This window comes from Diorhabda sublineata, chromosome X, assembly GCF_026230105.1.
Source record: "Diorhabda sublineata isolate icDioSubl1.1 chromosome X, icDioSubl1.1, whole genome shotgun sequence".
NCBI lineage: Eukaryota > Metazoa > Arthropoda > Insecta > Coleoptera > Chrysomelidae > Diorhabda > Diorhabda sublineata.
The window spans coordinates 29,487,587-29,727,311 of record NC_079485.1 but is presented as its reverse complement, the minus strand read 5'-3'; the positions used below and the strand labels follow the sequence as shown (position 1 = coordinate 29,727,311).

The 239,725-nt window shown below is 31.8% G+C and overlaps 10 protein-coding genes and 1 long non-coding RNA gene across 18 annotated transcripts; 4 read left to right on the top strand and 7 right to left on the bottom strand.

Annotated features, from left to right (window-relative positions):
- Positions 1–637: 637 nt before the first annotated feature.
- Positions 638–7,996, top strand: LOC130451653 (ADP-ribosylation factor 6). The gene is made up of 2 exons (XM_056790807.1): positions 638–908; positions 1,006–7,996. Exon 2 carries the CDS (start codon positions 1,034–1,036, stop codon positions 1,559–1,561), a length of 528 nt encoding a protein of 175 aa, XP_056646785.1. The 5' UTR covers positions 638–908; positions 1,006–1,033; the 3' UTR covers positions 1,562–7,996.
- A 2,767-nt stretch (positions 7,997–10,763) lies between these two features.
- On the bottom strand, positions 10,764–13,291 carry LOC130451755 (elongation factor 1-alpha). Its single transcript, XM_056790973.1, has 3 exons — positions 12,852–13,291; positions 11,735–12,493; positions 10,764–11,542 (listed from the first exon to the last, which is right to left on the bottom strand). Exons 2-3 carry the CDS (start codon positions 12,485–12,487, stop codon positions 10,907–10,909), a joined length of 1,389 nt encoding a protein of 462 aa, XP_056646951.1. The 5' UTR covers positions 12,488–12,493; positions 12,852–13,291; the 3' UTR covers positions 10,764–10,906.
- Positions 13,292–15,584: 2,293 nt separating this feature from the next.
- Positions 15,585–25,811, bottom strand: LOC130451754 (uncharacterized). The gene is made up of 10 exons (XM_056790972.1): positions 25,229–25,811; positions 24,794–24,936; positions 23,712–23,939; positions 22,585–22,729; positions 20,510–20,765; positions 19,920–20,456; positions 19,725–19,863; positions 19,468–19,643; positions 18,959–19,411; positions 15,585–18,298 (listed from the first exon to the last, which is right to left on the bottom strand). Exons 1-10 carry the CDS (start codon positions 25,257–25,259, stop codon positions 18,121–18,123), a joined length of 2,286 nt encoding a protein of 761 aa, XP_056646950.1. The 5' UTR covers positions 25,260–25,811; the 3' UTR covers positions 15,585–18,120.
- A 676-nt stretch (positions 25,812–26,487) lies between these two features.
- On the top strand, positions 26,488–64,950 carry LOC130451853 (cytokine receptor-like). Of its 4 annotated transcripts, none has more exons than XM_056791170.1 (13): positions 26,488–26,755; positions 31,609–31,754; positions 31,865–32,055; positions 34,111–34,258; positions 39,571–39,694; positions 42,590–42,652; positions 55,316–55,435; positions 55,501–55,830; positions 55,890–56,257; positions 56,319–56,467; positions 58,828–59,951; positions 60,021–60,343; positions 60,425–64,950. In XM_056791170.1, the coding sequence occupies exons 2-13, from the start codon at positions 31,628–31,630 to the stop codon at positions 60,952–60,954; spliced, it is 3,597 nt and encodes a 1,198-aa protein (XP_056647148.1). In that variant the 5' UTR covers positions 26,488–26,755; positions 31,609–31,627; the 3' UTR covers positions 60,955–64,950. The 4 variants fall into 4 exon arrangements, with proteins under 4 accessions (XP_056647148.1, XP_056647149.1, XP_056647147.1 ...); XM_056791169.1 differs by lacking the exon at positions 26,488–26,755 and adding an exon at positions 29,750–29,825; XM_056791171.1 differs by lacking the exon at positions 42,590–42,652 and having other exon boundaries at positions 26,507–26,755.
- Positions 64,951–66,820: 1,870 nt separating this feature from the next.
- On the bottom strand, positions 66,821–76,889 carry LOC130451852 (RNA-binding protein 5-like). Of its 2 annotated transcripts, none has more exons than XM_056791168.1 (12): positions 76,317–76,889; positions 71,829–72,102; positions 71,633–71,756; positions 71,497–71,566; positions 71,332–71,405; positions 70,344–70,463; positions 70,171–70,285; positions 69,877–70,113; positions 69,403–69,780; positions 68,728–69,264; positions 68,199–68,611; positions 66,821–67,393 (listed from the first exon to the last, which is right to left on the bottom strand). In XM_056791168.1, the coding sequence occupies exons 1-12, from the start codon at positions 76,354–76,356 to the stop codon at positions 67,250–67,252; spliced, it is 2,526 nt and encodes an 841-aa protein (XP_056647146.1). In that variant the 5' UTR covers positions 76,357–76,889; the 3' UTR covers positions 66,821–67,249. The 2 variants fall into 2 exon arrangements, with proteins under 2 accessions (XP_056647146.1, XP_056647145.1); XM_056791167.1 differs by having other exon boundaries at positions 76,321–76,880.
- A 2,960-nt stretch (positions 76,890–79,849) lies between these two features.
- On the bottom strand, positions 79,850–91,846 carry LOC130450760 (probable myosin light chain kinase DDB_G0292624). 3 transcript variants are annotated; one of them, XM_056789381.1, is made up of 8 exons: positions 91,733–91,846; positions 86,300–86,407; positions 86,056–86,204; positions 85,626–85,850; positions 83,998–84,217; positions 82,812–83,227; positions 82,260–82,443; positions 79,850–82,196 (listed from the first exon to the last, which is right to left on the bottom strand). In XM_056789381.1, the coding sequence occupies exons 2-8, from the start codon at positions 86,405–86,407 to the stop codon at positions 82,098–82,100; spliced, it is 1,401 nt and encodes a 466-aa protein (XP_056645359.1). In that variant the 5' UTR covers positions 91,733–91,846; the 3' UTR covers positions 79,850–82,097. The 3 variants fall into 3 exon arrangements, with proteins under 3 accessions (XP_056645359.1, XP_056645356.1, XP_056645357.1); XM_056789378.1 differs by lacking the exon at positions 91,733–91,846 and adding an exon at positions 91,037–91,212; XM_056789379.1 differs by lacking the exon at positions 91,733–91,846 and adding an exon at positions 88,536–88,927.
- On the bottom strand, positions 88,581–90,563 carry LOC130451074 (uncharacterized). Its single transcript, XM_056789872.1, has one exon. It carries the CDS (start codon positions 90,561–90,563, stop codon positions 88,581–88,583), a length of 1,983 nt encoding a protein of 660 aa, XP_056645850.1.
- An 18,623-nt stretch (positions 91,847–110,469) lies between the features above and the next one.
- LOC130451073 (univin-like) lies at positions 110,470–172,064 on the top strand. Its single transcript, XM_056789871.1, has 3 exons — positions 110,470–110,640; positions 135,698–135,806; positions 169,197–172,064. The coding sequence occupies exons 1-3, from the start codon at positions 110,470–110,472 to the stop codon at positions 169,973–169,975; spliced, it is 1,059 nt and encodes a 352-aa protein (XP_056645849.1). The 3' UTR covers positions 169,976–172,064.
- A 1,557-nt stretch (positions 172,065–173,621) lies between these two features.
- LOC130450638 (xaa-Pro dipeptidase) lies at positions 173,622–180,386 on the top strand. The gene is made up of 10 exons (XM_056789142.1): positions 173,622–174,264; positions 174,335–174,506; positions 174,559–174,750; positions 175,659–175,706; positions 175,764–175,825; positions 175,942–175,986; positions 176,076–176,345; positions 176,404–176,848; positions 177,648–177,799; positions 179,436–180,386. Exons 1-10 carry the CDS (start codon positions 174,248–174,250, stop codon positions 179,491–179,493), a joined length of 1,461 nt encoding a protein of 486 aa, XP_056645120.1. The 5' UTR covers positions 173,622–174,247; the 3' UTR covers positions 179,494–180,386.
- LOC130450639 (uncharacterized) lies at positions 179,553–182,693 on the bottom strand. The gene is made up of 3 exons (XR_008910604.1): positions 182,158–182,693; positions 181,931–182,104; positions 179,553–181,086 (listed from the first exon to the last, which is right to left on the bottom strand). It is a non-coding gene; the product is annotated as an uncharacterized LOC130450639 (long non-coding RNA).
- A 28,587-nt stretch (positions 182,694–211,280) lies between these two features.
- On the bottom strand, positions 211,281–231,980 carry LOC130451364 (nuclear factor interleukin-3-regulated protein). Of its 2 annotated transcripts, none has more exons than XM_056790342.1 (2): positions 231,910–231,980; positions 211,281–213,176 (listed from the first exon to the last, which is right to left on the bottom strand). In XM_056790342.1, exon 2 carries the CDS (start codon positions 213,154–213,156, stop codon positions 211,990–211,992), a length of 1,167 nt encoding a protein of 388 aa, XP_056646320.1. In that variant the 5' UTR covers positions 213,157–213,176; positions 231,910–231,980; the 3' UTR covers positions 211,281–211,989. The 2 variants fall into 2 exon arrangements, with proteins under 2 accessions (XP_056646320.1, XP_056646319.1); XM_056790341.1 differs by lacking the exon at positions 231,910–231,980 and adding an exon at positions 215,069–215,357.
- Positions 231,981–239,725: the final 7,745 nt, after the last annotated feature.

Genomic DNA, 239,725 nt, shown 5'->3' with positions numbered 1-239,725 from the left:
ATATTTTCATGTTCCAAAAAGAATTAAATTGAGTTACATTTTTTACGCGCGTATTTCGAATATTTAACTTTATTTAGGTCTAGGCAATTAGAGCATCTCTTCCAATTACCATCATGAAAACCTCAGCTCCTCATTGAGAATAAAAATTTTGATGCTACACAGTCTGCACCCAGTCTATACTCGTGAAATATAAAATACTTTCCTATTGACATTAAAAGGTTCAAGTCAAAGCCTCTGATCGACTTCTCAAAGGACATCGGCTCAACAGCCCCTTGTCCACCCACAATGTAACTATGAAATATAATATCATTCATCCCTCACAACTATGAGAAACATTCACAAATGTCATTAGAGTAAATAAAAATAGTGGGTCTTTAATAAAAAAATTTGGCTGTCAATTCACTAGTAAGTTTTGAAAAAAATAGTACAAAAGACATACCTTTATTTTTAAATGTACTATTAGCTAGGAATTTATAAAATTGTGGACCACATTGTATATAAAAAATGTTTAAAATTAATTACAGAGGAAGTGGTGATCGGACTAATATGGTATAATACGAACAGAACCTTAGTATCATCCCACGTGTGATATCATTTTGTGTTCTATGGTTCAAGTTCTATTTGATAAGTTGGTGTTTTATAAATTCCAATTGTGACAACTCTGCGCAGTCAGGTAATATCGGTTGTCCTGTCCGGCAGAATACCAATATGGAGTGTAATTTCTTTAAAAAAGTGGTTTGATGAATTATTTTTTTAAATATAAATGCTTGATGGTGGATTAAATGATAAAGTAGCGTATCTGGCAATATTATATTTGGATATTATAAAGAGTAGATCCAGTTCCGTTAGATGACCGCCATAGGAACATGATACATGTCTGAAATATTTGTGGATGTCAAGATTGTCAAGTAAGAATTTCCTGATTTATTTGTCTTTATAATTAATTGTTTATTTGATTAGAATGTTCTAAAATAATATTTATAATAACCAATATTATTCTTTTAGGTGAAGAGTACCGAAGTTTTGAAAAAAAATGGGGAAGTTGTTATCAAAAATTTTTGGCAATAAAGAGATGAGGATATTGATGCTCGGATTAGACGCGGCAGGAAAGACAACGATATTATATAAACTAAAATTAGGACAATCTGTAACCACTATACCGACTGTGGGATTTAATGTGGAAACAGTGACCTACAAAAATGTTAAATTCAATGTATGGGATGTTGGGGGACAAGATAAAATCAGGCCTCTTTGGCGGCACTACTACACGGGAACCCAGGGCCTGATATTTGTAGTGGATTGTGCAGATAGAGATAGAATTGATGAGGCCAGACAAGAGCTTCATCGCATTATTAATGATAGAGAGATGAGAGATGCAATAATACTCATTTTTGCTAACAAGCAAGACCTGCCAGAGGCGATGAAACCTCATGAAATTCAGGAAAAATTGGGACTAACACGAATTAGAGATAGAAATTGGTATGTGCAACCTGCCTGTGCAACAACTGGAGATGGCCTTTATGAGGGACTTACTTGGTTAACGAGCAATCACAAATTATAGCATCCAGGTACACACTCATTTTAGTATATGACTCCAACCAACACTATTGTAATATTCTCCTCGAGAGGTGATTCTCTAGGATGCAGGCTACATCGTAATTATAACCCTAACATTCCATATATAAAATTAAAAATATTCTGTGGATAATTTTTGAAAAATATTTTTTTGAAATTTTTCTCTTGTATTATTTGCTTATATCAGTGCAACTCATAGTGATGAATTTAAATAAATTTGTATACATTTTATCTGTTTGAAAGACAATTTTTCCAATGGGAATATATTAAAAAAAATTTTTTCTTCTATTTGGGTGTGGTTTAGTTGACAGTCATATGTTTATACATATACAGTTTAGACTTGTTAAACTCTTAATATTTTAACAATTATAAATACATATAAATAATTTATCTTATGTCTAAAATATTAGTTTTTATTGGATAATCAAGAGATTACTAAAATTGTTGTAACAGTTTGTGTTTATATTTTCTAATTTCCAACTTTTTTAAGTAAATATCTGAAATCAGAAACTAATTCAATAAACTGCATCAAGAACTTAAATTACATGATGAACTTTAACAACTAAAAATAAATAATGAACATTATTTGTTTACTAAATATAAATTGTGTCTAATTAAAATAATTTTAATCATTTCTATAGAATGTATACAAATTCCAGGTTTGTTATTGTTTATTGTTATATATGTTTAGTGTTTTATAAATACTCTTGCACTTAGGGTAAATTTAAAAAGGTGTTTTGAGTAACCCATTCAAACTGCCAGTCCACAGTCCAATTGAACTTGACAAAAATGGTGTAGTGTGTACATAGTGGCAGTGTATAAATTTTCTTTATATGAATGGTTGTGGCATTATAGACCCGTGTTCTTGAAATTACCTCAACTGTATTTTGTATATAAATTAATTAGTATTATTGTATTGTTTTATAATGTGAAATGTTATTGCTGCAATTGAAACTCCTTTAATGATTTATTTTGTGTAGAACCACCTTGTTGACAATTATCAGTTTTCAAATCCATAAATAAATATTTGATATTTGATGATATTTAATTAGTCTAAAAATTGAATATCAGATAGAGTTAGGTTAATTTGAGTATAAACAGAGTGCAGGAATAAATCAACTTTATTTTTTTTATAAATTCCAATACTTTTTCTCTAGACTTTGCAAAAACAAAATTTTATTTAACACTAGAGTAGACAGGTGGAAAAAAGTTACGTGGATGGACAGACCCAAATCAATAATGTAACAAGTTTTATTTTTACGAATTATGGAATTTTCTATAAAACGATTTACAAATTACTTAGTTATTGGTCAAATTCATATTTCATTTATACAAATAAAGGGTATTAAAAAACTTTACACAATTTTGTTATAAAATTTTGAAAAATGATCTAAAAATACTAACTGAGTAAATTAATAGTATAAAGTACTGTTTCCTTTCAAGATATTAGTCACACTAAAGAAGTTAAATGCAACATGAATGGTTTTCTTATTATAATATCTTGAATTTCATAATTTATAAGATGAAGATCTTACTGTACACTGTATTACTGGTTGAAAGGCATAACCAGACTTTCCATTGCTTACAAAAATACTTTGTTTTACTGTCCTTGCATCTGTATCATCTTCCTCATTTCCTTGTTGAGGTTCTTCTCTTTTAAGGTTGAATGCCAGAGATTTCAGCATGTTGGGTTGAAGTAGTAGTCATGCTAGCTTCTTTAGAAAATTTTGTATTCTCGTTTAGAGCAAATATATTCATAATGATGTAACTGTATATTCTGCACAAATGATATCGACAACATCAACGCAACTTTTTTTAGCAATGTAATAAGTGATAATACTTGGTTTCTTTTGATCTCCTGTATCTGCATCAACTTCATCGTCTCTATGAGTAACAAAACACATCTGCTAGTAACTTCTACTGTTGGTGGTGTTTTGTTGATATCTTTCGCAAATGGTAAAGTTCAAAACTAATGAATTTGTTTACTTAAATTGTTAGGAATATAAATTTTTTGCTGTATATATAAAGATGTGTGGTAATAAGGATGTGAGGAATTAAAACATAATAGAAACAGTTCAAGAAATGTTTTTATAGTTTCCACTAAATTGTACATACTCGTAGGCGAATTGTTAGAAAGTAATTAAAATATGCAACAAGGTCGTTCTATATTTGTGGTACAAAATTGAGAGATATATTTTTTCTTTTTAAATATTTTATAGAATTGCAAAATCACTAAAAATATGTATAATGTCTAATATTTTTCACTTATTATTATTTTTACGTGTGTATCATAAAAAAAAACAAATTACAATGTATTGGAAAAACAGGTCAACCAATTTTTTTGTCACACGAAAACTTATACCAAATTTTGAATGCACTATGTACACCAAACAATAATATATCAGTGGAATGGAAGAAATTGACACATCAGGGTCCTTTGTTTCATAAATTTTTATAAAAAGTACAAACACTTGGAAAAATGTTCCTTAATGTACAATAAATAGCTTTGATTTTCGTGAATGTTTGGCTTCTGGTAGTTTCCTTTTAAATCTGCTAGCATTCCTGGACTTTTTGATGAAATATTTCGCTTTGTTCGTCACTCAACGCACCCAATTTCTCGGGGAAGAAATCCATACATCCCAATGCTTTGTATGAAATTATAAACTCATTGATTAAGTCTTTGTAATTTATGGTTTTCTATGAAATTTTGGACAACATTCTCAAAACATTTCCAGGCGACTTTTTCTACATCAATCAGCTTTCCTTCAATGTTTGTATCCTTCATTAGTTTCCGTATTTGTGGACCAATAAATATTCCCTCTTCAATTTTTGCCTCGCTGAGTTTGGGAAATTTCTCTTTCAGGTATAAGAATCCACTGCCATATTTAAGCATAGATTTTACAAACTTTTTCATCAGGTCGAACATTATATGCAACGGTAGTGAAAGTATGTCGTCAGGGTTCACTATATGATCATTTTTAACATTCTTCTGCCTTGGGAATAAGTGATCCACGCTTGGGCAATACTTTCTCCTGTCCAATTCCCAAATAAAATATTTTGTGTAACCAAGCTGTAGCCCAAACAAAAGAGCAATAACTTCAAACTCCACTAATTTACCAAACATGTTCGCTATATCTTATTTTATTAAGAAGGAACTTCATGTTCTCGTAAGTCTCTTTCATATCAGAACCATGGGCAACCAGATCTGGAGGTCATTTGTTTTCGTTGTATAGCAACACTGCTTTCAAGCTAGTTTTTTCAAATTTCAATGAATTTATCACGACAGGAAAATTTTCGTACCCGGAGAAAGTAAATTCCAGTCGTTTAATCTAGACCCTTAAAGCTCACAAATTAAAATCACGTACTAAATACTTTAAATAACTTTGTATCAATAAATGTGATTCCTAACTTAGGTCCCCCTCCTCATATACCTTACCGGGTGGACTAAGAACCAATTCCTAGACTAGAAACAGAATCCTGACTTTCTTCTCGATTGACACAGGCAGTTCGGTACTATGTAGTATTGGTCTGTTGGCCGATGACAAGTTTGTGTACTGGACAGTGTGTTTGGACTTAGTTGTGACGCCTTTTGTTTGAATCAAAGAAAAATAACAATCACTTAAATGATTATTTGGTTCCGTTGGAATCATTGGTATACCAAAAGGCAAATGTCTAGATTCTTGTTTAGCCCAACCAAATAAGAGTCTCACACACATACAACATAAATGTGGAACCCAAGATATATCTTGATAGCAACACAGGAAAACGAAAATAGTCTAAATGGCACAGAAACTTAATTCTCCACACACATAAAAAAACTGTGCGCTAGAACAGTTTTTATATTGTAAGAAACGTAATTTAGTTAAATGCAATCGTTTTACAGTCACCTAAATTAATTTATTCAAACAAAAACACGTAAATAGCTGTCACAAAAAACTGGATGTGACCGAAAGAAAATAATAATTTTTTTTAATGATGGTACATCAAAATGGAAAACATTACAAAGCTCGTGTGACAAAAACAGTTTACCAGTGTAATGCATTCCAAATAGGAGCTCAATAAGTTTGAGCGAATTTTTTAATATTAAAAAATGAAACTTTAAGATACATACGTACATTCTGATTTTTTTTTGTTTTAGTAGAACTAAATTCGTTATTTTTATTTTTCTTTTTATTTCGTGGATATTGCCAAATAATACCTTTATGTAAGTAAAGACTGAATAGATATAAGGTTTTTCTCACACACTAAGATTCGTAAAATCTTTTTAATATGCTTTTGTGTGAACAGAAACGCAATTTTTCACAGTTTTTTTTAAATATATGTATCCACTCAACATTTTGATGTTTGAATATGAATTATTTGTAATTCAATGTTTATAACACAGAATTTTATCTAGAAGTCTTCTATAATAATAAACGAATTTTTTTATGCATTCTGTGTTTTTTCGATGTAAAACTTGTTCATTCTTTAATTGGAGTTGAATAGTATCCAGCATAATTTGAATACGCTGAATACCATCCCACATTCCATTATTCATTCATGTTAACATCTGCCTTCTTAAATAATTATTAAATTCGTAAAAACAAATGGAATTTTTTTATTGAAAACGGTATTTTTTTGTTTATCCAATTTATTTTAATTACGTAAACAAATTGTTGCATAATTTCTTTATGAATCGTTTGACAGTATTTGTAAATCAGCTTAACCAAACAGTTTATTCTACACACTTTTATCAGTTATTCCGAGGATTGTTTTCATAATAAATAATTTATAAATATTTCTCAGTTTATAAATATGTCCATGTTTTATCTTCTTCCAAGGAAATCTTTGTCAAATATCATGTATCAATCATTTTATTATTGAGAACTTTCGATTTTTCAACAAGGATTTTCTCCCTTAACGATTCCTTTCTTAAATACTCAATTTTATAATAGATTTAACTTATTTTCGTAGATAGCTTTCGCTAGATTTATACCAATTTAAGATTGTTGATGCTCATGTGCCTGCTGAACACAACATCATGTTTGCTCCTTAGAGTTCTCGCATCTAGCTCGAAGGATCATACAGTTTGAGGGTTGGTTTAGTGGTAATAGTAAACACCAAAGATTTCAGAAATTCTAACTTACATAACCCCACTGGTTGTTTTACGGATTTACTACTGTTTGAAGATAAATCTTATGTTTTGTACCTCTCTATTCGTAAATAAAGTCATATTAATTCAATATCAATGACAGAGGTTTGAAACAATTTTTTAGTTTTTTCATCTGTTTTCAAAATAAACAAATTATCTATCTCTACCGAATAATTTTTATTTAATTATTATTAAACTTTTTATATTCCTAATTTAGAGTGGCACAAATTTCTTTATAATCAGGATAGTTTTTTTAGTGAACACACAGTTTACCTTCAGTTTCTGAAGATGATAAATTCGTTATCGAAACACCCTTCATTTAGTGTAATTGTTGGTGTAGTGGTAGTGTAAACAGTGTGTTCGGTACAAATATCACCAACGATTCCAATTTGGGATAGTTTTTTTGTTAATGAATAATTGAACAGTTTTTAAAATAAAATTATTTGATAGCCCTACATTTTCACCCTTTGTATTATTCTTGAAAACATATTTTTTTGTGGTGTTTGCTTTGAATTATTCATACTAAAAATCAGATATGAAACTAGTATTAAAGTATGTTTTTAAAATTATGGAGTTGGTATTGTTTTCGAAGCAGATTGATATTTTTTGACTACATTCGTACTAGATCAAAAATTGAGCGGATTGAGCACGGCTTAGTAGAAATAATTAGAAAAATAAATTAAAAGGAATTAATATCCTAGAGAGCAATTAATAAATAATTTATCTTGCTACAATGCTTAATATATTTTTAAGATGTTTAGGTTCCTTATTCTGTTTTTGTATATGTTTGCAAGGTAGATGGACTAGTTAAAATAATATTTACTTTATATCTGTGCATATTTCATATAATAAAATATTTATTTGAAAAATAAACCAATTAGGGATTTTACTAATCCACTTTGTAATTATACCAAATTCTCCGTCCGGTATAAATCGTATCGTGTATCTTTCCCATTAAATTAAAGCAAACCCTTTTAAAAAATTCAGCTTATTCAATGATTATACTTTATAATTATTTTAACTAGTCTTTAAAATATTTTATGTATATGTAACTAACTGATATATATTTTTTAGTTAAACAATTATTAAAAATGTAAATTATTTAGCTTAAATATGAAAATTTATAAATTCTAAATTAATTCTTATTGCCAAAATGTTATATATGTTGTATCTTCGGTCAAAGCGAAGGTATAGGTTCCAGCATGTTATTTTTAATTACAAATTCAAAATTTTTGTGATACATTTTTTTTTTATTGAGTAATGCAAGGCAATATTAATAAAAATTCGAAAAAATCATATTTGTACCACATTTTTTCATCCTTTCAACTGGAATTCAAAAACTGATGTAACAACCACCTTCAAGATACGGTTTGTTTTTGATATTATACAGGATATACAAGACTTGTTTCCGCCGGAAATCCTGAAGTATGTGATAATCGTAAAAAAGTTTGTTTCAGCAAATCAACGAAAATATTTGCTTACTAATGCCAAAGATATTATGAATTAATGTTAATTGAATATTCCTTGAACGTGATTATACCAAATACCACTCTGCGTGAGATCATATGGAATCAACAAAAATTCTAAAAAAATATGTTTAGACAAATTCCATCATTTTCGCAATTCTTTTCTACCTTTACTGTATAACTAATATATTGGAAAAATTTATGTCAAGTTCATTGAAATTATATAACTAGCAAATTACATTTTGATTGTTAGTAAAATATTTTCCCAATATAATGCTTATCATTATATTATGATGATTACAATTACTTCAAACACGATATTTCTATTAACGAATATGTTATCTGTTTATCTCAATTTAAACCAAACCTAACAATCTAATTTCGACAGAGTTCAAACTGAGTTTTATGGGTGTGGAAAATAGGAGAGTAATTTAAGAGAAGTTATTTTTTGAAGGGTCTAAAGGTCGATCAATAAAGAAAAATTGTGTTATTTTTAAGATAAAATACCTCGATAAGAAAGCATCAATAAAAAGAAGTGGAAAATAACATAACCAAGGAAGGTATATATAAAATTAAGTTTCCTCCCAAAAAGGCTATATTTATAAATCAATGCCCACGTGTTTTAGATCACTTGTAATTCGAAAATTCGGGCCAATAAATACACGAATTTTGTAAAAATACAAAGGTCGTTATAAAAGATAAAATGTTCAAATGATTTCGTACCTAAGGGTAATGAGTAAATGTGTAGCACTTGCTGGAAGCTTGCGTCATCTACATTTATAAGTGTTACGGATAAAGACATACAAATATTCAACTAGTGAAGTTTCCTCTGATAAGGGCTTTTCGGAAACTACAGTAGGGTTTACCAACCCCAGGTCAATCACCTCCTGTAGATAACAGTTCCCGCTTCAGCTCATCTATAGGTTAACCCGATTATCATATTTAATGTCATTCGACAACTGAATGATTTGAACGGATCATGGTCATATGACAGGATTCTTTTCACTCATCAGTTGGGGATTTTCGGAAACTTTGATTATGAGTCAGATGGATTACTTTTCAGCTGATTGTGGATCCTAATCTAGAACAAGATTTTTATCGCCGTTTCCAAATATCCATTCAAGTTTCGGTGTAAATTTAGAATTTGATCTACAAAAATCAGTTGCATAGTTCTAGATGTTTAATAATTGTTCTTGAGCAACAAGCTATTTTTATTTAGTAAACTATCAATGAGAATTAGTTATAGACAAACAAATAATGGGGAAACATAATTTTTCAAGTTCAAAAAAACATAAGAAAACGAAGCAGCCCATCAGCTGATCTCATTAATTTCCAAAAAGTCCTAAAATGTAATTGAAGATTACTTGAGAGCGTCTGTAAAATAGAAAGTTGTTTTACACGTACAGGGATATCAAATTTAATTCTTATCAGCAGATCGATTGACAAGTTTCTGAGGCTTGTAATATTTGTTGGTTTTTCAAATAAAAATAGCCTATTAGTATTCAAAATTTATTGTAAAATAGGAGAATCGTGGGAAAAAGTTATGAGAATAAAAGGTGTATAAGTTATTTAATTTCCATTTACCACAAACAGAAACATCGATTGCATTCAGCCGATGAAACCCTAGCGGAATCGTTCGGTGACATAATGCGCTACAAGCAACACGCTCTGGAGCAGATGCGCAGAAATGAAATTTGTTAATATGACTGTGTTATGTGATCAAACGTCAGTTGTACCCTTTCTCAGATGAAAAATGAATTGGAACAGCATCAATTATCCTCAATAATTTCGTTTTAATGATTAGTACATCTCGTAATTTATTTAAAAATATCTTTTGAAAATATACCTGTCATAAACTAACAAGACACAGAAAACAAAAAATACTCAACAAACTCCCGATCGCTAATAGTAGTGGCGCTATGTCCGCTGAATACTTAGAACATAAAGTCTATGTTCTAAGGCTGAATGCGATCATTGATCTCGTTCTATGATATGATCCGAAATGAGGTAATCTATCTGAAAAGCCCTGAAGTTTCTCTCCTCATAAATTCTTTAAAATCATATGATAATAGTAGTATGATCATAAAATAGGGTTGCTATCAAATACATTCAAAACGTAAGCAATTAGTAGGGTCGCAATTTTTATTATAAACGTCGCTAAAAATTCGCTGAATATATAAACATGTGACACAAGCTTACAATTTCCGGTAGTGACATCTTACATTAAGATTTTATGTAAAAAATATCGATAAAAATGCGCCCATCTTCTTGAAACTCGAAGTTTTTGTCGTTTTTTCGAAAAATTTGGTTTCTTTGAATTTATTTTTCACAAATTTAAAACTGATCAGCCTCGATAATTATTTCAATTGATTTTAAACACTACTAATTCTAGAAATTCTCAATTTTTCAATCATCTAGAAGCATACTCCTGGTTTTTGAAATTAAATCTTGTAATTTTGAGTTTTCAAAATCCGTGCATTAAAGAAAAAATTACATTTTGATATCTATTAAATTTGCTTAAAGGAAAATTTTGAAAAACTATTCAAATTAGATACTACCTGAAAATGTGATTGGGAGATTAAAAAATTCAATTAATCAGAAAACCATTTTATTGTTTTTCTTCTGAAAGTCAAAGTTTAATTTACAGATCACAAATGTCAATTTTTAAAGTAAATAAGTTTGAACTCCAAATAAAAAAGTAAATATATCAAAATAAACGAGGAGTTGACAAAGGTTATTTCTTCTTTTGTGCTTTTTCTGCAGCTTTTGTGACTTTTCCTGCACCAGGGTCTTTGAAGCTTACACTCTTGATGACTCCTACGGCGACCGTCTGCCTCATGTCACGAACGGCGAAACGTCCAAGAGGTGGGAATTCTTGGAATGATTCTACACACATCGGTTTGGTTGGAACTAGATTGACAATGGCAGCATCACCAGATTTGATGGCTTTGGGGTTTTCTTCAGTTGTCTTTCCAGAACGACGATCTACTTTTTCTTTGATTTCAGCAAATTTACAAGCAATGTGGGCTGTGTGACAATCGAGGACAGGAGTGTAACCATTGGAGATTTGACCAGGGTGATTCAGTACTATGACTTGAGCGGTGAAGTCTGATGCTCCCTTTGGTGGATTGTTTTTGGAGTCTCCAGCTACATAACCACGGCGCAATTCTTTAACGGAGACGTTTTTAACGTTGAAACCAACGTTATCTCCGGGTACAGCTTCCTGAAGGGCTTCGTGGTGCATTTCAACAGATTTTACTTCAGTGGTCAAGTTGGCTGGGGCAAAAACTACTACCATACCTGGTTTTAAAACACCAGTTTCAACACGACCAACAGGTACTGTTCCAATACCACCAATTTTGTAGACATCCTGCAATGAAATTTAATCATTAGAAACCAGAAAAAAAAAACATTTTGTTTACAATAAAAATACCAAATCAGCAAAGATTAAGCCTTTTGAAAATCATGTTTATCATAGATTTATATTTTTCTTCATTCAATATACAAAAACCTTATTTTAGAACATAATTGGGGGGTTATGAAAAAAAAAAAAAAACTTTACCTGAAGTGGAAGTCGAAGAGGTTTCTCTGTTGGACGACTCGGGGGGAGAATGGCATCTAGAGCATCAATCAAACATTTACCATCAGCTTTTCCTTCTTTACGTTCGATATTCCATCCCTTGAACCATGGCATTTTGTCAGATTGTTCCAACATGTTATCTCCGTGCCATCCAGAAATTGGTACAAAGGCAACGGCAGCAGGGTTGTAACCAATCTTCTTAATATAAGAGGAAACTTCTTTCTTGATTTCTTCAAAACGTGCTTCACTGTATGGTGGTTCAGTAGAGTCCATTTTGTTGACACCAACAATAAGTTGTTTTACTCCAAGGGTGAATGCAAGAAGTGCGTGTTCACGTGTTTGTCCATTCTTGGAAATACCTGCCTCGAATTCTCCAGTACCAGCAGCTACAATAAGTACTGCACAATCAGCTTGAGATGTTCCAGTAATCATGTTTTTGATGAAATCTCTGTGCCCTGGTGCATCAATGATGGTTACGTAGTACTTAGATGTTTCAAATTTCCATAAAGCAATATCAATAGTGATACCACGTTCACGTTCAGCCTTAAGTTTGTCGAGTACCCATGCATACTTGAAGGAACCTTTTCCCATTTCTTGGGCTTCTTTTTCGAATTTTTCGATAGTACGTTTGTCGATACCACCGCATTTGTAGATCAAATGTCCGGTGGTGGTAGATTTACCAGAATCTACGTGACCAATAACGACGATGTTAATATGAATCTTTTCTTTCCCCATATTGACCTATAAAAATAATTCTTAGTTTACAATATTTTAATGATAAGAAGTTATGATAAACCGGCAATTGAAACAAAAGCCGACAACAGGTGGATTATTTTACACATGTTATGACCCTATAAAGATATCATCTATCACTAATTTTATCAAATAATTCATTAATAATCAACAATCAAACTATAGTTTCAAAAAATTGATTAATATTTGAAATAAGAAAAAGATAACTTAATTTTAAGCAATTTTAGCATATGGCGGCCATTTTCCTCAAGTACAATGTACACGTGGTGGCCGGAGATTTTTCTTAAATTTCTCAAAATATACAAAAGAGTAATATAATCCACATTAAAAAGAAATAAATACTTACGGTTTCCAATAAATTAAATGCAACTGTTGAAAATAAAACTTAAAATATGAGTAACACTAACTTGAAATCTTAACAACTTAATGGCTCGGCAACCGTACCGTGCGACGAGCTGGTTAGAAAGGAAGATAATCTGAAATTACGCTCTCTTCATTCCATGCCTACCCTCTTCGAGAACTGACACATGATATCACTTCCTGTACGCTACCGCCCTCTGGTGGATAGCTCAAAAAAAGCCGCGAAAGTATTACATCAAGGTTGATTTAAATATCTAGATTCGGAAACACTGTGGTTCAATATATAATTTATTATAAAAGCATGGAAAGAGAATTGACCAAATCTTTAGAGCTGTTTTCGAACAAATCCTGATGTATTTATAACTGGCCAATAACCTCAATGGCAAAGGTGTGTTGTTTATTATTATTAGAACGTACAGTTGCTCTAGCAGGATCGTTATCGATCCGATTCAATCGTGTAATGTTGAAACTAATAAATTATACAGTATCATTCTAAATTCCAAATTTTTTTGCGAACAGTTTTTTTTCACATTCTACATTTATATATATATATATATATATATATATATATATATATATATATATATATATATAGTTCATAGTTCTACTTCATAGGCTTCAAGAGCCGCCCACACTGTGGGACATAGACCTTCAGATAAGCCGATCAGGCGCTTTGGCTTGAACCCTTTGATGTCGTTAGGCAGGTTGTGGGGTTTTGCCCAGGTGTTTAAACCAGCCAGTGTGGGGCACTCACAGATAACGTGGTCTGCAGTTTCGTCCTCATGCACCAGCGGCACTCCGGATCTTCTTTGATGCCCATGGTGTGAATGTGACGTCTTAGATGGCAGTGTCCGGTCACTACTCTGATTTTGCGCCTATTTAGCTGGAGTAGTTGTTTGGTAAGACACAAACGGGGTACATCTATATTGGTCCTCGCTTGCCTCATGCCAGGCATATCCATCCATCTCTGTCGAGCCCGCCTTGCGCTACACCAAGAATGGGTGTTGGCCCATTGATGGGTTTTCCGATCCCAGTCTGGCGAATGAGCCCGCTTCGTCGTTGCCTTTGTTGCCCGAATGATCGGGCTGGATAATTTCCCTCTCACCAAAGAAAAACAGCTGTTAGAAATTCTATTTCTTTCATTTTGCATATATCTTTCAAAACATTTTTTTTAATTGTACACATCTACTCCTCGCTTTAAAAATTTTATTCATAAGTTGGTTTCAAAAAATATAATTATCATACCATAAACAAAACTTGTTATAAATCATCCTTTACTCAATGACTAATATGCTTTAATATATATTTTGTTACCTACAATGCACATATCCTCACATTTATCTTATGCCTATTTGCATATTTTTGAATGACCATAGTTTATAGATTTGAGTATTGATCTTGCTCACTAAGATTAATCTTTCTGCTGAATTTCTTTTGGCTAAGTTTATACCGTTAAAAAATTGAGTTAAATCAACTAAATGATAAATAATTTTTAGATAATTTGGTTATTTAAGCGCGCCCCAGTATCAATATTTTTTTCTTCTGTTTGTAATTAATTTTCAATTGTCTAAAACTGTTAGTGCGGGTGTCAATAACACCTTATATTTCCAGCAGGAATCTAGAAATAATGAACTTATATATAATTCCTGTTTTATTACCTTACCTTACTAATTGGTACTACAGCTCGGTGTGATCCTTGGTCTCCTCGACAATTCGCTTCCAAACTGATCTGTTCCTTCACCAACGTTCCCCATCCCCTTACATTCATTGTTTGTAAGTCTTTGTGAACTTATAGCCAACTCATTCTAAATTTTGTCAGTATATTTTAATATTTTCTTTCATATCTTGCTATTATAAGCTTCTATGTTTTTCCTACGTTATTCTCATAGTAATTTCTTTTTTATTTAGTATTTTCTAATATCATTAATTCTCCGATGTTTCTGCCAACAAAGCCATAACTACAAACATCACCAGTATTTTCACTTTGCCTCTTTTTAATTTTCATCGCCAATTTAGAATTGTTCTCCTCGTTTTCATTGATTACTATTTGCATTGGTAGTAGTGCACATAATAAATCATTTTTTCCATGTCAGGCTAAATCTGCACAACTTGAATAGTTTTGTACATCATTTCATAATTTCTCTCGAGTATTTAGCAAATATCATTCTAATTTTATGTTTAATTAAGCAAGCCAAATAAATGTGAGTACCATTTGGTTAGGTGCCCACATTTTTTATTTCAAATATTGCTTTTAGTGTGTCTATTTCAAGTCTTGTCACTATCACCTGTTCAAAAGCTATTCATTAAAGAAAATATTCTTTCCGTAGAAGCATTTGTGCCATGCAAGAAAAACAACTCTGCTAATTTTCGTACATTTCAAAATGTAAGTTCACGAATACTAAAGTGAGAGATAATTTCAACACACCTTTGGATTGATGCAGTTATTTTTCCATTCAGCAATTTTCTCTGCCGTAACGTATAGTTTCATATAAGCATACTCGTCGCATATATCATTTTCCTATATTCAGAAAATACGAATCTTTCTTCTATGCTCTAAACCGTCCAAGTTTCTGGCTAAAATTATCACAAAATTAATGATAAAATTCGAAAGACTCTATACTTCACCCCAATGGAGGCCTATAGGATTCGATAATAATTGCTAGGAAATTATTATCATTGTTTATGAATTTGTATGTATGCATGAAATGAAACACTTTGGTGTAATATGAAAATATATTAATATAAAAAATATTTATAACCCTTTAGAAGGCACTATCGTTTGGTTTTAGAGTAAAAAACCGAAATATTGCCTAGAAATCACAACCAGTATAAAGTTAACTTCGACATCTAAAGTAGAACATAAACAATTTTCACAAATAACGACTCTTAAGAGATCACTACAAAATACTTTACAAAAAATATAAGACAAACTATAGACATGGTCTTTACACAATAGTTGTGACAAATATAACATCCACATTCTTATAAACATGGTGAGTTTTTAGTGTTACTAAGGAAATGACAAGTTCCTTATCTTGAAAATATACTAATATCTACATGGTGGCTCTTAGCTGAGTGATAAAACAAACATAATTTTTTATAAATGCGACAGTTTGTATTTACTTATATAATAATTGTACTACAATATTTAGTTTTATAAAATTATATGACATTTAAAAAGACATATAGAATTTATTACAAAATAAGCACTGTGTATATGAAAAACTAGTAAATCCTTTATTGTTTTATTGTTACAGAAATCATCGACAACATCTGTATAAAGGTGTAAAAATATTTCATATACTAATGACTTTAGGTATAAGAGAGTTTTTGAAAAATTAATGGATATACCAAAAACAATTGAAATGATCCAAATCTAGGTGAAACAAAAAACATTAATAGTATTAGCTCACCCTGTATACGATGTCCTAGTGATATTTGCAAATTGCCCAATGGTATGTATATTTATAAAATGGGTAAATGCCCAGGAATTTACCCAAAGCCTTTTAAGCGTTTGGGCATTTATATAATTTTTTAAAAAATATTTTTAAACTTAATTGATTTTGATAGCACTTTCATTATTACGTATATGAACTTTTAAACTGTATTTCAATTATTATATATAATTTTTTCTAATGTTGACAGGAAATCTAATAATTAATAAACAATATGTTTAAAATAGAAAGTGACAGGGTAGCAAAACAAACTTATCTAGCTTATAATTATAAATTAATGCACAAAGAAGATAATAAAGCAGAATGACGAGGAGATAAGTGCAGAAAATAATGATGAACAGACAATCTCAGGGTCTGAGGAATCAGAATCGGACTGAATAGAGCTGTATAAAAAATTAACCAATTCCACATTATTGGTTTATTAGCAGGCCTGGGATCTGGCTCAATAAATGTTATCTACGCCGAAATAAAAATGAAACTTTAAATAAAATAGCTAAGAAAACCACAATTGTTTTAAGTTTAAACCAGATTCGTCGATTAGTATCATTAATAAGTGTTTGTTTGATAATACTTCAACATTTTCTTAGAAATACTTAAATTCCCGGGCATTTTTGTATTTAAGTGATTTTTGCAATGCATATTTCTCAACTTATAAATATTTTACATCAAACGATGTCCCTTATTTGGAACTTGACCGCTCTTTCGAACTTTACAGAGCCCTTTTCAGGGGAGACTCAGTCCCTTCACTGATTTATCAGGCGTTCACATAGTTATTAGTTTCCAGTTTCTTAACCATCAACCAACTCATCAAACCATATCGAACTCGGTATACTTCTCCAATTTTACGTCCACTCCTATCATCATTCTATTTCAGCTTTCCGTGTATGTCTTAGACATCTATACTACATTTTGTCTCTCCATTACTTCTTTTATTTATTTATTAGTTCATTTCCTGCACACGCCATTCTATTTTATTTGTCACATAATTTTTCTTTCTATTCTCAGCATCATTTCAGTCTCTTTTTTTGTCATACTAATTGTTTCTGTAGCATAAAACATGGTGGGTCTATATTATCTTTTTAAATACCTTATATAATTTGGTGAAATAGGATTTGAGAAAATATCGCATTTACAAAAGCATATTTCCATTATATTTTCTTTACTTACAATTTTTGTTAATACATTTTTTTCGGGTTATTTCTATAATAACCAAGTCACATTAGAAACTCACCCTGTATACTAGTAAAAACTTGTAATTAGAAATAAAGACGAGTATTTTTCGAAAAATAATTTTCACAAAAACAAGTATTGTATTAACCTAAGCATTCGGGAATTGAAGTAAAAAATATATTAGTGTTTTTTTTTAAATTGTTTGTAAATATAAAATATTTTCATGTCATAATTGTTCAAATACATAACAAAAAATGTATTCTAAATAAATTTGATAAGTTTATTATAAAGGAATTCATACCGACATATTTGTTTTTCTAACAATACATCATTTACAATTACACTATTTGGTCCTTCTAGCCATATACGAACATAGAATGCTCGAAGGACCAGACATTATAAATTTTGAGTGTTGATGTAGTGGTAATATTAAATATTGTGTCCAGTATGAATACCGCCAATAGTTCCAGACATTAAAAATGTAAATTACAATAAAAAGTTACAAAATAATACTTTGTGATGCTAAGGACAATAAAGCGTGAACAATAGAACTGATTTTGGCTTATTTGCTATAAACTCATAAAATACTATCAATAAGATATATCTATATTCTAGATCTTGTACTCTCTGCTAAACTAATGTGGCTGTCGATCTACTTTTTGGAGTAGTGTTTCCTGGGTTATTGTTATTTTTCCGGTGTTCTTTATACCAAGTGTTCATTTCATCCGAAAAATGATCCGAAACGGTAAGTTGATCCAAATCCAGACTGGTACTCAAAGTATTATCCAAATTTACAGGAGTACTACCACTAAAAAACAAAAAATAATAAACATTTCAAAAAATTGATGAAAATGATGAAATAAAAAAATACTCCATTGATTACTGCATTAGAGATAATTATATCCAGCTATAAACTATTATTCAGGTATGCATTCCTCAGTACAAAAAAGTGTCAAAAAATCGGTTGATTCCTCAACTCAGAGAATGATTTCCAAATATTCATCATGCAAGATGGAGCTCCCTGCCATACTGCTCGGTCTGTTAAATCCATGAAAATGTATGAAGAGGTGCTCACCAACAAAACTTTTTTATCAAAAGAAGAGTCATTGATACTCAAGAATTTAATCATGGAAGAATGAATCCACTCAACTGTTTTCGATTCCTAAATAAACCAGCATTTTTTTAAAATATGAACTGATTTCGAATAACACAAAAGAGAGTTTAAAATAAAACTAATAAAAAAATAGAAAAAGATTGATTACTAATTTGGAATTTTTGGAACTTTCATATTCATAGTGTCACATTTTTACTGTTCATATTCAGCTCGAAGGACCAGTGAGTTTGTGTTTTGGTAGTAAAAAGTGACATAAAATGGGGAGTCATATATGACTGGGAGTCATTGACAAAACTTTCAAAAATCTTGAATCAATTTTAAAATAAAATGCCATTAAGTTCATTATAAACTTACTTATTACTAATATTTTGATAATTATTAGGTGAATAAGAAGTTGTAGGAGCCTCTTCAAATTTCTCAGTCAAGTTTTTGTGGCTTGTACCAGTACTACTACTATTCTGTTTATCCGAGTCTACTTTCACTGGTGATTTCTTAAATTTAGTGGAGTATTTATAAAAATCTGACATTTCAAATGGTTTAGTTTCTTCGTGGTAAGGTTTACAATGTCCTGCTTGTACTATTGTACAATTTTTTGGTATGTTATTGTTAAACAATTCGATAATGGGTTCTCGAATTTTTGGTGACGGATTCGATTCGGCTGGAATTTCTTTAGCTATTTTTTCTTCAGCTGGATACGTTGCTATTGTGGGTTGAGAGGACGACAGGGAGGGTTGGGGAGATGAGGCAGGTCCTAGAGGAGAAGCGGGTGCTTGCAGTGCTACAGGTCCGTCCAGAGACGTTTCTAACCTAAAAAATTGTTTTTATTAATGCCACTGATTCATCTAATCTAATTATAGCTATACCATTCTTTTTCTCTGTGTTTTTTTGAGATTTGATTCGCTTCCATATTTCTACTATCACTGCCAAATGATGAGCTATCATCGGTTGGGTACACACTATCTATTGTTATAGCACCTACACTTCCTAAAGATTGTGTTCTAACTAACTGGCCATTATCCTGTGATCTTCTAGTTAATATCTGAAAAACATTGTTAGTTTTACCACACCTAGTTTCCAATAGTAAGTGACGATTCAGTTAATTACTTCATACTTAACTAACCTGAGAATTTTTAACAGATGCACATCTGACTTGACCTTGATAGTTAGGAACAGCGGATAAAGTAGCTGATTTATTTTCCATATTTGGTGATATTCGACTAGATACTCTTTTAGTTTTTCTTCTATCAAGACTACCAAATCTAAAAATAATTAGAAAAATAAAAACCTCACCGATATTTTCAGATCTAAGTTGTACCTTTTATCACGCTGTAAAGTACTATCAATAACGCTAGAAGAGTACCATACAAGATCACCATTGGGATTTCTTTTCCAATAACCACCTAACCCAACGTTAATTTGTTCGTATTGTTGGTGTGGTTGTATTTGGTGAGGATTTCTATACATAACATCACTTTCATACTGCCTGTAATTCTGTCTTGTTAATGTCGGATGAGAGGGATAGTAGTGTGTTTTAGTAGATAGAGATGCTGTTGGACTGGACTGTCTATTTCCAAAGTCAACAAAGTCTGTAGAATACTGAGGGTATTGGGAGAACCTTTGGGATTGTTGAGGACTGAGTTGAGGTTTGTGTTGAGGAATGTGAATATAATGAGGACTGTGCTGGGATAAATGAGGACTGTGCTGCGATAAGAGAGGACTATGCTGTGATATCGGGCTGTGTTGTCGATAAGAAATATTGTGCTGTAAATGATTTATGGGTGTTTGCGAATTATATTGAAATTGGGGAGATCCTGAGATATATCTTGGGTATACATTGTTCATGTTTTCTCGTCTAAAAAGTAATTAACAGTTAAATAGAATCCTGATTTTATGAGAAGTACGCACCTTTCCATATATTTACTATATCCATTTAAACTTAGTCGATAAAATCCACTTGTTAAAATATCCTCAGGCTTACTCGCCTGCTGTGTAACATACGGTATATCAGTCATTCTATATTGCCTTGATGCATCCTGTCGGTATCGGAGTTCTACTTTACCGTCTCCTGTTGTACTGTGTTTGGCTGAGCTCATGCTATGTCGAAGGTCAGCTTTTATAAATGATTCATTTCCATTTGTGCTAAGAGAGACTGTATCATCCCCTAGAATGTAATTTAAAAATTAGTACATCTGTACTACTGTAATATTTTCAACATTAAGACAGATTTTTCTTCAAAGAAAAATATTTCTGATGAAGAATAGCTACCAATTGTTTTTAAATTATCTACTTAGTTTTGTTTTTGACAGATTATATAAAATTGTTGTCCATAGGGGAAATAGGAAACGACTGAGGATTTAATGTTAATTAAAAAAATATATTTTACAGGCCATAACTTACAGTTATTGTGATCAAGTAAACAATGTTTTTGTAGCTAAATATTTATAATTCACACTGTATCACCAGTTGAAAATGTGATAATTAAAAAAAAGTGAGATTAAATTGAATATTAAACTTGTTTGGACACTTAACAAGGATGGAACGAGGTAGATTACCAAAACGAATATGGGAAGCAAGAACTAAACGAAGGAGAAGGGGCAGACCAAGAAAAACAAATAGCAGATAAAGGAAACCGGTGGAAATAATCCAATAAATCAAATGATGATACGGTCACAGGACAGGAAAAGATGGAGGAATTGGATAGTAAATACATTTCTGAAGCTCCAGAAAGGGCAAAATGAAAAATGCGAATAAAATTATCGAATGCTTAGATTTAAACATTTAGTTAGTATTAAATGTATGAATCAGTAAACAAACAACAATATACAATAAACATATTTTTATTTTTTTCAAGAATTTTTTACTAATACTCTGTTTTATGTAACTAAAAATATTTTATGGTAGTTAATTATTTTGGAAATGTTCCCAATAAGAGAAGCGAAATGTTAAGCTTGTAGCATGTCAATGAAATATTTTTCCTATTTCGTTGATTATGTTAAAGGGTAGCCGTTTGTGATCCTTTTCCTCCCCAGCAGAAATTGTTGTTTCAACTGCCAAGCCGAATATTTGGTACAGGGATATAGTATTTCTTGCAAGGGTTTCATATTTAATCGATTTATGATACCTATGAGCCCATGAAATTAAATATCAATAAGTCGCTATGAATGGCCAAATAATTAGTTTTTCACATTATAGCAAAAAATGATTATTTATGAAAAAATCCATAAATAGTGTAATTTGTACACAAACTTGTTCATATTTTGTACAAAAAATTAATAGGTTTTGTTATCATAATACATACTCAGTGTTTGCATACATAAATTTCTGCATATGAAATTTTGAAAAAAATTCATAAAATAATCCCTTATAAATGTTTCAGTATATAAATCTTTCCACTAGCAGAATTAATTACTAATTTATTTCACAGGAAATATATAATAAAAAAATAAATGGTTTTAATGTTGAATGGGGCAACACTTTTTAATTATAAGAAAATAGAAAGTTTTTTTAGAATAAAACATTTAAGTAAATGTTTTAGTGCAGTAATAGTACTAAAATGAGATTTATACTAAGTAATATTATTTACAAATCCCATAGCTTAGTTTCAGCAGCTCATTTATCTACTATACACATAAATTTATTGAATAAAGTCAATAAAAGATCTTAGAAATAAAAAATGCGGGAAATTATACATTTTCCCCAAATTTTAGACATTTTCAAAATTAGAGACTACAAATAAATGTCAAATATTTTTCAATTCTCTCGATTAAAAACCTCCATCCATCCAAATAGGGGTAAATTAGTTGTTTTAGAAATAAAATACAACCAACACCAAATAAATGTACAAAAGCAATTTAATAGGACATTTCATACAACAGAAATTTTACAATAAAAACAATAACAAATCTAAAACTAACAATACTACAAGGAATAAATAAATAATTAAAGTCTTCTAAGCATTGAGTAAAAGCCTCTCAACTTACCATTACTTTCAGGAACTCTGGGCTTTTTCTTTTGCTTCTGTTGGTCGACAGCGGCTTTTTCTTTTAATGCTGCTAATTTTTCTTGTAATGCCAAACATTGCTGTTTATGCTTCTGGTATTCTGATCTGTGTTGTCTTTTCATTGTCTACAAAAAAGTTGGTGAAGTGGCTGCATAATTTCTGTTTGATATACTACTGGAATTAATTGATATGTAAACAGGTCAACTAAGTTGGAATTTTTGGAATGGTTGGTGATATTCATTACGAACCACTACACCAACATTCACATTTACACTGTCTGATGCGTGTTTCAATAACTAAGTTATCCTTATCAGATACTGAAGGTAAACTAAAATCTAATAAGTTAACTTACCTGTTTTATACTGAATTTTTTTCATCAACAAACCTCCCACGAAACTTAAATCCAGCGGGAAAACCTCACAACTCAAAATGAAAATCAAGTAAAATTTGCTCTGGTACCTTTTAATCTTGTTTATACAAAGGGATTGGAAGGAATATTTGACAGAGTGGGTTTTAAATTGGTTTATAAATCCAACAATATATTAAAACAATTTTTGGGTAATCTTAAGGATAAAACACTAAATTTGGAAAAAAAATGGTTTATGTGAAATTAGCTGTGGTGATAGTGATGGGAAGTATATAGGGCAGACTAAGAGATCTGTTAATGTCTGGTTAAAAGAGCACATAGCACATTTAAAAAAATATAGACGGACCGAAAAATCGAGTATTGACGATCATAATCATGACACAAATATTAATAATGTAAAATTGTTAAAAAATATATCCAATAATAAATTATTGGATGCTTTTGGGACCATTGAAATTGCTAAATGAGAGAAATAAATAGGGGCAGAGGGTCAATTCCTTACAGCCCACTCTATAGTTTAATAGTCAAGGAATAAATATAATTTTCACGGGAAAATTCAATATAAAACAGGTAAGTTATTAGGTTTTAGTTTACCTTCATTTTCTGAAGACGATGACTAGCTTATCAAAACATATGTTAGATAGTGTAGTGGTAGTGTAACAGTGTGTTCAGTTCAAACAGGATAGTTATGTTAAAAATGGGAAATAATGTAAACATTAAGTAAGAAGATCAGCACTTACTTTACTCATATTTTGTTCATTGGCTAACCCTAAAGCTGCTTCAGCCATATTGGCATGTAACTGAATTTCCAGCTCCAGTTCTGATATCATTTCATCTTTGTTACTGACATTTTTGATTAGCTTTTCAGGTAACTGATAAGAAGTACCAACACGCCTTCTGATATGAGGAAGAGTTTCACCTGGTTCTAAGGGCATTTCTGGTGGTGTTATCCCAGTTAATTCTGCTTCCTATAAGCACAAATCATTGTAATGTTATTAAATAATTTACTTAAAACCAATGAATTCACTAAAAAATGCAATAATTATCACAACTAAATATTATTGATTTATATATTTTATGAGTTGCTTGTGAAACAAGTTGGCAGATTATGTCTTGTCGCTATTTTCACTATCAGACTTACTAGAATATCTTTGGCTAATATTCTTATTTACAATTTCACAGATGAAAATAGCTGTGTATATTAGATAACTTTCACAAAGAAATGGTAGATACTGTTTTATATAGCCTTTTAACTCAATATATGTAACCACTGTTAATTAAACAATATTTCATCGAGCATTTTTCATTTCTATTATTTGTTCAATTATAACTCACCACTCAATTAATCAACTATTAAAAATATGAACTTTGATCTGTAACCCAGTGGAGTAAAATGATTTGTTGCATTTATAAATTACGCTGAATATGCTTTGTATTAAACCAATTTATAGGATGTCCCACAATTATGAATATAATTCCAAGCTGTGCATTTCATGATTGTTGATGATGAAGATTTAAAGAATTTCTTTATATTGATTGTTATTATTGGAATATTAAGTAAATTTAACATTTTGCGCTCCATTCAATAGCACTAGACATTGAACTGAAACTGAAGAAGAAAGATTTTGATGCTACAAAAATCTTAATTAACTGAGCCTTCACCAAAGTAGTTATTTAAGTTAAATTGGAGCATCTATTGAACTAATTATTTAGATGAATAAGGAAAATACTTGTTAAATACTTACATATATTATTATTTAGAGAATATTTTGGAGAATAATAGATTTACTACATAAAAATTGCTTATATGAATTCCACTAACCTGAATACATAACTGCCTCAGTTCTTGATTTCTTTTGGCTAGTGTTTCTTCAATTTGCTTCTTTCTTTCTTGCAAAAGAATTACTCTAGAATTAGGCATATTTCTAGAAGCGCCCATAGTACTCAATTTATTTTCTTCATCATCTATAAAATGCATATAAATGGAGAAATTAACGTAATTACCTCTTATCTATATGTCAAATGTACTTTATATATTTTATCAGTAAACCAATATAATTTTAATATCTAATTTATACTGTTATCTCAGGAGGAGTTTTTGGATGACAAATTTATCTTAGGAGGAATTTTTGGATGACAAATTTTTCTCCTGTGTTTTATATTCAATAAAATATTTAGTTTTTATAACTTTATAATAATAATATAAATACAATTTTATATACAATTAAAAGAGATATAAAATATTACAAGCACTTACCTAGAAGATTATTGTTGTGCTCCTCAAGCATTGCCTTCTCAACCAAAAAGAAAAAATTTAAATAATATAACGAATTTCTAACATAATTTCATACGTCAGTTTGTACTATCATTCTATTCATAATTAAAGCTCAGCCATCTATATATTGAGTTGCGCCGATTTTTTCAAGTTGAAAGGGTGCTAATAACAATCCAAATTTGGCTTCGATAATAATACAAATTCATTAGTTCATCATCCGCTTTTATCACAGATATAAAAGTAATTATTTGCACCTGTAACGAATACTGTCTTAACTATGGGCAATTGTACAGTTGTAACTCCAATGAAAACTTCATAAAAATAATCCAATAATCTTATAATTTTTATTTAGTTTTACCACATGATTTTTTATTGAAATTTATTTAGAATAATAGTATAATTAAATTGAAATAAACGTAAATACAATCCACTTAACCACCTCCACCCATTTCACAATAACAAGATTGTTTCTCATGACACAAACTGTAAACGAAATAAAGTAATAAAGATAGAAATATACATCTCAATATACAATGAGCGAAAACTAAAAATAAATTTTATTAGCAAAAGAATGTAATTATCTGCCATCAGTCATTGACCAATCATTGACAAGTTTGACATATAATCAGTCTCACCATCCAAAGTATATGTTGAATATTATATATTTTGTAGAATAGTCGGTTATATTTATACAAAAAGTATAACTCAAATTAATACTTTAAACCTAAATATATAATTATGAATAGTATTTATTTTTATTAAAATGGATGTTTTCGATACAACAAAGTTATTAAAAAAATATTGCTATGAATAACCTACATTGAGCCGTTTATTAAATGTGGAAATCATTGAATTTTACATTATTAATAAGTTTTAGAGAATTTTTCTAAAAATAAAATGTTCAAATTTCTCATTTATCATTTGGTTTTGGAATAATAGCCACAGCATTTGAAAGTTTTCAAGCTTGTAAGTTGGTATTGAATGTGTATTGTCAAGTTGTATAATGTTTCGTAAAAGTCCCATATTTATATTTAAGTTATAGTTAATTTTTGAAATTTTCTTGTACGCAAAGTATAGTTAACTGAATAAAATCTCACGCATATTTTCACTTACTGATTACTCAAGATTTTTCTACTTAGTAAATATTCCGTTTCCTTACTATATTGTGTTTGAACTTTTTCATGCTTTAGTTGTAGGAGCGGCAACGTTGAATTCTCTTTCTATTGTCTCTATCCTTGTTCATCTCAACAAAATATCGAGAAGACGATTTGTGTTCAATGTACGAATGTAGTGTTTCAAAGATCCATAATTAGAGTTAAAGGTTTTTATTCAAGTTTTTGTGATATTTATAAGTGGTAATAAAATATAAGAAGTGTTAAAAGTATGAATTTGTTAGTACTTTGAAAGTGAACAAACACACTGATTTCTCGAAAGTTACAACTCTACGTATATGTCAATTCCAAGAAATTTGGTATTTTCAGAAATGGTGCATCATAGAACAATTTGAAAGTATGTTATTTTTGAGATATTTTTACATATTAAGTTTTAGAATCATGTATTTTTGGTGTGGTTTATAAACTAAAATAATTACAGGAAGATCAAGTAGTTTATTGCTGTTTATCTCATATTTATATTTTTTGTTTTGATTATATTAAATCTGATAACTGATTCGCTTGATCCTTCCAGTTTGTTAACAGTACTTAGCCTATCAAAAGGAATATATAGTTTTTATTATTTTCTGAGATGGATTTATATTCGTCTAGGTTTAAAAATAGTACATTGTAAACTAATGATTTCAAGGAATTTAACGTCAATCTCAAAATTTAAATGAATGTATTTGAGAGTATTCTTGGAAGTGTTTTATCTGTTGTAAACTACGAAATTATTTATTTTTTTATATTATGAATGAAAAGCCCTAATTACTTAATGTTATTCGCGGATAAAGTATATAATGGAACCTTGATCTTCTTTAATGTGTTAACTTATTTTCATATTATCCATATCTATCTATTATTGTTAATATAAGTAGAAATAAAAAGTAGAAAACATAAGTCATAGCATTAACAAGTGTATCATTTTTTCAAACTGTTATATACTGTGATGCTTATTATGTCTTTCTACTATTGCTCATGAAATTAGATGTAAAAAATATAATTTTTTTTAATAATTAAAATTGATTCATTTTTTTCCTATTAAACTTGTATAGTATACTATATATTATATATAAAATTGTATTGAATAATACAAACAAGAACATTTGTCATAGTACAGTAAAATATATGTTATGTAGGTTTATGTGAGAGGTGGTCTCTTATTTAAAGCTTAAATTCAACTGCTGGAATACCAATTATTTATTTCCAATGAAAATTCAAGAATGACCAAGGCTTAAATTTTCAAGTGCCATACTTGTCTTACCTCTATAATATGAAGAGATTTTAAGCTTTGTTATTAATTGTCTTTTTTTGGAATTTTTATTATCCTTTTGCTGAAAATCAATTTCCAAACTTTGGGATTATTCATTATTCAAAAAAGTCTTCTATGTTTTTTCAAAAATGAACATCTACTCATCTACCGCAATTTGGTGATGGTAGCTTTTGCCTTCACAAAGTATGGTTTTATAATATGCAGGAATATGCATATATATTATGAGATATTAAGAATTATACTTTGTACTTATTTGAAGTTTCAGAAAACTTCCTACTATGTTCTAAAATGGTCTAAAGTGTTATCAAAACATCTGGATTGCATGCTTTTTAGAGAATAATCTACAACATTTTAAAATATAGTGGCTTAGAGATTTTATGTTTCAAAATGTGTGTAGAATGATAAAAAATTTACCAATAAGAAGTTTTAAATAATGATGGAATTATTGATAATTACAATGTAATTCAGATTAATTTTAAAAATATTTGCAACAAAAGTTATAAAAACAATTCAGTTGTTTGAAGATTTCTACTATCAAGTATAAATTTTCCATTATTTATAATTATAAAATAATTCGTTTTAATTTTGCTTATCACCTATTTTTATAATGAAGTTTACCACCTTAGATGTCGATATTCTATCAATTAAAATTTTCTGGGAACCATTAATATAAAAGAAGCACTTTGAACTCTTGGTTGTTGCATTCTATATATGATAAAGATATAATTGTTACAAAATATAATTCATACAAATTGTTATATAGAAAAATTATATTGATTTATTTGGAATAGAGTCGTCAAAAATTACACCATTGAATATAAAATTAAAATATGTTTATATAATATTCATTCTGATAATCTTAAGTAATCATTTTTAATGAAGAGTTTCTATTTTATTTGCTTTCCATGAATACAAAATGCAACATCAATTGAATTTCTAAATTAAAGTTGGTTCTATCACTAACTACAATCATACAATATACTGAAGTAAATGGATCAGTCAAATACGGGGTGTGCCCAAAAGTACTGAATCTATCTTCGTTTGTCCACATTGGTGTTATTATTCTTCAAACTAGTCCCTATTGGATTGTATAAGCGTTATTACTTCCTATAACAGTGCTGAAAGTAAGTTTGAAGCATTGCCTTCAGTGCATCTGCTGCATTATTGTCAACTGTCTTTTTGTCATTGAACCTTTGTACTTTGACCAGTAATGTTGAACTGAGGAAGAGCCAAAATTTGGGAATATAGATATAGAGGATACCAAGATGTATATCTTGGTACTGTGTTAAATAACGCTGCATAAGTTTTGATGATTGGACTGACGCATTGTCTAAAGTTGTGTTTGCATCATATATTTTGTTAATGTTTTTCTCCCAAAGCACAACAACTCATAATCAAAGAAAACATTTAATGTGCTATTTTGGTCTTGGTGCTTTTCCTCTATGAAAATTGTGGCTTTTTTGATAATAGTCCAAAATTAAAGCAAAACTTGATGTAATTTTTGCGCTATATTCTATTATGATCTACAAATGAAAAAAAGACTGCAAAAACACGTCCAGTTTTTGGCACAAATAAATTGAATGTACTTTCTTATTGATTTTTAAAAATAGCTTTTATTTCTGGAAATTCTGTGTTGAATAGCTGAAAAGAGCAATATTTGATTAAAGTACTTAGTTTTAACAATTAACACAGTGGAAATACGTAAACATCAATTAAACTAAATGAAATACAACAACGAAACTTGTAGAGTGAGACCTTTATTAAATATGTGTTGTTTAGATTTTTATGTGGCATTATGCTTCCATAGAATGTGGAAAGAAGATAAAAGCTTAATTATCTATTCTTGATTTTTTTTAAATCACACACACTTTTTGAAATAAAATTAATAAAATCATGTAGTTTGTTTAAATAATTATAGAAAATAATAAATTGATAAAAGCTGTTCCGATATTTAGCTGAAGTTGCTGGTCTCACTTTCTTGGAACTAGATATTCCCAAAATAAAAAATGCCATCCTTGTTTAATAAATATAAACATCATTACATAAAGATATATAATATGGAATCTACTGTTAGTGATTTCAGTCTAATCCAAATCATATTGATCACTATTTAAAATAAGTTTTGATAAAAAATTTATTAGTTACAACTTTATTGGTGAGTAAATTAGTCTGTTTTAAAAAATTCAACATTGAATTTTGAAAGCAACTAATTATTGATAATTATATTTATTTAATTTACACAAACACTGCTTTTCCCTTAACATTGTATCTTTGGTTAGCAAGAGTTATTTTGTATTATATGTTATATTTTGCATAATTAGTATAATTGTGAGCTGTATAATGTTTGTTGCGGATTTGTATATATATATTTCTAAAACTGTATATAAAAGTATATAAAAAAATTTCTATTTTAGACTTTATTTATCAATATTTACTGAAAAAAATATTAGAAATCAAAATATATAGCTTGAAATAATGATAAAATTATTAACTAATATACAATATGTATTGATTTTGTGAATGATTACTGCATTAATTTATTGCATTTACATTACAGGTCAAAAGTATTTGCCCACCCCATAATCCATTCTTTAAATTTCAAAATAATACACTCACAAATTTCTCTTTCAAGTACCCGCGCTAATTTGTTTATTATTCTTCAACTGTAAACCATTTCTTCAGTGTTTATGATTGTAGTTTAGTCCTAGTTAGGCCTGTGAGACGCAAAAACGTGCTGAGATTTATACATTTTGGACCAAGACATCTTTTTGTCATGTTCGTATACTAATTATTTTCGTTCTCGCAAATTCAGACTCGTAATTTTTAAAATGGGTAAACTGGTGCAACAGGAGCTTTGATGATCCAGAAAACGTTCAGAGCGGCCTCGAAAAACCACAACCGTTTTGCATTGAAGGAGATTTGGAGAAACTGACCTTTTTAGAAAGGTGGCAGTAAATTAATCACTTTTAAGACGCCAAAATAAAATTAACAGGTTGCAGTACGCTAAAGAACAAAAAAATTAGACGCTGAAGACTGGGAGAGAGTTTTATGGAGTGATGAGTCAAAGTTGGAGGTTTTTGGGTCCAAAAGAAGAGTATATGTGCGCAGGTCAAAAGAAGAACTGATGTTAGGTCCACGTTAGAATGCCCTATTGATTTAAATAAGGAGAGAAAACTAACCATAGAAGAAGTTGCAGCACTAATATTATTTATAAGGAATGATTAAACTATAATTGATATTATTTTGTTTTGAATAAAACTATTAAGTAATTTAATATTTGAGAAAAAATATTATATGGTTAAATATCAACAGAAAGTAGTATCAAGATTATCATAGAATTATTTATTTCTGTTTCATCATGTTTCCCAAACATTTTTTTCATATTCCAATGTCGCCTACGGTTTTTTGTATACTGTTATTTGAATTTAGAATGCGTATGTATTGGTTTAAATTATCCACCATTTTAAAGAAAAAATACTATAAAAAATATTATAAGAAAATATAGTACATTCTGGCTTGCGCTTGGATGTGATGATTTGGCCGTCACAGTCGCCCGATCTCAACCCGATTGAGATTCTACTTCCAGTTCACATTTTTGGAACATATTGAAGAACAAATGGAACCAAATGGACAACGATTATTTTTCGAAATTGTTACTGATAATGTCATAATTGTTCATCGAAATAATAAAAGCAAAAGGGGGTTACATCGTTGAATTATTATTATATTCTAATCTATACATTATGCTCTTTAAAATGTAATTATCAAAATCTATCGTAATGTTTTTATTTGTATTGCGCAAACTATAGGGTAGTCAAAAACTTTTGATTGATAGTGTAAAGAATTTTACCAATAAATATTTTTTTATTGTTCAAAAATACATAATTTCAATTCCCGTAGTTACACGTTTGCTATAATATTCGTTCTATTTGTTACAGAACCCCAAAATAAATAACTATGTATATAATGTACGTAGGAACATTGTTGTTAATTTTAATTGTTACTAAAATTGAAGCTATTCGTGAGAAAGGTCATGATAAACAAAATCATCCCACCGGATGTTTTAGTCTAGGAAATTACGGCTGTAAGTATATTTTCCAATTAAATATTAAAATTTTTAATATAAAATATTAAATGAAATAATTCATTTTTTTCTGATCCCCCCCTTTTTAACGAATTATGTTTCTATTTCAGACACTCTCCCTGCGGGCGATGTAATATTACGTTATGGAGAGCCATTAAATCTTACATGTACTTTGTTCAACAGTACAATAGAACGATGGCGGAAAAATAATGGATATGAGTTATCAAGCGCTGATTTATATTTTTATCGAAATTACAAAAATATATACCCTAATAATGAATATGATCTAAACAACAAAAGGGTAAGTAAAGTTTTTGTATTATAAAATTCATTTATTTGACCATAATAAAAAAAATTAATTTCTTTTTTAACGTACTAAATCTTAAATTGACTTTTTTAAGACAATAAATGTTAAACAAATCGTTAATTGTTATTTTAATTTATTATTATATTATTTAAGTTTTAATTTGTAATATTTTGAAGTGGAAAAATTTTCATAAGATTATGAATTTCTATATAGATAAACATAGTTTCTGTACATGGTATCTTGTTGAATACAATCATACAAACTATTTAGGTTTGTCTAGCTCAGGTATCTAGAAGAAGGTATAAGTGTAAAGTAAAACAATCTATAATCTATATAGTTCTGCAGGGATCCATTCTAGTTCCATATTTGTTTGTTCTATATTGTATAAATGTTCGTAGATTTGTTTAATGAAAGTTTGACTATGTACATTGATGACATAGTAGCGTTTGCAGAAGCGATGAAATATGTGAAACTATAAATAATTATTTAAAATTTGTCTTTAACTGTCTTGTAGTTAATAAACTGATATTGATAAAAAATGACTATTGGTAACTATTAAGGTAGCATCTCTAAAAGTATGAATAGGAAACAAGTAGACCATCAGTATTTGGGATTCATTTTCGATAATTTATAAGAAGGAATAAACAAATATATAATTGAACGAAATAAAACATATTTAATTTTTGAAATTTGTTTCATGGTTAATACATTTATACTAAGCATTATTCAACGGTTGTATTTGCTATGGAAATACTTCTAACTTGACACATATGTTTAATCTTTAGTCACTGTTTTATGAATACGAAGAGTTAAGATCTGAGTATGAATCGTTACAAGACATGATGATGCTTATTCCAATAAATTATTTAAACACAGGTGATAATAACAGCTGCACAAATGTCTACCAAGAACATAGTTTAAAAATAGGTACAAAAAATAAGATTATGATAAAAGAAATAACTACTTGTGTAAAAACTATTAAAAATCTTCAATTCAAAGGACTTTCTTTTTATAAGAGTTACTATTTTTAGCCTTGATAAAAATCAAATAAAAGATCGAAACGTTGGCATTTTAAAAAACACTTGGACAGTTTTATTTTGAGCCCTTAACACCATTTGAAATTACTTGTGGGATATTTTATGCCCTTCGAAATCGCTTTAGCTTTTTTAGTGTAACTTGCATTGGTTCACTGTGTTTTGACGACCCCTATTGGTGAAGCAGTGCAAGTTACACAAAGTAAAACCCTAAAGCAATTTCGAAGAGCATGAAATATCCCACAAGGTCCATCGAACTGATTTGCATTGTTATGAAAAGTATTAGAAATTTGAAAAAAAATGTTTTTACATGCATTTTAAATAGTAAAACTTTATATTTGAATTGTAGGTACTCAAAATGTATATTAAGAGCTTACTTTTTGTGAGATTTTTTTTTCTCTATATGTAGATTAATATTTTGCTTGTGCACCAAAAAAAAATTCTGTTATTGTACTTGTCCCACTTCCAAAGTGCTGCAGTTCTTCTAGATACCTGAGCCTTTTGCTAAAAAGGGCAGGACATTTGTAAAGTAGATGCTAGAATCTACTGCTGTTGTCATCTTCCATACCTATTTCTTAAGGTCATACTTGATAGGGCATTAACTTACTTAGACCTTTAACGATACAGTTTCTGCATTTAGAATACCAATGTTTACTAATTTTTTTTTGAATATGCTTCAACTTTAGAGATCATTAGATCATTCATATTCAAATATATCTAAGAAATTTGATATATTGAGATGAACAATAAACAATTTGTTTATCGCATCATTTATTTTTGCCGTGTCTCATGTTTTTATGACTTTTTGTCACTTCTCAGATGTTTTATTCTTGTAGAACTTAAAGAAAAATATATAATAGATTGTTTTCTAAAAATGAACAGACCAATTACCTAATAATAATTTCAGTACACTAGCAGTTATTGCAGTAACTTTGTTTATTGTAACAATCATGTAATCTATGACTAAGTTTGTTGATGTGTATTTTTTTTTTCATTGTTTGTTTTTATATTTAAGGCGGAAAAGGTTGAAATTATAAATGAAACTAGTATTCGTCTTTATATTGAAAAGCCTGATTTGGCTGAAAGAGATGTAATTTTCTGCCATTTCAATGATTCTGTTCCGAAACAGTATTCAGTGTGTACGAATGTTGTGGCAGTTGGAGGTTAGTTGAAACTTTATCATTATTGTAGGCAAATAAAATCCAAAGTAGCAATTTCCAAAGGGGGAAATAGAAGAGTTAAGACAGATTTTTTATTTCATAAATTGTTAGTAAAATATGTTCCCAAAATTTGAAATGAAAATACCGATTCATTCAATTGTTCGTAGCCTTCTTTTTGAAAATGATCTGATTTAATTCAAACTGAGCTGATGTTATCAAATCACCTGATATGGTGAGTCAAATGAAATGACAATTCATTGTATTTTAACCTGTCAATACAAAATAACTTCTAACCACGATTCTAATCAAAAAACAAGTAAATCTAACCTCAAACTTTTCAGTCATCTGTCAAATAAGCTAAACTAAGATATTTCCGTAAAACAAAGTTTGGTGTTGAATTGGGAGAGGGACGTTAATATCTGGATTCATCTGATTTGGGTGAAATTAAATGGGGCGTTGATTTAAATGAGCTACAGTTAAATGAACTCGAATTATTTGAGATTTCATGCAAAAGAAACACTACTGTTATAAGCTATTGAAGTGGGTAGGACAAGAGCGCCCCACGGGTATTAATTTTTCAAAAGCGTTGTTCTTAAAACGCTAGTTTCAAACGTTTTTAACCAATAGTTTTAAAAAAATGTCATTTTTTTCTCTATAGAATTGCGCTCTATATGTGACTCAAATTAGATTATATTTTTTCAAAAAAGTTGTGAAAAATTGCAAAAATTAGGCTTTTTGTTTTGAACCCTATGAAAAATTAAAATTTCAATTTTTTCGACTTCATTCAGGTTCATTTAGTAAAGAAACATAAATTAGTAATTAAATTATAAAAAGTAAATTTTAACCTAGTTTGAGGTGTGCATATTTTTGATCAGCGAATAGCCAGTAGTTCCTGGAGGCCAGATCTGGACTATACGGTGGATAAGAAAGCAATTCGTTCAACTTAATCATCGTTGCCATTAAGTTGTGACTCGGTGCATTATCTTGGTAGAACTATGGTTTTTTTTAAGTCATATGATGCCGTTTTTCCTTGATTTTTACATTCAAACGATCCAACAACTCTAAATAGTATTCTCTATTGATTGTTTCTCCCTGTGTTTGATTGATTGTGAGGAATCTACTTTGAAAAATGTCAAACGGCCCTGCAGAATTGTGAATACACTGCTTTCTAATAAATATCTTTACAGCCTCAAATATTCTTCTTCTTCCTCTTTCGATAGGACCAGTTCCTGTTCAATCCTGTACGTTTGGCCCCCTTCTTGGATCTTCCTGGGAAACTGAACTCCAGGTCTCGTAGCACCTCTTTCATGGTCTGCCTACAGGTCTGCGTGTGTTCGGTCTCTGAGTTTTAGCCCATCTGTCTTCTGGCATTCTTGCTACGTGATCCCTCCAGAATCTTTTTCGTGCCCTGACCCATCTCACCACATCCCTGAGGGTGACTCCCTTGGTGGTTCGCAATATTTTCATCATTATTCTTTTTGTTATTGATGTCTCGGCTCTGATTTCTGGACCTCAGATATCTCACGCAATTTCAATTGACGATTAGATATAATTAGATAATATATTAGATATTAATATAATGTTCTAAGAAATATTCCCAAAGTTTCAATAAATTATATGCATTTTTTATGTAAAAAATTCATTAAAACCGTTAAGACAGACCTGTCTTAACCTTATTGCCCTCATTGAAAATATTTGTATACTAAAAATAATTTTTAATACGAAATGAAAATAATTATTCAAATTTTGAGATTTAGAGAATGAGAATTATTAGTTATTATATGATCTGATTGTTTCAATGATTATAAAATTAGTTCTCTAGAAGGGTTAAATAATTTTAGAGATTTTCTTGTCAGGTTTTGATTAGATGACTTCTACACTATCACTACAGCAACAGTCACAGTGTCACTGTTTTGTTTCCGACTCGAAGGACCAGGCAGGGTAATTGTGATTGTTCTATTGGTAGTAGCGTATTCAGTTGCTATTAATAAATACCCAATAACAAGTTGAATTTTGTCAAATATGATATTTTTCCTCAAAATTTGTTGATAATTATTTTCATTTTATGAAAAAAATAATGTATCCACGAATACGTGGCATAATTTCCCATGGGAAGCGCCCATTATAATTTTCATATATTTAAATAAAACTGCTTTACCAGAAATAAACCAGATGTGTATTGACCCAGGAACTAAGAAATACACATACTTAAAAACCAAACTGGTGTTTGGATATGTACTATACAGTTTTAGTGAGACGTTTTTAGAATCGTAATGCGGAATGGTTCTTAGAAAATTTTATATTTTTTTTTCTAAATCACGCCAATGCCTATATATCATTCTTACATTTAAAAACAAGTACTTTGGGTTGGTGTTACGAATACAGTATTGTGATATGCTTGGAATACTAAGTAGCTTCATTGTCCCATCTCTACTTCATGAATAATTTGTAAATATACTTTTTTGAATAGTAAAACGTGCAACGGTATAAAAAAACCCTTTTAATTGCCGTTGTTTATTAATAGAAGCAGATTAATTGATTCATTTGTTCCGCTTTTATACACTCATAAAAATAAACACTAAAAATTTATTAGTATCATCAATAGTAATATCACTATCCACTTATTTCATAACAAAATTGAGTTGATTGAAAACACTACGAGTTTTGTTGTGTATAGGGTTTCATAGTTCACAGATAATTGTGGACAACCAAGGGGCCGTTGAGCACATAAGGCCCACATCAGATAGGCCCGTCGTGCTTCATTTGACGTTACCAAAGGCTGATGTCCTTTGAGAAGCCGATCAGGCGGTTTGGTTCACTCCCTTTGATGTCATTAGGCAAGTTGTGAGTGTTTAAACCGCGCTCGTGTGAGTACAGATGACATGGTTTACGGTTTCGTCTTCCTCCATGCACCAACGGCTCTCCGGATCACCCGTGATGCCCATGGTGTGAAGATTTCGCTCATGTTTAGTTGTTTGGGGAGAGACGAGCGGGGTGTATCCATCTCTGCTGAGATCGCCTTGCGAGTAAATCGTTAAGAGATAGCAACGCTTTTATTATATGGGGTTTGAGCTGGAACTTCCATGTCCAATAAGTTCCATGGCTTGTTTACTAACACTACTTTGTACCATTTACTATCATTAAGTCTAATTTGCCATCATTTTCCACATTAGTTTTCGATATAATTTGGCAGAATAAATTTCAGGTTTTTAAAAATTTTGATTAAGATATTTAGTATTTCCGAGTTTTTATTACCAAATTTATTAAAAATTTTAAAATGAAAAAATCTGCTTTGTTATATTTCCAAGCTAGTTATACGAGGTCTGGCTATTGAATAACGAGACTGCACGTTCCAAAACACATTTCCCTCCCTATTATAGTATTTGTACAGTAGCGGTTTGAAACGAACGTGTTTCTCGTAGAGCTACGTATCAATCTCAAATTTCTCGTTAAATTGAAAAAAACTCCGACTGAGTGCTATACATTGTTACAAGAGGCCTATGAGGACAATTCTCTATCTCGTGCGCGTGTTTTTGAGTCGTGTAAGCGCTTTAGTGAGGGCCGAGAGAGCACTGAAGATGACCAACGCTCAGGTCGCCCTATGACTGTTTTAACTCCGGAAACAGTCACCAAAATCAAGCAAATTGTGCGTGCAGATGATTGCCGAGGCTGTAAACTTCGATAAAGAAACGGTTAGAAAAATTTTACACGAGGAATTACACATGACAAAAGTCTGTGCGAAGTTGGTGTCAAAAAATCTGACTCCTCACAAAAAGCTCTTGCTTCAACGGGTCTGCTCAGATTTCCTTGAAAGATTAGAAAAAGATCTGCTATGAAAGGGACCCGATTTGAGTCGATGGAAGCGGTAAAGCAAAAAACGGCCGAGCTCATAAGGACCTTGACCCTAGAAGACTTCCAGCACTGCTTCAATCAATGGAAAATACGTATGGAAACTTGTGTGGCGAGGGGAGGGTAGTATTGCAGTTATATGGAAATATATATTTTGGAATCTCTTCGACGTGCCTACGTTTCACTGTAAATACTTATTTCTATATTAATCTCAAGTTTAGTAAAAGAACTAAACTTTCTTTTTTCGGATAAAACTTGTTAACAATTTCCTCTTATTACCACAAGCCCCTTTCGTCTCTTTGGACATTGTATCTTTGACATATTTCTCTGGTAATAACCAAAATAGTTTGGCAGTCCTAAATTTTCTCTATATTAGTATGCTTTTGTTGTTTGTATAAATTTCATCAATATTTTCGTTGATATCTTGTTTGACCAAAGATAATGTACAAATATCGATAATAAGTACTTTGTCAAAATTTTGATATGATTATTTGTGTAGAAGCAATCAACCTCTCCAGACGTCAAGTAACATGATTCTACATTCTACATGATTCTAGGACTATTGAGTTCTGGTTCTACTACTTTGGTCATTTATAGTAGTAGTCCTTTCTTCTTTCCTATTCCACCAATTGTTCTCGAAACGCCGTTTAATTGAGCAAAGAAGGGCTAAGAAAAGTTACTGGTATGCTTACTGTACACTGTTCGGTGAACTACTGTCGGAAAACTCCCGACAACTCTTGTTGTTTCTGTAAGAAACTAAAGGATACCGTCGAACACATCCTTTGTGAGTTCGAGGTAATCCGTAGACAAAGACTACAGTTCTTACATTCAAGCTTTTAAAGCCAGAAGGGGTAAACTGTATAGCCCCCAGACCGGTAGCTTACTTTGCAAAGTCGTTGCTACCTAACTGGAAAACAATGCGAGGTGCACAATAAATCAATAGGCCAAATGAAGAGTTAAATTCACGACATTACGCCCTAGCTCATCTGATCTAATCTAGTGGTAGGTTCTAAGGCAATTATTTGTCTTTGTTGAACTGCTCTGTATCTTAGTTTAGAGTGATTGTTCCAATACGAAGTAATTGAGGGTTCTAATGCTATATTTCTCTATGTATATAGAGCTCCTTCCAAGTTTAAGTACTCTTCATAAATAGTGGAAAGATAAAAATGAATTTTCTGTTAGTTTAGCTTCCAAAATTGAAAAATAAGATAAGCATATTTGTATCTTTATCCATATAGCATTCTGGCAATAAAAGAAACAAAGACATGAAGGTTAGTTCCATAGATAAACTATCAAATGTCTTTTCAAGTTAATTTTTACTAACATGAAGGTGATCCTTGAGATGGCGCCACTTAAAAGTTTTTCTTGTGTAGTTTGTCTAAGAGTTAGTTACATATATCAAAACTGGAAATAGCTACTTGGAAAAATAATCAAAAATTGGTCATGTTTAACAATGTCATTTTCAGTACCACCTCAAAAAGTCACAGATTTTTCATGTATGGCAATAAACTTTGAAAAACTTATTTGTACGTGGACGGCTCCAGAAAATTACGTGAGAACTCAATACGAGGTTCGGTACAAATTCAAATCGTAAGTATTACACAATATTTTCAATTTTTTTTTTATAAAATAGTTTGAAGTTATTTAATTATGATATTGGAACATTGGTTGAACTACATTTTCAATCCAACTTGGAGTGATTACACGCCAGTAAACGTTTGTTTTATTACTCCCTCAGTGGAGTTGTTTAAAAATTTATAGTACGGGAGCCCAAAACCAAAACAGCATTGAACAATTTTGTATATGAAAATTTATAGGTGATCCTGGTAAAACTTGAAATTGGTTATAAAATACATTATTATATGATCTAGGAATCTGTGTACAAAGTTTTAGTCGTTGGTTCTCGGACTACTTATTACTTTCACTTTAGTAGAAGAATTGAATAATTAATATTACGTCAGAACCAGAAAAATAATTCTCATTTTTGGAGTTTCACAGAAATATTAGCTAATAATCGAAATGAAATTTCTAGAAATTTTATCAATAAACAGTTTGTTTACTTGAAATTGCGACATCCATGATTTTATTTTCAGCATAGAAATATTATTTTCTATTTTTTATCAATCCATAATTGCTGTGAATCAAGTTTTTCACTTGTTTACTTTACTAGTTTTTTAACTAGAAACATAAAATTCTGTAATTTTCGTGTACCATTTGTGTTATATTATACGGGGGTGAAATTAAGATCCTTTCCTTTATTTCATTTCAAACTTTTTTTTCCAAAATGAACTTTTATGAAATAAAATTATAACAACCTCTGGTTGGTCCTTTGCGAGTGCACGAATATTACAGAAATTACTGAAATTCTAGAAGAAAAAAAAATAAAAACTGAAGTCACCGTCTTTTATGGGTGATAACTCGGAAAGGAGTGGGTTGTGGAAAATTTTTTATAGGAAAGACCCATCGTAATTTCATACGAGTAATCACCTGAATTTTGTGGCATGTATTTAAAAACATCCTGTATATCCAATGAGGACTTTGATTCTCTTTTCATCGCCTGTTTCTTCTTTCTTTATCTTTCTTCTCTTTAAACATGTGAAAATTGACGTTTCGACCGATTTAGGTTTTTGTTAAAACAGTTTCCAATAAGAACAGACCTAAAATCAAGATAATTTAGCCGAAAAAAAAATAAATAAAAAGGTTTAAAAAAAATGAAACTAAAGAAATCAACATTTTTATTTTCTGCAATTTCATTATATTTATATTCTTCTTCTAAAGGTGTGAAATATAAAGGTTGTTTTTTGTGAATCGTATACGAATCATATTTTGTACACACATGGTATTCAAAGTATTTGAAATTTATAGAACATATTGTATATTAGGTTCATATTGTACAGTATAAGTTCAAGCTTTTTGAAACCAGAAGAGGTAAGTCGCATAGCCCCCAAACAAGAAGCTCATTTTGCAAAGTCGTTGCTACCTGACAGGTCAAAAGTGTTGGGTACACAATAGATCAAAAGGTCAAAGTGTCGGCGAGGTAGATTTATGGCCTTTACTCCCCACCTCATCTAATCAACCAAAATAAAAAAAATAATTTCAAATTTTTGAATGAAAATACACATTAGATATACGGGGTGATTAATTAGTGCGATAAAGTTCAGTGCCTACTTTGATATGTAAATTTGAAAATTATTTACAGAATGCTGTGCTATATCAAAATATTTCCAAGTGAAACACCTAATATTTCATGGCATATTTGGAATAAGCTTGACTTCCACCATGTATACTATCGTGACGTATTCTACGGGGTATTTAAACATTAAACATCGTAACAATTTCAATACCCTGTAGAAGGTGAGAAAAATTCAAAAATGAACATTTGTCGCTACCAAAACATTTGAATAGTAGTAAAAATTATGGAAAACTCCTATTTCCTTAATATTCGTTGTATTAATAGAGTATTAATAGAGAGTGAAACAAAATAATAATACATTCTGTTTTTTTTTTTTCAAATGAATCGCACTGTACTTTATGTAAGTATCGAAAAGTACTACTTTTTTATCAAACATTCCCTTTACCTAAAATTATCTTCCTATATCTAATCATTTAACAAATAATTGTGAGTTGTCAAAAACTAATATTTGACATTGACGTGACATGACATGACAAAAGGTTATAGGGAATTGTTGATAAAAAATAAATATGTTGGTAGTACTTTTCGATGTATATAATCGGTTTTACATTCTAATAGGAATGGTACTGGTCAATCAAGAGCTCTTTGGTGGTGGTGAGTCAATCCACGTTCTATTATTATTTTTTTTTTTCATTAAACTAAATTTCCTGGTATGTTTTGCCTTCTTCATTTAATTTTCTCTCATTCTAGGTATTACTCCACTACCGACGGACGACTCCCTTTCGTTCAGATCATTTATTACTTGACTTTCCAACTGGCTTCGTCGGGGTTTTCATTCTGTTATTCTTTCAACTTCACTTTTATGTTTAATTCATTTTATGTGTCTTTTAAATCCAGTGTTCATAACTTTTTTAGTTCATATATTCTTCGTATCATTTTTCTTTCGAAAGTTATTCGGTTTTTATTAAATTCATCGTTTCTTTAACATAGGTTACTGTTGGCCTTATTGCTGTCCTATAAATTTTCATTGGTAAAAAGTGGAGATGATGAGTCCACGTGGACTGACCGTTTGTTAGATATTTACTGAATTGTTCTGTCTTCTGCAATTGATATTGGAAGAACTATACTGAACTTTATCGCACTAATCAACCACCCTGTATGTATAACGAAACTAAAATATATTATCAATAAGTATCATTATTGTTGCATGCTATAAAATTAAATATAGGTTTCCATAAATAGTTGGCTCATTATCTGTTTTTTTTTATATAATTGAATACATATTTTTTAAACAGTTTTTTTATCGAAGTTTTTGTTTAACTTTTAATTAATTAATCTTTGTTGACCTCAAGAAACCATACAACAGATCATAACAAGAACAATCTGCAGAGGCACCATCACAAAAAAAAATCTGCGTGAGTAAAATAAAAAAAAATAATTGTTTTTGTGTTGTAAAACCTGCTTTGAAACGGAGGCTAATATATTTGCTGGCAATCATTTTATTTGAGACATAAGAGGCTTCTGCGTTTTTGTGAGATATCGTTCGGGAAGTAGAGCCGTTTGTTTGTGTTTTATACAAAGTACTTTCAATACGAAAACCAAGCAGTCTAAATAAATTTTGAATACGAGATATTTATAGAAAAGAAAAAAAACGTTTCAGTTTATTCAAATAATAATAATTAAAGTACCAAATTGAGTGATAAGTAAATTAATTTGGCAAATTACATACAGGGTATAATAAAAAGATAAACACAAATTAAATCACTATAATCTGATGAAAAGGGATTGAAAAGGCAGTCGTCCTACATCTTACAATTTATTTTAATAGTTGAATTGAGTTTGATTATGTGAGCAAAAGGGTCAAACAAAAAATGGGGGGACTAGATTTTTTTTAATAAAAAATCATATTAAATCACTTTTCATGTATTTGCAATTCGATATTCAAATTTTTTCAAAAAAACTATTAAAAATTATATGATTTTAAGTGGGATCTACTCTATTTTTGGTAATAAAAAATGATTTTCAAAAATTTTTTTTTATTTTGTTTATTTTTTGATGACAAAAATGAGATCTTAGTTAGAAAATCAGGGCTGGAGTTCCAAAAACGGAAACCCGCCGATTGACTTCAAGTTTTTACCATATAGAGGGCAAAAAAATTGTAAATGTAATCATTTTTTTGTAGTTTTAAACCCATAAAATATATGAATTGAAATTGATGATATCCCACTTCTCTCTTTGTCATACCCCTATTAGTGTCCTTTTCATCATAAAAAATTAGTTATTCGCATTTGAACAATGATAAAAAATTATTGTTTTTAGACAAAGACACACATGAAGGTAGCAAAAAACAAAAGCCACTTATTTATTATTTCAATCATCATTTCAATTAAATATTTACGTGTTAACCTAACTTTATACTTATGTCATTTATCAATTACTATCGTTACGTTACACCACGTATTTTTAGCTACTGATATTTTGTGCCTATATTTAGATTTTTTATGACACAGAAAACTCCGCAAATTCCTTTATCCAGTTCTATCTTTGCATTATCTTTCCGATTTCTTTACACAAGAGAGGGAGAGAGAGAGAGAGAGAGAGAGAAGCTTTATTGTCCAAAAATTGTTACAATATGTAGACAAAAGCTTGTAAAAACTAAACTGACATAAAAATAATAAAGATTCATATGCCCTGAAATTATTGCGAAATGCGGGAAAATATGATATCGATTTAATTTCAATTGGCAAGTGATTGTGCATTTTTTTGTTTTTTTGAGCCCTCAACTAATTTTGAACGTGGAATAGGTAGGTAAAGGTCGTGATCCGCGTTCCTAAGTGGATAGCCGTGCAACGAAATTGGAGAAGCATACTTACGAATTGAGCCCTGCTGTTTAGTTCGAGTAAATATCAGCTCTCTTTTGTAGTTTGAAGATTCGCTCAAAGTAGATGAAAGAATTTGCGGAGTTTTTTTGTGTTATAAAAAATTTAAATAAAGGCACAAAATATCGGTAGCTGAAAATACGTGGTGTGGTTAAGAAAAAAATTTTTTTCCATCCCCTATCCTTGAGAAACACTATAATCCTTTTAGGTACAGTCATCTAGTGTGTGGTAGAGTATCTGGTGAAAATTTGAAGCCAATCGGTGGGTTCCCGTTTACGGGAAAACCAGAATTACAACACTTTTTTGATCGATAAAAAAATCATAAATTTTTCTGTTTTTTCCGAAGAATGTCATTTTTTCTGAATGTTAATATAAAAACGAATAATTTGAGAAAAAAAAACATTTTATTTCATAATTCAAAGGATTTTTAATAATTTTCCAGTGAAACACTAACGTTATTATGTAACGTTGTGTGAATAATTTATTTAGCGTAAAAAATTTCTTTGAAAAAACATTAATTTAAACTTAAACTCAATATTATTAATAATTTGTAAAAATTGTTTGTGCTATGATATTCAATTGTTATTTTTTCAATTATCCGTTTTTGCATGTAATTTACGCCAAAAAATTCTCTTAAAAAAAATCAAGTACAGTTTTCGGAGATATATAACGGGGAATTTATGGTTTTTGGATATTTTATTGTCCAAATAAGTGTTGAGATTTTTGTTTAAAATGCTTCGAAAAAATTAACAAAATGGAATAAATTATTTAAAACATTAATTCTATATTATACCTAACCAAAAATATGGTGGACCCCACCTAACCAAACATTTATAAAAATTGACTGCTCAACTGTATCAAGTTACGAACATTTTTTAAATTTTTTGACGATTTTTTCAACATTTTTACAAAAGTTTCGATATTTGTGTTTCTTTAAAGTAAATATTTTACAATATTTCACTGTCTTTAAATTTCAACTAAATTAAAGAAAAAACTCATAATGGAAATTTTTCAATATGCTGCACGACTAAGCAATAATTCATTACAAATATCTAATTTTTTTTCTGTGTCCCGTTCCTTGTATTCTGAATGTTTGAGATATTTTGAAAAAAGTGATTTTTGGGGTAGTTTTTAATAATTTTCTACACCCTAAATGGAATAAAATATAAATCCTTATATTGAAATATGTAGGCTTGCCTCGGAAGACAGCTTGAATGTTCATTAAAGTTCGAAATTGCCTCCTTTAATATCGATAGTAACGACAACACTTTAGTCAATACATTAATGATAATGGGCCGTGTCAGTTTTTGTTTTACTAAAAACTCTGAAATCAAAATTTAATTGGACTGTCTAGTTTGTTCAATGACATCTGCGTTCATTACAAAATGTTGGGTTATGTTATTTAATAGTAAAAACACTGGTCAACAAAACAATAAAAGATTTCGTTGCTTCAGAAAATTTTGGCCATCCAAAAAAAGTTTCACTCCAGTATCAGAAAATATACTGCATCCAATAGTTCATAGGGGTGGGGGGCCGTGAAGCCGTTGAGCAGATAAGCCAGTCGTACCCCCACTTGAAACCTTTGATCTCATTAGGCAGGTTGTGGGGTTTGCCCAGGTGTTTAAACCGCGCTCGTGTTAGTGCAGGGCACTCACATATAACGTGGTCTGCAGTTTCGTCCTCCTCCATGGGCCAGTGGCACTCCGGATTATCCGTGATGCCGATGGTGACCACTAGTCTGATTTAGCGCCTAATTAGCTTGAGCAGTTGTTTGGTGAGGGACGAGCGGGGTCCGTCTATATGGGCCTTCGCTTCTCTCATACCAAGCGTCTCCGTCCATCTCTGTCGAGCCCAAATTGCGATAAGTATGTTGAGAAACGTGATGACGGCGCTTTTAGCCACACCAAGAGTGGTTTCTGGGCCAATTGGTGCGTTCGCAGATCCCAGTCTGGTGAGTGAGTCCGCTTCTTTGTTACCCGAGTGACCGGGCATCCAAACGAGCTGGATCTTGCAGCCATCACTTACCAGATTTTAAAGGACTCTCTTACACTCCAGCACTAGCCTAGAACATACCTAGAGCTTGTATGGCAGCTCTGCTCTCTAAGTAGATCGATATTACTGTGTGGCGTCGATTGTGCATCTAAAATTAGGAATAATAAAACACTTTGTTAAATTTCTTAACCGTGAAAGTGATGCTTTTCAATATCTTGAAAATAAGTTTCCAAAAATGACAGAGGGAAAATTAAAAGAAGGAATTTTCATGGGGGTTCAAGTACGAAAGTTGATAAACGACAATACTGAACAATGAATTTAATAAAGAAGAGAGCAAGGCTTGGACATTCATGGTACAAGTTTTTATTAAAGTTCTCGGAAATTTGACAGCTAAGAACTATAAAAAACTTGTAAAAGATATGATTGAAGCCTTGCGCGTTATTAGCTGTAACGTATCCCTCAAAATTTTCTACCTAAATGGGAGACGTTAGTGATGAGCAAGGTTAGCGTTTCCACCAGGATATAGCAGGCACGGAATAGCGCTAGCAGGGAGCCCTGCTGTGATAGCAGTCCAACGTGTTGGACGTTAAGAAGAGAAGCTGCTTCTCCATTAAGATGAACACACTTTTGCATGCGTTTGAAACAATTGTGGAAACGTTTTTTCCGTCCAAAACATGTGATTTGACAGTTTCTGCATGTGTACAAGAACATTGACCTCCATTGATCTCCATTGGGTGCTACACAAGTACTGTATGGCGGATGACTCATTAATTCGATATTTTGACTGTTTTTGTTTGAACTGTTGTGTGAGAGCTCGCATTGTCATCTTCTGTGATTGGTTTTCCTGATTTTTTCGACCACTTCTGGCAAACGCATACTCTACGTTGCTCTAATGGAACCGTGGCGAGATGTCCAGTTATTTCGAAATTTTCTTCGTGTGTGAATGTCTTTTGTTGGATTTGGCTCGACTTAAAAGACCCATATACTCGATTTTTACTGCGATTAAATAATTCTTATTGTCAAATTATGCGGTATCCAACTCTTTTTGACAGAAAAATGTTCATACAATATTAAATGTATGCCCAAGGATGTCTCAATCTCACGATATGTCACGATATCAGTTTACGCACAGCATCGATGTTTTTTGGTACTACAGTCGATTTTAGACAACTTTCACGGAATTCATCCTCGACCACGATTGAATTTGGAAAACCGGCGAACGATGATTCGAAATAATGATGTTGGTTTAATCCTCGTCGAAAATCATAGATGATCATAGCACGAAAATGCTCGCGTTTTAATTTCATTTTTTAACAGCTCAGTACTCGTATGACAACACGTTCTGAGTTCGTTCACCTTAAAAATTGGCAAAATTTATTAGGGCAATGTCAGGTGGGATTCAAATCAGTGTTACCTCAAACTTTGTGCTGTACTTTTTTTTATTGATATCCACAAAAAAGCGGTCTAACTAAGACATACTATTACCACTGAGAAATCAGTTGAATTCTTTTCATGGGTTTGCAAAGATGATTTTTTGTTGACCAGTGTAATTGAAATTCCCCTAAAAAAACTCATTACCTAACACAAACGTTTTGTTACATTTTATTAGTCCCGTGGAATTATGTTTCGACCTTGCATGAAAACTAAAATTATAATGTAGTCGATATATTTTTTATTAATATAATAACATATCCATTAATGGGTTGAATCTTAATTTTTTTATTTATCGCAATTTTGGCTGATAATTACAAAATTTGCTACGCTTTTTTCAGACAAACAATAGTTACAAAATAATATTTACTCCGAGTAATCGAGTGTAGAGTTGGGAATCGCTGTTTACATTTTTTCTGATTTCTGACTATAATAAAAATTTGATTCGAAACTTCTATCTTCAAGGTATCAGATGTGTGTTAATAGGTATTCCCATCTTTCTACAACATATATTCTTCGAATATATCAGCACTAATACAATGCTATGTTTAAAATAATCTATTTACCAAGAAGCCAAATCTGCTGATATGTGATCTCTAATGAATTATCAATAATTGCTGCTAACGTCTGTAGTTTTATATTAACAAAAAAATCAAAGAAAAAATAACAAAATGAAAATTGAATCAAATTCAATTTCCAGTACAAATTTGTACATTTCCTTCAAGAGAATATGGTCCAATCATATGATCATCTTGAATGTCATACCTGATGATCTATAAAACTACCACATGGGTCATGAACTGTCGATAATGTTGTCTGTATACACGTGTATGTGTGTGTGTGTGTGTGTGTGTGTGTGTGTGTGTATGTGTCGCATGCCAGTGGTTCCCAGCTACCTATTCAGAAAGTTGCCTAGAGCTGTTCTGTTCATTAAACATTTGATGACAGTGTTCAGTAATCAACCTAATGATCAGCCTCAGCTTTTTCTTTTGGAGTTAAATCTGACTGTCCCCCAGTAACTTGAATGGCACTTTGAAAAGGCTTAGAAAGCTGTTCTACTCTTTAGACTATCAAGTGCAGTGGACAGGTATCAACCTGCTGATCAATGTTAGCTTTTTTCTTTGGATTTGAATGTGACTGTCTCCCAGTAGCTTGAGGCTTTGGTGTGTCGCATGCCTATGTTTTTCAGCTACCTTTTCAGAAAGTTGCCTAGAACTGTTCTGTTCATTACATTTTTGATGACAATGGTCAGTAATCGAACTGATGATCAGCTAATTTCTTTGGAGTTGAATGTGATTGTCACCCAGTAGCTAGGATGGCCCTCTGTAGAAGGTGTAGGTGTGTCAAATGTCCATGATTTTCAGCTACCTGTTCAGAAAATTGCCTAGAACTGTTCTGTTCATTGCACCAGGGATCAACTTGATGATCAATCGTAGCTCATTTGTGGAGTTGAATGTGACTGTACCCCAGTAGCTTGTATGGATCTTCAAAGAGGGTCTTGATGTATCGCTCGCTTGTAGTTTTTATACATATATTTAGAAAGCTGTCTCAAGCTGTTCTATTCTTGGTGGGACTGGTCCCGAACACCTGAAAGCACTTTTCGCTGACAACCCATATAACCTTGACATAGTGGAAACGACATCAAATTAAATCTTTTTACATTGTAAAAATTTTGAAAACTTTCAATACAGTTTTAAAAAACCAACAATATTTTTTTTTAAATAATCAGCAAAAATTGGTATTCAATAAAAAATTAATATGATATATGGTTACCATTCATTTTCGATTTATAATTATCACGAAATAATAAAATCCCCCTATTAAGGAAAACGTTTTGTTAAACGGGTATGCAAGGTCGATTTCATAAATTTTTCCACGTGGATGTAAATATGCAGGTATTAAGGTAGAATGTTATAATGTTTTCTGTATTCCTTTGAAAATGTTTTTGACCAACATGCATATTTATTTAATTTGATAAATATAAATAAATAGCGTATATGGGTGTTGTTGGTTGGGTAATCAAAAGGTAACATTTTAAAAAACTCGTAAGATATCGATTTTTCGAAAGTTAGTTAAGCAACAAAATCTAGTATGATGATATTTTTGTGCGAAAATGTGGATTTAGACTGTACTACATGCTTACGTTATCTTGTTTTTTTCCTAGATGAATACATAGAATCTGTGTTTGTCATACTGATAATAAAATATTAATTGAAGTAATTTCGAAAATTTTCTCTACAATAACAATCCGAGATTTTTTTTTAATAAAAATAATTTTTATAAATAAAATCGACTGAATGAGAGACCATTTTAATGCATTTAAGACCCTCCAGATGAATTCTTAGAAGTATGCAATTTCATATCCAGGTGAAAATACTGACCTAAAGGATACGTCGTTCCTGATACAACATTTTTTATTATCCGAAAGAAATTTGTTCATAATTCGTAGTCGCCTAAACTACCAAGTAAAGTCGACCCTATTTTCATTTATGCTATTGCAGTACTATTGTTAATTCTTTTTGTGTTCGATAATCCATTTATCGAATCACGCTGTGACCAATAGGAGCGATGCATTAGTGAAAAATTCCTCAAGATCGCCGAGGACAATTCTTCATCATCTCGAAGTATTCCGTATGGAGAAGAATCTCATTTTCTAGAAGAAAACGTGGGCAAGATGTTGAAGGATATCCTGATGTAAAAAAAAACACAATTTTAGGCCGTGTCTACAACACAAACTGAATGTTATTGTTTAAGAAAGTTGCCGCAGTTCAATATCGGTTGAACCTCTGCGTAGTATTTTTTCCTTGGTCTTCCTGGTTTTCTTGTTCCTCCCTATTCCATATCCATCAAGACAATGCACCAGCTTACACATCCGTTACTGCAATGGCCAAAATTAATGAATTAAAGTTGGAATTGCTATCTCATGCACCCTATTCGCTAGATTCAGCGCGCTTGGATTATTTTCTGCTCCCAGACTTGAAAAAATAGCTCGGTGGTCAAAGATTTTCCAACAATGAAGAGATAATGTCTGTAGTTATTGAGGATTGACGATTCTTATTATAAAAAGGGTATCGAACTTTTGAACATCGCTGGGGAAAGTGTATTGAGCTAAAAGAAGATGACGTTGCAAAATTTTTGTGTTTTCTGTGTTGGACCAGGCACTTGTGGTACATCCTCTTATCAGATCTATCAATCAAAGCATTCTCGTAACACGTGATATTTCGTGTGGTAAATCTTATTTCATTATTTTTGTTTATGACATTTATTTATTTTCGGAATGATAGTAGTCGCAAAAAAGGTTTCTTTTGTTTAACGACAACCATGATGTAATGGCGGGGAACCTGTTCTAATAACAAACAACGTACTATATTATTTTATATCCTTCAAATTATCGATAATAATATTTTCCAATATATAAAAGGTGCTAATAGAATTTAATTTTCTAAATAAAAAATCTTTATTACATAAGGGCTAACGTTATATAAATAAACTATCTAATTTATGATTTATTTATATACTAGAGTCAACAATCTTGGATATATTATCAATAAACTGCGGCGTTATCTTCTTGTTTATATATTTCCGACCTTACAGGTCGTATAGAAGAAGTTTTATCGGTTATAATTTTCTAAGAACTGTTAATAAGCATTTAGAATTATCAAATATATTACAATATAATATTATGTTTAAGATTTTTAATATCATTACAACATTTACTTCTGGAAATATGTTTGCTAAAATACGAGTTACCTTACTCAAGTACGTGGAGAAATTTATGTTAATAACAGTGCGTTTCAACGGATCAAACCAAATGAAAATTAGAACGAATGCTAAAAACATCATGGAAAAATTTTGAACTTATCAGACCAAAATTTCTGAGACTGCAATGCTTTTCAGACTTTTGAAAAGGATTTTGGTTAAAAAAAATAACTAAATAATGATAACTAGATGCTGACTTTCTTATTCTGCCGCCAGATAGTGCTTATTACTGCGTTATAGTTGTTTCCTCTAAATAAATAAGTTCAAAGTGGACAATAGAATATTGAAATGTGAAAATTTAGTTATCATGAATAGTCCGACAAAGAGAAAGCAAAAAATTTTGGAAAAAATCTATTTATTCTCTAACGTAATTTTCCTTTAGCTCCATAAATTTTTCCATTCGCGTTTATTCCAACACCAAAAGGATAACAAGTGAAACCTTCACCTCCAATTTGTCTCAAACAGACTCCTTCGTAACTGAATACTTTGACGCAATGCGCGCGGTTGTCTCTTATTAAAATTTCTTGTTTATCGTTAACTACAACACCGTTGAGGAATTCCAAGTGCTTGGAACAACCTCGACGACAACCTATGGTTACACCTCACGAATCACGTGGAGGACGTTCAGTTACGATTATATCTCCGGAAGTGCGCACTACCCCCACGCGATTTGGATACAATAATTGTCCATAGCGACACGAAAAAAGTATCGAAACTTTGCATTCGATACTTTTACTCAACGAGTACTTTTCAACTGGTATCATATCGAATAAATATCAGAAATTCTAATGTAAAACATTACAATCGTTCGTTCCTTCCGTCAAAGAATTCAGACCTGTATAGAACCCTGTATTCTATGGCTGACTCAGCCTAGTGCCTAAATTAATAGTTCTTTTTTCATAAAGTTCAAAATTTGTAAAGTTACAGTCGTCTTATTATTGTAATAAATTTGTGAGCCAAAACCTTTTATTTTTATTTACTGACTGACGCGTACGTCATTAGGCTCCAAGAAAAATACTCGATACTTTTCATTCGATACTACTCATGAGTACAGCATCGATACTTTCTATTCGATACCGTGTCCCTAATTGTCCATCGCGTTTACCACCCTCGCCGAACTGGAATTTGAATCTACCCTCTTTGTCGTTTGGGCGTTGACTGCCACTCCACTTGGTTCGGTAAATTGTCCTCCGTTAACTCTGAATTCTCCTAATTTACAATGATATATCATATTTTGTCTTTTTGAGATGGAAATATCGCTGTGGACATCAATTTCGTAATTTCGTTATTAGATCTAATATAGAGTAGTTGCGGACAGAGCTCGATAAGGAATACGGTAGTTCCGCTTTGGAAAATACTATTCGACCAATTGTTTACTGATTATCTTCGATTCGAAAGGAGAAGTGGAATAACTTGAAGTGGAGACATTATATTTACAGTACATATCTCCGTTTAAACTGGAACTAGAGCTTCCTCTGCCACCTGTACGTCTAGAGATGGGTGGTTGTTTACCAGGATCTTTTTTATAATAAAAATCGTCAAAAAAAATAGGCAAAAATTGCCTAATACTCGCCGTTGATAGTTTTTTCTTTTTTAATATAGTCGATGAAAATTATTCCACGCGCATCCCAAAAAACTGACGCTATAATCTTGCGTGCAGATGAAACGGTCTTTGTCTTTTTCGTTTCATTCCATTGTTTTTATTGTTCTTTGGGTTTAGGGTTGGACGCACGTTTCATCCATGGTTATGAAAATGCTTTATCTCAGTGGAGCATTGCCAAACACTCGATGAAAACATCTTTACGACGCTGTTTTTGTTCCATTGTGAGCAAACGCGGCATCCCTCTTGCGCATAGCTTTCTCAAGTACAAATTTTCAGTTAAGATGCCAACAAGCTCGCATACTTTTAGTGGACGATCATTTAGTACCACTTTGTTGATTTTCTTTATCGTTTCTGGAGCCTTCACCTCATTTGGTCGACCACTACGATGCTGGTCTTCGTTTAAACTCTACTACCGAATATTTTACTGTTGATATCGAAGGTGCAGTCACCCAGTGTAAAATCTAGTTCAGCTTTTATATTAGTTGGGCTGAATTCCTTTCAACTAAAAGTTTTGTATCACATAACGATGACCAACTTTTTCCATGTTTACAAATTCACTGGAAATGTTCATATTGATTGCTGCCAAACAACGTGGCGTTTTCAAACCATCATCGTATAATTGCATCTTCTCTGCGATTGTTCATTTCACTAAAAGGCTAAAATACCTTGAAGGAGTAATAACACCTTGGGAAGTGGAACACAAAAAAAAATTGCCTTTTTTGGAAGAAGTCTACGTATTTTAGAAGCAGAACAATAAGATGTAGAGTTTTGTAGAAAATCTTTGAAGTGTAGGTTTAGAGTGGCTATGAAGCAAGAACAACTTCCCAAACTTAATTAATTATTCCGTCGACGGTTACTCTTCATCAAGTACTGAGTAATATTTGAAAATATCATATGTAATTTAAACCTTGTTTTCATCTGACCTCTTATAACTGGGGATTTTTGTTGAAGTTAAATCATATTTATCAATATAATAATTAAACTAACAATGAAATTTTTTTTGGTATGAAAGTGCTTTGGAAATCAACATACAACAGATTCTATGTATTGTGACGAAATATTTTTGGTGTTATTGGTGAGAGGTTTTTGTAAGGTTATGGTTATCCAATACACCAAATTTAAGTATTGGATATTACTGCAATCATCCATTTTCCACATTTGTTTGTAATTCTGGTGACATTTCGTATAAAATTTAAAAAAAATGCATCAGAACAGAAAAAGTTGTTAATAGACATTTTATGTTTGTTGATTGTGATAAATGTCACATTTACTAATTATATGTTTGTTAAATAATTTAGATAATCATCAGTAATAATGTTTGTCGCTATAAAGGGTCCCGCGACGAGTTAAAACTATCTGTATATGGCAAAATACTACAGTAAAGTCATGAAAATTTGTATGTTTGGGTATTCGAATACGTTCTTTCTAACTAAAATATTTTCAAACATAGGCGATTTCCGGTTCTACCGGAAGTCGACTGTAACTTTGTTATTTTAAATAGAACACCCTATATATTAATACATTTTTGTCTAAGAACTTTTTTCGAAAAATGCATACTTTTTGAGTTATTAATTTTTTTGTAAAATATTTGACCGTTGCAGTCCCTTATAAATTATTTTTTACGAGGATACCCTTGAAGATATGGAAATGGTTTATATTCGATTAGTTTTAGCAAGGTCAGATGTATTTAAATCTATGTTGAAAATTTTTCATTTTATACAGGGTGTGTATAAAATTGCTCAAAGTTTAACTTTTTTCTAACTAATAAATATCAAATTTCTCTATTTTTTTATATAGAACCACCTGGTTTTTTGTTTTTTCTATTTTAATGGATTGAGAGGTGAAAAATAAGGCAAATTCATTTTACCCCTGAATGCATCGAAATATAAAAAACCGGATGGTTCTATTTAAAAAAATAAAGAAATTTGATATTAGTGAAGTCAAACTTTGAACACTTTTTATACACACCCTGTATAAAATGAAAAATTTTTCAACATATATTTAAATACATCTGACCTTGCTAAAATTAACCGAATAGAAACCATTTTCATATCTTCAAGGGCATCCTCGTAAAAAAATAATTTATAAGGGTTTGCAACGGTCAAATTTTTTACAAAAACTTATTAACTCAAAAAGTTATTTTTCGAATAAAGTTCTTAGACAAAAGTATACTAAAATTTTACGTAGATTTCAAAAATGTATTAATATATAGGGTGTTCCATTTAAAATAACAAAGTTACAGTCGACTTCCGGTAGAACCGGAAAGATCGTATCTGAAGACCCAATCCTAAAGATTTTCATGATTTTCCTATAAGTATTTTGCCATATACAGATAGTTTTGGCTCGTCGTGGGACACCCTGTATGTTAAAACTGAATTATTAAGAAACCTATTAATTTTTCTTCTTCTTTATAGTTTGTTAACAAGTTTTGTATGTCCCTCCAACACAACAGATGATTCCATTATTTCGAATATGAGTTGTGAGTTGTCTTTGTATACAACCCCTCAATATCGGCAGTCTAAACGTCATTATACGTAAGTTTTACAATAAAAATTATTTTCACAAATGGAAGCGAAAATAAAAAAATATTTTATTGCAGATTCAAGCTTCGAGCAAATAACACTTTTGGAGAAATCGAACAAGTGTACGAATTTGACCATTATAAACGTATGCGTCCTCATCCAGTAGAAAATTTGCGTGCTCAAGCCACTTCTCCTCATTCTATTCTATTGACATGGATGTACACCGCAAAAGTAGATGCGTTTCCAGAACGTGTAGAAGGAAAAATTTTGTACAAATGTGAATTCTGTAACGACTCTTGGGTTTTGGATAATAATACTTTCGTATCAGAAACTTTCAAGAAGAAAATTACCAGATACGAGCTAAAAAATTTGCGATACGCCCATGCTTTATACGATATACGAGTCAGGTAGGAATCTATCATCTACTATCATTGCTTTCAAATCTGATTTGCAAAATTTGTTTCAGTATAAAACCAATAGAAGCCGATGAAGATATGTGGTCTAATTACACCGTTGTAACTAAAAGAACTGAAAGTAAAGTACCCGACCGTTCCCCTTCAGTAACCCAAGGATCCTTCCAAGTGATCAATCTTAATAATGAATATAACAGGGACGTTTACGTTTACTTCCAATCCTTGAAGGAATCTGAACAAAATGGTCAAAATTTTACCTACGAGGTTGATATTAAACCCAATGCAACTATGGTGGAATTAACAAAAACGTTCGTTAAATTTGAGAAGCTTCATGAAGATCAGGAGTACGTTGTTCGGGTTTGGTCCAAGAATGAAATTGGTAGATCCTACTGGCCCTCCAGAGTAGTCATTCCAAAGAATTGTATGTTCATTCAAATATTATTTATATGTTATCATAAATTAACATTAAAATTCAATTTTAGCTATACCTGAGCCTTCTCAATTGATCAAAATTGGTCATGGTTATAACTCGTACAAATTACAATGGGAGGCACCGAAAGTCAACCAACCTATAACTAATTATACATTGTTTTGGTGTATGAATGACAGAGATAGGCCCTACCAGTGCACAGTAAGTTTTTATATCCGATTTGATTCATTGATTCACGAATATACTTGATATTCACTAATGAATAAATATTATAATTAATTCAGTGTGTTCAATTGACTTTATTCACATAAAATATATTCGTATACAAATCAGGCCTTCGGCTTCGAAATTTTTCATTCTTTCTATTTTTTTCTGTTTTTTGCTTTGCCAGTCTCTCGCTCCAACTGTTCTCAACTCTTCCAATTCCTTTTTGCCTCCTTCATCTAAGCCCAAGAGGAAACTCCTTTATCCGCCCATTCAACTACTAGCGACAACTGCCAGGAAATTTCCTTCTTCTTCGTAGATAATTCTCCCGTTGCCATTAGGCTCTACTCCAAATCCCATCGTCGATCGTGGGTGTTTTCTGCGGTTTTCCAGTTAACAGGTGAACCGGTGCGGCAGTCTAATGTCCGAGGGATAAATGCAGCCATCTACCCCTAAGTAAACAAAAAATATACCATATAATTCTTTTTCAGTCCATGTTATTAATGCTATATACAACCTGAAAGTTCTACTCTTTCTAAATATTTATTCCTCACATTTATGCTTTTTGTTTTTTTTTACACTGCTTAATTATAGAGGCAACCCATAAATTACGTTACATGAATTTTAGGACTTTTGAACCGCTCCTCCCGTCCTTGTCACAGGTTGACACATTTTTATAATCCCCCTTTCTGATGTAACGTCTCACATTTTTAAAACTTATGCATATATTTAAAAATAATCCAGGGAAAACAGCTTTTTTCATATTTTACTAATATTTTTATTAAATAATCTAATAAAATCATCAATTCCAGTATTTCATATAACTAAAAAACCAAAGACTAGATGGAAAAACACTAAACACTAATTTAATTAGTAGAAGTAAACATGTGATGTCATAAACGTGCGACCCCTCTCTCGCCCTTTATCACACATTGTCACATTTCGATGACACTTTTCTTCTCCGTTAACGTGTGATGTAATATAAGGATGACCCCATATGACAAATAGCAATGGGCTTAATCCTCCTCGTTTTAATCCTTCCTTTGTTGTGAATGTGTCTGATCTTATAACACAATTAAGATTATATATACAACAGCACATCAGGCCTTACAGGTACATGGCTTGAAATCTAGTACTTCTCTCCAACTCCTCCCCTCTTGTCACTCACCTGTTTTCTACCATTCTGGCTATACGCCCCAACCAACGCCGTCTTTTTGGCCTAAATATCTGATCTCTGCTTGACCATATAACCTCCGTTGATCTTGTTCTATTCGTATCTCTCCAAAAAATTTTCTCAACATTCCTTTCTCCCGCGCATTTAGCCTGCTTTCCTTTTTCTTATTAATGACCCAGCATTCACTACCATATAACATCGTAGGTTGTATAACTGTCCTGAAAATTCTCAGCTTCACTACCCCTGAAATATCTTTGAACCTTAATAGGTTTTCTAGAGCTCCAACTGATTTATTGCCTCTTGCCAGTCTCTTATCAAATTCTTTATTTTCGTCCCCGTTATTTGTTACCTTCACTCCCAAGTATACGAACTCTTGTGTTCTATTGAATGAACTCGTTGTTTTGATAATTAGCTTCTTCACATTTCTCCGCCATAAACTTTTGATCTTTGAACCCTATGGAAAGTCTTCTCCATATCGATAAATGAAAAATACACCTTTCTTTGTATACATTAGCCTTTTTGAACCCACTTAGTGAATCTGGTAGTATTAGTTCTACGATGTGTGTTATCCTGTTTTCTATTATCTTTTTGTATACTTTCATTGCTATACTTATCAAATTTATCCCTCTAGTTATTACATTCCTCTTTGTACCCTTTTTGTGTTTTGACGTTATTAGTCCCATTCTCCAATCATTTCATATGCTTTCTACTTCCCAAGCTACATATAACATATTTGTAATAGCACCTGTATCTCATGTTCACATATCTTTTTCAACATTTCAGATGTTATTTTATCTCCTCCGGTAGCTTTCCCATTCTGTATTGCTTCTTCTACTTCTTTTTTGTTTCCTTCTCATTTTCCTTGTGGTCTTTTTCGCAGTCCTATAATTTCTTCTTTCTCTGTTTTACCTACCTCTGCGTTTGAATTCATGGTTTCTAATAAATCTTGAAATCAATCTTTCTACGTTTTCATTATACTTTCTTCTTCTACAATCATTTCTCCATTTTCCACATCCATATTCATTTTAATTTCCATATACTAACCATAGTAGTTTACCTGTATAAATTGTTAAGCGATTGGTCCTTACTTAAGAAAAGATTCAAAGTAGTAATTATGACCATTCACAAAATCAACACTAAAACTGTCAAAATGACAGTTTCTAATTAAGAATTTTATTTTCAGGGCTATCTCAATTGGACTATAGTATCAAATGCAACCCGTCAATTTGAAACAACATTGACCAATGATACTTATCAATTTGCAATAGCTGCGAATACAGAAAATGGTAGTAGTGGTATGAGATGGGCGGAATGCACAGTTCTGAACAACGGAACACTCGGTAAAATAAGAAATATTTGGATAAATAGCGTCGGACCAAACTTCATCGAATTGAGATGGAAATTGGATTGCTCAGATATCATAAGTGAGGTTATAGGTTATGTAATATACTATTGTAAAACCCCCGATCGGATTCTACCAGAAACGGGATGTGGTAAAGATGAAATAAAAAATTTCACCGTACCTGGCGACTTGAAACTCCAATCAGCCACGTTACCTAATCTTGAACCCTACACTTCATATGAATTAGCTTTAAGCATAAAAAGTACTAATTCTCTTAGTCCACGCAGTTTATTTATACGGAATGTAACCTCGGATAGCGCACCATCAACGCCTCCTAAAATCACAAACATAACAGTTACTAACGCTTCTATTAGTCTGGAATGGACACCTCCAGAAAAAGCGAATGGTCGTATCATCAAGTATGTGATATATTACAACGATAACAAACTTGAGACAAAACCCGATACCAAAAAAACTATTGAAGGTTTGGAAAGCTACAAGAATTACACAATAAGCATGAAGGCGTGCAATCAGTTCTGTTCAAATGAAACCATTAAACGTACAGTAACTACTAGAATGGGAACTCCAGCCAAAATAGGCAGACCATTTGTACTTCCAACTAATGACAGTTCTGGTACTATGAATAATATTATTAGTTGGGATAAACCGAATCCCCCTAGAGGTGAATTGGACTACTATCAATTGAAAATTACGGGCACCAATATAGATTCAGAAGAAATAACCAATTTCACTAATGCAGACAATTATACAATTCAAAACTGCAGGGAGGCTGGATATTCATTCTCTGTATATCTTCGAGCTGTGAATATTATAGATGGAGAACATTGGCCAGGACCATGGAGTGATCCTTTGCAAATATCATGTTACAAATCATCTTGGTATATTATGGTTATTCTTTTCGTAGCGATTCTCACTTTTGTGATGATTTGTATCGGCTGTAGAAGGTAAGTTATAATCATATCAATAAGGGGTGGGGACCAAAGTTTTCTAAAATTTCGGCTACTTGTTTCTAGATTATACATTTGTTGGAGCATAGCACGACACGTTGAGATAAAACTACCACCCGGCTTAGCTCCGGCAGTGGAACATCCTGAAAAGAACTCTGATATCATAGACAGAAACTTTGATCATGACCCAGACGAGGAACTTCTCCTAGAACGGATGATCGAAAAATACCATGCTGGCGATTCTAGTGGATGCAGTTCAGGTCAAGTAAGCATTACTTCTTCAGTCGAATCCACCCATTTATCAGTAGATTCTGGAACTGATCAACCAAGAAACGTTGCTGATGATAATAAAGAAAATTCATTGAGACAGAGGAATGTTTCCCTTAAAGGTATTTAACTTTGTTATTGTACTTTTTGTCTTCTACAGCTAAATCAACCTTTACCTTCATTTGATTACATTATGTTTATAGGATACGTAATGCATGATGCTGCACCTGTGGTAAATCGAGCAACAAAACCAGTTGCGACCCCACCTGGAAACTACTGCTTAATTGGAGTAGATCCATCAACAAAATCGCCCATAGATAGCCCTTACGTCACGATTAATGATCTAGATCAGAGTATTTCTCCATATATAGCTATTGATCAACCATCAAGTGCACCTCCTCCGTACACCATGACAGATATCTTTAAAGTACCAAACCCGGGATACGTGCCATTTTCCCCCAAAGAACCAGCGAGTAAAAATACCGGTTATGTAGTCGCTGGCGACTTAACATCTGTCCCCGTTCCTGATGCTAAGACGGATTACTTGGTGATGGATACACAAGTGGGATTAAAACCCACGACAGTGTGGCAGCAGCCCTCTATAATAGAGCCTTCTCTTACTAAATCCGGGTATGTTACAGTAGGAGATGCACCCCCGCCATTATCCGTTAAGGATCCTAAAGGATATGTGTCTCATAGACAATTTGAATCTAAAGCCTTGAAAGAAGACTAATTAGTGTTGCAATAAACTAGATTGTTATTTTAATAATTTTATTTAGCCGTAAAATAATTATGTTAATTTTGTTAAGAATATTAATGGAGGTATGTTTTTGTTTCAATTGTTGAATGAGTACGTATGTTTTAAAATAATGACAGTAACTTACTATAAAAGTGAAATACATATCAGAGAAACAAATATAGTTATAGGTTATTATTAATCCGAATAAGTTTGTCATTAAATCTCAAGAATTTTTACTTTTTGGTGACAAAAGGAAACAAATTTGATTTCATGATCTGTAGTAAAAATCAAAATTATAAAGTTTTTACAAATTTTATCAACAAATCAATATTTTACATGCTTATAATGGAATAAATTATATAAAGTATATCATCCGCCACAAAAATAAGAGTCACTGGAGACTACTTTTCAGCTCTTGGTATATCTAAAAGAGTTGACCATTATTATTGGTGGTCTTAAATGGACATGTTGGTGCAATGTAGGAGTCAAAAGGACCTAAAGCGAAATAAGTACTCTAACACAGAACTAAAATTACGCTGTAATTCGTCAGAGTTTCACACGTTCTGTAAAATACAACTTTACTATTTCGAATACTGTTTACTACCACTACTCCCAACACTCACAATTACTCTGTCTGGCCTTAGTAGTGGTAATTAACATGAAACAGTCATGGATATATCAACTAATAGATACAAGTCAGACCAAAAGTAATCTGGAATGTAAAATTAGAGATAATCCTGTTTATTATGAATATATTGTTAATATTTGAGGCGTTCTATATCAAAACTTGCATTATCCATTGAGAAAGTAAAGAAAAACTGTCTATGTTTGTATTATTAATAATTTGTTACTGATTTTTCTTATATACCTTAATATGAAAAGCATGAATAATCTCCAATAGTCAATTTATGGCACACCTATATATACTATAAATCTAGAAAGACTTTTACATTGGTCATAAATTACTAAAAAGGTTACTGAAACAATGTGAATAACAAGACAATAATCACGTGATACCAAATCATGTATTTTCATTGGGTAACCATTTATAATATACAGAATATGGTGTTTTGTTCTCCATGGGTATTTAGACCACCAAATTGTATATTATAAGGCGAATTTTGATATGGGATGCCTCATTTATATTAAGCAAGTTATCGTCTTTAGGTTACCTGAAGATGATAACAGGGTTCTCGAAACATACATCAGACAATGATTATAGTGGTATTGAACTTTGTTCAGTATGATACACCAGAAATTTCTAATACTTGGAAATCGTAGGTAGTTATAATTACACTGTTGATTTAATTTGTAAAATTTTTTAACCATATATTCTGTAAAAAAATAAAACAGGATATTTGACAGATTTCTACTACAAAAATTTTTTTATTAAATTCTCACATGCATTTAGTAACATCTTGTGAATTTGTGAAAACTGTGATTCGTTATACATGGAACTATTATTGTTATTAATTTGCCTATTCTTGCCTTAATATAACTGTATATTGAAAAAAGTTGAGCTCATATTATTATATACATTGGTTGATGTAAGGTTACTTGACATTTGATGTAATTCTGTATTAAACTGTCAATCAATTAAAATTCAAAATCCGAGTTGTTAGTTTCGAAGTGAAAATTTTCCTTTTTAGCATAACCTCATTTGTTCTTAACCAAATTATACGATAATTATTCTTTAAAACTGTAAATAAGTAAAATTTTTTCATTGATAATGAAAAATGTTAGTAAATTAGGAGTTTTGTACATATATAGCGTTAGGAATTTTTCCCCGAAAGGCAGAACTGCGTGAAGAAGTTGTGTCGTGCCTTGTACATGACTGAAATGTTGAAACGAAAAAGGCATCGTGGTTTTGTTATGTTTATAAAAAAACAAACTTGCCAGAATTAATTTTAGCTGCTTAACGTTTTAAATGGAAGATATCTCTTTCTGATATTGTAGCATCTGCTGCATTGATTTTTTAAACCTTTAAATAAGTTAAAATGAAAATTTTATAATTAGCAAGCATTATATGTAACATGCAACTTGTAGGTTTATAATTTATTCCATATTCCTTGGCAAAATTAGGAAGGTCTATATTTACAAGTCGAATACAGATGCATATTGTTTTTTATATTAATATTGCCCTTTTGCAATAAAAGTTATTAAAATTAAAAGCCATTAGGTATCGAAAATGCATTTATGTATTCTTTTCAGTGTTATTGTAAATTTTATGTGTATGTGCTATTGTTTTGTATAATATAAATTTTTTTAATATCTTTGTTTCGTTCAACTTAACTTGGTTTTTCTTTAAACTAAATATACAGCTTCTGCTATTCATATACACACAACTTTTTTGTAACCTCAAAATTATATAGAAATTAACAAATTAGGTGAACATTTTATTGTTTATAAGAAACTCTAAAACTTGAATCAAAATTATGTATGACCTTGCAACGCTGCTGTTATCCAATTACTTATTTTTCCTGATGTAAAGATGTTTTGTTTGCGTAATTTGAGATCATTTAGACTGAAATTTAAAAATTTCTTAACAAATGTGGACAATTTAAAGGCAACAACGCGATACTGGAAAAACTAAATTAATAATTGTTTAAATAAAATGTTCAGATTTTTTAGTTGACTTTGTGTTCAAAGAACGAGATGTATGTGGATAGCAACACTGTAAATATGATTTGAGGTTAATATTGTTGAGAATTTGTGGTAGGATGGTGAACCATACACTGCCTTTATAAATGTTTGACTTCAACTCACACTCCCTTCACTAATTTTTCAGTTATTCAGAGTCTTACCTTAATTATTCAATTTTTATTTGTTCCGGTGGAGTATGATTCGGAATTTACAAATATTTTTGCTTATAATCAGTTGGGAAAATTATTTTTACGTCACAGTTGATGCTATTTTAGGTACAATTACATATAATTGTTAATTTCAGCAGGAAACTCAACTTCACGTTAAATAAATGCATTATTTTATTAAAAAGTCTATTTGACAAGTATTGTGCATGAAATTTATTAGCGATATATTTTTTTATTTTTTAAAATTATATTTTTACAAAAAATCTCAGTGCTATGATTAGTAATTAAAATTTATTTATTGACAACATAACATTTATTGTTCAATTTGTTAACTACAAATTATTTAATATTTTCTACCACCAGTTTTACTAAATAAATTGTTGTTTAATTTCTTTTAATCAGTAAATTCAGTTCTTAAATAAAATAAATATGCTCAAAACAAATATATAACACGTGCCAATTTGTCTTTGCTACCATATTAACGTTCATTAGAACTTGATGTGTGTTGTCAATTTTTTATGATTTTTCTGGAATAAATATTTTGCTGGACCTTAGTAAGTTTAATCGTCCATTTTGTCGCAATAATTTATTTTTGATTGGTTTTGGTGCAATATAACAAAATTTGTGATTTTTTTTTCTAATTGTCAACCTGTGATAAAATGATGATAAAAACAACAAATATTAGTGCTGCTTACACTTCAAATTATACATCTCTTAGTGTACCTTTCAGCAAGGCTCAGAAGCTCTAAATAATTATGATTTTAATTTACCGATTCAATCTTGATGTTAAAAAGTTGAACATTTCTTTGTTTAACAGACAACATAATTCAATGTCTTTTGTGTGATATCAAATATACTGTGTAAACAATGGAACTGTTTTCAACTAGTGTCGAGAACCATGTCGAGTGTTGTTGCTCATAACATCTTTAGTATTTAGATTTTGAAAAGTTATACTATTCAACACTTTTTTTTTTAAATAAAAACATTGAATTTTATACATACTACTAACTCGATATTGGTTTTCACGTTGGGTATTATTGCCTCGTTTAGGTTCATATTGATCACTTCAAATTTCTATGTAGTAATTAGATTTTAATCTGTATTTGAATGTATAATCAGTTCATGTTCCTTTTTATTTTAATAAATATATCATACACTCAATCATGTCGTTCATTTACCTGATCATATCCATTTACAGATACTTTTACACCTTATTTCACCAAATGAGTTTAACCATTGGTTATTGATCAAACTCTGTGGTATAATTAATCTCACGCACTAACAATATGACCAGTTGGCCAAATTGAGACTATTAATTGAAAATCTATGGTGTTTGGAAGATGACATTAACATCCACTATATTATTTTGGTATGAAATTAGATTTTTAGAAATTCATTTGTTTTTATGTTAATTTAGTCAGTGCTTTCTTAGATTTAACTTGTTCAAAACTGGAATTTGCTCACTCAGTGGCTTTTATGGGGTCAATTGAGTTTAAAATGTCTTAATAAGCTGGTGGAACTTTGGTTCTTTCAAGTTTTATTTGACCAATAAGAGCTCTGTAAGTCTAATTTGTTTAAAAATTGACTCCACTTTTTGAAATTTGGTGAAAAAAAGCCATTCCAAATTAAATTTGCTCACGATGTGGGTTTTTCAAGATTAATTTAGTCTAAAATTGTTTTATAAAGTTTAAGTTGGTTTTCTCAATATCAACTTGCCAAAAATGAACTTTTCTTAATTCAGTTTGGTCAAAAAGAGATTTCGAAGTCTAGTTTAATCAAAAATTCCTTTTTTTTTTCCAACGTAATTCTTTTTTTAAAATTACGTAAATTTGTTCACGAAGTAGTATTTTAAAATTTGATCTGTCTAAAATGAATTTATAATGTTTAAGTGACTTTTCGAGTTTATTTTTGGCAAAAAATAAACGAATAAGTAATAAAATAAGTTTAATATGGTAAAAATTGGTTTTTATTGGTTTAAGTTGATCAAAAAAGGCAAATTGACTATTAACATAATTCGCTTTTGTAAATTTAATGAAAAAAGGTCATTCCAAAACACATTTGCTAACAAAGTGGATTTTTGAGTTGAATTTAGTCTAAAATGGCTTTATAAAGTTCAAGTTGGTCAAATTCTGGCTTTTCCGTGTATAAATTTGGCAAAAGTTTAATTTGGTTAAAGATGGACTTTTTAAATTCAATGTGGCCAAAAAGGGCTTTGCAAGTCTAATTTCATCGACTTTTTTATATTTAGTGAAAAAAGTCTCTCCCAAATTGAATTTGCTCAATAACTGGATGTAATTTGGATATACTTCTCTTTTTGAAATTTTCTTCTTCAAAGTATTGTATTTATTAATTAAATTTGCTCATAAAGTAACTTTCATAAGTTAATTTAATCTAAAATGCCTTTAAGTTTAAGTCGGTGGAACTTTCGCTTTCCAGAGTTCAATTATTAGTTCAGATTCGCTTAAATTGTTTCGTTTAGTGAAAAAATAGCTTTTTATTATTTTATCTGGTGAAAACTGACATCAATGTGACGAAAGATGGTTTTTCAAAGTTTAATGTATGAAAAATTAATTTTTCTTTGTTTAATTTAGTAAAAAATTAGCTTCAAAGTTAAATTTGTTCATATCTGAGATTATCTTGATAAATAAATTGCTATTTCTAGTTCAAATATCGGTTTCATAGTTCAATTAAATCTGACTCTGTCAAAACTAAACCTGTCTTCAAGTGTTTTGTCATTACATGATTATATGTATTAGTAAAAAATGCATTTCTCCATTTAGACTTTAATTGAGTATTTGCTTCAGTTTTAAAAATATCTTGTATATTTGCTTCTACTTCCTTCGTTTATGTTACGGTATGGAATTTATTATGCAATATAATAGCTATTTAGTTTATTCACCAGACTTTTGAAGTTTTCTACGCTTGTAGCTTATAGTATTTGACAATATCCCATTTCTTCATTGGATCAACTGATTCCTCCTCTCTTCCAATCATGGCTACATGTGGCATTGATTTTGTAGTAGTAAGGTATAAAACAAAAAGATGATAACTTTTGATTAACATTATATTTCATGAAAAAAAAATATTTCCTGAGTTATGAAATCAAACTCGAATTACATCTTCACAATTCATTTTACAGAAAACTACTGAATAGTAATCTATTAATTATAAAAAAAATATAAATAGCACATTATATGTAATTATACTTGGCACTATAATGATAACTAACAATGTAGAAATAGATTCGTAAAAAACGTTCACGATGCAGACTAAAATGAAAGTTTGGGTTTACATTTATTCCAAAAATAAATACATTTGTGAAAACCGTTCTGTATCCTTAGATCATCTTCAATAGAGTACTACACTCTCATATAAATGTGTTATCATCACCATACTTTCATTATAGTCTTATGAAAATTATTTTCAAATATTTCGAATTTCATTATTAATTATGCTGTACATAAATAACAAACTAAAAACTAGTTACTATTTTCTTTTTCTGTCAATTCTTGGTACCGAGCATACATCATTTTCTTTACACAGTCTTTATAACTTTCTCCTGCTAAAGCTGTATATCCTGGCAACTTGCTTCCCAAACCAACAGTGCTGCTGTGTTGTTCCGCCTGAAAAAAAATATATCGAGGTTACTGAACACATCGTTACACTGTTTGGTCCTTCGAGAACTACAGTTTATTACAGTTAGTAATACGTCTAGGTCATTGAAAAGACCTCTAACAAATCAGAATTAAGTGTTCATGTATAATTGAAGTCTTCATAAGAATCAACAATTCTATTCACGTAATCCTCTGTTTAAATTGAAGAGAAGCCAAAGTTAGGTCCAAGAAGACCAAAACAGGGCTGTTTTCACCACCATCTATACATCGATTTCTGCTAGACCTAGTTTCTTTAAGTGCTTCCTGATGCAGCAGTATCCTGTGAAAAATCCAGTGACTAAGGTCCAAATATTCCTAAGATCTTACAAAGGAACCTTTTGTAATTATTCAGACTGGATAGACAACTCCAGGGTTGGTTTCCTTCTTTAAAAAACTTTTACCTCATATGAGCATTTTCTTAAACCATGAAAAGGAACAAAAAAAGTGATTTGCACTCTTATTTTGGCATTGGCTCCCTCCAGGTTTACAAACTAAAGAGACTATTCTTCTCTATTCCATCAAGTTTTTTTTCGGAATTCCTATATTAACTTTGGAGTAAATGACAAAGAAGCTTCAATAATTCATAATTGCCTGACTATATCTGTATATCCATTACTTTTCTGATAATTTCTCTCTAGGTTCATTTCCACATCTTTCAAATTTCTTTCTAAATGATATTCAGATAGTAACTTGGAGATGAATAGTGTTTTGTGTCATCAAAAATAATGAAACTTTGGGTTAAAAAATAATAGATATTTTGAAAATTAAAAGATACCTGTATGATAGTAGTCCTTCCTTGATTTTGTTTTCCAAGGCCCTGCCCTTCACTCCACCCCATCTTTTGCAATAACCGATTTCCAACGTTTTCGGCTCCAATGGGTTCCATTACAGAAGCAGAGGAGACTGGAAGCTCTACATCTCTAGCTTTGAGATATTTCTCTTTCAATTTACTGGGTTTTGGTGTGTCTGGATCTCCATATTTCATTCTCCTTTCCTTAGCTCTATCGCGATACACAATTTTATCACTAGCCTTTTCCGATTTTTTCTTACTCCGAGCTTCTAAATTTTGTTTGTGGAGGGTAGAAAGCTTAGCATGTTTGTTCAATGCATCTAGTGAACCCAACTGTCTTTTACACAAGTTACATATTAGTTTTGTGTAATCTAAGAGTTGCTCTTCTTCCTCATCACCTACAAAAAAAATTTACCATTGCTAAAAATGCTTCCAAATTACTAAAGATTTTGAAAAATGTAATTGCTATATTCAAATGAATTTAACAATAAGATGCTGATAATTTATAAATAACCTGATGAGTCACTTTCTCCTCCATAGGCTGCAACCAGAGGTCCTGAAGAAACTGAAGAATTCGGTTCTTCTACATCAGTGTTGAAAAAAGGTGGGGGCGCAGTTGTTGTAGGTGTCAAAGTTTTCTTTTCTAGTACAGAGAAACCAATATCTGCCGAAGCACTACTTGAACTAACACTAGAGTCACTGGCAGCTTTCAACACAGCATTTTCTTTTTTCTGATTAAGTGTCTTGGCCCATCTTTCCATGTCCTTTGCTATTTTCTTTGCTACTTTCACTTTATCCTGTTTCTCCACTTTCTGCTTTTTATTGTCAGATTCTTGTGTCATACTTTCTGTAGATCCTTGGGGATGTTGATTGAAAGAATCATAAACTGGTGCTAAGCTGTACGTTTGTTTATCATGATCCCAATATAGCCATTTTTGGATCTGGGAATTCCAATAATATGTGGAGTTAGGATCGTAGTACAAGCCAGTAATTGAGCAATACTGGTAACCAGTATTTTTGTCGTAGACATAACGAGAAACATCGGGAACAGCTAAAAAAACAATAAAATTGTTAAGAGTAAATATAAATCAATAAGAGTAGGATACTATGTATCAAGAAACGGATTCTCTATTTTCAACGTTATACATATAAAATGGAACCGGTATCATAGAAAAATAACAACACTTACGATATTTTTTTCCATCAGTTCCAGTTGGAGTTTGCTGTACATCATAATAGCTAGGAGTAGTTTTGTTAGCATTTAATTGCTGTATAGCAGATTGGGCTACAGCTGCTGCAGCATTGGCAGCATCCATTTGATTTTCTTGGAGTGTTATGGAATTTCCTGCACTGATTTGCTGGGTAAAGAAACTTCTATAATAATCTATATATTGCATGTATTCTTGAGGAGATTTGGCATAACGCCTAGCTGCATACTCTGCTAAGCTATCAACATCAGTCATTGCGTACGTACTAGGTACAGCTGCATTGGGAAACGCTTCGTGATCTGCTTGTGAATATGCCTTTTTGGTGTCTCCCATGTTGTACTTACAATAAGATATTATCACTAAAAAGTATTTGTTTAAATAAGTATATAGGAGAAATCGATAATTAGTAATTATTAAATAAAATATATATATTAATTTTTAATTTTAGTACTTACCAGACTTTCCATCAATAGTGAGGGGTGTTTTTAGATTATTTAAAGCTCCGAATATAGCTAAAGCATCTATGGTACTATCTGTTCCCAAATAACAGAGTCCTCTGGACGTGGAAGTTAGAGGATCCCTTCCTATACATACGGCAGATATACTTTTAACTAGATCAGGTATAGCTGTACTCAAAACTGACATAACTGAATCTTCAGTGGTTAATGCATCCAAATTTCTCATCATAATTGCTATGAAAATAGTGAAATAAGTTAGACAAAACCATATAATTATTTGTTTTTACTCACTTTTTGTGGCATAATTACAAATTTCGTCACTACCACTACCCCCTTCTTCACTTTCAGTTCTAGATGCGTGACACTTGAAACAATTATCTCTTCTTTTGAAGTTTTGAGCCCCACACTATAAAACAAAAAGTATTTGATATACTGAGAAACATTTTAAAGATAAAGATCGTTACCTTTATGCAAAACCAATCAGCTGAAGCTTTGAAAGAAGGTGGCTTATCGGCAGAGCCCAAATCTTTAGGTATACTATATTGCATTATAGCACGATAGTGGTCTTGCAGCATCAACACTCCCTGAAATGACAAAAAAAATTAGTAATTATTCATCTAGTAACAGCTAAAGAAACCCTTTTCAGTTCCTAGATACGTGAAATGAAGTCTTTTACTGAGCTGTTGATGCCGTGAAATATGGCCGCAATCTATATTCTACCCTTCAAATTTTCTATAAATTATATTGTAAAACCATTAGTATTTTGGTGAAATTTATATACGTTTGTTTTTACTGTAGAATACCCATTACTCGTTGATATTATTGTTTGACATATACTGGTAATACATCGACTGATATGCCATACTGAACCCACTGTAAGAAACTGCAACTGGAAGATCCTGGCAAGTTCATAATTTCATAATAAATTCACAACTTGTCATTATAATTCCATTACATTAGCTCAAATGGATTTACTATGGCAGCACTATTTGGGAAATTTTAATTTTTATTTTGGAAAAGGCTTTTTTTACAATTATTCAACTACAAACTGAAATGTATCTATTTGAATGTTGTATATTTTTGAAAATTGCGCAATATTTGTTAATATTCAGAGTATTAACAAATAAATTTGTATTTAATACAAAAAACTGATGGTATTCCACTCAATCCATACGTTTTATAGATATTTTGATATCAATCTAAAAAACCGTAATGCGAGTGTATGTATATGATTACAAAATACTTTAGATTTTGCAATTTAATATAATAATTAACGAGACTCACAATCACAATCTTGCGCTATTTTTAAAAGATGTGAAATTTTAACAAAATTGGAACGAAGTTGCATTGTATTTTGTTTAAATGAGCGGCCAAAATAAAAAAGTAATAATATGATTAATACTTATCGCATGGCAGGTAAAATCAATTACAGTCTTCTTTAAACTAAGATACCTGTTTAATCTCCATCCAACGAACAGCCTCACCCAATGTGGCAAACTCGACAAAGGCGAAACCGCGGGAAGCACCTAAACAGCACAATAGATACCAATGGCATTACCCGACCTTACGCAAACGGCCTAAGAAAACCTTAAACGTTGGATAATATTGGATTATTACCTGTATCTTTTTTCCTAATAAGCCGAATGTCCTTTGGCATCAACTCGCACGAAATTATATCCTGTCTTATCTATAACAATTAGACAAATAAATAGACAAATGAATAAAATCTTGATGAATGTCAATTTTGACTTACATCATATTCAGAAATATGCTGGGCAAGTCCTCGTATCATTATGGTATTATTTGGAGGTTGACTTTTGTATCCAATGATTTCTGATCCACTAGCTCCGATAGGTGCACTCCCAGGGCTTCTTTCACTGTTAAAATCATATTAGGTATTAAACACAATGCTAAAAAAATACTTTATAGCCATTCCGAAATTCCTATACCTATCACTGTCTCTTTCATCATCCCTATATCTGTCCCTGTCACGGGCCTTTTTTTCCCATCGAGAGCCACTACTCCTCGATCGTCTTCTCCTATGCTCTCGGTCTCTATCACGATTTCGATGATGCCGTCTTTCCCGATCTCGATCCCTTTCTCTATCCCTAAAATCGGGACTACGAGAGCAATTCTTTCTTGCACCATCCCAGGCGCGATCCTGATCTTTATGTGAATGTTCCCAATCACTATCATAGTCACTTTCTTTCCTATTTTCATAAACTGAAAATAAAAATTTATCTTTTAGATTCCTAAGTATGAAATAATCGCATATTTTATTTAGAACTTGTTCTATAGACATGGTTAGGTTAGGATATAATCATCAGCATTTAGTTATGGCTCAGTAGTCATTTCTGGCTAAGTGACATCCCACTTAAGTCATTTTTTCGTGGTTTTGAAATTTTTATACCGTTTGCTAGTGAATTAAAATACGCGTTTTTCCAATTAAATCAAAAAATAGTATTTTTGAATCTATTATAAAAAATATACAAAGTAGAATATTTTTGTAAAGGTGTAATTTGGCATTTTTGATTTTCAATCAATTGAAAAACTATAAAAAACATAATAAAAAAATATATTACGTCATTATACCATTATACATTGCAAAGTGAAAAATATTCTCTACCAATAAGTGAATTTGTTTGGCTTCCTTTCAAAACTATAATAAAAAGTGATGGATTTTTGTGGTTGTCGATTTGCCGGTTTTATCTTAAATATTTTTCGTGTCGAGAAACTATAAAAACGTTAAGATTAAGGGGAAATTAACAATAAAAGACCTAGAGAAGAATTAGATTGCCGCTAAAACAGACATAATGCCAAGTACATAGATACACATACATTGCAAAGAGGTTTTAGGAAAAACATATATGCAACTGATCAGATATTAATTATTTTGATTGGATTTTATGAATACGAAATACTAATACAATACCTTCGATATTTAAAAAGGAATTACTTGTCGCGTCTGATAAATAAGTGGGGTTGTAGGTGTAGTGTTCAGTATGAATATAACCATCTTTCCGAATATTCCAAGTTAGTTAATAGAAATGTTGAAGCTGAACATGATGTAGTAAGCCAAACTTAAGTTCAACAGTCGTCAAATGTTTTAATACCTTTCTTGTGGTGAAAAGGAAAATAGACAAACAAAAATAAGGATCGATAAATATATATTATGACACAGGAAAGAGAAACCTTGATGAAGATGTATGAATAGTAAAGTCTACGAATGAGGTAACAACACACAGTTACTTGAATAGTAGGAGATACAACAATTAGTAAATTCATAAAGGTATGTAGAATACTATAGCTAGTTCATCTTGATAGAATGGAAGAAATAGAAAATGTGAAGATAATAGCGTGTATGATACCACAAAGAAGACAGAACTGGTAATAGAAGATCTAGAAGACAAACGAAAATAGTGGATTTCCTGTATTTAATTTCTTATTACTTAATCATTAATTAGTTAACTTGACCTTATGTGAAATTTTCTATCCGGATATTCCAAGTTAGTTAATAGAAATGTTGAAGCTGAACATGATGTAGTAAGCCAAACTTAAGTTCAACAGTCGTCAAATGTTTAATACCTTTCTTGTGGTGAAAAGGAAAAAAGACAAACAAAAATAAGGATTGATAAATATATATTATGACACAGGAGAGTGAAATCTTGATGAAGATGTATGAATAGTAAAGTCTACAAATGAAGTAACAACACACAGTTACTTGTATGGTAGGAGATACAACAATTACTAACTTCATAAGGGTATGTGGAATAGTATAGCTAGTTCATCTTGATAAAATGGAAGAAATAGAAAATGTGAAGATAATAGTGTGTATGATACCAAAAAGAAGACAGAGAACTGGTAATAGAAGATCTAAAAGACAAACAAAAATAGTGGATTTCCTGTATTTAATTTCTCATTACTTAATCCTTAATTAGTTTACTTGACTTTATATGAAATTTTATATAATTTGCTAATATTATAATTTTGTGAAATCTCTGCAGACATTTTTGGGACTGTACTCAATTTTTTTTCAAATTGGTTCATAGATGTCTGAAAGATAAGATTTTTCAAATAATTTTCATAATTTATATATATATATATATATATATATATATATATATATATATATATATATATATATATATATTTTAGATCACTAGCTTCATTATGCAGATTTCACTGTATTTGAATTATTTATATCACCAATAATAATTTTAAACCTATAATCTCATATTTTCACAACCAATATTTTTCTCTCGCCCTTTAAAAAATTGTACTTACTAAACAAGTAAATTAAGTATGAAGGTTAGACTGTTATGTAATGTAATCAGTAATTTGTAAAATTTTTTAGTTTTATTTCTCATATTCCTCCACATTTGTATGGTTTAGTTGACAAAATCAAACACGTTATAACCATAAAATATTTATTATGCACCCATAAATACATTTTATGAAATTAGCACATCAAATTTCTCTAATAAGAAATGAAACAAAGGTAGGAGAACAAATCTAGCATCTGGAAGGTATAACCTTGAAAGCGAATACGAGTTTATTGACCTCACACAATCTCCTATGATAATAATAAAATTTGCAATAAAGCAGAAAAATCTTTTGGTATTTAAATTTATATCACAACAAATCTTAAAAACGTCGAGATGAATGCTAGATATACAGTATTTCGTAAACCGGTCGCTTTAAGGAAAAATCCTGAAACCCGTTAATATACTAATTGTAAGGATACATTTTTATTTTTGACGTCATCTATGAGAGCATGATGACGTCATGGCTTAAATTTTTAGATATAAATGTGGATGTTTTAATACATTATTTGAAAGATCTTTCTATGAAAATGCAGCAGAATTACTTGAAGAATAATTTCCATGGCTACATTTCATGGTCTCTGTATTGCAAATGTAATCTCTGCACTTCGGTATATCAGAATTTTTTCTGTTAGGTAATTGCTCCTAAGTTGTTATTATAGGCCTTGCAATCATGTTTATTCCACGGAAGTTTTGTTAAATTTCCATATATTTGACTTGTTTTGCTTGATTTTTATTATTGTGTGTATTATATTAACCCACTTACATCGTATATATATATATTACTAAACTTTGTTTCACACAAATTCTTATAGAAATAACAAAATAAATAAGGCCGGACACACACAGCGTGTTTTTAAGGCAGATAATTTACTGTCGCCTTAATATATGTAACCTGGTACTTGGTAGTAAACACCGCTGTGTAAACGCGCATTTAGCTTTGTAATTTGTGTAATGTGTTACCGGCTTAAGAAATAAGAGTAGTTTAATAGAAAACATTTCAGCCAATATTAAAAAGCCTAAAATTGAAAAAAGTAATAGAGAAAGTGTACCTTCTATCGCATCTTAGAATGGTATCTTTTAAATTAAAAAAAAAACTGATTATACGGATTTTTTTGGTGATTATGTTTGAAATTTCACAAAAAATTGATAACACTCCAAACCCGCTTTGACGTTAAAATATTGCGTCAATTCGATTTTACTGATAAATGTTCAACTGTTAATTTTTATTAAAAGTAATTCAAATTCGGAGCTCTCGGTATTACTGGCTTCCGGATTATGAACAAATTTCTTGACTACATAATTTATGGGATGTCACATCTTAGTTACTGGTCATTTAACAGACACGGTGTTTAATTGGATCTATTCCGAACATTCCCGTAAGAAAACTGCTCCAATTCGCAATTATTATCTGGTTATTATTATATTATTTTTTGATAATTTGATGCCGATTTATCTAGTTTGTGTTTTATAAAAAAACTACGTTTTGAAAATAGAATTTTATTGAGTTTAAAAGCTAAATCGGCAAATCTATGCTATCCGATATAAATGATATACTTAAGCATGTTCAACGATATCGCCATTAGTATATTATTACGAATTCTGGGCTAAATAAAAAAGAACTGGTTCTTATATCTTATTCGCCAAGATGTTATTTCTCACTAATATCGGATTTTTTATTTTCAACTCAAACCAATTTTGTTATTGAAATGAATAATAATTTTTCTGTATCTACACGCAATCTTTACCTAAATATTTGAATGATATATTCATAGTTGTGAGAATCAGGTATGATATCTTTTAGACCTTCACTTGAAAACACTGTCAAGAGCCTGATTGAATTTTTCATTTATGTTAGAATCAACTTTTAGTTATGGTAAAAAGATTATTCAAAATTTTTGAAAAAAATAAATCCAAAATGACAGTTTTAAATTTAGTTCCACCTGGCAAATGAGAATTTTGAGGGATCATAGAGAGGATTTCCTTTGTTGAAGTTCCATTACAGTAACAAAGTATTTTGTAAATTAAGCTTAGCCGAATTTGAAAATAATAAAAATATGATAATTCGTCAAAAATAATTAATAAAATAATGTGTAGATAGTGATTTTTACGTACTTACGTGATTTTTTATGATGTGTCGGAGATCTATAACCATTATGTCGCCTACTATGACTGGGGGACCTAGACCCCGATCTACTTTTATGCTTATAATCTACGGGAGAGTCTCTCTTATGGGGTTCGGGGGAGATACTCATACTTCTATCTCTCGGGGAGTATTCGCGAGCCATTTGAATTGTTATACAATCTAAATAGTAACAATGAATTACAATTATTATGTTTTGAAATAAATTTAAAAGTTTGTTATAGGAAGTCACTAAAAAATTGAGTATGGCGCCGATATCGTTGCGGACCACGATTGTAGCATGACATTTTGTATCACGACGCTCATTACTGAGAAGGATACTATTCTATATTGAAAATTGACATACTCGAATAACACAATACTGGTTTAACACAAAATTCTATTAAATTTATCGAAATAATTCCGTCTTACAATTTTTCGTCACTGATTATTTATAGAACAAGATGGCAGACTACTCGATCGTATAATTTAACTTAGCGCCTGCGTATCGTTCGCATACTACCGTTCGGGGCAATTGAAATTTCAATATACCTGCACATAAAAGAAACAAGGGTGAATAGATAACCTTTATATATCAGGACAAGGGTAGGTAGTATACAGCGTTGACGATAGCACACACATTATGTTGACCTTTTTACCCTGCTAATCGAAAAAGAAGCACATGAAATCATATTAATTGTTCAAAATATCAAATCAACCAATAATTAAACTTTCACGTATCAACAGTTTTTAAATCTTCCATGTTGCCGCATTTTGTGCTTGTGACATAAACCGATAGGAAGAAAATATGGATTGTTATAAAATCGTTCAAAGTCTAAATTCAAAAATTAGATAGTTATTAGATGGTCAAATCTATAAGTTGAACCAATATTGTTAGCAAAATCCAGCATTACCTCTGTTTGTGGAGTCATATTTTATTACTCACAGATGATCGGCTGTGATATCTAAGCAATTTGTAATATGAATACTTTTTGGCAAGCTTCATATATTAATGAACAAGTTGGTGAGTGGTTAATCCAAAAAGTATAAAATGTATAAAGAAAAATTTCACAGAGGTGAACGAGATAGAATGAAATTATATAAGTTTATTAAAATATTTAATCCCCGATAACTATATCACAAAATCTCTCTATCCGTATATTCATTTTTAAAGAATTTGTATAAACGTGACATTTGTTATTTATCGCTATTTAATTTCCTATAGGTGTATGAGTGTATATGAGTGTGACGACTACTTCTAGAAATATTTAACAATAACAAATATTTGAGGAATTCTTAATGGTTTTTATTACAATTCAAATCCTTGAATGTCACGTGATATATAAAACTAGTGTATTCATTAAGCAAAATATTCACGGGGAGTTTATAGATAAGTATGAATATTATATAATTGTATGGACTGTATGATTTGTTCGTTTTATTAAATAAACTTTAGTATATAATAATCTTTGTTTCATTTTGTTCAGTATAGCATAATGCAATGCATATATTATTCAGTCAAACAATTACATATTCAATACATTAATATTACAAAACCAGTACTCTCGGATTCGAGAATTATTTTTAAAAATTTCATTTAAAATTAGCGCCTCGAAACGTCAATGTCAATGGTCATAAGAGACCAATTACAAGTTCGATACTTCTAAAGATGGCTACGAGGAAATTAGGTGATGTTGTTGCTGCGGAATATTTTTTGATAATTTGAAAAGTTTTGAGATTACTATTGTCTTGATTCATTTTTATATTATCCACTACTCCAGTGAGTTACCAGTTATGATGTTTGACGAAAGATAAATTTGTTTCTTTGTGATTGAAGGTAGATCTTGATGAGATTGATCATCAATTATTCAAATTTATCAAAAATTGGTCAAGTTTTAAAGATTTTTAAAAGTGATCAATGTAACTGATTATTAAAAAGTTTGAAAGTGTATCTTGAAAATTTGCATATAGCAATATGAAAGGTCCCTGACACTGCCTAACGATCAGCGGATTCCAAAACCGATCAAATAAAAAGTTCAATGTAGTTAATTAAGATTCATTCTTTGTTTTATTGACATCGGTTTAATACAGTATTGATTTATTAACTTCTGTATAAATTTAAAAGTCGTAAATAAATTATTTTTAAAAAGTATCTCGAAGAACATTTCTTAATCTGCTCATTTGTTATGTATATTTATTTCTTGTTTTTATTCACAAACAAATTTATGGTAACAATCTATTCTCATAAATACTGTAATTCTTCTATCTTTCCTCCTGTTTAACTCATATATATCCTCATGATTTATATTCAATAATCTCAAATTCCAATATCCTTAAATTGGTAGCGAGATTTGTTTTTCCATTCCACTTGAGGATTTTTTCCTAGATGAAGTGCTTGCTGATTGCGAATCTTTTATTCCTTTTTGAAACAGACAATAGCACGTTCCAAATACTGTGTGGAGATGCTTAGAAGATGGGAAATAAACATTCCCTACTATTTAGACAATCTTATCACAAAAAAAGGTAATGAAGACACCTTACAAAGATGAATCCTTCAGATAGCAACAAAACACTACAGTATAGTATCATTTATATGTGAAATAACTGAAAGCTTTAGCATTAATCATATAACAAAAAGAATTCGATAATTTTAATTTAGAATTTTGTAAACCATTACGTTTATTTACTACTACCACTATAGCAACACTCATAATTATTGTCTGTTCCTTCGAGCCGGATATGAACCCATTGAAGGCTTTAAGAATCAGAAAATATAAAGGTGGTAGTGTACTTAGCATTTGATATTGAGAAAAGCATTGGTACAGTCACTTCAAAAACAATGAAGGGTAAACAAAGTAGATATGAGATTGGTAAGAATAGAAGATATCAAAATCAAAACAAATGGTAGAGATAGCAAATATTTGTAATAGCAATCGGGTATATCTACTAATGATGGCATGACTAATCCTCACGACGACCCATTTCAAGAGGTGGATCGAAAAAAATTAGAATGTTCAAATTGAAAGCTATAAAGATTGCAACCATGATAATCTCATCTGATAAGGGATATTATGGAACATTCTTGTAAGACATCACCAAATTTTTAACCCTAAAGAAAAATTCAATGGCTTACAAATTGCGACATAACTTCTTAAAGCTTTTTTTCTATTGAGCCATTTTCGACAACAAACGACGAATGGTAGAGGTATCAGATATGAAAGAGGAAGGAGAAAGAATCAGAGGTATCTACCAAGAGATCCAAACTACAACGAATCGTATAGATGGAAGATATGAGGTTTGTAAGAGAAGTCCCAGGTGTTTCCTAAGAGATGGAAATCAAAGCAAAACGAGAGTAAAAAAACTAATGGATACTGAATAGAAAATTTGGAACAATTACATAAGCAGAGTGACAAATACAAGGGTAGTTAGTATAGCAAAAGGAACTGGTAGTGGGTAAACATAAACATAAAAAAAATATGAATACACTGTAACAAATTTTTAGTGAAGGTTTGGAATAAAAACGATGTTTGAAGGAACGGAACAATTTATTGAAACAAACTGAACTAACTGAACACAGTACGAAAATGGTAAATCAACTTTTGAAAGTTGTTTAGAAAATGAGATTTTAAACTAATTGTTTTACATTTGTGACATTTGAAAGACAATTTTGAGCTTATGTATAATAAACTTTCAAAAATTCATTTACAAGTAAAAACTAACGAATAATTCCAACAAAAACAATCATATATTATTTTTCAAAACAGTTTAGAATTAGAATGTTATTAATTCTGAAAAAACGTTTATTTTATCACAAAAAACTTATTGCACCTAGTTACTGAGCTCCAATATTCAGTCAACGTTAATCGGAGTTTTTTATTCGGTTTCATAAATTTTTTGAGAATTATATTCAATTTGATTAAGAACAATCAAAATTCAAAGATTAATTGACAAATCCAAACAAATTTACATTCTAATAACAAACTGTAATGAAATTGAAACGAAACAAACAAAAAACGAACAAAAGCATAAATAGGCGAGTAACTGCCAACTATTCTATATAAAAATATCACTTTCGAGTGAGTCAAGTAAAAAAAAATTTATAAATTCTCGTTTTTAAAATACATTTACAACTCACTCTGTATATTTTATTTATAATATCAGTCTTGTTTAAAGCGTTAAAAAAGGGTACATTTTAAACTTGTCTAACAATGTACCAATACTTTGATTCTGGTAGAAATATAAATGGAAAAACAAAACCCGAATTACGAAACAAGAAATAATATTACACACTTGGAATTCTCAGCTAAAACGGATAACTGAGTGAAAGTTCTTGTTTATAGTACCACTACATTAACACCGACAATTACACTGCGTGGACTACTTAAATAATTTCTATCCGGCTCGAAAGACCAGACAATGTAGTTTTGAATGTTGGTGTAGTGATACTAGTATTTAATACTAAAACCAATAGATTGCTTTTTACAAAGGATACTGAATATTAAAATGTGACCCAGAATTGTATAGACCATAATATCATTTATAAGGCACGGAAAAATAGCATAGAAGGAAAACACTTTGAAAGGAAATAAAAATAATTGGTGAAGAAACAGTGCAAAACAGCAAGCTATGGAGAAAGATATCTTTGATTGAAAATTGGATAATTTAAAGAAATCTTAATCCAACAGAAGAAACCATACATATTATGATAAGGCGAAAAAAATACCATGGAATTGTATCAAGGATGTTTAAGGGGTAAATTACCCAACCGAGGGAAGGTGTGGTGAAAACAATTACAACAATCGAAGCAGAAGTATAAGATACAATAGAATTGACAGAAAAAAACTTCCAGATACGACAAAATATTGAAACTGGAAATAATAAGTGGGAGTTTTGAGTATGACTAGAAAAATCCATAAAAAGATATATGAACTTGACAGAAGAAGAGGGAGGGATTTAACATTGATAGACAAGTGCGTGTGAGGAATACCATCAAAATGTATACCCCAGCTTTAAACATCAAACAAAAGGTACATAGGTTCAAGAAATATCTTGAATCATCACAACCAGTAAGTCAGGTAACATGGTCCAAATAAGTCTTTCGCTTAAAGCATTTGAATGAGGTACAATTTGTTACTTGACTAGCAAGCATTATTAATACACTACACTGATAATCGAAAAATCATTAACAAATAGGAAATTCTGGAACTATCTGCGTTTATTCATATAACCATGTAATCATCTCCAAAAAGGTTTCTGAAGAGGATAACATGTTGGTTTATAAGACTGATGAGATTATAGGATTCAAATGTATGTGAAAAGTTCCTAGAATTTATCGATATCTCATCATTTGCAAAATGAAAATCAGTGTGGGTTAATGTTACTTGTATGTACTTAATGTATTAAAAAATAGGCAGAAATATTTGACATAACTATTAGTTTCAAGTCATGAAATTTTTCCGACATAAACTGTACTTAATGTAATATTCTTGAATATGTTTTGAAATATTTTATACTTTGGTAAATTCAATAGAAAAAATTCATTCAACTAAATAATATACCAAATTTAACAATACTGATAAATGTAGCTCTCGCAAACCAAATATGAAATTCTTTAGCGCCTCAAAGGCGGAACGACAATTTTAGAATATTTATCACAAAAAAAAACATTTAAATTCACAAAGGAACGCAAACTTTTTCAATAAACTAACTAAATAGAAAAATAGTGATTTAGTATCACAGAACATTTTCTAATGTAACATAAATATCAAAATTGATTATATTGGCTTAAATTTTTCTCCTAAACTTTTCACCAGGGTTACCCTATTTTGTCTGTCTCTGTGTAGCTTTTCAAGAAGGCATACCCATTGCTTCAACTGAAAAAAATTAAGATAAAATTGAATTAGATAAACAAGTTTCAAGTATTAATGTTCACTTACTTTAGCCATTAATATTCTTTTACGTTCTCCCATAGGTTCTGTAAGTAAATTGGAGAATAAAAGAGACAATCCTTTTTCAAGTTTAGGGATACCTATATCGTTCGATTTATTGGCAATATACATATTTCCCACTAGACATAGATCGTAAGCATCCAAAAGAGCAGAGGTAGAAAACAGCGTACTTCTGAAAAATTATTAAAATTGATACACCAATGGATTATTTGGTCATATGAGATCAAAATTAATAGACCCACCATAGTTAAACATACAAGGTGGAAAAAAGGTGTATGGATTAAAATCAAATATTTTATACAAAAAGTCAAATTGATTGGGGCAATAATAAAAAATCGTTGATAACAAATAACCATCAATGTAGACGAGCTACTTGAATAATCTAAGAATCCTCAGGATGTTAGGCTATATGCTACAACGAAGTTTACCTAGTCTTATGCTACAACGAAATTTACCCAGGATAATATGAAACAAAAACGTTTATAGAAAACTACTTAAATACAAAATGTTATACAAATTATTTTTGTATTATTTACTTACCGGAAACTATCTTCATTAATGTGAGAGTCAAAATTAATAAAAATGTCACTTTCAGATAACAATTTTCTCTGCAATGCATTTATATAATCAGCATATTTCCGTAGCTTATGTTCCAAGTACATGAGCAATCCTTCATTATTTGTTATAGTGTTTGCATATAATCTCAACTGCAAAAAACCTCGCACTCCATAGATGTAAGCAAGGCCAACATTACCTCCTTTCAAATATTGTGAACTTTTAATGAAACTTCTGCAGCTGCCTTGGTAGTGATTTTCGTTAGAATGGTTTGGTGGTGTAAGTTCTAAGTATCTATTGTTCAGAAGCTCTTCAATAGTCGGCCGATTTTGTTTGTCATAATTCAACAAAGATTTCACAAAATTGATGCACTGACGAGGATATCCATTACGTGAATCAAACTAAAAATGTATTTAATTATACTAAGCACACACTTTACCGGTACTGACAAACACTCACAATTACACTATCTGGTGCATCCAACATCAGCTCTGAAAAACCAGACGATGTAATTGTGAGTGATGTGTGTGTTGGTAGTGAACAACCATTTGACTGATAATCTTCAACTATTTTGAAAAAATTGTTATGGAAGGTCTAAACTGGTATGAACACAAAGCTTGATAAAAAAGTGACAAAAGCAAAAAGATATACGAAGTGATTGAAAGGAGTACACAAGAAAACTTGGCTACAATAAGTAGCACAGGAAGGGGTATTATAAAGGAAAACAATACAGAAGATGAATGAAGTAGCAAAGGATAAAAAAAGACTGGAAATGGATAAAAGAAAAATAAAATCTAATAACCTGACGTCCGAAAGGGCGTCTAGAGAAGAATAAACATAAAATAAGTAATAGTGGATAACATTTGCAAGAATGTAGTAACTAAGTTGGGAATTTTTGGAATGGTTTGCGATATCACAGACTATTTACCTCTATACCATATACCATTTGTATTTTATTCTACCAAAGTGTATCTCAATTTATTTTAAATATTAGTGTGATAATGACATTGTTTATTCACGTTAAGCTTATAATGATTTTTCTATTATAGAAAATTGTTCAATGATCAATGAATTTTTGTTCGAAAATTTTTTTAAATGTATTTAAATACACAAATCAATGTATATTAATGAAGTTTAAATTAGTTTTTATTAAATAAATAAAAATGATTACCTTTATTTCCACTCTTCTTCTCAATAGATTCAAATAATCTACAAATATCGATTTTTGTATAGGTTTTCGGCCATAAATCAGTTCATATAAAACAACACCAACTGAATACAAATCAGAGCTGGTGTCGTACGGGAAATTGAAATGCAACTCAGGTGCCATGTACGAATATGTTCCTGAATGTTTAAACATACGTCGTGATCCCATTATAATTTCAGACAATCTAAATAAAATTAATAAAGAATCAATAAACATAAGACCAAAAAAAAAATGAGAAAGAGACAGAATCTAAAGATACATTGGGGGATCATTGAAATGTAACGGTAGGAACGGCAAAAGGGGCTGTAATTGTAGCAGGAGACTTTAATGAAAGAGTTAGCGTAAAAGATAATGTATAAAACACGCAAATTGGTAAACATGAGGAAGTCACTAGAAATAACAAGGAAAAAAAAATTCCAGATTATTGTGCACTAAGAATGTGAACGGTCAATTATAGAGTATATACTGGTAGAAAGAGGAATAATAAGGGACGTCGCAGTTAAATGTGTGTATGAAATAAACAGTGAACACTACCTACTTGTAGCAGAAATATTAACGCAAAGAAGTACAAACTGCAGTAGACAAAAAGGTATGAAAAAATGGCAAACAATAAATGAGAAAATATAGAAGAGGCCTTCATAAGTAAGAATCTAGAAAAAGCGTGGCAGCTCTACAGAACTATCATCATAGAGTCTGCAAGAGACTCCTGTGGGACAATCAGACAAAACGATAAGGACAGACTGAACTGATGAGATAAAAACCAATGTTAAAATAAAAAAGATGAGATAGCACAAATATTTAGGACAAAAAATATATAATTAAGAATCAGGCATGGGAATTACTAGTAAATGAAGTTAGATCACTGGAAAGAATATTTTGGAATGCTTGACACAGAGAATAAAAACACAACGAAACGGAAAAGAAAAGAGAGGAAGATGGAAAAAATCAAGAAGAAGAAATAAGTGAAAACCTTATAACTAAAAAGAAATTGGTTGCAGTAATAAAAGGCGTCGGGAGAAAATAGATTCACAGATTATTATGAATGTGAGAGAAAAAGTGACCTTATCACTACTATAAATTTTCAATAGAAAAATGAAAGAATCTAAAAAAAAGAAAATGTTAGCAGCAAATGAACGAGTCACTAGACAACACCTGTACAAAGAAAGAGAAATAAGGTAATAAGACTTCCAATACCTAGGAAATAAGTTGAAAGAAACAGAAAGACAGGATTTAGAATTAAACGATAGCATTAAGTAAGGGGCTCAGAAATTTTGATAAAAACAAGAATGGAAGTGTTCAAAGCAATTTACAGCCCAATTGTCACATGTGGCTGTGAATCTTGAGTATTGACAGACAGACAGAGAGAGAAAAACAGACAGGGAGAAAGAGATAGAGAGAAAAACAGAGAGAGGAGTGAAATAACCTGATAGGAGAAATCTTAAAAAAGAAGGAAAGGTCATGAACCGAAGTGGAAAATTTGGCGCAAGATATAAAGAACAGAAAATTTTTTATAAGAAATTAGCACTCCTAATATAGGGTAAAAAGGGAAATTTCAAAGAGTTTTATTAAATATAATAACATTGGTAACTTACCCAAAATCAGATAATTTAACCATAATATCTGGTTCGACAGAAAAAACTAAAATGTTTTCTGGCTTGACATCACCATGCATAATGCTTAAGGTATGTAAGTAAATTAGGCCATTCAAGAGTTGTCTTATCAAATTTTGTAGTTGACGTGGGGAAAATTTTACTTTATCAACCACAAATTTGCGTAAAGTTCCCATTGGGGCATATTCCAACACCAGGTACACAGCCCTTAAAAACAAAATTGGTATTAATTTTCTATCAATATAAAAAATACAAGAGAAAAAAGAGAAACTGGCGAATACACTTAAAATGAGGTACGGAGATATTCTTACTGAAGAGAAGTCTCATCAGGACATATCCAATTTTTCAATGTAGCCTCCTCCAAGTCAACAAAACAACCTATAGAATTGTAAATTCTGATATTAATACTTACTCGTTAGTCAAGTTACCACCCATAAATCTGATTAAATTTTCATGATTTACAATATTCATTATAGCCATTTCAGAAGCAATTCTAAACAGCGCAGTTAAAAAGTTATTTTTGATTTTGTAAGATTTAATTGCTACTGTAGCGTTGGTTGCCTAGAAGGAAGAATCAGACGTATAAGAATTTTTTTTACAAACATGATAATTGTAGGATCTAGTATTGGTATAATAACTAAACTATATCAACTTACGGCTACTTTAGCTCTATAAACATTAGAAAATGCTCCAGTACCAACTAATTCTTGAAGATCGTATTCATTATTAATTGAGCGTAAAAGGCTTAAATATTGTCCTGTCATCTAAAAATAAAAACATGAATACATCTGCTTTGAATTCTAACTAATAAATTGTTAATTCATTTTACTTAAATACTTTGATTATGATTAAACATAATTTCAAATAAACAAAAGTATTATTTTATTGTACAAAAACTTGGAATTTTCTCAATCATATTGTACTTTAAAATTTTTTTTATGTTAAAAGGGCTGCAGTTGAGGTATATTAATTGATTAAATTCATATATGATTACTAGATTTGTTACATTTGTTCAATTAGTCAAAAAATCAACAATTATTAAAATGTGGTACGAAGATCATACATTTGAACATCAATCTAATACAAAAAGCAATAATCACCACCATAACAAAAAAATCCTGAAATAGAAATAAACAATAATGTCCTGTGAGATCTTAAAGATAATTTTCATCTATTTATGTCTCTGATATTTTTTTAGTATGCCTTACCAAAGCAGAAAAACGTAGGGGCTAATTTAAATATACGATGTGGTCCATATATATATATATATATATATATATATATATATATATATATATATATATATATATATATATATATATAATTTTAAAGCTTTAAAATTAATTTTCTGTTATGATTGCACCAAATTAAAAAAAAAACTTTATATTGCTGCACAAAGGACTAAAATCCCTTTCGAAAACGACCCACTTTTTTATTTCAAATTTTTGAGGGGGTGCTTAAGGGGGATAATGAAATAATAATTTCATACTATAAATTGTCAATTTAAGAATAAAAATCGACCTGTTTCAGATTTTTTCACATAGTACATAATAACGCTAAAATTAAATTTATTCAATACATATGGACCGCATTGTATAACCCCCACTATATATTCCACAAAACAAAACTGAGGGTCAGAATATACTAGACAAAATAAAATACAAAACATATTTTAAATGAGCAAGTATCAAAGAAAAGTACAAGGTTTTGGTAAAGTGGCACTAATTTATTTATTTGAAAATAAGTTTCGTTTCCTCATCTTCATTATTTCGAAATAAATGAAATTAAAAAAATAGTTCCACCCTCTCTAGTTATTCAACATTTGAAATTCTTTGATTTATTTCATTATTTATTTTACTTTATGGAGAATATTTGATAAAGTCTGTAATACCTTCAATAAACAATTGTTATTAGATTTTAGAATTTAATAAAAATATTTTTGAAATTTTGAAAATTTTTATATAATGAAATATAAATGAATAATGGGTGAAAATCCTACAAAAATTGAAATTTGCAAAAATAATAAAAAGTTCATGACCCTAATATAATTTTCACTACATTTTCCATTTAATTAAAGTATATTTCATATAATACTAAATCAGAATACCTGAGATTTCTAAGAAAAACAAATGGGAATATAATAATTAATTATACAATATAATTCTGTTGAACTATAAACTAAGTATAAGAACAATATATTATTATCAATATGTGTACTACGAAAAATATTGTTTATTGAATACTGCATATTGTTTAATAAATATTCAAGATAAAGAGAACGCATGCATACTATATTCTTCTATATTAGTATAAACTACATAATATATTAACTACATATGCATATAAAAAAATAGCTACACGAATTTGAGATTATTTCAAGAAAACCTCATTTCTTACTCAACTAAATTTACATAATAAACACATTTTGTACTACAGTCAAAATATTTAGAAATTAGAGGACTACTCCTCCAAATTGTGAACACCTTGGACCTCATATAGTGAGGGTTAAGAAAATTATGAATTTGTTCACGATGACTAAGATAAAATGTCCAATCAATTAATTCATATCTCAACTTAAATATTTGCTAATTTGAATAAAACCTCCATAAATAAATAACAAAACCCCTTAATAAATTTTAAAAAATAAAAACAAGACTAAGGATTTTACCATAGTCACTTAAAATTCAAGTTAAATATATAATGGAAGAAAAAATACATTATGCAAATATAGTCAAGTTAGGTAAGGCTCTGAATCTCTGCAAATGTAATTATTATACTCCAGTTTTTTCATATACGGTTTAACTAAATAAAAAAAAAATAAATCCAGGTATTTTGACTATAAATTTTTCAAAAACAGTGCATATCTAGTATAACAGAAGAAAAAATACTTACTTTCCGAGGATAATAATGACAGGCAGAGTCGGAATATGTATCTAGTCATCTATTATTTACGGAATCATTTCTTTCGATATGCTCCGTGTTCTGATATGGATAAGGCAAAGGTGACGGCAATAAATAAGGAGGACAATAGTTTGTCACAAATGGCACCAACTGATAGGGCATTGGATTAAACTGCGGTTGGGGTAATGGATTTACATTTGGTGGAAGAAAAATTACATTTGGTGCTGGTATAACTGAATTGGGTGGTAGTGGATATAAACATGGTTCATACGGTGGTGGAGGTGGAAATAAACTTAGTTCATATGGAGGTGGGAATAAACTTAGTTCATACGGTGGTGGTGGTGTATTTAAATTTGGTTCAGTTGATGGTTGAATTAAATTTGGTTCGCAAAATGATAATGTATCAGCAGAATGTTCGTATGGTAGGATCGGATCAAAATTTTGTTCATATGCTATCATAGCATCCAAATCTGGTTCAGATGATACTGAACCGAAATGTGAATCTAATGATGATAGTGACTCGAAATTTGGATGTGATAGTTGATATGGTATTCCCAGACTCATATTTTGACGATATGGAGTCACTGGTCTCATATTTGGAATAAATGAATTTACTTGACTTACATTGTGAGATGATGGATCCATTGGACTTATATTTATAAGAATTGGGTTCACTCGATTTCTATTTTGAGGAGGTGGAATTGCTGAATTTCTATTTTGAGGAGGTGGAATTGCTGAATTTCTATTTTGAGAAGGTGGAAATACTGAATTTCTATTTTGAGCACGTGGAAATACTGAATTTCTATTTTGAGAAGATGGAAATACTGAATTTCTATTCCGAGAAGATGGAAATACTGAATTTCTATTTTGAGGAGGTGGAATTGCTGAATTTCTATTTTGAGGAGATGGAAATACTGAATTTCTATTTTGAGGAGATGGAAATACTGAATTTCTATTTTGTCTAGAAGAAATTGCTGAATTTCTATTTTGAGATGGAAAGACGGGATTTCTATTTTGAATAGATGGTATTACTGGACTTATATTTTGATAGGATTGATTCATTGCATTTCTATTTTGAGAAGATGGAATCTCTCCATTTCTATTTTGAGGAGATGGAATCATTCCATTTCTATTTTGAGAAGATGGAATCATTCCATTTCTATTTTGAGAAGATGGAATCATTCCATTTCTGTTTTGAGGCGATGGAATCATTCCATTTCTATTTTGAGGAGATGGAATAACTCCATTCCTATTTTGAGGAGATGGAATCAATCCATTTCTATTTTGTCTAAATGGAATTACTGGATTTATATTTTGTCTGGATGGAATTACTTGATTTATATTTTGAGGAGAAGGAATCACTGGATTTATATTTGGAGGAGAAGGAATCACCGGATTTATATTTTGAGGAGATGGAATCCCTGGATTTATATTTTGAGGAGATGAAGTCACTGCATTTCTATTTTGAGGAGATGGAATCACTGGATTTATATTTTCAGGAGATGGAATCACTCCGTTTTTATTTTGTGGAGATGGAGTCACTGGATTTCTATTTGGAGATGGTGGTGATAGTGGATGAAATTTTGGTGGAAATATTAAATTAGGATCTCTATTATATCTCGTCGGACAAACATGTTTCTCTACGAGTTCAAACCAAGATGCATCCTTAGTAGTATCAGAATCTGATGTTGATGGATCTCTTTGCCCAAATAAATAATTTGGATCGTTATTTTTTGGTGGTTTAGTTTGGAATAATACCTGACAGAATTCATTTAGATCACAATCATCAGGGTGTTGATTCAGAGGCAAAGATATTGTGCCAAATCGAAAAGGCTCAGCCCCAGATTGTGAGCTAGAAGCAGCTGCTGCCTGCTCAATTCCAGGATGTGAGGCAGATTGAACTGGTGCCTCTGGCTCCGGCTGTACTGGGTTCTGAGAAACTAGCATCCGTGGTAAGTCTTGAGAAACTGGTACCTCTGACTCCGGTTTTTTTGTACCCTCCTCCCTATTGTCAGCCATCGGTTTAATCTTCTACTCTTAATCTTGTACACAAACTAATCTTGATCCACCAAAAAGTGTTGGTAAACACAAATTGGATTTTAATACCTATAAAATTATACTACTTAGGTGTTTTGTACAAATCGTAACGATGTCGTCATCGGATCTAACCAAAATTAAACAATATAACAACCACAAATATCTATTTCCAACTAAACTATCAGCTGAATACAGTGCATAGGTTAAATCAAAAATATATACAGTTATAACTAATCTAAATCAATAATTCAATTTTTAATAGAATAAATATAATCGAAACAATACTAATTTACTTTAATTTCAACTACTTATCAAGACAATCATAATTTGCCGGGAAAGATTCACCGTCGTACTTATAACCTCATACGTTCCCGCTCATTTCAAAGAAAAAAAACTGTTTATTATTTATGGTTATAAAACGGCATTTATACAAATATAATATAATGATTACATACCGTATCAATCTGAGCTGTAGGGCTTCAATTTAGAATAATTTGAATTGTAAGGAGAATTACATATAACTGTTTACAAACTATCATTGCACAACTAAAGACAAAGCATCACTAAAACATGATTTCACTAAGGTGGCGGGATATGATATAAACGACATAACGCTACCAATTTTGTTAACTAACCAATAGGAGAAAGTCAAAATGAGCGGCATCAGATTATGCCCAATCAGAAGTTAGATGAGTGGCGGTAAATATAATGATATTTCAAATTTGTAACGATCAACTACTCCAAATAACAATTTGAAAATAATTGGATGACCAAAGTATCTATGAGAGTGCGCAACTAATATTTAATTTGCAATTATTAAGTTATTTTAACAAGCAGACATTTTGGAGCAGTGACGCCGGCGATGTAGCAATCTGGGGTAGCACTGTCACAGTCTTTAAAAATACCAAGCTAATTTTATTTGAAACTTTATAGAATATGAAATTGTTTGTATGTTTCTTTTTAAATCTTGAAAATGTATATATAAAGTCTTTATACATAGAATGTAAAAGCTAAATCTACATTACTATTAAAAATTCAAGATGGCGGCAGAAAACTAAATGCCGACTTTATATAATTACGATCAAATATTAACAAAAGCTTCATTTGGTAGAGAGATAATATACCTATATTTACAAATATTCAAAATTTACCTTAAAATGTATCTTGCAGGATAAATATTTCTAATTATTCACAAAAGCACTTTAGCATACAAGCTAGAAACAGACTAATATTAACATGTGCACCAAATACACATCTAATAAGCCATCTCCGGCAAACTGTACTAAAAACATATATGTAATACTTCTATATGGAAGTGGAAGCTTGAAAGAAGACAGAATGATAACGCTTTCTCTATCCACCGTGGCTGCAGTTCGATTCTGCGCATTCTCTCAAGCATGCGCAGTAAGATAAAGTGTCCCGAGCGAGAGAGAAAATTAATATTGTCGGCATCGTAACGTAACATAAGGACGTTTTTTCCCATACCAACTGTCCATATAGGAATATTACATATATGACTATAACTGAAATTCATAAACGACGATGTGATTGATAAGATTTCTTGTAATATTTTAAATATATTTTATATTTTCTCTATATTAGTAAGAACTGAATAATTAGTTTTGTGTTTTTAAATACTAATTAAAAGGGAATTTATTTTTTTTACTGAACCTTGCGCAGCCAATAAGAAACGGCTGGCAACAACACGCTCAGCTTTCATGACACAAAATATGTCTGCCATTTCAAACCGAGCCAAAAACTGACAATTGTATTTCAAATTGAATTATAATAATTTTATCAGGATTAGAAAAGTGTTATTTCGGATATTAAGGTCTATTCGGGTATATTGTCAGAATTATTTTTTCTAAAACACAATGTAGGACGTATCAGCCAAATCAAAATCTACAAGAGTTGATAGTGCGTGCACCAATTGAAAAGTATCCTATTTGATATTTTGTTAAGTACTATCAATTCATTAACTTGAATAATACTTGTTATTATATTGCTAGGGCAGATTTATTTGTGAAATTTCAACCTGTACAGAAATGATATTGTTTAAGCTTTAGACAGTCATGCCAACAGATCAAAAGTTACTTCTGTAATTCTTTAACTTCGATAACACAATATTGGACTATTATGAAGTAATATTTAGAAAAATATATGAACTGTTGACATTAAAAACTGAAAGTTGGTTAAATATGAGATGTGATGAAATTATTATTCATTATAATATATTTAGATTATTCAAAATATATATTTCTTTGTAAACAAACGGCACATGAGTGTTTTGGAGAACCATAACAGGACAGATTAATCAAAATAAGATTATTTAATATATATCTGTGTCTGTTGTTGCTTAGTGTTTGATTTTAAGTGAGAATATAGGCATATAAAGACTCTTGTTGAAGGTGAAGAATGCTTTATAAGTTCTCTTTGATTATGAACTAGTACCCAAATTTTGAATCCTATCAAATTACTGGATCTTTTGTACTTAAATATGATAAAGTAAGAATCCGAAAAATGGCTGGTTTTTGTAAAGAAGTTTCGTAGATATTTCAGTTTTAATAAAGCTATCTAGGTGTGAAATAGTTCCATTGTTATAAAATGAAATCGTGCTAATTGTAAAGCTCGAGAATCAATTAAAACCCCAACTTTAATCTTTGAAATAAAAGTTGAATAGTATTATTCCTGGAGCTGCCTATATAAATCAAACCTATCAAATTAACTGCTGTAGTTGATTCCAGAGTCATCCATCTCGAAAATAAAAATGTTTTTATAGTTTTCTGGAAACGGTATAAGCGAATTCCCATGGCTAATTAAGGAATTCCTGGACACAGGATTTACACTCGGCAGGGGTTACAAGAAAATCCTTTTCAATTAAATCATAGGCGGGTTTATTACTTTTCAGAAATTTATAATTGATAAAATAATGTATGTGAGAGTTGAACGAAAACGAACGTATACGGGGCTTCGTTGAAGTTCCATACTACAGGGTAGTACTAGGCGGATATAACGTTTTGTTGGTGTTTATTATATCCCCAAAAATTTAAAAATATAAAGACAATGTAGCATGAATTATACATGTCGAGATTAATTGCTGGCCTTTGACGAATTAAATCTCCTTGTGTAATTATTAAATGCTGACATAATAGTTGGAGAAAATGATCGAAATCGTCCAAGTAGGAATTGTTGTTGTTAACGTTTCAATTCGTAGAAAAATTTAAGAATGGTCACAAAGAAAAAAAAAAAAAGAAAATAAAGATTAGCCACTTCTAACCATTTTTGCCAATACCTGACGATACACATCTTTCAAATTTTTGATTTAGGTTTTCAATTGTTTCTCATCTATTCTTCCGTGATTCCCAAAGTGGTTCAGGTGGAATACACAAGGGATCCACCGGAGACTCGACGCGGGTCTATGTTGGGCGTGACAAAAAATGGAGGTCTACAATTGTATAGTACAGTACTTAATTCTGTCCCCCAGAATAAAATATACATTCCATCTCGGTATCCAGTAAAAACAATGAAAGTAGGTACCCACTATCTAACAGACACAATAAAACTGACAATAGTCAAGCGGTTTAATACAACTTGTAGTGTATTTGCTTGCAGCCTTGCATGAACTTGTTTGATTCTTCACAAGACATTATGTCGATGGAAATACCACCATGGATTTGATGAAACGGAAAATGTGATATTACAAGAGGAGCTACTCGAGCTTAGCACTAATAAGGAGCTGAAAGTGATGTTTAAAAGAGGTATCCAAAATTATGGCTTCAGGTAGAAATACTTGTGTTTTCTTCGTCATATCTTGTCGAAAAACGTGAGCCAGCCAACTTTGCTTTTTTGATATCCACTCACAGCACAATCAATTGAAATTTAATTGAAAATTTGTTTATTTGATTCTATTGTCAAATAATTAACACCATCAAGCAATTAATTATATATTTTTTAAACTCTTCGTCGTGAAAACTAAGCCACAACGCAAGTTTCCATCGATAGATCTAATCTTCACTTTTTATCGAGATTTGAAAATTGGTAGTAGAGTAGCTGTAGGGGGTCCACCGAATCCTGCAAAATTTTGAAAGTGATCTATGAATAAAAAAAATTGGGGAAGTTACATCCCAGTTCTGTCCGAAAACTATTTTTCGTATTCCCTTCATAAAGAAAAATTTAAAAAGTTGATGAAATTACAAAAAAACGTGGAATGACGGTGGTTAGATGACCTCATTATAGCGAACTAAACCAGATTGAACTGGTACAGGCAGTTGGACAATAGTACTGAGGAAACGATCGAACAATATTATTTGCGACAGTTTTTATATTAAAATTGTTCTTTATGAACGTAAGGTTGTTTAAAAATCAAAGTTTAAACCCTTATACCAACATAACTAGTATATTCTAAAAGAATTGATTCGTCTATGAATTACAAATACTTCAACATTTTAATACTCCCTTATTTATATGAATAGACTGTAAACAATTATTTTTGTAGAGAATTTCTTCAAATTTCTAGTTTCTTTTCTTTCTCACTTAGTTATCGTTTATCGTTTCCTACCATCTCTATTCTTTTAACTTTAACTAAGTACCCAACTAGTTTTATGTGTCAGCCAACAAGTGAGCACCGACTATTATTCTGGGAACGTACCTTTCCACAGAAGACGTATTATGAATTACAAATGTTTCATCATTTTAATTCTCTCATATTAATAAAAAATAGACTCCAAACAATGTTTCAGATTATTTTTGTAGGGAATTATATCTTTCCTAAAATCTTCAAAGTTCTAGTTTTGTTTCTTTCCTACTTAGTTATCGTTTTTTGTTTTCTCCCATCTCTATTCTTTTAACTAAGTACCCAACTAGTTTTATGTGTCAGCTAACGTGTAATAATTAGACAAAAACCTCGCGGGAGTTGGTTAGTTGCTTATTTTGTTTAAAGACATAAAAGTTGGTTAAAGAATTACTTAGAAGACGTGAGCACCAGGGTTGCCAGCTAAGGGCGACAGCAATCTGTGGCACTAACTCATTAAATAAGCTTTTATAAACACCAAAAATTGAACCAAAAAAGCTGGATGAAGTGCAATATTTTCTTCATTCTTCATCGGTCTCTACTTTTTCGATTGATATTTTTGGTGTATCATTTATGAAGTCCTTATCTTGTTTGGAATTGGACAAAAAGTCAGTGCAACTCGTCTCTAAATTTAAAATTTTGAGAAGTTGGATTCTTATTAAATACACCCTGCAGTGGTTTCTGGAATTCGTCCATTTGAATCTGAACCCATTTCTCCTGAACTGTCAAAGTTGAACACTTGGTAACCTCAGAAAAAAAAATGGTTTTATAGTAGAGTAATTATTGAATAGATAATCTACGGAGATTATTTTCTCAAAGTCCAGTGTAGTGACAACTTCTAAAAGGCATTCAAAAGAGATATCCTTTGTCATGAATAGACATATATAAAGATATTATCTTTAAAGGGTTATCGTCGCTGAAGTCTAAATACTTATATAAATATAGGCAAATGTTGTCATAAATAATTCGGAAATAGGAAACTGAACTTGGAAAAACGTCTACATCAGCTTGATTTATGGTCATCTTCAGATTGGAGCAAAAAATTGTTCTTTCTTAGCAATAATTTTTTCTTTTGAACATTTCATGGTTGAAAAAAGTTCAGTAGCGCTTGTTTCGGTATTCTGACGAATTCCATTTGGTTTTTCTATGGTAGCGCATATGTTAAGTAAAAAAATGGAGATTAGAGTGCTCAAATGTTTTTGGTTGATTTTGGTCCAAATCTTCTAAGCCCAGCAGTTGTTTCAACGCGTTTGGACAATCTTCCATAAAGGGAAAATACGAAATAAATGAAATCTTTTCAAAGGCTGGATCAAATGAAAACCACCTAGTTGGTACATGTTTGGCAAGTCCCAAGCCGGGAAAATCCGTGTCCCGGGGGCAGACAAGGCAGGACACGGGACAAGTAAATGGAAATCGGGACTATCCCGAGAAATGCTGGACGGTTGGCAATCGTGGTGAGCACTGTTAAAGATATTTTGTGAATTCGTATGGTGAAGACGTATGGTTTCCGGAAATAACGTAATTATTTTGTTTAAAGACTTAAAAGACGTAAAGACGACGGATCGCTTAAATCTCAGACTTAGATGTGTGAATTAACCATTATGTTATTTCATTACAATTTTATTTCCATTGTTATTTCTTGTGTTTTAAACTTCATATCGTTACTGTTTTTGTTGATATAAAATTTTAACTTACTGTCTGTTTCATTCCGAATAATACCGAGATATTGGTTTTTCCTTAAATACACACCGATAGTTCGACACTGTTTCGTATGGTAGTTTTCTGTTTGTATACTGACAAGAAAAAACTTTTTAATAACGATTAAAGACAAGGTCGTAGTCGACAGGAAACGCAAATGAGTTCTAGAAACAGGGTGGTTTCCTAGTAAAGTACCCACAAATCTTATCACACTTCAGGCCGTTTAGTCAGCCAGGTGAAATAACGCCACCTTCTCAGAATTCTATTGATTACGTTCACGAATATAGGTTGAACAAGGGTATAGAACAAAACGTTATTAATCATAATATATAACGCCTGTTTCAGCTTAACCGGAGAAGTGTAAGTTGAATGTCCGGAATATATCGAGAAAAAATTATTTCATTTAAAAAGTATTAGTCACCGTTTTATGGGTTGGTAACACGTCGAGATAATAAACTTAGTGTATTTGCATGCGATGGTAATTTTCAGAATACGATGACTATATAAAATATTCAAGTACTCAAGTCTAGTGGTGATTTCAACCAAAAACATGTGTCGAAATGTACACTGCGTAAATCAGAGCTTTTACCTAACGTCACTGTCATTGTCAGTGTCAAGCCTCTGACCATAATTCGGAGACTTTAATCGAATACAATATACAGATGACTCAAAAAATGAAGAAAACAAAACCGGGTTTGGTCTATATATGAAAAACAAAGACAAAGCATCAGAAAACAAACTGTAAAATTTGATAATTTCAGATGGCTGGAAGGAATGATGACTATGAGTCAGATGCGATAATATTCGCAACTGGGTGGATAATCTAAGGATTGCGCCGATCATCTCAAAGAAGAAGAAGACCTAACCAAGACTTTAGCCTATTGATCTATCACGTATCAGTTACGTACCAAGAAGCTATGTAACTTACCACTTCTGATTGCAAGTATGGTAGATTTTGTCGAAGGATAACCTCGAGGTGTTTGAGCACCTCAAAATGTGGTTGGAAGATTGTGAATTCACTCAAAAATAAACAAAAAAAAACACAGAAGTAGCGTGTAGAAAGGAATGTGAAAAGATCTAAACTGATACAACTTATTTGCATTTATTATGTTAAAGAAAACGTAACAATTACTTAATTTGTTAATTCGGCTACGTATAATTTTATAAATTAGTCAATATCCGAAAATATCAAACAAAACAAACGCAACGTTTTCCCGGAAAACGGAGGTATGTACGTACTCCTACATTAATTTGTCTAGGGCGTGTGAGTCAGATGGTACATTACGTTTAACGTGGAAAACTATATACAAACTGAAAATTATTTATTTTTTTAATTTAATCGCTTTTTTGAACACTGTAGGCTGTTCGAATGTTACGGAATATGGTATCGTGATTGTTATTTAATCAAACCGATAATACTTACGGGAGTTGATTGAAAAGTTTCCGACATTTTTTTTCATTGTCATTTTTACTATTTAACTTGTATATATATCGTGCTATACATACGCATTTTAGGCCCATTTGGTGGTAATAATTTACTTCTATTCTTTCCTATTTCTTATCTTCGCTTTCCAGTCCGAACTCCTCTCTTCATTAAATCTCCTTTTGCCTCCACAACATTCCATCGCTTTTTGGGTCTGCCTTTTTTCGTATTCATGCCAGATTTACATCAGTCATTTTCTTTGTTTCCAGCTTTATTTCTAAGCATCCCAGCCATTCCACTCTTCTTGATCTTATAATTTTGCTAATTCCTTGTTTATCATACGAGGATGGTTCCAAAAGTACCTGGCCTGACCTAGAAATGGCGGTAGTCGCTTGAAAAATAACACTGTATTAGAAAGTACACAATCTATACAGATTAAGTTTCAAGTTTGAAGGCACCACGTTGTTTAGTATTTGTTTGGCAGCTATCAATAGTGAACGATTTCAGTGAATTGAAAACATCACCCAACCAATATAAAAGCTGAACTAGATTCTACTCTGGGTGAGACTGCTTCTTCGTTATCAATGGTAAAATATTGGATAGGAAAGTTTAAACGAAGACCAGCACCAAATGACGCGATGACTCCAGAAATTTTGAAAAAAATCGTCAAAGCGGTACTGGATGATTGTCGACTGAAAGTGCGCGAGTTAGCAGACATCGCATGTTAACTGAATATTTGAACATGGAACAAAAACAGCGTCTTGAAGATGTTTCCATCGAATGTTTGGCAACGTGGGTCTATCAATTTACACTTTAAGCGAAAGAACGATCAAAACATTGAACTGAAAAGAGAGAACCGGCTCCAAAGAAAGCAAAAATCGTTCCATATGCAGGCAAAGTCGTGGCGTCGGTTTTTTGGGATACGCTTGGGTTTATTTCGATTTACTATCTTGAAAAGACTAATTTGACCAAGAAGAGATGGTGGTTTCATCAAGATAACGCACCAGCTCACACATCCGTTATTGCAATGGCCAAAATTAATGAATTAAAGTATGAATTACAGCTTCATGCACTCTATTTGCCAGATTTAGCGCACTCGGATTATTTTTTATTATTTATTATTTTTTGTTCCCAGACTTGAAAAAATACCTCTGTGGTTGAAGATTTTCCAAGACGAATGGAGAGGTGATATCAGCAGTTAATGGCTATTTTGAGGAGCTTGACGATTCTTATTATAAAAAGGGTATCGAACTGTTTTACGTTGCTCTAATGGAAGGATGAGGACATGTCCAGTTCTTCAGAAAAAAACATGCAACCATTTGCTTCGAAGTGCTTCGTGCGCGAACAACTTTTGTTGGACTTGGCTCGTTTTGAAGACTCAAAACTTAATTGGAAACCCTCGTATGTGTTAAAATTTTATTTTTGACGTTTTTTATGGATATTTTTATCTGTGTTTTGTACTGATGATTGTAATATATTTACCGAAACGTCAATTCTCAAATTGTTTAGAAAACTCCTATTTAAGACCTATAGCCTATAAAAAAAACGTTCATGAATTGTAATTTTAATTTAGTTAAGGGGACACCCAGTTGGTAAACTAAATATTACGTCAATTTTATGAACTACCATAAATATGTCATCCTGCAAAAAATCAAGGCTCCAGGAATAAGCAGCTAATATTGATTTCGGTTTTAGTAACTTATTCACTCAGTATATCTGTATATTTATCTAAAGAGTTTTGCTAAATATGTCGAACTTTGATTTGATTCATATCAATATTTTTGCTGACGTATTAGTCACGTGATAGAAGACCTTCACTGTATCAACTTTATGCAGAGCGTAATAAAAATGAAAGGTTACAGGTATTATTCATAGCACTCAAGTAAATCTGTAATTTTTCAATAAAAACAATCAGCTTTGTTGAGATATTTCGCAACAATACTAATACCTTCGTATTACTAATACCTTTTCTCCAAGAACTATTATGTCATAATCGATTGATGAAGTTTTTGGAATTAGGTACATTCGTTTTCTAGAGGAATCGATCGAAGTCCTAGTTATTCCCAGAATTACGGTACACCCACAGTCCACGGGCTTAATTATTCACAATTTAAACGATTATCAACCTTTTGGAGCAACCAGTTTTTGATTTAAAAGTTTATTTGGATGACGATGAATTTCTTCGGTAAATTTCAATTTTTTTATTTCCAACAAAAAATCGTCACTTATTCGACATTATCATCATCGATCTAAACGTTCTGAAGTTATAAGGGGGATAGAGAGATTATATTGTTAGATTCCGTCATGTTTATGTTTTCATATGTTAAAATTTCACAAAATTTTGAGAGATATAAGAGCTTTAATACTCGTATGAATAAGACTGTTTACATTGACACATAATCAAAGAAACAAAGGAAAAGTAATATAAAAGTTATCATGATATTGATCCGTTCCATGGAATTATTTGTAAAGGCCCGTGCTGACGTAGTTAGTTGAAATATGTGGATTGCCTTTGAAAACACTAATTTCTAAGAAAAGAACAGAATTTCCATCGTCTCCATATTGCCCTTAATATTATACGAGGATGGTCACCTGGCCTGACCTAGAGATGGCGGTGGTTGCTTGAAAAATATCACTGTATTAAAAATTACACAATCTACACAGCATATGTTTCAAGTTTGAAGACGCCATGTTGTTTAGTATTTGTTTGGCAGCCATCAATAGTGAACGATTTCAGTGAATTGAAAACATCACCCAACCAATATAAAAGCTGAACTAGATTCTACTCTGGGTGAGACTGCTTCTTCGTTATCAACAGTAAAATATTGGATAGGAGAGTTTCAACGAAGACCAGTATCATAGTGGTCGACCAAATGAGGTGACGACTCCAGAAATGTTGAAGAAAATCTGGATGATCATCGACTGGGTTTCATTCAAACTGAACTGTTAACAAACAGAACTTTAGAGAGAGAGAGAGAGAGAGAGAGAGAGAGAGAGAGATGTTTGTTACAATTTGTAGACAAAAACTTGTAAAAACTGAAAAACAAACATAAAAATAATAATATAGAGTAGATGGCATTTTCCAGTTAATATGCCCTCAAATTATTGCGATAAGCGGGAAAAGATGAAATCAATTTGATTTCAATTGGTAAGTGATTGTGCATTTTTTTGTATTGTCAAATATTGAGCCCTTAACTAATTCTGAAGGTAGAGTAGGTAGGTGAAGGTCGTGATCCGCGTTCCTAAGTGCAACGACCTTTCTGAAATTGGAGGAACGTGCTTACGAATTAGGCAAACTGATTCAAAGATATAGGAGCAGAGAAAATCCTCACTGGATGTGTGAGGCTCAGACTCAATATATTAAATAAGTGAAGTTTGGGCTGGTATCATTTATAATAAAATTAGTGACCCTTATTTTTTTAAGGGCACAGTTAATGGTGAGGTTTATATAGATTTTTTGATTAACTTCTTTGTGCCTAACCAATAAGACGGAGCTCCACCGCATTTTGCATGTACAGTTAGAAATTACTTAAACGAGATAATTTCCAATCGGTGGGGAGATAATTTCCAATCGGTGGGTTGGAAGACGTGGAACGATCGAATGGCAGGCTAGATCCTCCCCTTTTACTCCTCCCGATTACTTCTTATGGGATAATTTAAAATCTAAAGTATATTTTTCAATAGAGCAGACAATATTACTGATTTGAAAGTTATATAATGGAAGAAATTAACTAAATATCTCCTGAGGTCATACAAAATGTACGAGAATTCCAAAATCGTCTCGGTTATTGTCAAGAAGTGAATTTTGGTCATTTTGAACATTTCATTTAATTGTAAAGTACATTGAAAAAAAACATTCTAAATATTACGCGACATTATTTTTTTTATTCTAGGTAAAGTTTTGTGATAGATTTTTTTCAAAATTTTATAACTTAATTACAAATTAATTTTCTCAGTTATGACTGCACCATATTTAGAAAAACTTTATATTACTAAACAAAGGACTAAAATCCTTGGTAATTTCATACTTTCGCGGTCCCCTCGTTTCTTTACTCTAGAAAATCGAAAAATCATCCAATTTCTATGAACTTTTTTTTAAAAATCTTCGTTTTTACGGCGGATTTATAAAAAAAATATAGGAAATATCTCACCTAGAGATTTCATATATTTTTATGACTTTAAATGTGATCATAAATGCACTTCTTCGCATATAATCGTTCATAACTTTTTCACAAAGCATCGAATGCAGTTCTTATATATATTTTTTTTATCTACACAAAAAAGCGAACATTTTGAAAAAAAAATGTTTGTTTATTAATTTTTTATCTCACTTAAAAAATTCATATGTTTTTTTGAATTAATTGTTATCATAAATGCTCCAGAAAATCGCAAAAATTATCCGATTTCGATGATTTTTTTTAATAATTTTCATTTTTACGGTGAATTTATGTCAAAAAATATCTCACTTGAAGGTTAGGTAAGTTAACTTTCAATATTGTACACTTGATTACAATAAGTGATTTTAAAAATGTTTTTGTTCATAAAACTTCAATGATAACTTAATAAAAAAAGTACAAACGATTATATTTGGAAAAAAGTTATCAACAATTATACGTGAATGAGTGCATTTTTATGAACATTTAAAGCCCTGAAACCAATATAAGCTTTCATTTTTTTTATTCCTATAATTTTTTTCGTAAATCTGCCATAAAAACGAAGATATCAGTTTATTTTTCGATTTTCTAGAGCCGCGAAAGTATAAAATTACCTAATTTTTTTCTCTTGAATATAATCCGTTTCTGAAATGTTTTCGACGACCATTCTTAGTTGCCCACCCGGTACCTGACGTCAAAAATCTGACATACAAAGACATACGGAACACAGTCTTTCAACATGAATCAAATTTAAAAATGACGAAATCATTTTCCAACAAGGTGCCACACGCCCCCTTTTCTCATTTAAAATTTTCAAGGGGGTGCTTATAATTTAGAAGAGGTGGTGAAGGGGGATAATATTTTCATACTGTTAATTGTCAATTTAATAATAAAAATCGACCTGTTTCAGGTTTTAGTACATAATAACGCTAAAATCAAATTTATTTCATACATATAGACCGCACTGTATAATAATTTGTTTATAGTTGCCAAAAATTTCTTTGAAAATTCAAATGAGTATTACTCTGAAATTAAATGTCCATTACTTTAAACAAATTTCAGAGTCACTGCTGAGAAAATGTAAACAAAACATTTATGACGCATCCTAATGGGTTAAACATTTACATGACTCAACTGCCTATTCGCTTATTTAGCTTGTTGAAATAAATTTGCAAAATGCAAGTAACTTATTTGTTCATATTGAAATTTCTCGCTATTACATTAAAAATGTAAATGATACAAATACTCGAAATCCTTTTAGATCTATATTCAAGGAGAAAAATAAAATTTTCGACGGATCAAAAAAATAACGAAAAGTATTCAAATTATTCTTCGCAAATATTTACAAAAATATTTCCCAAAAAGTAAAGACCATTTTCTTAATACAAGGGTTGTCTAGAAAGTTTCCAACCTCAACGTGAAAATATCAGGACTTATCAATATTTTTGAGCATACGTTGAGACATAAGCCTTATGGTCATAAGAAAATTTTACAATTTTAAATTAGATAATATAAAATAACAACTTGGTTTAATAATGAAAAATACTACGAATATCATGGACAGATAGAATCACAACTGAAATAGAATTGGTGCCTACCATAAAAGCCCACCAACCAGAGTACTTCGGGTCATGTAATGATGGCAAAAAGATACGAGTTCCAGGGATTGATTCTGACGACAAAGAATATCATGGCTGCGAACATGGGCGTAGCCAAGATTTATAACAGGGGGGGCAAACCATGGTCATGGTCCATGGTCGTTCAAAATGAAAACAAAACTTTGATATTTTAATTATACTCAAATTAAAGTAATAAAATTTTTCTTGAGTTTAAACTAAATTTATCCAAAACTTTCTTCACCATGCAGTCCTGATTTTCCTTCAAAAATTTTCGATGTACACTTATCAAACCTAATCCAGTAAGTCTATCATCATTGTACTCCTGAGTTTTCACCCTTCGTAGGGTACTGATCGATCTTTCCACAGTAGCAGTAAGGGATGGGAAAGCACTTAATATTAGTAGTACGTGCCTTGTTGCAGGGAAAACAACATTAGCTTCCTCCAAAAGTGCAGCCACTTCAATGTCCTTCAATTAGTCTTCTGCTAAATTCTTTTTCTTCCACATACCACAAATCAAATTCTGCAGAGACATCACCCAACTCATAAAAAGCCATGAAAGATTCTGGTTTATTTTTGAAATCTTTTGAAGCCATTCTGAGCATCCTGGAAGGATGAAGATAAGTTAAAGCAAAAGCAGGTTTATTTTCGTCAGACAATCGAGCATTCGAAGACGACGAGGTTAAAGAATCAAGATAAGGGATGATTATTGACCGCTTCCAGTATTTAAGTGCAGACTCAGATGGTGGATTATTTCTGTGTACTTGCTTTTGAGTGACTCGTGGTACTGACAACTCAACCCCTACTTTCTGCGATATCAAGTGATTTTTTAAATAAATCATAAAAAACATTTCCGGCATCTTGTCGATATTTTTTGTTTTGATTACAGATAGGATATTATCAATATATTTCTTCACCATAACCAAATCCATACTTTTTCCTTGTAAAACGTTTACAACAGGTTCCAAAATTGCAATGGCAAAATTCACGTTTGAACTAGTTTCTGCATCCAATAACTGTCGAACGCCGACTTGTATGCGTTTGTGAATCCGGAATCGTTATGAGTAGAAACTCCCCCTTATCTTCAATTTTCATTTTATACAAATCTTCTCTTCGGCAACCTCCAGCTATTCCTAGTATTAATGTATCCTATGAATTATTTAATGAAGTAATAAAAATCTAATTAAATGTTTAAAGCTTTCACCTTAAACATTGAAAATTTGTCATCTGGAGCACATTTGGTACATTTACTTAAATTTACATCATCATTTATAATTATGGCTGCTTTTAGTTTAGAATAGTTGGATAATAGCTTAGAGGACTTTCTTCAAAATAAGCTTAAAGCACGCGTTCTGTGAAGCTGTGAATATTAATCTGGTTCCGCCATTTTATAAAAGTGATATATTCTTTTAGATAGTTTTCCTTGGATTTTTCCGGTATCAAATTCAATGTTGCAATATTTCATTATACTTTTCACTGGTCACTTCAATTTCTTCTCTAGCCTAGAGGACTTGTATATACCTTGCAATGATGTTATTGGACACATACCATGGAGCATTTGTTATCATCCTCAGAACTTTTGATCGAAATTTCTAGATAATATTTATATTTAATGTAAAGGCTTAACATCACAGCTGGATTCCGTATGTCCAATTAAGTTTAAGTATTGTTTTGTATACCAATATACTTGCCTGAGTTCAATCCCAAGCTGTAGTCTCCTATCCAAATGGATTCCAAGATGTTTAACATCCTTCCTTTGTAGAATTTCGTTTATTGTAACGGAGGGACAGTTTCCTCATCTATTTATGAAGGTCACGTTAACTTGAATTCGCCTTATTCTTAACCATTGCTGTAGCCTATCGAGCTTTACTTGAAGGATAGAAGGTATACTAGCGGACCCAAAAACGCTACCTTGGGGAACACCTGCGTTGATAACATGTATCGTTGAGTATTTATTTTGGTACTTAACCATGAAATACCGAAATTTATAGCGTGTTGCACTTGTTTTGTTATTTTTACAAGAGGAGGTAAGAAGACAAATATCGATTGATATGTATTTCATGTTAACCTGTTTCTGTGGAATTAGGCTGAAAAACATCTTGTAAGTCCTTCGAGAAGGCTACTGCTTTCTTGCTGTTTTTAACCAGTGACCTTGAGAGTTACGGTTGGGGAGATTTGGAGCTTATGAATGGTCTCATTTTTTATAGCCTTCCATTACTATTCTGTTTCTTGGGTTGCTCTTAAATTTCTCTTAGTTTCGGAGTTGCCCTATTTAATTAAGTTTTATTTGCGGATTATATTACATTTTGTTTTATTCTGGGATGTTTTCTATTCTAATTTTTATTAAGTTAGGTAAGTCTCCGTTCCTAACACAGCGAATGAGTGTTGAGGTGTTTTGCTAGTTTTGCTAGGAAGCTTCTTAGAGTGTTTTTGTGAGCTTTTCGATTGATTTAGTGATCTCGACTTTTGTTTTCAAAGAAATATTGATATTTAGACAAAATTTTGGGCGGATGAATTCAAGCATGGTCGTATCATTTCAAAAATTCACAAAATGGTATTGGGCGACCGTCGGATTAAAATTAGAGAGATAGAAGTGGCGATAGGCATATCAAAATCAAAAGAAAGCATTTGGCGTGCATTGTGTGTCGAGTTTGCTCACTTTGGACCAAAAGCGCATTTAATTGAACATTTCCAGGCTTTATTATCGCGATTTGAATTAAACAAATCGATTTTTTGCATCTATTCATAACTATAGATGAATCACCTGGACCACCATTACACTGCTGAAATGAATAAATGGTCAAAACAATGGGCGAACCTGCTCGAAAAAGGCAAAAACGGTTTTATTGGCAAGAAAAATGATTGTGATGGTTTTTCACGATATACGTGGATTTTTCCTCATCGACTATCTTCAAGAAGGGAAAAACAATAACAAGAAATTATAACGCATTATTGCTTGATAAGGTAGAGGGGGAAATTGCAAAAAGAAACCTCATTTGATAAAAAAGAAAATGCTTTTTTATCGGGACAACGCACTTTTTCACACGAATTGCATTACAAATTGATTAACCACCAACTGTATTCATCAGATCTTGCCTAGCGTCTTTTTCTTGATTCCTAACCTCAAAATTTCACTTGCAGAAGAGAGATATTTATCCGACGAGGTCGTTTTTGTATACGTAAACGCCTATTTTAAAGGGTTAAAAGTCTGAGCATCGCTGAGTTAAATGTATAGAGCTGAAAGGGGACTATGTTGAAAAATAAAAATGATTATGGAAAAAATGTCTTGTTCCTTTGTTAGGTAGTAATCATTTTAGATTATTCTTATATATGCGCGTCAAATACATTAATATTTGAATCAACAAATAACAAACAACAAATTGATAAAAGAATGTGAATGAAAAAACAACTCCCTCTTTTTAAAATAGTCGTAATTCGAAGAAACAGGTGTACTTCCGATATATCAAGTAGATCAAGGTTTATGTAGTTATTGGTGAAAGTATATTGGCGCTCCCACCATTATTCGAAAAATTACGAGGATTACAATTTTGAATATATGTATTCAAATTAACTATATTTTACTCTAATTCTTCTACTGTTTTCATTTGTATTCGATGAATATGCCCTAATCACTCCTTACCCCCGCCCTTTTGTATTTATCACCCCATTTGAATAAACAATTCAAATTTTTTTTAGGTTAACTATATACGTAAATGTGATTTTTAACTTTTGGCTTCTTAAACGTTTTTATATATTTTCCTTGATAATTTGTCTTGATTTGAGGCTTATTTTGGTAATTATTTAGAATTGGGGCTCCAGGCAAAAATTTTTCACGTTTTTGGGGTTGCTTCTGAGGGTACAAATAGTAAGTTTAAGGCGGGGGAGACATATTATTTCCATTATTTTAGACATTACATGGTACAACTTACATTTGATAAATCAATGAAACCTAACATAACCAATTCTAAATAATTATCATCTTGGTTAGGTTAGTTTAGGTTTCATTGATTTATCATATGTAAGTTGTAGCATGTAATGTCTAAAATAATGGAAATAATATGTCTCCCCCGTCTTAAATTTACTATTTGTACCCTCAGAAGCAACCCCAAATGCGTGAAAAATTTTTTGGAACGATTTTTGCCTGGAGCCCCAATTCTAAATAATTACCTTATTTCATATGAAAATTTTACATCAAAATAACATATAAAAACCAACGTTTCGACCTACTTCGGTCTTTATCAAAAAATTACTCGGACAAATTGCGTTATTATATTAATAAAAAATAAAAAAAAAAATAAAATCAAAATAGAAATCTGTTTCACTAGAAAAACTAATTTTTTCTTAGTTGTCACATGTCAAAAATATGTAGTGTATATGTAGTAAATTTATAAAATAGAAACATAAATTTCACTCAGTGGAAAGTGGAACTTTAATGCCGTTTGGTCGATAAATATCGACAATAAACTTTCTTTTTAGTGCCTAGACATTGAAGTAACTTGTTGAATTAACTTCATGTTCGATATTCTATTACCTTTAATATAAACGAAGAGAAATAAGATTTCCGTCCTAATTTCCAAAAAATAATAATTTTCAGCTGTGTAACTTAACGCGTCACTCATAATCTATTCCGCTAGCCTGTATTCTAATTAATTTCGAAATATGGGGATTTCGAAAAAATATAGGCCTCGACAATTAATCTCCAACCTCGTATATGTATATTTATTTATCATCTCATTCAATATATGCCTCTCCTCTATCCCTACATCCCTCTATGAAAACCTTCCATTTTTCGAAACAGTACGGAAAGTCTTTTTTAGTCACTTCCTTCAGCACACACGCTGATTTTTCTTTCCCAACTTCAACAGACTCAAATTTTGTTCCTTTTAATGCAGATTTGACCTTAGGAAAGAGGTAGAAGTCACAAGGTGCAATATCTGGCGAATAAAGGGGTCTACTGTGGGATGTTGTACTTGCCACACGCATTATTTTACAGTTTGCGAATACTCAGTCCACGACCAGATCGAACAAGTTATCGACTTTTTCTTTCATCTGTTTTTGACATAGAACGGCGACCCGAATCCAACATCTTCTCAGCCATTTTGAAAAAGCTTGTAGACGTGAAAAACATTCATTGTCATACAATTGCTTTGATAAATTATGAGTTTCAGTAATTTTTACAAGTTTCATGTGAAATTTCACAAAAAATCGTTGCTCTATTTTACGGTAAAACAAAAAAAAACAGCCCTATACAAACGAATGTCATGGCTACACTGGTTTGTCTACAGGCATGTTAGGCATCGCATTCGAAAGAGTAGGCTTCAGAGTAAACAGCTGACAGTCACTAACCTTTGGCGCATGCGTACTTTTTTTGTAGTTGTTATTTAATAGCCACACCTCGTATATATGTTTTCTACTCACTATATTCTTCTTCCTTGTCCACTTTTTTTTGCTCTAATTATTCTTCTAATTTCAACACTGCTCTGCGCGCTCTCACAATTTGTTGACATATATTTTGACTTAGTAATGGTAAATTAACTTTCATTATTAGTATTTTGATAATAGTCCTACCATCCTAATCAGTTTTTTTTGTGATACTTTTCAATGCCCTATACACTCAGTTTTGTCCTTTTTATTGTAATGTAGGCTTTCTTTAAAAAAGTTACATATTCCTTATAATGAGTGTAAGAATATTTTTCTTACGGTCCTCGTACATTTTTACTATAAAATTTCGAAACGAAAAATTTTATTAATAGATTTTTTTCAATATCGAAAAATTGTTTAAAGTAATTAAATATTTCAAAGTCTATCAATTTCAATAGAACTTAAATAAAAAGCATGAAAATTGATTTTTTTTTCGATAAGGCCCAAATCTATTCAATCTATTTCCCTGGATAATTTCTCAATGAATATTATTACGAAATAACTATTTTTAGGGCGGATATCCGCTGTTGATCAACATAGTTATAAAAATATAGGTCAAAAAAGGAGTATTATTCGATTAAGGCCAGGACATAAAAGAGAATTTTTTTGAAAACTTTCGAAAAGTGGGTGATCGGTTTCTAGGAAGAGAATTAGGTGAGAAGATCGATGGTGTGAATTTCCGAAAACCAGCCCCGATAATGATGTAATAGTTCTTGGATATAGAGCGCGCAGGAAGAAGCAACAGGGTGTTGAAAATGAGAAGAGCGGCATGTATAAAAGTGCGAGAAATTGAAACGCGCTAGTTATAAGGTCTGCGGCAGTGCGAGGCACAGCACGTAACGCGTTTCATATTAAAAGAGTTAGTCGCGTGCTTTTATTGTTCGTGTTTTCGTTAGGCATTCGATGTACTTGCAGTGCAGTGGCAGTGTTTTTGATGCTCGGTATTGGTACTAATGACTGGCCGCTTTTCACGTATAACGTCATAGTGAAAAGCGGCCAAATTAAGATGGTAACCACCATACCTTCTTTAAGTTTAGGTAGCCACATTTCTTCAAATCTGGCGGCTACCTTTTGGACTTACTTTTGCGTTTTGACACTATGTATAGTTAGTTTTTCTGGTGCTAATCAAGGACTCCTACAAGAATTAGGTCTTAGAGTGCTTCCGGATGTTTCAAAGGTAATTTATTTGCAGATTTTAATTTTCGTGCGGTTTTGTTTCCTCGACCGAACGTTATTGGTTACAGCCACGATTTACATTTGTTACATTTTCATAGATCGTTGATTCACTTAAAAATATACATTATAATACAAATAAATGTTTATATGTTCATGTTCAATTAAACACATATAATATTTGATAAAAATAACTTTATTACTTAATTCAATCAACCGCATTCTTAAAAAAATAATATTACATCATGTAGCAAGTAAATATGCTTCTTGCTTATATTTAATCACGTCACATATTTGATTACACTGTACTGATGATAGCAAGTTGAACAGAAACATGCATTTTATAACATTTTATTTTTATTTCAAATTGAATTAAAAAAACTGAAAAAAATTAGGTTTTTTATAATCAAACCCATCCAGTATTTCAAAGCAAGCTATTAAAAAAATCGTAATATCAATTCCATACATGATACATTCGAAATAGTAATATAAGGATCATAACAGTCAAATTTCTAACGTGTTATGAACTACGACTTCATCATACCAATGTTGGGCTAATCTAGCTCTTTCATACTTCAGGGATAGTGAGAAAACTCAAGAGAATTAAACATTTCGAGTTGGTGAAGTACATTGTCTGAAGCAGAGTTGATATGTACGGTAATTAATGAATAAAATGTAATAGAAATTTAAGTATTTAGTTAATTGTCAGTTGCAGATTGATTTTAAGATAAAATTGTGATATTACGACAATTTTGCGCAAACCAAGTATACATGTAAAACGATGTTAGATAGATTTTCAATGAAAATGGTACTACAACTAATATTCGTTGGTGAAATTTCATTTCAAACGACAAATTTTTTCAAAAAAAATTCTTTAATTCCAAATACATTTGTATTGATTTCCTTCAGATAAAAAAACATCCTTTTTATAATTTTGAGAAAAAATGGATACTTTTTAGTGTAAGAAAAAAATAATGAGGTAATAAACTTTAATGATGTACGAGGTATTCCTAAGAAATAAGGTTTATTATATTTATTTATTTATTTATATTTATCAATTGTTATCAAAATCCAAACAATAATAAACCTTTGGGCAAAAAATATTATGAGTTATTTCACATCGTAACACTTTCGTATCTGCCCGGTATAGGATCATAATAATCACATCAAAAATTAATATTCATCTAGAACTGATGGACTTACATCAAATTTTGAGTCTGCTCGACTTTTCCCAATTGCCTTAAGACGACTATACCTCTGCATAAAGGAGCAAATAAAAATCAAACATTGAATTATCACTCGATTGCAATCCTTCCCACGCTATCTAAGATCATAGAAAGATTGGTTAAAAAGAGGATTTTATCATTCCTCAATTTGGGTTTTTAAGTAACAAATCATGCTATATCTTCCCCTCCCGAATAATGTCTACTCTAACCTAATCAGCTATCATTCCATTTCAACAATTTCTTGTGATTTTTCCAACTCTTTCGATTGTGTTAATCATAATATTGCAGTACTACGGTTTCAGAGGAACATCTCTCGCATGATTTGAGTCATGCCTCACCAACAGAAGTCAGCTTGTAAGGGTTGATACAACGATGTCTTCTTGCAAGCCAATAGAATGTGAAGTGCTCCAAGGCTCAGTACTAGGCCCTAGATTGTTTCTTCTAACATCTAAACATCAGTGGTAAAATATGTCTTTTTGCAGAAGCGACCAGTTTCTCTGCAGCCCTGATCTCACGGCACTTCATAGGGACCATCTAATGATCTAATCACCCTAAAATCATGGTGCCATTCTAATCTTCTCTGTCTATATTTTCTAAAACTGAAGTTACATATTGCCGCCTTATCTAAAAAATTAAGTTCCTCCCATTTAACGCTGAGATCAGAGCTGAACTTATCCACCTCCTTAACAGTTTATTATGCCCTTATTGAGTCGCATCTTCGATATGCCCTTCTCTTCTGGGGTACGTGTAGTGTGACTCAATCTACAAAAGAGAACTGTTAGATATATACTCGGACTTAACAGCAAGGCTCACTGCAGGGACTTCTTTAAAAGATTAAAAATTTTGACTCTTCCTTCCTTATTCATCTTTGAATCCATTTGCCTAATAAAAATGAATATTTTTCTTTTGATAATTAACAAAAAAATGCAAAAAAAAAGAAAACATAAGATATTCTTCTTCTTCTTCTTCTATCTTTTCTATAGGCAATTTTGCCTGTTTCTTTCTTTTGTTGTGCTTTTAAGTTATATTATCGCTCCATCTTTTCCGCGGTCGACCGACACTTTTCCTCCCGGCCGGCGATTTGCCTCTTGCGATCTTTACTACCCTATCATCTATCATCCTACTTATACGGTTGTTCCGTTCTTTTTTTCTATTCAATAACCTTCTCTCCATTCTCTCTATTCTCCTCAGTATTCTCATCTCAGCTGTTTCCAGCATTTTTTGTATTTTAGGACGTGTCCGGTCGCGTTTTTGCTTTGTCTGTCATTATTGATCTTATAACAACTTTGTAAATTCTAGTCTTAGTTTTCCGTTCTTATATGTTTGTTTCTCCATTTTGCTTTATTGAGGCATCCTGCTGCTCTATTGGCTTTCTGTACTTGTTTTTTTTTTAATTCTGATTCTACATCTACGTAGCTTGATAGTGTGATGCCCAAGTAGTTAGTTTCCATAATCTGTTCAATGCTGGTACCGTCAATTTCTATCTTATATCATATCGGTTCTTTGTTAATGAGATGGGATGAAATTACCATGTTCAGCTTCTTTGCTACTATGTTAAACTTGTGGATCAATCTTTGTAGGTCGTCTTCACTTTCTGCTATGAGGATAGCATCATCTGCATAGCAAAGAGTTTTAATTTCTCTATTTCCCATCTTATAGCCTCTCTATGTTGTTGTCTTCGATTTTCTAACAGTATTTGTTTATTGTACAAAAGTTGAAGCACGTCTTTTAATATAACTCTGTTAAAGGCTTTTGTCTTGTCAATTAAGCAAATGAACGCCGGTTGATTATATTCTAGAACTTTCTGTGTGATTTGTCTAGTTATAAATACTGTGTCTGTACGTGATCTCCCACTTCTAAAACCTTGTTGTTCGTCCTCAAGAGATATTCTTTGATTTATTAGTTGGATTAAAATTTTGGTTGTAATTTTTAGAGTGGTGCTTAAAAGATATAGGAAATATAAGAAAAAATAAGATATTAATATATCTTTAAGGACGTAATTCTTCATTTTTATCAGGTTTTCTGACAAGTTAATGTTTTATAATAGCGGGTATTTATCCCTCGTACTCCACCAGCATTAGAGGTGATTTAAGTCTTTAGGAGGACTAATTATTTTACAATTGCTCTACGTGGTTTATATCGGGAGATCGTGAAGGCCAGTTAAGAACTGTGATTTCCATTTGCTCCATGTATTTGGTAACAATCCTGGTCGTACAAATGGTAATCAATAAATAGAGCAAATGGTATCACAGCCTCTAGGAGTATATCCTCGATGTACCTCCAAGCAGTCAAAGCCCTATTATAAATAAAAATCAGTTCAATTCGGGTATTGAAATTGATCCCACCCTCAATCATAATTGAGCTTATTGCGAAATGCCGGGATTCGCAAAGAGTACATTGAACAAAATGATAGTTTTCACACTCTGTCTTCATTATCTGAGTGACATAGACTAAATCTGAGATTGATCTATGAGAATGTCGATCAGCAAACAATCACGCTTCTCTTTTCAAGGTGTTGGAGCTTTGTCGCGGGTAGCCTTGATATAATTCCATGCTCCCTCAATTCTCTTCCACCATACTGTGTCTGAGCTTACACGTGTTGTTCCGCGCCACTTTAAGTCTGTCCCGAACCTCAGGAGCTGTTAAATTTCTCTCAATACTGAAAGCGTAATAAATCGGATCGTCTACTGCCGTTTTTGTCCTTGGTCGCCCACTACCAGCTTCCTGATCGTGGCTTCTAGTTTCTCATCGTGAATGGTAGACTTGTTTACCCCAAGCGTTTCTGCAATGTATCGTAAGCTTCGACCTTCTCTTACCAAGATAATAGGTCGGGCATACTACGAAAAAAATGAAGTGTCTAATGTTTTTTGCTAATTACCTAATTTTGTATAACTTATATTATACAACAGATTTTGAGTTTGCTACATCGTTGAGTTTTGAAGTAGGATGTAATTTATCAAATTATTGTTTTGTCATATTAATGATTTATTTATTTAAATTCAACTAATAGGTGGATAACAGTTATATAATATGACGTATCAGTTAATCAATTTCCCATATTAGTATATTCATAAATAAACATATTCATCTTTAGCCCCACTCTTTGGTAGATTTATTACTTACTGAATATTCTCATAATCACTACTGTGAAATTGAACTTAACCATATTTCACTTATATTTGGTAATCACTAATTCAATTTTTTTTAAATGATTTCTTAAAGTTAATTTTTGATGCTGCTATTGAAATTTACACTTTTCATTGGCTTACTTTTTGAATTAAAATGAAGAGAAATCAAAAATTATGCAACAGCATTAACAAGCTAATAAAACTAAAAGGGACAATTAAACCAATCTAATAACTTTTTGTTTAAATATTCTGAAAAAGTCAATAGACTTAATGTTTTTTGTAGCAAAAGAGTCAATATTTACTATTATGAGGTTTTCGATAAACTATTTATATTCCATTGAAAAATTCGGTTAAAAGTTTGAAACAGTAGTTAGTAACAATAAAAATAGAGGAATGGAAATCCACGTACAGAATGAATAGCAACAAATATAGAATGTACAAAGAATCAACAACAGAAATAGAAGAATGTAAATTTACGAGGAATAAACAACAACAAATATGAAAGATAGGAAATTCGTGTGAAGATTCAACAGCAAAAACAGAAGAATGGGAATTCATGAAGAATCAACAACAACAAAAATAGAAGAATGGGGATCAGCAACAAAAATAGAAAAATGGGGACTAGCAACAAAAATAGAAGAATGAGAATGCACGAAGAATCAACAACAACTGAAATAGAAGAATGTAGAGTCACGAGAAATAAACAATAAGAAAAATGAAAGAATAGAAATTCGTGTAAAGCATAAACAGTAAAAACAGAAAGATGGGAATTCATGTAGAAACAACAGCAACAAAAATAGAAGAATGGGGAACAGCAACAAAAATAGAAGAATCAGAATGCAGGTGAAGAATCGGCTGCAAAAACATGAAGAATCAGCAACAAAAAAAAAATAGAAGAATGTAAATTTACGAGGAATCAACGAAATATAGTATATACCAAGATGTGGATTGGAAATGCACTGTTGTTGTTGAGAGACGGCAGACTAATTTCATATAAACAAGAAGCCATTAGAAATGAAAGAGAAAATGGATAGAGCCAAAGAAGGAAAACTCCTTTTGAATATAAGGATTAAGGAAGGTAGAAGGTAAAAGACAGAAAGCAGTGTATAAATGGGTATAAGAAAGACCAAGACCCTCATCCGACATTTAAAAAAGCATTAAGGAAAGGAGCAGAAGTAAAAATTTAAGCTTTATCTATCAGGATGTTTATTCGTAACGCCAATGGTGAATAAAAAAACCTAATTGAGTAAATCCCAAGAAAAAAAATACTTTCATTTCACTATTATTAAAAAACTATTAAAAGTTATTACATGATATGGTATTACGGAATTTTTTTGCAAACAAAATAATAATTATTGTGAATCCGTCATATGATTCTGTTTCATTTAATAATTTGTTATTCTTAGCCGTTGCCAGATTTCGAATTTGGTAACTCAATAATGCATTTCCAATCCTCTTTGGCAAAATTAAATGTTTTTGTGTGGTTCTTGCCTTTGTAAACTAGGGTCGATAATTTAAAAAAAAAAAAAAAATAATGGGATGAAACCCATTGGAAAAGGAGGAGGATATAATAAAAATGAAAGGAAAAATAATTTGCGTGTGATCTGAGAATCCATGTTACATTGATAACCATTAGTAATTAGGGCCTAAAATTTTAATAAATATCTAGAAATTGTACATAATGATTAAAAAAAAATTCGGGTGCCACTTTTTTTAGTTTTTTGTTGCGTTACTTTAGTGGTAGTAATATATTTTTTTTTGAATTTCAACGAATAAATAACTTTAAAGATTTTTTAAAAAAAGCTGATATCTTGACAGGAGATTATTCGATTGAAAGCTAGGTACTCTTGTCAAAATAACGATAAAACAATAAATATTTGAAATCACATAAATTGCAGTGTATTTGGGACAGAAAAAGGTGAATTTTCACCAAATTTAGTAAAAAAAAAATGTTTTCTGTAAAAGATAAAATCAAAAAACCCAAAATTTAGATATTTAAATTTTTCACATAAATTTTGAGGTTATGTGAAAAAAGTGTGAATACAAAAGGTTAGCCTGCAGCTTTTCCATTTAACTTATTTCCATAGAACCCATCCCCTTCCCTTTCTCGACCTCAGATCACCCATAGATTATTCTCCATTTTTATAATTTTCTTCTCCCATTCCAATGGGCTGCGTACCACTATTTTTTTTTTCTTTTTATCATTTTTAACAGCTTCTACACTGGTATGATGCATCTTCATCCAGGGATTGTTAATTCCAAAGTAAATCTTTCAGGACCGTTTATTCCAAATGCAAAGCCAAATCTAGATTTTCGAGGATGGTTCCAGAAGTACCTGGCCTGACATAGACATAGAGAAAGTGTGCGAGCTAGCAGACATGTTAGACATTTCAAAAAGTGCGGTACATCGCATATTAACTGAATATTTGAACATGGAACAAAAACAGCGTCGTGAAGATGTTTCCATCGAGTATTTGGCAATGTTTCAGAGAAATAAAGCCAAAATTTGGCGACGTTCCTTAACCATGGATGAAACCTGGGATCACATCACACACGACACAAAAGAACAATTAAAACAATGGACTAAAAACGGTGAATCGGCTCCAAAGAAGGCAAAGACCGTTCCATCTGCGGACAAGGTCATGGCGCTTGTTTTTTGGGATGTGCGTGGGATAAATTTCCATTAACTTTCTTGGAAAAGAAAAAACTATCAACGGCAACTATTATGAGAACTTATTGTAACTTTTGTGTGAAGAAAATCGAACAAAACCAGCTGCATTTGGCTAAGAAGAAAGTGTTGCTTCATCAAGACCAAGAACACTAGCTCATACATCCATTATTGCAATGATCAAAATTAATGGATAAAAGTTTGAATTTCTACCTCATGCACCCTATTCGCCAGATTTATCTCCCTCGGTTTATTTTCTGTTCTCAGACTGGAAAAAATGGCTCGGTGGTCAAAGATTTTCCAACAATGAATTATTGAACATCGCTGGGAGATTACGTTGAAAAATAAATATTTTTGACCAAAATTTTTGTCTTTTGTTTTTGAGTCGGATACTTCTGGCACCCTCCTATGGAATAAGTTGATTCGATCTTTTCCCATATCGGTTAAAAGTATCGCATGACAAAAATAAGTATGCGTAGAAAAATAAAATTGCGACACGCTAACGGAAATTTTACAGGTATTCCCAAAAAATGATGATGACTGACCTATCGTAATAATAATGATGATTGAGCAACTGATCCGGTTCATCACTCACAGGTGTGAATTATACGAAAATTTTTGTAATAAATAATAAAAATCGCATTAAATATTAAAGAAACTGGATATTTTAAGAGGGTCCGGTTATATATTTAAAGTTTAATGCGATAGTAATAAATACGGCAATAATTTTAGATAAAAGTTGTAGAAACTATTCTACGCATCAGGTATATACTTGTCCTGGCATTTTGTATATTTTTTTAATGACAGAATCATCAGAAGCAATTACATAATAATTAAATTTAGTAAATATATCATATCCGGAACTAAAAGAGAACTACGTTTCTTATAGTTATAATCGTTGGTAATTTTAAGCTTTATATTCGACAAAAATTACTAGAGGATTACGTGATTAAGTTCGATCTTGTAAGGTTTCACCAGAGTAGAGAAAACGAAATTAATGAAGAAAAATTACACAGGATAGCAAAAATGTTTTTGATGTACCGATTAAAAGATACAATTGATACGTTTCAAATATCAAAAACGAAATAATTCTTGGAGACGATAGAAATTAAAATTCTTAAAGAGGATCTCGAGTAAAAACACCGACATTAACATAAGAACTAATGAAACCAACAATCGATTGACAGATGTTATACTGCCAAATTGGAACACGGAGTAGAGATCGACCACGAAAGAGGTGAAATGACAAACTAGTATGAAGTATGAAGAGTGTGACGGAAATTATATAGAAAAACTATAAAAAATTTCAGCTCTGTAAATGTAAAAATGACCTTTTTATAGGAAAAATTCGGTTTATATTTGAACTACTATTGTAAATTTAAAAGGTGGTTATCTAATTTCAGATGAGATGATTTTGATATATTAGATTTTAATTGATCAGGAAAACCACCAGCAAGTGAAAGCAAATCCATGTCAGACAATCAACGAACTCCTAGCTTTAACTAACCTAACCTTGGTCGACCATTCAAAAAAGGTTTAGGTCTCTCTTAATTTAAGTCCACCGATCTATCACATTCAATGTATTGCCTCTATGGCACCATACAGAGCCGTTTTTTGATTACTGGAGACGGAAAATGGGTCCTTTATGATAATCTGACGCAAAAGTAAATGGCTCTCTTCAAATAAATCGCCACGAGGTACTGCGAAGCTGAGTTTACATCCCAAAAAACGCTTTTTCTTGTTTGGTAGAGTATACGCGGAATTTTTTGATATTGAAGTGCTGGAACGTGAACTAACTGTTAATTTATATCTTTATTATAAACGGCGAACCTTATTTGAAGAAGTATGTGATAATTGTCATCAGAAAACGTTATTCTGCGATACGAGAAAGCAACACTAGGAAAAAATTAATGATTTGGGGTGATAGTTACTGGTTCACCCAGCATACTCGCCCGATATCGCACCCTTAGATTTCCATTTATTCCGATCGCTATAACATGATCTTAGTGGTAAAAATTATGGATGCCATCTCGAGATATTTTACTATTCTTCGTGATTTCCAATCAAAATTCGATCTTTTTACCTGTACTAAGCCGTTGTTTATCTATTCATTTGTAAACAACAAAAATTAATGATTTTAGAATGCAATTCCACTGTTTTAATTAGTTATCAACACTTAAAACTACTTTGAAGAGATAACTTTATCGAAGATTGATGTGACCTCATAACTACTATCGACCCCCATTGTTTAGCAATTCCAATTTTGTGAAGAACATACAGAATAATAGGAAAACGCATATAAGATGTTAATAACGAAAACAAATTTCTTCAAACTTGCCAGTACGCCAAGTGTTTCAATTCTTTTCATAAAAACTTCACAATCAAGATTGAACAAAATCATAAAATAATTTTTTTGATATCAGATACTGAATATAGAAATGAAAAAGCTAAAAGTATATATAAAGGAACAGTGAATATCTAGAAAATACGATAAATAATATACAAGCAATTATCAAACTAAATAGATCCTAAACTTCGAGATGTAGAATACCTTTATTACTATATACACTACCGAACAAAAGTTTTTGCCCAAACCTATAGTTTGCGTAATACACAGTGAATAAAAACAATACGATCGATTTTACATATTTAAACTTTTGATTGATTCATCGATGTAACCCCCTTTTGCTTTTGGCATTCTCTATAACAATAATCTACTTTCTAACTTCTCTTATCCAATTTGTCCCACAACAACTTAATTGGGTTGAAGTCGGGCTACTGTGACGCTACTTTCAGTACATTTTTCTTTGCCAACTCTTTGCACAGCTTCCAGGAACGCTTGGGATCGTTGTCATACCGAAGATAAATTTTCGGCCAGAATGTACTACATCTTTTAAAAATATTTTTATAGCTTTTCTGCAAAATCTCTCCAATTTTTATCAGGTCTCCAGTCGACCTTCATCCAAAACATCCCCAAACCATCACCGTGCCTCCGTCGTGTTTCACCTAAAACCTCAAGATTTAATTCATCATCCCACTCTTCAAGTTTTATGTTCTCTGGCTTACTGCAACCTCTGCAACTTAAAGGCACCTAAAAATATATTAATAAATCTTTTTATAATTTCACATAAACTGTAATTAAGAAAAATATTTATTTGATTGGTATTATTCTATGAATGTACGAGAGCCGTTTTTTTTCAACCTCCGATTGCTCCGTGCAGCCGCAACGCGGGCAGAAGAAAGCGCTGTAGGCGACTGTGAAGCTCTCGCACTACACACTCCGCCATTTTTGACATTCAAGCGTTAGTTGGCGTTGTGCTACAGCCACTTACGCATGTTCACCATTATTGATGCTCCCGACAAGTGTGATTCATTTTCTACAGGCTGAAAGCTGTGATTGTTCTATTTGATCCATAAAATATATGGTGTGCCACTTAGAAGAAAAAAGAAGACGAAAGAATTGACTTTTCGTCCACCCAGTGTACAAATAATTACAATTTTAATGGATAACTGAGATTTGGCATTATAGTAAACATGTCCGCCATTATTGATGCTCCCGCCAAGTGTGATTCTTTTTCTACAGACTGAATGCCATAGTGCTGCAGGAATAAATCGGAGAATGAGTCGTGTGTATGGGGAAAACTTTTGATGAGTGATGGTGTTGTGCGTGAATGGTTCCGAAAGTTTAAAGATGGCCCTAATGATGTGCATGATGAAAGGGGACAAGGACGCAAATCTGTCGTTTTAGATGTCGACGAGTTGAAAGAATGGTTAAAGAAAACCGCAGATTCACCATTACTGCTTAGTCTACGGAGTTTCCAGAAGTTTTAAGATCTGTTTTGTACTCTACTTGAATTGTAGTGTGAAATTTACCAATCTTTTGGTAATAAAATTATTGTTTTATATGAAACTTTTATTTATAGTCTATCGGAGGTTGACAAAAAAACAGCCCTAGTAATAAAAAATATGTATCAACTTTACATGAAACCTCTATTTTTAAATTATAATTTATATTTTTTTATAAAAAAGTAATTTAAATAATTGTGAACTAAAGTATCGAATTTCAAAAGTCAGTAGAGGCGGCAGAAGATGAATAGCCTACAGGTGTGAATCCACCACTTTAGTATTGAAAAATAATAATGCTTGTAGAAAAAAAAAGGTCTTGCTTCTTTGTTAGATTGGGAAATATTCAGACCACCCTCGTACATTCCAATTAGTAAAATCTATGTGAAAACAACCAATAGCATAAATTTATATTCAATAATAGCTAAATGATGATTATGCTGAAATGTTGTTTATTTTGATTGTGTTAATGGGGTAATTTCAAAATTATTTATTACCATTAAACGATGATTGAAACTGTAATAAGTATACTTCTGTGTATCTTTCCAATAAATCAATTTTGAACCATTAAATTTTATGTTTAAATACCAATGAGGTTCAAATTATCCTCGATTTCTTCGCCTTCTAGTTTTTTTTTATTTATATTGTATGATAGCTATAATAGCTCGGAACAGGTTCACTTGTGATTATATGATCTTTGGGGAAAGCCGATACGCGTAAAATCAGTATCAACATAATTAAAATTCTTTAAAGAATATTACAGTTAATATGAATCGCTTCAGGCTTTCATTCGACCTTAGAATATTTGTTTATGATTTACATACGGTAGATATTCGACACTCGCTTTATACCTCACTTTAGCACATCATCTCCTTTCTTAAGACACTTTGTGCAACGTCTTCGATAGACCGGTTTAACAAATAAATAAAGATATCAAATTCTATAAAACGTAATTATAAATATTTTAACATGAAATGATTTGAATTTCTATTTTATAATTTGAGTCTTGGGAAATTTATGGCAATGGAATTGATTAAAATACTCATTAACAAGACGACTGTATTTCCAATACGTTATATATAAAGAATGGTCTCAGAAATACCTGGCGCAACAAATAAAACACAAACATTTTGGAAAAAATCTCTCCAACGATGTTCGAATTGTCAAGCTCCACAAAATAGCCATTAACCTAACCTAACCTAACCAGAAAATAATCCAAGGGGGCTAAATCTGTCGAATAGGGTGCATGAGATAGCAATTCAAATTAATTTTGGCCATTGCAATAACGGATGTGTGATCTGGTGCATTGTCTTGATGAAACACTTTCTTCTAAGCCAAATAGGTCTGTTTTTGCTTGATTTCTTCGCTAAAACATTGAAAAAGTTCGTATAATACTCGCCGTTGATAGTTTTTCCTTTTCTAAGAAAGTCAATGGAAATTATTTCACGTACATCCCAAAAAATTGATGCCGTGACCTTACCTGCAGATGGAACGGTCTTTGCTTTCTTTGGAGCCGGTTCTCCCCTTTTCAGTCCATTGTTTTAATTGTTCTTTTGTATCTTGTGTGGTATGATCCCACCTTTCATCCGTGGTTAAGGAACGTCGCCAAAATTTGGCTTTATTCTGTGGAGCATTGCCAAACACTCGATGGAAACATCTTCACGGCGCTGTTTTTGTTCCATGTTCAAATATTCAGTTAATATGCGATGTACCGCACTTTTTGAAATGTCTAACATGTCTGCTAGCTCGCACACTTCCAGTCGACAATCATCCAGATTTTCTTCAACATTTCTAGAGTCGCCACCTCACTTGGTCGACCAATACGAAGCTGGTCTTCGCAGGTCGTAAGTATTGTATCACATAACGATGACCAATTTTTTTCATGTTAACAAATTCACTGAAAACGTTCACTATTGATGGTTGCCAAACACCTTTTCAATCCAGTGGTATTTTTCAAGCACCTACCGTCATCTCTAGGTAAGCTAAGTCCAGGTACTTTCAGGACCATCCTCGTTTAACATTAAGCGCAATATGGAGAGAATGGAAATTCTCTTTTTTCTTAAATTTTAGTGTTTGTAAAGACAATCCACACATTTTTTTGGTGAAGGTTTTCGCCCAATTAGCCATTAATGTGTTAAAGGTATCACCTGTTGGGTTAAGGCTATATATTTCACACACAGGGGTCGTTCAGGGTGACTAATCAAAGTCAAGGTAGACCACGTTGCAGGTAGGAACAGGTCTCTTTGGTTGAGTAACATAGGACACGAAACCAACTATTGTTTAGTTTTAAATTGCAATTTAAATTTATTGCATTTTAAAAACAAATTATTGACTTGGATCGGTCAATATGGTGACTGAGAGATCAAATCTAATCCCTGAATAAATTTGGAGGTTTCGCATGTTAACTCTGTCTTTTCCACGTGGTTTTTCAAATTTTGCCAAGTAGAAGCAATTGTTAATGATTCATTTTTATTGAATAAATACTTTTTTGTCATTTAAGAAATTATTTGGTTCCAACATATTGTAGTGTATACCAAGAACCATGGGGTCAATTAAGGAAAAACTATAGTAAAGTATCTGCCTCTGTCTTTTATTTGTCTCTTCTTTATAACTCGGTTTCTCCTCTCCTTTCAGTTTATTCCTTGTTTTTGCTCGTTTTATGTTTTTATCGTCATGAAATTCCATTGCCATCCTAATTTTTTTCAGTTTATTCTAGCTCTAACTCTCGAGCTCTAACCAGTTCTCTGAATATTACCATAAGATGAAATATTTACATTTGTTTCTTCTTCTTCTTTTATAACTAGGTTTCTCCTCCACTTCTATAGTTTATTTCTAGTTTTTCCTCGTTATGTCATCAAATTCTGTTGACATCGCAATTTTTCTCAGTTTACTCCAACTGTAATTCTTGAGCGGTAACCAACGTATGTACAAAAGATTTCGAAAAAAATTATAGTACAAGAAACGCGTAGCATCATATGTTGGAAGGGGAATTGTCAATTTCGCGAATTTTTTGAAATCTTCTACGTAGAAGCTGTTGCTCATTTTCGGCTCCCCAACCCTTATCATACACTTTTTTACTCAATATCGCCCAAAACTCTTCATTAGGCCTGGGGAACCTTTGAGAGATAATATTTTGTTGCAAATGGTATGTCATGAGCCTCAGACCAATATCTGGTTATTCTCAATGAAATCAACCAATTTTGGAAGACATATCTCCGTGTTAATATGTGCATACAACGTCTCATCAATCACATACCCGCGAAATGCATGTTTCAAATTGCTTTTTGGATTTCTTTTTATTGCAGTATATTTTGGACATTTCTTCGTTTTCCTATTTTCCCTTTCTCTTTAGTCTCAATTGATGGTCATGTTGGTGTTCCTAATTTGTCTTTTGCACAATCTATTTGATTGGACATTAGTCAAAGCTTTACACCGCCCACTTTTTGGAAGGTTCAATTATTGTATTCGCCCATTGTTTCATAAATGGTCGAGAGTGTAATATTCAATCAACATTCTCCGAAAATCACCTTGAGATAAACTGGATCAACGATCAAAATGAGGTTAACTAAACACTCAATCTAAAAGACCATTGAACGTATAGTATTGGCACAAGACAATGGCCAACTATTCGAAATATGTAAAGGAGAAGAAGAGACGATCGAGCATCTGCTCTGTTGGTGTCATGATTCGATGACGAAATGCTGAGGGACGATATAATAGACTGTTCTAAGAAATAGGGATTAGGTTGTTTACTAAGTTTTTAAATGGAGAAAAATAAAAGGTAACTTAATGGCCGTCTGGCCTCCGATTGAACCACGATCAATCTATATCGAGGCTCCTCATACAAACCTAACTAATAACTTTCATAAAAAAATTTATCCGTTTTTTACTTCTTGGTTTCTTCTCCCTATTTTTAGTTTATGTTCTCTTTTATTGTTATATGTTTTGATTTTGTAGAGAGATTCTTCTTTTTGATAGTTTCGTAACCCCTTAGGAATATATGAAAATATGTGGGGGGTTTACGATTACGTCATTTTCTATTAGTTAGGTATTTCCCCTTTACACAATAATATTCATTAAATAAATAATTCATTGCACTATTTGTATTTTTCTGTGAATTCAATAATATTTTTCCTGTTTTTAAATAGCTCAATTTTTCGTAAAAGAACCTGGGAAAGTTGTTGTTCAACTTTCCTAATTGGATATGATTTAAGAAAATTCCTTCACACTTAAACGAATCGAAAGTGGCAAATATTAATTGGGAAAAGAATTTTTCTTCCAAACAAAATAAGTATACCAGGCATACTTACTGAAGCTACTTGGAATGCGGACGGCTCAAAAAGTTGTAGAAGCGCTAAAACAAGGAATACCTTTCCCAGTAAGCTTAACTAAATTTCCAAATGAAAATTTATTATGTGGAAGAAATTAAAGAAAAAGAAAATTTAAGCTAGTATGGGATTGTGTATGAGCTCTAAACTCCTTGGGTGACTCTAGTCAGGTCATAGTGACCTGTGTAGCGGAGTACGAAGGTGTTAAAGGTAAAAAACTGCGCCAATGCAAAAAATTGGGTGGACTACAGCATTAGGCTTCGTTTTTCATATTTCATTCTAACCTCAAACTAACAATTTACAAAGTGTGGAAGCAATTTCACTGAAATCGGCTTATTTTGATTTAAAAAATAAGTGGCCGATAGCCAAGCAGTTATTGGAACTTTGTGTTCCAAGGTACAAGATGATTTGGCAATTCCAGCGCAAGTTAAATGAATTGAATAAAAAGAATAAAGTTAACAATGGGTCCTGGGACATACTGTAGTGAAGAAAAACAGAACACAACTATTAGTAGAAAAATCAAGCATTTAAGAAGGGACTATAAATTTGGCATGATTTCTCTTAATAAAAATAAAACCTATGCCTAGATAGTTTTATAAAAACTGCAATGAGGTGTTCATCCTTTGCTTCTATTTTACGAGAACAAATTTATCTTTGAATGTAACGGATTCAATGATTTGGTAGGTTGTAGGACTTTGACAGAATATTTTGTGCGAAGCTCGCGAACTTATTAATAATGGCGTTTCTATATGTCAGACAGCAAAAGCTGTGGGATTTCATGAAGCGACACTACGGCAACGGGTGAGAAAATAGTGTCCAGTATTTAGGCAGATTTAAAGCAGTTCTAACCAAGATCCAAAGAAACGAAATAGTTCAACATTGCAAGGATCTCGACAAAAGATTTCATATTTTAATTTATTCTTATTGTGTAAGAAACCATTCATTTTCACCTATGAATCAGTTGACTGGTCGCGACTGGATTTTTCATGAAAACCAACGACAGTATTTCGAAATTTTGGAAAAAACTAAAAAAATATAAGTTACCTTCCAACCGTATCTATAACGTCGATGGAATGGGCATTCAGACAACCCCAAACATGTTGCCCCAGTTGGAAAGAACACAAGCAGTAGCTGCCGAAACGACAAACAGTTACGGTTGTATGAGTTACTGTTTGAGTACAACTGCTCAAGATGTTCCCTCCCTTTTTCTTATTAACTTGAAAATGGATGAATCTTCTTCTAGTAAAAGACCGGTCCACTGCCTGCGACATGGCTGTTATTGATAGTGGTTACATGAACACTCCCACCCTCATCAAGTACCTGAAGCAATTTATAAAATATAGAAGTCCAACAAAGGAGAACTAAGTTCTTCTGATTCTATATAATCTTGTATCATCAAGCAGTAGTATTTGCAAAAGATAATTTGATACATTTATTAAGTCTGCCTTCACATGTCAGTGATAAGACCCAGACACTCGATCCGGCATTCTTCAAACCGTTAAAACTTTATTACGAGAGCATCGCTGACAGCTGGACCAGTTCCCATCCAAGACATATTCTCTCCATTTACCATGGGGCTCGTCTCTTTTCCATAGCATTTGTAAAAACTGCTACTGTAGATATAGCAAGGTAGGGCTCTCGTCTACAGGAATCTACTTATTAGGTAAAAGTATTTTCTCGGATATAGATTTTATGCCAGTTTAAATAACAGAGGAAGATTTAGGTGCAGATTTAGACGATGAAGGTCAAGATTTCATTCAGTTTGCAGACACTATTTCCTTCTGAAAAATTTAGAATGAAAGGAAACGACCCAGGAAAAGTTTGAAGTCAACCCTACTAACATCGCCACCTAAAAAGGAGCGACTTTCGCAAGACCAAGAAGAAAACAATTAAACAGACAACGAGAAGGAGAAGGAAGCATTACTGAATAATCAAAAGATCAAATCAAAATGGTAAAGTTCGTACTTTCAAAAGGAAAGCTTTAATTATTATTGATTCTTGTGACTTATTTTTCCTACAACGAAGAGCGAGACATTGATGTTGTACCAAATATTGTACTTGATGACTTTGTAGTATTGGAGGGTTTTGGAAAAAATTGTATAGATGGTTATGATGGTTATGAAGGCGTATTTTTCAAGCGACTGCTCACAATATTTTGTTTTCGTGCGACAATGGAAGATGCTTTTTTGTCGAAAGGATGATCTCGTTTTAAAGCCTTCAAAGCCAATAGAAACCAGTTTTTTTAAACGCCTACTATCTCTTTTATTTGGGGTTTTATACATTTTAATTTTTGGGTAAAAATACTTTTTCAAAAACATGTTTTTTCATTTATTAGTGAACTTTAGACTATACTTCAAATGGAAAAACAACATGTAAGTTCTCCCATAAAAACACGTCTGAAGACGACAGGAGATAACGAATCTGCGTGTTTTTACTCCCAACTACCCTATAAGATTTTGAAAGTGGATTGATCATAGCAATTGAAGAAAATTTTTAGAAATTTTGTAAACTGGACTCTTTTTACTGTCAAATGGGGGAATGATAAACAATGTGTGGTCCGGAATGTTTCATTAAATGTTTAAAATAACTATCTGTTTATAAATATAAAAGTAAAGATTAGATGAGGTTATTTTCTGATGAAAATAAAGCCTAATGACGTAGTGGATGAATCAGTGAGAAAATATCACTGTTCTATTTCAACAATTTTTTAATAGGTGTCAATACATAATTCGATTTGTGTGATGATGACTCATTTGAAAAATAAACCCCACGAATAAATAAAATTCAGTGGGAGAGCTTACAAAAGCTCATTTTGTAGTATTTCTGTAGTAATTTTTTAGATCCTAACATAAATAACTTTGATATTTTCAAATAAGTTTGTTTAGAATAATCAAGTAATGACTAACAGTTCCTAAGAAAGTTAGTTATATATTTCGTTCCAGCTACCTGCAAACCGACCAAAATCTTGAAAGCTGCCAATTGCAAATAATAAAGTAAACAGTGACATAATAGTACTTCAAAAATAAATTTTAACGTAATTATAATTATAAATAACAATGAAGATAATAACAGAAGCTTTGTGTATGTATGTATGTATGACTAAGACCAAGACCAACTAAAGGCCTACAAGACTAAGATCAAGACTAAGACAGACAGTGTGAGACCAAGGCCAAAAACGAGTTGTGCAAGACTTATGCAAGACCAAGAACGGCCTACCAGACTCTTGCGATCTTGCTTATTGGTTTATTTAATCAATAATGTACCGATTTAATTCTTACAAAATGTGTATGTTTAATAATACTGTGCCCGTACAGTGCCCGCCAGTGAGAACACTCTCATTGAGATCCCGAGGACCGTGACCTGATCTGATTGTGCCCGTTGGTGTGAATCCACCTTAATCATTCTCCTTCGTCTTAAATGAATATCACGACATGATTACTGAATAATAAAAAAATTCATAAATTTGGAATATTTAAATACGCCAATGATAAATAAGTAACTGGACAGAGATATATTTTCTCCATAATTGACCGTACTAAAATGTAAGTGGTTACCTAGATAATCCGAATGACAATCCTTTTCTTTCCAAAATTGAAGGTAGTTATATCGATAACCGGGTCTTTCTAGTATGCCATAAAAACTTATTTGAATAGGTATCAAATTATGTTAAATACAACGTATATTTTTATTATAGTAGTGTATCCATTTTGGGACAAAAAATCGAAAAAAAAAACGTAATTTTTGTACAAATAGATAAAATTTTAAAAGGAACTTTCTGAATATTCGATTTCATTATATAAGAAATAAATGGAGAATTATTCGTCTTCTACGCTTGGGTTTTTCGAACACTACTTGCACAAAAATGCTGGTGTACCACTCAGAATTGACAGTTGTACGTTGCCAAATGGAACGGTGATGACATTTCCAGTTATTCCGGAAAAACAAGCGATCATTTGCTTGGAAATGCTTCGTGCGCATCTCAAAGACGTCGTAATTGAATTTTTTCAGCATTTCTTTGCACAAATCAACATGAACTTTATCTTGAGCTATTGTCAAATTATGCGGTATCCAATTTGAACGACTTTTTGACAAAATGTACGCCCAAGGATGTCTCAATCTCAAGGGATATGTCACATGACGATCTTGCAATATCAGTTGCACAGAATCGATGTTTTTTGGCACAACAGCTAATTTTGGACTAACTTCACTAAATTCATCCTGTAGAGAAGTGCGACAACGATGGATGGTTCGATATAGTGCTTCATCAACAGAAGTTGAAGCGCGTTGATCGGCACATTGCCATTGGTTTTATCCACGTAAAAAAACATCGCAGGAAAATATTCGATAGTTGATTCCATTTTGATGTTTCAAATAGTTCTCCTCTACAAACGTTCTAAATACGTTTACCATTGAACATGTCTAGCTTTATAACGGCATATTTAACATTTTCACATCAATGTTGCCATATCTCAACCCTTATATACATCTTATGTTCAAAATTAATTTCACTTTTATTTATTTAACTGACGTACTCAGAGAAAAGAATGTTTTTATATGGTGTTATTTCTGTTAATCATATCAGTCAGTAGTAAATATTTTGTTTAAATCTACTTGATGATATTTCAAGTTTTGATTCTATTTTATAGCCTCATATTTCGTCCAGTATCTTCAATTTAATTAGTGAACGAGTTGATTTTCGATAACATGCAAATTTTGTCACTTTTCCTTGAAGAGTTAGATGAGCAATTAAAAATACAAGAGTGGTCATGTTTTATTTATGAGTATTTTATTTTTATTGAACCCAATGTTCATATTTCTTGTTGTTATTTTTAATTTGGTAAACAAACATTTTTCTTAAGCAGTTCGTTCAAGATTCAAGCAAAAGAATCAGTGGATAATTGATATAAATAAAAAGTTTGGGAGCATTTGAACAGTGACTTTGAACAGTGAATCAATAAAATTTCATTGGGTAACATTAGGTAAAGTGGAAACCTTGAAAATTATTTAATAATCTTTTTTTCGGTTTCGTGGTGGTTATCCTCATAGAACTTTAGGGTTTACTGTGATTTAGGGTATGTTTTTATAGGTAATAACCAGTTCTATATCCTAAACTAAATCAACGGCAAATTTTTAAAAAAGGATATGATTTTTTATTTCTTTTTGGTATGAGTTCTAGCTCCCTTCACTTGAGTTTCTAAAACAATGTCACTACGTAGTGCGATCCATGTAGTGTCCAAATGAATAGTGCGTAAATAGAAATGGAAACTAATATATGACGCTACGGCTGCTTCTAACACCAATGGCGTAAAAATCAAAGGGGGGCTGCGGCTAAATTTCCAATTCCACTAAGTAGATGCATTTTATCTTCAAGCTCAAACTTAAAAAAAAATATTTAAAAATATCCATTGATTATGTCTTCAAGTTTTTGTTTTGAAATTACCTTGAAATATACAGAGTGTTGCATAACCCTCTTACAAATAAAACATATTATTGTTTCCATTAGAACCTCTGTATATCAAGCCTAATACGTATTTCTCTTATTTTTTGGAAGCTTTTGATTAGGATTTCATTACAATACACATTACTCCTTTAAAAGTATTTGTTGAAGTAAAACTCGTGAATAAATCAACTCTCACTGTACGTAATTTCAATTGGATGCATTTCAATTTCAAAAATACAAGAATATAACAAATTCAATATTTATATCTATTGTTATTTTGAAATTTATTTTTTTTAATCATCTGAATTAAATATTTTATAAAAAAATTGAACTACCACAATTCCCGGTCAGTTCCTGTAAGGAATAAGGATAATACAGTGTTTATTCTTTTATATTATATTTACGACCATAACTTCAGTTCCCAATGATGAATGTATTAAATATTCGAAAGCTGGGAAGCAAATATTTTGTCCCATTAATATTTTGATCCAACTTACGAAATCTCTTTCGAAATGTGTTTTAATAGAAAATGATGGACTGAGCTTAGTTGTCGGTTCGATTGCTCTGAAACGTGTTCGAAAATAGAATTGGGGACACGACGTTTTAAGAAATCGTATAGATCATTAGCGAGGTAGTAGAATTCGAGAATTATAGAAGAAAAAAACAGGAAATAGAAATTTTTATTGAGGAAATACCTGTCAAAATGTATTAAAATGGAAATATTAGAAAAAGCAGCAGATAATTCATCAACTCAAGCTGAAAACATGGATTACGAAAAATGCAAATTGTGGTCATAAAAATTTCATATAAAAATATGTTTTATATAAATAAAAATGTAGAGAAAATGTAGGTCATGTGAAAAACTACATAAATAACTCGATTTTACGTTAATAAAACGTGCTTATTAAAAAATATTGTTTGGAATGAAAATGTGAAAATATAACACCACCATTGTTCTCAAAATATTCCATGTATTTTAATGAAGTTGTGGAAATGAAGACTAAAGCTAAAATAACAACCAAAATTGCTATATATATAGTCGATTATCGGTTATTTTGAAAAGTGTGAAGATTATATCAAAAATTTGCAAAACAAAGAAGTTGAAAGAGCTCTACAGTTATTGAAGGCTGTATAAATGATAATATTAATAGAAAAGTTAGAGCTTCTTCTTCTTCTTCTTCTTCTTCCGTGTCCCACGACGAGTTAAAACTATTTGTATATGGCAACATAAGTACTTATAGTAAAATCATGAAAATTTCTACGTTTGAGTTTTCGGATACGATCTTTTTAACTAAAATATTTTTATTGTTGTTATTTTAAATGTAACACCCTGTATATTGATACATTTTTGAAATCTACTTAAAATTTCAGTATACTTTATTCCCTTAACGATATGAAAATGGTTTCTTTCGATTTAGAGAAATTTACAGAAAACATTTAATATCTGGATAACGGTGAGGTTTAAGTATAAAAAAATATACATGAATTTGCCTCATTTTTCACCCCTGAATGTATTAAAATAGAAAAAACCAGATGATTCTATTTAAAAAAATGAAAAAATTTGATATTTATGAAGTTAAACTTTGAACACTATTTATACATACCCTGTATAAAATGAAAAAATTTTCAACATAGATTCAAATACGTCCGAACATGCTAAAAGCAACCGAATAGAAACTATTATCATATCTTTAAGGGTATCCTCTAAAAAAATGATTTATAAGGGTCTGCACTGGTCAAATTTTTTACAAAAAGTATGCATTTTTCGAAAAAAGTTTTTAGACAAAAGTATACTAAAATTTCACGTAAATTTCAAAAATGTATTAATATATAGGGTGTTCTATTCAATATATATAATACATACAGAGGTGATATAAATTTGTGTGAAACTAATTATACCACAATAATAAGTTTATTCTGCTTTTAATGATACGAAGTGGTTCATTTGGTACATAAACTATTTAATCAAAATCTAATCTATATAGTTTCGACATCATAAATTTTATTTTCGGCTTTAGAACACATAGTTTTATTCCCAGGAAACAAAGTCTCTATTCTTACTTTTATTTATTTATTTTTTCCTTCATTGCCCAGGTTATGATCGTTTATACGTTTATACGTGTTAATTTGATAATGTGGTCTATGTTTATCTGTATCCAGTGGTAGTTCGTGGTGTTTTGTAATGTTTCTTAAATAAATTTATTGGAAATATCGCAGAAAGCTAATGCAAATGACTCGCATAAAATTAATACAATTAATTATTTTTGACAATATGTACCGAGTGGCCAACTAATTTCTTAAAACTTAAACAATTAAGTGCGGTTATTGCTGATTTAATCTTAATTTAGTTTATATTTGAAAAATATTATTAAATTTTTATGCGTCTATTTGAATTTGAGAGATTAAAGAGAAATCAACATACCTAAAATATATGAAACAGCGTCCACTAGCATTTATGTTGCTAATTAAATTACTTAGAATTTATATATTTTGAATTCCTGGACTAAAACACTTTCAAATAGAATCAAGTTTATAAAAACCGATTAAACAGGACTGAACTCTCGTCCACCCTCTTATTTGAATATATAGACTAAAACTTGATGAAAAATTTTGAAAATTTTTACTTTATTAATTTCATATTTTCAAATAGACGTTCTGAAATACAAATTCTGAAAATAATGATTAACAATAAATTTTTGGTAATTTTATACTTTTTGGCTCTAGAAAATTGAAAAATCATCCGATGTCGATGAATTTTTTTTAAAATCTTCGTTTTTACGGCGGATTTATTAAAAAAATATGGGAAATATCTCACCTGGAGATTTAATATAGTTTTTTGACATAACTTTTCTACAAAGCATCAAATGCAGTTCATATATTTTTTTTGGTAAATTACACAAAAAACGAACATTTTGGAAAAAAAAATTGGAAAATGGTTGTTTATTTATTTTTTATCTCTTACAGTCAACCTTAGTAAGATACCATTATTTCAATGGTGAAAATTTTCAATTTTTCAAAGTTAACTTTTAATATTGTATACTTGATTACAATAAGCGATTTTAAGAATGTTTTTGTTCATAAAACTTCAATGATTACTCAATAAAAAAGGTTCAAACAATTAAATGTGAGAAAAAATCAATTTTAAGGGAAATTGTTATTATTTTTAATTGCAAAAACATGATAAATCAACATTTTTTTTTCAATTTGTTCGTTTTTTAGTATAGATTATAAAAAAATATGACAACTTCATTTGATCATTTAGAAAAAAGTTATCAACAATTATACGTGAATGAGTTTTCATTTTTTTTATTTCCATATTTTTTTTCGTATATACGCCATAAAAACGAATATATTTTTTTATTATATTTATATATTTTATTATATTTAGAAAAGTTATGTCAAAAAACTATATTAAATCTCTTTTTTCAATAAATCCGCCGTAAAAACGAAGATTTAAAAAAAAATTCATCGACATCGGAGGATTTTCCGATTTTCGCGTTCGATCTGCGCTCGATTTGAAAACGATGTAGACTTCTTAAACTGAATTGTTACTATGGATGAGACTTGGGTACATTTCAACGATCCAGAAACAAACCAACAATCTAAGACGAATGGCGACACTCTGGTTCTCCAAGACCTGAGAAGTTTCGTGTACAAAAATCTGCTGGAAAAGTTCTTGCTTCAGTTTTTTGGGATTGCCATGGAGTAATCATGATTGATTTTTTGGATAAGGGTAGAACAATAATTGGAGATTACTATTCGACATTACTGACTACTCTACGGTAAAAAATTAAAGAGAAAAGTCGCGGAAAGCTATCCAAAGGTGTTTTGTTTTTGCAGAACAACGCCCCTGCATACAAATCTCATGTTGCCATGCAAAGAAATTCGTGATTTAGGGTTTGAATTACTAGAACACCCCCTTTATTCACCAGATTTGGTGATAAAATATTTTGACATTGAAATTTGGTTCTATAGTATTCCAAGAATTTTTTGATATATCCTCGTACTATAAAATGGAGTAATGTTGTATAATTTGTGGAGTCAGAAGATAGTCTAACAGATTTTGTTAGATAGACCGTTCTTAATTTGATTCCAGTTGTGTTCTGGCTACTTTTGAGGTTATGTTGCAAACTATTATTAGGATTTTTGATCTGAATTCAAATTTTATGTGTTCTTCGTCATTTTTTGTATTTTCATTCCATGTCTATACCATTAAGTGCAAGTAATCGGTGATTAAATATATTTATTTCATTTTTAATGAAGACAATCTGTACTTGCCAATTAATTTGAAACACCTGTTAATTTCAAAACTGGAGAGAATCATTAATAAAGCTATTACATATGATTAACAATCCAAAAATGTAGCATGCCCTCTAGCACCTATTTCTTAAGAATAATATTCTGTAATACTTATTTATATTTTCACAGATAAATATCAGTTTGGACGAGTATACTAGGATGATGAACATATACCTTCAATCGAGGGAGAAGTCTGGTCAAGACGAATCAGTTCCAAAATTAGTCACATTCAAATTAGGTAAGATGACTATTTTAACAATGTGTGTTTCGAAAGCTATTCGTCTATTTTGTTTTAAAGTTTATCAATTTTTTCAGTACGTTTTTAATGAATATATAAAAAAGAAACTTCCTTGTTTAAAATATGATTTAACGACTGAAATAATTATACTCCAAAGTAGAAAAGTGACACTTTTCCACCGTAGTCCATGTAACTGACTTTTCGGTCTCGATTTTCCTCTACTTTTAGCGATCGAATTTAATTTAATAATTTTATAAACTTGTCAAAGACCCATGGAAAATCAAAATGTCTGATTATCATGACATTCGTCAGGATTCATAAATTTATTTTTGTATCCTTTGCATGAGAGTAAAGAAGATGGCGTAAGTGCGCATTCCCAAACTTACAAAATCGAAATGGCACCATCAACACGTATTAAAAACAGATGTAAATCGCAAAATATATTACAGTTTAAAAACGCTGAGAAAGACGCTTTTTATTAAACTATAACAAACTTATAACTGAGTGACACGATTTTGATATCACCATTTTGAGGGAGTTAGGTAAATGGGAGAATGGAGAATCCGCTCCAGATGCTTTACAAGCTTTTCAAAAGACACGTACCGGATTTGTATATGGCGTCCATCTTATCGTAGAGAAACATTTCGAACTTATTAAGAAAATGGGGAAAGAAAAGAATAATGGAAGGAAAGTCTCACTCTGTGAATCATTTTTGGCAATCAAAAAAATCATTCGGAGAGTCCCCAGACTTGGAATCAGACTCAGATCTGTTCTTAGTTTGAAAATGTCATAGAAAGGACCCGTCGCTTTTATAATAATGACATTTTCTCATCGGGCACGTAATATTGAATCCAAAAGACCATTTGACATTGTACTGTTGGTACAACATTTCAGAAATAGGAAGTGGCGACGGACGACTAGATGGCCTCGAAAAAATATCAGATTTAGAAATAGATAAAGTAAAAAATTCTATTTTTGGAAATGTTTGAAAATTAGGTATAAAAATGAGGAGATTGGAGAAGAACTAAGCTAAGTAACACAATAGGTCTTGGATTTGAGGGTGAACCGCGACAAATCTAAAACGAGATTGCCTTTACTAACCTAACCTAACTTATGACACTCTGTATTTCATGAATGAGTGAGTACGGGAAACTACGAAGTTAAAAATATTTTAAAACACTTTATAAGGTTGAATTTGTTTTCTTCCAAAGACATACAGCTTTTTAAATATTGTAAATACAACCTGTCGTCACCCTCTACGAATCGTTGTCTATATTAAATACAACAAATATCCACATTTTGAAGTGTATCTGGAAAAAATCCATTCTCCAATTGACATGTTTATTTCAAAGATATTTACGGAAAGTAAAACCATTTTATAATAATATAATTTATTTAATACATAACACATTTATTGCAATAAATCAGGAAAAATTGTTTTAATCTGTGGTCTTCGCTTTCTATAGAGGGTGTCTTATAAACAATGTCAGTTTCCAATTTTCACTTTTTTCATTGAATAATCATACAAAAAGAGACCCTTAACATTCGAAGTGTAGCCCATCGTATTCTATAGTTTTAACCCAACGTTCAGCAAGCTCTTTGAAACCTAACCTAACAATATGCTGAAAAAATTGTCACGCTACATTTTCAACATCTCCTTTGGAATCCATTTTTCTTCCATAGATCTCAATAAATAGTGATCTGACGGATTAAATACTGGATGTGATAGGAGTTTATTACCACCAAGTTCTTCTATCTTATTTCGTGTAACAAATAAGACTATAAGAAGCCATGGGAACCCATACGAGAAGAAACAACAGGACCAAATATGGGCCAAGTTTAGCGCAATGCTTTGCAACTTTGGCCACGCTTGTATGTCTAGCTTGGCCCAGCCGTGGTAAATGTCTGGAATGACAACAGGGTGCCAGGCTCCGTTACTACCATTGGCCCAAGCAGCACTGCCAAGGCTTGGTTGCATTAACAGGGCCATGTGTGCTAATCAAGTCTGAGCCAAGCTTTTAAGCCTTTATTGTTACAACCTTGGCTAAAGACTGGGATGATAACAGTTAAGAGGCTTGGTTGTTATCATTAGAGCCATTCTTGGTTCACAGGCCTGAGCCGTGTTTGGTTGTTACAGCTGAACATATGCTTACAAACGTGAAAAAACATATTTTCAAACTAAACGTATTGTTAAAACGTTTTACTTGGATTAGTAAAAATTGAAATATAGTATTGATGCTGAAAATCGTAATTACTGTAATTGTGAATTATGACTCTTCTTGAATTACTAGTTTTTCTCTGAGTATCCGTTTTGGTTCAAAAACTTCTTATACATTTTGAGGGACTTCATTAGAGATCAGATCATCACTTTCATTTTTATTGTAAAATAAATAAATAGATACATTATCATCCCTAGAATCACTAACTAACTAACTAATTAGTAGTATCATAATAGTTAGTTTTATTGGTATCAAAATCATTGCCACAAAGCGGTAAATCACATGGTTCTTAATCAGAAGAGTCACTGTTGTCACTAACACAAATATTATTAATAGAATCCTTTATTAAATTTGTTTCACTGACACCTGGATTATTTTCTTCGTATTCTTTATTTTGTAACACTCTTCGATATGAAATAGACATTGTTTATAAAGAATTCAATTATGAATTAACTTAGATAAATGCAAAACAGCCGGCAAAAACACAATTTATCTTATCGATGGTAGACATAAACATATTAAGCATGAAGTTGGTGACTTAAGCTTCTCTGCTAACGTCGGTCACAATCGGATACTTTCGTGCATTTGGTAGTAGGAGATTTTTGTTAAAGAGTCTGGGTTACCCATATCTGGCTCAATATTGAGTTTCCTTGGAACGGCTAACGTTAGACTCACCAGTCTTGAGCCAAAGCTGGGAAATCACAGGCAAGGCCAAGGCTGGGTTACTCAAATCTGACCCAAGTTTTGGCTCCTATTGAATGGCCGAACTTAGGCTCGCTAGTCTTTAGCCAAGGCTGGGAAACTACAGGCACGGCCAATGCTCGGCTGATCAGACTTAAGCCCAGGTTGACGTGCTTAACCTCGGCTACCCAGCACTGGCCCCAGGCTTGGTCCCATTATCAAAGTCTGGGGGCTCCTGCATGGGAAATGATTCATCACAATACAGACTCGAAGAGGTCCAAAGAGCGGCTCAATTCCCACGGGAATGTATATTGATATTTAGATTTTCTACTACCAGTATTTTCATACCATTTTGTTCAATTATAGCGTTCCATATGTTTATATTTTCTTCTACGCCATCTATCAAAGCCACATCACTTGTTTCGACTCTAGATTTTTATTAATGGAAATAGAAAAAGTCATATAAATACTCAGCTCAGTACCATGAAAATTTATCGATAAAGAATTTTTGGATGAGACGTTGTATATTTGGGTGGTGGTTATGGTAATGAGTGACCATCTTGTAGAGGTATTGTATAAAAGAGCCGACATTTGAAAATGCAGTTTACGACCCAGACGGGCGGCTTAAATTGTAAAGTAAACTGAATCTTCACTTGTGATTCTGACTGTATTTTATGCTCCTAACAAGATTCATAAGGATTTCAAGAAGATGAAGATCTTCTATTTCGTATTCTGTTTGTGTATATCATCTTTTAAAGATGTCTTCTTAAGAATACATTAAATAGGTTCAAAAAACCCAAATGCCGAAAAATTTATTATAATACCGAAAAAAAGTACGAAATTTTGTGGTCTATACAGGGAGTGAAATGTGTTAATAATAAGAAAAATAAGTTTTGTTTTACAATTGAGAAACAATTTTTAATCATAGTAAATTATATTTAGATATGAACTGAACTAGAAACAATAAACTAAATACCTTGATCAAAAAATATCAAAAATAATATTCTTATTAAAAAACAATAAACTGAAAAGTATTTATGTTTGAAAAATATTAAAATTAGTCACTTCTCAAAATAAATGGTGTTGTGTATACGCATCAATGGCCTAAAGCGTTAAGAGTCGGCGTGTAAATAATCTATGCAACGTTCACCAATATTAATTGTTTTTTTTTCACCCACGTTATATTTCTACGAGAATCAGTCCCAATGATAACATTCCCAGTTAGATCAATACTCATTTCATTGGGTGGTTCTGATGGTACTGATTACTATCGCAATGGAATTATCATTCGGTTCCTTAAACTATGAATCATAGAAGCCCCCTTCTTGTTTTATTAGCAATTCAGTTGGTATCAACGGACACTTACTTGTTCAGTTTTCACGAATCGTTCCTGTGGCGAAGAATCCGTGGGCTTTCACAAGAGACAACAGTTTGCAAGAAGCGAAGAGATATTATTATTTTCTACATTTTCCACATTTAACAACGAACTGGTAAAAGTATCCATTCGAACAACAAAAGTTTGAATCCAAAACGGACAGGCTTGCTTTTGATTTGTATCTCATCTCATCAATAGACACGCCAAGAGAAAAAATTACAAGCTGTACAGAAGTGGGTCAAAAAACGAACGAATTTTTACGAATTTGTCAGTTGTCATTATCACTCAAATGTAGGGTCCGCTTCATTGATTTGAATTCAATCCGGCTCTTTCTGACATTATCCATAGATTTGTCCTCATTTAAAGACACATATCAATCCGCGGTGATGTATGGTAACCCGATAAAAGTATGATTCCCAGAAACTATCAGATTCCTCATCCAGATCATCTGAGATGATATGAACCTCGAAAGTCCCTGCTATGTCAATATTTTGGTCATTATTTGCAGGCACCTCTGCACAATCTTCCTCGTCTGTCAGTTGATCTACTTAATTCACTGTCGATTGTATCATCATCAATTTTTTTTCCAAATATCCCACTTTATGGAAAAGTAGCTTGGAGCTTTAGTACGCTTTGGCACGCTTTATAAATTTCACAGTACATATATGAAATTCATTATCTGTTTATGCAAAAGCAGTCTCTTCGTCAGTAGCGTTTATATATCATCTTCACTCAGCTTCCAGTGAAAAAAAGGGATCTGTAGATGTTTCAGCAGCTGTAGTAAAACGATGAGATCGTTTTGTGGGTTCTGTTCAATTTTATAGACGAGAGCTCTCAATTTCTTTCTATTTCTGGCTGTTTCTGTAACCTCTTCATGTTAATTTTATCTACATGTTTGACCATAAGGTATTTGAATGGAAATTTCTCTTCCATCTTATAATAAAGTTTGCATTGGTCTGAAGCAGTCTTAGGTTTCATATTCTTGAAGTACTTTATTTTTATTTTCATACTGATTCTATTTAAACTGATTGATATTGAGCTACGAAAATGGTCCAGATGTACCTAGCCTAAGTAAAACGCTAAACATTTTGATTTTTCGTTCCCTGCAATCTCCTTTCAGCTCCATACACTTTTCCCAGCGATGTTTAAAAATTTCAATATCTTTTTTTTATTTGAATCGTCTAGCTCTTCAAAATAGTCATCAACTGCCAAAATTAAATCTTCATTGTTGGAAAATCTTAACTATTTAACAGAAAAGATAATATGTTCAAACGTGGACAAACTCCTCTTCTGGGACCATCTTCGTACTTTTCCAAACACTATTTCCGTACTTTCCAAGACTTTCGATGACAGTTTACACATTCGGCCGTTGATGCAAATACGCAACAACATAGTTTATTATCTAATTTAAGGGGAGAGAAGGGTATTGTAGGTAATGCATTTGTACGAAGAGGCAAGGGGGAATTTATTCATATGAATTTCTACGAGGCTGCAAAAAATGTGTTCAAATATGAAGGCGTGCTTCACAGTATTATTATTATCATGAAACTCCATTAATAATTTGTTTTAGTTTACTATTTAAGATTTATTATCAAAAAGTAAAATTGAAAAACCGTTTTGATACAGTATTACGAAGAAGTGCGAGAGGACAGGAAAACGCTAACAATTAACCGTTTTATTTATGTAATTTTTGTAACTTCAATCTGTCTAAAGCTGATAACTTCTTTTTAGAGTTGATTGATTGCTTTTTGACTGCCGCCGAAATAAAAAAAAGAGTAATAAGCGAAATAATTAGAATTTCCAGTGACGCTATAAACATAACCTCAAAATGCGAAACTTTTCTTACATATTAAGTACTCCTGAGTTAATTGTCAAAATGTTTTGCTTGCCTCAGATGCAACAAGAATCTAGTACGTTTTTGACATTATGGCTGCTACCAAAACCTATTTTTTCTTCTACTATCCATTTTCTTCATCCACTCTTAGTTATAATGAAATAAAAGTACAATCAAATGGTTTCGGAAATCACGAATAAACAATCAGAGAAGACTGAAAAATACTTTGAGCAATCTAATTATATGACTAACAATCGAAAATAATTAAATGTCTCCCTAAAATTACAATACAAACGGCAAGTAACCAATAGATTGTGTGCGTGAATAGTAGTTTGATAAAAAGATTGAATTAAAAAAATGATATATAAGTAATAAATATCTATTGTTTAGTTATTAGAACTGGGTACAAATGCTGTAGCTTCTCTTAGTACAGTCCTATTATAGCATTAACTATTGTTTGAGTTGGTTTCACGGATGTAAAACTTTTGGGACAAACACCGTATATTGTTTGTTGGTAAATTAAAAAAAAAAAAAGAGAGAGCAGAAAGTGACATAAACAGTGTTGAAAAGGATATTTTTGTTTTATAAAATAACTTTTTCTAATTGCTGATAAAAACGCAATCATTATAAAAATAAACAGATTTCTATTTAAAATACATGGAGGTAATTATTTACAAGTTTTCAGTGGGTTTATTGATGAATGATAGTATATTTTCGACAGGAAACGTCATACTTGATGATGACGTATTCATGCGTGATCGATATATATGTAGAGTATTAATATTTTAAACAGGATCGTATTCAGGATCTACAATATATTAATTATCTGCCAAATATCATTTGTTTCCTGAAAATAACACTTTGGTTTCTAAGTTTGGTAATTTTATAGACGGTCCCCTCGTTTTTTGTTTCCAGAAAATCGAAAAATCATCCGGTTTCTATTATTTTTTTAAATCTTCGTTTTTACGGCGGATTTACGAAAAAAATATGGGAATGAAAAAAATAAAAACTTATATTGGTTTAAGGGCTTTATATGTTCATGAAAATGCACTCATTCACGTATAATTGTTGATAACTAGTTTCCAAATAATCAAATGAAGTTGTTATATTTTTTTACATAATCTTCACAAAAAAAAACTAACAAATTTAAAAAAAATGTATACAAAAATGTTCATTTTTCATGTTTTTACAATACATAAAATTGATTTTTTCTTACATTTAATTGTTTGTACCTCTTTTATTAAGTAATCATTAAAGTTATATGAACAAAAACATTTTCAAAATCACTTATTGTAATTAAGTATACAATATTAAAAGCTAACTTTGAAAGATTAAAAATTTTCACCATTAAAAAAATGGTATCTCTAAATTTCTAGCACCTTCCTAACCTTACCCAACTCATCCTAACCTAACCCAACCTAATTTAATCTAGTCAATATAAGTGTTAATTTTTTTTATTACCATATTTTTTTCATAAATTCGAGGTAAAAACGAAAATTTAAAAAAAAATTCATCGAAATCGGATGATTTTTCGATTTTCGAGAGCCAAAAAATGAAAGTATAAAATTATTTTAGTTTATAAAGTGGCGAATTTCATACGAGTGTGAATATTGCTAACGAGGTGCTATGAGTGTGCATATTGCTAACGAGTTGCAAATCGAGAGTAAAACAAATTATTACTAATTTTCCCAATAGAAATAGCAACGTTTGCTGATGACACAGCAATTCGTGCAAGTCATACAGATCCTCAAACCGCATCGAAGAATTTACACGCCCACAAGTGATAATAAACATCATTGGATTAATAATACGCACAGCATCGATGTTTTTTGGCACAAAAGCCTACTATGGACGACCTCCAGGAAAGTCATCGTGTAGCGAAGTTTGACTACCATTGAAGTCGGAAAACCAGTGAAGAAAGATTGCTTGAAATGGTGCTTCATCACCAAAAGTCGAAACGAGTTGATAGGCACACTGCTGTTGGTTTAATCCTCGTCGATAATCATTGCATGAAAATTTTAGCGATTAAATTTTTGATGTTTCAACTATCTGTAAACAACTCAAATACCACTCGTACGACAACACGTTCTGAGTACGTTCGCCAATAAAAATGTCAAACTTGTGTCAGTGTTGCCATATCTCAAAACTCAACTAGTTTGAGCATGGTGTCGTGGTAACGAATTAACAAAAAACGTGGTTTTTGTCTCGATAAGTTGAACTCTTCCCCTGTAGCAGAAGCATACTTAGACGTTTGAGTAACAAAATTGATATTTTCAACAAAATATTTAATTGTCCATTTTGTCCCAAACAAATTAAAATATCTGAAAAAATTGTGGAAACAACTCTTCAAGAAATAGCTAACGTTTCTGATCAACAGCGACATGGAAAATCTTGTTTTTTATGATAAATAATCAATCAATAATCGATTCTGTTGGAAATAGATTCTCAGAAAAGTAATATTTCATGTTTATTTTGTGGATTATTTTGGCAATGAAAAAAATTTTTTTGAGAATACTTGACAACACGTGATTAATCTCTATATACCAAAATCAAAACTTTGTTTCATCTAATTCAACTACAAAAGGGTAAACTACATACCCTCCAATTCAACACTTTTTATTTTAATTGTTTTGTAATTTACTTTTTTATTTTTTTTTTCTCGATCCGCTCCTGATAGGAATGCCAAGTATTTGGTGGGCGCCTCTGAATCGGGCGTTCTAAGAAAACAAATCAATTATGAAGGAGTTTTATACTAAAATAAGCGGTACAAATAATTTATTGGCTTTCTTGGAAAAACTGAAAATTTTTTAGTAATACAGTCACTTCCTAAACTTTGCAAAACTATATCAATATATATCTCGTGAGAATCACCTAATTTCCGTAAAATAAACTTTTATTTACCTTAAAACACATAATAGACCAGTGATAAAATATTTGGAAGTAGTAAAAAGAAGAAGAGAAAATACGAGGGTGGTATCATTTTTTGTTAATTAAACCTTCGTTATCACGACACCGTGACGAAAATAGTTTCCGGAATACATATATATGTAAACTAATACGAGTATAGCTACTTAAGTTTTAAAATATGGCAACACCGATATCAATATGTCAAATCTGACATAAAGTTTGAGATATTTTTAATAGTGAACGTACTCAAAACGTGTTGTCATACTAGTACCGATCCGTTACCTTCGACTTTAGATTATGAAACTCCATTTCCGAATTCAATCATAGTCGTACTCCGCTACAGAATGAATTTCGGTGAAGGTCGTCCAAAATCGGCCAGAAAACATCGATATTGTGCGTAAACTGATATTGCAACATCGTCCTATCATATACCGTGAGATTTAGGCACATTTGGACTCAAGGAAATGCTGAAAAATTTACCAGCGGTACTTTAAAAGCACGAATCATGGATCGATGCATATGAACCAGAAACTAAACAAAAATCGACTGTATGGGTCTTTCAAGACGAGCCAAATCCTTAATTGTTCGCTCACGAAGCACTTCGAAGCAAATGATCGTTTGGTTTTTCCGAATAACTGAACACCGTTCCATTAGAGTAACGTAGAACAGTCAATTCTGAAAATAAATGACGAGGTCAACGCTTTTCCACACCTGAAGAAGTGATTGGTGCATTAAAATCACATGTTTTGGAGGTACTTCATTCGGAATGGAAAAAATGCTTCGACAATTGGTTCAAACGAATGCACTAGAGAATATTTTGAAAAACAATAAAGGCATATTCAATTATAAATATTTGTTTTTATTTGTCAATTTCAAAATGTAAATAGGAACCCTCGTAGTAGGATGGGTTCCATTGAAAAAAGAAGAGAATATATCAAAATTGGAAGGAAAAATGTTAACGAGCGATCTAAGGCCGAAGAAAGTGGAAGGGGAAGAGTTTTTATGGGTAAAAAGCGGTTTATTTCCATTTGCAAAGCTACAAGTTATATGGGAAAATTTAGATAACTAACTTGGAGGTAATACAAAGATCTACAACTTTCTTTTTAACACTTTTATCTCAGATGACTCCATAATTTATGAAAACCCATTCAAAGAAAATATACCAGGGTAGCTATTTGAGACCGTTGTGGCTCAATATGCTCAATGATATGGTTGTAACATCAAAGCTAACAGAAACACCAACAGTACCATATTTCATCTTCTCTACGTGTATCACATCGTGGTATACGCAGCAAATCAATTACGTCCTCCATATAACACATCCATTCTCCATTGATATACATATGGAGCTTGGATTGTCTAAGTGCGAGACCCTATACATCGAGAAAAACATTGTCATAAACGGAAATGTGCAGATATCGAATAGACGATAGAGAACGGGAAAACCTACAAATATCGAGGATTTTAGCAGGCTAGGTTAATGGACTACAAGTAGGCAAAATATATAATTCAAAATGATAATACAAATAGAGTCAAGTCGGAATTAAATGCAGCAACTTAGTCCAGGCAATCAACATCTATGTCACGCCTGTTCAGAGGTTAAGACGAACAATGATGATAAATAACAAAAACCACCATCCGAAATCATCCATTATCCTAAAGAGATGGTCGAAGAGGGTTAAATTGATACCTATCTCTATTCTCATTACACTGTGTATTGTTCATTGTCTTCACCCGCCCATGTTATAAAGAATGCCATGTTTCTATTCATTTAAAAAAAATTATGAATTTAATAAATTTCACCAATCCACTCCACGCTTATCGCAGGAATATTTCAAAGAAATTGTGTACATACGCCTTCCGAAAGTTTCGGCCAATAGAAATGCATTTATGTTTACGATTCGATGTTTTCATTGGTAAAGAGTGGAGATGATGAGTCCACGTGGACTGACTTTGTTAGAATTCGTATTCATGAAATATTCATGGTTCCTCGCAGAACTGTCTTCTGCAATTGACATACAAGAACCGTGCATAGCCGGAGATTGTGCAGGAAATATCTATAAACGCTCCCGATAACCGTTCCAAGTACGGACCCGACTAGCAGCTTGGAACAAACCTATTATCTTCTTTTTTTAATGGGTTTTATCTTGCTACTATTTTTTTTTTTTTTTTTCGTTATAGACCCTGGTCTATAAGAATACATTTTATTAGTAGAATTTATATATTTCAAAATTTCAATAATTATTGTGAAAATCGAAATTATTCAATATAAACACTTCTTAATAATTAATCGAACATGAAATTGATACAAATAAATTAAAGAGGTGTTTTAACCACATACATTTAAATATCTTACGTAACATTCGAGGTAATTAACATAAAATTCTTGTAAATCATTGAACGAAATGATAATTCAGTTCCTGCACGTTCATACCTACAAAGTTCAGAGGCGTAATTGATTTTTTTCATTGTTCTAAATAGTTCTTAGTAACTTGTTAATAATTTTTTAAATAATCCGTTCTATCAGATACAAAACAAATTTTTATCTACTTAATAAGTATATTAATTACGTGCCTGGAAACACATAAACTTGTTAAGTTTAAAATCCTTCATGCATTTTATCACCTTTCAACACAAATAATCCCTAGAAGCATCCGGTTTTTTCTGTCAATATCAACTGTGTTATAATTATCCATAAAATTAGATTATAACAAACTAAAAATGAAATAAATAAGCTTCATTAACAAATAATCCAATTCCACAGCTAGCGGTTAGTTATTAGTGTGTATTTGTTTACAGTATTTTTTGTGTTTTTTTAAACACCCTTCTAAATATTTAAAAAATAAATACGGGAATTATATAACATAAAACCCCTAGCCAGTACAGTGCTTTGCTAGCATTCTTCGGAAGAAATGTTATTCAATATTCGTCGTAGTATCAGCGTTATGAACGTAAATTGTGTTACAAACCAAAATATCAATATTTTTCTACATTTCAACATAGTCAACGTTAAAATTTAATCATTTATTAAGTTGCGACAGTCAATTCGAAGTATTTCAATGACAGAAATTGCTGTCCCATCAGCGACTGATTTCATTCATGGAAAATGATGAACGACATTTTGAACACCTAGGATGCTTCTTAAAATAATTACGTATTTAGTTATCTAATTTTTCAATTGTCAAATTTGTCACATGGTTTATTCAATAATGTTCTCATTGTTGCTAATATTAGCTTCACATTTAGATAACAACATCTAGCTGCAATAATGAGACTATTATGAGAACAGATTTTATTACTGCAGGTATGTTAATGAAAGAACTTTCCATTCAGAATAAATTTTTAATTTTCGTTGGGGCTAATTCAGTTTAATTTCAAAAGACTTACCTAAACATTTAAATTCGTCAAGAAAAATTCATTCATTCACATTGCTAATTAAATTGCCTAGAATTTATATATTGAAAGTTGTAACATGCCATTCGGATTGTTACGTTTTTCTTCAAACATTTTGAATATTCCTTGGTTTACGTATTGTGGCACAGTAGTCACTTCGGATTTATTTATTCTAACATTCGAGTTTTTAATGGAATTAAAACTCCAAAATCGTTCTCTCGCTAAATCGTCCTCTTTCTATCTATACTCTAAAAGTAAATTCAATAAAATTTGTGATGACATTATGCATTATATTCCCTGGTAAGTTTTTTTATATCTTTTTAAAGCTGCTTTATTACATTATATATATAATGCTCACAAAAGTTTCTTTTTATTCAAATCTATACCAACTACTCATTTTTCTTAAGTAATTTCCATCTGTGCTCCTCTCATTTTATATTTTTCCGCAGTTCTACAGCTACCATTTGTTTAACCAAACCTAAAGGATCCAACTGGTGCATCACAACTCCATGCCAACAACTGGGAATTCAGTTGACGGCTGCAACCATTCCGAATTTTATTGAATTGTTCGAATGGAGTGGGTGATCGATAACAAATTAATTTCTTCAAAACTGGAATGATAGAATAAAGAAATCAGTGCCACAATAAGTGAACAAAGGAATATCCAAATGTTTGAAGAAAAACGTAACAAGCCGATTGGCATGTTACAAAGTACATCAAGTTTATAAAAGTCGGACGTGTAGACATTATTTTCGTAACAAAGTTTCCACTCCACCACCTCTTAAAGAGATAGACTAAAACTGAAATTAAAAAAGCGCAGAATTTATACAAGAATTCGATTATCGTATACAAAGTGCCACTTAATTGGGTGAATTTGAATAAAAATTTTGCTTGCTGAATGCCTATCGAAATGATTGGGCATTGACTTGTGACCTCCAGATTTTTGCATGGCCGGTTGATCCAGCCTGCAGTTCTTTATGGATATTCAGCCTCATAGCTACGAATTCTATCCAAGGGAGGAAGACCCACTAGGACTTCAAGGGTCCTATCATATTGCGAAACGCGATGAACTGGCCTTTGTCTATTCGCACTCTTATTTTCGCTTTCACCATACAGGGTCACCATACGATGGCCCTGTATATGAGCTTTGACTATTGAGGTATAAATCCAGTGTAGGATCTTAGGTGAATGACCCCATGTACAACCGAAGGCCCTTCTGCATGCAGACCTAGAATTCTTAAAATATTGTTCACGTGTTTCTTGAGGCGACCTGTACATATATATGCGCATATTTCATCAAAATGTTTTGCATATAAATCCGCTCTTTAATTATCATCTTATATTACAATTGATCTTGTGAAAATTGTTCTGATTTATTTTGCGAGTGAAGTATGCCGCCTATGGTGAATGTTAATCCGGTGGACCGGAATCAGTTTTAATATAAAACCAATGATCGAGTCGAAATATACAAAAAAAGTTCACCTAACGAAATACTTTCTTACCTTGCCTAAGGCTGTGGCTCAGTACGCGGATGTATATCAGCTTCATCACGTCACGCTGATTACTCACCACAGTCTAACCCTAATTTAACAATAACTGGGGTTATTATGCTATAAGGATTTCTCGTGAGTGCAAGTCCCCTTTTCTGCGAAATCACATATTATTCGGGTTAAGTGAGGAGCTGGCTTATCAACACGGAATTATTCATTTCATACAAGGAAAAAATATTTTTATTTATATATACATATATATATATATATATATATATATATATATATATATATATATATATATATATATCCAAGCCAAGGCTATAAAATATTTCCTTGAATCCTATTATCATAATAAAGATATTTTATTCTGTAATTAGTACCGGTAGAAAATAGTCAATATGAAGTGGAATGAGGAATATATTCTGAATAACTGTCGGGTTAAATGTAACCTTTCACATTAACCTTCCTTCATATTAATCCGATCCTTATTTATCTATAAAATATCTATAAATTCGGTTAATGAATTTTAATAGAAATTATTTCTACTGCATATATTTCAATACATCTTGTTACGAACAAGTCCACGATATGAGTCGTGGAGCTAGTCCTGTCCGGTTGCAGTGGAACTCTAAAATTCGGCGACACGATATACGTTTGGTATACCCGGAATTCGTTTGATGTTTGTTTTTATATAGCAGGCGATTCACTTACATTGTTTCTTTTGAACTAATTCCTAAGAAGGTCTATTTATTTGTTTTTGTTTGCATATATAAACGAGTTCATTTAGCGCAGTTTATTTTAACCCTATAACACATAATCATATAAAAACGTGTAGTGCTAAGACCCTATTGAAAAGAAAATTTTAAAGCAGCAGTAGCGGTGAAGAAAATATATGGAATTGAAGAGGAAGACACAGTTAATGAGCGAACGGCACAGCGTTGGTTTAATCGCTTCAATAGTGGAGATTTGCTTCTTAATTAGGTCGTCCACCTGCTTGGGATATTGAAGTTATAATGAAAGCAACCTAGTACCAGCATTCACCGATTATCGGACTTCCTTGGACCATCTAAATATTCTAAAGAATATACTACCGAAAGATGATTGTTTTATTAGACGCGTTATTACTTGCGATGGAAAATGGATTTATCTAAACAACCCAAACATGAAAAATCAGTTATTTTACAAAGAACAATTACCAGAACCCGTCTATTCAAGCATAAAAGTCTTTTATGTTTGATGGTTTAGTATACATTGAAATCCATCCAGATGATCTAGGTATCAATGCCGAGGTATAAAGTGGACAGTTGATGTGAATGTATGAGATTGTATCTGAGAAATATCCAGGTTTAGTTAACCGAAAACAGATTCTCTTACAACAAGACAAACTGTGAAAGTAACAGGGAATAAGATCGAAGAAGTTGGTGGTACAAACTCCTTCTATATCTACCATCTAGTTCGCGCCTTGCACTTTTAGATTACTATTTATTCAGATCCAAGGTGAAATATGATTCCAAAGCTTTACCAAGGTCTCAAAGAGCTTATCGAACCTTAGACTAGAACTATAGAATACGATGGGCCATACTTCGAATATTAAGACTTTTTTATGGTTATCTGATAAACAAAATGACCATTGGAAACAGACATGATTTAGACATTATTTAAAAAGTATTTACGGCAGTGTAAGAGAGGAAAAGAAGCAATTTAAGGAGAAGAAAAATGAATGCTGAGCTGAAAGAAATATATAACGATTCTAATATAGTCAAAGCCCAAAAAGTTTGAGACATGTGTGCAAAAAAATAACAGAATTTCTAAGAGAACACAAATGGTGGGAGAGGGAATTAGAATAAGAAGAAGAAGCAGGCCGAAAAAGAAATGGATAGGAGAGGTAACATCGGATTTGAGACGAGTTGGAGTAACTTAGTAGGCAGACAAAATAGAGGATAGAAATGGATGGAGAGTTATAGTGAAAAGAGTAGAGGAGAGAGAACGGAACAGAGCTTGAAGATATTGAAATTCGTATTTTTGTAAATTTTGATAAACCAGCCAGGTTTACCGAACATTTTCATAGTCCAACCATACTTTCCAGCTTGTAGGTGTCCTCTTCGACAATCCTATCATGGACTAAATCCATTCGTTTTTAAACACATTGTATATACAATTTGAAATTATTTACAGTTGAGTTCCTGTTTGGGTTCACCAATGATATAAAACATCCTTAAAATGACGTTAATTTATACGGATCGACATGTAAATTTGGTTTTTCCTTAAAACTACTCGTGTGTTATAATCCGTTATATCTCAATTATATTTCACTGGTACATGATTAGTGGATTATGTCATGATTTTGCGGTGTCATTCTAATCTTATTACATTGCAATTTAATAATAGAATTTTGTATTTTGTTAGTATCATTACTACGAACAATGAGAGAGTTCATAGAAAATAAGACAAAACGATTGGGAAAATTTTGAAAAATAGGCTCAATAAAATAAAAACTTTGATAAGAAATAACTAAATCTTGTAATTCGTTACCAAATTTGTCGTGCTTTACTTAAATTTGATGTCTTTAATCAAAATAAAGTCTTTGGACAGATGCATGATGATTTTTGGCTACCAGCGGTGTTCAAAATAAACTTTTAACTAATACATTAATATAATTGAAGAACATATCAATATGAATGTGAAAGAGTTGCATTATACTGTGGAGTGATAATTTTTTTAATGTAAACAACCTAAAAAGCGACATCTGTACATAAAATATCACCATCACTACAAACTCGCTTGTTGAGTGTTAATGCTGGCAGCAATATGTCCTGGCATAGCCATATGGTCAAATTCGCAAAATCTTGGATCCTTCTTTAAGATCGAAAAACTATATAACCCGCAACAGCTTCTAATCCTCTGCAAGGCCCATATTCCTTCATATATAGAGTACAGAAGAGAGCAATACGTCTTATAGCCGAACAAGAGTTGACCAGAAACTTGGACATCTTGAGCATAGAAGAAAGGTCGCTGATCTGACTCTGCTTTACCAATACTACCACGGCAGATATTCCTTCGAGCTGTCCAACATAATATCGCCTACTCAACAGGGAGACGTGTCTCATAAATGCCGAGTTCGCTTGCAGATGCCCAGAACGTCAATTTGTCGAGACTCCTTCTTTTGTAGAAGTGCAAGCTTATGGAGTTAGCTACCAAGGCAGGTCTTTTTCGAATAGCACAACCTACAGAAGCTCAAGATCAATATCCACACACACATCCACATGGCAGGCACCACTCGAAGGGATAACCTTCTTGTGCTTGCTTTTTACATAAGAAAATATTTGCCTGCTAGTCGGTCGATCTGCGTGTGAACCCTGACAAAGTTTAAAATTGTAGGGAGTGTGACTTCTCGGAAGGCAACATTCGAATCAGTTGTTAAACCGCGGGTCTCTTGTATCTGTTATAAACGGAGTACACAATATAGAAAATGGACATGGCACAAGAACTCATTTCAACGATGAATGCATAAACTATGATGCTTCTTTTTGTATGGCTTTCATCTCTGTCGTCTACTTTCTCAATGTAAGGAGTGGTATGAAAACGTGTCCATTCTAGTATTGTTGAAGATTTATGTTTAATGACAGACACAATTTCACTGAACTAGCTATACTAGCACACTAATAAGTCAGGTAGAGAACATTAGATTTCGATCCAAACATTTATTTCTCGTTAAATTCCTAGTAATCTATATAAACCCTATAGTATAATCCTCACGTACAAATGTCACTTTTTGTGAGAATGGGAAGAAAGTCGAGTTAGTTACACTATTTATAACTCAAGAACGGAAGAACCGATTTGGCTGAAAATTGGTGGGGAGATAACTTAGAACCAGGAGAAGGAGATAGGATTTTCAACCCATTTTCCTGGGACGTAACATGAAACGTGGTAGAGCAAACACAAAAAAATAAAAATAAAAAATTCATCAGTAAAAACATCAGTCTAGCCGTTCATGTGTTAAAACGGTAGAACAAAACGCAACTGACAGCTAAACGTAATGTTTTTTATGGTTAAGTATGATTGAAAATTTGACAATTAGGAGATTTGAAGTTGACCTGTTGATATGTTTGTTTCGAGTTTCTAATTCCGCGACCAAAACGATTGAATCCTTTCTTACAAAGCAGGAATGCAACTAGGATTCGCAACATTGCGACTGAAAGAAATCGCATTTGAAGAACACCGCGTTATTATGATTCGACGTGTTCCTCAATTAAAAGAGACAAAGCGAGACAGCACGCGAAACGGCTCGGTTGGCAATGCGAAATCTTCGAGCAAACCTCAGAGATCAATAACTAGATAATTTTCGAAGCACAAGAAGAAATTTATTCGGCAGCACTGTTTACTGCGTTCGCATTGGGCCAATGGGCGTTGTTTGTGAATAATGGGGCGTATTGAATTTTTACTGCCTTAGTGGTGAAGTGCAATTAAGTGAAATGATGATGATGAATGAAGTGAAACACCCGAATAAACGTTGAGACGACTTCAATTTCCGATCCGTTTGCTTTCGCTGTGATCGTTAACAAATCACAAGGCGAATCTTTGAAAGTTTGTGGTATGAATCTAGAAAATCCATATTTTTCTCACAGTCAATTGTATCTGACATAAATACCTTGCCAAAAAAGAATCATCAAAATATTTGATTTTTTATTATTGATATTTATTACTTAATAAAAAATTTAACTGATATCAAAACTCTGGATTAAAAATTATGAAATGGGATTTACCCTACTCAACCCTACTAATAAATCTCATTCATATAAGGCGATGATAATGCAACACGTTGAAGAATATGGGACGAAAAATAATACAACGCGCCCATAATTGACTCAGCGTGTTTCCAATCTACATTTATATCGAAATTTTTTGAAAAAAAATCACCGCCCAAAAATTATCAATATTTCAGCAGAGGCATCAATTTGAATCTCGATATTGATAATGAATAGGTTAATTATAAATTAAAATTTAAGTGGTTCATGGTAGTAAATTTAAGTTTATGGAAATATACAGTGAAATTTGTTTAACGGATCCCTGGATACGTGAGTAATTGATAGAAAATTATAATGAGATCCCTGCACTTTTGTAATTTTGCAATCTTGTTTAATTAAGAGTGGACAGTCGCGATACAAACTGCGGATGGAGTTTATTTAAAATGCTTTCTCAGTCTATAGACTAGACGAAAAAGTTAAGCTTATATCCTGAAATTGAAAAATGTCTCTAGATATGAATTAATTAGCTACGAAATAAAAACATGCCAATGACTAAGAAAAATTTGCAATTAAACTTCGAATTCATAATTTTTCCTGTAGTAATAAATAGTTGGCGGTCGTTAACACAAAAAACAATACAATGCTGATAACGTTTGATTGCTGATGAATCGGACTTCACTATCACGTTCAAAGATTTGCCTTATGTTGGTGGTGAATTGAGCAAAGATAGGATCACCGTGCTTGTGGGTGCAAATATGTCTGGAATTAATAAGAAGATTGGGAAAACACATTGGTAGCAGTTAAATACTAGATTACTGCTGCTTGTTCTAGCAACTGACGTAACCATCCCTTTGAGGGTCCTATGCATATGGCCGATGATATTATATCTGAATTCTTAGAAATACAATAAAAAGAAAAAGAGGAGGCTATAAAACTAGCGAAGAAAAGAAAAATTAGGATGTTTAATATATGGCATAACGTCCTCTATCGTTAATATCTTCTTCCTTATTCTTTCTGAAGACTGTTGATGAGTGAAACCCTCTGAGCTTGCGCCAGACATGTAAATAAAATCAAGGTCTGTAATTTAAGGTTTATTCAATACTTTCTATACGTACGGTTTCACTTTCACACAAGATTTGCCCTTTATTCTATTGATTTATTTATCAATTCTATTTATTCAAATCATCAAGCATAATCTGACATCGTAGACACGGACTGCTATTAGTACAAAGTATTGTTGTTAAAGTCGATGGTGTTTTCGTAAAGTCCCACACAGGCTTATGCGTTGTCGTGTATATCTGTCATGATTGCTGTATACCATGTAGTCTTCTTCTACTTCTATCCACAGTTTGACGAAACTGTCAGCATTTTGTGTTGGTTTACTGTTCACAGCCTACGAACACCAGAATAAGGAATTTTTTATATTCTAAGCATTTCTCTATGAGCGTTTTGATGACTTGCAAATGATCGTTTTCTAAATCCACCTGGTTCCCTACGCTCCTAAAGATCCAATTTAGATCTTAACCTGTTTGTAATAATACGCATAAACTTCTTTGGGAAACTTATGGGTCAGTAGTTGGTTAAGTATGTGATATCAACCTTTTTATGCATTATCACTACTATTCCTCGATCCCATTGTGATTTATAAGCAAAACTAGCAGAGGTCTCGATGGAAAGAAGGGACTTCGCCCTTTATAGCCTGATAACCACCTCCTAAGCCGTTTGATATCTAATTCAGCTTACATGTTTTATTTAACATTGATGCGGATTGAGACACGTTATAACCGTGTATTTCTTAAAGGCGTTCTGACTTGTATATTGACTTTTCACAATCTGTGCAAGTATTAAAATGTTTTGAATCCAGTGAAGATTTGAAACAAACTCAGAAGCTTCCAGAGTTACATTTCTACGTGCACGTATCGTTAATAAACTCTTATTTTAGTGTTTTCAGTCGTTGTAGGTCCAGTCTCTGAAGACGATAACTTGATTATCAAAACGCGCGTCAGACAGTGTAGTGGTAGTGTATACAGTTTAGTGTGAATATCACCAGTAATTCCAAAAATTCCAATTTAATTAACATTTGCTCTTCATTTTGAATTGTACTAAGCAATACATGCTTTTCACTCTAAAAACTTTGGAAGGGCAGCTTTTATCCTTTTATTATTTTAGTTTTATTATGACAAAATTTAACCGTGAGGATTGGCGAGTAAAGAATATGTGTATCGAAGCATCTATAGACTTTTTAATATCTATATGTACCGGGTGTCCCAATAAGAATGGCTCTCGGTCATATCTTGGGAACCGTTTATAGTACATGGAAATTATTTACAATTAATTAAATACCAAAAATTATAAAATGAATATTAATAATGGATAGCTAGATTTAAAAAATTAAATAAATAGCGCCCTCTAACGTATATGTTACTCATTAGGTTGTTTCGAAATTAAAACTCTCACATTGGTAGAAAGGAGCTCTCTTCAAAAATACTAATTTTGCATAGATAGATTAAGTAGAACTGAACTTACTTTTTTCATAATAAAGTTCCCGCTTCCCCCCACCTCTTATTTGAAGATATATACAAAAACTTGTAGAATCAAATATACGCTGAATTTCTTGAAGAATACGATAATCATAGTTTAAATGCATCTTAATTAGGCAAAATTTGTAAATTATTCATTTTATAATGTTTGGTATTTAATTACGCCCTCTGGCGGTGGACCTACAACACTGTAAATCATTTCCAGGTTTTTCTCGAGGTCACTTTTGATATAAATTTTTTTTCCCGAAGCTGTACTATAAACGGTTTCCGAGATATGGCCGAGAGCCATTCTTATTGGGACACCCGGTACATAATAAAATTTCAACCTCTTCATATGATACATTTCAACCCTCTATACTAAGAAAAGTGTCTATTTGAGAAACTGGGTGGATGAAAAACTATAAGTAATAAATAGTTCTATTGTGTGGATTTTTGTGAGTGCATTAATTGTATTATGTAATTTGCGCAAATTATTAGGTTTATAAAAGTAAATAAAAGATTTTATATTCTTCAATATCGTTAAAGTTGTAGAAAACACGAAATTGTTTAAAAATAGTATGACTCGTGAGAAGAGAATTCCTAATATCCGTTGAAGTATGCGGCTTACCAAAACATCAATATTTTGTGTAATAATTGTAAGTGCTGTCGAGTTTCCCCACATGCAGTTGTTATTTATTTTTGAAAAACTGAGGCTAAAATTATATCAGAAATTATATTTTTAATCGAGATCAGTACGTAGGCTGCACTATAAATAGCCATATCTAGTGTTTGCTCAGGGACGTAGTACAAGCCAATACACAAGCAAGTGTTAAACATATACTTATATCTACCATTCTATTTCTGGGCAGTCAAAAATCTATAAGTATTGGTACAATGCTTTACTATTTTGTTTTATCGATTCCTTGTATCAATTCATAAAAATAATAATAAATAATAATAATAAAAATAACGAAATATGATAGATTATTTAATCTAAGGGACGTAATATAGAAGACGCCATCTGAAAGTTGTTCGTTCTGTATTCATTTACATACCGAATGATGCGTTTTGAGTGTTCCATGTAGTGAAAGTGACTGAAAAACACTTTCGAGACGCTCTGGAGTAGACAACTTTAACATCCTTAAATGTGACTCTAGCCACTTCAATGTTGACAGTTGACAGTTTCACTTCGATGATTTTGCATAACTTTCTTCCACCACAAATACGAATCAATCAACAAATTCTATCGAAATCACAAACACATCTACAGAGAATCCATCAATATCTAGTAGAGATATACATGGTCCATTTGCAACCAATAAATATTAATAATTGTCCTGGAGGTACAATCAACATTACCTTTTGCAAATAATTAATAAATTAATATTAGTCCATTATATTGTTCAATAAATAAAATGTTTATAATTCTCTATTATTTATTTTCTTTCAGTATAATTGAAAGAGTTTTGGATGTTATGCGTCGTCTAAAAAATGTTGTGTACGCCGCGGCTGAAATACTACTTTGTTGGACTCGTCTGTTGCTCACCTCGCTTCGCTCGTCTCGCAATTTTCAGAATCGTCCAACAAAGTAACACTTTCAGTCCTTGGCATACAAATAGCTATTCTTTATGTTCACCAAGTACATTCATGCACTTTTAAATCAAAATTACCTCAACTTAAAATCTTATGTTGATAACTTGATCTTTCTCATCCTCTGTCGTGAAATGTCGACCACGTTCGGCATACGAATTCGTGCATCGAGCGCATGGTGAGTTGAGCGCACATTTGCAGGTATAAACTTAACCTAACCTAACTTAATTTAACCTAACCTAACCATTCTTAAATTATAACACTTTTTGTGGAGAATTCAAAATACGCAATTTTTTAATTATTTTGAAACTAATACCAAAAATGCACTAATTCTTAGAAAAAATAATTTTTGCTATTAATTTTTGGTCAATATTTTATATAATATTGAACATTTGCTTATTTTGGAAAATCTTAGATGTTGCTGATGGTTTTTCGTTTTATCTTAATGATAATAATTATTCAAAGTACGTACGTTTGCCCATCTCTGAAACTCACTTCGGCAGATCAAATTTTCTTGTGCTCTCGTAGAATGATCCTTCGGATTCGACACAGGTAGTAAGCGCTAGATGCACGAAATGTTTTCTAAATGTGCCTCGATGCACGTGCACTCCTCGCACCCCACCGGTTATACCACAGTTGCTTCTAAAGCACTTTCATCATCAATTGCACGTTACAACTGTTGAAGACTTTGTTGTTTGCTCAAAACGGACCTCAAATCATAGCAGATCATAGCGCGCACAACAAATTGGCGATACTACTATTTACTATGTGGTAGCAGAGAAACAACTGTAGCCTGAGCTTACTTGGTTCAATGGACCTATTAAATGTCAATGGAGCGAGATAGACAAATAAGATAAGAGAGGTTGTCTCAAAAATAACGTCGATTGCCAATAATTTTAGCCCAACGTTCAGCAAGGTCATTGAGACCTTCGTAAAATCATTCTTTGGTATTAGATGCAAAATATTGAATTTTCAACATCACCTTTGGACTCAATTTTTTCCCAAGCAAGAATTTCGCTTAAACAAACCTGGATATTTCTCCGATAAAACCTCATACATTCGCATCTGCTATCCACTATTTGCCACGGCATGGATAGCTCGATCATCGAAGTATACTAAACCACCAAACATACAACAAGACTTTCCACTTGAATCTGACGGGTTCTGGTAATTGTCCTTTGTCAAACCACTGATTTTCTATGTTCGGCTCCACTTTTAAGCCATTGTCAAGAGAGGGATGGGGTAGAGTCGTTATTCGTTGATTAATAAGAAGTGATGCGATTCCGGGGATCTGCCTACTCCATGCAACGAATCACTCCTTTTTTGGTTGATTCTAAGAACTCAATTTGCCTACTCCTTGGAGTTTCACCGATAAAAACTGAAAAAAAGTGATTAAAATAGAAACCATAATATTTTAATCACTATATTTTTACAGCTTCCATTTCCTCGGTGAAATTTCAAGGAGTAGGTAGATTGAGTTCTTGGAATCAACCAAAAAGAGGTGATTTGTTGTGTGGAGTACGGAATCTGGTCACTTCTTATCAAATGACGAATAACTGCTTTATCTCCATGCCTCTCTTTATAATAGTGGAAGCCGGAACGTTAAGAATTTTCAACATTCCAACGCTGTTCAACCCGTGAACTTAATTCTGTTGATTCATAATCCTGATCTCAGAAAATTTTCCGAACAGAAAAAAGAGGTTCAATTCAGGATAACAATATTAAATTATCAGTTATTTTGGAAAAAATCAACGACCAAAAAAATGGCTTTCTACAATTTTATCACAAATTTTAAAGTCAAAATCGGCAGATACAAAGAAAAATATTATAAATAAAAAAAAAGATTTTTTTTCGAGATAAATGAGTTCATGTACCGCAATTCCAAGAATAGTCATTACTAATTCTAAGTATTATGAAAATAATAGGTAATTCTCACGTAGTTCATCTCTTAAAATATGAATCAGTTATTCGAAGATTTCAAAGAATGACTCAGAAGTTCAATTCGATAAGCATAATCACTGTGTTACGTAGATACTTTTGGAAAGCACCAATACAAAGTGTTTCCATAGATACGTAAAATAATAAAAATAATATAACTAAATAATCGCTACTCTAATTTATGTAACCATATAAACAAGAACATGAAATGTTGAAATCTGTCTGTGTTACAACTTTGAAGGCTATTTACAAGTGGTAAAATTGAGAATGAGTCAGTTAAGGATAAGTGGGGACGTCCATTGATTTGAATTCCAAGAGGAATATCGAGATATTTCAGGTAAACGAAAAGGTAGTCCGAGTACATAATGCAATTCGTGACGGGTTCATTAAGAGTTTTACCTGGTATTTAGTACCTAATCCACTTTGTAAAGTTGGAAAATCAAAAAATTTGAACCTAGAATTTCTAGATCCTCAAGATCACATTTTATTATAAGGTACCTACGGATTGAATAATATAAAATAGAGAAATGAATTTTGAAAATTAGCGTAAATAAAAAAAGTCGTAATTTGTAAAATTCTATATAACATAATAATGCACAATTGCAATTGGTTAGGTAAGGTTAGGTTTGTCAAATAAAAAAACAGAATATTAATTTGTGAAACAAGTCTCTTACAGATACAGTATTTAATATTTTTTCTCGTTTTTTTATGTGTTTTGTTATATGTTTAGAATGTAAAATATTTTTTACTGAAATATACTGTAAATATATATTTTATTTTTGTTTTTCATTTCATAATTAAAATTCCTAGCTGCATAATCTTGTTGTCTAATCTTCATGACAACCACGATCACGAGTTGTAACGTTGTAACAATAGCAGGTAGTTGGCGCACGCCCAAAATAACTGATTTGGGAATATAGATATCTGGAAAATGGTCCGACAGCTTCCTTTTTCATTATTACAACGTGCTGTGCCACAATTCCCAAATTTTTGACCGCAAAATTTTGTCATCGGTGGTATACGTTAATTGCAAACCAAATGTAGTACTTTGAAAGATATTAATTACATTTTTAGTTATTATTTTGAAGTGGGGTCCAACCAATTTTTGGTTATAAATAAATATAAAATAAATATCATAATTCACACAAATTTTGCAAATTAGTAAAAAATTTTTAGGTTAGATTATGATCGCCTTTTTTCATGATTTCTTTGAAACGTTGCGTTGTGTGAATTTCACAACGATTTAATGAGTGTATAAAAATTGGTTAATAAAAATATTAATACGAGTAATAATATGATTTTTTTATCTATCAAAAATGTAGTGATATTCTTGTTTTCAAACTTAGCTCTTATTTTTATGTTAAACGTAGAGGTAAATTGAACAAAAAATTATTGAAAATATCAATTTTTCGAGTTCTTATGACTAAAAATAGCGTAGACCTCCGTTCAAAACATTCGCCGCCTTTTGTTTTGTTCATAAACACCTCGTAATTTAGCCCCTTCACCTACAGCACTGTACTTTAGTGATTACATAAATATACGCATATCATGTTTTCATTCTGAACTAAATAAAACAAATCCAAATCCTGTGTTGTGGAAGTCCTACTAATAAACCATTGTAAAAACATTAACGACCTAAATTCAAAGTGATATTTTTGTTTGCGAGACGAAACCACACACAGATACTTTTGAAATATACGGGGTGTTACTGTCGCACAACCCGTATTGACTTCTCCCATCGTTAAAGTATACCAACCACATGATTTTCTAAAGCTAATCTTTCGAATAACCCTGTAAAATATTTTACAAGCATGTTTTATTTAGTGGGTGTGTATGGCGTGAACCTACTGGAACCGTCATATGCCTTAAATCTGCCATACAAAATACAAATGTTATGTTAATGGATTTTTTGTCCAAAAAAATATGTAGGGGAACCGAAAATCATTAAAAACACATATCAGAAACTCGGATACACCATAAACCATAAAGTTTTTATGGATTGTGTTCTTCGAAACAGCGCGGTTACCTTACAAAAAAATAAAGAATTGAGCGTTGGATTTCATGTACACATGTAGGTCGGTTTCACTTACTAATAGTCGTTTCTAAAAATTTCCTAACAACTTGATTTATTCAAAAGTAATCACGGTTTGTACTCCTTCAATCCATCAATTTTTTTTCTAATAAATATCGTGCCGATGCATTAAAAAACTCCAACGATATCTTATAATTCTTATACTATTACTTGATGGAATTTTTTAATTATATATCATTAATACTTTGAGGTTATATTAAGAAATGAGCTATTGTTTAATTTTGTTCAAATTCTTAATAAATATGTCTCGAACGGATTCTAGGAAATATCATAAACAAACAAAATTGTTCTGTGATCCTCGTTACTTAACAATTGTTTTTATTTCTAAGTTGAAGACCCTTCAAATTGTACGGGTACGTTGAAATAACCTCTTTAAAATATTGTTTAAAGTCCTTATAATTGTATGATAATATGAGTACAATCGATTTGTTATGTGTATTTAAGTTTTCTATGACAATAGGCGGTTGAAACTAGTACTCTCATAACTCACATCGTATCGTTTAAGCTTTTGTTGATACTCTGTTATAGTTCTTCCAATATAAATTGCAGATTATAAAAACCCTTGCCGGCAATATTGTTTGATCTACCATAGGCGTAGATACCTCATTATATAAATTTATTATTTTTATAAATACTTTTAAAAATATGTATATCTTGTGCGAGAAAGTAATAGTTGAAAGGCAATCGAATCATTATAAATTGGAAGGCATTATACAGCGTTATTTAGACAGATGCACTTAATTTTAATCCTACTTGGACTTTGGAAAATCATTATTATACGTCGTTAACTTGCTACAACTGAATATTAAATTATAAAACGTAAATAGACGAGTAAAATGTACCTGCCTGTAAGGGAGTTTGATTTAAACCCAGTACCAGACGTGAACTGATCCCTTTTTGTACCCCATTAGTTTTATTTTCTGGAAAACGAAACTTCCAAGCAAAAATTATAAAAGATAATAAATCCTTTACAAATAAAACAGAAGAAACAAAAAACATTTCAAATCCAAAGTATTTTTATAAATAATCATGGTAGTCAGAATCGTCTGAACTAGGTCATCACTTGATTGAATAGTGAAGGGTTGTAAAGGGGTTGATGCCTGATACCCACCTGCTTCTTTGATAACATGTTCAACACAGTTTTTCCAAAACTTTTGGCGGTCTGCTGCTAGAACTTTCTTTACGAGCTCTACAATATCTACAATATGCAATAGTAAGGAGGTAGTCTGAGAAGAATATCACCCTATTTTTTGTACAGCTTGTCAATATAATACATTTCTTCTAACTGTAGACCTTTAATAACAGTAAGCAGTTCTTTGTTTGTTGGGCCTTTCTCCACGAACGATCCTTGACGATTCGGTTATTGCCATCCGTTTATTCAGTTTTTTGTGTTTAAAACCACATGCTGTCAAAACTTGACGCAATGTTTCTAAACTGGAATAATTGTATTCTGGATAATCTTGAGTAGCTTTGTCAACTGATTTCAGTTTTCCTTTACATATTTTTCTGTTTTGTGAATGATCCACAGCAACCCATTTCGTGACTACTCGTTAAATGGAAAATTTATTTACTCTGGTTATTTCAGCAATTCTTATTATGATTGCATCGTCAGATTGTTGAATATTTTCCTTTTTTATTCGAATATATTTAAAATAACTTGCTGTGTTTGTATATCTTAATATTTATTATTAAATTCATTATTCTCACTACACTGTACAATTTCATTGTATTCATTAGCCCATGGTCTAAAGAACATCATATTTCTATTTATGAATTAAATTAATCTCACCAAGCCACGCCAATGCTTATCGCAAAGTTTCTGGCGGGAATATTTCGAAAAAATTGTCTACACACGGTTTCAGCCAATAGAAATGCATTTATGTTTACGATTCGTTGTTTTCATTGGTAAAGAGTGGAGATGAGGAGTCCACGTGGACTGACGGTTTATTAGATGTTTACCGAATTTTATACGGTGAGTAAACATTCTTTTTCATATCTTAATTTGGTATGAGTGCTGTGCTTATTTATGAAATATTCATTGTTCTTCGCATAATTCATCTGCAATTGATATTGAAAAAACTATACAACGGCCCGTGTTTTTTTGAAGATAAGTTACTTGAATACGTTGCCAAATAAAAACAAATAAGAAGCAGCTATAACAACGGCAAATAAAACTGTTTCATCATAAGGGGATTGTTACGTATTCATCGGATGAAACTAACTCCCATATAAATTTTCAGTTAGGTTTTTATCAAATGATAGGTAAAAAGGGATAAATAAATATACAACAAAAAGTACAGTATCAAATATAGCAAACTATGGAGGGTAGATGTATCATAAAGTGTCCTTCCACAATAATTTAATTAGAGCCTCTTTAATTCACCATGACTTTTCGTAAACTATACCCCGTGTTCAGGTACATCGTCTATCAGCTGATTGCGGATTCTAGCCCAAATACAGATTTAGATAACAGTTTATGAACGTTCTATTGAAGAGTTCTTTATCATACCTCTATTGATATTAGCGCCTATTTGGTTGAATTTTGAAGTATAATCATCGTTTACAAGCGGTTCCTTTTTATCTTACAGCCCTCTATGAGACGGCTCTCCTCATCTCCACCCTCCATACTACAAATTAAATAATTAATATATATATATATATATATATATATATATATATATATATATATATATATATATAAATATAATTAATAAATAAATAATTTATAAAACGTAACGTTTCTGTTCTGTGGCATCTATGGGAGGTCGAGAGAAGGAGGGGAATAAATAACAGTTCAAAAACCTTCCAGAATGGCGCTGGTGTGGACAAAGGGTAAAGAATGAATGTAACAGTTGTAGGTGAATTAAAGAATACCGAAATACCTTGTTTGACCCAATTAATTCATTATTGAAAAGTTCAACGACTTGCGTAACCTAAAAGAACTTTACCCTAATGCTAATGTGGCGCTACCCTTATTTAAGAATTTTCGACTAACACTATTCATATACACAGCACTACAAAAAATATCAATTTAACATAAGTAATATTTTTAATTCCTTAAATAACATCATAATTTTTTTTTCAACTTTTTTGTAATAATGGATGATTTTTTCAGGGTGAAAAAGTTGTGATACAGAGACATTTGAGTTGAATACAATAAAAAGATCTCTAATATAAATTGAGTAAGATACAGTTTTTTTTTCAATTTTATCATTATATGTGTTGGTTTTCGAGGGTTGAAATACATTGATTAAGGTATAAATAGAAAGAGAGAAGAAATGTTTTTTTTTCAACTTTCTAAATGCTTTAACTTTTATTTTATCGAATTTTGACAGTAAGAGGTAGTTTTCACTCCTTACAAAAATTTGCACATATTGGTATATGGTAGATTTTGAAGTGAATAGAACTCAATTCCAAATTTTCACGCTAATCCCTGCGTCTTGCTGGAATTCTGAGGTGATACCATATCTTTCCGTTGTTCACTGGACTATATTGACTTTTTCGAAAGAAACGTTTATAGGACTATTACGCACTTAACGTGGGTTATTTTTCCAATCGTAGATAATATGCTACTTACAACTCTTGATACGTAATTATCCAACATGTTTCCAGAATTTTTTTCTAATTATTTTAGTATCTTCTATTTTTGAAACAACAAAAATTATGTTCCTCTTATCTGCATTCTCTCGTAAATGTGATGGTATATCTATCGTTACTGTTTATTGTTGTACAACATCATTAACTTTTAACTTTTTTCATGTTTTAATTTTTTTGTCAGTCGGTTTTATCGTGTCTCTTATTTTGATTCAATGACTTAGGTGCCTTGTTCATTGGAAATTCTCTTATCTACCATAGAAGATGTTTATCGCAATCGTAGCCGAAGCGTATGAAGAACATTAAACAGACCATGACAAAATATTTAAAAATATGTTGCCCTCTGTATGGGAGACTCAATGCTGACAACTAATTTAATTACGAAAATATCTACCTTTGTTAAAAGCTATTTATGATTGTTCTTATTAAAACTGTAAATATACTTGAAGACGTTTTTGATTTTTTCTTCTCTCACTGCTCTCGTCAACAAAATGTATGCTTCTGTAATTACAGGATTGCCATGTCTTGTCGCTATCTTCTCATTATCACATCAATTGATAAAATTGTCATGTGATAGATTCGCTACAATTACTTCACATCATTCAAAGAGGGGTAAACAAATACGGTGTCTGTGTCAAACTGAATAATATATATAATGTTGTTTCGCTATGTCTTCGTCCTATTTATTATTAAGTATTGATAATAAGTTGTATTATCAAGCCAAAATAGAGTTGATACGATATATAATAAAATAAAATATATAAGGGTACGTAATGGAAAATATAACAGACGAAGCGTTTTTCTTAGCGTTCGTGGTTATGACGGATCCGTACTCTCACTCTCGATACGACTCTTAGAGAGTGAAGGTGGGACGAATTCTGGCCGTATACACTCTCCATTTATTTTATATTCACGTCCTTTGACTCGTATCCGAAAAACCTATGAGAATACGAGCGCAACATCCACACTTTCGCACTCTAGTTCCCTCGTGCTGACTCTGAATTAAGCTTTACAACTAACGAGCGAAAATATCAGTTGGTTTCGCTCTAAACTTTCTAATCTTACTTATTATAACTCGACCATCCTAGTTTAGCTTTCGAAATTGAGATTTTCCGAATGCGCAGTGACAAACTCCGCCCATCGTTACCTTTAGCATCGTAAAAATTCCTGTGACGTAGTCAATTTTTTATCATTACTTTTGAGATGCTTTGATTTTACTTTAAAGTAAAATATTTGTATAGAATAAATACTAAAAAGTTCAGTTGATTATTTATTAGCTTGCTCTAGTAGCAACGTATATACGAGGGTTGTCCATAAAATAAGGTTCCCAAGGAGCTGCGAACGCTAGGAACGCTGTTAGCCGGGATTTGACGAAACTGGCGTGTAGATTGGCTCCTTTTATCCCAGTTTTCACCCCGACGAACTCTCTACAACGTTCATTTTTATCTTGATAGCCGCGAAAGTAGGAGCATTCATTTCATTCTCACGCCAGCTACGAATTACGCTCTGTGACTCGTTTTTTATGTGCAAAAAAAGTTCCTACGATGGACATTGATTCTCGACTGTGTGATGTCTATGGGGAAAAGTGTATGAGTGTGCAACATGTGCACAAATGGTACAGAAAATTCAAGACTGACGTACAAATTTGAACACACTTGGGAGAGACGCATTTCATAAACGACGAAGAGATTTTAAGTTACCTTCAGGAAGCGGCGACAAAAAGAAGATGGCACACCACAAAAATGCGTTGATCTAAACGGCGAAAAATAGTCTAATCTTTTCAAACTCGTATTAATCAATGTCAATAAACATGTTTTTCATTGTGAAAATTTGTTGGGCATCTTATTTTATGGATATTTTTTTATTTATTAAATTATCTACGCCTCTGTGAGCGTAATTTTTATTTCCGGTGAATAAATGATCTTATGTGCGTTTTCGCTGCATTGCTGTATGGTATTAATTATAATTACTCTAAAATAATTTGGAAAAATCTAATTTTAACTCATGTTAAGTTCTGAATTTAAATATATATTACTGTCCGATATAATTAAGAAAGGAATTTATATACAAAAACAACAAATTAAATACCAGGGTACTTCTTAAAATTTAAAGAGATCCATTTATCTGATTTAAGCATAGATACACAAAACCATTGATACGAGGTATACTTAATAGTTTTAAATTTTAAAAATAAATACACAAATGACACGACTCGTTCTTAGTCCCAAAATTTATTTTATCATTTTTAGATTAGTTAATTACGCACAAAAATATAAAGTTATAAAGGTATAAAGTTAGCTTTTGTGATAGTTAAAGTAATAATACTCATTTTTAATGACACTAGGGTGTTAAAAAACGATCAAATGTTTAAATAAATAAACCAACGATAGGCTATACTCCGAATATTACAAACAATTTTTGAGACACCCTCTAATATGTAGTCATTTTATTTAAGACATAAAATACAACCAAAGACTTCTTAAGCTCCTTATAAAGTCTAAGAAGCGTATTTTGACTGTCCTGTATCTGTATATCCGTATTATCAGTGCTTACGGAATAGCAGAGTGGATGGCTAAGCACTATATTCAATGGTCATTGCCTATAAAAACCGAACATTTTATAGAAAAACAAAACGTGAAATTAGAGCTGAGTTTTGAAGCCACCTTTGCGTATTAAGTTAGGTTAGGGAAAACATGATGGAAGACTATATTTGGAGTTTATTAAAAAAAAATAAAACCGTATATTTCAAATTTTCTCCACTATTTCGAATAATTAAAATAACAAACATTTTATTTGAATACGTTCATTTTTAACCACAAATTTTGAAAAATAATCAATCTATCTTTTAGATACAAAAGCAAACTTTCTTTTTTTATATATTTTTTATCTAATTATGACCTATAATATGGAAATTTCATGTTATAAATTGAAATTTTATATAGATCCATGTTATTTCGATTCAATTTTTCGTTTTAACTATGTCGATTAACTCTAATTTTCGTTGTTTCAGATCGTAAATTAGTGAGAGACAACGACAGATACCCCACAGTTAGGCTAAGGTTCCCTGTAGCTCCTCAAGGCAACGTAGAACTGGAGAGCGCTGAACTGAAATTGTTAGTACCACCACAGTTCGAGGACGTGCCCAGTCCAAAAGTTCAAGTGAATGTAATCTTAGGTAACCGAAGAAAAGAACTCATCAGAGAACGGACATTTTATCTCTCTCAAGAGGGCCCAAAGTGGTGTACTGTAGATATAACAAGTGCAGTGGAATCGTGGTTGCGTGGCGATGTAAATTTAGGTTTAGAATTAGTGTGCTTGGACTCCAATTGCAGATTAGATCCGCTAGAAGCAGCAGTAACTAGTCTAATACATACTCCTCAATCAAGAAGAGTTCGTAGAGAATCTCCGTATGAACCAAAACATAAAACTACATGCAAGGACACGGGTCCTAAGCATAAATGCTGTAGACAATCGATGAATGTGACTTTTAGTGAATTAGGATTGGAACAGGAACAAATAGTTCGCCCTCAAGTGTACGATGCAGGCTATTGTACTGGGATGTGTCCCCCTAACTATCTTCATTCTTACAACCATACTTATATACAAAGTATAATGCGACGAAAAGAACGGAGGAATCATAAAGCTTATAGGAAAGTTATACCGAAAGCTTGCTGTGCTCCACTAAAACTATCGTCGGTATCATTTTTAGTAATCGACCCAGACTATCCAACGACCATGGTCATGCGACTATGGGAAAATATGGCAGTGGAAGAATGCGGGTGTTCTTAAAGTTAAAAACGAAAAGGGGGGTGATTATTGTTGGGTAATCTATTTATATTTTTGTACGGGTTACGCACTGAACATTGTTAGATTTTCACTGTGATATAATTTTATCTTTTAATTTTTATCGCCACTCAAGTAACATTTTTAGTACGTTTAGTGACATATTTCATAAATTACATAATTCAAATTTCATACGTGTGTTTTATGGTATCAAACTAATCAATTTTACATTTGAATTTTTCATTGTATTTCTGACAATAACGTGAAAAATAATCAATTACCATAAATGTATACTAGACAATTTTGTCTGATTAATTACTTTCTTTAAGAAACGAATTTTCAAAATAATATTCAGGAGATTAATTGATAAGTTCCTGGTATGATAGAAAAAATAAATTTTATATAAAATTCAATTAAATTCATTTGAAATACTGTCCTGGATAACTGATAGTCAGGTCTGGACTTTACGTAACTTATTACACGATAATAAAATTTAAGCCAGTTTTTACACTATGTAGAAAGTTTGCTGGTGTCGCCATCTATATTTCAGTCCTGGGACTTATTAAGTAATGTTCTAAAAAAAGATATTAATCAAATTATATTCACGTTTTGGATATAATAGTATGATAGGTGTATTGACAATATAACGAAATTTGTTGAAAAGAAGTTATCGGAAATTAAATTCACACAATATACAAGGTGTAATCAAGTAAAACAATATTTTATTTAAAACAAAGTATGGGGTTGGCAACTAAGTACTTTCGCTTTTTACTGCTAGAGAGCGTTGCTTTGTTTTATGAATTACTTGTGTTAGTGCTGTAGTTTGCTGTTTGTCACGTGATACTGGTCACATTGACGTAACTTTAGAAGCCAATGATGCGTGATTTTTATTAACGCTATTAGTTGTGGGTTAATTTTAAATTGAGTGTAAAAACGAATATTTTACTTTTTTATTTCCGTTAAGGGAAGAAAGCTACTGCGGCTCACAAAGAAATATGTCAAGTTTATGGTGCTGAGTGCTTAACAGATTGCACGTATCAGAATCAATATAAAAAATTCCGTTCTGGAGATTTTTCCCTCAAAGATGAGCAACGTTCTGGTCGACCAATTGAAATTGATTATGACTAAATCAAAGTTATAATTGAAGAGGATCATCTTATAACTGTTCTAGAGGCTGCATGTATCAATTGAAAAACACTTAAAAGGTCTTGGGTTAGTTGAGAAGCTTGATATTTGGGTACCTCACGAATTGAAATAAATTCATTTAACACAAAGAATCTATATTTGCGATATGTACCGTAAACGAAATAAAATCCATCATTTCTTCTAAATAATCATCATTGGTTGGACGGTTCTGAATCTGGTGGCCAAAACGGATAGTATAACGACCAAAAAGACTTATGGCATGACGCATTTCATGATAAATAAACTGTTGCACCAACGTTCCAATACCCTCTTATAATACAGGAGTTTTTAAAGACGATGAGTCACTGATTTTCCATTCGGAAATCTTCATATTTGAGGTTATGAAACATACTAGTAATTAATTGCTGAATACATTCACCATACTTTTGGTCACACCTCGTACATACTGTTACCATTAATTATAAAGAAAATTGTTTCTTTTAACATTGGTGAACCTCCATAGTCAAGTGGAATTTTAAATAGGTCTGCTTTAAACACGATACAAGCCCCACTGACTGAATTTTGATATTTTCTATATTTGAATAACTTTTTGCTTCCAATTAACAATTTCGAAAAATATAGTATGTGGCCAATTTTTCTAATTTGGAGCGCCATATTTTTAAAAATTCTTATTATATTATATTCTATTATAATTTGGGATATTTACCCGATTTATAAATTCTTAATGTTTCGAATTATGATTTATTTCAATCATAGACGTATATTGACTACGGAATTTAGTTAAATGACATTAGATATTATAGTTTTCAAGCCTTTAGCTACGCCACTGGCTACTGCTGAAACAATTTGTATTTACTGAAAACTGCTATGTATCCAAGAACGAGTTTTATTATTGGCTAAAATTTCATAATTAGTGAAATAAAACTTTGACATCTTCTATACATATTGGGCCTCAAAAAATATTTATACTAATTTATTTGCAAATTTTATACTGTTGATTTTAGCATATGTTATATAATCTATAAGAAAATCAGACTGCGCAGAATAGTTATAAAAACTGTATATTTAATTAATATTAAGTATCTTTTCAACGTAATTGTAGAATAATTATTGTAAATAAACTGTATATTAACTGCAAATACAATTGTCTCCAATATATTAAGCGATACTGACTGATTTTGTAGAATAATGAGATTTTTCTTAAAAATGTTACTTGACTGTTTGGGTATGCAGTATGTAAACCTTTAATTTGGATATTTTTTTAAAATAAAGTGCAAAACATAATCGTATCTCGTAAAAAGATCTCCATTTACATCTTTGTTACCAAAAGTCATAGTTATAAGTAGGATCTTTTGATACGATTAAAGTACAGTCTAAAAGAAATGTTTACATATTGTTAAAGTATTTGGAAAGTATTATTTTTACCTGTTCATTTTTATATAATATTTAATTTTATATGAACTGATTTATATCAGAAATGTTTATTTTGTTAAGTAAATATGGTTTATTAAATTACATAAGATTTTTATTTATTCCTACATCCTATTGGTAAAATTATTAAATCTATCGACACAGTAATATTGATAAATAGTACATCACGCGCCTAGGGAGAAAAGCCGAATGATCGGGTGACAAAAATCGTGAGTGAGGAAACCCAATTTTTGTCCCGTAGTGCATAAACTACTTTTTTCTCTCGCCGGGATGAAAAGTTCCTTGATGTATTCTAATTCACTATCACTAGAATCGTCTAAATTCATTTTTGTAATTCCAAATCTGTATTTTAACGCAATAATAAATATTAAATGTAATGTGAAGCAAACTGTCATCGAGAGTAAACATTTCGATAAACAAGTCGTTGCTACGATACTGGGAGCAAAAGAAAGGTCTTTCCGGGAGAGAATAGACCACTTTGAATAGACCACTTTTGTCCCGCATACTGGGAACGAATAGCGAACTTTCTATCCCGGCGAAAGAAAAATGATATTTTGTAAGCAATCAGTAGACCGTATGTTGGTTCCAGAAAGTAAAGACAATTAAGATTTAAAAAAGAAGAAATGAAAATCACTTGTCACATGTCAACATATGGGGTGCATTCCAATAAGCACTCACGACCACGATTTTTCCCGTTCCACTTAGTTCAGAGTGTTATAATAATAAACCCAATTGGAATAAATTATAAAGTGATTTGAGTGAGATAAATATTGACGAATGGCAACAGAAACAGTAAAGCAAAAGTTTTAAGAAGTGATGTTACAATTTCTAAGTCATTGAATTTGTTAGTTGAATGTTTAACTAATTTACATTGAAGTAAAATCAAAATATCTTCTATGAAATATTTGGTGATGCGTCACAAGAATGCTTCAAAAGTACTCATAATATCCCATACCGCATTAAATAATGAAATGGTTCTCATAGTTGCAATCTGCGTTGCTTGAATTTTGAAAATTCCGCTAATTCTTTCAACCTCACTTCGACCCACTTCATGACAAGGATCGTCGTGAATGTTAGTAATGACGTCATGAGTGATGTTCTCGCCGTAAACACTTAGTGGAATTCACCAATAAAGGAAAGTTATTCTTATAAATAAAATTATAAAGTTTAAAATTAGTTTACATATCTGTTAAAATCAATAGAAAAATGCAGGAAACCCTGACCTACTTCCCATGAATCCAGTAACTTTTTTATTTAAAGTAAATTTCAAAATATTAATTCAAATATATTCATTGTAATGATATCTATGTGAGTTAATATTAACTACTAGTAGAAATCTAAGCAATTAATAAACTAGTTGAATTAAATTATTATTACCATTAAATATAAACAATTGCATGCAAATAAGCAAATTAATTTCAATACAATCAAGTTATATGGTTTCCATGACTTTTATATGACATATGACTAATATTTGATTTATTTGTTCTGTTTTATCTAATTATAAAAGAACTTATTTACTATCATAGATACAGATTGCACTCTGATCTGATACGTATTATAATGAATAGGCATAAATAATTTTGTGGGACGATTTTAAGAAGTAGTTTTTATTTCCACGATAAATAAAAACATTGTTGAAGAAAATTTATATTCTAAATTCATTCTTTTTCGTAATCTTAAAACAGTAACATAGTAACAATGCCTGACACAACAGGGTAAGTGTTTCAATTGAATATTAGATAAATTTAATTAACATATGGTGATATATAATGCAATATCTTTCAGAAAACTGAGTATGGGTCCTCATACTTACGAAATCTCTAATATCCTCTATCAAACAAATAGAAAGCGTCTTCTAGAGAAATTGAGAAAAGTGTCTGAAGATTCAGTTGTTGTTCTCCAAGGAGGATGTGAACTGCCTTTATATGACAGTGATATTAATTATATTTTCATTCAGGTAGGTTGAGTAATCTAATTAATAATATGAATATTATTAAACTAATTCATAGGAATCATATTTCTGTTGGTGTTTTGGAGTTACTGAAGCAGGCTGCTACGGAATAATAGATATAGTTACAGGAAATGCACATTTATTCTTTCCAAGGTATCCACAAGAATATGCTGTATGGATGGGTCCATTAACTCCTTTAGAAACATTTAAAAAGAAATACAATGTTGAATATGTTCACTATGTTGATCAGGTAATTGTATATTGTAATTTCTTATTTCTTGGACCTCTTTTATATGGTTTTGTTAATAAATTATCTTGGTTTTAGGTTTCTATCAATTAAAATTTCATTTAAAAGCATTTAATATTGACGTTTCAACTACTTTCCCTATATCAAATTATGACTTGACACTGAAGATACACTTATTTTCCTATTAATAAATAGGTCACCTACATCATAAATTTCAATATAAAAATCTGTTTTAACAAGAAAAATTTATTTTTCCGTAGTTTTTACATCTCAAATATGTAGCAGTCATCAATTAAATTCATCTTTCACTGAAATAATGCTATTAATAATAGGAATTAGAGGATGGTCGTTTTTGGTAAACATAATTTGATTTGATTTGTTCACCTTTATTTTCCATTTTTTTGGACCAGGATTCCAGGAGCATTAGATGGTTTCAAATATTTTCTGATGCTTGATTTAATTTGATTAAATTACTGCACTGTGAAATGTAGATACAAGAACGGCCTCAAAACTGTGCCCTGGGGTACATCTGAATTCATTTCAGGATAGTGTGATAGTTCTTCCTCGAATTTAACTCTAAAATGTCTATCTTCTAGGTCTGATTCAAGGATTAGTTGACTTTGTACAGAAATCTTTTATGCTATACTCTATCAAAAGCTTGTTTCATATCCAAGAAAACTGCAGTGCACATTTCCGCCTCTTCTAGGCTCTCTTTGATTTTGTTCACAATTGAGTCTACTGAAACCAAATTGATATTCTGGTACAAGTTTTTAAATTGGAGATTATTCTGTCATAACTGAAGGAGGCTTATTGGTCTGTAAGAGTTTATTTATTTTTGATCCAGCTTTCACTGGAAAATTAATTTGAAACATAAATTCACATGAAGGCATGTCTATTTTTAACTTTTCCAGATTCAAACAGTACTTCAAAAATTGAACAGGAAGAAATTATTGACTCTGGTAAGTTTTGTCTTATATATGTATTTTATATTTTTGTTAATATTTTTCTTTTTAAAGACTGGGCGTAATAGTGATAGCGGTCTTGATGCCAAAGAAGCGACATTTGAGGGAATTGACAAGTAAGTCTTTTTATGTAATTGTTAAAAATAATTGAAAATTTTATTCATATATTCTCAAATATTAGGATAAATTTGAACACCTAAATTTTATGTTTTATTTATCTTTTCACTTTTAGGTTCAACGTGGACAACAAAACATTATTTCCTATAATAGCAAATTTGTAAGTTTCTATATTAATATCATACTAAATTTAATCAATTTGAAATGAGATGAATTTTCTTAACCATAAAGTGTATGGAAATTTTTTAGGAGGGTGATAAAAACAGAACATGAAATTGAAGTTATCAAGTATGTCGTAGGAGTGTCTTCTGCAGCACACAGACATGTGATGAGGATTGCCAAAGATGGTTTATTTGAATATCAATGTGAGTCCGAATTTTTACACTATTGCTACAAAAACGGTGGATGTAGACATGCAGCTTACACTTGTATTTGTGGTTCTGGCATCAACGGGGCTGTTCTACATTACGGACATGCTGGTTGTCCAAATGATTATAAGTTGAAAAATGGAACATTGTGGTAGGTATTATTAAATAGATTCAATACCATGTCTTAAATTTTATCTATTTAATTTCAGCCTTTTTGATATGGGAGCTGATTATTTTGGTTATGCTGCTGATGTTACTGTAACCTTTCCAGTAAATGGAAAATTCACCCCTCAACAAAAAATCGTTTATGAAGCTGTTTTGAAAGCTAATGAAGCTGTTATCAAGGCTGGCAAACCTGGAGTACCATGGCCAGAATTACATATATTAGCAAACAAAATATTATTGGAAGAATTGAAGAAAGGAGGTCTACTTAAGGGTTCTGTAGATGAAATGCTGGAAGCAGATATCGCCGCAGTTTTCCAACCTCATGGACTTGGACATTTTCTGGGGTTAGATACTCACGATGTAGGAGGATATTTAGATGGTTATCCCTCTCGACCTATAAGACCAGGGTTAAAGAGCTTGAGAACTGCTAGAGTGTTGGAGAAAAACATGGTTGTCACTGTCGAACCTGGATGCTATTTTATCGATTGTGTGAGTTCAGAATATCTGCATAGTGATAAGAACGTTTTCATAGTGGGATTGTGGCAAAATTAAAAACCAATATATACTAATTCTAATATAATTCTGAGCTTTTGAATACAATATAAAAAATATGTATAAATGTATAACAATGGAACCAAAAAGTAACAACCAAAATGTCAATTTGAAGATTGATTTTTGAAATCAATTAATTCAATGTTTCTTTAAAAGAAACAACGAAATTTGAAACGCCGCAATTCTTAACTAATTGATGTGTGTAAATTTTATTATTGTTATACTTTCATAAATATTTTTATAATATTTTAATTGACCATAATTTCAGGCCCAAATGATGAATACATAAGTATTCGAAAGCTATGAAATATATTAGAGTTAGTACACCTTGGGGTTTAATTTTGCTCTAATCCCACTACGAAACGGTAATAATCTAGTTAACAAAGACCTCGTTCCAATTTACATAGTGATATATATGTGGAATTTGCTATAGACATGTCTGGAATCTTGAAATCAATTAGGTTAATGTCATTAACAGATATTATTTCTTGATGATGGAATCATAAACTTCATGAATAATGATTTAAACAGTGAATTCCATTTACCAAAATATCTTTTTTGTCTATTCTACGTGATTGATATATTTATATTTGATTGACAAGATCACATCCCCTTGAGAGGTCTTAATAAATGCAATTGTATATATTATATTATATTATAACTAGAGTTGATAATGGAAATTTTATTGTGTATACAACTTTGTACTCAATACCTTATAACTTACTTTTGTTTTTAGTTGCTAGATGAAGCTCTAGCGGATCCAAAGAAATCCAAATTTTTAGTGCCAGAAGTACTGAAAACCTATAGAGGTTTCGGTGGTGTACGCATTGAAGATGATGTTCTCGTTACAGAAGATGGTATCGAATGCCTATCAAAAGTACCAAGAACGTAGGTGTCATAAACTATATTTTCATGTGCATCCTCAATTCCCCGCCTGGAAATTCCTCCTCGGGGAGCGGTATAGAGTCTCAGTCTCAGATAGAGTATATATTCTTTATTCTTAGATTAGACTTTTTTATATTGTTTTACTGATAAATCGTCGGTTCTAATCAAAACATAATTTGATTTTGATAATTTGCCTAATTATATTAATCAATAGATCGGCTACTACACAAATATCAACCATATTATTTTTTTTTTCATCCTTAACTATCATATTACAAATAAAAAATAATTATTCACTTAGAAATTTATGAAATATTATTTAGGTCTTTTTATTATTCATATTTTTAAATATTCTCTTTTTCATGTATTACATTCTGTTACAAGAATTTTTGAATCTTTATAATTGAATTTATGTTTTTTTGATATTTCATGGTTCGTTAATGCAGTCTTATATTTTTTAATTCTAAATACTGAGATATCTGATATATATAATTTCAGCTTTATATATACTGTTGAGTGCGTTTTTTTTCTAAATTACCTTGGTTTTAAGTGACTATTGCCAAACCCTTATGTCGTGAAATCGCGGTATGACGAAAAAATAAGGACAATAATGTAGATCCATATATGATGATTTATTCAAAAACAGATTCAATATTACAATGTGTTATGTATAGGAACTTGTTCAAGTCAGCCTAAACTGCTGATAAATAAATGTCAATATTCCACTCTCTATATCTGTTTATTTAATTCTCTTTGGTTCGCTATAAAGCCGAAATTTCGACTAGTGAGAACGGCAAAGGAGGAGGAAAACATCTTTTTATTTTAATAGCGAATAGAGAGAGATAAAGAACAGTAAAACAATGTTCTTTCTCTCTATCAAATTACAAATCCACTTACATGCTGCTCTCTCTATATTTATCTACAGTCTTTTTATGCATAGTGCTTTACATAGTCGTTTTCATTTTTTCTAGGCTTGGTTAACAAAACCTTCCAAATAGACATCTGAGACAAATTTTGCAAACTCGGTTTTTCCCAATTTCTTTTGAAGAGGTGCACGAAATTTGAAATGACTTTTCCATAACCACTGTAATCAAGAGGTTCCTTTTATCCACTCAAGAGTTCTAGGCACCAGTTACTCATTTCTTCATTCATTGATAACCATCCTACTCCCTTCCTTTACTTGATAATGGCTTTGAAGGGGGAGCCGAAAGGTCGATAATTTCCAAATTCGAACTTAGTTCAACCCGTGAACCTAGTTCTGTTCTTCATAATCCTGACCGTGGTAACCTCTCATTAATAGCAGTTTTTACCAAAGTGGAAAGAAGACAGAATGACAACGCTTTCTCTATCCTCCGAGGTTGCAACTCGGTTCTGCACATTCTCAAGCATGCGCATTATAGATAAAATATCTCGACCGAGAGAGAAAATGTTGTCGGCACCGTAACGTAGGGACGTTTTTTCCCATACCAACTGTGCATATAGAAGTATTTCATATATGAGCTTTAGTCGTAATATTCAATTAAACGGTAAAAATGTTTTATGAAAATAGAAGTAAACCAACTGGCATGTTAACAAGCTTTGCAATAAATTGGACATAGTTGTACCTACAAATTGTGAGACTAATTTTTTTTTGTTTTAGTGTTCAAGAAATTGAAGACTGGATAGCCGGGAAAGATGACGATGAAAAATATGCTTAACTGGGATAATTAATTTTATGCTTATTTTTACAATTGGATATTCAAACAAATTCCCAATCTTCATTCATCAACGTATTTTTTATTTATTCAAAATTTATACATTTTGTTACAACAATATTATTATTCTATTTATATGTTATTTTTATTATTGACTTTATTCTATGGGACAATAACAATAAAAATTATTTATTAATAAGTAGGATAATTATTTTCTATTTTAATTTCAATAAATTTGATCTCATAGAGTTGTCAGAACTTCATAAACGTTTTAAAATCATCAGTACACAATCCCATTATTGTGTCTAACACGAGGAAAGGAGAGACTCCTTGCGGTGCGAAACAAGGAGAGCGGCGGGAGTGGAGATAGGTCGAGCCATGAGTCTCCGCGGATAAGTGGCTAGATGTCTATCATGTTTCGTTTGTGTTTTTACAGTGATTGCAATTAAGGATCGTTGCATTTTGTGTCCGTTTGTAAGGGATTCCTCCTCCTCCTTGTTAAAAATAAGTTGTGTTACCCGTGGGTTAGACACCCTTGTGAAAGTGAAGCTCTCGAATGTGAGGAATCAGTGCGACTCCATGAATACTGTCGGAAGAGGTACAGACAACACATTGTTGGCCAGTAAACTCAAAAGAGCACAGTTTTTAAAAAATTTGACAGCACTGTACACTTATCTGTCGCTTTCCGAGTCGGAAACGCACCCGCAGTCGTCCCTCTTGGTTCTGTAATGCCAACTACCTAATCTAAAAACATTAATGACGATAACCCGTCAAAAATTATTGTCAAAGAAAATAAACCCCGTAATTTTTGTGGCTTCACATTTTTTTCCTACTTTCAGTGGTTGTTAGCTAAAATTCCATGTTATAATCTATAATTCCTGTAATATATGTAATGTTAAGTTAACATTTGTGGAACTGTTGATAACATTTATAGTGAATAAAATTCTTACTATAATTACACTATTTGGTCCTTCGAGCCGGATATGAACCTATACGAAGAACCAAACAGTGCAAGTTATAGTAGTTGGTGGTTAACATTATTTAAATAAATAGCAATAAAGTAGACTAATAACAAATGCAAACAAAAAAAGGAAAACGATAAAGTAAATGAACCTCAGAATAAGAGGTTACTTTGGATATCAAAATTATTCCTTGAATATGAGTGTAGCGCTTTGAAAATAAAAAGTATAACTTTAGAATGGAAAAACATCCTACAAAAATAGATTAAAGTAATTTTAACTATAATTTTTTGAAAAAATAGTTCACTATTCATATAAATAATAATTTCTGTGTTTTAGAAATTGAATATCTAAACGTAAGTCATGTTGAAACGAATCATTTTTCTAACTTAACCTTAAGTACAAGTTTTGATTGTGCTCCTTTTCCTCTAGATGCTTGTCGTTGTGCCTGAGCTGGTTTTGGAGGTTCAGTAGCTAGTTGTTTTTGTGTTGCAGCCAGCATATTTTGTTGTTGTTTTATTATCATCTGCTGCTATTTCAATAAGAATTTGGGATCTGGTACATCGATAATGGCCTTAGGGGTTTTGGGGACATTTTTACGAGGCGAATTGCCAGCTTTTTGCTCGCAGTTCGTTTTCTGAAATATTAGTTCAATATTATTGTTAATAAAGACGCTAAAACTTGAAGCTTTGCAATAACTAACGTGACTATCATAGTAGTAAAACGAAAAAATAGCTTGGGACTACCAGCCATTTGCCTGTGAGGTGGTTGTATCGCCACCAAAAAGTCTGGTTAAACTATATAATGAAAAATACATGGTAAAGTCATATTGATGAGTTCCTTCTGCTTGTAAAATTGACTGACGTGACACTAAACTATTTTAACATAAAAATAATTGAGGAAATGACTGGGGATTGGTAGTGTTATAAGAAGAAAAATGGTATGAAGAAGAAAAGGATTGTTGTAGGACAGATATGGAGGGATGAGTTAAGGAAAACTCTCTCTGTGTGTAAAAAGTGTCCTTACCTCGAAACAGATATTACTTGTTACCACTACCCTCCATGGGTACAGATCAATAAAAGGTTCTAATAATTATTGAGAATTGGGGTTCCAAGCAAAAATCACTCCAAAAAATTTTTACCATCCTGGAAACCATTTTGTTAGATATAATTAGACAATTAAAGGTGTGCAGATATGTTCTCTGGGGTTTCATAGAAAAAAACACGACTTTTAGGTATAAGATAATGGAAGGTACGATGTGGGACATAAATATTTTGAATACTTACAAAATTATTTATTCCCTCTACCTAAAAATCGTTTTTTTTTTGATGAAACCACATAAACATGTTTCCTTCCTCTTTAATTATCTAATTCTCCCTAAAAAATAGTTTCCAGGTAGGAGAAAAAGTTTTTGGAGCGATTTGAAGTATTATGATTGTATATAGATAAATTATACTAGATCAACAAAATAAAATACATACATATTTTTATAATTCATATTTTTTGTGAAGCTCTTCCTTGCAATGCAGAATCCAAAAACTTCTCAAGGGTTTTTCTCCCCAATCTAAATTAACGTTGAGCTTGACCTGAGCAAAATTTCCACGCTGTGATTGGGCTTGTTTCACACCAAGATCAAATTCAACTTTATTAGTGTTCTGAAATAAAATTGTCGTTCTAATTTTTATGATTAAGATGTTTCATAACTTACCTTAACGTGTATTGGAGTTTCATTTTTACTAGCCATTGTTTATATAGTATTGGTACTTGAAAATAATAAAATATACTTTTTATTGTGTTCAATTCAGTTATTTTCTTTCGATTATTCCCAGGTATAAACCTAATCAGTTCTTGGGTTGTGGTTTATTCTGTATCTCTATATAGTTTTTTCTTTTTATCCGGTAAATAAAATGAGAAAGATATATATTGCGTACATTAGAAACAAGTTAGTTATCTACATATTAGGTTTACATAGTTCATAGTTCATCATCAACTTTGATTGTGTACTAATGAGTAAACTATGTTATTTAAAAAACTGATTAGAATTTCGAGTTTTATTAACGGACCTATAAGTGAATCCTTAATTAAATAATATAATTTGTGTTTAAATTCGACATTGTTAAACAACAGTGTAAAAAAAATTATCTAACAGGAAAATTTGGTAAAACCCATAACGTCAATCAATCAAGATAAAAATACGTCGTTTATTTTGAATAAACAATTATATTGAAAATTCACTATCAAATTAAAAGTTATACTTTAATTATCTTGAAGCTCGTATAATGTGAAATTTTTAATATGGAATAAAAATGGCTATTAAATCGTGAGTCAAGTCCAATACTATTCAAAATAAAACCCATAGATGGCAGTATAAACACATCAAATGTAAAATATGTCGAAGTTAATAACTTCCAAATCTACTTCGACGTACATATTTTTTCTCAAGTCAAATTTTATTTAACATACTTTTCAATCGGTAATCTAGTAAAGTCCAGATATAGAAGAAAACGGTTTACGTCGCTTGACGTAAGACAGTGGCGACTCGTTGAAAAAAAATTAGTTGTTTAAAAAAAAACTTTCGCTTTCGTTGTTGTCAAATATCCATTGATTTTATCGCCTTTCATGTTGAAATGATGAATTGTTGTCGCATAAGGACGTCACGTATATATCGAGGTTTTTCTATACTCTAGTATACCAATTTTAAAAAATGTTCTGAATAATTTGAACAGATTCGACACACACAATAGTATAATATTACTGAGTACAGCTTTCCTAGAGAGTTGGACAGTCCGAAAAGTTACGAAAAAAGTTATTTACCTGAGACCTAACCTACAGCGAAATTCACCAGTTAAATCACACCACATTGTTTAGACCGCCGAGATTATAACATAGGTAATGGAAAGAGCGCACAGAACACATTCGTGTATTTCAGATGAATCGGGAGGTTAAGTGTCTTATTCAATTGGTCGACTATACTGAGTTGTTTATCAAGGTACTACAAGGCGACTACGAAGTACTAAACTTTTTTTTGAAGAAGTAATACAAAGACCTGTATTAGTTTGGATAATTAATATTAGAATTATGCTACTATCATTTTTTTGGCAACACTGCATCCTTTATGCACTAACCGCCTTTGACAAAAAGGCAAGGCTACGTGTAATGCGATGCAAAACGCAATATACAGAGTGTTCCGCATAAGAGTCGACTCAGAGCAGGGGCGTATCGGGGAGCCGAAAATATGATAATTGGAGGGAAAGTATCCAATCTCTAAGGCATATGTTTAAGTTTGAATATATCACGTTGTTCAATATTTGTTTGGCAACCATCAATATTGAAAGTTTTCAATGAATTTGTAAATATGGAAAAAATTGGTCATCGTTATGTGATACAATACCTGCTTAGACCAGGATCGGAGTGGTCGACCAAAAGGGGTGACAACTCCAGAAATATCGAAGAAAATCTATTGGATGATCGTCGACTGAAAGCGTACGAGCTAGCAGATATATTAGACATGTCAAAAAGTACGGTAAATCGTATATTAACTGAAAATTTGATCATGAGAAAGCTGTGAGCAAGATGGGTATCGCGTTTGCTCAAAATGGATCAAAAACAGCGTCGTGTAGATGTTTCTATCGAGTGTTTGGCAACGTTTCTTAAAAATAAAGCCGAATTTTTGCGCTGTTTCGTATCTATGGATGAAACGTGGGTTCATAGCTTCACACCCGAAACAAAACAATAATCAAAATAATGCACTGAAAAAGGACAACCGGCTCCAAAGAAAGCAAAGACCGTTCCATTTGCAGGAAAGGTCATGGCGTCGGTTTTTTTAGTCAATTTTAGTCAATTTAGTCAATTTTCATTGACTATCTTAAAATAGGAAAAACTATCAACGGCGAGTATTATGCGAACTTATTACGACATTTAAGAGAAGAAATCAAACAAAAACGGCCGCATTTGGCTAAGAAGAAAGTGTTGTTTCATCAAGACAATGCACCAGCTCCACATCCGTTATTGCAATGGCCAAAATTAATGAATTAAAGTTTTAATTTGCCAGATTTAGCCCCCTTTCTCAATGCAACCAATTCACTCATCTGTTATTACATTGGCCAAAATTAATGAATTAAAGTTTAAATTGCTACTTCATGCAGCCTAATCGCCAGATTTAAGCCCCTCGGATTATTTTCTGCTCCCAGACTCGAACAAATGGCTCTATGGGTAACGGATATCGCTGGAAAAAGTGTATGGAGCTGAAAGGAAATTACGTTGAAAAATAAATATATTTTTTTCCAAAATTTTTGTGTTTCCTTCGTTGTGCCAGGTACTTCTGGAACCATCCTCCTAATTTAGACCCGAGAAGAGCTCATTGAGGGCTAAATCGAAGCTTGAGTGATCAGCAATACCTGATTTACTGGTCCGTCCATATTTCAAATGAGCTATGTGCTCTTTAGACTGGACAATAACGGATCTCTTAGTCTGCCCAATATACATTCCGTATATACCCATTTCATATATACCACTCGTTTCCAAATTTGGTATTTTATCATTAGAATTGTATTGTTGGATTTATAAACCAATTTAAAACCCACCCTGCTAAATATTCTTTCAAATCCTTTTGTATGAAGAGGATTGGAAGGTATCAGAGCAAATTTTTCTTATTTTTTACTTTGGGTTTGGAAAAAAGTGGTTTCACTTAGGGATTTCTTAAATCTATAACGATTGATTAACCTATTAACAAGTCTTTTATCATAACCGTTGAGTACAGCTACATCCTCAATGAAGGACTTTTGCTTATTGTATTTCTCGATGGTAAGTGGATTAACCGATGAACCAGGAAATGGATACGGTGTTTTTCCTAAATACATCAAATTCTAACCTATCACTATTCCTAATTACTAAAGTATTTAAAAATGGTAACTGTCCATTATTTTCCATTTCATAGGTGAACTTTATAGATGGATATTTTGAGTCTGTATCTGTACCATACCCTGGGAAAATACTGAAACTCTTGACTGATTTGCTTTTCATAATGACTAATGAACAGTTCAGCCATGAACGGTGATAGGCAGTTTCCCATTTTCGTCTTACTTGTAGACTTCGATGTTTTACTGGAAATAGTTTTGTTCCATACATATTTTTGTTAACTGTAAATATTCTTCTATTACATCAACTCCCTCCACTTTCCCTTCAGTCACTGAAGACGATAATTTGGTTATCGAAACGCGCTTCAGACAGTGTAATTGTGGTGTAAACAGTATATTCAGATTCCAAGCTTTTAGTACGTGTGTAGTGAACCTCGTAACACATTGGACCGTGAACATCTTGATTTTATATTCTTATAAAAATTAATGAATGTATTCATAATTATATATATAATAAATGTAATTACTTAACGAGTTGCAGTAACATTACAGACCAAACAAAAAAATTTCTGTTTGAAATAGTGGTATATCTACTTAGATTAAGGTTACATAATGAGTTTACATGCCAATTTCACAAGGATTCATTTCAAAACATCCGCTTTATATGTCTCGTACATGACTTTACTTAAATAAATTGATATTTGTGAATCATCGTTCACTGTAGTGTAAACTCGCGTATAAGTGGAATAACTAATTTAATCAACTTCAGAAAAAACTACCCAAACAACTATTATCCTCGGAGACGTAGACGGGAGTAACGAACCACTTCTTATGTTCGTCTAGGTGTCAGATTTTGATCACATCCCAACGATTTTTTGCACCTGCATTCGTATTAACTACAACGGAGTAGAAACAATTGAAAAATTTGGATTACGTGCTGTCTAGATGACTGTAAACTTATGGCTATATCGACCGTCTATTGACAACCACAAAAGGAATCACAGACGTTAGTTTACATCCCATAAAAGCTCTTATGGTTATCAAATATCCCATCGTGAACTAGTTATCTGCAAACTGCAAACTTATTGCTGCGGCGCCCACAAAAAGTGACCTATGTACGTCGGCTTTCAATAATTCGGGATTCATTTTTTAACAGTGATTTCTATTAGGAGACCAATAAAACAACTCCACAACTTTTTTATCTACTTGCACTAAAATAAAATCAAGGAAGCATATATAGGATATTTCCAGATTCATGCTAAATTCAGTCATGATGTGCTCTTCTTATAACAAAATTTCCTCAGATCCCTCAAAAATATCACTTCTAGTTGTTTAATGATACCAACCAATAGTAAATGAAGAAATTTAATAATTTCCGTATAATCGCATCTCAGCATGACTTTCTAATTGAAGTAGTTCCAAAATAACTACTAGGACCAGTTCAGGACCATTGGAATGGCAAGACGATTAGGAAAATGGTCTGGTGTCGTGAAAATGTATGTTGAAGAAACCATAAGCAGAGAATACATATCGTATCATTCTTCTCAATCAGAAAGGCGCCTAACCAAGTTCTTTATAAGACAAAAATCGACATTAATCGAAATTATTCAAAATTTCTGGTGGGAGACTATTCTTATCTCTTCTAATTATGGAAATAAAATAGTTTCCAGAGTTACCGTTCTGACTGTAAGCACTTCATCGATCCTATAGTTAGAATGTACGAAAGAAATTTTGCTTAGTCCATAAACAAAAAAGCAGCTGTGGAGTTAGCCTGATGGATTATCTGGAGCGTGACCGAAAATCAAGGCATATCATTGTCCCCATACAGGTAAATCATTGCAGAAACTGAAGAGTAAAAATAACAAAATGCTAATTTTCCACAAAATACCATCGACAAAGTACCAGGACTTCAAATACAGTCAAGAACCAGACAAAAGATAGCGATAAAATTCAAAATGGATGGATGGAGAGGGTAATATTGCGGTTGTTTGTGAATCGTCTTTCATGAAAACTGTTGATTTGACCTAAAACATTTGAAAACCATTAACGTGGAAAACTCATACAGAATGATATGAATCTTGTTATAGAGCACATTAATAGCATACCTCAAGATCAGTCTCATTATTCTCGCGCCAAGAGAACAAATGAGTATATGAGTCCAGATTTGAATGTAACCCGTCTTAATAAAGCATTTATATAGAAATATCTTCACAGTTAGGTCACTTAAGTTCTACAGAAAAGCATTCGAAGTATATTTTCCAATTGTTTTATTTAGAGCACCTAGAAGTGACACCTTTGAGTTGGACTTACACCATTGGAAGGCAGAAGAACCTAACGTACATATGAAGAAGGTATTGCATTATTTTTACGTTTACTTTTGTCAGATATTATCGACTAACATCCATCGAGGGCGATTGAGGTCAATTGTCACTTCAAGTTGATTGATAATTTCTGATGTCTATTGACGCCGATTGGGGTCGAATCACATCAATTCTTATATATTTGGCTGAATTGGCGTTTACTTTTGTCAGATAGTCGATTTGTATGCATTGAAGCCGATTGAGGTCGATTGTCACTTCATGTTGATTGATAATTTCATGTCTATTGACGCCGATTAAGATCGATTCACATCAAATCTCATATATCAGTGTGAATTGACGTATAATACACATTAACTCACTCGAGAAGTTCTTCTTCAGCCAACTTTCATGCTATAATTATAATAAAGGAGCAGCAGGAACAAGGAAAATGTACGAGACAACCGGTAGGTGTTAACAAATTTGGTGATTCACCGAGAGTAATTACTAGTTACCTGTATTTATAAAATCCGGACTTATAGACGAGGAACTGTTTCTGAAGAACATCCGCAACAATTCTAGTGGATGTAAGAGACTTGGGGGTTGGAAGTAAACTACAGCGGGGTTATATAAATGAAGGCTTCGGTGGAATCTGAAGCATTACAGGAAATCTGCAATATGTTCAAAAAATATCGTAAAGTATAAATCTCCAAACTCTCCTCTTTCATTTTACGAATTGTTGAAACAATAATTTTACTATAAATTTTTATAACCATCACAAAAAAATAATTACAGTGGGTATGTAAATAATATAAATGAAGTTTTAATTAGAAAATGTAAATTTAAGAAAAAGTTTATTGCGTTGTGGGGATCGTGGGAAAAGTATTGTACATAACTCGATGGAAAGTGATAAACACACTCGCATTAATTCTGCACCACAGCATTGTGCATAAATATTCCCATTTGTGTGTTATTTTGCTACTTGGAAGTTTTCTTTAATCTTCTGTTTAATTATTTCGGCACTCAGCCCGTCGTATTTTCGCTTCTCAATTGTTGTCACGGTTTATATGGGAAATCTGTAGTCACAGGCTTAATTTGGCGCTCACTATTCCCGGATCGAGGAATCTATCGATGCTCATTTCAAAATGGCCGCCGTGGGGCAAACAAATATTTTTACTGTAAGTTTCTGCGCGGTTTGTGAAGTTATTCGACCTTATTATTCCTATTTTTATTACAAAATGGCTTCTTAAAGAAATTATACTTCCGGAAACGTGGCTTTGTTGTTTTTTTTCGACTATGCAGTGTTGTGCTAAGTATTGGGAATCGGTAAATATAGCCTGAAAAGTAAGTATATCAGAAATTTATAGAAAATAGTTTGAATTCTGACTAAAATTCTTTTCTTTCTATGAAAAGAGGTTGACTCCACCTGATGCTTCAAGTTTGTCCTTGTACCTTCCCCTGCCACAGGGTTAATACTTTGCAACCTACTCAGTTTGATAAACTTGAACGCAAATAAAAACTAAATAAAAAAATATTTTCGGAGAAAACAACTCTCAGTACCGGAAAAAATCAAGAAAAGCTAGCAAAGGTACATACGGAAAAGTCTATTGCTTACCCCACAGCCGTCATTTTGATGTAGATCAACTGTTCTTTTTAGATTACCCAATTCCAAGGTTGACAGTTCTATTCTAGCAGTGACTCTGACAGAATCTTGTTTGCTTTAGTTGGATTAAATGAAAAATATCGACAGATACATAGCTCATAATGATGAATTTTCCATTTTATATTAAAAAAAGGTCTTTGTGGTGCTGCGATATTTTTAGCGTCCTGCTCAAATCTTTATTATTTTGTTATCCATTTGTTGAATAATCTACCATGTCGAGATTAATCACGATCATGTTGACAATACGAATTGATTATTAAAACGGTGATTTTTTTTTATTTGTATAACAGTTTAATTAGTTTTCGAGGTACATGAACCGGATGTTAATTCTCTTTTTGTGAATTAGAGTTCTGAAGCTTCCTTAATAATTATTGTTTATACTTCTAATATAACTTAAATAAACAAATTGTCCAGTAGATTAGATTTTCCTTGTTAACAAAAAACTAGAAAAAGTTTCATTTAGTTATGATTTAACTATAAGTTTCCCAAAAAATTCCAAATACCAATGTGTGATCTTTCGGTTGAATTAAAAGAGCTCGCGCAGCCAGCAAAACCTTTAACTTGTAACCCGCATTCGTTCGGCCGAGTTATAATACACATAGTTCGAGGTCAAGTATGTTACGTTCTATTTTCCCAAGAAAACTTATTCCTGAAACAGTATATTTATAGTTCGCCTTCCTTTTGTGGAGTTTGCATAAATAAAACAAATATTGGTTGTGCATTCGATTAATACTGAGCAAGATGAAAAAGAAAAATTTGTATGTGGAAGCTATTTTATAATAAAAGTGTTTGAAGACTTTTTTATATTTCAAAGCTTTCACCCCACTACTAAATAGACTTTTAGTGATTTTTTTAAACTTCATTCTATTTAATTTCAATACGCTCCTTATTTACTAACTAGCCCTCGTATTGCTCGTTTATTCGCCACATATTTTAGATTTGAGGATCAAAAGTGACAATCGGTCAAAGATCCAGTATGAATAAACAGAAGATTAGTTAATTACGGTAAATACAAATATGATAAACAGTTTATTTATTAAAAACATCTCGAAACTACAGTCCCCCATATGTAAAATTCACTTAAAAACAAGTTGATTAAGTCATCGAATTACAATGATTATAGTATACAGATAATCGAGAATCGTTGCTATAGACCCAAATGAAGCAATGCACTTCTTTTTCAACAGAGAAGCTACTCATATATTACAACAATTCAATCGGAATCCTCTTCAACATATACAATACACCGGACAATGGATATTTCAGAAGATCTGATTTTTAGTTCACTTCGGAAATTTTGAAGAAGTAACTCGCTCTAGTCAGCAAACGGTTGAAAGAATCGACGAAATTTTTCAACAAATCGAAGTGGCCAAGTTAAGTTTCCATTTTTAAATCTCCGCTAAGACAAAACAAAATTATTACGGTGGGAAGTGGATCACTTACAACGATAATATGCTAAATATTTTGAGGCCTGGAGAAGCTTTACAAATCGTTACTAAGTCCATATTGACACAAAGAATGGTAATGGTTAGTATTTGGTGGATTTGGAAGGTATTGTTTGTTATGAGTTGCTCAAACTTCGCCAAACTATTAATTCGACTATTTACCAGAAATGATAAATAGAAAAGTCGTTGATTTTCTTCATGATATCTTCTCTTTCTAGTCAAAAATTGAGAGATTTTGGGTGGGAAGCTTTGATGTATCCACTATATAACCTCTACCGAGTCCCGTATCGTTTTGTTCCTATCTCTGCAAAAATTTATTGGTCATGTGAATCACTTGGTTATAAATTAGAAAAACGACACAGAATCAATAAAATTACTTTTTCCCGTAATTCAATATCAGATATTAATCAATTTATTTCTGTTTTGCTGTTTTCCTTGATATCGGACAGGCTTTTGACAGAGCGTGGTATCAAAGGCTACTATACAAAATTAAAAGAACTCTTCCTCTATACTACTACCCACTTCTGAAATCTTACTTAATGAACAAAACCTCAAACAAAAGTTAATGAGGAAAGTCCGAAAATTTTACTATAGCAGCAGAGGTGCCACAGGGTAGAGTACTAGGGCCGCTATTTTACATACTATATACATTAGATACACCAAAGGAACAACAGGAACTTTTTTGATGACATAATCATCATCCCTACTGATCAAGAACCACAAACAGTAGCAAAGAATGTACAGGCTCATATTGACCAATTACAAGAGTGGCTACAAAATGGAGGATTAAAGTTAATGAGACCAAATCAAAAAGTGTAGGATTCACGCTACGTAAGGCTACATGTCCTCCATTTAAGTTGAACAATAGGGAAATACCACAAGCAGATAGTGTTGAATAATTAGGAATCCACTCAAACAAAAAACTTAACAGAAAATCTCACAATCTCAAAGTCTCACTTGAAAACAAAGTCTACAAATATGCCATCAAGCCTATATGAACATATGGAATTGAACTGTGGGGTTGCGCTTTCAAAACTACTCCATCTAGTAGATGCTTCATGGTATATACCATTTACGTAAACCTGGGATTGCCGACTGTACAAGAAGTTATCCAAGAGAGGATCATCAAACACCATAAAACTATAGAAACTCACCCAAATTTACTGCTATAGGAAGGAACGCAGAAAGTCTGAAAAAAAGTTGGCCATTAGACCTAATATGAGGTATAAGCCTCACCAAGACATTATAGATGTTAGATTATTTAACACTTGCGAGCAAATTAACCCATAGAATGTATAAAATATTCTGATTGTTAATAAAAACTTGTTATAAAATAAAAACATTCTTTTTCTTTCTAATTTTCAAAGCCACTTCATATAATATCGGGAATTGATGATTTGGTAATATTATATAATAAAGTTTAGCCTAGGTCAGTTTTTCTATGTACACCTATTTTTTACAGTTTACGTAAGCAATCTTTTTATAACCTACAAAAGTTATTATTGCAGTTAATATTTTCAGTTATTGTGCGTTCAAAAAACAGCTAGTAACAAGTACATACATTATCAAATATTTGATTGTTTTCATCTGTCTGGCGAAAAAAGTTTACACAATAGCTCAGAAAAGATTAACAAACTTACTAAATTTGTTTACGCTACTTGTTTACGTAATTAAATTTATTATTCGATACTGTAATAATATGTGAATAACACTTTGTTTTTTGACTGAGAGGACGTGATCTGAACGCTCTAGGAGATTTAAAATAAACGACAGTTTATACAACACTGTTGCCATATTGCATCATATTCACTTATCATCAAGAATTAATAATAATAACGCATCATGAGTTTATAGGGAGTAAGTAGTATTCACGTTTTTCAATTACTCATGTCAAAGGTAAGTTATATTGAAAATTTTACTGAAATCGGTTCCGCCAAAAGTAAATTATTAATGTTTTGGCTACTTTCATTGTAACTTTTTATGCATTTAATGCAAAATTTAAGTTCGATAAAAGATTATGTTTACGCCAGTATCCAGAACCGTGGAGATGGTGTATCTTTAGTTTGACCTTATGCGCTTTACACGCTCCAATAGACTTATTTAGTGTCGATAATTCAGTTTTAATTCGAGATGGATTGAAATCCAAAAGTCCGCTCCGACGATTTCTCCAAGAATACGCGTGCGTTCTCTTGGATGCTCCTATTTTACGGTTCACTATTTTTGGATTTTGGCGTAGATGGGTCCTTTCTATAAAAGAAAGAGTGACAGAAAATTTTGGATGAAATAAAAGAAAAAATTAACAATGAACAGTCTAAAATATCCAGAGAATGCGGTATAAATGAAATCAGGACGTTTCCCCACATCTTTAGGTTGTTTTAAGCCCGTCTTTGATTTAAAGCAAGAACTTTATCTAGTGTACAAAATAATTGGATCAACTTTTTTACGGGTTGACAATCAACAAGAAATTACGAGCAGTTGTATATCAATTCGCAGAGGAATTGAAGTTGAATCATTCTTTTAAAAAGACATCCAAAGATGTTGGAAAGAACTGGATAACAACGTTTTGCCAAAAATATAACTTAGATCGAGTAGCTTCACTTTCTGGAAAAGCGTATGCGAAGACGGCTTTAATAAAAAATAGTGAGCACTGTTTCTCAGCAACGGGAATATGACCTTACAATCCTCATATCTTCAACGACATTGAAGATATTGAAATAGTGATAGAAGATGAGGAAGTGGAACAAGAGCTTTTCAAAAAGCACCAAAAGTCCCGACAGCTTTAGCATTCACAAAATCTCTATCTCTCTAAAAAACTAATTGCCATAATTTAAAATACGAGTGAGTTGATAAGCCAGTATTTTCTATTGCACATAACTTTCCTTTCAGGCCATTCGCTGACGGCAAGTGAAACTAACACATCCACTCTAGAAAAAAGAAACGAATTACCACAATCTAGTCCAAGTGGTCTGTGTACTTGATGATTCAACCAAAATATTCGGAAACCTAACAAATTCAAAACAAAAAAACACAATCTAAATTAACTTTAACTGGAGCTCACCACATCTCATCTGACGTAGAAGTATAGTGATTATTGACTTCGGTGGTTATTATATATATATATATATATATATATTTTAGATCAACATAGCGGTATTCTTGATCGTTTGTGTCCATTGCCAAAAGCAACTAAAAAATGCGGTAAAAGGAAGGCTACGAGAAAGAAGTCGGAAGTTTTAATAAGCTCACCCTAGTCAGTACTTGGAATTTGGAGGAGAAAAATAGACAAACTGTTAAAAGAGACTTGAACAAAATAAGAAAAAAACCAAAAAGGAGAAGCAGATTTATCACAAGCTTCCAAAAAAATGGAAATTATACTCCATCAAGAGAAATTAGTGGAACATGTCCTACGTGCAATGAAGTATGCTGTGAGCCTCCAGAAACAGATCTAATACAGTGCAAAACCTGTAAAAAATGGTTTCATGAAATTTGCACCGCATATGAAGGACTGCATGAAAATTTTTGCGATTTGTGTCCGAAAAGGGGTTGACTGCATACTCTTAGGTTAACTTCGTACTCTTGGACAACACACTGTGTACTCTTAAGGGGAAGTGAGATCCAAGAGGACGCATTTTGAAAAGTTTTTATATTATTTTTCGTTAACGATAATAGGAAATCGTTAAGTTTTCTTTCGTTTTTGTATTCTTATGTATTTCTTACTTGAATATATATTTATTTTCGAAAATTGACTGATTGTAACTAATTTATAACCCAGAGAAAGTTATGAGCGTAGTACTCTTAGGTGACATTTCCCTATACTTTTTTAAGTAAAATTATCTAGGTACGCAATTACTTGTTAACGATTGCTTGATACTCTTCTTGGTGCAATGTGATATCTATTTATAGAATGAAAAACATGTTCGTACCACCCATTTGATTGAAAGATAGAATCAATTCTTTCAATTTCGAATTTGTCAAATCTTTATTGTAATTTCTCTTCCAAATATTTTGTACTTAATTCCTTCGTCATAAAAAAGTGTAAGAAAAAAACTGTAAACTTTCTCAAATTTCAATCGGACGGCTATGTTGGGATAAATAGAGCACGTTTTTAAACCGGACTCTTTTCTCACGTCAGTTGTTACTAATTTTCTTGTTTTCCCGTGGATTAACATTTTGTTACATATTCCTTTTCAACGAGAACAACTGGAATTTGTTACATAACAGTTTTTATTCACTCACAGAAAACTGCTGAAGAAACATGTGACACACCGGTTGGAAATTCGTCAATCAATTCGTGAAATTTATCATCTCAATCTGTATCAAATTAATTATAAATAGATTGAAATGGTAGTGAATTAAAATTGTAACCAAATTCATTAGGCCCCATTAAATTATTTCTATTTAATAGTTTGTAGATAATTCTCTTAAAATCTATTTTTTGCAAATTGATTCAAACAATATTATTTTCTTTTTCTTTTATCATTAAGACTGGATCTATGCAAACTGGAAAACTCTTGATAAAATAATAGAAAATGAAAATGTTTTAATCACCGTTTAGAAACACAAAAGCTTAGGCAGTTGCAATATTGTCCAATTAGCATTTGAATCACATCTTCAAAAAATTCTTCCGTCTATCTTGACAACCACTCCAACATAACTGACAAAGGCTCTAATCAAATTTTGGGTTGGATTAGCCTCACATGGACAGTGTGAAGCAAATTCGCTAAACATACTACGCCTCTTTTGTGAATAGTCCGCCATTGAATTAATTGTTTCTTCACAACACCCCCTTGCTACCTTAAAACACGTTATACACGATTTTTCGGTATGACAACGTTGGGATTCTGGTGTAATGTGGATAACATTTGTCACTATCTGGTTTATAAAAACATCGTCTTCTTCGTCGAACTGCAAAAGGAAAGTGAAAGCATCATCTAAACGTTTGGTGCCCAATGTGAACGTAGCTTCTATACCAAGCGCGGATCCATGGGGGTCATGGAGGTAATGAAACCCTGATTAATTAATTTGTCTTTCGCTCAGGATATTCAAGACTAAGAAGAAGAAGAATCTGACAAATTAATTAATATGAATTAAGTCAAACTAATCGAAAAAAGAACCGGAGGTCGGTCTACGGCTCTATGGGTAAACGACTTAGGAGTTGGTTTAGTCGAAAGAATCAAATGTCCCCAAAAAAACTTTCTGGATAGATGAGAAAGCTAAACTAGTGAGGGAAGGCAAGAAGAGTCGCAGTTCTTTTGGAATCGTTCGAAAGAGCGCTCTTTTAGATGAACGATTCAAAAGAATCGATTTTCTATTTACTTGCCAACCTCTGGCTCCTCTACGGGTCTCAGTCGCACCTCGGTATTCATACTCTCGAGTATTATTCGTATTGTTGTTATCTGATTCTCCAAAATCCAGCAATGGATCTCTGTAAAGCAGCAGATTTCATAGAAGATACACTACGGGTACTAGAGGAAAAGAGGGAGCATGCCTCATCAAACTTCAATCAGCTCTTTAGTGAGATAAGTGATATAGCTGCAAAACTAGATACAGAAGTCAAGATGCCGAGAACAATAACGAGGCAAACCCAGAGGGAAAACGTGTCAGCTCAGGACCCCGAAGAATATTATCGACGAATTGTTTACATACCCCTTCTCGATCACATTATAGGGGACATAAAACCGCGCATTTCTAAAGAAGTCATGGACTTATTTAAATTGAAAATATTTTTGCCCAAAATGGTTTCAATGAAAACATTCAAATCTTAGATGAACTTCAACCTTCTATAAAAAGGAATTTTGCCTCCATTTTGTTCACTAAAGAAAGAACACTAAATGGAGTTCCTAGTTGTCTTTTGAAGATAAGAGGGTGAATGTAACAACGACATGTACCCAGGGGTTAACTGTCTGCTCCGGGTATTGGTTACATTACCCGTGAGCATAGCTACCAGCGAAAGATCCTTTTCCACCCTACGCCGGGTCAAATCGTGGTTACGATCATCAAGATCGTTTCGTAGGTTTAGCTCTGCTAAACATCCATCGCGATATTGATTGTGACAGAGTCATTGATCGGTTTTCTAAGACAACAAGAAAGTTAGATTTCATATTATAAATTTGTAATAGTTGTTGGAGTTGTATTAATATCCATTTCTGTATGTAGCATAGCATAGTTTAATTTTTAATTAATTACTTTGGTAAAATTGTCATTGTCTGTAGTCCTTAGACCCTTAGTCCGTCTACCTTCAAATACCTAATAAGATATAGTTTTGAGTTAGAATTGATAAACGTTATAATTATTTAACAAGTCAAAATAGACTCAATAAAAACCTGTCGCATTATTACTCAGTTATTCTGTAATGGAGAACTACCCTAGACAAAACAACAATATACAGTATACTGACTGACGTTGTGATATATGATTCAAATTCGATGAGGAATTGAGGTTTAAAGTAAAAATTGCGTAAAATTCGTCATTATGCTATCAAAAACAACGTAATTAACTTATATTTTGTGGGTAAAAGGCTTAAAATGCAATGTCTTGTAACCTAAAAGGTCACTTTGGGCTCCAACTAAGCTCATCATGTTAATGTGTGTTGTGTTTAAGGGGTACACAAATTTTGTATGCTTTCAATTTCCCAATGGAAATTTTTGATAAATTGATAAAGGTATAGAAATAGGTTGAGGTATCTTTAGGAATAAAGCTGCTTGTTGGAAATAAAATACAATGATCTATATTTGAAATTCGACATTATATAAAAAAACCAAGTTAAAAAAAATTACCCGCAAAACTCTAGAGTTTTTGGTTTACCGAAAATAATGAAGTAAAACAAAAAACTAATGTGAGTGGATCTGACCTTTAGCAACACATGAGGCTCCCTACTTGTCACGAGAATGCAAATAGGACCATATCCGTGGAATGCGGTTAGGAATTAAAGAAGTTCATTCAGTTAATTGTCCCGGACTAGGTAGTTCCACGAGTCAAAGTTTGACGTTAAATACAGATTAAGGTCGTCTAAGTTTTAAGCCCCAAGAAAGGTCCTATGTCCAAAACTATAAGTTCCTTATATATAGGAACTTATATCTACTTCTTCTTGGATGTCAATTAACAAATTAAGATTCCAGAATTTTTGAAATCTCTGGAGAAATTGATCTTAACGCTACCATGGTCGCTGACCAAAAGGACAAGGTAACTACCTCTCCAATCGTCAAATTCTCAGTCGGATATCACGACTTCCGCAAATATAGAATTTGGAGCCAAATTTAAAAATTTATAATCAAATACATAATGGAAAATTCCACATCGGTTGACAGTCAAAAGGAAAATATTAATATTAGTAAAAAAATATAATAAAATATATTAAAAATATTAGTTAGCAGCAGACTTCTTGAGCAAAATCGGGGCTTACGCCATGACGATAATCTAGCCAGGTGCAACAAACAATAGCTCAATTTGAAAAACACCAGCTAACAAATCACTCATCAATTGACTGAACAACCGAAAATCAATATCCGCAAAATTTACAAAATTCTGCACGAATAACTTAATTCCTGAACAGTTAACTAGATGTTGCTCGAACCTTCTAATGGGAAGCAACTTGGTTTTTACAAGCAACATAATTCTGCAACCATTTATACCCCGTCTGGCAAATTTCGAATAATGCTTGCGTCCTATAAGCAAAGACTTAACCTCAGAAGAAAATAAACAAATCATTCAATTTGTTTAAATTAAAATAATACAACAAAAAGTCTAATTAAATTGTATTAAATAACTAAATAACACCAACAAGTACATACAAAACTACAAAAGGGGCATGAAGTTTATATCGTATAATGTTTATAACAACAAAGGTGACGCAAGCTGTGAGCAGTGAAAACGTTACAGTCTTTGCTGTCCTAATACTAATGATCCCTGGATCCGCCCTTGTTCTATACTTTTCCGTGTAATTTCCTATAAAAAATATATAAAAAAATGGGGTCTCGTATACGCTGCGACCCAAAAGATCTATTGTGTCACTTCAAACAAAAATTGAGGAAACTGTTCAGATAAGACCAAATTCTAAAGCGTCTGGTAAATAATTCGTATATATTAGTAAATATTTAAAACTTTTTTAAATAGGCGAATTAAGGGATTCACAAATGAGTTAAAAAGTGTGACGTAACTTAAATCAATCAGCAAAGATATGTGATATTTGAAGATAACAAACGTTCAATGGAGAATAAGTTTCAAAATTCATTGTATTAACAAACAAAGATACAGATACAAAGCGTAAAATATGAAAGAAAAAACTATTTTTATTCGCAGCGGCTCCTATATGCGATCAGCCTTACTTGAGAGTCATTTCTGATGATTCACCGACCACAGATGGAAAATATTTGTTTTATATTATCTTTTAATTATTTTTGTTTATTAGTTCATAATTATATTGTAATTCATATCATCCTGTTACAAGAGATGATTGTGTAATACGGCCCTATAAACAAAGCTATGATTGATCTTTTTTCTTTATTTTCCACGTGGATATACGACGTAGGAAACACCCCCGCAATCGCAACCCACTGAAAAAAAAACAGAAAACGAAATTGTATTTTTCTCAGTAAAATTTCAAAGCTTTCAAAGCATTAGCTTCAAAATAATATAAAATATAGTGATGCTCTCACAATCCAACAATATTTTGTGATCCTTTTTATGCTTGTTTACAATTAGGTTTAACTGATCCTTCCAGAAGGTTATCTACCCACCAAAATCAGTTAGTGATCAAACGCCAATCGAAATACATCTCCGTTGACATCAAACAAGTGATAAAGCCGCTCAAGAAGTCATCCTATTTCGAAACGGCCAGAGTCAGCGAGGCGTAGCCAGAGCGCTGAACATGAATCAGTCTGCTGTTTCCAGAGTTTGCCATCGTTATTGAGAGACTGGTAACTTTCATCGAAGACGCGGTTGAGAAATCCGTCCCTCACAAATATTCAAGTCCAACAAGAGCTTGGAGAAACGCGAGGAGTAGCTGTAAGTAGCTGGACTGCTAGAAGAAGACTTGAGGCAGCTAAACTTGAGCCAAAAAGGTCAGCTACTGGCCCCAAATTAGCCCCAGCCCACCGAGTAGCTCGTCTATGATTTTCCAGAGTACACGTTAATTGGACTGACGAACAAAGAGGCTTCGTTCTCTTCTCAGACGAAAGCAGAGTGCGACTGCTGGTAACGATAGAAGAGGACGAGTTACAGAAATCTTGGAGAAGAATTCGCACAATGTTCCGTGAAAGAAAACGTGGCTTGAGGAGGAGATTCCTGGATAGTTTTGGCGAGTATTTCATTGCCCGTCCACATACTGCAGTCTTTACAGGATATCGATATTGCCGCTTTTGATTGGCCAGCGTATAGTCCGGACTTAAATCCTAGATTCTTTTTATCCTTAATGATAGTAAGACAATAAAACTTGGGTTATTTATGACACTCCAAAAGCTAAACATTGATGGAGGGACACTTCTTCACCAATAAAAGTTAAGCCTAATCTTAACGCCTCGTAAACTTATGTGTTTTTTTGGGACAGAAAAGCATTTCGCTGATTAATTTCTGACTACTTGTGCCAAACAATCAATGCACATGTTTACTCCTAGAACTGGACTTTGCTCCCAACGACTTTCATCATCTTCTTAATCCTAAAATTTTTCCTTGGTGATCAACACTTCAACGCTAATGACGTGCTGAAAGAACATGTTGAAAACATAGGCAGTAACTTTTAAGCTATGCAGAAAACTGCTTCAACAGTTAGTTGAAGCAATAAATATTTTTCCTGTATCTGTACTCGTTTTTTTTATATAACCGATCGGAGCTTACTATGTAGATATTCCTCGTAGATGCCAATTTCTTTTAATTGTTGTAATTCAACAATAAAATCCCCTTTGTATCGATTAGCATTGTATGTGGCAACGCTGTCAAGATATTGTAAATACCCATGACGTGACAAGTCATGTTGATTCCCTCAAATCTAGAATTAAGTATTGCGCAACGTTAAGCGTGGTCATGGTCAGAGCGCGTGTACCGGCTTGTGTGCTTCGTCACTGATAAACATTCTGGCCTGGGTGTTTGTACGATTTGATGTTTTCCTAGCACGAAGAAAGATGAACGAACCTCGAATTTTCTAGATATTACGACGCATATAAAAAATCTATTAATTTAGACATTACGCTTCGTAAATTTATAATTCAAATTTCCAAATATAAAGGTCGAATTAAAACAGAGAGAGGTTAGTTTGATTGATTGTAGGAATGAACAGACAGTTTAATATACCACCTTATAGAATGAAAAGAACACCTACTTGAATACCTTTTTGCGAATATCAATTATTTAAAGAGATGTACATAAGTTCAATGACTAGGATAAACTAACGGAAGAATCACATTGTGTTATGTCTTTTTATTTGGAAAATGTTAATCAGAGCCAATAAGTATATGTTTAAATAGTTTATTGAAGGTTATATTCCAAGCTCATTTTCAGTGAACTCAAATTATTAAACAATTTCAATGATTCAAATTTTTATTCAAATATTTTAAAAAAGCGTAAATTCCATGATTAAATATACACATATTACGTCATTTAAAATCATCAGAATGAATTTGTTATCTGCTCATATATTGAATTGTAGCGAAAACTTAAATTTAATTATGTATCTCCTAGTGGAATGCGAAATTCATAACTGAGGTTAATGACCTTGAGGGTCTTATGGGTTTTGTTTTTTGTTAGCATAGAATGTATAACGGTATTTTTAATTTTTTTCTAATGATGTTATGTATGATTTTGAAATAACTTTAAACATGAATAAAAAAATAGAAGTTTTACGGAAAAAATCGTATCATATTATTGTGTAGTTTTTAAATATAGCGTGTGCACAAAACACTACATTTAGAAACCACTACGTTTATTTTTGAATACTCCGTATATGTAACCATAAGTGCGTCTCTGATAAATAGTATTTATTACTAGTATTATTAAAAATAACTGGTTTGTCTAATACGATTGTCAATAATGAAAGGTCACCTTAAAAATGGTGCACAATGACGTACACACCGTTTTTCGTTATTTGTTTAGAAACCAGACAAATAAATTTAATTCAACTGGTTACTAGCGTATAAAAACTGTAATTTATTTCAGTCCCTACAATTTTAAAAAATATTGATTATAAGTTTACGCAACCCATTCGCAAAAAATAATTCGTTATAGGCTCTAAGGAAGACAAAAATTATTTTAGAATCAAGTTTTACTAAATTATCTGCACTGTATTTATACCGGATGGATATTCAATGCAAAAAAATAACGCCTCAATTATCTGGAAAACGGCTTGTACGAGTTTTATATTATGGTGGTATTAACGTTGTTGTCAGATCTTTCCTTTTTCCGGAAAATTAATGAACTTTGTTATTTCAAATGGATCACCCTGTATATCTTTCGCTTTTCGTAATTTTTATTATTTGCGTTATTTCCGTCAAGTAAAAATAATACATTTAGGTGGATATGGCTGCTACAATAACAAATTTGACGTTTCAATAAATTATTATCGTTAGAGTTTATTGAAAGTCACAATGGATGATGATATTTTAATGATATTGGGCGTAGAAGTGAACAAGAAACATTTAATATCTTTAATAATTTATAACCTAACCGAAATCCCATAACAAGATCTACTGTTTTCTATCAAATTTTATTCAATATTTTATATAATATTAAACATTTGCCCATTTTAAAAAATCTTAGATGTTGCTGATGGTTTTTCGTTTTGTCTTAATGATAATAATTATTCAAAAGTTCGTACGTTTGCCCATCTCTGGGACTCACTTCGGCAGATTTAATTTTCTTGTGCCCTCGTTGAACGATCCTTCGGTTTCGATACAGGTAGTGTGTGTGCTCGATGCACGTGCGCTCCTCTGACCCCACCTCATTTATTAACGAGTTTATTCCATTTGGCTGTTCCACACTGTATAAATTCAATTCTTCTACAGGAATTGCATGTAGAGTAGAAAAGTCAAGTGTATTCAGCTCCTGTACTACTACTATTTGTGTGGATGAAATAATTATTCATTGAGAACCCGCTACCGGTAATTCACAGCCGATCTGAAAGACATCCAAGAACCACAATAATCAATATTGAGTGGAGATTACTGAAATATCCTTCGACATCAAACGCGTGTTGTTCTTTCAGTTCTAACTGAAACAAGCGGCATAAAAATTCACATCCATATTTGAGACTGTTCATACCCCAATGCCCCCGTAGTAACTATCATTGTGATTGACATATTGACATCCCAAATATTGACATAGCGATACGACTGGTGAGTGAATTGTAATTTCTAAGTTTCGTATACAATTTTGTACTTTGACACATTTAGTTGATAAAAATGATTATATAAATTTTTACTAAAATAATGAATTTGATTCGGTGGTAATCGTTTATAAATTGAGATTAGATTGCATGTTAATTGTTCTTTAATTAACAATACATTAAAACTACATTTAAAATAACATATAAATTATATTTAACTATTGTGATCACAAGATTTGTTATACGTTAATCATCAATTTAAATTTGCGTTTTTTACAGAGGGTGTCGCATAAGTAATGTAGGTGAAACAGCTCAACAGGCCTTATAGGTACAAGGCTTGGAGTGGCTCTACTGCTTTCCTCCATCTATTTTTGTTCATGGCAGCTTCTCGCCAGTTCTCTATCCCTATTCTTTCTTAATCTTTTTTATCCCGTGGACGCCCTCTTTTCCTTTTTTCTTCTTCTCCCCTTAGCAAGGGTCTTTTCACCTAACTTTCTTCCTCCTTTCTGGCTATATGCCCCATCCGAAGGAGTCTTTTTGCTCTGACCACATATCCCATCTCAGCTTGACCATCATAGAGTGCTTTAATATCTGCGTTCGTTTTTCTATTCGACTCGTTTTGCTCTCGCACTCCATCGAAAATCTTCGTGAGTACCTTTATCTGGCATAAGTTTATTTTGTTTTCTTCTTTTTGGTTCATGATCCAACACTCACTGCCATACAGCACCGTTGACGAAATCACATTTTTTTTACTGCTTTGTATACGGAATTTCCAGAATTTTCAAGGTCTGTTTTATACTCTACTTGAATTTATTGGCGACAACTTTCTTTGAAGAGACTATACATAAAAGCTTGTCTACAGATATGACAAATATTGGTTGGGATAAGGTTTTTCAAATAAAAGTGTTGTATCACATGAAGATGACCAATGTTTTCCCTGTTTACAAATTCACTAAATACGTTCACTATTGATGGTTGCCAAACAAATACTAAAAAACATGGCGTCTTCAAACTTGAAGTGTGCAGTTTCTAATGCAGTGTTATTTTTCGAGCAAATAGCGCCATCTTTTGCTCCATTTATAAACTGGCTCTTTCTAAAGAATTCGTGTTGATTACTGTATCTATCACATTAAATAATTAAAAGACATAATTGTGAATAATAAGACGTTCCAAAATAACCAAGAAATGATTTAAGTGAACATCACAACGCGATTGATATAAAAACATTATAAAATTTACTGTTGAGATATAATAAATATAAAAAAAAATGTTAAACCACTTTCATGTATTTAGCGTTTTTGATAAATTTATGGTATTAATAAGAATTGTTAATGATTAATTATCATTGAATTCATATTGGTTCAACAACCTCTAACTTAGTCATTTGCGTAGTACGCAAATAGATCATGCTAATTTTTTCACAATCATATGGTTTTCGATTTCTGAATAAACTTTTAATGTTTAGATTTAAAGTGTTTCTAATAAAATTTTTTGAAATTATTCATTTCGACATTCTCCTCTTATATAAAATAAATTGATTATTCATACTTCGAATAATAATTAAACTTTAAGATCAAAAAGCTATATACTCTGCAACAGCTTCTAATCGTCTATGAGGCTCAGATTCGTCTATCTTTCGAGTAATACTCGCACTTTTGGAGCTCTGCCTCCAAGCATACCCTGGGGATGCTCTACTGAATGCAGAAGAGAGCAATACGTCTTATACCCGATCAAGAGTTGACCAGAAACTTGAACCTCTTAGAGCATAGAAGAAAGGTCGCTGATCTGACTCTGTTTTACCGATACTACCACGGCAGATGATTCTTGGAGTTGTCCAACATATTTCCATCTATTCAACAGACAGACGAGACTCATGAATACTGACTTCGCGTACAGACGCCCAGAAGATCAATTTATTGGGACTCCTTTTTTGGAGAAGTGCAAGCTTGTGGAGTCAGCTACCAAGGCACGTCTTTCTCGAACACTACAACCTACAGAAGTTCAAGATCAACATCCATAGGAACTCGAACTACTCGAGTGTAATAGGGTTAACCTTCTTATGCTTACTCTTTACACACAAAAAATTTACATCTTGTTTAATATAAAATATATGTACTAAACGACTATTATTCCGTATGAGTAGTATCTTCATTATTTTCGAGGTCTGATTGCTTCCATTGCTTTGTTTAGCTGTAAACTAATTATCGACGATGAAGTAATTTGCGCGTCTTGAAGACCTTGCAAATTTCATTGAATATCAATAGCCAATCAATCATACATCGAAGAAGCAAGGATACAATGAATCAATGTAATAACGTAATATGTAAACTTTTTTATTCTGAAATCATATTTTTGTTTAACAAATATTTATATGCAATTAATAAGGCCATCAATAAATATGTTGATTAATAAAATGTTCATTGTCCTGTTTAAATGATGAAACAATGAAATTATCGATAACTACATCATCTTTTATTTTAGCAATATTCAAAGTAAATATATAGGTACTTCAAATTGAAAAACAGTATTTTTATCAAATGTGTGTGGATATTAAGATTAAGCTGTTTAAACATGATAAATCAGCTGCTAATCTTGTCACAAATTATTCTGTTTAAAAGTTACGTGAAACTTTTTGAAAAAAATTAGGAATATCTTATAACTTAGGTAACAGTTTGGAAGTGGGATCCACCCTATTTTTCCTTTATGTTAATTTTTTGGGCGAATTTGAGATAAGCCTTGGAAAGCGAAGCAGTGTGGACTTGAGCTTTGCCATGAAGCAAGCCCATACCTCTGCTGATTTTGCCGTGACTTTTCTCAATAATTTTTTGAGGCAACTGCCATAGTAAGTGAGAGTAATATGCCAAGTTTGCGGTTGTATTTGATTCTTCAAAGTCACTTAAAAAAACACCATCGCAGCCCTAGATTATTGTAGCCTTCTCGCAATCTTTGCTTTTTGGACTCTTCATTCCGATGTCATTCTTTTGTATATCGGGTCATAGTAAGACCATACCTCGATCACCCCATACAATTGATCGAATTACACTTTTTTGGTCCTGGCAGCAAAGCTCTAAAAATTGCTTTCAACTTTCTACTCAACGCTGCTTTTGCCTTGCGCTGAGAATTGAAGTCACCCACTTTGCACTAATTTTTGTCATATTTAGATGCACATGTAGGATGCTTAAACTGTTTCCACACAATATCGAACAAGTGTGGACGTGTCGCCCGACTTTGTCGAACCATGTCGTGTTGTGTCGAACCGAACCCGATTCACGTCGGTTCGGATCAAAGTCAGTCGAATCGAATGCAGCAGAGATGACGGACATATGGAAATAGTAGTGTCGTTCGACTAGGAAGTGGAAAAGACAATTAAAAATGTACAAAACCAATTTACCAGGGAAAGGAAGATGAATGTCGGTCGTCACGTCCACATGTACAATGTGGACAGGCCGAAAGTCGAACGTGTTGATCGACATAATGTCGGTTTGTGTAGTTTCACCGTCTCAGGAGCTTCCGCACGTGGGACATCTAATGATTCTTGACTCCGGCGAAACAATTTAAACCAATTTTTAATTGTTGAAAATAATGGACAAAAGTCATCGAAAACAGCCTCTATTCTGTTTTGTGTTGATGATAATTCTTCTTTAATTTTATAAAAACGAAGATCGAAGCAGCCAATTGAAACTTTGTGTAAAGCCTGTTGAGACTTGTAACTGACGCGTGCATGAATATTTTTGAGAATATGTAATACTTCTATATGGACAGTTTTTATAAGTTGAATCTGTTTCGACTAAGGAAGACAACGAATTCTATATCCTCCGAGGCTTCATCTCGGTTCTGCGTATTCTCAAGCATGCACAGTATAGATAAAGTATCTCGAACGAGAGAGAAAATGAATATTGTCGGCACCATAATGTTTTTTCTCATACCAACTGTTCATATAGGAGTATTACATATATGATTTACTATACTCATGGATCGCACTACGTAATTATTTCATGTGGCCCAATTGGGTAAAATTAGAACTATGGAGGGTAGAGAGAAGGAGGAGTATTTAATATGGGAGGAAAGTTGAAAAAATGTCCAGTTGTATATGGTATATAACAGTTCAAAAACCTTCCAGAATGGCGCTGGTGTAGACAAACGATTATGGCTGTAGCAATTGTGAATGAATTGTATCGTAATATCATATATTGAAAATTTAAAATTTCAAGTGTGAAAAGTTTTCATATACACAGATTTTTCTCCTTAATCTCTACCCTCCATAGCTAGAACTGAAGAGAGCCATCATAGAATATTTATATGATCGATGGCTCGATCTTATTTTTGAACGAAGTGAAAATGGTAGTTATGTAATAGTATCCAAAGATTCCAAACATTTGTGGTAGCAAAAAATATGAGACGATGTTTTCAAGTCATAATCTGTAATAAATAAAGCGTTCAAACAATGATAAGTCCAAACAAAAATTATTTGAATACTATCTTAGGTCAATGACATTTAGCTAATTTCTGCGAAAATTTTATATATATATATATATATATATACATATATATATATATATATATATATATATATATATATATATATATATATATAATATATATATAAATGAAACAAATATATATATGTATTTGCAGATATAATAGTTTCATAATATTGAGTGTCCCATATTAATTTCATGGTCAGTGCACAAGATGCGAATTATATGCGTTGTAGTTTTGTAAATGTATAATCTATTTTTAACTGTTTCGTGTACCCGTAGATTTCACGTGTAAAAACGGTTTTGACCTTTATTAAAAGTTTTAGAAATCTAATAAATATATACGGGGGCTGGAATTAATGTTGGAAATTATTTTTTTAACCTCTTATGTATATGAGTCATTTCAAAAAAATTCTCTATTTTTCTCTATTTAAATCTAATTTTTTACAATAGTTTCTGCTATTTTATCATTTGTCTATGTTACCAAGAGTAAATAAAAGTGACGACCTCAACGACCAATTATATCAAGATGTATTACGTCCTTATCTAATAATTTAACACGTATTTTAAAAACACATTACAGATAATTAAATATTATATAAAAAATACACTGAAATTATTAATATCACTGGTCGACAAAAAAATTTTTTTCTAGTAACACAAGAAGAAGTATATTGTGATAAAATGGACCTATAGAAATACGAAAAAATGAAGAAAATAATTGTAACACGTAAGGTTTTTAAGTTACATTTATAGAACCATATTCATTGGTAAAATATTTATTAAAAAACTAATATCACGTTTTTAAAATCGTATATATTGAAAATATTTATAGTTTACATCTAATAAACATGCCTCACATCTATTAAAAACAAAATCTTGAAAAAAAATCACTTTAAATATCAATTAGCTCCAGTTTTTCCTTTTATGAGGGGTTGCATTTTCTCTTTTCACAAATCAACAGTAATCACCCATCATGGCCGAATCCTGACAGCTCCCAAATCTTCGGAAAATGGGAATGAGGAAAAGAATTTTCAATGACATTCGACCACCAAGGGATTGTAGGCGTCTAGAAGCTCATCGACTAACTGTTGGTAGTTTGGATCCATATTGTTGCCCAAAAATCCCCTAACTACACTAACAAATGCATCCAATGCTCTAAGTGAACTTTTATGCAAAATTGTCATCGTCCAGCAATTTTCTTATTTGTGGCCCAATAAAAATACTTTCCTTTAATTTGTCATCACTCAACGGGGGAAAGATTTCTCTAAGGTATTTGAATCCATCACCCTCTTTACCCATAGTCTTTACAAAGTTTTTCATCAATCCAATTTTAATGTGAAGGGGGGGCAGATGGACATTTTTGGGATCTACAAGGGATATAAACTTAACATTTTGAGATTCCGGTTGAAACTCACTTCTTGCTTGCCAATTTTTTTCACATAGTTTTGATCTACTTCTAGACTGTCCCATAGATAAAGAAAACAGCAATGTTTCGTAAACCCTCCCTAAAATCCCATTAAAATTCCAATCACCTTCAGGTCCCCACATATCTGTCACTTATACTTGTTTCAGTTAATTTTGTCTAGAAGCAAGTGAATATTTTCATAAGTTTCTTTCATCTTCACAGAAGGAGCAACTGGTATAGATGGTTTTAAATTTCCATTGTGTAATAACACTGCTTTTGAACTGTATCTGTTAAGTTGACATAATTTATGCCACAACCTTCGTATAATTTGTTGAAGCCTTCAGAAAAACCTCGGGTCGGCACTGCAGGTAATAGAGAGAGAGAGAGAGTGAAATGCTTTATTGTCAAAAAATTGATACAAAAATCTTGTAAAAATTAAAAAACCCAAGTTCATAGCAAAACCAGTATGCAGCATGTCCAGAATTAAATATTATTATTAGAATTGAAGTAGTTTACAAAGTAAAAGGCACTTTCCAGTAAATAGGCCCTTAAATTATTGCGGAATGCGGGAAAGATGATATCGGATGATTTCAATTGGCAAGTGATTGTGCAACTTTTTGCATTGTAAAATATTGAGCCCTTTCTAAGTGGATAGCCGTGCAACGAAATTGGAGAAGCGTACTAACGAATTAGGCAAACGGATAAGAGGTATAACACCAATAGAACTGATGCATACTGAAAGAAGCTACATAGAGCATATGCATACATGAGAACATAGAGAACGAACAAAACACAAGCAGAGTCAGATAATCAAGTCTAAAAACCTAGCAACAAAGATGGGAAAACGAAACAACGAAAGCACAGTATACAAACGCCAAATAGACTGTGAACACCGCCTAACTGACCACTGTCTAAGCCGTTTTGTAAGAATATGGGGTGTCCCGCCACTCAGAAAATTGCATGCTGAGAACTAAATCACGAGATAACACTCGATACCTAAAGGCAATGATTAAGAGCAAAAAAACTGGAAAGTAGTGCAAAGGAACATCATGTCCAAGAAGGAGAAAGATTTTTTCTATATTCCGATATTGAGTAATGTCATGTTCTTTACGGTTAAAAATTCCTGGTGCGATTTATGCTACGAGGATATATTGAAAAATTCTTAGACAGACTACTATAGAACCAAACAAAATTTCAATATCAAAATATTTTATTACTCAACATATTCTCCTCTTAATTGGATACGTTTATTATAGCGAACCTGCAACCAGACCTCCACAGCTTTATTACCTCCTCGTTGGGAGACACATTTACGACCTTTTAAACTTTTTTTCAGTTGAGGAAAGAGATGATAATCGGACGGAGACAAATCTGGTGAAAAAGGGGGGTGTTCTAGTAATTCAAACCCTAAATCACGAATTTGGCAACATGAGATTTGTGTGCAAGGGCGTTGTCCTGCAAAAACAAAACACCTTTGGATAGCTTTCCGCGTCTTTTCTCTTTAATTTTTTCCCGTAGAGTGGTCAGTAATGTCGAATATTAATCTCCAGTTATTGTTCTACCCTTATCCAAAAAATCAGTCATGATGACTCCATGGCAATCCCACAAAACTGAATCAAGAACTTTTCCAGCAAATTTTTGGACACGAAACTCCTTAGGTCTTGGAGACCCAGAGTGTCACCAATCCATCGATTATTGAAATGTATCCAAGTCCCATTCATAGTAACAATAGAAGAAGTCTACAGTGTTTTCAAATCGAGCACAGATCGAACGCGATGCTTTTACCCTTCACGCTTTTGGTCAACATTCAAACATTTGGGAATCCATTTTGCAGCAATTTTTCTCATGTCCAAATTAACGTGAACTATGTGATGAACGCGTTCGTATGAAATATTCAGTGCTTCAGATCAGGTATACGTTTTAGCCCAATTCGACGGTCTGATAAAATCATGTCATGAACTGCATCGATATTTTCGGGGACTGACACAGAAACTGGCCTTCCCGATCGGTCATCATCTTCAATGGAAAATTTACCTCTTTTGAAGGTTGCAGACCAATTTTTTCGGTCGCATACGAAGTACATTGATCACCAAGGGTATTAAGCATATCTTCGTAAATCTGCTTACCTCTTAACCATTTTAAATACAGGGACTTTATGATGGCTCGATACTCCAATTGGATATCTTTTTTCTTTTAATTTATCGCGTAGCTCTGGTTTACTTTTTTGACGTCAAACTTTACACTGACACTTCTGGTAAGTTATTGTTCGTTGCTATGGTAACGCAATATTTTGTTTATGCGTGGAACTGGTTTAGGCTAACTAGATATCAATACATCCTCGTAGTTCAGGAGAAAAAGGGAAAAAAACAACGTGTTGAAAACGATGCAAATATTTATTTTAATACATAATTAGGATACATTCAAACGGTAATAGGAAAATATTGATATTTTCATTATAATATGTATAGTTATGTTTAAAGCTGGACAAATGACAGATTCTGATTCATACATACATGAACAAAGTGAACATTAGATTTTGAGGTAATGTCCAGCGATTCTAAGATATTTTATAAATATACAATGAGATAACATAACATAGTAATATGGATCGCTAGTGGTAAATAACAAAAATACATACATTTATACATAAGATAAATAGTTACAAAAATCACACATATTTTCTTCAGCTTACATTAAAAGGTACGTTAATCCCTATGATAAGTTGACAAAGTAGAATCAACTGATGGTGATTAAATAATCATATATTTTACTCTTAAAAACCTTCTGTTATTATTAATAAACAGCCAATAAGTCAATATTGTAAAATAGATATGAATGAAAAAAAAACAAAAAAAAAACAATTATCATAGGAAAACATTGGCAAATGAAAGCAGTGTTTGTGCTAGACGAAGATATCCATCAGTTTAAACCTTAATTAATATAAATAAATAACTACAAATATAATAAATATGCTCCGTTGGAGCACGATATGTCCAATCTCCTTTGAGAATCATCACAAAAACAGTGGCGTTTTGGTAACCACTTCATCACATCGACAACTAAACTAACAATGAGAGCCCTCTTTACTTTTCTTTCCTATTCATCATCGACTTGAGGTGCTCAACTTCGGTGGAAAGTCGAACAATTTCTGAATGCAGTCTGTGTTTTACAGTGGTATCACCATCTCCACTATCTTGCATATTTATTTGGGACTGTTTAAGAGTCTGAAGAGTAGCAGCAGCTGTTGCAGCGGCCGACCATTCAGCTCCAAGAGAAATTCCAGAGTCCCTTTCGTCGCTAGAGCCCTCGCCATCCCAAGGAGGACTTGCGCGGGGTCCTGGCTCCTGCTTGATGTTTTGAAGGGCAAGAAGAGCATTTGCAGCGTCTTTATCGCCAAGGTGTGATTTGTGTCTTAATTTTAAAGGTAAACTGTTGTTGGGTTCATTTGTGGTTAAAGCAACTGGTGTACTTTCATCTCCAGAATTACTTGAGACTTCGAATGGTGACTGTACTCTGGATCGAGATCTGGAGAGATTCAGGGCATTGTTGGAGTCGTAATGGATACCAGCGTGGTAAGATAGTTGGTAATGTGGATGGTGGTAATCTGGTTCTCTGTAAGCTGGTTCTAAATGTGAGGATGGGGGAGGATGAAGAACATTGTGAGGGTGCGGCATTTGTTGAGGCGGCGGGGAACCGATTACAGGTTGATGTATAACAGGTGTAGGAATGGGGCTTTGGGTGGTAAACATAAGAGGTGTAGCTGGATGAGTAATTTTTTGCCTCTTCGATATACTGAGAACTTGTTCACTAGATGGTAAATTAGCCAAAACTTTTTCTACACAAACAACACTTTCTCCACAGATTCCATATTCTTCCTTAATAGCTTCCAATTGAGCTTTAAGAATAGCATTCTCTTTTGTTAATTCCACTACACGTTGTTCTAGTACCATATCATTAAATCTCCTTTTTTCTCTAGATCTTTTTGCAGCTTCATTATTTCTTCTTCTCCTATCCCAGTAACTGTCATCCTTCTTGTTATCTGGAGTGAATTCCCGCTGTTTACGCTGGGAGAATAATTCTTTATGTTTAACAGATTGCATCCCGTAGGAGGAATTGAAATCGTCGACTGGAGTGGTCGAATTAGACAACATTTCACGTGTGTGCGTTGCCGGTAAGTTTGAATTCAGATGTGGAATTTCACCATTTACAGGGGAACCACTTTGACCGCGGCCCACGAATTCGGCAACCATTATATGCTGTTTTATTACATCTGTAAAAAAAGAAAAAACATGGTTAATTAACTTATTCTATTATGTAATATGTAATATCGTAGTTCATTCAACTTAAAAACATTTTTTAAATTTTATAACTGAAATATATTTTTAGTATTTTAATGATGATATATTTTTAAATACATATTGTATATAATATAAGCCAGTTGGGGGGAATAATATTAACGATACAGTCGAACATATTCTAATCTAATCTAACAGTACGAAAAACTTCTGTATTTACATCATTTATTTTCTATTTATCTTGTATAGGTGGAATTTTATAAAAATATTTATTACAACTATCCCGGAAATCGGAAAAATATTTCTCAGAAAATGTAATTATTGCGTAAGCACCTCCAAAATACGTGTAATAATAGACGATATGAATAAATCGTTCTAGGAAATTATCTGGCACGTTGTAATTTTTCAATAAATTATATGATAAACAATTTAAATTGCGCATATCTGATGAGACACGATTCGAAACAAAATACGTCGCAAAATTTATATTTAATATAAAAATACCGTTGAACTAGATACTGAAAAACCTTAAAATCGTGAAGAAACTGGGTCAAAGTCTCTTACATAATATGGTAGATCTATATTAAAACTCACGCTCAGATATGTATTTGTGTTCACAGAATATCATTAAACCAAAGTTGCCAACGCTTTGTTGTATTTTCAATTTGTTCTTAATAAAAATTACTTTTATAGTCTAGGAAATATCTTCATGTAAATTAATCAATTCGAAAGTATTTTCATTATTATCCGAATGCGATTAAAAATAGATACTAGTTGGGAAGCGTTTAGCGAAAGTCATCAAGATGTAGACATTCAAAAAAGGTTTTACATCGAAGTCACTATTAAAAATTTATTTGAATTTTATTGCTAGGACTATAATATCAATTCGTGTACTGGATACATGTTGCTTTTATTGCGTAATCTATAATTCTACTTGGTTCCGTAACAATGATCATACGAACTCAATTAGAGCACAAATTATACTGGCGTTCAAACATTTTTATGAAACTGACCTTACTAACTATATTTCATTAATTTATCGATATTATTCTATTAATTTCGGCGGTAAAAAAATTGATTGTAATCGCGAAGTCAAAGTGTAGGTAACGACTTTCCGCAGATATCGTTATCGACAGATTAATCATCTTTTAACAACAAAGGAAAATGGTGATACCATTTTGTAAACAAGTCTGCGAAAATAATCATTTATAAAAGTTATTGTCCTAGCTACAACCGTTTCCATAAAAAAACAACTATAGTACGCAATAATTTTGAAATTTTCGTACCTAATACCCAAAAAATATCTACCAGGAATATATGACTTGCAAACTTCCCCTGAAAATAATGACAAGGTATAAGTTGGATTTTCCTATTACCGAGTCGTATTGTGAATCATCGCGGTTTGTAAGAAAACAATGGAAAGCCGAGTAGTCGCCAGTTATCCACGAAAAGGCCAGCGGGCAAGAATATAATATCACGTTAATAGTAACATAACTAGGCTAGTAGATTAGTTCAAGATTGCGATGCAATATTCAGTTCATCTATTATATAATAAGTTTGTTTAATAGTAATAAAATGACGTATTTTAAAAAAATTCTTTTGTTCTAGTTAAGTAGTACTAATCGAGTCCCAAATATTTATCTCGATTTGGTACTAAAAAAACTAATAGTAATTCTTAGAATTCAAAATTATTTTTATAGGATTATGAGATAAATATTTCAAAAGAACGCAATTGAAAAACAAAACAACCGTTTCGCAATTTTACAAAAAAAATTGCAGTACACTGTCACACGGGGGCAAAAAAAATAACACCAATTACAAGTTAATTAAATTCGAAAATAATTTTAAAAAATAATCCGAAACTCACCAACTACACTAGTTGACGTCTTGAATAAATTTTGTGAAAAACTTGTAGAGAAATTTAAGCACTTGAAAAAAAAACAATGTCAACAATAATCACAATGTGATAGTCACTTCACGCGTCCTAACTAGAAGAGGATTCGACAATAACTGAACGATAATCACGAGCGATTCAAGTTAACTAGTCGGACTCGCACCGTGCTATTACGCGACAGCCAGAACCGCGTGGTGCTGTTGATCATAGTCGCCGGTGGGGAAAGTCAGAGGACAACACCCTCAGTGACTCACCAATCAGAGCAGGGACAACTTTGGTATTACCAGGGATTCGCAATAGTTTTTCCTTTGTTCTGATTAGAATGCGTCCGATTGTATTTATTATTTTTCATCGCATCAACCACATTTATTAGCGGCTTGAATATTTAGATAGTGAATTGAGATTTTAGTCCTTATTATAACTTATAGTCTCTATATAATTTATTAGTTAATTTGCATATTTTAGGTAGTTTATATTTCTTTGAAAATAAGATCTGATACTTTTTAACATTATCGCTAATTATAGAAATAAATTTGAAATATGTCAAAATATTGAAATAAGTGAAGTGAGTAAAGTAATACTTTTTTTCACGAGTACGACGATTTGATTTCTACTAGTTTATCTTACTCACGAATTTCATACAAAATTTTTTCTACGTCCGTAGACTTGAAAAAAGTCGACATAACTTTTATCAATTTTTATTTTGTAATAGTACAACTGTAAGCATTATTAATTTGAAGTGAAAAAGAAGTTACATTACTATTGGTACGTGAATTGGCTACATTTAACGAGTTAACATTCGTCTATAGTTGTATTAGTACTTATTGGATTGTTGATGGAATCGTGAACATTTACAATGTTGCTTGAAGTTGAACTAGTTGTTAAAATTTTCACTGCGGAATCCATTTTGTTGTTTATTGAGTCGTCTACGTAACTCTCCGCAACTGTATTGGATTTCCACCCATCGTACTTCTTTAGTTGAATTATATCGCCACCGAAATTCACTAATGTGTCGAAATGTATGCCCAGTGAAGTTTTTTTGGATTAGGTAATATCAAATATGTTGCGATAAGCGAGGGAATTTCTGAAAAGGTATTGATACCTACAATTTGGGTTTTGCATTTTCCATTTCTATACCGCAAAAAGAAATGATCTGTTTTGACATTTGTGGGTCGTTGGTTTTTATATTTTTTATAAATGTTTACCGAGTTTAATCTATCGTCAGATATTTCGCCAATAACAGTAAATCGAGGTTGAACATCAGTTTTTGTATCATGTACTGTGATAATTAAAAAAATTTCGGTATTATTAATATCGTTACACTTCATTTTATATAATTCCTTCCTCCGCAGAGCTCCTGCGATTCCAAATATTAAAGCAACCTGAAAGATGTTACAAATAATATCTTATGCATGAGATAATGATCGTCTGCAACAGAAATTTCTTCACGCGCAAATGCTTTAGTTCTTTTGGGTCTATAGCCAACTGATTTATTTTTCAAAAATGTAATGAGTTTCTAGTATTTTCTGATGTCGTTATTTACCATTAGGGTGCCTTTCATAAGTCGACCAAACTGTTGAAGACTTCCACATTTTGGATTTAGTTTCAAAGTATCTAGCAACACTCTTTCTGTGAAGCTGTTTATGCCTTTTTTAGTACGCCACTCCATAAAAGAATTATATTCCTATAATACTGTTCCATGGATTTCTCAGGGAGAAGATTCATAGTTGCTGCAATTGCCGATTCAACAACATCTTCTGGTGTGCAGCTCAAACTTTCTTCACTATTACTCTACATCACTCTACAAGTGTGACAGTTTATCGGAGAAACGAATTGAAATGAGAAAGAAAGCGTTCAAAATCCACTATTTTGATAATTTTATAATTGCGTTAAGAAATGACACGTTACGACACTTTTTTTAACGCAAAAGAATGAAAAAATGATCCGCTGCGCTACTTTTTTTCACGCTTTTTGGCCGATTCAGAAATTACTTTCTTTATAAATGCAAATGAATGAAAAAAAACGTGATTATTGTAACAGGCGTAGAAAAATATAATAAAACTGTTATGAAACAGAAAATTATAATAATAAAATGATGACGTTATTCATTTATAAGACAACTCACAAACAAAATAAACAAGACCCTACGAATTCATATCGAAAACAAAATAATAATCTCATTCGATCTTGGGATGATTTTTATTTCGCCATTAAATGCAAAGATAATGAAAATTCATAACGGCATACCCTCTAAAGATGCATAAACTAACACTTTCAGCAACATACTTCAAAATTGATAATGAAATATATAAATAAATTGATGGTTGTGCTATGGGGGCATCCATATCAAGTGCTATAGCAATTATAGTAATTGAAGATCATGAGGAAACCGTCTTAAGCGAACTTAATAATATGAAGATTATTGTAATTATTGCTGTATCAAAAAATCGAATTGTTATCCAAAAAAACTTCAATTCACAATCGAAATCGAACAAAGTAATACAATTAATTATCTTGATGTCTTGGTCCTCAAGATATTTTAACTTTAATGTTATCTTGGCACAAAAAAGATTAAAATCGAATCAGTAATTCTTTTCTGATTGATTCAAGCATTTTAGCTGTTTTTTTGGCTCCTTTTTTTTATTCTGGTCACATGAAATTAAAATTTTTCTCTTTCAATAAAAATTGTTTTATAATCAGTGAGGTATCGTCAGCAGTTTATGAGTTTTTTTTACTTTGCTTCGTTGTATTGCTTATGAGGAAGTCCACAAACGCGCAAAATATGATTTGAATTTTAATACCTCAAGTCCTGGAAACGCTTAATATAATAATAATATTATATTTTGATTAGTTTCTATTAGACAATTATATAAGTGAGTCTTTGTAAAAATTTTTCTGAATATGGAAAGATTTGAGTATTTAGCTGTCATGAAATAATTCCTTTTAAAAGGAATTATGCCTACGTGAATGAAAGAAGAATTAGGCACAAACATTTACGACCGTAAAATTTTGGGCAGCTAAATTCAACAATCCAGAAACGAAAAAAAAGTCGCAAATTGCAAACCTGTTCCAAAAAAGGCAAAGTTAATTGTATAGGCAGGAAGAGTGATGGTGGATTTTTGGGATAGTCATGGGATTGCGTTCATTGACCACATAAAAACACAATAACAGGACAGTATTCTGACAGTATTCTTTGAAAAAAGAAAAGGTTTTTTCCATCAGGACAACAAACCTTCTCATACTTATTTCACCAGCATGTTTTCTAACCTTAACATTTCAATATTTTGAACTATGACTATTATTTGGAAGGGAGAAAAAAGTTTTAATTGGACTAAATGTATAGATTTTGAAGGAACTATGTGGAAAATAAAAATAATTATGACAAAAAATGCATTGTTCCTTATTGAAAAAGAGAAATGCATATAAAATTCTATATCATTTGATATTAATCACTTTGTTCACTATCTTACGAACTAATTACAAATTTAAATTACTGCATTTAAAATAAGAAGAAATAAGATCGATTTTTGTAATACCTGTATATGTAACGTACACGGAATTTTGAATAATTTCTAGTACCAGTAAAACAATTCCAAATGATTCTGATCTAGTGATTTGTACTAGTAGTACTTAAAAACTTTTCGTACTAACAAAAGTACTGAAGAACGTTAATTTTAGCATTTAAGAAAAAAAAATCGTATTCTAGACAGTTTTGATAAAATTTGAGATGGAAAAAATAAGAAAAATTATATTTTTTCATTAAAGATAACTCCTATCATACGTCTCGATGGCTATTTAAAAAAATTCCATTATGTTCACGATATCATTTAAGAAAAATACTGCGTTTTATTCGCCAGTAAACAAATTTGAAAACTTGAAATTGCGTCACAAAACGAATTACGCACCAGATAACAAAATAGTGTTTACTCAGTTCTTTGACCTGACAATGATATAAACTATTGCTGTTTCCCTCGTATATAAACGGTAATCCATCCATCAAAACTGTTCATTAGCAAAAATATTGCGTCATAAAAATTTGTAACTACTGAATATAAACTTATTGAAAAGAAATAAACAACACATTGAAAATAATTGTTTTTTCTACAATTTAATTAAAAATGTATCAAAATATTACTCATATTCTTATGTTTTTGAAATATTAATCTACTTTAATTTCGTACATAGGATTGTGAAATATTATGAAATACGATTTAATATATTTAAAGAGAAATCAAAAAGGGCAGTACAAAGTAAATGTGTCTACTCATAACTATTGTATAGGGGAGACCAAAATATGATTATTGGGGGCAATTTACCTCCGTACTAAATTGTATCCCTACAAATTTCGAAAAAATATAATATCTTACACTGTACGAGACAAAGTCATCAAATAATGGTAATTAGAAATCGATTGAACCATTTTGGGGGGTTAATTAGAAGTGATTTAATTTTAAAATTTCACAGAAGTTTAGTTTTTTTATCTGTCAGTTCATTTGAAAAATTTCACTTTCATACCATGGAATATTTTAATTCGAAAAATATTTTACTCTTATAATTTTTCATTATCATTTTCAAAGAAAAGTGACATGTTTTCAACAATGTTATTTAGAAAGTTATAAAAAAGTCGAGGGTTGCTATAAATTTATACATTAAATTTGACAATTCATTCGCAATTCAGCTCTTTTAGTAACTAAATTGTTATAATTTTTTTTAATTAGTGGCAAAATCTGATTTAGCATATCCTCTTGTCCACGAACTCATACGATGTGCTAATTCATATATTAACCGATTTATCTCTGTAATTATTTTAAAAATATAACTTTATTATACAAATGAAAGCATCCGAATGTTTGAAATGATTTGAAACAACTTTGGCTTGGCGGTTAATGTCAGTAACCGGTAGTGGCGTAAATTTGGGTTACATAAAAATAGGCGAACATTGCTTTTAACAAAAATGTACAGGTAATGTTGCGGGGTCAGTAAACTGCTGCCTTAAGATGATAATAAATGATACTTCAAAATTTTCTCAATAAACTGCCAGAAAAATAATCGATTATCAGCCGTTTAGATAATAATCGAATGAGGACAACGGCCCAATAGATTTTTAATTAACATTCTGTATTTTTTTGTTGTTTATATTAAATTGTATTATCTGAATGAATAAACAAAAATTGATACATAATTTATTAACATGGAAACAGGCAGTAATCTTAAGGAATATGAATATCAATAATGTGGTGGAAAATTAAGCGGGAAACAAAAAAAAAGCAAAAAAAAACAAAATTAACTTATATAAATCAATATTACTACAAATCCTTGAATATGGTAGCTTACAAAGTTACTTAAAAGCAAAATTAAACCAGCAGAAATGAAGTCATAGGTGTCACCAGCAAAGATCGAATAAAAAAAGAAATGGCAAGAGAATTAAAACAATTGAGAAACATCAGCTCAAATGGTTTGGAGACCTTTGTAGAATAAAAGAAAATAGAGGGGCAAAAAGGATTTGGTAAGCTAGAGCAATAGAAAAGAGAAAACGAGGGAGCTCGAAGGAATCTTCAGAGAACAGACGCAACTTTAGGAGAAAAGAGAATAACTTGGAAAGAGACTATGAAAAAAGCTAGAAATACAAAGAAAGGCGGAAATTAGTGCATTAATAAAAAGTAACACACCCGATACCCAAAGCGGATCAGCTACATCTTTGTGGATTACTTTGGTATATTCTTATGTCTCCATGAACATATATAGGTACTGTTTTTTTATGGGGAGCCGTAATTTTTTATTTCCGGAAGTAGTCACGCCACTGTATGAGTGTAATGTTTAAATTATATATTATACAGTATCTTTATCAAAATTCAGAGAAAATGAACGGTAAAACTTTCTAATTTGAAATTTTCTACCTGTTTCGACTTAGGTCTCATGATAAACAAGAGACTAACAAATATTTAAGTTTTTGAAAAAGATAAATTTGTGGTTTGACGAAAAATAACTGCGAGGTAATAACTTTCTAAATGTTGATTTTCATCTATTTGTACGATTTGAGCTACTTTATATGTGGCGTTTTCAAAATGGTGTATAACATTAGTAGAAAATAAAAATTATGGGAATTTACTTAAAAATTGATGAACGTGCTAAAGGGAAAGCGCATATTCAGTAATAATCATTAAAATAAATATATTGATCATCCGTATATTTCAAAGTTGATGAATGATTCAATGGAAATGAAATAAAGCAGTCGATAAGAAAAGTAGCTGGTCTATCACGAAGACTAAGAAATATTTAAATGATTCGAAGAAGAAGACGTGTGGAGTGGCAATTAGAGAGAGTTGGTGAATGATTCTATGGAAACGGAATGAAGCAGTCGATAAAAAAAGTAGCTGGTGCATCTCGAAAAGTAAGAAATTTCATGCACATAAATACAATTGGTACAAGAATAAAATGAAGATGTCCACACAAATATGTTTTCTTTGATGTAGGAACATTCCACAGATATGGAACTGATACTAATCCACGTTCATTTGTTGTAATTAACATCCAAAAGCACCCATACAGATAATGAATGTTTGACCTAGTATTTTCGGGGATACCAATGTTGGTTTGATATGCATGCCTGGTAATCAGATCCAAAATTGTTGGAGACGACAACAACCTTTCTTCTTCTTCATACAACGGTTAAATATTTTCTTAAGAGGCCCGTCAAGTTACTTGGTTGAGGGTGTTGTATGTAGTATAAGGTATTCTAGTCTTCCTGCCACGTTATTTTGATTTTAAAGTAAGTCCTTTTGAATAGTTATGTTATGGGTGATGATTTAAGTTGAAGCACTGTTTTCCTGTTGGTCGGATGGTTCGTTGCGTACGATGCCAATGTGAGGAGGTAACCAAATGATAGCAACTTTTATTTTTTGGAATGAGACAAGTTGGTAGTCATTGGACAATGTGATGAGCAAGTCAGCCTATACATATTGCAAGGAGCTTATAAGGAGAACTATACAAACGAATCCACATTATCACATATTGTGGTGATCTAAATGTTCATTCATTTAGTATTTACAACTTTTGTCTTTTCTTTCTTATTGTCTTCTGTTTTTTTGCTTCTCGCTATGTTGCATTTCGTTTTTTAAGTATAGTACTGATTAATGTATCCCATGTTGCTTTAAGTATTCTTCTTTTTTTGTTTTTGCCTACTTTTGCTTCCCATATTCTCTTCACTCGTTTTGAATCTTTTGTTCTTTCTAAATCATCCCACCAACTTAACTTTCTTTGTTGTGATATAATCTCCAGATCTTCGTATTTGGCTTTATCTTTCTTGAGACTTTTTGATTGATCAAGTAGTTGTTTATGATGAAATATGTAGCGTTTTAGCAATCTCTGTGTCTTCATTGATTGTATTTTCTACTGCTATTCCAAAGTATTTAAAAGTGCCCACAGTTTTAATCCTCTGACCTTGTATTTCTATATTTATTATTTGTTATTCGAGTTAATTAATTTATGATAGTTTTTGATAAAAAAATGTTTCATGAATTAAAAACATTGAAAGTTCAATACTTAAAATAATTAAATATCCTCGTATATGTGAGTAATTTATATCATATGAACGATCGCTGAAAACAAAATTTAAAATAGTCTACGTAATTTCGTGGGTGTGAGACATTGAGAAACCGGTCCGACACTGGTGATTTTTTTGCAAACAGATAATATTTATCAAATATTTTGCATCTGACAAACAACGATTGAATTTGTTAATATTTTCATATGAAAGGCAAGTCAATGAAGACTGATAATTATTCGTAAAAGGGGTTAAGTACCTTTGCAGAATTTGAAAACAAAGTTGTTTTTGTTGAATTTTTTCAAACGTCAATAACATGTTATTTATAATCGTCTGCAATGCATTACAGGTATGGTAAAAATACTTTATAACCTACGCGAAAACAAAAATAAGATTGCACTGGCGGCGAATAAGGTCAAAAATCCAATTTTTTTCATAAATAACTTGTTTATACTGGGTGAAAATTTATCTCTTTGTTAATATAAAAACGCATTAAACGTAATACGAGGTACAGTTATAAGAAAACATAAGAAGTGAAGTCAGAATCGAACGCGATTACAAATAATACTCGAATCAAAAATAGATCATCAGAGAGGCCGCTCAATTTTATATTTCCTCCAAATATTTTATTATTAATATAATAAGTACCAGTTACAGAAATTGTTTTATTCTTTAACTTTTTATGAAGAAAATTTTTGGGCTCAAAACATTATGTGATCATGAGTATTATACAATCCACCTATTTTCAACCACTTATTTAGTAGTAAAAGGTTGCAGATCACTGTTGATAGTGGGTGTCCTTGATCCAAACCTACGTTTCTTTCGACAGAGTTATTTTTACCAAATGTAGTATATTCTTATGTATTCCGAGTGCTGCTAACGCCTGGAACGAATGTTTTCTCTTTATTTAAATCCACAAAGAACAGCTAGAGATTCAATCCTTGGTCATAGCTATTGTTCTGGTTAGTTAGGTTAAGTTAGAATGGAAATTCTGAATGCAATCCCTCCCTGGTACTCACCCACTTGTTGAGCCATTTTCTGTCCAATCTACTTCTTATGATTCCAGCTAGGATTTAGTATACGACATTCAAAAAAGTGATACTCCTATAATCCACGCAGTCTGTGACATCCCCTTTTTTACGTACTGGGTAAATGATTGACTTATACATTCGCTCCCTCTATGGTTCACCACCATACTTTATAACATCTATTGGAATCCAATTTATACCGGTACTTTTGCCATTCTTCATATTATTTAATACTTTCCCTACTTCCACTCTCGATGGTGTTTTCTCTAGCAAGACTGGTTCATTCACTGTCTTCTCTTCTTCGAACTCGTCTTCTTGTTTCGTTATTCAGCAGTCCATTGAAATATTCCTTCTATCCATCCAATGTCTCTTTTTTCTCCTATGAGTGAGCTGTTTTTGTCTTTGTAATATGTTTGTCCGGTCAATTTGGTTTCCTCTCTCTGTACATTTTCTTTGCTTTCTTTCCCGTGTGTTCTCCTGTAGGTTTCTTCTTTCCAATTCCCGTTTACAGCCTTCATCAAACCATTCATTTTTGCCTTTTTCTCCAATCTTTCTAGTTCTTGCTTCATTGTTTTCTTAATCTCTGTCCATTCCATTTCAATATCTTCTAATGTTATTCAGATTTGTGGTCATTACATTTTCAACTTTTTCTACCACAGCTTCATTCTTTAATGCCTTTACATAATATTTTACTAGATCCTTAGGCTTTTCTCTGTATTTTGGTATTTCTTCTTTTAGTTTTATTACTATCTATATATGTTCTAAGTCCGCGTCCGTTCTGAAATCTGTTATCAATTTTGAATACTTTCTTTCCACTAGTACATGGTCGATTTGGTTTGTTGTTCGTAAAAAAATTATATTACATGTAATAAAATAAATTTTTAATCCTTGGAAGTTTGAAAAGAGATAATATAAATTTTTTAATTAAATTAAAACGGGTGGTGGCTGTATGCCACTATTACGAAATATATTTCTTGTAATCGATCTAAATATGTAAACATATTGTTGATATTTGCACAACTGCATAATCCTAAAAATAATATACATCTGATAGAATCCGTCAAAAATATTTATATCGACATTTCCTTTGGATTGCCTCATTTATGTACATGATTTATTCCATTTTTTTTAAAACGCACTTTGTTATTCACTTTTAAACGAACTGACCTTCACCTTTCTCACTGCAAATGTTTCTCACAAGGTAGCGATATATATTTCGATAACAAAATATTTTTATTTTAACAACTCCTACTTAAGTTCTCTTTTCGCGGAATATAAATATTTTCGAACTTGAATAATTGACGTTTTTAAACGCTGTTTAACAACGGAATTAAGTTTTATTTAAGTATGTACATATATTGAACTAACTTCTTGACTATAAAAGACCATCATTAACAAACATAAAAACATCTCTAAAAGAAAGAAGTTGAGGGGTATAGAAGATTTCAAATAATGAAAAAGAAAAATTGAAGATAACGTCAAAAAGGAACAAAGTAGCTGCAGATATCGTGAATATAGTTTATATATGTATTATAAATTGTCTTTTGTCACTAAGTTGACACATCATCTGTCATTCAGAGATTTTTCTCAAAGAACGATATATTATTTAGAAAGAAGAAGAAACACATACCAAAAGATAACAATTCAGCGACATGTATTGGTTAATACGTCTTTACAAAGTAATCATCAGGTCAATTTCATGCTATAGAATAAAGTTATGAGGCACTCCAGTATCGATATACTGAAGAGAGTTCAATCCAAAATGTTAAAACAGATTGTTAATACCCGTTGGTATGTACTCAACGATGTGATTGATACGTAGGGACCTAAAAGCTCCTCCCAAGTAAGCAGGCTGGACTCATACCCAAATCATCTGTTGGTTAATCTACTGGACCGTACAAAAACACTTGACTTAGTTCATATAGATAAGATTATTGTAAATATGATGCCGGATCTCTAGCTTACACTTGAATTTTAAAGGTACAGGCTGGATTACTCATTTTTATCTTTGTATTTAAATCACACTATTTTGCTTAATGTTAATCGGTATAACAGATTGCAAAACCTAATAGATGTTAAAACATAAATTTTGCACCTATAACATAGTACGATACGCAAATGAGTTTCGTACTGAGCTCCAATAAAATACTGAAAATTTGAAGTTGGCAATGATGACCTGTCACTGTTAAGTTTCAAACAAAAAATAAGAAGAAACTTTTTTTTGACAATCTCGTCAACTTGGAATAATTCCAGATTCATCAAAAGTATTTTGACAGAAATAGGTACTTTGTATATAGTAGGGGCAGCCGTCAACAACGATTTTTTTGAAAGCATATGATTTATGGGCTCTTCTGCCACTAGAAGTGCAGTTGCTTGTTTCAAACTAGACTTTTGCCGAAGAAAATATCATTAGTGAATAAACATGGCAGATGGCTTTCAGCCTTGAGTAGTGGGAATAAGTCAATTTTTGAATTTCTTGGTGGTAAAGTGAATTTTTAGGTCCCTAGCCATATTTGCCTAAATTCTGGATTTGGTCACTTTTGTCGTCAGCGAGCGATATCACCAACTTTTTTTAAATCTACGTTGAATAAGCTCAATATCTTCGAATGACAGTTACAATATATAGATTTTATGGTCCTAATAATAGTTTCTTTGTCACTAATGTATCCCCAAATTTCTGCGAAATATAAAACTATGGTCCCGAAAAATGATGTGACATGAATATGAGTAGCTGAAAGGAAATATTGTGAGTGTGAAATCCCACCCGTAAAATCATATTGTAGAATAATAATAAATAATAACAGAAAATTGAAAATAGCTTATCGGTTTTCGGGAAGAAAGTGGTTGAGAATATATATTATAAAAATTAGTAATAGTTAATGAAAATACAAAAAATACTGTGACAAGTCGAAGAATTGTAATTCAAAAATTTAAAATATGAAGGAAAGCTTAAGATAAGTAAATTTACTCATATTCATGTACTGAAAGATAACAGAAAATAACGAAATTAGGGCATGAGATGTAACAAATTTACACTGTTAGCATAAAACGTGAAACAGTAAGAAACTAGATTTGATGAATTGCATTAATATGGTTTCAATAAATAACTGAACAATATAAAAATTTTTGCTGTTAATTATTTATTATTTAATTACAAAACTAAAATAGAAACTGAAGTAATTTAAATTTAGTTGTATACATAAAAAATTACATACCTATCTGATTTGACCAAGTAATCGATACTAATGACATGAAATACTTTTAACAGAACCATTAAAAATTATTAAGAACATTATTTGCATTACGTGACCCGATACGCGTTTTTTATGAAAACACTAATGAAGGATAGTATTTTTTTTCCTTTAAACTACATTTTAGACCATTGATAATGACCAATATGTTTTCAAAAATTATTACAAAATTATTGTAATACACAATCTTCATCTGCTGTATTTAGTTTTTTATATTCTTCAATTTATATTCCTCAAACTATACATATAATAGAGAACAAGGTAGTGCATCATCTGTCCACTATATACCTCGACATACATAGCTCGACCATCTGGAATGATGGCAAAGAACAAGACTTCACACTCGAATCGACCTCCCTTCGGAATGGATTCTGGTGATTTTCCTATGTTCAGGTTGTTTATATAAATCCATCATTCATCGCAAGTAAAAAGGGCAAATACCTCTTTACACAATTCTACTCGAAGTTTAGCTTCAATGGTTAATTCGTGTGGCACCTAATGATTTTAAATGGAGATGTATGGTATTTTTAGAAGGTCTAAGGGAGTCCGATTATCGGCGTGTGCGTCACCTCAATTTCCCACAAATATGGGCGATATGGATGATCTTAGAGCGTTAAATCTCCACATTACTCATTATCTGTGTCTTCCCTTTCAATATCATAAATTTCTCTTGCTGTCACGGCTGCTTGAAACTTTTTGTTTTGCATCTGTTTTAAGTTTTAATGTTGGCAATGACGACCTGTCACTGTTAAGTGTCAAACAAAAAAAAACGTCTTTATTGGTGATCTCGTCAACCATCCAATTATAGATACCACAATTGTTCTTAGGTAATGTTCAAACAACTTCTCGATTTAGAACAGAAAATAGCTACGTTCGAGCCTTTCATTTAAAAAAATCACCGCATGACTTCATGTCTTTTTTTCTTGACTTTTCTGGATGCAGGTTATGAGTTACATCGCACACAGTTCCTGCAATTTCAGGAGGAGTGCAATTGGAATATTTTTCCATGTTCAATTATCTTAACAATCAGTGTTTTATCAATAAAAATTCGAAAACTATTATGCAAAATGATTATAACGTTTGACACTTCTTAATAACAGTACAAAATTATTAAATTGTTCTTTTTCGCTTGCTTTTAGATGTAATTTCACGTATTTGTGAGATTTTAAATGCTTAATTTAAATGGTGGTCTTAGATAAATGATGTGCGCCATTGATGTTTTCTTTTAGAGTTTTTTATTATAGAAGGCGGTTTATTTATAGTATTTCTTTCAAATAATTTATAGGATAGTTTATTTATTTATTTCATTGATTTCTTTTTGTTCTAGAACTTTTTAGAATTTTATTTAGGTATATAAATGATTTGTGTAAACGCAGTTAGTTTTAAACAAATACTCGCAATGAATAGAACGAATTAGTACACAGAAATTATTTAAGTGATATTTATAAGTAAATTATTATAAGTTAAGTGTATTTATAGTGTGTAAATAAATTAAGAACGTAAGAGAAAGTGTTTATTAAATCACCCAACCCAAATACTTATGACCTAATTATACCTATACCTCTGTACATAATTTAGAGAATATGTAATGACTCAAATATATGATTATGATTAGACTCTTTACTAAATTACTTCTAGATTTAAAAATTACCCTCTAAATACTTGATATCGCCCTTTTTTTAGTTAAATTTCAAAATAAACTCTACCAGATTCAATGTAATATTTGATTGTCAGATTTTTCTGAATTTTTTATTAAATGTATTAATAGTGGGATGAAAAACCATTTTATGATATTGAATAAAAAATTGGGTATTAAATGACCCGTATTTTAGTCATCAATCTAATGTCAAACCTTGAACCTTAATTTTAATGACCTTGTCGAATTAACCAAGGGAATTGATTCTTTGTTTAAGAAACTAAAGACATGTCGCAACTGGAAATAATTTGTTATCGATAACCTGTTGCAATCGTTACAATAATAATGGGATTTATCATTATTAAATTTCATAATATTGAATCACCTCTTTCAATAGATGATTAACGTTTTCAATTTATAAAAAAAAAACTACGCAACTAATTTTGTGATTAGATTAATTTCATTGGGCCTCTAAATTAGGTGAATATCTCATTTCATGATTTGTAATAATAACTGTAATCGAATTACTCAAAAAAATAACACAGTAGATGTAGAACAATAGCTAATATACAGGGTGAAGTTGATTTTAGAAAAAAACAAATGAGAAACGATAAAAGAAAATAATTTTTAAACACGCCACTGCTGGAAATGATGCTTCGAAAGAAACTATGAAAGAAAATCACTGAATATGGCAGATAAAGGACTGAAAAACACGTAATCAATTAGGTTGTCACATTTTTTCTTAAATACAAGTTCACCTTCAGCTTATCGAAAACAACTTTAGAATTATTGACGCAATTTTCTTACATAATGACATCCGCCTTAATGGAAGATATAGGAACACATGTACGAGAGAGTAATAAAACCTAATTCCAAATGCAAAACTTAGTACAATTTTGAATATTATTACTGAATATAAATTTTCGTAAATATACTTGAGCCAATTCAAGTTTTCGGGAATTTATTCTAAATACCCTGTATATTTAAGATTACATAGGCATATTCTAAGATTTTTTTTTCAAAAGGTTAGACTCTTCGTTTTATTTTAATTCCAAGAATCTCTTTCCAATAAATTTCATTGAAAATACGATTTTAAGTTTTTCCATTTTATAATATGCACCAAGCATACTACTAACTAATTCCACTGTGTCATCAAAATTTTTTACATAAATATTTCTCTGTAAATGATTTAAAACAATTTTACAATACTAATGTTTTATATTAACTGTTAAATGATGTTTACGCAGCCTTTTTGAAATTTTTATAATCATACTATAACTAACAACAATAGACTGCACATTGCACCTTGCAAGTTGTAACTAAACTAAACTGTAAATAATACACAACTTGGACTACCTCAATTAATGGAAAAATCGTATTTTTGGGGACATTTTTCTGGAAGAGATCCTTGGAATTGGAATAAGACAAATTTCTAATATTTATTGGTAAATATATCTCATGATACTTCTACGTGATTATTAATACACAGGGCTTTTGACCAGTCCAAACCGTTTTCTGTTGTTTTCTACATCTCATGGTTATAAAAGACCAATAAAAACCTCAAAACTTTTATTAGCTCAGGTACAGGTGATTGTGAAAATAATCAGATTATTCTATAATAATATTTAAAATGACCATACTAAGTTTTGGATTAGTAAGTAGGTTTTATTACTCTTTCGTAAATAAAAATAGACTATAGTGTGGACAAAAATATAGTGTTCTATACAGGGCGTTTTAAAAAAATGTGATCTCGTCTCTAGAATAGATAGAAAACTGAAAAATATTTGGGGTTATGTTGAAAAACGCCTTTCTTTTCAAGATAAAGGGCGCTGAAGAAAAAAATTATTTATTTTTATTTAGTTATTAACGACTGTTTAGGAAACTCTAGTGCAGCTGTTACGCGTTATGCAGAAAAGTTTCCTCGAAGAAACTTACTAAGTAGAAATACATTTAGAGCCTCTAGGAATGTGAGATCTAAAAAAGTAAACTAGGGTAGGCCGATAATTATTTTAAAGTAATCACTTATTCGAGACATTAGAAGATTTAACGCTAAATGAGCGAAGATCTTTATTTTTTTGCACGATGGAGCTCCACCGCACTTTGATAGAAGGTGTAGTAATTGGTTAAGGAAACATTTTCCAAATCGATGGATTGGTAGATGTGCAGAAGCTCCGATTCATTGACCTTCTCGGTCATGCGATTTTAATCCTTTGGATTACACAGTTTGGTTGTATTCTAAAGAAAAATTTTGCTGCTACACAGGTAGATTCACTTCAAGAATTGGAAGACAGAATTCAAAATCACTTTGATGACCTCATAGCTGACTCCCAACCGTTCAGAAGATTGATGATAGACTTGTATTTTCGTGAAAACGGAGGACATTTTGAACACTTACTATGGTTGAATTCTATTTTATATTATTAATCTTTTTCTAAATTTCCAGTGATTTTTTGTTTAATTAATACATGTATCATCACTTCATACCAGCATAGGTTATTACTTTATAATTTTCAAAGCAAAATATTCCGAAAACGGTACACAGAATCGAGTTTAATCAAGAGTAGCTTTTTGGTGTAAAATTAAATATGATGTTTAATTTTGATTAATAAATCTAATATTGAAAAAGTTATGTTCAATACTACTTGGTACGAACCGTGTAACAAGCGCCCTCTATGAGAGTCAGAGTCAGTTTTCTATCTATTCTAGAGAAGGGATCACCTTTTTTTGAAACACCCTATATGATAATAGATGCAATTAATAAACAGAAAACGACAAAAAATTTAGGGGTACAATTTATGGTTGGCACTCATAGAATTTTTAAGTGAAACTTTTTCTCGTAAATCTATTAAGAACTTATTTGTATAGCCGTTTTTTCCACTTTTTAAACATACTATATATACACTAAATTCAATTATAATTGATGAGGAAAAAATTATATCACACAAGCGATACAATGTTTTTTTACCTAATTTATAAACTTTTTAATAAGTGAAGAAAAGTAGCAAATGTTTAAAAATAGTTCTTAATGTTGCATAATTATTAATAAACAATCAAGACAAACAACTATATCGACTTAGGTCAGGCTAATTCGAAAAATATCGAATGGAGTTATCAAGACGCAGTAAATTAAAATTTTGTCATCAAATTCAGCTATTAACAAGTACGGCTTGTAAGAGATTATGTTGACATAGGTTAGTATTCTGCATGTAAGATTAACAACATATTTATCGTCCAAAGTTCATGGTTTCTAGATATTACTGTTTTTGAAAATCAAAAAGTTCAATGCCACTTGCCATTTAACGGTTTTGTGACAAAAATAATACAATAATCGAATTATTTTATTACGGGTTACTCACAAAAATAAGGTTTTGATCAAAATTCACTTTTCACACTAGTATACTATCTAATGACCTTAAATTATTCTTCCACTATCAATGAAGAAGTTTAAGGTTGGTTACGATAGTACTTCGCAATATAAATGATGTAAAAAAGGTTATCACGAAATCTTATGACTAATTATAAACGTGCTGTTACCAAATATCAATAATCTGTATGTTTTTTTTAATTACCTATGATTATTATTTATATAGAATACTTAATTTCATACAAAGAAAATTCCGATAAAATTATTTTTAAAGAAAGAAAACTAAATAACGTGCAATTATAGACATAAACCATAAAAAATTATACCATGTCTTCATAAATCGTAATTTTCCTCTTACAAAGTACTTAATATATTCTCCTCTCATATTCCATTCATATTACAGCCATTTTTATTAATTTTTGAGGGGATACAATTGAGAAAATCTATCCTACATACATTTATCCACGATTGCTTATTGTTTAAATTTAGGACGTGTTCAAATATTTTATTTTCAACAGGAAGTATAAAGTACGAGGCTTGTCTATAAAATAAAATTCCCAACGAATTTTCGCAATCACAAAATGATTGGAAAGCTTAGACTTCCCTCTATTTTTCTACATAATCGACGTTTATATCAATGGATTTTTGTAGCGTTGTACCATCTTCTTTATACCCGAGTCGCGACGCAAATACAGCTCGAAACATGTTTTTTCAGATCTTCGTCGTTGTTATGGAGACTGGAGACCAAGTTTGGGCTTGAAGGGCGGCGTGGGACAGTATTCCATCCAAATCTGTACATCCGTCTTTGAATTTTGTGCACCATTTACACACATACTGACAATTATAATTCACCGGAGAGTAATTTGGACCTGGCGTGAGAATCACATGAAAGCTCCGTCTTTAACGGTTACCGAGAAGAGAATGGAAGTTGTAGACAGCACGCCGTAGTGGCAACTGGAAAAAAGGAAGCCAAACTACACGCCAGTCTCTTCTAACAGCGTTCCTAGTATCCTCAGATTCTTGAGAACCTCATTTTATGGATAACCCTCGTTAGCAATATACTTATCTCAAAGTTGAATTCATAACTTCAACCATTTCTGTTAAGTCGAGAAGTAGTATCGAAACGTTCTCCATTTTAGCAAGTTTTTCGGAATGAACCAATAGTCACAAGGTGCTAAATTTGGTAAAAGTATGGTGGATGTGGCCAAACAAGAAGAATAAAACTAACTTTTCAAATTTCTTCATTCATACATGGTTTCTTAAACCAATTTCACCAACCTATGTAAAATTCTGAGTTTAAATCTGTTAAAGTTGTTAATCGATACCCATCACCTTTGATTGACGAGCTTTTTTTGGATGATGTGATTCACTGGTCTGATGTCTCTGAATGTCCATCTCAGAGACATAACTATGGATATAACTTTCAATCATTTTAAAGAATTTTGTCATTGAAATCCACATCTGAATGAAGACGATTTTCCACAACTTTGATTGTCACATACGAGATTGTGAGTTTACGAATTCATTCAATTTCTTGTCCCCCCTTTTTCACATTTTTTTCTGTTTATGTGGTCGGTGCTAGAGTAGGAGATAGACAAAAAACACCAGAAAACATAGGAAAAGAAATTGTGAAAAAAGTAGTGAGGCCTAGAGTCTTTACAGCTTTGAGATTTGGATCAATATCAAATACCCCGTTTAAATGCAATTGAAAATAAGATTCCTCGGGGAAACAAAAGAAAACAGAAAAGGATAAAGTAAGAAAAGGAACGTATAAACAAATACTAAAGATAAAACCAGTTAGAAACAAGATATATGGAGGAGAATTGCTTGAAAACAGGAATTCCAACATAGCAGGTAAAAATGATCGACCAAGAAAACATGGATTGAAATTGTGAAAGTAGCAGCTGAGATAAAGGTGATTAAAAGGGAATGGATTAAAGATCAAACGAAGGGTAGAAAGGCATATGTCATAAACTCCCATTCCTACCCATGGTAATCTGGTTTAGGATTGAATAAAATGAAAATGGAAAGTTTTGTGGCTAAACGTTCAATCTTGTGTCTACTCCTCTCATTGCATGAGCGTGAGTAATTGCTGTTATAAAAATTCATTCACAGCATTTTTTGGTCACACCTTGTACATTTCAGAATGATTTCATTTCAAAATATGTTGACAGAAGGAAACCAGTGAATTATATAGGATTTAAGTAAACAGTTTCAATTTTATTACCCTAAATCCAAGGTTTTCATAATTTTACGAATATAGAAAGCCGAACTGTGTTCCTTAGAAATATCTAATTCTATTTAAATATAAAATTATCAATCTCAAGATATTCCTCAATTAAATTCAAATAATGCGAATAAAACGAAACATTTAAATGTATTTGAAAAATGTCGATAGCAGTTCGTTCCGCTAATAAGTAGGTCAATTAAATAGAGGTTTTGATATTCGTTTCGGTGAGGTAACGAAGCGAACAAACCGCCTTCGACAGAAATTATCTAGTGACGGTATTAGCAACGTGTCATAAAAATACCCGTTACATGTTCCACTTTCGAATGTATTTATAAAAAAGATTCCAAATAAGTACCGGATTTTTGGCAATCTATAATCAAGAACTAATTGTTATGTTTGCGTTTGATATAACCTCGAACTTTGACTTCAAAACTGTACATAACAATTATATAGCTGACAGCAGTTAACTGTCAAAGGAGCCTTAATAGTGTGATCACATCCAATCCACGGTCTAAGTGGTTTTTCCGCATATTTCTTTGGTACCCTGTATTTTTTATCGGTGGGTTAGCATAAAAAAAAAGTTTTCTTTTCTTATTGGTAGGTTGCGCGGGAATGTGGCATAAAATCATGTTCAGTAATAGTATGACGTAGTATGTCTTAAAATAACAGTCTTAAAAAATCATATCAAATCATAACTGAGTTGGTTACAACTTTCAGTTATTTAAACACAATTCCAAGGGAAGTAAAAGATTTTTCATTATTTCAATTTCTAATCCAAGTCTACGTTAATTTTTAATATTATAGATCGACTGCGAATTATGTAACATTTAAACTGTATTTTTGTACTTAACAACTATTATGAATCATTTTCCAATCTATATTAACGTGTTTATTTCCATTAAGAGCATGATTTAACGATAATTTGACCACATTGAGCGCTGTGGTCGATTTAGTTGTACCCACTATAAACTTCACTCCCTGCCAAGAGTTCTCTTCGATGGCGATTCAACGATTATAGGGCTCATTATATTTTTATAGTACGAATTGTTTTTAGCATTAAAATAGAATTCAGTTTCGGCGATCACCTCTTCATTGGCGAAAAATTTATGTCCAGCGAGTTCCTTTTGAGTTCCGAGAAAAGGAAAAAGTCGCTGGGAACCATATCTGGAAATTTTGATAGCAATTTGGAGCCCCATTCATGCAATTTTGGCTTCGTTTTCATGTGTGACACAGTACATTGAGGAAACAGCATTTTCTTCTCCTTCTAATATACCGATTTCGCCCTTAAAACGCTCCAATAACGTATTATTCACTGTTTACGTTTTTTTTTATTTTCAAGATGTTAATTCGATGAATGTTATATTATGCTCGTCCCATTATACTGATACCATAACCTTACCAGCCGACTTTTGCGTCTTTTCACGCTTTGATGTCTGTTCATCGTGTACATTCCACTCGGCTGACTATTAGACGCCGGTCTGAAATGATAGAGCCATATTTCATCCATTGTCACATTTCTGCAACTCCCAACACTGCTCAGAATAATCAATTCGTTTTTTTGGTCCATTGGGAGCACGCGCAGTACCCCCTTTGAACAAAGCTCTCGCATATCCAGATGTTCTTTTAATATCTTTAGGGACTCAGCTATCTTAGTCAGCTTCACAGCTAGTCGAAATTATTTTGTGAACGATTTTGTTGTTTTCGTCGGTGACAGCATCTTTGGGGCGCCTTTTGCGTGCATCGTCCTCGGTACTCGTTTCGCTCATATGGACACGGATGATTCTGGACGACTGGGAGCTTCACTTTCCGTAGCTTCCGTAGCGCGTGTTTGGTATGAAAGTTTACATATGAACAAGCAATGGGTACTGTGATTTCTTAATGCTGATCAATAGCTAGTTCGCATTATGAATTCTATTGAATGTTTAGATACCTTCAAACGTAATCCAAGTTAATATGTCACAGTAGGTACACCAGAGACAATGAATATAACCCGAGGAACGTGCTCCCAAGAAAGCAAAAGCGATTATTGATCACAACTGAAAGGATTTGCGAAGAAATATACGACAACTTGTCTGTCTATCTGCCCACCATTTTTGCAGAAAAATCTAACAAATTCCTGATATAGCTACTTTCTGATTTCAAACTGGAAAAAATGACTCGGTCATCACATCGATTACAAACAAATGTATTAGCTTTTGTATGGTATCAAAAAATTTGAAACCCGCTGGATTGTGTCAGCTGGTCAGAACAGTGACTAGTGAAGTATGGAGTGAAAGTATACAAGTTGACTTATTAAATGCTTATTTGGAGAATAGCAATGGAGCAATGGAGAATCAATTCGCACTGAAGCTGGCTATCAATTCGAAACCTCTGGAGGTAGTAAGCATTATAATATAAGCATTACGAATAAGTTTATTCATTTTATATATGCAAAGACAAAAGATAAGTTTAAACAACTGTCAAATAAAATTTCTAATTGATGAGTGTTGCAACGTCAAACCACTCTTTCAAAGAAGAGGATTTTTCTGACAGCACCCTGTAGATTATATTTTGTGTAATTAAAAATTTATGTCGATAAAAGATTATAAGAAAAATCAGAATATTAAAAGTGACCATCAATTATATTTTATCACAATGTTTAAAAATAAATAAAACGACCTTAGTTTATATTTAATTTTATTAGCGATTTATATAAGTTTATTAAACTTTTATAATCAGTCTCAATGGCGATAAATGTTTTCAGTGGTTTTACGCATACATTGTATATTCTATTTTGTTTAATAATAATCATGGATGATCATGCCGATTACATGTGAGTAGTTCAATGAAACTTCGGAACTCGGCACTTGTTTGGCTTATTCCGAAACGAAAATCAGTATATCTATTATATCAAATCTGTGATCATTTTAACAAGCACCAATTAATCCAATTAATAATTAAAATTTTAATAAAATACGAAGGAATCAATAGTCAATTTATCAGAAAATATATTTATTGATTATGGACAGTCATAGTTCAATGAATTCCCAATGATTTGCAAAGATTTTATAAATGATATGAGTAATCAGAAAAGACAAGAAATTATCGTTAACAAATGATTCATCTATCCAAATTGCCTACCATTTTTTTAAGTCTTCAACTCACATTTATTCTCAAATTGAATAACGACGGTTACCTTTTAAGTTATTACAAAAAGTGGAATAGAGAAAAAAAGGTCGAAAGAAAGTTTTTATAGCTTTTAAAAATCGTTTACGCTCAAACCTGAAATATCATTTCCACTTTGAAGCTTATATCGTAACAGAATTAAAAGGTTTCAACAACTTCTTGAGGTATCCGCGCATCTTTTTTTTGACAGTGAGGAACACGAAAAAGTCATTAGGGTGAATACGAACAATGAGATATTAATTCGATGTATTTCTTTTCGAAATATTCAGTTGACGAGCTTTACGCGGAATCCATTTGGAACATATCTTTATCATACCTAAATCGATTCCAATGCAGTCTCCGATCTTAAGAAAGCATCTATCTGTCGATCTTCTTCAATCATGTTGCGCACAGCATCGACGTTTCTCGGAATGACAACCGATTTTGGCTGATCTTCTCGACCTTCATTTATATGTGTTATATGCTGTTCATTACTTTTTTGTCACATTTTTATTTCTTTAGGTAAGTTTAGGTAACGCTCTAGCTTTCGTCCAATGTTCAGCCAACGTTGGCACAAACTTTATACGCCTCGTGTAGTTGCAGCACTGCATCCAGCCTTCCTTCCAATGCTCTGCTTTAAGCTGGAAAGCGAATGTTGACGCAAACGTTGGAAGCATCGTGTAGTACCTGCTTTAGTCAATTTCTAAATTGTTACTAGCTTCGCAATAACAAAAGTCACATATACAGTGCTGCCAAATTATTCTTCGATTGTAAAAACTTCAAAGCAACACTCGTATAATTATATCAACTATTAAATTACCTTTTTTAAAATTCAAATCTTTGGATTTTTCGTTGTTATAACATATTTTTGAGTCTTTTTTGTGTTGCTTGTAGGATTCTACTATTTTTTTTTTATTTATTTTATATATGCGTTAATGAGTTGTTGGTGGATGTGAGAAATTTAGAATTTTGTACAATGAACGAGAATTATATACTTATAGTTCTTCTTTAATATTAGTGCCATGTAAATTCCTAGTTTATACAAGATTAGAGGTTCTTACTTTTGTTAATACACTGCTATTATCAAATTTCAAATCATTAATACCATCACAATCCATTCCATTGTTTATAATACTGTTATTTTATACTGTATCATTCGAATCATCGCATTCAACTCTTTTTACAGCTATGATACACTGATTTTCCAAATCCAAATTTTTTTATGTATATTTCTACGTGGGTTGTCTGAGAAGTTTCCTACCTCATCTTGAAGATGTTTGCATTTATCGATATAAGTTGGATATAATTGGATATAATTTCTCACGAAAATTTCAAGCACTTTAGACGCTTGGTTACTGTTCTATTCGTGATTCGTTTTCTAAAAATGGAGAAACCTAACCAACCAACGATGTTATCAAATGGTAAAAAACAATCGTCGAATTAGGCATGTGTAAGCTATTCGCTCGTTAGGTACTGCGTTTGCTCATTTTGAACCGGAAGAGCATTCGAATGAATATTTCCAGGCCTTATTGACGCAGTTCAAGCAAAATGAATAGGACTTTATATGTCAAGCCATAGCAGTAGATCAAACCAGTATACTCCTGAAAAGAAGAAGCAATGAAGACAGTGGATTGTGAAGGAAAAAAAGGAATACGGTTCCATCAGTCGGAAATGTGATGGCGACCGTGGTTTTGGAATAGTCATCGATTATCTGCAAAAAGCTGAAACAACAGCTCCATACCTATTGACTAGATCTGGTTCCCAGTGGATTTTTCCTGTTTTCTAACCTTGAAATTCCACTTCTAGGAGAGAGATTTTCATCAGACGACTACATACAGATACGCCTTTTGGATTAGATAGAATCGTGTTGATTTTAGGTCTCTTTTATTTGTAACAGCTTGCTAATAGATAATAATCTACTTATTAGAATCGAAACCGATCACTATCAAAACAATAAAGGAGATACTGCTCGAAATAATTTGAGCAGTGAATATTTAGCGAGAATAATATCATTATTTTGATGGAAATTAATTTTTTTTTGACAGATGACAGATTACTTTTTAACACACTTATTTTAGCTTTATCTGTTTGTGGGTTTGTTTGTTTGTGAGCTTGTTTGCTTGTAACTCTCCTTTGGACTAAGAGCAAGTGGTTCATATAATAAAAATTTCGTTCGATAGAGGATTCTAACCTCTGATCTCCCTGTTGGAGACTAAGCACTTTGACAACCTTACCAACTACAACGTTGTGGCTCGATACAAGTTTCGACGAGATGTAGGTATATAAGCAGCGAAGCATATATACGAGAGTGGTATCAAAAAGTGAAAAATGAATATAGCTTAAAAAAACTGAGAAAACTAAAAAGTTAGCTTTGTTACATATTTCTCGTACATCGAGCGCCCGCCGCTTTCTTCACAATAATACTTGTACTTTT

Bases quoted from the DNA above. Each gene is read 5' to 3' on its own strand.
- LOC130451653 (XM_056790807.1), top strand. From the start codon at position 1,034: ATGGGGAAGTTGTTATCAAAAATTTTTGGCAATAAAGAGATGAGGATA.
- LOC130451755 (XM_056790973.1), bottom strand. From the start codon at position 12,487: ATGGGGAAAGAAAAGATTCATATTAACATCGTCGTTATTGGTCACGTA. The intron at 11,543-11,734 runs GTAAAGTTTTTT...ATTTCATTGCAG, and splicing joins CTCTTCGACTTCCACTTCAG to GATGTCTACAAAATTGGTGG.
- LOC130450760 (XM_056789381.1), bottom strand. From the start codon at position 86,407: ATGACAGGACAATATTTAAGCCTTTTACGCTCAATTAATAATGAATAC. The intron at 83,228-83,997 runs GTAATCATTTTT...ATACATTTTTAG, and splicing joins GAAGAAGAGTGGAAATAAAG to TTTGATTCACGTAATGGATA. The intron at 82,444-82,811 runs GTAAGTAAATAA...ATAATTTTTCAG, and splicing joins ATTAATGAAGATAGTTTCCG to AAGTACGCTGTTTTCTACCT.
- LOC130451364 (XM_056790342.1), bottom strand. From the start codon at position 213,156: ATGGTTGCCGAATTCGTGGGCCGCGGTCAAAGTGGTTCCCCTGTAAAT.
- LOC130451073 (XM_056789871.1), top strand. From the start codon at position 110,470: ATGGTAACCACCATACCTTCTTTAAGTTTAGGTAGCCACATTTCTTCA. The intron at 110,641-135,697 runs GTAATTTATTTG...ATATTTTCACAG, and splicing joins TGCTTCCGGATGTTTCAAAG to ATAAATATCAGTTTGGACGA. The intron at 135,807-169,196 runs GTAAGATGACTA...TCGTTGTTTCAG, and splicing joins ATTAGTCACATTCAAATTAG to ATCGTAAATTAGTGAGAGAC.
- LOC130450638 (XM_056789142.1), top strand. The intron at 174,507-174,558 runs GTAGGTTGAGTA...ACTAATTCATAG, and splicing joins TTAATTATATTTTCATTCAG to GAATCATATTTCTGTTGGTG. The intron at 175,826-175,941 runs GTAAGTCTTTTT...TTTCACTTTTAG, and splicing joins ACATTTGAGGGAATTGACAA to GTTCAACGTGGACAACAAAA.
- LOC130451852 (XM_056791167.1), bottom strand. From the start codon at position 76,489: ATGGCTCGCGAATACTCCCCGAGAGATAGAAGTATGAGTATCTCCCCC. The intron at 72,103-76,320 runs GTAAGTACGTAA...TTTTATTTTCAG, and splicing joins GACACATCATAAAAAATCAC to TTTATGAAAATAGGAAAGAA. The intron at 71,406-71,496 runs GTAATAATCCAA...TGTGCTGTTTAG, and splicing joins TATTAGGAAAAAAGATACAG to GTGCTTCCCGCGGTTTCGCC.
- LOC130451074 (XM_056789872.1), bottom strand. From the start codon at position 90,563: ATGGCTGACAATAGGGAGGAGGGTACAAAAAAACCGGAGTCAGAGGTA.
- LOC130451754 (XM_056790972.1), bottom strand. From the start codon at position 25,259: ATGCTTGAGGAGCACAACAATAATCTTCTAG. The intron at 22,730-23,711 runs GTAAGTGCTGAT...ACTTTTTTGTAG, and splicing joins ATGAACAAAATATGAGTAAA to ACAATGAAAAGACAACACAG. The intron at 20,457-20,509 runs GTGCGTACTTCT...ATTACTTTTTAG, and splicing joins TATAGTAAATATATGGAAAG to ACGAGAAAACATGAACAATG.
- LOC130451853 (XM_056791170.1), top strand. From the start codon at position 31,628: ATGTATATAATGTACGTAGGAACATTGTTGTTAATTTTAATTGTTACT. The intron at 32,056-34,110 runs GTAAGTAAAGTT...TTTATATTTAAG, and splicing joins ATGATCTAAACAACAAAAGG to GCGGAAAAGGTTGAAATTAT. The intron at 42,653-55,315 runs GTGAGTAAAATA...TCTTCTTTATAG, and splicing joins CATCACAAAAAAAAATCTGC to TTTGTTAACAAGTTTTGTAT.